The sequence below is a fragment of the Dermacentor variabilis genome, chromosome 2 (assembly GCF_050947875.1).
Source record: "Dermacentor variabilis isolate Ectoservices chromosome 2, ASM5094787v1, whole genome shotgun sequence".
NCBI lineage: Eukaryota > Metazoa > Arthropoda > Arachnida > Ixodida > Ixodidae > Dermacentor > Dermacentor variabilis.
Genome location: NC_134569.1, coordinates 121,362,469 through 121,650,826, shown reverse-complemented (window position 1 = coordinate 121,650,826; position 288,358 = coordinate 121,362,469). Strand labels below are relative to the sequence as shown.

At 45.5% G+C, this 288,358-nt stretch overlaps 3 protein-coding genes across 11 annotated transcripts; 2 read left to right on the top strand and 1 right to left on the bottom strand.

The window, feature by feature from the left end:
• The first annotated feature begins 21,346 nt into the window (after window positions 1-21,346).
• tim (timeless) lies at window positions 21,347-49,981 on the top strand. Its single transcript, XM_075681914.1, has 17 exons — window positions 21,347-21,527; window positions 25,089-25,121; window positions 27,349-27,515; window positions 27,668-27,728; window positions 29,694-29,747; window positions 31,256-31,693; window positions 32,359-32,678; window positions 36,746-36,815; window positions 37,831-38,060; window positions 40,214-40,314; window positions 41,067-41,250; window positions 43,604-43,666; window positions 43,887-44,022; window positions 45,805-46,104; window positions 47,015-47,089; window positions 47,179-47,347; window positions 49,604-49,981. The coding sequence occupies exons 1-17, from the start codon at window positions 21,387-21,389 to the stop codon at window positions 49,942-49,944; spliced, it is 2,883 nt and encodes a 960-aa protein (XP_075538029.1). The 5' UTR covers window positions 21,347-21,386; the 3' UTR covers window positions 49,945-49,981.
• Window positions 49,982-55,424: 5,443 nt separating this feature from the next.
• LOC142572644 (choline-phosphate cytidylyltransferase A-like) lies at window positions 55,425-112,945 on the bottom strand. Of its 9 annotated transcripts, none has more exons than XM_075681910.1 (8): window positions 111,958-112,133; window positions 111,324-111,424; window positions 104,243-104,351; window positions 100,605-100,721; window positions 94,787-94,938; window positions 80,896-81,117; window positions 75,127-75,294; window positions 55,425-59,717 (listed from the first exon to the last, which is right to left on the bottom strand). In XM_075681910.1, exons 1-8 carry the CDS (start codon window positions 112,079-112,081, stop codon window positions 59,472-59,474), a joined length of 1,239 nt encoding a protein of 412 aa, XP_075538025.1. In that variant the 5' UTR covers window positions 112,082-112,133; the 3' UTR covers window positions 55,425-59,471. The 9 variants fall into 9 exon arrangements, with proteins under 9 accessions (XP_075538025.1, XP_075538026.1, XP_075538027.1 ...); XM_075681911.1 differs by lacking the exon at window positions 55,425-59,717 and adding an exon at window positions 72,417-72,539; XM_075681912.1 differs by lacking the exon at window positions 55,425-59,717 and adding an exon at window positions 72,417-72,543 and having other exon boundaries at window positions 111,958-112,123.
• Window positions 112,946-113,140: 195 nt separating this feature from the next.
• On the top strand, window positions 113,141-245,485 carry PolA1 (DNA polymerase alpha catalytic subunit). The gene is made up of 37 exons (XM_075681901.1): window positions 113,141-113,247; window positions 113,307-113,416; window positions 113,540-113,636; window positions 113,906-113,986; window positions 114,070-114,182; window positions 115,951-116,090; window positions 124,342-124,577; window positions 130,169-130,331; window positions 132,781-132,932; window positions 141,464-141,576; window positions 144,406-144,504; window positions 146,306-146,380; window positions 146,482-146,620; window positions 150,045-150,082; window positions 152,307-152,423; window positions 153,817-153,901; window positions 157,108-157,262; window positions 161,252-161,365; window positions 162,289-162,458; window positions 165,210-165,339; window positions 166,491-166,604; window positions 171,467-171,572; window positions 174,366-174,481; window positions 174,574-174,717; window positions 176,113-176,235; window positions 176,318-176,350; window positions 178,350-178,442; window positions 179,720-179,925; window positions 181,304-181,436; window positions 188,475-188,606; window positions 193,521-193,596; window positions 193,710-193,808; window positions 203,502-203,683; window positions 204,200-204,325; window positions 206,887-207,003; window positions 207,549-207,642; window positions 244,212-245,485. Exons 1-37 carry the CDS (start codon window positions 113,232-113,234, stop codon window positions 244,394-244,396), a joined length of 4,422 nt encoding a protein of 1,473 aa, XP_075538016.1. The 5' UTR covers window positions 113,141-113,231; the 3' UTR covers window positions 244,397-245,485.
• Window positions 245,486-288,358: the final 42,873 nt, after the last annotated feature.

Here is a 288,358-nt window from a genome sequence, read left to right as displayed (position 1 = left end):
TCCAGAAGTTTGTTGAAAGTAATGGGAACTAAAACGCAGCCATTGCACTTGGTGTTCCGAAGGCTTCAGCGAGCGGGTGCCATAAAGTTCTGTACACTAATATTGAAAATACCAAATTCTTGGCATTATTGTGTCTATATACTGGCATATAAAGCCCATATCACATCTGTGTATTTGATACACGGATGCACTACTAAGAATAAATTATGTTCACCGATAACTGCTCACACTAAAACTGAACAATTTTCGCCATTAAGATTGAGGGTCAGGTGAGGTTGGGGCTGTTCTCATTTCCTAAAATGCGCTAACACATATATGTGTAACGTCAGTAAATATAATAGCAATTGCGCTGTCTTTAGGAAGCACCTCACTATGTCCTCAAATTTGTAGGCTAAAGGCTTTACGGAACCGCATGTGGATGGTCGCGAATGACTGCCTCTGTGCTCTGTATCAGGGACAATGACAAACAACGTGTTCGATAGTTTCGTCATCACCGCAGTGGTCACAGGAAGCACTATCCTCCCATCCGATGCGGAAAGCAAACGACTTAGTAAATGCGACGCAACTTAGTAAATGCAACTTACGGCTGAGCCAAGCACCAAGGGAGAAGCAAAACTCTTGCTGCAGCTGTGTAATCTGATGGCAGGTATACACGATAAGGCCGTATGGTCTGACAAAAAGAGGCACGTGGTCTGTTTTCTGGCAGTGAAATGAGATAGTGGAGAGGGGCACAAGCAAGGTGCCAGACGTGTACTCTGAGCACTTCCATAGCAATGTGAATGTTCGCTGTGTAGTCATATGCAATTGCAATGGTTTCGGATGTTCATTTACATCGTGGCAGCCCTATACAAGCTCTAAGCCCCTGGGCCTAAGCACTTTCGAGTGTACGGATTGGTCACCACTGCCAAGACGTACCTCCGATACCCGAGAAGCAGCGTGCGGTACAGTAGCACCATAACTTGTATTGAAGTACCCTATGCTTTCTCTCTAAGAAAATTGAAAAGATGAGATGGCTGTCAGGCTCTTCTTTAGGTAGGCCACATGGGGACTCCTATAGATTTCACGGCCGATGATTACCCCTAAACACCTGTGCGTCCTTACATAAGAGATACATTGTTCGTTGTACTGGTGGATATTGGCGCTGGTGCGGAGCAGACAGTCCTGGAACGCCGACCTATACAGCAGTCGTCACACCACAAGGTAGTGATCCAGGGAAAACACGGGGAAGGCGGGAGATGGAAATTCAAGACGGTGAGCAAAACGAGAACAAGGTGAAAGCAGGAGCCAACGTTTCGACAAGTGCACTTGTCGAAACGTTGGCTCCCGCATTCACCTTGTTCTCGTTTTTCTCATCACAAGGTAGTGAAGACACTCTTGAAATTTTTACGTTCGGGTGGCCTATTGGACACACTGTAGTTCTTACAGACGTTCACGACCTTCTCTATCCTTTCTATTTTCGTTTATTTGCTTTTTGTTTCCGCTGTTCTTTCCGTCTTTAATTTTACCTTACCGTTCCCCCAGTGCAGGGTAACAAACCAGAATCTTATCCATTTAACCACCCTGCTTTTAATTGCCATCCTGTTTATCTCTCTCGGTGAAGTGAATGGTCACAGTTTTCTTTTAGTGCGCGTTTCATAGCTATCTTAAGCTAAGCCATCAGTGTTGCATATCCATTTGAACGTTAACTTTATTATCTCGCTTACTGCCGCTGCCAACTTTTTGCCTCGATATCGCAATCCGGCCTCACATTCGGCTTCATTTTGAGCAGCCTGCCTTAAAGGTTTCCTTACTGTTCGTCGCTCCTCTTCGAACTGTGCAATTTCCGAAAACTTTGAGCCTAGTTGTCTCCATTCCAGGGAAGCGCCGCCTGTTTTGCTCTTTCCTGGGATGCATGGCAGGCAGGCAGCGCTTAACGATACACAAACCGCACGAACGAAGAAAGATATAGGCACCAAAAGCTTGTGTAGTTTTTCAGTTGACTGCCTCCCATAGATTCGCTATGCCAACGCGCTCAAAGGAATACCACGTTAAGCTCTCCCCTAAGCTTGGAACCTCCGTACCCACGGTATATCAGATACTTTCAATGTGGAACCCAATGGCTAAATTATTTAAAAGAAGATGCTCTATTCTCGTCAGTCCCAACGTAATTCCCCTGACACAATTTTTATAGTCTGTTCTTATTGTTTTTTTAACACCCGCAGAAGCTCTGATATCTACAAGACTCAACAACGGAATGTATTCATGCACTGTTGCGTTTCGCCTGCGACACGTGGTTTTGCCGGCGCGACGGCGGCGGGGCGGCGGACATTTTGGCCCGATCGTCGTCACCGCAACACTCATCGCCAGGTGTTTCCAGGCGCGTCTGCGGCGATGCGACCGCCTAGGGATTTCGTTCCAGTCATTGTGCCCGAAACAGGCGATGCCAAAGCAGGGATCTCATTCCAGTTATTGGGCCCGAAACAGGCGATGCCAAAGCAGGGATCTCGTTCCAGTCATTGTGCCCGAAACAGGCGATGCCAAAGCAGGGACCATCTTCTCGTTACAGTCATTGTGTCCGACCGGCAGCGCCACGACAGTGTGCTGCGCAGCGCCACGACAGTATGCTGCGCAGCGCCACGACAGTGTGCTGCGCAGCGCCACGACCAGGTGCTACGAGATCGTGCGCAGCGCCACGACATGGTGCTACGGCATCGCTACGACAGTGTGCGTCACCATTAGCCCATTGTACATTCACGTGCTCGTCTTTTGAGGGGTTCCTTCTTGCCCTCAACTGCGAGAGTATAAAAACAGCTGCCCCCGGACGCCAGAGGAGGGCTCCGATTTCTTCTGTTGAGTGAAGTGCTCTCCCGTCTCTCTACTACGGTCAAACCTGACCACCAACTCTTTGCGATGTTAAAATAAACAAGTTGTTTCGTTGTTACCAGTCGACTCATGCTTTGCCGGGACCTTCGGATGCTTCGAGTTGTACCCCAGGCCGCCAGGCCAACGCTACCCTTGGGGCTTGCGACCCAGGTACAACCACGGGCGTCAGCGCCGAGTTCCCAACAGATCGTACCAGCAGTCCCATCCGATCGCTCCAGTGTCGCGATTCAAAACATCTGGTTGCCAGCGGTGAGATCGCCTACGACTTCAAACAACTGTCTGCCAGCGGCGAGATCACGACAACGGAGGCCAGCAGCAAAGAGATGCAGTTGACTGTATGCTGAGCAGCTCAACGACGATCCGGGAGCAGTGCAACGAGCCCTGTGTGACGACTGGTTGCCTGCAGCGGAACGACTGCGCGGAATTCCTGCCTGCGAGGTTTGGTGAGTGCGGGACTTTCTTCTTCTGAGCTTTGCCAGGCTTTTTGTTAGTGTCAGAAACAGAGCTGGTAATTGTGGTTGTCGTTGCTGCCGGGTTAGTTTGCGGCAAGACAATAGTAAGCAGTAGAGAAAGCAGCATTCAGAGCAGCCATGGATTTGAAGTCGTTGCGCAAACCGAAATTGTTGGAGCTTGCAAGAGAGTTGGGTCTGGATGTCTCGGACAAACTCAGAAAACCTGAACTGCTAAAGGCTATTCTTGAGTTAGAGGCTGAGGATGACGAGCTGTCGGAATGCCTTGAGACTATTGAGGAGACGTCAAAAAGACAGGAGCGCGAACTTAAAGAGCAGAAAGAAAAAGAAGAGCGCGAACACGCTTTGGAAATGAAGCGTCTCGAGGTAGAGATGGAACGCGCTCGTAATGGAAGTCAGGCACATGGTGCAGGAGAACGCGTATTGTTCAAAATGACTGACCTGATGCGGCCGTTTAAGCTTGGAGAGGACATTGGTTTGTTCCTGGTTAACTTTGAGCGAACGTGCGAGAAGCAGGGGTTCTCTCGGGAAACGTGGCCACAGCGCTTGCTCACTTTGTTACCCGGCGAGGCGGCCGACGTAGTCGCTCGCTTGGATAGAGAGGAGGCAGAGGATTTCGACAAAGTAAAATCGAGTCTGCTAAAAAAGTACCGGCTGTCTGCGGAAGCGTTCCGTCGGAAGTTTCGGGAAAATGAGAAAGGCAAAAGTGAGTCATATACAGAGTTTGCGTATAGGCTTATGTCGAACATGCAGGAGTGGCTCAAAGAAGAGAAAGCGTTTGGTGACCACGATAAAGTTCTGCAGTGTTTCGGGCTAGAACAGTTTTATAGTCGGTTACCGGAGAACGTGCGATACTGGGTCTTGGATAGGCCAGACGTGAGTACGGTGGCTAGAGCCGCTGAGCTAGCCGAGGAGTTTGTGACGCGTCGAGCTCGCGGAGCTAAGGACGGTCAAAAGGGTGAATTTGGCTCCAAGTCTGAGAGGCCAAGGTTCACGCCCATGAGATTTAAGGGGGACACGCGTAGTGAGGATGCGAGTGAAAGCAATCCGACCAAACGTAAAGAGACGGCAGCCGAAGCCGAACGCAGAAAGCGGTTCGAGATGAGGCGAGCGGGCGTTTGTTATACGTGCCAGAAGCCGGGTCACTTTTCGGCGCAGTGTCCGGAAACAACACCAAAAGTTGTGTTTTTTTCAATAGGCAGCACTGACGAGAACATGAAGCTTCTTGAGCCTTACATGCGAGACCTCCTCGTAAACGGGAAAGAGTGCCGAGTGCTTCGCGATTCCGCAGCTACGATGGATGTAGTTCACCCGTCTTACGTAGAACCCCATATGTTCACGGGCGAGTGCGCGTGGATCAAGCAAGCCGTGGAAGCTCATAGCGTGTGTCTGCCGGTAGCAAAAGTGCTTATTGAAGGACCTTTCGGAGCGCTTGAGACGGAGGCGGCAGTGTCATCTATGCTGCCACCCCAGTACCCGTACCTATTTTCAAACAGGTCCGATCACCTCCTGCGCGAGAAGGGGCTTTTGTTTGGTGAAGCTAGTGTTCAGGCCTTAACCAGATCGAAGGTTCGGGAGCTCGCTGCAAAGGCGGTAGTTGCGGGGCCGACGTTATCAAACAACGAAAAAGGGTCAGAGGCGCAGCAAGCTGATATTCAGAGCACGCCCGAACAGAATAAAATTGAGTCTGTAGCGTTGAAGGCGCCAGATACTGGAGAGGAAAATCCCGACGCGGGAAAGTTAGAAGAGCTATCTACTGATTTGCTCATCGCGCCTACGTCAGACGGACTTGATAGGTTGCTAAAAGTCAGCCGGACGGCTTTGATAGCCGAGCAAAAAAAGGATGGCAGCCTGGAAAACGTGCGCTGCAATGTCAAAGAAGGTATCGCCAGGAAAACTGCGCGTTTTGTGGAAAGAGGTGGAGTCCTGTACCGGAAGTATCTAGACCGCCGAGGAGTGGAGTTCGATCAGCTGGTCGTGCCTCAATGCTATCGTCAGGATCTGTTGCGCTTGTCACATGGGGGTTCGTGGTCCGGACACCTAGGAGTTAAGAAAACTAAGGACCGTCTCTTGCAAGAGTACTATTGGCCAGGGTGTTTTCGGGACGCAGACCATTTCGTGAGGACATGTGACACTTGTCAGCGGGTGGGCAAACCAGGGGACAAATCGAGGGCGCCGTTGAAATTGGTACCTATCATTACGGAGCCTTTTAGACGGCTCGTTATTGATACAGTGGGACCTCTGCCGGTAACAGCCACGGGGTACAGACACATTTTGACTGTGATCTGCCCAGCGACAAAGTTCCCTGAAGCAGTGCCGCTTAAAGAACTCAGCTCAGTTGAGATAGTTAATGCACTACTGTCCATATTTGCGCGAGTTGGTTTTCCTGCAGAAATTCAATCAGATCAGGGCACAGTGTTTACTAGCGCTTTGACGACAACTTTTCTCGAAAGGTGTGGGGTAAAGCTGCTACACAGCTCAGTGTACCACCCACAGTCGAATTCCGTTGAGAAGCTCCACTCCGTCATGAAGCGCGTGTTGAGAGCCTTGTGTTTTGAACATCAAACTGACTGGGAGCTGTGTCTGCCTGGGGTGATGTTTGCTTTAAGGACCGCGCCGCATGCGGCTACGGGGTTTTCGCCAGCTGAACTGGTGTACGGTCGCTCGCTTCGATCTCCGCTTCGCATGCTTCGAGAATCATGGGAAGGTAGGGGCGACGACCCAGTCGTGGTGGAGTACGTGCTTAAGCTCCTCGAACGCTTAAGAAGGGCACAGGAGTTGTCAGGTGAAGCAATGACAAAGGCCCAGCAGAGGGCCAAGGTTTATTATGATCGGACAGCCAGGGCCCGTCGTTTTGAGGTTGGCGATGAGGTCATGATATTGCGCACATCGCTAAACAACAAACTAGACGTGCAGTGGGAGGGCCCAGCGCGAATTGTTCAGAAACTGTCGGACGTTAACTACGTGGTAAGTCTGCCAGGAAAGCGGAAAGCACAGCAAGTTTACCACTGTAATCTGCTCAAACCTTATAGACAAAGGGAAGCAGTGGTGTGCATGATGGTAAACGTTCCTGAAGAGCTTCCGGTCGAGCTTCCGGGACTAGGCTCAGTGACGAACAGGGAAGACACCGGTCAAGTCATTAGTGACCTTATCAGTAAAGCACCGCTGTCGCCTGAGCAGAAAACCGAACTACACCAGCTATTACAAGAGTTTCAAGGTCTGTTCTCTGAGAGGCCTGGTAGGACTTCTGTACTTACTCATGATATAGAACTTACCTCCACAGAGCCAGTACGATCCAAGGCGTATCGGGTGTCACCCCGCCAGAGCGATATTATGGAGGCTGAGGTAAAGAAAATGCTACAGCTCGGTGTTATTGAGGCAGGTGAGAGTGATTATACCTCCCCTTTGATTTTAGTTGAGGTACCGGGCAAGGAACCTCGTCCTTGCGTCGACTACCGCAGGCTTAATTCCATCACTAAGGATCAAATTTATCCGATCCCTAACATCGAGGAGCGCCTTGAGAAAGTTAGTAGCGCTCAGTTTATTTCCACCCTAGATCTTGTCAGGGGTTATTGGCAGGTTCCACTTACAGAAGAGGCTAGTAGGTATGCGGCGTTCATTTCACCAATGGGAACATTCCGTCCTAAAGTGTTGAGTTTTGGTTTAAAGAACGCGCCATACTGTTTTTCAAGTCTCATGGATAAAGTGTTGCGGGGACAGCAAGAATTCGCTTTACCGTATCTAGACGACGTAGCGATATTCTCCGCATCCTGGTCTGAGCATATGACACACTTGCGGGCAGTGCTAACCCGCCTGCGCGAAGCAGGCTTGACAGTAAAGGCTCCTAAGTGCCAGTTAGCACAGGCCGAGGTTGTCTACCTCGGTCACGTGATTGGTCAGGGTCGTCGCCGCCCCTCTGAAATAAAAGTGGCCGCTGTGCGAGACTTTCCGCAACCGCGCACAAAGACCGATATTCGGTCGTTCTTAGGTGTCGCCGGCTACTATCAGAGGTACATCCCTAGGTACTCTGATATCGCGGCTCCCCTGACGGATGCTCTAAGAAAGACAGAGCCTCAAACAGTCGTCTGGGACGAGACAAAGGAAAGAGCTTTTAGCGCCCTAAAGAGTGCCCTAACAAGCCAGCCTGTGCTACGATCGCCAGACTATACAAAAGGGTTCATTGTTCAGTGCGATGCTAGTGAGCGAGGCATGGGCGTTGTACTGTGCCAACGGGAAAATGGAGAAGTAGAACACCCCGTCCTGTATGCTAGTCGTAAGCTGACCAGTCGTGAGCAGGCGTATAGCGCCACCGAGAAAGAGTGTGCATGTCTCGTGTGGGCCGTTCAGAAATTGTCATGCTATCTAGCCGGCTCGAGGTTTATCATTGAGACAGATCACTGCCCTCTCCAATGGCTGCAGACCATCTCTCCCAAAAATGGCCGCCTCCTGCGCTGGAGCCTCGCTTTACAACAATATTCCTTTGAGGTGCGTTACAAAAAGGGGAGTCTCAACGGTAACGCCGATGGCTTAAGTCGAAGCCCCTAACGTAGGAATCAGCCTCAAAATTGTTTGTTACTGATGTTTTTCTTCCTGAGGCAGGATTTTTTTTAACATATTGCTTTTGTTTAGTGTTTCAAAGTGATGATATGCTTTCTAGTGCAATTTTTCAATTTGTGGACGCGTTCTGAGTGATGCTAGACTACTGTAAGGAACTAGGCAGTGGTATAAAAAGGGGAAAGAGCCTGGCAGGGCTTAGTGAGGGTTGTGCCGTGCTTGCTGACTGAGCGGTTGAGTTTTCAGCGTAGTTCTAACGCTTGCCGGGAACGAGAACAAAAATGTGAACTCTCCCGAAGTCACTTTGCAGTGTCCCGTGCGAACCTGAACGAGAGAACGAGGCCTTCTCTGTGCGCTGCGCTCAAGAAACGTCAAGGGACGCCCGACTTCGGTTATGAGCATCATCGAGCGACATCCCTCCGGACAGCGGATGCAGTCCCCTGTCCATCGGGATCTCCTTTCCCCGGCGGGGCGGTCTGTTGCGTTTCGCCTGCGACACGTGGTTTTGCCGGCGCGACGGCGGCGGGGCGGCGGACATTTTGGCCCGATCGTCGTCACCGCAACACTCATCGCCAGGTGTTTCCAGGCGCGTCTGCGGCGATGCGACCGCCTAGGGATTTCGTTCCAGTCATTGTGCCCGAAACAGGCGATGCCAAAGCAGGGATCTCATTCCAGTTATTGGGCCCGAAACAGGCGATGCCAAAGCAGGGATCTCGTTCCAGTCATTGTGCCCGAAACAGGCGATGCCAAAGCAGGGACCATCTTCTCGTTACAGTCATTGTGTCCGACCGGCAGCGCCACGACAGTGTGCTGCGCAGCGCCACGACAGTATGCTGCGCAGCGCCACGACAGTGTGCTGCGCAGCGCCACGACCAGGTGCTACGAGATCGTGCGCAGCGCCACGACATGGTGCTACGGCATCGCTACGACAGTGTGCGTCACCATTAGCCCATTGTACATTCACGTGCTCGTCTTTTGAGGGGTTCCTTCTTGCCCTCAACTGCGAGAGTATAAAAACAGCTGCCCCCGGACGCCAGAGGAGGGCTCCGATTTCTTCTGTTGAGTGAAGTGCTCTCCCGTCTCTCTACTACGGTCAAACCTGACCACCAACTCTTTGCGATGTTAAAATAAACAAGTTGTTTCGTTGTTACCAGTCGACTCATGCTTTGCCGGGACCTTCGGATGCTTCGAGTTGTACCCCAGGCCGCCAGGCCAACGCTACCCTTGGGGCTTGCGACCCAGGTACAACCACGGGCGTCAGCGCCGAGTTCCCAACAGATCGTACCAGCAGTCCGATCCAAATAGCACACAGGCAATGATTATGTGCAAAGCCAATAATTTAGCGGCCACCCCTGAATACAAATGGCTCGACGTTATCAAATTTTACGGTCGTGTTGAATGATCATTTCCCAAATTACAGGAACATACGTAAATTACGATGCGAAACTAATCGTTAGGGATTTCCTGTCATTGTGCTGTTATGAAAGGTTTTCCTGGAATCTACATAGCTTGTTACGCTAGTTTTCACTGCTTAGGTACAAAACGACGGGTACATAGATCAAGCAGAGTATGAGGGCATAAAACCTTTCGACATGGTGATCGTTATTGCGGTCGGTTCGTTTTACTCGTGGAAATCCATCGCGAAGGAATGCGACACAACGTGGGCGCAGGCGTGCTTTCGTAACAGAACCACGGCAGGAATGTCCTATAGCGATTGATTTCACATTACATGCAATGCGCCGTCCGCCTACGCAGCATAGCCGCTTGCAGTCGCCGCGCCGTTAACGCTAACAATGGAGTGGGGGCTGGGCAGCGAACCGTAATTGACGCAGTCATATAAGAATTGGCTTTTGTTGCAGTCCTTGCTGCCTCCTACCAGCTAACCCAAATGTAACTGCAACATGTCCGTTGTACGTCCAATGAAAACAAAAGCTACAATGTTTATTACAGCAGCAAATGGTTCAGTTAATTCGCTACTGACCTTGATGCCTTGGCGCTTTAAAGTAATGTGAGCATACGTACAGCGTGAAAAAAACAAAACAAAACAAAAAAGTAAACGCGGATGCCCTAGCTTTCAGCAAACTTTATTGGGGAAAACGGTTTGCTACATACACGCATAATCACACTATCACGTACCAATCGTGGCGCTGCACAACGAAAAGATAGATCAGACAGCGTGTGTCGTCCCACGCGCTCCGATATATGATAAATAATGGCAAGAAATTCTCTTTGACAATTCACATTTGCCGATAATATCTATAAAGAAAAGTTAACTATTTTTTGCCGGTAAATGTGGCGTGCCAAAGTGATGGCTTTTATTTTCTCTATCTTACGACCCATCCCTGCTTATCTTCCCTCACTTTCCTTCTAGTTTTCTGTCTCTCCCTTTAATGCCTTCGAAACCGTGTCTTACAGTTTGCGTTCCAAGACGGATATGCGAGCTTAAATGACGACTATCGCACCCTCGAAGTACTTATATTCGAATGGTCATGAGCTTATCAAAATACAATTAACGCAATCGAAGCTCCTAGATTCCCTGCACAACATTTCCCGGAATCGTCATGGCCTTAGTGATTGTTTATTAGGTGTAACGTTCATTGTTCGTTCTCTACCCTCTCACTTTTATTTTCTATCATACGTTGCTTTTGAACTCATTGCATTGCATTACTTTTGCCAAATGTAGGATGGCAAAGAAGACGTGTGCTCACTGTAAAACCTCTCTTCCTTTAGCTCACAGCGCTCTATGTCTCATCTTTCGTGAGCAAACTCACGCAAAAATCTCAAGGATTGTTGTTACTTCGGTATGCTACATTCATGTAGTCCATGTCTATTGCTTTAGACAAAACATAAATAATACAGGCGCTGAAAGGCTAGCTGATGCTCCATACACGCGTCAGACGTACATACTTCGCGAACAATCGGACCAGGACAGTCTATCGATTTTTGTAAAGGCCACACAACTAGATGACATTATTTGGCCGATATAACATCGCCTCATTCAAGACCATCCTAGCTTGACCGAATCTTCTTACGAAATCAGCAGAAGAACCGATGCACCGCTACAGCTGCTCATGAAAGCAAACTAAACTCGATATTCCAAGGCTTTGGTTCGCCACTTCACTTGCTTTGAGAAATTTAACCGCCATCTTTATAGTCACGATAGTGTGAAACGCTAGCACATGCGCAGTTTCAATAGTGGCAGCGTTGATCAACAAAAATGACGACCACAAGCTCGTCATTAGCGATGTTCTGGCATAAGAAAGGGGCTCTATCAGAAATGCTGCAGCTGAGAATTGATCATGGTAATGTGCTAAACGAGCTTAGAAATAACTTGTGGCACACAACTTCCAAACTGTCTAGAAAGCTAAGAGCATATCCGTCAATATTTATCACACAGCAGCAAATTGAATCCTACATAAATGGGCTTACAGAGTCACTCTCAATCACCATGAATGTCTGTACATTCGTCAGAGCGCTGTTATTCGAACGGCACCATGCATAAACAACTGAAAACACGCGCTGCAACTCAGCAGAAGCTTAGTCATTGGTTGTTTACGTTGTTCCTAATCTGCTTTAGCTCTGAATACCTGATGCTTTGGCACCATTTCCTTCACCAAAATGAATAATGTACTGCCACCTGTCTAGCTTCCTTCGTTTTTTTTTTCCTTTTTTTTTGATGTCTCTTTCCTCTATCTATTGTGGAAATTTTGAAACAGACCAGAAAAAGGAATTTTCTTACGGAATAGTTTTATTAGCATATTGTGTTCAATCGAATACTTTTTGCAAGAACCAAAATGGCTAGCTTTTTTTAAAGTAGGTGACTTTGTATGGAAGACGTAGTCAGTGCGGAACGCAAAACGGAAGAACAACGAAACTGTTTTGTGTATCTGTGAATCTATGAACCTGACAAGGCACTGGACGTCATTTGGAATAGACAACTAGGCGTCATTACCTATAGTGTCCGGTGATTGGCGTTGTATCTTAAAATATCTGCAGCCTATTTATTTTCCAGGGAAGCTCTCCTCGTAAGTAGGGCTGAATACTCCAGGTCATACGACAAAGACAGGACACGTGATTCAATATATCGATTAAAAGAAGCCGCTCTGCTTAAACGATGGTTCACATACTCCCGTTTGGCATAGCCGATACTAAGATGTAGATGTAGATCATTAAGATATACTGGCATGTACTAAGGACTTCTTGTGCAACATCGGAAAAATTGACAGCGCTGGTACGCTCCTGTGAAAAGGATGAAGGCGTAGATACTCTTTTACAGTGTCAAAAAATGGCAGATCCACAGTTAGGAACTATTGGCAACAATACATGTTTTGACAGGCTACGACTATCATCATGAAAGATCGTGGGTCCACGACCAACAGGAAAATTCCAACAAAGTGATGCACGCTTAATAGCAGAGTTTCTACAAGAATCACGAATGTCAGAAAGTTACTGAATTTAATTATGGCACGTTTGACTTCGTTCTTCTCATTCTTATTCTTGGCGTTCTTGTGAAATTGTACATATTGCTGTTTCCGTGTTTCGCCGTGATTTCGAGTTCTTGTGGTTCTGCTGTGCTCAAAATGTTGCGTACGGAATGTGACACTCACTTGCTCCTGCCCAAGAGCATTTATATTTCATGAATATTTGATTTGTGCACATATGTGCGTTTCCACAGAACATGAGAGCCGGCCTGGCTGAGAACGCTGAAGCAAAGAGTGCAGAAAGCTTCATAGGCAGATAGTTAGATAACATTCCCAAATTATTGGCAGATTTGTTCGGAAATGTGTTCCTGAAGATTACATGCCGCACATTCGAAAATTAAGACTTGAGGACTAGAGCGTTCGACAGGGAATGTGATGCTTCTTTGATTTCGTTAGGAAACGATCGCGAACTGTGAGTTAATGTGCCATTAGGTAGCTGCAAGCTCTATACCTCCGATGAGTTGCGAGCATTCAGAACATCCAAGTCTATTGGCATGACAATCACAAGTGGCCTATAAGCACAGCAAGCACACGCTAATCCTTGCCGTGGAAGCGATATGGTACAGCTGCACGTGGTAATGATTGCATATTAGCACCCACGATATATGAATGAGCCGGCCAGATAATATGACAGAACGCTGAATTTCATAACCGTAATCATCTCACGACGCCTTTGAGCCGCAAAACGCCAATTCTAGTAAAACAATAACAAATAACATTGCCAGAAATAATACCCGGAGAGCATGTAAAATATAAATTTATAAGGCGTGAACCGTGTTGTGCGCATGTTTATCGCCACTAACATATTTTTTCAGTAGTTGTTTCTCGCGTAAGTTCTCCCAGTCATTAGGACAAGGCCTAAAAACACTGCAAATTTTTCTGTGCCTATACTGAGTAGAACAAAAGCAAGCCACAAGTTAGAGTCGAACCACTATCAGTCAAGTTTCGTAGCTAGCGAACACATGGTGATGTCTCCGCATAGAGAAAGCAAAAGTTCATTATTCGTTCACTTGCATGAAATAAATTTAAACGTCAAATCTAATGCAATGCTTGACACCATGTTACCGCTTTCTTGGCACTAAGTACTGCAGCATCAGTGTTACCCATATATGTTGCACTTAAATGTGCTGGTTGCATGCGTAAAAGAATGCGGCTCAATTAACTCTGCTCCCCAGGACTGGCCTACCTAAAAGGCCAGAAAATTGCGGAAAGGCACACTAGAATTTTACAGCGACTTTCTTTTCAATTAGATTTTTTCTCGCTGTGAATGAAGGCTCTAATATGCCAACATGAGAAACTAGTACAGCATTTACATCGTTCGATACACCGTGGCATTAGCGTAGTCCAGATTTCTGAGAACAATGAGGATTATCATTCGCGATTGTAAGTACACAGGCTCATTTCGTGTATCTGCACTTCCTGTATTACTGTAGTAGCGTTCCTGTAGTAGTGTAGAAAAAAAAAGCTCTTCAAAGGTATAGCGTGCGTGATAAACTGCCGACGCGTTCCGTTCACACTGGAAGCACAGAGCCCACGTAAGACGATGAGGTTGTTCTAAAATGTTTTAATCTTCCCTAAGCCGCTCTGAGCGCCAGTGTTTTCTGGGTCATTTGCATGCATGTGGGGACCTCCAAGCGTATATTATCGTTTTACCTAATGCAGAACAATAAAAACAGACTGTACTAAAACCTTTACAGCGCATTTGTTACTGCATTAAAAAAAACTAATCGGAAAGCCGCGTTAAACTTTTTCTCAAGTTGAAGAGTCATAACTTACTCGCCGCCTGTATAAAGGTCAGCTGGGCGACCTTCATATTGCGATAAGTTCACGCTTGACATCATGCTTTGTGCTGTTGCGTGTAGGCTTGTGAAATCGACAGTGAAAAAGCTAGGCTGCGCTGATCCCAGAATGAATGCCAACTAAACTCTGTCTGAACTTAAACCTATTCTAAGCCACGTAGCCTTGACGCGCATATGTCTATATGTTTAAATTAAATCCAATATTTACGTTCTCATGCTGGTTGACGTTCCTTCGCCGCAACATCGACGACGCGCAACTGGCGTATTATATAAGGCCTCCTGAGAATTCATAGAATTCATGTTACAAAACGTGAGCGGTGGCAGTAGAGGTGGCCAGCTGGCTCTCTGCACAGACGTTATCAAGTCGTTTGGAATAAAATATTATTTATATTTCCCACGACGACTCTTCTCTGCGCAGAAAATGTTGTCCTTGAAGCCATTCCTGAAAAACTGCCAGGTTTATGAAAGCATTTGGAAACCAATAAAAATTACATTTCCAGGAGAAGGAGGAGTAACTTCCCCCACTCCCTGCACCTCGCCGACATAAATAAAGGACAAGGACTTGATCCTGAAGTATGAAATATAATTACAGCTCCACGTACTGTCATACTTGCACGCTATGCTGAGTAGTCTCCCAATACCCGAAGGTTTATCAGCTTCTTGTGGTTTTTATGGTATGCGCAGTTATGTCACCATTGCATGAAATGTTAGTGCTACCCGAATTAAAAGCCACGACGTTAGGATAACGACGCGTCAATTTAAAGCTTTATTCCGCTGAAAAACAAAAGATAAAGGGCATGAGATGTCACTGTTTTGTTTCACGATATTAGTTTGTGGGCTGACATCTCAAAATCCTGCGAAATAATTTTGTCAAGAACGTAAGACCTGGTATGAGCAACTTTATTGATATAATGGTGTGGCAATACAACCCGCATATAACGCACCTTATTTATTTATTTATTTATTTATTTATTTATTTATTTATTTATTTATTTATTTATTTATTTATCCAATACTGTCAATTCCGTCAGGGATCGTAACAGAAAGGGCATTCAAAAAAGTACGTTGACATACAAACATACAAATTATACAGCACGGCATGGCATATAGCATGCATGTACCTAAGAGAGAGAGGGAGAACTTTAATGAGCACCAGCAGTTCATTCGGCTGGGCCTAGGCCTCCCACGATGGGCCGTCGAGGTCTTGCCTCCTCGCCGCTTCGTAGGCGTGCTGGGTCGCCCAGAGTTGGTTGTCGAGATGGAAGCTGCGCAGGGCGGCGTGCCATCTCGACGAGAGGGTCACGGGATTAAGGTCTGGGTATTGAGGTTTGCACTCCCATAGCATGTGGGGGAGAGTTGCTGATTCAGTTTTACAGACCTTGCACGTCTGGCTCGGGTAGATGTCGGGGTATATAGTGTGCTAGCGTGTGAGCGAGGGGCATGTATTCGTCTGTAACAGGCGAAGGGTGGTTGCCTGTGCCCTGTTTAACTTGCGGTGAGGGGTGGGGAAGGTTCTTCTTGCGAGGTAAAATGACTTCACAAGGTCGTTGTATCTTGTCAGGCGGTCGCGTCCTGCGGGTGCACCTGCACCGTCTCCGGCACGGTTGACTAGTCCTCGTGCTACGGAGTGTGTAACCTCGTTGAGGTTGGTGAGGTGCGGGTGGACAAGGCCGGCGTGTGCTGGGATCCAGACGAGGGTGATTTGATTTTCAGGCGAATGCAGGGCTTGTCGTAAGATACGGAGTGATTGCTGAGAAATATGAACTTTGATGTAGTTGTTGATTGCTCGGTATGGTGTGACAGGCTGGGTCAAGAGGGGCCAAGGCGATGGCCACTTCCTCGGCCGTCTCGGCATTTTAGGTAACGATGCTGGCAGCATGTCGGAGCAAGCCGCCTGCCGTGGTAACCACCGCAAAGCGCCGTCCATCTTGGTACTCAGCTGCGTCGACGAAGGTGGCACCCGCAGTGTCACCTTATTGATAAGAGAGGTAGAGAGGCCGACCTGAGCTAGTGCACTTTATTCTGCTACTCTGCACTGGGGAAGAGGGAAGGGGAGTGAAAGTACCAGGATGCATGGTGATCATGATAATGAGAGAAGTGGTGAGTGCTTATGTGCATTAGGCGGTGGCCCTACTTGAGCCGCTCGTCTAGTTTCGTGCCACGTAGAAACTTCAACAGGGCTAAATATATATACTGAGGTGAACCCGCCGTTGTTGCCTAGTGGCTGTGGTGTTAGGCTGCTCAGCACGAGGTCACGGGATCAAATCCTGGCCGCGGCGACCGCATTTCGATGGGGGCGATATGCGAAGACACCCCTGCGCTTTGACTTAGGTGCACGCTAAAGAATCCCAGGTAGTCCAAATTAGTCCGGAATCCCCCACTACGCCGTGCCTCATAATCAGATCGTGGTTTTGGCTCGTAATACCCCATGATTTAACGTCACGGTGACGCCGACGGCTGTGACGACGGCAAAAATTCGCTTCGAGTGTCTATATATATATATATATATATATATATATATGTATATATATATATATATAAACGAGAAGAAAGGGGGTTAACCGAGGGGCCCGATTTTTATTAGTCATATCATAAGAAGCCAACAAACACTGACAACCAAGGACAACATAGGGGAATTTACTTGTGCTTAATAAATGAAATAATGAAACGATAAATTAATGGAAATTAAAGTGGATGAAAAAACAACTTGCCGCAGGTGGGAACCGAACCCACAACCTTCGCATTTCGCATGCGGTGCTTTACCAATTGAGCTACCGCGGCGCTGTTTCCCCATCCACTTTCTTGGGTATTTATGCGTCCTAGTAGAACCCTGGGAGTGTTAGCCAGCGCCACCACTCACAGACCTTGGCGGCGGACGTGGAACGTCCTTTATCCCGCAGGCGTCACGATAACGTGATCTTTTTGGGTGAAGGCAACTGGTCAATAAACCCACATATGCTACCTGAAGGCATCAATGTTGCCGGATTCGAGACCCTCGTTATGTAATAAACGAGAAGAAAGGGGGTTAACCGAGGGGCCCGATTTTTATTAGTCATATCATAAGAAGCCAACAAACACTGACATCAAGGACAACATAGGGGAATTTACTTGTGCTTAATAAATGAAATAATGAAACGATAAATTAATGGAAATTAAAGTGGATGAAAAAACAACTTGCCGCAGGTGGGAACCGAACCCACAACCTTCGCATTTCCCGTGCGGTGCTCTACTAACTGAGCTACTGATACTACTAATACTGATACTGATATTGATACTCTAATAATTGAGCTATTGATAATTTCCATTAATTTATCGTTTCATTATATATTTCATTTCATATATATATATATATATATATATATATATATATATATATATATATATATATATATATATATATATATATATAAGTGAATGTGAGCGCGAGTGTGTTGACTTACAGCCCCTTGTTCAAAGCGTCACATTTGCACTGCCTGAAACGGTGAAGCCACGTTTCTAAGTATGTCACTTCAGCACTGTCACATTCTCGTATCTCGTGTAAAGAACCAGAACCGCATACAGTTCGCTCCAATTTCCACCGTACTGAGAGGCATCATGGATTTAATGGGTAACGGGGAGGTCAGCTCGGTCGTAGGGCTGTCGTGATTCAAGAGCGGTTGAAAAATAAGGCAACACAAGCTCTGTGAGCGCTCGCTTACTTACAAAAACTTGGGCTTCCACACTCGATACAACTTGTGAACTCAGACGTGCAGACAGGCTACTTTCGCCGCTCAAGGCACCGAGAGGCGACGTAAATATTAGCATATTGCCGCGAGACAGCGAACGGGCTGCTACTAACATATTAACAATATTAAGTAATTTGGAAGAATTCAGCCGTACAAAACAAATGCGAGATCAGTGGGGAAAAAAAAGAAGAGGTTTACGAGGTAAAACTTTCAGAGCTATCTCATCGTCTAAACGTAAAGACAAGAGATTGAGAACAAGCACATAAAATCACTCTCGACGCCTAACCTTATACGGTGGACACCTGCGGAGATCTTTCGTCCACGCGCAGTGCGAAGGAGTATATGCGCGAGGCCGCATTACGTCTATCGAGCACGCGCATAAGAGAGCGGCTCATATCAGCAGAACGCGGAAGAAAAGAACAATCCGTGCTACTGGCAGAAAGCGAAGCGCGTCGTTCAGTAGGCGGAACGCGCGACCTCAATAGGGAGCCGCGCAGTCGGTTCGCACGTGGACGAGCGAGCACGTGTAAGGCAGGGCACGTGAAATAGAAGATACGGGTCCTTCCCTGGCTCGAGGTGCGTCCCCGCAGTCCTTCAATGCATCCTTTCCCTGCGTGCGCGGTACGTTTGTTGCACTTGCGGGGTCGTGTCAACCCTCTTTCTCCCCTGGGGTCGAACGGCCTCGCTCGCTGTTACACGCTGCCCGCTGCCTCGCGCGTTCTTTTATTTTTCTTGCGGGAGTGTGACAGGATTAGATGCTTTCACGTCGTTACGGCTATGTGGTTTTTTGTGCGCCCGCATAAAGCATGCGCATAAAGCACCGACTCGCACGCCGATTTGGCGGTTTCCTATGATGGCGCATTCCTTTCCGATTCCTTTCGTGATCCAGCTGCTCCTTTGGCTTACACGTAACAACGGTTATTACTCCACCCCAGGAGTAACGCGCGTATGACAAGAGGGCTTATCAGTACACGAACATTTATTTGGAGCGAGATGGCAAGAACGCGACGCCACTGGAATCACAGAATTTCATACTTGAAACCGGCTCTCATGGGGTGAACTATGGCGACGAAGTTGGGGTGTCAAAAAGCTTTTGGTGGGACGCGCCGCCGCACGTTCGCGTTCACCATGCGTCACGTGACAATCGAGCGGTGAATTTTCCTGAACCGCCACCATCGTGACCACACCGTAGCTGTAAACCAGAACATTTCCTTCTCGCACACCCGTTTTGACAAAATGCACTTAATATCGACGCCCGTCGCCAGCTGTCGGCGCAGACCTCGCTGGGCTGCCAGCTTCGTGAAGATGCAGCTGACGACAAGCATGCAATAAGAACAAGCTGAACGTTATCACAGTTGCACTTTCGTTCTTTCCACCTGTTCCCACAGTTGTCGGCAAAATATGGCTGCTCCCTAGAAGCGCTGCAAATTCGGGTTTATATAGGTACAAGGCAACCCTGTCACTGTTTTGAAAAGTCCCCCAGAGACCTTCTACCAGTTGTACAGGAAAGAAAGCTTGAGACAAATTCATGGAGGTCGTAAATTTATTGCGTTAGCATTAGAAGTGTCAAAGCGGAGGAAGGTATATATATATATATATATATATATATATATATATATATATATATATATATATATATATATATATATATATATACCAGCGTCAGTTGCCTTTCGCTCCTCGAAGAGGGCGGGCGTGTGTCGGAGTGAGCTTCCCTCGCAATGTGGTAAACTCGGTTTAAATCATGGATCCTGCACCTCCAAGAGGTTCAACGTAGAGCGATTCCCGCTTTTACCCTGCGTTCTGCGCGCAATGCTGGTGTTGTTATGTATGCTGTCTCGCACTAAATACCTTCAAGCTGAGCGTCATAGAATCGAACGCCTGCAACAGTATGAACATGAAATCGCAAGGATGAAGCAGCCACGACCCTTATCAGGCACAACGACAGGAACTGCACCTGCCGATTTGCTCGCGTCCGCCGTCTCGCATCGACCGCATTCTGTGACGATCTTCGCAGGGGATGAATTTGATTTGTTTTGTTTTTTGCGCATTTTCGAATTTCACCATTTAGGCGTTTTCAATCATTGAGAGAGGGCATAGCTTCCCTCTGAGTCAAGGTGGCTGATTCGACAATATCATATCCAAGGTGTAAATGCCTGGCACGATTGGATTTTTGACGTTGGATGTCAAACAGCTGCTACCATCGGGCCACGTTCGAAGCTTGAACGTCATTTGTTCGTCGCAGGAGGGCCGAGATTAAGGTTCCCGCAGGGTAGTCTGGAATTACCGCTGGCGTGGGCCACCAAAGCGAGCGTGGAAATAACGGACAGTTGGCAGAATATTGCGAAAATTTCGTCCTTCTGGCCTTCATTGTAGTTGTAACTTACTCGTACTTTAACCTTATGGAAGATAATTTGCCATCGAAGATTAGTTTACATGGCAATTGGTAGTCTTATTTTCATGCCGATCGCTACTACTCGATTTTTTCCTTGACATTAATATAGAGATAAGTTGCTTCAAATAAAAATTCTCCCGTGACGTGCTGCTAACAAACTCGGTTTAGAAAAACATCCCGTAAAATGCCGCGGTTTATTTATTCACTGAAAATACAGAGCAAAATGTTTAGTTGGGAAAGCTAGCCGTTCTAATAAAACCTTGCCAGGCAAGCACACAGCCCAATAGAGCCGAAATAAACAATAGTATTTTCATTGTACTTGTGATGCTTTTTAGCCGAGCATACCCCACATATGCTCACCGGGTGCTTCTCTCTTTTTTTTTTTTTAATAACGACAATTTTTTTTTTAGTACTTCCTGCGACCGATACCACATTGTCAATCCTTGAGCTTGATTGCTCGAGGAGTCGGATGTTACTTTGGCGAAGAAATGACCGATCAATTTCATAAACGACTAATCAACAAATTTTCACTACTGAACTGAGTAAGTAATTAATTTAGGCACATATTGCAACTTATGAATCGACGCCAGTGACCTCTCAAGGTACATCCACTTGGAACAATTTTTGAAACTAGAATCAATTTTGAGACAAGCGCCGTCAAAATTGAGGGTAAAATGCATCGCTATTACACTTGATTTTTTTGTTTTTAACAAAACGCCTTTTTAGTCAATCAAGCGCAAAAATAACCGGAACGCCAATGCATTTCAGTCGACTAGTCATCTCAGTCAATTTGATGCTCGTTTAAGGGAAGAGAGTGGAGTAAGAAACGACGGGAAGGTTAGCACGAAAGTTTTCTGTTTGGCTACCCACACGAGGGAAGTGGAAGGAGGGCTTTGGTAAATAACGCAAGTGGTAGCAAAGCGAGAGATGTCGGGACGAAGGCGAAGAAGGGTGGCTTTGCGTTTGCTCCTCTAGTTACTGTTTCGTCTCTGGGAAATGTTATTCAGTGTTTCTAAAACTCTGCCGCGGAACCGCTTCTTTCTTTCCCATCACGCAGGGTGCTGCTCCGGCTGACTACGCCTGTCGAATGTCTCATTCCGATGGATCTGGCTCTCCAGAGCAAGACGGCGATGGAGGCCATCCAGAACCTGCACAAGCTTCTCCTCGAGACCAAGCGCTCCTTTCTGGACGTTCGCTCCACGGAGTCCATCATGAGGGTGCTCAAAGCCAAGATGAGAACGGTTAGCACGCTCTCGTCTTTTCGCGAAAGCATCTTGCGTGCCTGCGGGAATGACCTACGTCGGTACAAGTAATTGCCGAGGCTACTCCATGTCCGGCTGCCTCTCACACATGACAGCGTTGCATGTTTCAGGCTATAAAGCGACTTCGGATAGGAACACAATTCAGCCTTACTTCTCGGTGCGCACACCATCCCCGGTGTGGGCGTATTCGTTGAACTCCACTCGATGCCAGTGCTGGTCTCGATCAGAAAACATGCACAGAGATTATTCGATTTAGTCGACGACTTTATGGAGACCAGTTGGCTCGGGAATACAGCTTATTGAGCGGACAGAAATTAATGCATGCATGGCTGAAGACTGCGTTCACTGTTTTTAACGCGCCCGAAACGCGTTCTCTGTGACTATGTATTTTTTAAACAATATCGAACGCTACAACGCCCTGAAAAGCAAATCTACCCTCCCATATTTCACAGCGTATTGGTAGCTATATAAAACTGCCACGGAAACAAGCCACACGGGCGTTTTCCGGAGGTGCGCCATCCGTAATACCAGGGCGAATGTAGAGCCCACGCAGAGACACATTCCCGATTCAAGAACAAAATACCACTTCAGCCGAAGAGTTCTGGTTGGCGAGTGGTGCCGCCTTCAGCAGGCGACAAAATGCAAGTGTTACGGGCCTGGAGGCGCTGTACAATTTTGTTAAGCATGCCGGCAGGCCCAGGAAAAAACTCTCACTGCCCGGACAAAAAGAAAGCCTTCCGTGAAAACTGAAAACGAAAAGGAAGTTAAAGTCGTCTCTAATGATAAAAAAGGCGAATACTGTGCCTTCTATAAGATTTTATTTTTATTATTTAATGGGTGACGTTTTGAAACGAAGAGAAATAATATGTAGATCCCACGCACCGTGGGAACTGAGGTTATGCGAAGCATATTGCAGGCAGCTGTACTCCGTTCCATACATAGCAGTCAACGCTGTGGAGGCTGTGGAGACTTCTAGCAGTGGCTTCGTTCACACTTGGATATAGTTCGATGTTTCTTTTACCGCAATTGTGCACAACTGTGCTTTATATAGGCTCAATATTTAATGAAACTCGTTTTAATCCTTAGAAACAAACACACTGTGTTATACGCCTGCTAATGCGTTGTTTTAGATTAGTTTTATTTTTGTTGTTCTTTTCGGATTTTTTATTTGCAACCGGTCGCGAGGAGCCTCACTTGCATGCTCGCGCGAGCGAACGCTGTTGGCACCCAGCGAAACATGGACGGAACCCACGGAGTGATAAATTTTCTTGACCGAAGTTTCGCGTAGCATCCACAGCGTTCACAGCTATGTATGGAATGGAGTATAGTTATCCAGCACCGTATGGGGTTCTGAAAAGCGTTACCAGATGGGGCTGATGGTTTTGTGCTACAGTGGCGAAGAAATGCTACAACCTGTTTTGTTTCGGCACGGTCCCATCCTGAGCAGGCGGTGCAGCCTAACAGGGCGTCTCGAAACACTTGCAGCCACGAGGGGAAAAAAGCCGGCAGATCCCACGCTCTATGGGAATCGATGCTATGCGAAGCAGTGTGCAGGGAGCCTGCCAAGTTAACGAACCGACCCTGAGAGCGCAGAGATGTGGGCGGCTGTTTCATGACCTACATAACACGCATGCCATGCCATTCATGTCATGACCTATCATTTATGTTCGTCATATACTCTTGTCATACTATGCCAGTTTTGATCAATACTAAGTTAACCAAACGAGCATGAGAGTACCAAGACGTAGCCGGCTAGATTGGTACTGTCAAAGTGGCAAATGTTCCCCGAGAAATGCTTCACATTTAAAAATGGGTGCGACGTGTCGCCGAAGCGTGCGCACGTGATCTCGCTCGTGCTATGCCACGTGACGCACGCGCCTGGCGTCTGAAAGAGCTAGCTCGCGTTAGCACGGGAGAAATTAGCGTGGAATCGTGGCCCAATGTCATGGCTAAAGCATTGGGCTTTTGCGCTGGAGGCCAGAGGTTTGATCCCCGTATTCTCTTTCTTATCGAATATGCCCTAAACGATGCGAGACATAACCCTACATAACTACCTAGCTACGCACCCCACCGCGCCTGGGATGAGCCACAGAATGGTTCGCATTGAAACACTGCTCGCAGTAAACTCTGGACACCGCCGCGAAAGCCTTGGCAGCGATGACAAACGCTTCGTGGGTTGTCTTTGCTGATCGTTACTCAAGGTTGTGGCCGAAATGTAGCACAAGAGTACGCAATGCCATTTTTTTTCCCAAAGCGAATAGCTTTCTGTGGCTCTTTCACCCATTACTCGTGTTCCGTATAGTGGTCGGCCTTTCCTCGCCAATACGAAGGCGCCAATGCAAATTGCGACCCTCTCCCATTGTGGTGACGTCGGGAGAGAAGGATGACAGTCTCTTTCCACGCAGGGGCTGTTGACGCTAGCGACAACACACATATGACGAATCGGCTTGCATGTATAGCCTATACTATACTTCCACTATACTATTCTCGCCACTTGTACTACCGCGACAGATGTGGTCCTTAAAGGTTATGTTAACTAAGAGATAAGGCGATGAAACAACAAGCGATATATATATAAATGTCTTCTATACAACAAATATGGGCCTTCGAGCGTATCAGGCCTTTAGAAAAGCAAGTATAGCTTTCCAGAAGCGTACGCATTTGCTCACATGACATTCATCGTCGACGATTCTTGCACAACTATTTCTTTTTATTTCTCATGTGGAAACTTCGCATGTTGTCCAATTTCGGACCTATCAAGTAGAATCATCAAATTTTATATCCTGGCGAGAAGCTTGTGTGACAAGCCGAAAAGTCGAGACAGCTTTTTTTTATATTAAGAATAAAACCTGAACTGGCGTTTCCGACAGAAGTACCAACGTTGTTTGAAGTGTGCCTTGCCATTTCCGAATTTGCAATTGTGTTTTAGTTGTTGGAGGATGAGAAACCTATCCGACATATGAGCTGTACCTAACTCTAAGCACCTTATGTGCAAAATTGGCTCTTTAACAGCTTAGCGCGGTTCCTAGGCTCTGCTTCTTAAAACCATGCCGGTTGTCATCACGTTCGAAACGTAAAATGTTCGAGTTCCCGCACAATAATAACCGAATGTTGTTGCTTTCAATAGAAATGTGAATAACTATCCTCACTTTGGAGCAAAGCTACTTCAACACAAATTTCTTTAAAGGGAATCAGCCAACCCACAGCGTCACGCAATCGATAACACTGAAAATTATTTCTACGAGGAAAACATCTCTGTCATAGTAAAACTTTTTCATGTCACAGTATTCACTGCTTCCCGACGTTGTGTGACAAACAAGTGAATTGGGCGTCCCCCAGAAAATTTTAACCGATCGCGGAGTGTAAATGGCGACAAATAGAATTAGAATGAAATTGCTTTATCCCGTCCTTTGTATTTATTTGGTGAGTGCTTTGTATGAATTTTCTTATATATCTTGGACTTAGCAGCACGAATGCTATTTCAAAAAGTATTCATCAGAAACGTACTTTTTTCATCCACTTTTTTCTATTTCTATCCAGGTCCGTCCCGTGGAAAAACTTGGCAAGCTATGGGTTAGTAAAGGCAGCACGTTTTCTTTTTTTCTTTTTTCTAGTCTAAGTCGCCGGTGTTTGAGGAAATAGCTTGTGTTTATTTGCATGAGAGACACTATACTACTTCAAGGAAATTCGGGGAACATGGGCGTCTAAATCTAATTTTTGCACAGTAGTTTCAACATAACAATTATAGCATGCTTGTAATCAGTTTTAAGTAACACATTTGTGATGCTCAGCTGTAAAATGAGTCAATGCGGTGTTTCCTAACGAAGGTTTCTTAGTGGAGCTTACATTATTATTTTCATTTGGCCTACAAATGACAGTAAAAAAATTCGTTTTTTTTTTCCTTTTGCACAACGCGCATAAAACCAAGGCCAATCATCAGCTAATAGTTACCACAAACGTTTGGATATCTTTTTGGGCTGTTCAATGTCCCAGATACAAGCAGAAAGTTGACAATAAGTAGTGAGGTGTGACCAGAAGCTTATACTGAGAAAATTCAAATGTTATGCCATAGTATTTGCGCAGGCGCTACCGCCTTGTTGATTCCAAGAGGCACAGACCGTGGCTGGTGCTATGGCGTCTAAAATATATAATGGCAAAGTGTACAAGCTTCGAAATGAAATATATCCCAATAACCCATTTCATTATTGTACCAGCCAAGAAAGGTAACATTAGATGTAAACGTTTGGCGATTAAAAATTGTGCTTGTTGTTCCAGCTTTTGGAACAGAACGAAAAATTTTAGTAAGATCACAAGTGCTGCCGTTTTCGTGCTAACGTTATACCAACACAAATACAGTCAGAAACCACAGTGCTCATAGAGCTGTACTGTGTGGTTTTCTTCATCCCAAACACCGCGGAAACGTCACCGTGTTGCAGGATTGTTCGTAACGGAGTGCAGACAAAATCATCTTCATCACAATGACGACGCTATAGAACCATGCATTATCACAGACCAGTGGCGCACAAAGTGCACACCGCAATGAGATTTCTGCAGACTTTGAAAAAGCCTTGATTAGGTGCTGCTAATAACGCTTCGGCTCCTTACAGCGTTGTAAAAAGAAGGCAGACAGAGGACGGAAACAACGTAAGCTGGTAAGCTGTTCTTTTAGAACAGGTTACCAACTACCGCTGCCACACATATCTTACAAGGAATAAGCAAGCTCGTATAACTGCAGTGGCAATTAGGCACGCCACGCAGGATACGACTCAAGTTTCACGCGATGACTCGCTGCACCCAGTCACACAGATATGACTTCGCATGACCGCTTGGACGTAGCCGCGGTTGCTTGTTCTTTGTTATCCGTCGTGGTCGAGTCAGCACACTGCCGCTTGCATGTACTTCTTCGCTGCTTTTATTTGGCGCAGACGCCAACTGTGACATTGCAGGAGTTATCTTGCAGATGGTCTACACTCTGTTTCATAATGGTATGGCACTGGAGTTGAAGCTGCGAAGCTCCCGTACTTAGATATTTCAAAACGTTTCTCCGCTCACCGTTTCCAATCTCCCCTCGTTGTAAGATACACCGAAATGCGTTATTGAAAGCCAGTGTCTATAGTCCTGGGGGCGGCGCGCTGCTCCACTCTGCCAGCTCCAGAAGCTTGTACAGGATAAAATCAAAAGTAAAAAATAATTCCTCTGTTTCAGGAGCACGTGACAAAATAAAAAAAAAAGATAACGCTCCGAGAATTTTCCGGAACCACGCGAGATATCTAGGTAGAAAACGAAATAACTAGGTAGAAAAAAAAACAGTGTTGTTCACGGCACGCTCATTACTGTCAGCTCTGACGTACCGGCATGTGTCGGGGAGGAAGAGGAAGCGGGGTGGAGCGGGGCCTCCTTTTTGGATTCGCCCGTGCCATCCATCCATCCACAGAGTCGAGAAAGAGCTTCGATTTCAGGTCCGTTTGTGAATACGGGGGTTAGGCGCGACAGACTTACTCGATACTGTGCTATAGAACAAACTAACGAAGTTCCGAAAAGGAGAGACACACGTAATCCTGGCTGGCTAACGCCACTCGTAGCTTCCACTCCAGTACCACATAACTAGAAGTGAATCACTAGAAGTATACCAGTGACATATCTAGCACTTTTTACTCTCGCGAGTGCGCTGCATGCGTTGAGCGGACGAGAGGAGACGCAAAACATTGAGAGTGATTGGAAACATGATAGCAGAGAGAGCGCGGAGACGGCGGAGGCGAAAGCGAAACCTTTATGTTTTGTGTCCCGCTGCCGGGTAAAGGATCAGGAGCCAAAAGATCTGACCGAAAACGACCTCGAAGGCCTGAGCAATTCGTTAGTTCTGATGAGGAACCTGCTGCACGTGCCCGACAAGACCGAGTCGTCGCGCTTCGGCATCACCGAGGACACCTTCGAGGACTGGCTGAGCGTCCACAACAAGCTCATTTGGTAAGATGTTTCCAATAGCCCCTCAATGTGCCCTTTCTCGCAGCCGATTTCTCGTTATAGAATACGTGTACCTAATGGCCGCCGTTCTTTTCTCACACTGAATGCTCACTTCTTTTCTTACTTTCCTCCCATTTCCGGTACAAAAAAAAAAGGAACCTCTTCGTTCACGGTCTTGACGGTGTGCTGATCCTCATGCTGAACAGCGTCTACAAGGTACGGTCCTTCAGGTTTTACCCGCTTATGGCCGTGTTCTCTCGATGTTTACTCTCCCATTGATTTTGCAGTATCTTTCATTTCCCCATTATGCTTGTCAATTTGTGACCGTAATGAAATGTTTATGAGCTTTCGTGGCAAATGGGCGAATAAGGTCATCCGTAGAATAAGGAAGATTGTGAAGTTCTCAAGCCGATGTGAGAATTAAATATGTTGCAAGGCCTTATAATGAGCCGTTGTATCACACGTGATGTTTTGATGCTCAAGAAAATAAGGAGAACGTGTCTTTCGGTTTTGCAATTACTTTCAGCGTTTATAGCTCCGAAAGCTCCACGGGGGTACAGCACACATATTCGCGACAGATGGGGTCACGAGAGCACTGGCTTGGAAAGTTTTGCATAGGCTGTACCTATCTTAAACAGAATAATAATAATATTTGGGGTTTTACGTGCCAAAACCACTTCCTGATTATGAGGCACGCCGTAGTGGAGGACTCCGGAAATTTTGACCACCAGGGGTTCTTTAACGTGCACCTAAATCTAAGCACACGGGTGTTTTCGCATTTCGCCCCCATCGAAATGCGGCCGCCGTGGCCGGGATTCGATCCCGCGACCTCGTGCTCAGCAGCCCAACACCATAGCCACTGAGCAACCACGGCGGGTGAAATCTTAAACAGAAGAGAGTAGCGCTACAATACTTGCTTTGCCGGCTTTTTAAAAAGTTGAAGTTTCACCCGAAAGGCGAAGCGTGGATTGCGACAGTAAATTAGTAGACAGCTATACTAAGTAAGGATAGTAGTTTTATCGGCCGCATAAAATTGTAAACATTCGCTCAATAACTAAATTAACAAGCACGGTGTCACGCGTGGACAGGTAAACATGAACACATCTCCCTCTATGACCGCCGAAACGCGCTGCGGAGTTAGCAAGCGCGGCAGCAGTAGCGAGCGAATTTATCTATATGTTGCTTGTCGCTACAACGCAAACTAACCGCCAAAAGCGCAGCACATGTGAAGCTACAAAACACTCGGCGCACCCTGTCCACGTCGCAGATCGTTTTAAAGGTACAGCGCCCGCACGGCCGCGTCGTACGCAGCAGCCACCGGAATAGAACACCCCCCACCCCGTCCTTCCCCTCCCCCCGGTGCCTAACGCGCGACAGAAGACGGCGCGCTTCCTTCCCGCTTTCCTTTCTTGCGCACGCGAGATTAAGCCGCGATCGTCCGTGACCCCCGCAAGTTTCACTCGCACATATAGCATACGTCGCGCGGCGATGATGTTGTCGCGCTTGGACTTCATACAGAACATCACGGCGATGGTGACGGTGGCGATGGCGGTGACGACGGCAGAAATACGCCTGGAGTGTCCATAAAATTGCTATCGCAATAAAGAAAAATATATTTATACTTTGTTAGAGCATTGTGCTATAAAATTTCAGCTTTGCCATTATGGCCACATTAGCTTGTAGATTTTAGAAGCGTTACTTAAACGCTGATTCTATTTCTGGAAAGCCCGGAAATAATTCCAACATGTAGCTTCGACTTTACAAAAGCTAAGTAAGGCTTTGAACATGTGATAAGGTCAAGTAAAACTGATTTTAATGAAGGGCGCTAGAAAGTTTGAAGTGAATTAAATGAGAGAAGAAACAAAGTACAAAATAATAAATGCGGGCCGGAATGTTGTTTTCACATGAAGGTTACAACACTTTCACAAAACTCTACGATTGTGCTGGTCGGCGTATTGCAATGCGATATCAAGTAAAAAATCTAATATTGGAGCTGTGATAGAAAATAATCTATCTCAAGGCGTGGCGCAAGTTACTTGTAGCGTGGACGGGAGTTTCAGCATTAATTATCCGCGGCTACACACAGAAGCCTAGCTTTTAAGCTTGGTTTAGACTACTGATGAAATATATTACATTATCAACACCAGTAGTCATACTACATATAAAACTTCTTTATTGCAGGTGAACTGGGCCGTTATCGTGGTCCAAATCATAGCGCTTCTGTACAAGGACCAGGTGAGCCATGCATCTGACTTGTATATTGTACACTAGCGCAGATAGTATATGAGAAGCGGGAACAATTGTCCTTCGTTAAAGCCTATGAGCATGATACAATATCATTACGAAACGATTCATTCAAAAATAAGGAACTTGATTCTAATTTGTGAAGCAACTGTCAAAAAAACCAACAGTCAATGAAGCCATGAAGCTCAAATTTTAAACTTTTTACATTGGTGAAAGAACCATCTAGTATTTACTCGAATTTGTGACAAAGGAAAAGGTGAGCAAAATTAAATTAATAAAGCCTGCCATCTGTGAGACCCGAACCAACAAGCACCTCATGACGCTTATGATGCTTACTAAATTGGCTGCTATGATGTACTTATCTAAATTAACGAGGGCCGCACGCCACCCTTCGTGTTGCATGCCACCTTTTCTTCTAATTATTAAATTTCCTTCCCAATTCGTTTCTCGAATGCTTCCCTAGGCTTCAGTAACTGTTACCGCGTTTGGCAGCTAAAAAAAAAGACAGCACAACGCAGTACAGAACACACCGCCAAACACCTTATGTGAACATCACGCGATGACGAACCATTCTCTAGCATGAGATTCTGCATCCGTCATCTCCTAAAAAATGTATTCCTCCACATTATGAAATTATCTGTGCACACAAGGAACAACCAACGCTATTCATTCTTGTTGTAAATAACGGACAATAAAAAGCGCAATAAGCTCCAAATATTTTCTGTAATTTCTATTTTTTTCCGAGCATCATATTATCCACAGCAATGTGAATGAGAAAAGCACCACTATACATATTCGCATCGTAAATGTTTGCAGTAAAGTGTACATTACAATAAAGAGGGCAAGAAAGTCGTTGGTTTACTAAGCTAACGTCCCTAAAGTCGTTAACTAAAGAAGTCCAGGCGAGTGCAACCCTCCAACCAGTAGGTCAACGCGTATGCACTAACACATACATACATACATACATACATACATACATACATACATACATACATACATACATACATACATACATACATACATACATACATACATACATACATACATACATACATACATACATACATACATACATACATACATACATACATACATACATACATACATACATACATACATACATACATACATACATACATACATACATACATACATACATACATACATACATACATACATACATACATACATACATACATACATACATACATACATACATACATACATACATACATACATACATACATACATACATACATACATACATACATACATACATACATACATACATACATACATACATACATACATACGTACGTACGTACGTACGTACGTACGTACGTACGTACGTACGTACGTACGCAGGTCTGACCAAAATCTCGAAGGAAGAAGGAAGTGCATGTTCCTTAGACTTTTGAAGCATGTTGCTTACACTATGGCAGGGTGGTCTCGCGGTGCAGAGCGCGGCGCCTTTAGGCGCTCGCAAACCTCGTCTGCAGGACGTGGGAAACTTGCAGCACTTGATCTCGACCTCGACATCGAACTCGGAGAGCTCTGAGGACGACATCGAGAGTAACACGTCGAAGCACTCGGTGCACCACGCCAGCAGCAACGAATCGATTCAGCCGGGCCATCAGTGTGGCGGGTCCGGCGCCGCCAAGAACAACCGGCTCGCCTGCAGCGGCGGCACTGGTGGCGCTGGCGTGGCCACCGGCGGTGGCCTGACCAATGCCGCCGGCGGGTCGCAGTCCACAGCGGGAGATTCTGGCTACTGCCACTCGGACTTCACCAGTTCCTCCAACAACAGCCGGTCGTTCTCATTCCGCGACAAAGGAGAACTGAGCCGGGACGTATCGTCGTCAAGCGGCCGCGCCAGCGCTGACAACATGACGTCGTCCTCCAACGGCCACTCATCGTCGTCTGACGATGAAAACCAGGCAAGTTAAGCTCACCGCGACCAGGCGCTGATAGAGAACTTATGAACTCATTCTCTAGCTACGAACTCATTCTCTAGCTACGAGAGTCTAATCACATACAAGACTTTGCTGTCTGACAGGCCGTTACCTTTTAGGAGAATCTGTATGGCTTTGATATTTTCACCGTCAAACCTTGAGTGAAAACTTCATAGTAAGATTGCTAAAGTTAGTCCCTTTCAGTGGTATATACTGCAGGTATCTAACTCAAATATTGGCCGTCAAGCTGCCCTGCTTCGACTACGCACCCCTTCTTACTGTACGGGACCATGACTTGCAGTATCTAAACAGCACGCTAGGCCGCAGCACGCTAGCAGCATTCTATGTGCACGCACTGCTGCCAGTTTAGAGACGAGCCGTTAGCGACTATGAAAAATAGTGTTGTACCACCACTACCAGCAGTTTTCTGCAATCTTTATTTAAAACAAGTAATCGCTTGTACCACTGTTGCTCGTGCAAGACTACCCCATCAGACCTATGTGCGCGCCGTTCGAGAAAGGCCACTTAAAAAAGAGCGTGTAAGAAGAGCAGTGTCGAGTTATACAAGCCGATCAAGGAGCGAAAATGCGGTGACGGTGAAATTGCACGAGACCACCACTAAGATAAGTTCGTTTCGCTCTCCCTCGCAGGTGAAGGAGCACATCAAGGATCCGCACCACAAAGCGTCAGCCAAGCATAGGGCCATGCACTCTGCCGACAGTCCCTCTGGCAGCGACTCATCGTACGAGGACGAGCTCCTGGCTCGCTCCAAACAGCGCAATTTGGTCGCCATGTCGCGAAAGAGCAAAAGCCAGCTGAGAGGCGGGAAGTGCACGTCATCTGTTTGCCTAGAGGCCGCCGTGGCGTCGCTCGAGTCCCGCTGCGCACTCCGCGATCCCGTGTGGGACCGCAAGAAGACTCTGGTGCTTCTGGACGCGTCAGCACACGTTCCCTCCAACGCTGATATCAGGTACGCAATCCGGCCGTCAAAGGTCGTTTCAACATGTCTTTGGCTTGTATGCACTTTTACGCTTTATGGTAAACAATCAATCCGTGCAATGTCAACTTCCTCTTCATAAAGCTTAGTTCCGCGCTTAAGGTGACTATACTTAATACAAAACCCGGACAACTATTTTAAATAGTCAAGATAAGTCCTAAAAAAAAAACTTGGTTTGTGATACATGTGTGAGAATCTCGTTCAGAAGCTGAATTGTTGATTGATTAATCTGCCCTCTTAGTGACCTTTTGTTGTGCACTTCGCGAGGCTTGCAAGGTTACACTCGCACGTAGGCGTCCCGAGTCAAGGAGCGTCCAGAGACATGAGGTAGGTCATATCCATGTCTGTGTTCTTGTAGCGACCAGGTACGCAAGGCGTAATAATTATTTTACAGCTCGACAGGCACGAGGCTGTACTTCAGCGTTATCCTTCATGCTCACAAGATCAACAAGACCGGTTATAAAAGAATCTTAGTTTTGGTTAACTTTCCGGTCAAATATTTGCCAATGTGCCACACATCTCAAGGAAAGAGTTCGTCGTACGAATAAGCGATTTAGATTCCATGCGACGTACTGCTGACGCCACTTTGCAAACTGCATGAACACGTATCTCGTACGTAAACTTCGTAGTGCGAGTACCCTTAATACTTTAGAATTAACCAAATAAAGGACAACCGCTCTTGGCGGTTTTCTTTTTTGGGATCCAACAGAGTCATTCTCTGTATGGTGTCATTTACAATTCAGCGTAACACTGTGCCGATGTAGCTACTTTTCTTCGAGTTTGCTCATTCACTAACCTCTTATTTCAATGTGCCACTTGTGCCCTGTGACTCATCAGCTGACGCTTTCGTTCCTCACTCAGTGCTGACCAATCTCAAAGTAACGCTCGTCAGACTTTTGTCTTCTTCTTCTTTTATTGAAGAGATTTCCAGATCAAGGACGACCCCCCCAACCGACGTGCCTTTGGACCGCCGCGCCGGACTCGTGTGGAAGCTATAGTTGCGGAAGATTACAATGGGCGTGGACGGTAAACTGCATTTGAGAGGGGGCACCACATAGCCACCATTGGGCCCCGGCCGGGTGCTGGCTGCTGGCGAGCACGGCTCGCACCTATACTTTTCTTGGCCTCGGCGACAAAATTCTCAGATCCCTAAAGCGTTTCCACTTTGTTCTTTTTACCATCCCTTATATCCCCTTAAGCAAACTATATACCCTGGGCCCCTCGTTAGTTTTCTACGCTCAGGCTCCCTTCCTACCTCCCTCTTGAATTTTTTTTTCTTACTTGTCACTTCCCGATTCCCCGTTATTGTACAGTTATCGCACCCGCATCTTTGCCAATGTTTTCATGCAGTTCCCACGGCAGTCCAGGGGTGCGTTAGTACACAAAAATCCAGCGATGTCGCTTGGTCATTGGCGACTTCTGCGTACTTCATCGGGGCTTTGGTCTTGTAGAAACAATTGGCACTGCTTTTTCAGCCTAGCTTTGTCTCCTGAAAAAAAAAAAGAAAAGAAAAACACCTCGCTTGTTGTATTCATTGACTATGTTTTGTGTTTGGTGCGTCATGAGAGAGAAAGGCTCTTCACCCGGAACGCGCATTTGTGGGTTCCTAAGGGATAAATCTTCGGGGAATAAGGTTAATCAGGAAAAAAATGTTAGGGTAGAGAAAGGCAACTTGAAACGTCCCTACACAAAGGACTCTATAGCCAGGTGGCGGTTGTTTCATTACACTGCAGCCCGTGAGGTTGTACGCAGAGTACGGTCCCCAGCGAAAATAGCAAGTGACGGAGCGCTGAGTCGCTGAATTTCTGTCGGTTAACGCGCCCCGGGGCGTCGCTCGACCATGGCCACACGTTTGCGACGGAGACACCCTCCTCCTCGACGTCCCGCCGCCACTACCCGTCCTTACCGGGCCATCTCCTTGTCACCCCTTCGCTTGCCGAGACTGCCGAGTGAGAGTTATGATCTGCTGCAGCAGTGTAATCTCAGACTCTCACGTTTCCTGTAGCGCAGCTCAAGAGTCCAGTTAACTTGTTCACGCTCTCTAATCTCTTCCTTTAGTTTAATGGAAACGACTTCGGTTAAAGATGACATTGCTTCAGCCTATCACAGATCTCACTTAGCAGTCGAGCGAGAAGGAGGGTGCCGGTCTGGAAGGGTATTCTGGCCACACATCTGCGGTCTCTTTTTGGTTGTTTGTGAGCTTCTTGTGCCGGTGGTGTGTGTACGTGGGTTCACGTCCTTCGTCCGTTTCGTCGTCCGTCATTGCGATGCATGATTCTCTGTGTGCTTTTGTTGAGTCGACAAGTTTTAATTGTACTGCTCGGCAGGTTCGTCTCACTTATAGACGATGAAGGCAAAACACGCACACCCCTGCGTGGCCAATTTTACCATATGTCTTCCTTTTGTAAAGGTCATACTGAACACCGGATAATAAATTTCCGGTAAATTAAATTTAAAAATCGGCGTTACAAGAAGCGTTGTATGCCGAACACCGACGCGCCATTTCCTCGTCCGAAGTAAAGGGCAGTCCAATAAATGAACATGGTCACGATTGCACTTATTTCCTCAGCGTGGAAGAGCTACCCAAACAAATGCTAACGCTATATCATTAAATCATTCCAGAACTCGTAATGACTTTGTTCCGTTCTTTAAAAAGGGGAAGCATGCGTGATTTAATTTTGAAACACCAAACTTAGCTAAGTGTTTCGTGAACTAACCGCGCGTTAGCGACAGCGTCCCCCTATTACTTGTGCAAGAGAAAGAAAGAGCGCTTGGCAGTGAGCACGCCAGTTCTGAGTTCGGGAAGCGTAAAAGTGTGCTGCGTTCCAACATTCCACAACACGCATCCAAAAGATAACGACACGCTAGTCCCGAGTTAGAGCGTCAGAACATGCCCGTGGTGACCGTAAGAACACCCACTATAGCTGCTTACGTAAAATGCCGCACGCTCGCTTTATTAGGCGCCTAGCTTGGCGTCCCTCCTCGTCTTTTCAGACTCTCTCTTCACGTGTTCTTTTCATACTCTCTATTCACGTGTAGTGGCACGAAGAGCGCAACGCCGAGGTTTACGGCATCTTGTTCCTCATAAGACCGCTCTTGTGCGATCTTTCTTTCTTCTGCTTCAGGGTCGATTGTGCCCTTGCGCAATGTATAGTGTTTGCCTTAGATATAAGCACCCTTACATGACGACCTCTAATGCGACGCATAAACATAAATACCTCACACCATGGCCCATGGATTAAGTTGCGTCTTGTTCTTACGCCTTAGTCGATTTACCACATCAATAGGAGGGCGGGAATGAAGGTCCTCACATTTATAACACATTCCCGTCAGCGTCAAGAGAAAATAGATTAGCGAAGTGGTCACTAAAAAAATACGCAACAGCCAAAGTGTATGAACAAATTCATTGCTTTAAAAGGTGCGGTATGCCTAACGACGTTGGCACGAATGTAAAGAGAAGAAAAAAGAAACCAAATATATGTGCCAAAGATAAACATGTTTGCTAGGATAGCTTGCGACGTTTGTTTTACGAAGCGAAGAAAAAAAAAACGTTTATGACTAATACTACCTAACCAAAAGTCGCGCTCATTCGTAGAAGTGATACAAGCGTGTAGCTCTGATGAAAAAGGAAGCATCAAGCAGACAAACTTCCTCGTGCAAAATTTACTTCCCTTGGAGTCCTCGAGTATAACATATTCAACTCGCCGCGCCTAAGCACCAGGAAACAGAAAAATAATCAGGAAGGGAGACACGAGGTTAAAGACGTTGTTGCAATCAGCACCGGGTCGAGCCTGTGCCTTTGCGCACCTGCGCTTGACATTTTCGTGTATGGTTTGGGGATTTCTGCGCATAATGGGATTTCCATTTGGGTAAAAGCTTTCTTTTGGGCTGCTTGACGGCTGTCACGTTGATCCCGTGTATCGTCTCTATGTCTCTTTGTCACCGTGTCTGTACCCGTCAGTTCCTTCGTTGATTCTTCCCCTCACAATGTCGCGCGTGCGCATTTTTTTTCTTTCTTCCACAAATTTCTTTCTCTACAGCAACATGCTTCAGAACTTCACAATCAGCTTTCTGCACAGCGGATATGGACCTCTGGTGACTGAACTTATGGTGAGCATAAATAATGACTACTCATTTTTTTCCTTTGTATATTCCTACACCGCGATTTCGTACACCGCATTTTTTTTTTAAATAAAACGACCCACTCAATTTTTTAGTATGTGCAATTGCATGCGTACCTCACAACACTTAGTTAAACAAGATGCGAAGCTGCGAGTGTGATAAGCAGCACAGTTATCAGCGAAATATACGTTTGTCATGCTTTGCAAGAGCCATCTGACGGCTCTGCGAAACCACAGTCTGGATTTAGAAAACTCGTGTAGAACAGCGGTGATAATGACGCTGATTATCCCGCAAGAAGGAGCGTTGAAAATATCCGAAGTCATTCGCTCATATCTGTATAGGTTGTTGATATCAGTGAGGTGTGTGCATGTAGACTTAAATGCCGCAGTAAGGGACGTACATTAAGGAGCAAAAAAAAAAATCGCTGTTGGTATTATAGATCTAAAATGCCGTTAAAGCTTTTATAACCTATCTTGAAAAAAGCGAGACTATACCATGAACAGCCGAAAAAAGCTCCGTCGGAAACGGGTCAGCGATATAAACTTATCTGCCAAAATTATGACGAGCGAAATCATTCGCACCTTTTTCGAGATAAGCTGTGACAAACGAAACACCGTCAGCCCTCTAACACGCATGCAGATCGCTGCACTACAAACGTCCCTAAGGAGAATAGTGCCTATCTTCATCATCGCTCCCCATATCTTCCTTTTCTCCTCTTGCCTTTCCCTCCGAGCAGAGTAGCAGGCTATAAGACTGTTACTCCAGGCCGACCTCTCTGGTGTTCCCCAAATAAATCAACCTCTCCATCTCTCTTTATCTCTCAAAGGAACGTTATCAAAGCATTATCCGACCTTCCAGTTGACCTTTCTTCAGAGCCGGCCCAGTACAACTCTTCCAATCTCCACAGACTTGAAATGAACGACCTGAACGTTGAGCGTGAGCCTGCGCACTGGACTTGCAGCGTTTCCGAGCACGCGGCGTGCATTTCGATTGGTTTCCGCAGAGGGTGAACCACGAGCAGGGCTCGAGCTTGATCGACCGCTGCCACTTTCTGTGGGTGGTGGGATACTTCACGGGGCTGGCCACCGCGCTGGGCCTGTCCCTGCACCACGTGCGGCCTGTGCTCTCGATCGAGGTGGTCGGTCTGCTCGTCTTCGAGGCCATCGCCGTCTGCCAAGAGCTGGACATGCCGCAGCACCAGTCGGCCGAAGGATCCAAGCTGCTCAAAAAGAGGTACGAATAATGTTGCTCGCCAGGAATCGCACACACTCGACTATATTTCGCTGCCTTACCAGGAGCTTAGTGGCCATGGCGTTGCGCCAACGGCTGAGCTCGTGAATTCGGTTCCGGACGCGGCGGCCATATTTCTACGGAGGCGAGGTACAAAAACGCTCGTTTACGTTGACTGCACGATAAAAAAATGGTAGGCGACCCTCATCTTTGATTTAGGTGTCTCTTAGTGGCACTCGTACCTCGGCGTTGGTGTTATTTGGGTAAGCTTTAGGCGGACGCAATGCCACCTTCTTGTGTGTGAGGTAAACAGTGACGTCATTATTTCCGCTTTCTGCTTCCGGGTTTCCAGGAATCTCGCCAAAGTCGTGCTCACCTGGCGGTCCTCTAAAGTCTACGATTCTGTGTTTTGGTGTGCGGTAATCAGTGATTTATAATTTTAATTCTAATTATTCCAGACACTTCAGTAAGTCAACCTTTAACTAAACTTATGCTCTGGTATCACATCTGCAATGAAACCCACAAATTTCGTACTGTACTATTTTTTCTATCTTTTCTGATTTATATTGAATTTCTTCCCCGGTCGTCTCGGGAGGTGAACCGGAAATGCTGCGCGAGAAACAAGAGTGTCACTCGATGCTCGTGCCACTAAAAATGCCCAGTTGGTCAAAATTAATCCGGAGTCACCCACCCCGACGTGCCTCGTAATCAGATTGTGGTTTCGGCGCATAAAACCCCAGAATATAGTTTTTAAAGCAAAGCTTTTATTTTTTGCGAGCCCTCTCCCGGAATTTCCTGACCGCAGCTGCTGAGTGCTGCTGCTGTGTCGCCGAATAGTTCACACTTAAAAAACAAGAACGAATTATATGCCCGACTGTGGGATAGAGCATAGGTATCCCAGCAACGCAGCCCGACGTTCTGATTCCAATAGGTCGCAATCGCAGTAACACTTCAATCGTTACAACGCCAGCTAGTTCTTTGAGATGATCGCCGCGTCTGTCACATTGCCTAGCACGAATGTGCGAGAGCACAAACGCGCTTGCCAGTTGCTCTTGCACCAAAGACGCAGGAATGACATGGGCGAATTTGACGGGAAAACAAAAATTGTGAAGAAAGTGCTTTGTCAACTCGGCCCCCGTTCCTACGGAATGTTTATATCCACCTTTATGTCCCCGTTCCCCCTCCCCTGTACAGAGTAGCAGGCTAGAGCATCTTAGCTCAGGCCGACCTCTCTGCCTTCTTTCAATTAAATTATCTCTCTCTCTTATATCCGCCCGGTCATTGCCGCCGAGAGCGCATTATTTCTAAATAATATGGACTTTTTAAACATATTTAGCACATTTTTTCATGCTGAAGGTAGAGGAACTCCGAACGTTGGCAAATTAAACCGTTCTTCTTCGATAGCAGACATGGCGAATGTTTTTTTCTGTTTGTTCTACGCGGATATGCCAAGCACGCTACCGGTCTGTCTGAGGGCTCTTTGCTACCAATCATACGAAATTAGATAACCGGTAAACGGTAGTTTATGGCCAACGCAAGTAGATATACCAATTTACGTCGCATGCAATTCAGTTGTAATAATACGTGAATTAAACGTTATACTGAGTCTACTACGTGTAGTCTTATAATTAAGTCAATACAAGGGTTCAGAGTTCAGCTGTTGGAAGTGAGTCCACGTCAACAACCACTAATGATTTATGACAGTTGCCACAAGGCAGGATGTTACCACCCTTGATTTTCCTACATACAAGTATGGATTGGCTAGTCAGGAACGTCCAACAGTAATTGAAGTCGTGCGGGCCTATTGTTAATCAGTCTTCCCAAGCCTGTTCACCCATTCTTATTTGTACGTACTCTCTGTATAAACTTCTCTTTTGCGAAGTCCGCACCTCCGTCTTTTGGTCTGGTCGCTTTGGTGGAGAACTCCGAGTAGCTGCGACCTCCTGCGCCTATCGCAACATCGCTAGACCGATAAAAAAGCAACAACTGTAATATTGCATTTTTTATCGGAATTACGTGGTTTCAAAATGTGTCGTATGGGTCAGCAGGGTGTATGTGTATATATATATATATATATATATATACACACATATATATATATATTAAGCTTCTGTAATCTCACAGCGCCAGCGTGACAGCCATATGTTCCTTTCCAGGTACCACCTTGTGGTTCGCGCTTTCCGCGAATTCATCGCCGCCATCGGAACGTACAACAGCCGCTTCAAGGGCGTCGGTGACGACATGCGTCGGCTTTGCGGTAAGTAGACAGGCGCTGACAGTAGCAACCTTGACAATAACTGCCGTAGATGTGACGTATTTTTTCCATAGCCCAACCACTCCCGCGACGCTCCCTTGTTTTTCTAGCCACGGCAATTGCTAACATTACCGTGCTACTAGATGTACTAGAATTCATATCGATCGTTGTAACACACAAATATGGATGAAGCGATGCCTTATCACCAGCAAAGGCTAATCACTCCCGCGCACGAACGCTCGCATCCACTCGTACATTCACCTATCATTCTATCTCGCCTAACTAAATTAGATGAAACGGCAAATTGTCATCCACCCGAATGTAGCTCGAAGCTACAAAGGAAACCCATGCGGCTTTCTCACAGTTTCGCAGTTGAGAAAAAAATTGGTCCTGATCCGGAATTGCCCTAGTCCTGAATCAGGACTAGGGCAATTCCAGGGATCCAGACTAGGACCAGGATGATCCTAGTCTGGATCATCCTGGTCCGGGATAGTCCTGGTCTGGGATCGTCCTCGCTCGAGATCGTCCTGGTCTGGGATCGCCCTGGATTCCCTACCAGCACGAATATTTTTTCAACTGCGAAGCTTTCTTTCTGAGAAATATGTAAGGGTTTACTTTGTAGCATCGTGCTACATTCGGGTGGATGAGAATTTTCCTTTTCATGAACCTCTCTCCCCCTCGCGGGATCCCGCAGAACTGATTGTCATATTAACTGAATGTGAACTCCTTGATAATACGAGTGTCCTTGCCCACAGTGTCTCTGGCCCGTCTGGAAGACCTTCGCAATATTCCGCTACTGCTGATCCGCAAGTGGAACGCCATGCCGAGCCAGATACTTGTGGACCTTATCATCACCAACCATCTGTTACTTCTAATTCTGGAGTATGCCCAAAAGACAGAGGGCGGCCTGGACATCGACATACTCGGACATCTGTCGCAGTATGTGTCATTTCCGTTTACTTCTCCTTCCGCTAAACTATACTAAAGCCAAAAAAAGATCTGAGCGCCTGAGTGAAGATCATAGCAGTGTGTTGCTTTGGAAACAAAGGAGCGATAAATTGGACCGTCGGACAAGGCAACACTAAATATTTATTGCGAAAGAAATATACGCAGGAGCAAGACAAGAACGAAATAGAAGAAAAATTGTAGATCGGAAGGTAAAAATTTCGCGGAGCCACAACCTTAGTTGAGGGCGACGTGACGCGAATGATTGTTGTTAGGTTTGAAAAAGGGTTCTCACGAATCGTGTTTATTTTCCGGAACGAAACGACGACCGAAGTTGTAACGTGTGTGGGAATTGGTGGTATGTGCCGCGGGAACAACACAGTTATTGAAGCAGAAATGTCTTACTACACTGAAGTGCTACAGTTATTTATGTGCATTATGTTACATTATGGTACATGTGCACAGTACTTTGACATTAAATTATTCTATGTCCACTGGTTCACTGGTTTCATTGATTTGTAGCGCTCACCGTCGACAATCCGCTCTCGTTCTAGTAGGGCAGCGTGTGCCTTAGGCATCTGAGCCACATAACGAAGACGGGCGGCCTCGGCACACTTACGCTTACGTTCCTAAACTCGGCTGGGTTCCTACAACTCGGCTGACCGAACCCTTAGGATACCAAGCATTACCGTGTGCGTTACCGTGTCCACACTCTATTTTTCAAAATGGTTTTATACACTAAATCTACGGTTTGGTTATCAATCAAACAATCGATCAAAAATAAGCTTTATTTAAGCAATTCAAGGTATGGGGGGCGGGGGGCGTAGAATATTGTTGGATCAATAGCCTATGTAGGTAGTACCAGGTTTAATACAGAAAAAAAAACATATATAGGTCAACCATGTACAGTCGAGTGCAAAAGTTCAAGGACCACAGTTGCAGCTAAATTTCTTTTTATTGCGATATCAATTATACGGACACTCCAGGCAAATTTCTGCCGTCGCCGTCGCCGTGAGGTTCCGTATGAGTGAAAGCGTGTCAGGGCTGGTCAGGGTGAGCCGGCGAACGCGGTTCAATCTCGCATGCGCGAGTGAGGAACGCGGCCCGGATAGGGGTGAAGCGAGGGAGGAGAGGCGTTCTTCTCCGGCGGCTGCTACGGTGCCTCGATGTCCTGCTCGCCCTCCGCTCCGTACAGAGCGGACACAACCGCGGCGTCTACTACTGCGTTGGCCACGCGAATCGCGGACGCCGTAGGGACGCGTTGCCGGCGCTCGTGTGTCATGAAAGCGGTCTGCGACGTGGCTAAAGTGTGCGCCCACGCTGGCCTCATCTTCAAAACGATCTGCGATGTTTACGGATTGCGCGTTGTGCCAGTAGCTTCGTACGCGCTGTGCTTTTGACGTTTCGTACACGCTGAAGCGACATATGCACGAAGGTCAATTGGCTCGCGGCTGCTGCCGCGATTACTAACTCCAGCGTTTTCAAGACAGTTTCCGCTGTCATCGAGCGATGTGTGTTCATGTTTACCTGTGTGCGCGTGACACCGTGCTGGTTAATTTAGTCAAACACATTGACGGGCTAGTCAGTTTGAATCCATGATATAATTTGTAAGCGCGACTGAACAAGGACGCAGAAAGAAGCAACGCACAATGACAGCGACGTCTCCGTGTGCCTGTTTTTTTTTCTACGTCCTCGTTGAGTCACGCTTACGCATTCTATCAATGTAATTTCGTTAGTAAGCGAATGTTTACAACTTTATACTGTCGATAAAACTACTATACTTACTTCGTACAGCTATCTACTAATTTTATATGTGCATGCACCTTGCATTTGTGATAATATTGCGATATCAGTTTTTCAGCACAATGTACTATGTAAGATTTCGCGGACGCGAACGTGCTCATTCTTCTGATGGGTAATACGTTCAATGTCGCATATTTTCCATTGCAAGTGAGCACTCCTCAGTTTTCTTTTATCTTTCGCACAGTCCTTATTGCTCTTTTAAGTTATTCAATCCAGAAAAATTATTTTAAAACAGTTTAGATAAATCAGACCTAGTACTTCTGACTTGGTATTATTTTCGTACATATTGATGATTTTTAACAGGGAAAAGACTAAGAGACGCCAAAATGCCATTTGCATTCTTACAAAAATGTCATGGGGAGGTTCGTCAGGTACAACTGTCCTCAACAGTTCGTTTTTACAACCAACTTTCCTAGATCTGTGTTTAACGGCAGCGTTCGTGCACAAATCTGAAACTTGTTTGTTCCGAGTATGAGCTAATCACTTTGAGCGGTTGCCAACGAAGCGCTGCTTCTGTCTCTCTCTCTCTCTCTCCCTCTCCCAGGTTTGCAACAGTCGAGGTGATGGAAAGATACGGTGTGGTGTTGAAAGATTACCGAAAAAACAGGTAAATCACGGCTCACTCGAACTAATTTGCTCGGGCACGTTTTATAATATAGCACACGCATTCAAACTCTTTCAGACGTAATATCTCCATGAAAAGTTTACAAACCTAGAAAGAATAGCTAAAAGCTAAATAGCTAATACCAAAGCTAAATGCCATAGAATAGCTAAATACCAAAGCTAAAACAATACGTCAAGCTGTAACTCCTCTTTCTTCTTTTCAGCGTACTCGTCAACGACTGCGTCTTCACGATGATGCATCACGTTGCTGGAGACCTAAAGCGTCCGGAAGCACTGTTCCATCCGAGTATTCTATCTTCTTTCGTCAACATCTTGAATGAAGGAGCCGAAATTCCCGAGGTACGTCCACGCGACAGTGAGATATCGTTTCACGCAGCTTATGCATTTGTTAAGCTCTACAAATCAGCCACGTCAGTTACGCTAAATAATCTAACACACATGCTGACCATACATACGTTTTGTAAACAACCAGTGCGCCACAAGCGTTACGTGAAATAGTTATTACACTCAGCGTGATATATAGGCTGACATTAAAAACCGGTTAAATGAGCAAACCAATGGCTCAAAACTCAACTGAATGACCACGTGATGACTTATGCTAGTATGCCGACGAAAAACTGTGAGCAGCGAAATGCAAGAAAGGACGAACAGGAGTACTACAAGACGCTTTTACAAAAAAGCGCCAGCAGATACTTTCACGTTAATGCGTATGGTAAAAAGAGCCAACATGTTACATTTAGATATTTAGTTTGCTTCAAATTGGAATAGAGCAAACTAGATTGATTCAACTACAGGTAGAGCCATCTGCAGATGGAGCCAACTATAGGTAGAAACTATAAATAAGTGTGGTGGCTTCTCCTCATCAAAATAATGCACGTGGCGGTGCACGCTTTACAGAGCAAACGCGCGTTAGCAGTGTGATAGCTTCTCCCCGCCATCAGGAGCCACATGGCGATGCACGCTTTACAGGAAACAAAACAATAAATGGTCTGCGATGGATCCGGGATACGACAGCATTGTGGGTAGGAAGGGGTATGCAGCCCTCACGAGAGTGCTGCATAGTCGAACCACTGCAAACAGGATAAGAAGGCCCCATATTCCAATCGCACAGAAATAAAATTACTTTTGAATCCCAAATGTACCCACATTTTTCATAAACGAAATATAAGTCGCTTCCATAGTCTGATCAAAAATAAGTGATAAGGAAAAATAAAATACTGTCTCTACACACCGGTCAGCATGAAGCAGGGAAAGGTTCGCAGCACGTAGGTGGTCTATCGCATATCACAGATAATGAAGCACATGTTGTTCATCATTTCTTTTTTCTTATGGGGGAGGGGGGACATTTATGTGTTCTAGCTTGGCTTTGTGTATTTCTACACGAAGGCGTAGACATATAAACGATTATTTGAACGCAAACTGTTACAGATATATAAATACTCCGTATTCTATACTTTCACGACAGCGAAAACAACGGTCCATGGGCGAACCGTGTATGCAAAGAAAAAAGCAAGCAGTTTGTCGTTAGCGAAGGTTTGGGTGAAATGATTAGCTCGTCAAATTAACGTCTAATTTTTTGGAAGTTTTCAAAACGTGCATACGTACGTGATTTGGCTGTCCTTATAAATTTGTGCGGTAACGCATTGTAGTCTTACAGAGAGACGATATGCCCAGTAACTAACACGTCATTTGGTGTGATGTCTTGCTTGTCTCAGCCGAGCTCTGGTAGCCAGTACTTTGGCTCAGCTTCTTGTCATATTTCCAACGCTAAGCCCCATAACAGATTTTTCCTTGCTGAGTAAACATCTCCCAATATCATCAAGTACTGCAGATAGAAAGCCGTTGGGGGTGAAAGGTTGCAAAGCAAAAAAAAAAAATCTTAACTGCAACAAAATTAAGTTGTCGGCCTTTGCTCTCAACAATAGGCTTGCTTGAAATATGCGGCCATCTCACACTGCAAGCAGGTAATGTAGAGCGTTTCCAGCTAGAGGATAATGATCAACGAAGCTGCAATTTAAAAAAAAATGAAAATGACTGAAATAGGCTGTATGGCCTTGCTAACAATACAACAAAGTTTTCCGCAATGCAACTGCAACGCTCGCGCGCGTGTACGTGCTGCAGCTGTACGAAGACCTGGTGGGCTACGTGATGAATCGGTACCTAAAGCTCGCCGGACGTAACCCAGAGCTGTACTCGGAGAACATACCTGGCATGCAGCGCAGCGGTTCGGCATCCAGCACCCAGCCGCTGGTAGTGCCGCCATTCTACGACGACGACAGCAGCGACAGCAGCGACTGTAGCGACGAGGGCGACGACAACGCGCTCTACTGGTGCTTCCTCCAGTTCGAGTACGACAGCGACCCCGTCGGCCAGATCGTCGAGCACCTGCGCCGGAACGACGTGCGTCGCACCCGCAGAGAGGTACGCTGCAAAAACACTGCGAACTGCGCGAGCTGGCATATCACTTAATAGCGGTGTAATGGTCAAAAAGAAAAGTGGATGTCGCGGCCCAGCCCTTGCCACAACAAAGGAACGCGCAGAGACAGCACAATCAAATCAGTTCCCAGTGCAAACATAACGAAAAGCTTGTTTGTATTTTCCTTCCTTTAAACCTTTTTTTTTTTCTAGTGTACTTATTTGTTTCTGCCGAAAAATATGCAGTCTGGCCTGCCACAGCTATGGGGGCCTGCAGAAAGCACTTTTGTGATAGGCGGTAGACTAGGGAGACATAAATGTCCCTTGTTCGTACCTGGATATTATCAGGAGACGGTTGTCAAGGTTGTCAGGCCAGTCTAATAAAATACCTAAGGTTAACACCTCGTTCGTTGATACAAACGCACGTAATTGAATCGACAAAAGAATGCGGCCGATTATTGGTGGCAAGAAGACAGCGCCGTCGTATAGGTCTTAGACAATGCAGGTTTTGATCATACCCTCACCTCACCACTCGTGGCGTTCCATTTGAAACTACCTGAACCGAAAGCACTGAACCGAAAGCAATCTCAAACTATGAGCAAACGGCCTTTCATCCTCTTGAAGATTAACGATAGCGAGAGACGAAGGGCCCGCTGGCGTCAGTCTTATTGCAAGCGAGCTAGATATTGCCTGAGGTTCTTGTGGTTTAGAGTTCTGCGGTTTATTTTACATAATTAATGTCAAGTGCTCACACGAAAAGTAGATAATTGTGTCGAGTGTTCACATAAAATTTAACCTGTAAATTACTGAAGACATTCCTAAAGAAAATTTTAAACCACACATTTGCGGCAGCAGTGCTGGTGAATTCCAGAGAAATTTATTTATTAGTGGACGTTCGCTTGTGAATTTCTTCCAGATACTGGACCAGCTGAAGTACAAGCGTGTCATCTCGAATTCTCAATGTGAAAATTTGGAACAAAAAGAAAAACAGGTGAGACAGAAGCCGAATGCGCCCTGTTTGATCGCTTACGGCATGTTAACCTATTATACAAATTTTAATCCATTTTTATTACTTTCCAGTTTTTAGAAAATTCTTCGAAGCCTAAGGAACAGCCGGAATCTCAAAACATCGAGAGCGAGGAGCGGTCAGAGATCACAGACTTGGTACTAAAGCTCAAAGGCATTGGATTCGAACAGCAGCTCCAGTGGATTCAGAAGAAGTTCTTAGAAGTATGCTACGTCAAGTTAAGTAAGTACTTCATCGTTGGAAGTTATCACAAGCACTTTTCCGTGGGGCTCTAAACAGGCTTGAACATTTTGATCCTGCCACCTGCGCTTTCTCTCCGGTTCACCTAATCCTCTAGCTCGCCACCCTCCGACATCACTACGTAGCCCTGACGCCTGTTACGAACTCATTTTCACTGGCCTATGGAATGTGTACGCATGAGCTGGCACTCTGAACTGTCATGGTTGGGAGCAATCTACCGCACGGTTGGAAGAGGTGATCCGTCACGTAACCAAAAGCAGAGCACGCCGAGTTTCGACGCATTTTGGGATCTTCGCGGTACCCACGCATCTGCAGGCTATAAGGTCAACAGCTAGGCGCGGCGGGTAGAGGGCTAGGTACTGGCATATGCAGCCCCTTGTCCTCGCTCGCACTGGAAACGTGAAAAGCGAAAAAAAAAAGAGAGAAAACAAATACTACTATTACTACTAGTATTACTACTACTACTACTACTAATAATAATAATAATAATAATAATACACTGTTAGCGCCAGTCAATGTGGGTGCTCGACTGTTGATCAAATGCAATCCAAGTCTGTTTTAGAGCCTCTTTTGCATATCCCAAGTTCGCAGACTGCCAAAGATCAGAAGGGATAACATAGGGCCATCATTACCTCGTTTTCAATTGTTACATCATCTTGTGACCACTGCGATTACTACAGGTTGACTATGGGGCATGTGGGTTCCTAAGGATATAAAACGACAATTACGTGAATGTGCTGTACTTTCGCACATGCGTACTACCTTAAAATGATTGGACGCAAGCGCAAAGTGGACGTTCTTTTCACCGTCAATTTCGAGTTGGTAATTCCAGGCTCGGCACGCGGAAAAACGCACGAAGATGTTAACCAGCGACAGCTTTCAAAGTGAAACTTTTTTTGCCTACCCTTCCGGGTCTGGCGTGGTTGCTAGCTGCTGGGTCGGTCAGCACTTAGGCTGGTATACTTGTTGATACATACGAAGCTTATATATGCACCGAACGAAATTACCAGAGAACGGGTTTATAAAACCCTCGTATGCTGGCCGACAAACTAGTGCAAGTAAGCGCATCTCTGTTATGCGCAACAAAAAAATTATTTCCTATATAAAACCTGAGTAAATAATGCTGGCTCATGTATATTTCAAAAGCACACCAACCTGTTAATTTAAAGGTTTTCTTGATTTACATTTCACTTTTATTCGGCCATTCAGTATGTGCCACTGAGTGTGTGCCCGTTCTTTGTCACTCCTCCAGAATGGGCACGTGCTAGGGGTGGGCGAATATTCGAAGTTCCGAATACGAACCGAATACTTCATGTTAACTATTTGTATTCGTATTCGAAAAGAAATTCGGTATTTTAGAATACTCTCGTAACTAACAAAATATTTCACAATAACCTATTGTTCAAGTCTTGCTACTGCTTTCTGTCTGCGAAACAAACTATCGCAAGTTATCAGAAGTGAAACAATGAGAAAAGCTTTTGAAGCAATGCATATACAAAATGGGTAATGCAAACTTTGCATTAAAGAGAGCACCTGCATATTAACTAATAAATAGCCTTCTTACAGCGCTGTTTCGAACATGCATAGGAATCGAATTGTTCTCGTTCTCATACCTACAGGAAATATAGCATTGCGTATGTATGGCTTTACTTGAACAGACCACTGAACATGAGTTCGTGAAGCCGATGCACGTTGCGAAGTACGAGATCCGCTTACTTCCGAAGACATTCTTGCTGCAAAGCCATAGCCTCCGCCTCCTTCTTTTCTCCTCGCCTATGCTGCACCGCCTCCTTGTCGCGTGTACTTAACCATGTCGTGTCTAAGGCATCATATGCTACATTGTTTTGATGCCTAAAATTTGTTTAATTTAGGAACAGGAAACTAAATGCACGGCCTACAGAACCTATAAAAACGTTTTTCCTACGCTGAAGCAAGTTCCCCTACCCCAGTTTGGAATAGTTCAGCAAACCAATTACTAATTAGTTCCTATATAAAAATAAGTTTTAAGTCAAACAAAATTTCATTGTATTCGTACAAATGAACTCTCCATGGCCAGAAACAAAGGTGAACAGGTTTTTCTAATCTTCCTTTATGTGAAACTTTTGTGCATTGCGGAGTTACATGTGGCTTCCATCTCGCATTGAAAAAAAAAATACCCATATGGGCTGCCTCGTAGCTCGGGCGGCGGCCGCTGCGCCATTGCCCTCATATCACTTAATTTCTGTCAAAACGTCGCAGAAAACCGACCCTTGGATGATGCCGAGCCCGTGGCACTGCACTACACGCTGCTGGGCCAGAGTGTACCCATCGTCGCCTTCAGCGAGGTGCAGTCGAGCGCGCTCAAGAACACCGACTTCCGACAGCTGCTGCACAAACTTGGCCTCGACTGGCCGGGACCTGCAAACTGCCCCTGCATCCCTGCCTCGTGGGCCGCCGACAAGCTGTATACCACGGCGCGCAAGCTAGGACCGCTCGCATGCCGGAAGCTGGCCAGGCTCTGCCAGGAAGGCGCGGACTCGAACAGCGCCTCGTTGGCGGCTCCTCCTCGGGCCCGAGCCGATGCTGCCGCCACCTCGTAGGCGTATCTTCCAACCGATCTGCTGTTCCAAGCTGCAATATACCATTACGGGGCTTTCGTCGCTCTCTGGTGCCGGATCTTGAGGATCGCGCACACCCTATACATTAGAAGGACCCGGTTATGGCGTAACACCGGATATAGCGAACAAACCCAAGGCTCCGGTTTTGAGGGCGCTCTTACGCTTTCAACCGAAAAAAAAAATCACGATATATAGCATCGTTGGTGCCTTTGCACTTAAACGCACACCACCCCCAAGCAGGCGCTAGGCTGCGATGGAAGCTTCTTCCGCAATACCGACGGTTCACGTCTTGTGACAACGGTTTTGTGAGCAACTTTAACCTTGGCTGCCATCTCAATGCTATATTGCTTCCGACGTGGACGCTTCCGATCCTCGTCAATGCACGCAGCTCATTGATACACGGTTGTATACAGGCTTGGATAATTGGCGACATGATAAATCGCTCAATATTGAAACGATCCAGGTCTCGATTTAACTCGCAGTTAAGAAAAATATATTGATACAATACTAATTCCGATTGATTCACCATAACGAGGCCTGCTGTATGCCGGAGAAGCTGACCCGCAGGCACGAACGTGCGTCTATTGGTGTCTTACTACCGCTTTGCATTCACCGTGGCAAAACGCAGACGTGCTTAAAAAAAAAAAAAAGATAAAATCTAGAGATAGAAAGATGGCACATACAGGGTACAATGAGTGCGCCTGTACGACGTACGGCTTGGGAACACGGCTGTCACATCGGTGTTATTCATGCGTGTCAGGGGATTGCTGTGGCAAGGTCCAAGCCCCCCACAGGAATTACACCAAAATCTCGCATTGGAAGAAAACGTAATGCAACAAACGTACTACAGGAATCCTGCAACTGAGGTTATTGCTTTGTTCTCAATTCCTTTCTCAGGCCATCCGGTTTGTCTCCATAAAGATCTACTGCTCTGTGTCTTCTCGCTGAAGTTATCCTAGAAATTAAAAACTCCTCTCTTAAAGAGGTGTTAAGGGATGCTGCCAATACATTTCAGAAAGACAGTGCTGGACTTGCAGCACGGAGACACCTTCCAGAAGTACAAAGGCTGCCGGTCGTGCGCGGAGGACGACATTACATACACTGATTCCACAAAAGCATGACATTTATCACACATTTTGTACTCGAGAAGGCAAGTCCGAGTCGCACCAAGTGTGCGGGCCGATCGATGGCACTGTGACCCTTAGCAATTTCGTCATCTTGGATAGGTCAATAATGCTCTATAGCTTTTAACACCGCATAATATATACAAGGTATATACAAGGGGCTTAATGATTAAGTTTAACATCCCAAAACGGCACAGTGGGTTATGAGGAACGCTGTATAGTGGGGGGAGGGCTCCGAGTTAATTCTCAGCACCATACGCTCCTTAACGCGCACCCGTAGCATGGTACACCAACATGTTCACATTCATCACACATTGGAATGAGGCTGGGAAGCGAACCCACGACCAATTGTGCTCAGAAGCATGTCTTGGCCAATGAACCACCGTGGCGGGTAGCCGAAGAACTTACAAAAAAATTAATTGTATGCAAGTTATGCAGGCCACACTAAAACACTTGCAGGTTTATATGCTCGATGTATGCATGTGCTTGTCAAATAGTTGGTTACACCCTGACATAAGTCTAAGCTTGCATAGTATGCTAATTGCATCCAAAACACCGTTCTATGGTTTCCCCTTTTCTAAATGGCACGGTTGCGGTGCAGAAGTGCAGTGTCAAGGAAAGTAGTCAACGAGAAAACGGCACAATTTCCATGAGCAAGCCTCGGCTGCTCCTCTGGAGGAGAGGATGGCAGATGCTTCTTCCCCTTCTTCCTCCTTGGCCCACGATTTGGATCCTCTTCCATCACAGTCTTTCATATTAGCATGGAATACAGCGCTGAATTAAACGCCACCCGACAGTTCTCTACACTTCGGGACGCGCCTCTATCATCAGCTGTCATTCACCATGCTAGACACCCTAGCCATAGAATGTACTAGAAATTCCACCCATACTGTGCGCTGCGCAACTCTTCGCTGAAGCTAGCGACAGCAGTGCCAACACCCAGAGCGGTGGAAGCAAAATTGGAGGGTCAAGGTTGGATCTAGTTGTCTGCAGTGTAGTCCGCAGTTAAAGAGAACACTCAAATGGGCGGCTCTCACTTTGCTGGCACCTTAGCTGCAAGTTGCCAGGCAAGCAATGTTAGTGCACTGTGCAGCTAGGCATGTCAAAAGGAGTCGGAGCCACCAACCACAAGTTATCTGCTGCAAATGTAGGCGACTGAACTCTTGCGAGAGAAAAAATCTGGACACGCTTTACACTCATGTGTTCCCCTCTAACAGTGGACGTCTCTGTTCATGTTGAAAGAAAAAACCGCTACTGAGCAACAAGAGCACACGGAAAGGACGCACACGACGCATGGATAAGCGCTTGTCCACGTGCGTGTCCTTCACCTACGCATTTGTGGCCCAGTAGCACTTTTCAAGCCAACAAAATCTGACGCAATGCACATTCGCCACTCTGCAAAAGCTCTTCGTGGTCACACTCAGGCGAGCGTACAACTGCATCTTCTCTGTTTGAAATGTAGTGTTAAATGGAAGCGTCGCAGCACGCTCTTTGGCCGGTGCTAGGTGCCTATACTTCCGCGCCCGTGCCAAGAGTGCCAAATAGGTCGCATGTAATGTTTGGCATACATACCAATGTCAGCCTTAGAATCAACAGCTCGAAGGCTCGATACTATGACCGATCAGTGGCGCAAAAGTTTCTTTACCTGATGGTATGCGATGGACTAGTCTTGTCGAGATCTTGCTAGGTCAGCTAAAAACTGAGAGCACTTAATGAAACTTTGACGCTGCCTGTACACGCAATTTCGTGCTGAAAATAGTCCCTACTTACAAAGAAAATTCTTAACACCTTTCTGGAAGCAACGGTTTGTCACCAGCGCAGCCTCTGTTGGTTCACTGTAATGCCTTCAAAATGTGGTGCCTTCATGCCACATCGCAGTATGCGGCTTTGTAGATGCACCTGTAATTCTCACTAGAATGTCTGGCAAGTGTTAACAATTAAATGGCAATTAAAAAGAAAACCTGCTGAGCCCTATTAGCGATACCCCTCTACAAGATAATAAACATTGCTTTGCAACATTACAACTTCAGCGAAACCTACCCTGTGATCCATGATAACTTCCCGGTGCAGCTCTAGTAGTTCCCGCGTTCTAGCTGTAACATCAGTTACAAGCAGCAAAAGGCTGAATTTTTGCATGTGCCATTGTTGTGTCAATGCAAAAAAAATTGTTCTATTTACTAAGAGAACACAAACAGCTCGAAAACAGCCTAATGGCAACGCACGTCTTTGCTTTCTTTCAGAAATTCAATCCTTATTGGCAGACAAAGGCTCACGCTTTTTTCCACCAAACTTTAAACTTGCAATACATATTTCGACATCAAAACTGAAACCATTGTAGCGCAGTATTTCACGAAGATTTTCCATTATTTTCGCCATTTAACTGCTTGCATGCCGCCATGATGCCATTACGACCAGCGTCAACCACATGGTGGCAAAATTCTGGCATTTTATGTGCCTAAACCACAATATGATTATCCGGAGTGCAGATAAATTTTGACTACCTGGGGTTCCATAACACACACCCAATGCACGGTGCATTTGTGCCATTTCGCCCCCATCAAAATTCGACTGCTGTGGGAGGGATTTCATCCCACACGCACGGGCATAGCAACCACATGGCGCAATGGATTGCATGAACACAATTATAAGAAAAAGAATACTTTGAAAAGTGACCGTCATGTGAAATACTTACTCTGAATTAACATATCACTCACCATTACAGCACAAATTACGGCACTTTCCAACTGTCAACCTAACTTTTAAGTCATATTTACCTATGCTGTCATTTCAGCAAATCAAATTTTGCACCCCCCCCCCCAGTTAAGTAGCAAAGCGAAAATATGGCAATTTTATTGAGCTCTGGGCACACAAAAGGCAAGAACCATGATATTCACACGCTAAATAAGCAGCTGTGCTATACGACTTTTTGTGGCAATAAAAAAAAGGCATTTATCGTGCATGCATTAGCTTTCACAATAGTTCAATCACATTATCAAACTAAGGTCTTTAAGTTAAGCCCTTCTTTCCTGGCAAAGCAATCCAACAGCTCCAACTCTGCATGATCAGTGATTATCAGAGTCTCCTTCAGTACAGCAAAATAAAAATATGAAGATGAAACACTTTGAAGTCCCGAGTGGTCTTCTTCCTTGTCATAAATGGAAAGACCATATCGCTGCTACAACGTAAATCCTCAGTAGTCACATGCATATATATATATACATGCTTTGCACTATCTTTAAACAGAATGGCATGGGACCTTCGAGTCATGTTAAACCCTTGTCCTCAAACCAAGTTGACTTTGTTAAGGCATGTACTAGGTGTGCAACAATTACTGTCCTACATGAACTGCCCTACATTAAAGGACAGACATTCGCTGTCTGTCCTTTAATGCACAAAGAAATGGCTGATCGAACATACGCCCCAAGAGCCAGCGTGATGCTTGTAAATACTGCCTAATGTAGACAAGATCTACTCCTGACCTGTGCTCCATTTTGAACTTCAGCAACCTATAACCTTAGGCTGCAATACAAACTTAACGTGACTGTGTCCGCAGTACAGACCTACTGTGTAAACATGTGTTTTTATTTGCCACTTCTTTATGGCTATATACATATATAAATATGAGATTGTGATTTTACACGTCATGTTGGAAATTCACAGGGTGTATAGAGCTACATAAATTTATATGAAAGAGAAAATATACAAAAGATGCAAACTAGGCCCGTTGGAAAACAATGCATGTGTACATACATATATGCAACCATCCAATACATGTATGTTCCCAAGCATGCATGCATGCGAAAATACCTGTTGCACAAGCAGATATGCCCGTTTGTAAAAAGCATATTTGTATCCCAATCCTTTCAAATTTACGTGGCTCTCTATCACATGTGAGCAGTGCGCAGGCCTCGTCTCCCAGACTGTTGAGGCCTACACATTCAGATGCCTTTCGTGAAATCAGTACATACAGAAGGGTCCAACTTTCTGTGTGTGCAAAGACAAGTAAATATAGGCATACAGGTGACATTAAACACTAGATGTAGAACAGCACAAAAGAAAAGTGTGGATACGATACCTGATCCAGTTAACATGCATGCCTGTCCATGATGTATCCTCATAATCATTACAACTCAGTAGTTCTCTACCTCCTTAGATGATTGTGTCATACATTATTACGAGTGCTTGCATTGTATTTTTCTGTTTTTGTGTTCACATAGAATTGCATATGTTTTGTTCGGTTTCTGTGTTGAGATATACAGTGGGTGACTACTAATACAATATGATGTACGTCTCTTTCCTTGTGTGTCATGACAAATAAAATGTACGTGATGTGCAATGTCTTTTGTGCAATGCTTTTTATTTATAATAATTCAACATAGAAATTCTGCAGCAATTCTAATTCCAAGTTTTGTTGCACAGAACATCATCATGTAAAACATTCTAAAAAGAATTCTTGAAGTGACAAAAAGAACAACAAAAAAAAGAAGGAATCTTGACCACATCCAATGCCCCCAATATAAATAGCTGTTGTGACTAAATATTGTGCACACGTGCACAATGAAGCTCAACACTCTAAAATGCATCACAAACAAAGCCTTGGTCACCAAATGTGCCGCAAGAACTTTACAAAGATGCCTTGCCTAGTCATGTATGCATACCCTATGGAGAGCAAAGAGATTTATGGTGCGAACACTGCTGCTCGCAAGAGACTATTGCACTCAAAACTTACGTTTCACAGAAAGACAAAACACAAATTACAGAAAGTGAACGTACACAAATGCAGACATTGTACTTGTGAATATATTATTTTGCCAGAATAGCTGGAAACAATGTGACACTATGCAGTCATATTGTTTTTAAAGGCACACTGTTTGCAACTGCATGAACATGCAACTACTGTAGATAACAAAAAAAAACTGTCCTAAAAAACGCAGATAGCAAAACCATGCACGCAGTAGTTCACATTGGAGCCAAACACTTAAAAGAAAATGATCAGGCAGTGCCAAATGCGTAAACATGCCTGAAGACCATTGTAGCACACATTAAAAACTCCATCAAAGAGGATGAAGTTATGCAAGAGTCAGCAAGAAAAGATGCCATTTGTCCTGTGTGTGCGTCTCAAGTTTACTATTATGACGAACTGCCTCCCAAAGACTTCCCTGCAATCTTCAAGACCAGAAGTAAAAATCTATGCCACTCTCAAGCTGTGTACACACAAAGTTAAAAGAGGTTCTAATGTTAAGGCATGAGAACTAAAATTTGACCTAAGGGCTATCGTTATCACTGCAATTAAATAAGGCATGATACTTCAGTACACACACTCTTAGTCATCATTCAGCAACAATCACTTGCATTCAGCCATCCTTCTGTTCAACAATCACCATTTGCATTCAGCCATTCTTCTGTAAAGTAAATACTGTGTGACCCATTACCAACACTTCTCCTTTAATGCAGAGTAAGATTAGCAAGAATTAAAATTTTTAGTTTAACATCCTGAAGCTACACAATGGGCTACAAGTAGGGTTCTGCATTTTCAGTTTATTTCGGGGCAAAGTCAGAGCATTTTTTCTTTCAATTTATTTTTTCAGCAAAAATATCTTGGTTCATCAAGGCTTTCTTTCTACACTGTGTTGAAATTTACGTTTTTCGCTATGTTTACCATTATATCCAACTTTTGGTTGTGCCAATACATAAAAAACAACCTTGATTGAAAAAACAATACGAACAGTATCTCACAGGAACTTTTTTTAAGATTAGTCAACATTTTCAGTTGCACAAGGATTTATCATAGTTGTAAATATGGATGATATATTACACAAAATTGCAACTATTTGAAATCCGTTATTGTGGCACGAGCTTTGTGATCTATAGAAATAAATAAAAACACCCTTCCAACATTTAGCAGTAGAAACCTGTAAATCTAGCACAGTGCATAACGAACAGGCCAGTAATGCATCCTCCAGAAAATTAGAGCCTCAAAGATTTCTTCAACAGTACATGCCGACTCGCTTGCCTGCAGGGTAATGTCGTGCCACTGCGGCAAAATGGCAGAAAACAAATGCTGCTGGCAGTTTCGCCTTCAATGTTCGGGGCTCACGATCCGAGTGTGGTGCAAGAACGACTCACTAGAGCAGTGCAAAGCAGGAATGTTTCACCGAACTGCATGGCTCCACTTTTTTGCAACAGCAGTATAATCTCTCAGTTATTAATGACTTCACAGTACTTCTACTTATCTACAATGTTCAGCAAGCAGTCATGTCCACACGAATGAGGTAGCGGACGACTTATTCCCCAGACTTAGTGGAGCCTGCAGGTGAATGGCAAGCAAACTGCACACACTATTCAAAAGACTATGCTCTCAGTTTTAAGAATAGCTTTCCTTGGCCTTTTTGGCCAATTTCGCGGTCAGAGGCTGGCAGTTGGAGGTTGCTGGTCGGAAGTTGGAACAAAGGCAAAAACGCAAAGGGAGCACAACCTCTCGGAGTGCATCCATTTCCAAACGCCAAGTGTCATAGCTCTTTGTGACACATGTGCTGTCCGCCTGTACTGCCACTAGGGATGTGCTGGTCCACGGCTCTGTTCTCTACAGAATTACAGAATGAAATAACAACCACTACATATACATCCTTAATGCAAAAACATGTTATCAAGCACATTATTCTTTAACAAGGCAAATAGCGTTCTCGAGGCATTTTGCTATTTGAATACGTTGACAATCATCATCGATGGTTTCTACACCACTTCTTTTAGTTCCTTGATTACTGAGGGCAATTCATTTTAATTTTTCTTTAGGAATGTGTTTGTTGGCCAGATTGTGGAAGGAGTTTGGTTTTCACAACGAATGTTTCCAGCTTCTCACAATCCTCGCCTGGAACTGTTGACACAGCACCGTCATGTGATCATAACTAAGGCCCATAAAATTGAGTTTTTCGAATACATCTGAATCATCAATTTCTTTACCGGCAAGTGTTTTTTGAACTCTACTCGATCAATCCAAAAATGCAGAACCCTAGCTATGGTTGAAGCAGCAGATGGCCCGGACTAATTTTTACCACCTCAGGGTTCTTTAACGCACACACAAAGCACGATACAGAAGCTTTTTTGCATTCTGCCCTAGCTGGAATCTGGCCATCACGGTGGCCAAGTAAAGAACCTGCAGCCTCATACTTAGCAGTGCAACGCCATAGCCATTGAGCTATCGTGGTGTGAAATTCTCAAGCTGCGCGACGTGCTATAGCAGGTTAGGATTAAATCTAACCACATGAAATTCCATGTGAAGCTAAATCTCAGCATGCACGTTTTCTTCCATTTTGATTCCAAGAACACAAATGTCAAGAAAGGACCGAAGCAGTCCAAAATGACATCTGCGGCATTGAATTCAGCTTCTGTTCCTCAGAAGCAGAAAGCCTGTCACATAGCACTCCTGCATCATGTCAGCCTAAGGCCCATAGCAGAAAAGACCTCACACACCTCCTTTCCCACTCATCAATCAAGACATCTGTCAGGAAAAATGAAACAAGCATTGCTGTGTACATTTCACACATACACTGCCAACACACTAGGACATTCATGAACATGGAATCACAAAACGTGATTCAACACAAATTTTTTTTATATCTTATAATTGAAGAACTAAAAACAATAAGAACCTAATAAAAAAGGTCTTTTGTTTATAACAAGCCTTTTTCACACCCAGGCAAACATAAATAATGCATGCAGACCATGAACACACAGGCGATTCACAGCTCAACGCCCAGAGGCAATGTAACACAGGAGCAGCTCCTTGTAGCCTACGTGGATGGTTACAGCAGCAATACAGCCAGAAGCATAAATACAATGGACATTGGCTGAAGCCCTGCACCTTGCCAATATATTAACTAACTTTGGGAAACAAAAAAAAAACTGGAAATGCTTTATCTTGTTTCTGCATGTGTAAAAAAGAAATTCAGCTTATCCACACATTGACAGCAAGGCCAGTTGTCGAAATACTCTGCCAGCCTTCAGGATACACTTTTTGCCAGCCTACACTCGTCATTCAGCCTACAAAAAAAAAAAATGGCACATGCCCCTGCCATTTTCACTTCCTGTCTAGAAATGAAAGTTGGCGCAATGTCCACTTCTGTACCATGAGATAGACAATGGTAGAGGCAGTGGTAAAAGCTCACTTCACCGGCACTCTGCAGGAAGACAAAAAATGAGCATCCATTTTAGCAGGCCTCCACTTTCGCACGCACCTTCTTTTCCAGAAAAGAAGGGCTGGCAGTGCGGGCCTCGCATCCACAACACGTCCTGCTCTGCCAGCAGGCACAGATTGCCAGTGCAAGGAAAATCGTTAACAGCACACAATTTCAAAAACCTCAAGGCCATCTGTCATTAAAAAAACTCCTAAGCTCTGATAAGTGCAGCCAAGTCTCTCGCTTCATCGGTGTGCAGTTCTGGTTCGTCTTCGTCCTCCTCATCTTCAGAGAAGTCATGACAAAAGGCGGTCGCACCCTTTCCGAGGCGCACCGTCTTCATGGGGGGCGAGCCCATGCTCTCATTCAGGTAAGCCGGAGATGGGCTTCGGGGCGGGCTGCTTCCAGGAGACAAGGCATTCTTCAGCCTGTCTTTTCCTTCGTTCCAGAGGTGGTTCTGAGGATGGACACAAGGGAGAAAAAAAAAAGAGAAGCACAGGGAAGGACATGCAGTAAGTGGTTAGTCCCAGGCTTGGGCAGTAGAAACAAAAGGCAGCAGGGTGTAAGAGGCTCAGAGCCAAAAGAACAAACCAGACAAGGAACAAAAAGAAAAGATGAGAAATGTTTTCTCATCTATTGTCTGACTGAGTGCTTAAGCAGCACAGACCAGAAAAAATATGAGCAGTTAAGCAGGGATTTGAGTTCGACAATTAGAGTAGCATGCGCCGTAAGGACCAATTGATTGACTGACTTTACATATCAAAGAGACACTTTGCTCTCAATAGCACTACACTGGAGGGCGCAAGCATAATTTCAATCATTTGGGGTTTTGTAATGTGCATGGAAATTTTAGTACACAAGCATCTTTTATGTCCTGCCCATAGACATCAAAGCCCCACAGGACCTATGAATCGAGCTTGCAACCTCAGGCTCAACAGCAAGATGCTGAAACTGCAATATGTAAGAGCATGAAGTAGAGGATAGGGAACAAACTCGGACCACAAGGTTTAGAGCTGGTCTAGTAAGAACTCAGCATTTATACCAAATAATTCTATACCAAAAGAGCTGAGACACCAATGCACTTTTTTACAATGCAAAGGCCACCAATGCTAAGTCTAATGAAAGAATGAAGAGGAAAATCACACCTAGCAACCACATGAAGGTCTCATTATACATTAATATCACATGGGCTGAACAGGTAAGTGATGACGGCATTGTATTGTATCAAGTGTAGTGCAGACATGCGAAAGAGCAAGCAAATGCCCTATGCATTGAGGAAGTGTTACTGCAAAAATCCAAAAGCCTTACCACAGTCCTTTCAATGAAGAGGTGGATATTTAGTCCAAGCATAACAAGCTACTGGAACATCATTTACAAACTTAGCCTGTCTACTAGAATAGGATTCAACTGTAGCAGTAACCATTTGCTCATACATTTTGCATTCACAACACCACATCCAGTGCCAGAAACATGCGGCTGCTTTCAATGGCTATTCTTGCGCTTACAGCTGATCCACTTAAGCCACGCATGTACAGCCACCAGCAATATGAATGTGATTGGCTCAGTATGAAGCTTTCGTACTAATAACTTCTTTCAGGGAAGAAAACAACTTGCCATCACATGAAAGCGACAGTGCAGGATAGACTGTATGAAGTGATAGCTAAACCAGTTCATTTGCTTTACCTCATTACGAAAACAAGCAGTTTTGGGATGCCTTATGCCACTTAGGACCAAATTGATCACCTACATAAAGTCAACAAATGCACTCTAGTAACTCTTCTAAGAAAGGGAGAGCAAGGACTAATACCTATTCTGAACCTTCTGCTAATTGTCCAAGCATCTCTTCTGCTGATTCAGTTCAAATGCGTCTTCTAAAGCATCATATCAGATAGGGTCAGTAGGGAAATGCATTGTCTGTCACACTGTTAAGACTGGTGATGCCGTCTATTATAAACATTCAAAACCATAAATGGACTTCATGCAAATTCACATTTCTCTCTCTCTCTTGCATGCTGCAGTTGTTCATAACTAGTGAAAGATTTTGCAGATCTAAGCATGATAATTACATCTATTAGTATACTAATTAGAAATGCTGAGAAAACAAAGTCATTGTACAACAAAATAACACTCTGTGTAAGGCTTACAAAAAGTCATTTCGTTGCTTTAATAAATTAGTAAGTTACAACAGATATAAACATAGCTGAATTAATTATACACACCACAAATTATATCGTGGTAGAGCACTCAAGACATTAAAAATGTGCAAGAAAAGATAAAGCAGCAAGTAGACAGGACAGGCCTAATTATGAACCAACTAAAACAGCAATGTGCATTGTGAGAACTAAAATGGTGTAGCAAAATAAATGCATTGAGGAATTATTTCACAATTCATACATAAAAGACATAAGGCATGTGAATAATATGACAATATGCCACATCCTAATAGTGTTTCAAAATGTACCTGTCAAAAAAAATAAAAAGATGAGAACGAACATGTTTGAGTGATCAATAAAAAAATGAATGCGCTCTTGTAGACTCGTTATGAGGCATTGAAGTGCTAAACATGTTTGCTTGATAACAAAAAAAGGAATAATTTCATGTGGAATTGCACATTACCCATAAATACACTACCAATAAAGTTCCACACTACCAATAAAGTTATACACGTGCTAACAGCAAATGAACATCAAACACCAAAATGTTCCCATCTTAACTGGTTTTTCCAGTCTACAAAGATAATAAATGAGTATCTTGTTACAATGCATTTGATTTCAATGCATTTATAGACAACACATTTAGTTCCGAATAGAGCATTGAGGCGTGCAAAAGCTATCCAGTGAAATGATTAACACTGATGGCTGCCACCAGTTACCCTATTTCCCTTTTGCTCAATATATATAACTTTGCTTGATTATAATCCTTAAGCAAACTGCAACTGGAAATTCTGCATCTGTATACTATAAATATGCACCATTCTTTGTTTTCTACTGTTTTTGAAATTCAGGGAGCAAAAATCAAGTGTTAAAGAGAAGAACTGGGACAGAATTGGTGTTTATTTCTGAGCAGCTTGAAGTTCAAGATCTTGCTGGGAATTTTCATAAACATTTACACAGGCAATGCCTTTTAGACACAAAAAATTCTTATTCAAGCAGGCAAAATCACTCACAGGAACATGTAAGGACAAGGAGAGGTGCTTGGAAATCATGCAATGAACTTATCTATACAAATCACTGTTGGCAGTTATATGAACAAAAGCAATAAATACAGACATGTTTGGTGATCCATTCATTACTTGGTTCACTGTGCTTTTGTAAAAATGAAAAAAGTACAAAAAGTAGTGTACACAGGCACGCTTCGCAAGAGGTCTGATGCTATCCTTTATCTTGCAAGCCCTTGTTGATGTACATTATCATATGCATTTTTAGTATTTCCGTGTCCACCTTAGACTTGCTGGGCAGTTCATCCTCATATGTTGTCGTCCTGTTTCAGTGGTCCCCACTGTACACTCTTGCAACATAACTAATAACATACCAACAGGCTGAATCAGCCATCCTGTTCTGCGAATGTAACATAATTGCACAAACATCCTGAACGTCACTTATTATTTGCAAGGCAGAGCAATGGTGGTGCTGCGTTTGTTTCCTAATGCATAACTGCCGTTTACATGCATACAAAAGGTGCATAAAATGCAATGTGATGCGCCCTTGTCGAATTCATGTACATGCAGCTAATAAAAAAGCAACACGCAAAAAGCTTCCATTCATCCACTCACTCAAGGCCAGTAGACACTCCATAAATCATACATATATGCACATTTTCACTGGAGTGTTAAGTAAAATACTGTATACCAATATAGCATATTCATAAATGCATTTATGATTAATATGATACTGAGAAGCTACTTGGTCGATACGTCAGACCTGACAGAGTGAACTACAAGGTTATTTTAGACGATGCCATGTCACCTCAGCGTCAACAGCACCACTCAGAGATAGTCTATTTTCATGCGTTAATGCGGCACAATCCTGACCTCACACGACTCCTACAGTTTTACTTTGCTTACGCTCAATGTGTATGGCTCTGCTTATGCGTGCACTGCTGTGTTGTTCTGCGCTTTTTATTTCTAATTCATTAAGCATCAGGACGATGCTTTTCTTTTGGCAGGGGAATATTGCAACTAGGTGTCACAAGCAAGTCCCAAGAATGAAGTTGCAACAGGGACATGCACCTTGGAAGATGCGGGCTCTCAGAAAGAAGTTTAAGAGGAAGATATAGCTCGGGCCCAACTCCAACGTGGCCTATTTAAATACATGTAAAACGTAAAACCGTTTTTCTGAGACAACCCCTCGACCGATTTTAATGAAATTTGTTGCATCTGAGAGAGAAAGTTTAATTTTAGTGACTGCTGGAAGCAGAATTTCGATTTAGGGCCTGAATTTTGTTAAAAGGTTTTCAAATATTCGACCGTTTAAAAAAAAATAGAAGCACGAAGAGTACAAATTCATAGCTCTGCATCAAGAACAGATATCGCGGTTCTGTAAACGGCGTCCATCAGATCATTAGAAGTGGAGAAATTCGATATGTCATTTTACATCTTACATGAATTTGTTAAATTGGTTACAAGGGTTCTGCAATTTCCGTATTACTAAAAGTTTTTATATTCATGCGTAACATATCAATTTTGTCCGCTTTAGATGTACTTAGATGCAATTCACAGAATTGTATTGTATTACAGAATCGTTGTTGAGTTACGGAGTCGTAAACTTGATAGTTTCGTTATTGAAAATTTTTGATTTTTGCCAATATTTAATAAAAAATTGATAACCTAAATCGAAAATTCGAAACCAACAGTCACTAGATTTTAAGCTTTTCTTTTAAATGCAACAAACCTCGTCAAATTCGGTGCAGTGGTTGCCGAGAAAAATTAATTCTCCTTTTACATGTATTTAGATAGGAGACCTGAGCTAAAGCTCCCTCTTAAATTGAGAACGCAGGCTTTAGCGAATTCAAGCCACCTTGACCAGCTCACCATCTTGCCGACACTGTGCGCATATACAGGTGCAATTTTGTGACAACATACCTTAATTGCTCATACAAGGTGGCAGAGTTAATTAGTTTTGTAACACTCACATTTATTATTATTCTTTACGAAAGGGCAAACTTCTGTGAGAAATCAGGTTTAATTCGATTTTCATAAATCTTGCTTGAGGTGCAAAAATCAGGTTTTACCCAAAAAGAAGGGACACTAAATATCCTAAGCTCTAGACATACGAAAACAGGTCATGCAGCTCCCCTTTTCTATGAAATACTAGTTTCATAAAAAATAACCAACCTTGGGAAGTAACACCTATGCACATAGAAGGAAGCCAATTTAGCAATTCCATGTAAAATATGTTACAATTCCTCTGATGGGTGAATAAAATCTTTCCCAGATGCTGCTTACAAATTGATACAGCTTCAGTGCCTCTAATAACTGTTATATCCCCTATATTTCTCCATGTTTGGTTCACGAACTTTCTATAGTCAGGTACACATTAAGAAGGCAGGAGAGGCCCTGCCCAGATGACCGAAGTGCCTCCACGATTAAAGAAGTAGTCCTGTTCAAAAGTGCAGCCCAGATCGAAGTGAAGGTGACCATGTTCTCTGTCGGCAGGGTCACCAGCCGTCCAGCTCATAACATCAGTCTAGAATGCACGCCCATTGGCAGAGGCTCGCATGCAACTGCCTTTGAGAAGCAAATTCTGCTGCCTTCTCAATTGTACCTGACTATAGATACAAAAACACTGCTCAGCAACCTTTACCGGGGTCAGTCATGGGCATTAGGGAGTGGGAAATTACATTATTATGAATGAAAGCACGAATGTACGTTTGTGTTCTCTTCAGGTGAAGCTTGGCCAGAAGCCTGATGCAAAATATTCTCAGATTAGTAAACGATCACTTGGTCATGGTTGCAGGAGGACAATTTTTGTCTATGAATTGTTTTTTTGTAAATGACATGGATAGATATTTTCAGCTTTAGAAATGTGGTGCATTCAGTGCTGGAAGTTGTGGTGACGTGTCCAGCACCATACTCAAAGCAACAAGAAAAACGCGTGCCACATAGTGTGACGGCCTCTTTTGCCAATTTGCTACGGGAGACACTGCTCTTTGGAGCTAAATATTATGTGCAGTCAGTGTAAAGCATTCGTTTTTGCCAGATTGGACCTCTGTATCATACTTCATCAATTTAGCTTTCGCCATATTAGCCATGAACATGTCGTGAAATAGTATTTTTTTTTTTCTCAAAGCGGCATTTTTGATGGCGAGGCAGTTTTGGAGAGTCTGGTACTACTCATCTTATCAAGATAATTCTCTTTTTTTCTTTTTCATGAAAACGGCCACCATTGGGGTTGGCAGCCTAAGAACCGAAAACTTCAAGATGCCGAACAAGGGAACACCTCAAGGGTCGGTAATCTCGCCTTTGCTCTTCAACATCACAATGATGCAATTGCCTAAAGAACTGAACAAGATAGAAGGGCTCAGTCACACCTTTTATGCAGAGGATATAACAATATGGACCAAAGCACCATGTAAGGGCCAACAATAGAACACACTACAGGAGGCAATAAATTGGATCGAACTTTACTGAAACAAATGCAGATTACAGTGTGCACCCAAAAAATCAGAAGTGCTACTGCTCAAAGCAAGAACTCGAGGCAGACCACCAACCTATGAGCAACCCTACCCGAGCACAACACTTAACGGAATCAAAATACCACGAGTGAAGTCATTGCGAACACTTGGCCTTGTCAAACATTAAGACGGGTCAGGAGCCGCGACCCTCCCCAAACTTCAAAGATTGCTCACCCAAGTGTTACACCTCATTAAGGAAGTTGCAAACCTAAGACACGGCCTCAAAGAACAAGACACGCTGTATATCTATCTTACATGCGCTCATCACGAGCCGTATCCCGTATGGCACACCCTATCTGGCCCTGAAGAATGCAGAAATTGAAAAACTAAAGATCATGATTGGAAAACCTACCAAGACTGCATTGGGAATTCCCGAAAAAGCATCTACAGCACAATTACACAAACTCAGCCTGCAGAATACGTGGAAGGAACTCGCACAAAACAAGCCAGATTGAAGGACTCAAATTGACTTCCACCGGAAAAAGCGTGCTCCTTCGGCTCGGTTACGATGTGGAGGCAGCTGTGAAATCAGACGAAAAATTGACTCTTAGTGCACATATGAGATTCAATCTCCAGTAGCATCTGTACCCTGCAACATGCATCCAAACTTTCATGAGGAAAGAAGATGGTCAAAAGCAATAGCACTCCACAAGAAATTCTTCGCAGACCCTAACACAAGATTCACGGATGCGGCTAAGCATCCAATGATACGCGCTTTCACAGTAACCACAATTAATACCAAAGGCAAAGAAAAGGCCACTGCAACGATACTCGCAAGAGATTCGGACACGGCCAAAGAGGTGGCAATAGCACTGGCCATCTCCACACGCATTGAAAATGCTGTAATACTGAGCAACTCGCAATCGGCGTGTCATAATTTTAAAAAGGTACGATATCCACCAAATCTCTGAAAATCTTGCAAGAAATATCAAAACACACGCATGTTCCCTAGACCTATGTCACCTGGACCCCTGGCCATGAGTCACTGGCCAGATGCAAAGTGGCACACACCGCAGCGCAAGATTACAAACTGGGCTTTCTTGTCAGAGGGGTTCCCAAAGGCAATGAGGTCCGAGGCTATTCCTAAAAATATTCGGATATCCTGCAGCATTACTAATTTGAAAGAAGGGTATTCCCTTTACTGCACCATAGTCTAACCAGCGAAGAGACGGTTCCTCTGCTGCCTCTCCAAACGAGCTTTATGTAAATGGCATTACGATGCACAGAATGCACCTGACCCAATTCTCAAACCTTTCCCTGTGCAGCGGGGCGCCAGAAATCCCTTTGTCACATGGTGATGGGGGGTCTTAATCTTGCTGAACCTAACCATCAAGAAGCTCAAATAAGAACCGAAAACAAAACTATAGAAGAAGACCGTCAAGAATTGCAAGAGGCCATGCTCGAGACCACAGACTTGGATATGCATATGCAGCCATGCATATGTGGCTGCTTGTGGCTCCATGTTTGCATTTGTTTAAATTTACAAACGTTGAAGGGTTAATGTTTAAGGATATGCGGTGCATACAAAGTAACACGAGGAAAAAAAAATATTACGAAGAGGAAAGTAGTTTTCAGATGTGTTCGATTATTCGAAATCCCTCTGGCGCCGCCCCCAACTCCACACAACTAATGTAAAACGGCGACTGAAATTTTGGACACCGCACAGTGTCTCATTCGCTTTCTTGGAGTGATCCGCAAGTGCACAATGTCAAAAACATGGTGACTGCGAAACACGTTGCTCCCATTTGAGTGTTGCCCGTGCCCTGGCATTCTTGATCGAGGTGCTTCCTCTGCTTTCCAAGTGCTGTACAGCCATTGCGACTGGTTTCGGTGACTCGGCACCAAACTGCAACTTTGGTCACCGATTCCAGACGAGGCACACTGATCAGGTTTAGCAGACAGGGGTGTTGGATAGCATGCCATCGCGAACAGCTCGCCCTTGATATGTTTGTACCTATACATGATTAGATTTAGATTGGATATGTGATTACGCGTATGGGCAACTCATGGTAGCACATGGGAAGTAACAGTTTGGTCTCTCGGGCAACCAGCCGCAGTGAGTATTGCGAACAGCTACTAAGTTTCTATGCGCACGTACTGGTAGGGAGAGGGGAGCTCACCCGCCGACATACAGCCTAAAAGCTCCAAACTAAATTTGTGGACCACCACTTATAAACTGGCTACAGTCAAGACTGCACAAGCGATATCGGCACTTCAGGATGACATGCATCGTGTCGGGTGCACACAAAGTGAAGAGCCAAAGCGCGACAATGCACATCATTCAACGCGGATACACACCGCTGATAAGCAGCCGAGCAAAGGCTTCTCCATTGCCTAGGCAACCCCCGTGCACCCGCATTGCACTGTCGACATTTTTTTTACCTGTTCCTTGTTCGTTTGCTCCGCATCTTCTCCTCATTCACCACATTGCCCTTGTTGCTCTCCCTTCCCATTAGCCGGCTCACCTCATTGACAAGAGCATTTGCTACCAGGCTTGTCTGTGCGATTTTCCCATGGAAGCCGCATTATAACAGATATTTCGTCTCGCCCAGCTGCACTATAAGCAATAGGTGTATACATAAGGGTTCTATGGGAGGATAAACGGGAGTCGGGTAAAGGCGCATTATAGCCAGTTCTGCATTATAAGCAGTTATGTTATAAATGGTCTAATCTGTACCAGCATTTCAAATCCCCGGTTATTTTCTTCTTTCTTTAATACATAGATGCTAAAACTTTATCAGCCATGTTGGTTCAGTGTTTGCGTTCTACAACATAGGTAGCAGCCATTTTGTCAGCACTCAAGGGCCGTGTTTTTGGTCTCGCATGCTTACTATGCCTTTTTCCCTAATTTGAACTGTAACGTTTGCAGCAATGACAAGTACGTATATACAGTAGAACCCCGCAGTTACGTTCCTCACTGCTGCGTTTTCCCGGCTGCTACGTCGTTTTCATCCGGTCCCGGCATAGCTTCCATAGGATCCAATGTATAAGGAACCCCGCTGTTACGTAGTAGCTGTGAAAACGTTCCCGCATGATACGTCGCAACTTAGCACCCCGAACCCGCCTGGGCTAAAGTAGGCAACGCGCTCCGACCGCCATTTTGGCTTTTGACTAGTTTTGGCCGGGCTTGGCTATAGAACTGGCTGCAAAAAGCCGCACGCCAGTTCGAGAGGCAGCCACTAAGTGGCCATTCTGAAAACTGCTCTCACTATCATCACTGTGATTACGGTCACCGCAAGGTTTTTGGACGGGCCGACTCACGGAGGAAGGAAATTCGGGAGAGGCCCTGACGTCACTCTGTGCGAAGCTAAAGTGAAGCCGGAAGTTGGCGTTGCTCATGGCGTTGCTCCGCCTATTGGGCCAGCTCTCCTCCCTTGTTTACATTTCTCGCGAAACCATGCCGCGCCGCGCGCAACCGGGCTGCTCGGACACGCGCGCTCCGCAGCAATACTAAACAATCGTTAGCACGTTAGCGTGATTACGCCAAAGAGGGCAAAATTTCCTGCGGATATTCCTTCGTCCGTTGACGTGGCGCAGTGACGACGAGGCGCACGAGCCGCATGATGCCGAGGAGTTGCAAAATCCTAGCTTTGGAGAACCCGTCGCGGCTCTGGACCTCCTCCGCAGGTACGTCGCACCTCACAGCGATGCTGACAGCAATGCATCCTTCCAGGCTATTGAGAAACGTGTGGCGATTTCTAGCGAGCGAAAGAAACGGCAAGGCACCATTGTAGACTTTTTTAAGTCCTAAGCGCACTCTGCGGAAATAAATTGTCTATAGTTAAAGCTGCACTTTTTTCATTCATTGCCGGAGCTTTCCTCACTGTTGAGTTTTCCCGGCTGTTACGTTTTCTTTCCCCGGTCCGGTGAAAAACATATGAACGGGGTTCCACTGTATTACACAGTGAAGAGGTAAAATAAGGTATTCATGCTTAATGCATGAAGCAAATTCACTAAAAAAGCTTTGGTAGCGTTTTTGATGGAGTGAAGTTTAAGAAAGAGCTATAAAATAAAAAAAGCAAAATAAGGTCACTTTTGCTCAAGATAAAACATTTAAGGGGTTAAGCAGCATCAGCACAGAAAGCTGCCAATGCATTCAAAAGAAAAAGAAATGACATAACACACTGCTGTGCAGAAACGACAAGCCTTAGTGTGTAAATGTAAGGCACAGTTTTTAAAGCTTTGCCAATTTGCTGCTTGGGACAGTCGCAAAGATTCAGAACCGTGCAGACCAAAGACTTTTCTGCAAATACAGGGAAACATTTCACCTTTATGACAAGAATAGGAAATACCAATAGAAGACAATCTACATAACAGCAATAAAAGAGAAACCAATTTCCCATTCCTTTCCTAATGGCCTTTCACTTACAATCTCGAGTTACGAAGAAGTGGAAGCTCAATAATGAAAAACAGGGAAACGTTGGAACCTTAGCAGATGCTCAGAAGAAAATCCTAGACCGAGCCGCAAGGTTTCATTTATTTTTTACGCAACAAAGCGCATGTAGACACTGTGCAAGTAGATACTCTTCTTGATTTTCAACGATATCATGCGAGCGTCACAGGACGAATTAGCGAGCACCCTATGACTGATCAAGACTGTGATATATGAGAGAGCATATACAAACATACAAATTACATAACGGAACAGCCAACAGATGTTATAGGAGGTGCCCCCTTCAGTCTGACTATAGGACCTCGTCCTTCAACAGGTACACCGAAGATATTTTGTGCACAATAAAAAAGAAAAACAATCCAATTCAACCACCATCTGCTAAGCAGTCTTCAAGATCAAATCACAACTTCTGAATTTTTTTTCTGTTTAAGGCCAAGCAAGGGGCGAAGAAAGAGTAGACATCCTTTGCTTTTCCATCTCTTTCTTGGTGCTGAACAAAATAGTGCATTACAACGACCAACTTTCTCAGAATTATGTTACCCCCAAGCTTGTCAACGTGCAGTGCTTAAGAGGAAGCTTTAGCTTGGACCCAAATATGACGTGGCCTATTCAAATACATGTAAAACACAAAAAAACGTTTTTACGAGATAACCCCTAGACCAATTTAATGGTATTTGTTGCATTTGAGAGAGAAATTTAAATTCTAGCGACTGTTGGAAGCGGACTTTCGATTTAGGGCCTGAATTTTGTTACAGATTTTAAAAAATTTGAAAGTTCAAAAAATATAGAAGCATGAAGTTTACAAATTTATAGCCCTGCATCAAGAACAGATATCTTGGTTCTGTAAACAGCATCCATTAGATCATTGAAAGCTGACAAACTTGATATGTCATTTTATATCTTACGTGAATTTGTTACGTTGTGTACAGGGGTTCTGCAAAAGCAGTATTTCGATATTAATAAATTTTTTTTAGATTCATGTGTAACATATAAATTTTGCCCGCTTTAGATGTACTATTAGAGGCAATTTAGAGAATTGTGATATTTTTCATTGCAGAGTTACAGAGTTGTAAACTTGGCAATCTCGTTCTCTGAAAATTTTATATTTTTGCCAATTTTTAATAAAATATTGATGGCCTAAATCAAAAATTTGAAACCAACAGTCACTAGATTTTAAGTTTTTCTTTTAAATCCAACAAACCTTGCCAAATTCAGTGCAGTGTTTGCCAAGAAAAACAAATTGTCCTTTTACATGTATTTAGATAGAAGCACCTGAGCTAAAGCTTCCGCTTAAAGGCAGATGACATTGTGACTGCAATCTGCTATGATGTTATCAAGAGTATGCTCCGATATCTGGTGCCTGTTAACTCCAACACTTGGAAAATCTACACAAGGTACTGTCTGAAAAAGCCAATAAATTGTGCTGCAAGTATAAAACTTTGTATGTTTTTGTTCTGTTCCCTCGGCCTGCAACATTCACAGCTGCTGATGTTTGCTTGGTTGCGAAATGATAACTAGCAAAAGTAGCAGTGTGTTCAAGAGAGCACACTGAACTGAACAAGATGACGCATTGTGTGTACACAGGGTATCAGAATATACAATATCAATACTACTGTAGATAACGTAAAATATAAATGACAAGAAATGAACAAAGCAATAGCAAAATGACTAGTGAAATGTTAGTGCAATGCCAAAGCCACAAGATTTATATAAAACAATGCAGAAGATTGTCAGTTATAAATGCAGCTAATAAACGACTTCAAAAAAGGCACAAATGCTACCAGCTACCATAACTGCATGATGCCAGTACCAACTCACAAGGCACAACGGCATGCTACATGTGGCAAAATTGTGAATATTCATTCAAACAACAAAGCACAGTTGCCCCCTTTCTGGCGAGATTAATTAGATGAGTTTAATAGGACTTCTGTGAAGGCTAGTAAAGATATGTTCTCACGCGTGTAGTTGGGCAAAAAACCATGTGCATTAAAATTAATATATGTTCTGCATGTTAAATGTTTAGTCTTATGAGATAAATAAGCAAGCAGGCATATGGTATCCCCCCTAAGAGCATAGAAAAAGAAGCTAAAATAGTGCACTGCTGCTGCAGGCTTTTATTCAAATACAGCGCAAAGAGTACTTAAGCACAGCTTGGTCATGGTAAGGTGGACTGTTGCGCTCTTTCATGACCACTGTTCTGGTCATCCTTGCCACCTAACTGCAACAAATTTTGAAAAAGAACAGGGACAGAGTGTCGAGGCAGTCATGCTCTAGTTACCAACCACTGAACAAACGAAAATTTCGAGCTATGTAAAATGTATGCAAAGACACGGTACACCATTCCTTCAATTGTGCTACAGTCATTAGGTGCTATAAGCTGACGGTGGAACGATGTGCCACCTTTATGTGAAAGGGTACATACATTGAAACACCCTTTAAACCTGCTTTAAGCAGCATGAATAAATACCATCCCTGACTAGATATTTTGTAGGAATTTAACTGCAATGGTTCAAGGCACTAAAAACACACATAAAAATCAAACTTTGCCTCTTATGAATATAGTCTTTCTGCATTCTGCCATACACACTGTGTCATTTAAATTCCCTGAGGTAATGTACAGCATATTCTTCAGAATGCCCTATCACATCTTAATGGCCACATCATCGCAGTCATCGCCGACAAGTTGGTCCTCAAACAGAGCCTGTGTTGCATAAGTTCATCAACAGTTGTTTCTCAATTCTTGTCCTTGCTTTGATCAGGCACTGAAGTAGAGGGAGCTTGCCCTCCTTCTGTTCCACCACTCTCAGATTTGGTAGCTGTCTGCCTCCCCGAAGTTTCGTCATGCCCCTCAACCACGGAGCTAGGTTCTTGCTTCATGCCATCCGATTCTATTACAGTGGCTCCAGCGTTATCAGGCACTGCAGCTTGAACGGGGATGTTGTCAGCTTCCGCTTCAACAGGATTGGAGTACGAGACATAAAAATCAGTAGTGCCCTGCTTTGGGCCTGTTGAAACCCGTTCACTACTGTAAACCTTGGAGCCCTCCAGCTGTTGAACTGCAGTTGCACTGTCCAACAAAGCTACAGTGCCATTTGCCAAAGATTTGTCTGCTGCCACCGGAACCTTTGGTTCGTGTTCCACAGCGCTTGGTTCAGCTGTATTTGGCCCTACATAGCCAGACTTGGAACTGACCGCACTTATTGCATCTTCTTCAGCACCACCTTCCACAGGATTGGAGTACGAAACATAGAAATCTGTAGTGCCCTGCTGCGGACTGTGCAATACTGGTTCCAAGCCACCATCCTTGATGCTGGTTTTTTCTGTACCCACGCTTTGACTTGGTGAGAAAAAATCATCCTTCTTCAACTGAACCTCACCAGGGCCCGAGTGCACAGCATGGAGTGATATACAAGGAGACACATCTTGAGAATTCTTTCTAGCAGGAGCAGTGGCCACACCGATGCCTTCATCTGAAATGCCATGTGAAAGACACTTAGGATCAGTCTCCAATGGTGCCTCGAAAGCACTACCGTGTGAAGCAACATTTTCTGGAGAATGTGGCATTATTCTTTTTTGGTCACGATTTTGGCAGTTGACATCACTGTCAGCTTTCAATGAGGCAACATCCTTTGGCAACTGGCTAACCATCCTGGCTGGAAAGGGCGATTCGGGAGACTTGGAAGCCTGCATGTTTTCGGAGGACTTGCTCCCTGCTCTGACGGCACCTTCCAGGGTCTTGTGGTGCGAGAAGATGTTTATGTCACTCTTGGCTTTGGGAAGACCACCACCAGAACTCGCAATGTCAGCGTGCTTGTCGGAAGGCAGTTCGAGTACCAGCGAAAGTGGAGGTGGAGTCAGGGAACGCGGCGGCGTCGGGCAGTAAGCTGGAGAACTCGGTTTGTATGGTGAGGCGTCTCGAGACATTGGCCGTCGGGTTCTCATTTTGGCCGGTGGTCGGAACAGATTGCATATTTCCATATAATGCAGGGACGCACCCGGAGCAAAACCTTCAGCATCCAGGTCCAATAAGGGAGGGCCGCTTTGGTCAGTTTCCTATGAGGGCAAAAAGAGAGAGAGCCCTCTCAGCGAACCACCCGGTCCCACGGGTTCGCCGCTCCACCTCTTGCCGTTGCGTTGCGATGTCAGCAAGGCACAATATGCTCCTTCTTTATTGGAATCATCTACAATAAACCAAGAATGGCTCAAGCCTGGACCACACCTTGATGGGGTCATGTATATAGGATGTGTCTAACATAAAAACCAGAGAAGGAAAAATGCAGAGGACCGTGCAACTCACATCCACTTGTTAAAGAATTTCATCGAAGCACTGGCCTGACAACCATCCAAAGATCGCCAAACTAAGACAGACACATGGAGATCTCTGCCCTGCTGCTGAGTGCCCAAAGTCACTAATACAAATTTATTCAGGCAAATTGAAGGTGGTAATGGATGCAAATGCTCAAGAAATAGCTAACCTACTGATAGAGAAACTGCCTCCAGCTACACTGAGCATGCATCGTTATACACAGGATGCCCTGCAAATTTTTTTTTTCCTGCATATCCGTCACACAAGCATAAGCAAACCACTTCACGCAATAACTAGAAAGTGCTTCCTTAGAGAAACAGAGCAGCTGGAACTCTCAAGTAATGGCGCATGCTAGGACGCTCACCACTTTAGCCTTAAGTTAAGGTGGTTGAAGATCATCGAACGTTAAGTACCAGGGTCGTCAATGAGTGCACAATGATATTTAGCCAAAAAACAAAATAAAAAAAGGGGGAAAGAATGCAAACAGAAACTCACCAGCCTTCCTTCCCTGCCAAAGAGCTCCAGGAAGTTAAAGATGAATTCCCTTGACTTCTCTTCCCACTTCTGGATGAGTTCATGCCTTTTCCCTTCAAAATTCTCCACCAACTGTTTGCTTTTATCTTTTAACTCATCCATCTTGTTCTGAAGCAGGAACTTTTTCTCCTGCAAATGCAATGGGGTAAAAAATGTTTTCTTCTCTGAACTGTCTTCTGTATTTTCAAAAATCAGTCACGGCTCAAATAGATTACTGTCCGACACATTTACCTGCTTCAACTTGACAAAAGCACAGAGCTACGAGGGAGATATTGCGTGCAACTAGAGTCCTTCTGTGACAAGTAATAAAACTTCTACATTTGTAAGAGGGAACTGTCAGTGAACACACAGTCTCTACACTTTGTAATATGGTATCAACTATCAACACAGTAAAACTGACATTAGTACCATGTTGTGAGATGCTTGTGTAAATGAATTCAGAAGAGGAAGTGTGTGCTCCCATTGATTTCATCATTGCATCTCACTTGCTCTCAAATGTGACGAGTCTCTTTTGTGTGCCCACAATCAGCTTGCAAGCACCCTACAATGAACAACCAGCGTTTCATTTTTGTATACAAGATCAAGGAGCACTAAAATTTCCATCCAGAAAAATTTCAAGTAAAAATTTGAATCCCTGAAGGTCGCAAGCCCAGGCAATAAAGACAACCAAGAAAAATCCTAGCAAACCTCGCAGAGAGAATCTCTCAGCTAAAATTCATATGAGTACAAGCCAATTCGTGATACTAGTACCCCATCTTCACTTGCAATAGTCTCAGCAGCTCAAAGCCAGCTTACCAGCACCTTCCAATGTCAAAAGATAAAAAGCGACATCCCCTTCGTATTCAGAGCAAGAACACATCATAATGAAGCTCAACAGTTCACTGAGAGCCCAGTATGCCAACACAATAAAAATGGAAGAAGGCATAAAAGAAAATGCTAGCCTGGCACTTCTAGCTATCACACTTATGTACAGTCAAACACACAACAACGCTGCTTTTAACAATACAGTTGAACCTCGTAATAATGAAATTGGTGGGGAACACGAAAAAATTTGCTTTTATGAGAATTTCGTTGTTGCGAAAAGAGACAGCACAGATAGGTAATACATCGCAGAACAAAACTTTACTGTCCAAATTCTGTTAGCCTACTTTGCAAGCTTTGCTCGAGGATATAGAATGGCATTGCCGACAGTACAAAGTGTGCCACATGTGTAGACCAGCAGTGGCAGTACTGCTGTAGCGCAGTATTCTCGGTCAACTGCTTTCGGAGATGCGATCACTTTGCGAGATTTTGCGTAACTCGGCACCGGACGCAGTTCGCCCGTAGGCGCCAACGTGTCCGGTGCCGATCGTAAAAGTGATTGTATCTCGTGTACACGAAGGCAAACGATCGAGATAACAGCTCTTTCGCACAAATCTACGTTTGGCGTCAAATGAGCACACAATGCCTGTCGGGTGGCACCAAAGCCAGCGTTCTTGAAGCAAGGGATGCGTATTCCTGGACGATCGCCCAATCATGACCCGATGCATGACACTCCGTATGCCGCGATCGCCATCTCAAGCGCCATCAACAATTCCATGTAGGTGGGACATGGATTTCTTTGTTTTTGCTGCATTTTTCTCACCGAGACACACATTACACAGTGCACTGAAGCAATCGGGGATTGTTGTTCGAAACGCGCATCCAGTTTATGTTCAGTTTCGCCTCACGCGATTGGCCTAGGCCTCACAGAGTCGTCAGCCGCGGGGAACGCAAACTGAACGCGCGTTTCGAACAATGATCTGTGATCTCGCCTGGTAGGCGTGCAAACACTGTCGTCACATGTCGGTAGCAACGTGCGTGCCGCTCATGGTGCTGCATCAAACGGGTGATCAACAAACAAGATGATGGCCATGATGTGTTTCCAGAGCGCTGATCCCTTCTGGCGCTTGGTTGTTTTTGAGAACAAAAATGGCGGCGCCCACACAAGTGTAATGTGATGGTATTTTACGCAATTTTAGCGCAAAACAATCACATTTGAGCACATTTTGGAGCCTGCTAGCCTTATGCAATATGCGGAGTTACGTGCCGGCAAATTCGTTGATGCGGGATTGCAGTACAGTGACATTTCATTGCCGAGAGGTACGAAATGCATTGAATCCTATGGGCGTTCGCCAGGCATACGAAAATTTTTCGTTGTCGCGAGAATTTTGTTATCGCGGGTTCCGACTGTATGCTGGTTATAACAATGAGAAGCTGATGCACCATCAACTTTTGTATGTTTTCTATGGCGAGATAACTTGCTTACTACAATGCCCACATGCCACATTGATGGTTATAATGATGAAGTCTGCCTGCAGGGTGTCCGTGTCGAAAGGTTATGAAATGCGAAATCCTTTAAAAGAAGAAAATAAAAGAGACATTCGAGCAGCTGCACGATCACTCGCCACCACAATGGCTGCAGCGAGTTCATTTTCCAGCCTTCTCCTCATTGCCGGCCTCACGCGCCTCTCTCCTGTCACCTTTCCACCCCTCCAAACACGTGAGGGCTGCACCCATATCTCTATGCCACGCCACCCTCCGAAATACGAATGGACCGCACCAACTGCTCTGACAGGGCTGCGCTGCTCCCCGTTGCTCTGTGGCCCCTCATTCTTCACAGTTCTGCCAATAGATGAAGTCGCTTGTACTTGTCTTTGTTGGTTGCTTCGAAGTCATTCTGGCCATGTGGTTTCTCAGCCTCATTTGACTCACTACTGAAGCAGAAGGTGGTTATCTGCCCACCGATCATCAGCAATGCACGATGTTGCAGGTCAAAAGAAAGCACACTGCTACAGATTTGGAAATTAAGTGCTTCTAACTGTTGAGGCAATCGTCATGAGTGTGATTGCATTGGATAGCGACGGCGCAAGTTATGGCAACAACAACAGTGAGGACTCATTAGGGCAGGCTGCCTCAATGTTGTCCTAGCAGGAGGCTTTGCAGATGATTAAGTCCCTCCGAGGCTTTGTTTCCAAGAGGGACCTTTCGCTGCACTACTTGGAGCACCTGGATGTCTTGGAAAAGGATGTCAGCAAGCTTTGCGTAAAGCAAGCAAGGCTGATGGACATGGGGTTTTCTCATGCACGCCAGTGAGAAGTATGTGGCGAGATGCTTGTGGTTATCTTGCTCCAGTGTTTCTTCTGAATTTTTCGAGCCGACAGACCGCTGCGGTAACCTTCTGGCATCTTGTAAACCAAAGCAATGCCTCAGTGCAGCTCGAATGTCACTTGCTGCGGGTGAACCCTCTGCGCAGTTGTTATAGCAGAGCCATTCTTGAACACTGAGAGGCACGGCTGGTTACACGCAGGAAGCAGGGCTAAACAATTAAACAAGTGAACAAAATCGGCAGCCCTATGGAGGGAAGTGGTGGGGAGAGGAGGAGCTGGCCTCCCCACCATTAGAGTTTTCTCGCAACAGCTGTGCCATCCCCCATTTTTATTTTTTCCCATGCAACCCTGTTATAACAAGTATCAGTTATAACAATGGAATTTTCGTGGCAGTTAATACTGTTACAGTAAAATCTCGTTAAACCATAGCTGCTTAAACAGTACTTTCGTTTTAAAAGTAGTAAAGTCAAATCCCTGACTCAGTGGCCATTGAACATAATGTGTTTTATATCCGCATAAACCGTACCAGCTTATTACGTATGTGTCAATTAACATGTAGTGTTTCCACTTTTCGTTGCACAATCACGGCGGTGTGTCGTCCCCATCGGGCGGCCCAGCAGAACAACAAGCCTCAACGATATGCGCAATGACCTCCAAGCACCCTGTGCATTTGCGAGTGAAGCCATATCAACAACAAGATCATTTCTGTGCCGCGCCATACAGCATTGTGGCGTCATGCTAGCTAGGACTTGCGTCCTGCCGAAGCTCGGATAAAAAACACCGGGTGCTCAGCAAAGAAGAAAAATTTGACATCATTCCTGCTTCCAAATGTGGCACGAAAAAATCGTCGCTGGCATGCGACAGGGATCTACCGTAGACTATGGTGTGCAGCATTTAGAATGCAAAAGTTGCTCGTCATCGCTGCTGTGACCACGAAATAATGTTGGCTATGAGGTTCGACTTTTCGCCATCGTTGCCTCTGCTGTTTCCGAAGTGTCGTCTAACAACAGTGACGATGACACAGAAAGCAACAACACGGGCGATTCAGGCCTGACAGTAGCAGAAGCTGTGTGTCAGCCTCATGAAAGCAATCGTCACAACAAGAACAGCACGCCGCAATAAAAAAAAAGACGCCCCGCGACTTCTGCAGCACTATCGTGCCCGTGCATGGAGAATACGCAACGCCGACAAGGAATCTGCCATGCGAGAGTTTGCCGAGTAGAGGGGGCTGGCTGAAAAGCTGTCTTGCAGCTTCAGCAAGTTTGAGGCCATTGTCATCGCTGCTTACCACCGCAACATCAAATAAACATAAACTTTTGTCGCGCAAAGTGAATAAATACTGCATGTTTTTGCCCTTTCATTGCACTCTCCCTGAGTTTCGTTTTTGACAGGTAAGTGGGCAATCTCATGCTATTTCAGTTAAGCAGTACTAAGGTTTAGTACGCACTTTTTCCGAGCTCTGGCAAACTACGGTTTAACGAGATTTCACTGTGTAATTGTGTTCAACTATAGTGGCTTTAGAATTTCACAATATTAAAGACTTTTTAAAGCTATTATACGCCATTTCTATGGGGGTGGCCAGAGCAGTAGAGAAATCTCAACCCTGCAGATACAAAAGGAGAGCTTGTGCAAGTGCAAGCACACAAAGACTTCAGTGTTTTTAAGCATGAAGTGCTTTTAGCTCCTGTTATCGGCGACCTTTAGGTGACCTTGAGCCAAAAGCCAGAGCCATTATCTGGGCACTCAAGACGAAAACATCCGACCACTCAAGTGAGAACATCCGGGCAAGTTGCAAGAACAAAACGTGATCGTCCAGGCAACCAGTCAGCACTGGCCCACAACATTATGTACAGGACCGCATTACATATGCTAGTTACTGCTCAAACAGGCTACAAAAAATATTGCTTCCGAGTTCTTCCAAATGTTTGTTTGCAATATCACTCAAGCTGTAAATTCTAGTACGCTGACATTTTATCGGTAATTTCCAATAGCAACATTCAAAAGGAAGATACAGAGCACCATACACTTGATTGTCATCTTTTGGTATTGAGACAGGGTAGCCTGTTCAATGCCAGCGGTCTGTGAGTTCCGTGGCTGAAAAGATGGCGACATGCTGCGCGACCAAGCCAGCAGCATCCAGCGTGCTGCAGATGGCTGTTTGGCCAAGATGACACTTGCTGTGAGGTTCAGTTCAAAACAGGTTTGTGTGGTGTGGTGGGGTGGGGCGTGCCACTGCAAACATGCACTGTACCCATTTTAAAGATCATGGCTAGTATCATCTCGCTGTGAGGTTCAGTTCAAAACAGGTTTGTGTGGTGTGGTGGGGTGGGGTGTGCCACTGCAAACATGCACTGTACCCATTTTAAAGATCATGGCTAGTATCATCTCTAGGCAATCTGCTTTGCCGGTAGCCATTTCATGTTTACATCTACTCTCGTTTACGAGAGAGCCATAATTGTTTTACCGAAGAACATAAAGCCTATAAAGCACACTGTTCCTTGTCCTTCAATCGGCAGCAACAATTACACAGATTTGTAATCAACACGCCCAGAAGTATTGAATACTGAATTTGCACAAAACAAAGATTACAAAAATGGCTTACATTTAAAAAGGAGACATTCATGTCTCTAGCGGAGTAACCCCTGGCGAGGTTTCGTCTGACATACACATCATAGTCTTTGACAATCCTTGCAACTAGGTCTGACGTAGAGATTCCATCTGTCCTTTGTGTGGCGAGAAACATGCCTTTCTCTTTGATGAACTTGTACACATCCTCTTCATTGCCCATACAGTAGGGAATCTCATCATGCGCCACAAAGTCAATCTGGAAATGAAAAAAAAAGTGAGGCGAAACACACTGTTAAGAGGGGGTGAGAACAAGGACAGAAGTAATATAACTTCTTTTTTCACATTCTAATACTACTGCGTAATGTCTACTTCTTCATGTAAATTTTTCCTGTTGATGGTACAGTCGAGCGCCTCCACAAGAACGCCTCTACAATGAAAGGACCTGTACAACGAAAGAATAATTCTGTCCCAGCTCTATTGCGAACAGTGCAGCGTATGACCTTTATAACGAAGTTGCCTGTATAATTAATGACTTCGACCTTTGCCACCTCTGTTCACGGCTTTTCGGTGCACTCCGTTGCTTTCAGGAACAGTTCAAATCGCTGCCTGAAAAGCTTTCAGCTTTTTTCATCACCACCAGTTATGCGTAGAGACTCCAGTGGCTCGGCGCTCTCTATGGCGTATGTGCAGTGCTCACTGTGGTGCGACTATACTTGGTGTTCGACTATATGTGTAACTGCACGTTTGGCCTTCTGTAAGTTTGGCCTAACCTTATGTTTGGCCTGCTGAAATTATTGTTTTTCTCTATACCAGTCTGTTTATTTTGCTCATAGATGTATATGCCCCGGATGAGCAAATAGTTAATTTCATGTTCGAATCCAATCCTAGTTTGGTCACATTGTCCGTTTTTTGTGTGCTCTGAGTGAACATACACTGTACCCTAGCGGCGAGCACTGGAAACATTTTGTATGGCGTCGGTAGTTCATGGAGCATACAACACGCACATATGCAATAGCGCAGGCAGCCTGAAGCATAGCTGATGAGGACGCGAATTCGTATTGTTGGTGCAGTGCTGACGAAGCAGTATTTGCACTGTGTATTGGCAGAAATTTCAGCTGTTCACAATGTTATTTGGTTAACACGTGGTACGTCATGCTATATGCTGACAGGACACCAATAAAAGGTCGACCCGACAGCAACACCGACATTCGGCCGACTAGCTGGCAGACTGTGTCAACGGGAGACATGTATGGTCATACTAGTATGACGATGATGTAACTGACGACACGATTGACAACAGTGAGTCGTCATAGTGCGACAGGTTTTCATGCCGCCTCCGACAAAACCAGTGTGCCAATCGCTGTGTGATCAGCTGCCAACGAGAGCATTGCACCGACAATGCGAATGCCACAGCAAGTGCTCTTGTGTATGGTTTTAGTAGCATGAACTAAACATATGCACAGGGACGTCATAATCTCAGGATGCAAAACCAGCAGGCCCAATCTTTCCCCTTACAAAGTCTACATACAGTTTGAGGCAGTGTGTATCATTCAGTGCAGTTTCATTAGGCCTAGTACAGCCAATAAGTTCATCCACTACTGGGGTACCTGAATTGTAGGATAAGCAAGTAGGACGAAGGAACTAGCTTTTTATAGTTCAGTGCTGGCCATATCAACTTAAAGTGAACCACTCTTAGCATAGTACAATGCAGACACAAGGAGTGGGAAGCGGCAACATGGTGCGGTGCCAATACCGGCACATCACTGTGATTGATTGAAGGTTGTCGGTTGCACTCGCCAGTGCTTTCATGAACCACGGCCGAGCTCGACTGGCGTGCGCGCGCGCACTCGCTCGCTTCTTACAGCCTTTGCATAGGGGCCAGTTCTTGCCTATTGCCGCTGCTTGGTGGGGGGCACTGCGACCTCATCCTGCTCATTTGTTCCCAGCCGATCCGTGCAGGGCGCGCAACGCTGGAAGATGAGGTCGGACGTGCTTCTTACCTCACCGTGCATTCAAGAACAAGTCCCCTAATTGTTGAGGGCACGTAAATGGTTCATCTAGGCTTCTTTTAAATGCATGCAGTGTAACCATATTAATACATCGAGCTTCTTTAAGTTCACTTGGGAACATGGGGATGCATGCGCCAGGAGAACAGCTCTCCGCCATCAAACGCATATGCATTTTGAGGAATGAAAATAAATATTTATTGCTCGTATGCACTTACAATGGGTGCCACACTTTCAGACAAAAACTCTTGCGGACACAGTAGCTCACAAATGTGTCTTATTCACAATTACAATCTAAAGTGTTTCCTTGGCGGCCTGTGTACATAGGCCGAAGGCTTGTCGTTTTCATCAGTCATTTGGTTTGAGTGATTTACAAGTATTCTCAGAAACTTCTCGGCAATTAGATTTGCGGATCATCTCATATGGCTGTCATCAATGCCTTCAAGGCAGCTCAAGATGGGAGCACGTTGTAAATAGGTCTGGACTGCTCTTTTGAGTACTTTAGTACATTGCTGCGTGGCAGGTGTTCGGAGGCTTTACCGAAAAAAAAATAAACTAGCTTGTCCAAAAGGGCTAGAAACTCAGGCTTTGGATAATGTAGTTCGCTCCTGTCTTGGCCTCGGAGTAGCTTACACAGCGGGTGATCTCTGTTATTTGTCGTCAACAGAGGAGCACAAGAGTCACATCCAAGGTCTGTTATCGGCTTGGCGATGTAGCCACCAAGATATGCCAGACTGGAGTAGGTGACAGATGGAGATGGAGAAGCCGTGTATTCCAGCAAAGACCTCAGGTCTTCATCAAATGTCTCCAATAGCCACATGGCCTCGTCCTCAACTTCTACATCTGATATTTTAATTTCGTTTAGCTTTGCAAACTTTAACTTAACAATATGGTCCAGAGCAGCAGTGACGGCTCTAGCATCCAACACGTCGTTCTCGCCTCACATTGATCTCACCTTACCGAAAATCACTTCGATGGGGTCGTTGCTCAATTTTTTTGTTAGTATATAACAAACACCTTGCTCCAGAAGGAGCTGCGCTGTCTCGACAGTTGACTTTGTTGTAAAAAGCAAAGCTTGGTATGTCTCATTAGTGAAACCATCATTCACTGATCCTATGGAATTCACCTGTATTTTCTCCACGTAGGAAGTAAAATCATTCTGCAGCCACAGTAACCAACTGTCATCACTCCTAGTAATGGGAGCTTTGTGGCCGCTTCCATTGAAAGAAGTGTCATGAATGTCAAACTATTTCTTCATGGCCTTCATGAAGCAAATCGTAGAGCCTGCGTCCTTAAAATCTCGGGCGCCACCAGTAGAATTTTGTTGAAGGTGCTCTATGGCTGCAGAAATCTGAGGAGAGAAAATTTGATCCACTTGCAGCACATTCATTTTTTCCAATTTGGAAGGATAGACATGTTTCCTTGTCAAATTTCGCGCCAGCATCACAGTGGTGTGCTTTTGATGCTCATATAATTTATGCACAAACACATCACTAATGACACCTGTGCCAACATTAAGTTGACGTTCAAGAAACTGATTTCGAACATTCTTGAGCACAAGGTATGGGTCGAAGCTTAAAAAGATAATGTGGTTTGTGTCTTGTGGGTGACCTACAACCGTCTTCAGGCTTCCGTTTCCCATGAGCTCAAACATCGTTACGTTTTCCGAATAATTGTCAGTAACAATGCGAACTATGACGAAGCCACATGATTCCACAGCAGCAATCACCTCCTTCATCCATGCAAGGCAGTCTCTACCACTTAGCTGCTTTGTGAAGTAGTATGAGCATGGAATTTTGTACTGACTCGTCATACCATGCAGAACAAAGCAGACGACTCTGTTGGCAAGGGCTTCTTTCAGTGGGTTCGCCATGCTGCTGTCTGGCTTGCTCTTGAGACTAAAGACTGCACCAGCCTTACTATCATAGATGAACTTTGGTTTTATGCTCGCCTCATCTATTATTAATGAGGCCATATGCTGTTTGCTGCTCAGCAGCGAGGCCTCATGAACGAGGCGCTCTTTCACGGCATTGCTCATTCCCGATATTATTGGGCTTGGACATATGTACCTTTGAAGGGTACTACACTTACTTTGCTGGCAGTGTTAGAAGACCCGAAGTGTGAGCACGATCGTAGCTCTTGGAGAGAGAAAGTGCCATATCACACACTCTCTAACAACCTCTCCGGGGTAAGCTGCATGCTTCTTTCCGTAAAAGTCTATTTGATGCAGAAGAAAGATGGCCTTCTGAACTCCTTTCTGTGCATCCGCTGTGATTTTCTTTACACATGCGTGGTGCTTGCTTTCGCGATAAAATGCGGTCACTTTTTCCTCTGCCGTAAGAAACTGCTGCAGCTTCTGACATTTTGAACGGTGGTACGATACTTGGGAGCGCAATCTTCCTATCATAGACAGGTATAGACCAGCGCGATGAGCGTCACTGTTCATTGTTTGCTTGCAAACACTTACTGCTGCTTGCTCGTTGAAAGCATCTTGTGAACCCGCAACATCAAGCTCCGATTCAATTGTCTCAGCTTTTCGTTTCCTTGATGTTTGAGGTGGCGGTGAAGCTCGAGAAGCAAGATTCTTACGAGGCTTCTTTGCACTTGGTATCAAGTAGAAAGGATAGTCCTCGAAGAGAGTAGTCAGGCATCAGGAAGAAGTTTTCCAATGCGGCACGCAGGTACGTAGTCTTCATCGCGGAAGTGTCTGCTGCATACGACAGTTGATGCAGACTTGTCATTGATAACAAGTTGTCTCTTGAAATATTCTTTTGCCATTTGGAGCAAAGTTCAGCATTTCTTGGGAACTGGTGAAAAGAAACACCAGGTGTTTTCCCAGAACGGGACTTGCAATACGGAACACAGCAATACACCCTCACACAGCAGTTGTATACCGATGTGAAATGAACGGCGCCAAGTCTTGGCTGTGGTCGCGCGTACTAAAGGCTGAAGACGGTGTCTTCAGGAGCTCACAAATCACTGCATACTGAACAACACTGACAGAACATTGAATAAAATGCGCAGGAAAACGATTGTGGGAGCGCGAAGGCAAGCGCATATATGCGGAGCAGGGGAGGAAGGGTCAGGGTCGCAGTGCCCCTACCGCCGACGGGTGGCGAAACGTGCTGAGAAACTCTCCCATTGTTTCCCCGACAGGTGAGAAGGCCGTAAGAAGCGAGCGCGCACCAGTCGAGCCCGGCCGTGCATGAACTAAGTGCAACTACGTAGAGAGGTTATGCCGACAATTTTTTTTTAGTTACCGAAAAGCATAGTTTGCTTCTTGTGCCAAACAGGCAACAAGTGATGGCCCTTTCAATACGACAGCACAGACAACAACCTCGCTCAGTTTGCACGCGATTACGGCAGGCATCGGCGTTCTCGACTGGAAGCCACATGCGCTCTAAATAAGCGCTTATGTGCGCGGAGTTTACTCTAGCAATACACTATCAAACAAAGAAACCATATGCCTAATGACAATAAAAGTGAGAACCCCCTATCAGAATCAACAGTAACCACCTCCCCATAATGCTATACATGACCACATTTTTGACATTTTCAAAGTGCCTGGGATGCTCTGCTTCCTCGTCTCAGTGCAATACAATACTTCTCATATGCACATGAGAAGTGTTCATATTGTTACGGCGCAACCAAGAGTGGCGCCAGTTAGAGGAAGACGGTTTGACGGGTAGAGGTGGAGTCGCTCTTGGCAGCCATCTTGTTTCCACATCGTTGTCTCTCGGGTAAATATTGTAAATACAGTCGAATCTCGTTAATTCCAACACGCTTAATTCAAACTTTCGGTTTATTCGAACTGACGCTGTTGTCCCATCAAAGCTATGTGGATTCCAATGGGCGAAAACGCCCGGTAATTCGAACGCACAAGCATTTGCAAAACGGTTAGTTCGAACATACTGCGCTTTGACAATGCTCTCAGCAGCGTGCCGAATCCCACGGCAGCATCTCCGACTAGCCTTCCTCTGACCCCGCCATAGAGGAAAAGCTTAGGAGAAACTTCTCAATGACGCGCATGAAGAAAAAAAAAAGAAAGCCGTGGCAGAAATTTGTGTGCAAGCGTATGCAGGCGTGCATCACCAATTACTTTTGTTCGTGACGAGTTAGTGACTTCTGTTAGTGCCACGGCACCGCCATGTACCCCATTGAGTCAATGTATAACAGCGTCTGAAATTTCAGATGCAAGAAACCTTCGCCGTCCAACTTTTCTATCTTTTTGCCATGACTGCAGGTCCGAAACGGCATTAATCGAAGCCACCACCACTGCCATTTTGACTATCGCGCCGCCTCGAGCTGGCACTCTCACACGCAGATCTGCTGGCAGCTGTAGCCACACCACAGCAACGCTAGGCCTAGCTAATTCGATGTTCAGTACCAAGCTTCTTGCTGTTCGGTACGATGTTTTTCGTTTAAACAATTTGTCGCTGTTGGCAATGGTGCCGACTCTGCCTTTGTAATCCTTGCCAATGGCTTCAGAGGGCGGAAAGCACGGCACGTTGCATAATGCCGGTTCCCGAAAGTCAACTTCGTCCCAATACAGTACTATTATGCAATTAAGCATACCAAAAGTCACGGGGCATATGTTTCCTTTTATTATACATGCGTGCACCTGCTGCTTCCTATCACAGTACAAGCCCCGATACGCCTAATAACTGACTGTAATTTGTAAATACATGTCAATAAATCTTGTGGAACTTCCCACTCATGTGTTAGCTCAGTGCACATGCGCCACTACAGGCAAGTCCTCCATTTAATTAGCTTCCTTCGAACAAATTTTCAAGCCCCTTCGAGTTCAAATTGTAGAGATTCGACTGTACATCTTTATATGTCACTTGTACAATGTAACAAATTGGTGAGAGGTGTGGGGTACCCACGAGAAACAACAACCGAGCTCCGCAGTGGTCGTCACCTCCGACTGGACAACATGAAGGATGAAACAGGACCCGACCTGGCACAGCCCACATCAACGCCTACAACCCAGACGGTTGTGCTGGCTCAGTCATGGGATCGAGGAACGTTCTGCGGCATCGACGACCTCGACATGGAAGACTGGATCGCCACGTACGAGCGTGTAAGTGCACACAACAAACGGGATCCGACGATTACCGTATTTACTCTAATCTAACGTGCACTATTTTTCTGATAGAACGGGTCCAAAAATTGTGTGTGTGTGCCGCAGCGCCGACCATACACTGGCCCAGGCCGGGGCCGCTCTGCGAGCCTATATCCGGAAAACTAAAAGCAGCAACCGATGGAGGTGCGGTTGCTGTTCATCGAACTGACGAAGATCCTCCGCCGCCGAAGACGACAAAGAGGCCCTCTCAACGACATAATAACAACACGCTGTCATCCCAACGAAGCCAGGAAGCCAAGACTACACTGACGAAAGATCACCTGACGACGCCACATACCAGCCACAGGTCAACGCGACGATGCCGTGATCCGACGCCAAGACCTAACTGTAACGCAAGACAAAGAACCACCAACCTCAACGTGCTTCTCGACGGCCACGCAGTTGCCGCCTTAGTGGACACAGGGGCCGATTAATGAGTGGACACATCTCCGCCCAGTTGAAAGTTAAAACTGCATGGGAAGGCCCTCAAATTCGAACCGCTGGAGGACACCTCATCACGCCGACACTACTACCTCCGACGACGCTTCGTCGAGTACCAGCCCGGCGACCGTGTTTGGGTATGGACCCCGATACCCCGACAAGGACTGAGTGAGAAACTATTACGGCGCTATTTCGGACACTACAAGGTCATTCAACGTATTGGCGCACTGGACTATGACTATGGACTGTGAGGTCTATGACTGGACTATGAGGTCGTGCCAGACGGCATTTCACATTCACATAGCGCCGCGCACGATCTGAAGTGGTCCACGTGGTGCATCTTAAACCCTTTTACGGACACTGACTAACTTCCTTATTTTGTTGGTTTCTTTGTTACAGTGTTTTTCTTTATTGCTTTTGTTTGTTTGCAGCATCGGGTCGATGCTTTTAAAGGGGGGTATTGACACGTGTACTTGTTTATCTTTATCTGGCGACACATGTCAACGCCTAACAAATGTTATCGATGCTTCCATCCGCTGTCTGTGACAGAACCTTGTGTAATCTGATTGCACGTGTGCGCGATGCAAATAGTGTATAACTTTGTGGAAGACACGTGGGTCCCAGCGATTAGTCTGGAACATTTGACGATTGATGTATAAAAGCCGACGCGCTTGACCTGTTGATCAGATTTTCAACGATCACCAGCTGTATTCACCTCTATCGTTGCGCTATAAGCGTAGCCTGATCTTGTGGGCACAGGTTCGCCCAATAAAAGTTAGTTTTGTCTTTCACAGTACTGCTACTGTGGTCTTCAACGTCACCACCCTGTGACAATACTGTTGCACTGTCACACATTTCTCTGAGGCGAACTGCATCATGTTGTGTGATTGAACATGCTTTAATGCTGACTAAATGTACTAATTTTACTGCAAGGTCCACCATGGTGGAAGACGAGCACCTTCGTCACTGAAATCTGCAACACGTCTCTTGTAATTTGCATGCTACCACTTGAAAAGACATCAACCAAAGGTTGATTCTGCCACAATTTCTTTTAATAGGAAACTGCATCTGATGATGCCGTCAGCACCTTAAGCTGACCAAGTTGTGAATGCTCCGAAAGCTTTCATACACAGTGCCGACAAAGATGTTGCCAGCGCAGAAAGTAAGGCTACTGGGTGCTTTACTAACACCTCTAAAGGAGTCCTGGATGTGATAAAGTTAATAAAAATCAAAGCTGCTGCTAAAGCTTAAACAGTAAAAATTACAGCAGTCATTGTTTTATGCTAAGTTTTTAATTATTATTTAAGTGGGGAGGTGGGTCGTAAAAAAAAGGATATTCTTTGAGATATGGTGCTGAAAACTTGTCAAAATATGTAATATGTTCTTATTTTGAATATGCATTCCATATTTGTTTATCTCTTCTGGTTCTAATGTTATGCGAGCTGCCTTACTTTTTTGCAAAGACTTGTAAAACATCAGTTCCTGAAATTTCTTTGTACAGGGTACTAATGGCTTCTGTATGATTCAAGGAATGCAATAAGACCAACCTGCCTTACCTAGAACAAGAGTTGCAAGAGTTCAAAGTCAGTCACCAGAAAAACACTTTTTCTAGCTTCTAATTCAATACTTCACAACTCGTGTTTTAGGTAAGGCAGAGCAGTCTTCCATTCTAGCGCTAGACGTAAAGGGTGCCTTTGATAACGTAAGCCATGAAGGCATTCTTCGCAACCTAGAAGGTATCGGCTGCGGTGCCAAAACATACGCCTACATGAGCGCTTTCCTCACCAACCGTACGGTCGCGGTTGGGATTGCCAACCTCCGCAGCAAGACATTTAACCTACCTAAAAGGGGTACGCCACAAGGTTCGGTAGTCTCGCCACTCCACTTCAACGTGGCCCTCCTCAAAATTCTCCACCTCCTAGACACCGTCCCAGGGATATTCCATGCTCTATATGCAGATGATATCCCACTGTGGACGAGAGGCGCGAGCACGGGCGAACAGGAGACCCGTCTTCAGGAGGCGGTCAACATCATCGAACGGTACCTCAACACCTGCGGCCTTCACTGTGCCCCGGATAAATCCGAGCTGTTAGTACTCGGGGCATGCACCCGGGGCCGGCCCCCAAGCCAAGACGCACCGGACCCACAAGTCCTTCTTCAGGGAGTCCCGATACCGAAGGTCGACTCACTTTGAATTCTCGGAGTCCATATACACAAGAACGGGTCCGGCTCCGCCACACTCCCTAGGCTACACAACACCGTGGCACAGCTTACTCATCTGACACGACGGGTGGCCAATCACCGCAATGGCCTCAAAGAGCACGACACCTTGCAAATGGTACAAGCCCTCCTTTACAGCTGCATTACATACGGAACTCCTTACAACAACCTGAAAACAGCCGAGAAACAAAAGCTAAGCCTCCTCATATGAAAGGCCACGAAGCTCGCCCTAGGACTGCCGACAACCGCCTCCACTGACCGATTGCTTCGCATGGGAGTTCACAACTCCTGGGAAGAACTCGCGGAAGCGCACCTCATCAAACAGATCGAGAGACTCAAGCTAACAACCACAGGCCAAGCAGTCCTCCAACGCAGAGGATACGTAACCAACCCAGAACACGATGGCGAATGTAAGGAAAAGATTACGTCGAAGCTCCGAGAATGTCTACAAGTTCTTCAGATACCTTAAAATTGCATCCAGAACACCATCGACACGGACGGCTCGCCAGGGTAAACGCCATCAGACGCAAGCACCGTAATGACCCGCAGGCGCGCTACGTGGATGCAGCCAAGTATTCGGGCCGAAATGCCTTCGCTATCAGCGTCACAGACAACAAAGGTACGACACTGGCGTTGGCGACCATTCTCGCCAAACGTGCCGACACAGCTGAGGAGGCCGCTATAGCACTCACCACCCATACAAGCGAGCATGCCATAGCGGTCTTCACCGACTCTCAAACAGCGGCACGTAACTACATGAAGGGCAGAATCTCTATAAACGCGATCAACATACTGAAACGTGGCGACACTCCTCCCCCCTACACCTGCATCATGTGGGTTCCGGGACACAAGAGACTCAAGAGGAATGAAGCGGCACACACCGCGGCCCGCGCAAGCGTCAACCGGGCTTCTCCACACAATATTCTAGGCATGTCCCACCCACCCAAATCAGCGGAGGAAACGGAAACAATACCGCTAACTTATCAAGCACTACTGCAGCACTATCACCTTGGACGCAGGGTATACCCTCCACCACATCCAAAACTAACGAGAAACGAAGGCACTGACTACAGGCGACTCCAGAGGAATACCTTTACACATGGAAGCTTACTGCATCATTTCCACCCGACGCTATATAGCTACACCTGTCCACACTGCAACGTGCCAGACAGCCTGGCACACCTCCTACAGCCAAACCCGGCTATATCGAACCCGCAAAAAAACGCCTATCAGTTCGATATAGAGCATAATTCGATATAAGCCTGCTAAATAATTGGATGCCATAAAAGCACATACCATTCATAAAATCACTTTATTGACGAAACTAGCTTAGTTTCACATAAATTAGTCCTGCATTTTCTTCTGCTTGGGCAATTTCGCTGCCTGCGATGCACGTACTTCCCCACGTTGTCTAAGGAGTCGGAGCAGCTTAGGCCGCAACCTTCCGCATTCGCGCAGAAGCACCGGACTAATGCGAGTGCACCAATCACTTCGGAGGATGTGGGCAAAGTACCGTAGTTGCTTTCCTCAACGTGCCTACTTTCATTTGTGCTCGGTACGATGTCGGCGATGTAGTCTTCGTTTCCGGGCTCTACCGTCGTCACGACACCATCATCTGCACTCACAAACTCGTCCACCATTGATTCGGATGTCCCGGAAATTTTGACAGCTCGCTCCAAACTTCGGCAACACCGGCAACGGCTTCGTCGCATTCATCAGAATTTACAGTGATCACCGAGCACGCCGAAACCGGCATGTATGAAGAACGCCTCGTACACGGCCGTGCGTACGCGTCGGGCGCCATGGGCACCGGGTTGCGAGTCTGGCCACTTCAGCCCTAATCGTGCTGAGAGTGCTCCTCGGAATCTTGCACGCTGCGGGGACATCGCGTTCGACGCGATTTATGATTTCGATCTTCATGACGAAAGGCGAATTCTGCCGCTTCATCACGGCAACACTGCGGGAGAAGGCCCACGAGGTGCAAACACGATAAACCAGAGAAGCAGCCAGACAACTCGCACACTCGCCATCTTGCACGAAGAGCGCACAAGAGCCTCTGATTGGCTGTCTGAGCAAGCGCTGTAGGCGGGCCAGGATCATTTTTTGCTGGGGAGTGTCGATTGATAGTGATCTAACGAAAGGAAGGACGCTTGATTCTGCAATCCGTGAGGGAGCACGGCGAAGCGTCGTCAGGGGAGAGGGAGTGGGAAGTGAAAGATGATAGAGAAAGAGGGAGGATAATAGACTTCACTATGCGCGACAGGGGGAGTGTCGATGGCTCGCCTGAACAGCCTGAGGCAGGGCAGTCACGGTAGGGAGAGCGGTTGGATGGAGCCACGCCGCCAAGTTTCCCCGCTACCGCGAGGGAAAGCCAACTTCTGGGGGCACTTTACCGCCGCTTGACGTTCGATATATCGGGAGTCACTGCAATATTTGTTCGATGTAAGCGTAATTTTTGCTATATATACTCATTGTAACTATACTGTGACCAGAAATTGTTCGATATATAGAATAATTCGATGTAAACGGGTTCGATATAGTCGGGTTCGACTGTACTGCATTGCAAGAAAACCTGAGAAACCATCACAGCGGCACAACTAGTAGCCCCAGCAGACGCAGACCCAAACCTCCTCGCTGAAACGTGGGAGGCTGCGATCTCCAAGCCTGACCTGGTCGACCAGCGCGAACTCGTCGCCCGGGCCCGGAGGGCGATCCAAGCCAGAGGGTTTCTGGAATAAGGGACCCTCCCACCTCGACTGACAAGTCACTGCTTCAAATAAAGGTTTCATTCTCTCTCTCTCTTTTGCAAATCTTTATGAAAGATAATTAAATGAAGCTTGCATAAAATTTGAAAGGAGGAGGTAAATGAAAACTGACCTTATATTTGAAATAAGCATATAACATTACATATATGTACATACAAGTTTTGAGCACTATATCTCAAAAAATAAAGAAATTTTTGGTCTAGAACCTACCTCCCCCATTAACGTGTGTTTTCCTTAAAGGGCAACTACAGCAATTTTTTCCATGTTCACTGGATCTTCATAAAATTCTGAATATATTATCTCTTTTGCACTCCGATTATCTGTGCCAAAATACACTGCTGCAAGTCATTTAGTTTTCCTGAAAACAAATTTTAAAGCTTGGTTGTGTTCCTGACTCATGACTTTCTACTGGCCACCCTGTGTTTGTGACGTCAGAGACTGCACCGCCGCTGTCATTGAAATCGTCACTTAAATTTCCGCTGTCTACTTGTGAAACTCTGTAAAAGCTCCCCATGTCATCAGGAAACATCATCAGCTTTGCTTCTTTGATGTTAGCGCCACGTGTACTACGTGCTTAGCACATGTTCTATGTGTTTACATTATGGTAGTGCAGGATCTGACATCATAGACTCATCGTGATGTTACACGAAGCAGCTACCCATTTAGGTATGTTGTTTATTGGTTATTTAAAATTATTGATGAATTTCTAAGCAAACTGAAGCACCCTACTGGTCACAGGACTGTCAATGCCATTTGAAAATGAAAATACCCTAATATGGTTAAAAAAACGCCGGAGTTGCCCTTTAACTAGGGCTTGCAGTTTATTTAAATGTCTTTCAGTACCTATAAGCTTCAGATTTTGATTGAACTATAGAGCTATGGATCTGAAAATTTTTTTGCAACAAACATTTTCTTCATTGCACAAGTATTTTGAATAAAAAAACATTTACCAATTTGCCATGAAATACTTGTACGCACATCTGACCTTTTTTGAATGTCCATCTAATGCATGATTACATATACAGCATCGCACCGCACACAATTTTAAAAATCTGTCTTATGAGAACTTCAGCTTAAAACCATCACAAAGGCTAAGAAAAGCTAAATGAAAATCCGCAACCAGTTCAGTTTAGTAGAGCTACTACCGAGTTTTTAAGACTAACACCAAAACACTATGTAAAAAATATGGACGAAAGTTGTGCGAAAAGCAGTAAAAAGCCTCTAGAAACTTGACAAAATGGCCTTGATATTTCATATCGAATTTGCTATACATTACAGTTGCCAAGGAAATGATGCGTGGCAAGTGCAAAACCCACCCTGTCCTATATATTGTCATTATTTAGTTATGACCAAACCATGCAAACGTACCTTGTTTTTCTGAAGAAAAGCATCATCTATCACCCAGGGTGCATCCCTCAGAACCTCGTCAACATAACGACAGTGGCGCACAGCTTCATACCGTTCAGCATCATTCATCACTGTCCTTCCTTTCATTGTGTGCGTGAGATGATCACTGTTCACTGCAAGAGCGAATGCAATATGCAAGTGTAACACAAAAAAAATACACCCCAGAAAAATCTGAGACTTTTCACACTTGGGCATGGACAAGAGGTAATGAACAACCGTACAATAAAGGCTGTTGGGATTGCCGAGGTACCATCAACATATAGTTTAATGACGCATCAGTAGCTGCCACATGGCAATGCTGTGTTGACAAACTACAAGACTAGTCACATGATTTTCTACACATCTCAAAGCAAATGTGACCCAGGTTTGTAAGGCAATGCCAGGAAAAGTCAGCATAGCGATTGCCAAGGGCCAAAGGTAATTGGCCAGTGCTCAATAAAAACTGCTGGTAGTGCGGACAAGTTTATGTAGTGTTGACTTCATTTCACACTCTGCACAGTCAGTCCTGGTCTATAAAAGTTCACTTATAGTGTTTCATTCATGCTAATGGCTCTCGCTGCTACTTCTTAATAGTGATGGATACCTGACCCTACAAAGAAGCCAAGGCACTCCCGAAATAGACTGAAGGGAGAACTCCAGTGCTACTGGAGTAACTCATGGAAAGTCCACGACAATACCGAGAGGCACCCCTTCAATCTGAAAGCATGCAGCTTGTATGCAGCAACAGACATGTACTACTGTCCACAGCACCACATAATTGCAAGCAGGGCATGCCTGCAAAGCGAGCCCTCCAGGTAGAGGTGTTTACTGAGAACCATATGATTCTTGATTAATCCCCCACAGTGGCTATGCACCACTCCAAGAAGGCAACCAAATCTATGCGCCTCGATCAATGCAGAGCGATGTCACAATGCTCCAATAAAGTACAGGAGATAAGCACAAGAGAAAATCTACTGCCACCAGTCGATGCCCAAAGCATGAATTCTGTGTTCACTTGGACAAGAAGCCGCGGTGCAGTGGCCAGAGTGCTCAAGTTGAAAACTCAATATTTTTGGGCTCGATCCAAGTCCTAAATATATTTTTTTCACAGTTTCTTTCCTTTTTCTTTTTTTGTTCATTCCCTTCCACAGCCAGCCACTCGTTGGCTGCTCAAAGAACAGCAGTTTGTGGCTATTTTTCATAGATGGCAGTACACTGCAGACTATGTTTTAGTTGTTTTGAGTTTGGAGTGATCGTCATTACTTGCAGTCATCTTTCAATGAAATACAACTGTCATGGCTGGCAGCAGTTTTAGTGCAGTTGTAGCCACAGCTTCACAGTGAGCAGCAGATTATTAAAGACTAGGCTTGGGCGAATATTCTATATTTTAAAATATTTGATTGAATATTATGCTATTCAATACAGTCGATCCCGGATATTCGAACTCGAAGGGGATCGCGAAATAGTTCGATATATTGATAATTTAAAATATAAAATATGCATGTCAAAAGCTTCTCTAACAACTCCACACATCTCAAGGCAGTTTACCGATGTCGTGACTAACGGTAACTTACCGATCTGTGCCTCCAAGGCGTGTAAAAAAAAAAAACGCAGCGCGGTGACCAGAGCACTTTATTTCGGAAGAAAAAATCTGACTTTTGCTTGCTTTTTCTTCTGCACCATCAAGTTCATTAAACTGTCCTCAAGCTTGTTGACAGTGTCCAAATGAGAAAGGGCAGCGCCTTCCATTGTGCCACAACAGCAGCGAATGACGCTGAAAGCTGATGCAAGTTCAGCTGCAGTGCATGGTCCTCTTCGTCGGAACTTTATCCGCTGCTCGAGTCTACGTCCTCGTCACCCATGATGTCAGCCACAATCTCCGCATCAGCGCAATCTGCTACAGCTTGCACGCCGTCGTCAGCACCATTCGTCGACACTGCCTGGGATGGCGCCTGGGAATGCCGAGAGCTCGCGAAATTCGCTGTCCAGGCATCCAGCGTCGTTTTCACTGTCCAGACATCCGTTGTCTGCAGCTACTACAAAGCCTGCTTTGCGGCCGACGACTTTTTCTTGCCAGTCTCCACCCGTCGAATGATGTCCGCCTTTGTTGAAAAATCCAAATTCTTGCGTTTTTTCGCGGCCATGGCTCCGGAACACGGGCACCTGCGGTTAGCGTAGCTTCTCCCTCCCGCATCCCTTTCATACCCAATCACACTCCAAGTGCTCCTTGTCACGTGCCTTTTACCCACATGCCCCTTTCTCAGATTGCGGGGCGGCGCGCATGAGATCGCGGGAACATCGCGAGATCTTCATGAGGAGAAGCGCACTTGCGGGGGGTAGGATGCAATGGGAGAAGCGCACTTGCTGGGGCACAGCTAAGCACGGAGTTCGATACATCGATATGCCGGTGCACGGGAGTTCTATATATGCAAACAATAGCGCTATACTTTTGCATGGGATTCCCAAGGGGATTTTGCAACTGTTCGATATAGGCAATAATTCTATATATCCGGGTTTGACTGTATATGTTTTGGCTCTAATTTAAGTACTTGAAGTTTTCGATGTATTCACAATAAATTAATATACATTTTCCTACGTACAACAGCCTGAAAAAAAAAAAAAAAAGATTGCACACATAACCTGCAAAAATAACTGCCCAGAATGCCTAAACCCTACTACATTAGGAGTCTTAATTTATCTGTTTCACAGTGCATGTGGGGCAGTGCTGTTAGAAGCGTACTGCACACATCTGATAGGGTGTAAGCATGAGCGGCGACAGCCCAGCGCATTGTGGGTAGCGCGCCATGTTGGTGCACTGTGCAGTAAGGCGAAGTGCGTACTGCCGCACAACTGCATGTAGAATAAATGGTGTCATGTGCTGCTGTTTGTTGCAGCTACCGTTCAGAAGTAAAAGACGATAAGCTAAAGGTGAAGCATCAGAAATGTGAGCTTTAGAATTCCCAAGGTGGGAATTCGCACATGAGTGCAATGAGACCAGAAAACTTTCTGAACAGCGATGCCCTGATGGATCTCCCATATAACTACAAGGCAGGAACTTGCTGTGAATCCAGACAAGTGCTGGGTCTGTTCTTGACGCTTATCAGGTACTTAAACCGTCGGTGATTTGACTATGCTGCATGCAAGCGTGTCAGATCACGGTCCTGAACACTTCTCACTGCGATTTTAAGGGCAAGACGGTATGCGCGCATTAAGCATATTCTTTACATAAAGTCAGTGTAAGTATCATTTTTGCTGAAGTTGCGGAATGCACTGCAAGGGCTGAGCTTTCGCCCAAGCGGCTGGTCGCATGAGCCATGGCTGAAGCAAGTAGCAGTCAACACAGTGATCATCATCACACTGCTAAACAAACATTTTAGAATTTGCGCTTTGCATTTCTTCACAACTAAGGCCAGTATTTCTTTTTTTCTTCAATTCAGGCTAACCACTTCCAAATTACTGTTGACCACTCCACAGCGAGTGCATTCAGTCTACATCACATCTGTTGTGACGGAGCGCTTGTCAGGATTTCAGTCATTGAAGAGGTCTTTCAGGTGGCCTACAACATGAGAATGCAGTAATGAAGAGTTTTGTCCCCATGCTACGTTACCAGATTAAAAACTATGCAGCGATACATGCTAACTAGAAGCAATATTTACGATGAGTGAACGTCAACAAGATCTTAATTCTGTGTGTACTGGCTTGCCTCTAAAATTGCAGTGAAAGATGTGCATTACTGCGATCCAACAATGCGACCAACATTAATGCGACACATTACCACGATCCAACATGGTGCGCTACCCGCAATGTGCTGGGTCATCACCACTTGTGCATACACCCTATAAGTGGCAACATAAACACACCAACACCACTGCTCCCTGCCGCAGGCGGCATGAAGTGAGCGTCATGTTTCACTCTGGCAGCAGCCTATTCCAGCATCGCCCACCAGCTCGATTTCGTTTTGGCTTCCTGTCGCTGTCTGAAAGCACTACGCAATAACAAAAAGAAAATGTGCGTCTCAGGTGGCTCAGGCCCAGCAGCTTGACGTTGGCGTCTCATGCTGCAAACTATTAGCGCAGAGCGGGCACATCAAAACTTCCCACCAAAGTTCCCTGCTCGAAGAAGCTGCTGACATCAGGCTAAATTCAAGAAGCGCAAACATAAGTTTGCCGAAGCTGCAATAATGCAAATGCAGGGCTTGCTATGCATCGGCGTCTTGATTCACACAACCATTCACATTATGTAGATGTAAAGTACAGTTGAGTCTGTCAAATCTTTAATTACTTTGAGTTGTATGTTTTCCAGGTAAGTACGTTTATTTTTTTTTTATTTTTTCAAAAGGTCATGAATGAGATTTTACTGTATTCACTTCGAAATTATTTAACACTAAATATAACTATTCACTTTGACTTCACTTCCAACCAAAAAATTGATATTCACACAAGCCTATCAAAGACATTAAATTCCAATTTCTAGAGGAACACAAGCATGGTGATAAGTTTTGTGGGAATATGCTTGCAGCCACAGCGTTCAGTAACTAGCACGGAGCTGCCAACCTGTCAACTACAAAATTCGTAAAATCTACCAGACACCACACCGAGACCTTACGAGGGGTGGGTAGAGAGCATGCACTTTTATTTAAATGCTTACCCTGATATACGCTTTTTAAGGGACCCATACACACTGCAGTAACAAGGATTTACCTTTGCACACAGCACACAAACAGCACCAAACGTGGAACAGCAGACTGACAAACAACAGACTGCTGATGATTTCACCAGTGCCAGGAACTTACCTGTATAAACTTACTCGAAGCCAATACTGCCCCTCTTATGTCCTTTCACCATCAAGAGACTTCCAACAAAGTGTTCGGTGACCAACAAGCTAAACTTTATCATGAACAGGATTTATTTTTCATAAAACTGGCCGCAACTTGACTCAGCTCTTGGGGAATCCGTACAGCCGCTGCCAATATGCTTGAATGTCTGAGCAGGTGCAGATATCAATAGGGTACCACAAACAAATTTGTCTTTGCCTTGTCTTTATGCAATGCAACTTGCTCACCGAAACCATTGCTGTCGATTATAACATGCTTTATAGTTTATCATATTTCTGCACATATGACACACCAGCTTGACGCAAGATCGTAAATGAGCCCAAATTTGTAACCATTACAGAAAATTAGGGAGAGTTGGCAGGTATGCTATTGAACGATTCCCAACTTTTCTCTTGGATGAGAAAACTATTGCATGTGGTGACAGCATGAAAAAAGAATTGTACTACATGGCAGAAATATAACTAAAATTAAGCATTTCACAAACAGTCTCCTAAATAAAGAATAAGGAACTGGAAACAAAATGAATTTTTTGTTGGCCACAATGGTGTGTGCATCAGAAACTATGCCAATAGGTGCTGGGTTAACTACCAAGTGCATGAATTACCTTGCAATTCTTGTATTTATGATCCTCACAAACTAGCAATACATTATAGCATTGCACAATTTCTTCCTGCAATGCTTAAGCTTTCTAGCAAAACGGGCAGAATAGTAATGCATAGTGCAACAAGTTTCAGGGCAGATATCTTACAGCGGTTGCAAGGATTCCTATCAAGTGGGCATGTACTACACCAAAAATAATTTAGTTCATTAAAAAGCTTATTCCCAGCTATTGCACAACTTCCGATGTCAACAACTTCTATGGATTATGACCAACAAAAGTTACTTTGTTAACATTTAGTGCAACACATATTTCTTCCTCTAAGTCTAAAGCAACATGCTACGTGCATCACGAAAGGTACTACCTACCGCCAACAATGAGATAGACATTTGGGAAGGCGGATTTCGCTTGCATTAGTTGCCTTGCATGGCCTTGGTGGAACAAATCGTAGATACCGTCGGCATACACCCTAATTGGCCGAGGCGCTGAAAAAGCAAGAAAGTGCACATAATTTTAACATATACCAGTCCATTAGCAGCTGCTTGCATTGAAGGAATGTCACAACAGTGAGTGTGAGCAGGAAAGCCACATATAAGCCCTTACAAATTGTTACACTGTATACAAAAGCCAAAGCCCCAAAGGCTTCTCTGCACCAGAACAAATGTGCCGTCACACACAGGTGGTAAGTAAAAAAGAAAGTTGCAGTTCCCTCCGTACTATCAATGTGTCACTGATAGCTAATGCATTATTATGTGCAGCAAAGCTCGTGTCGTCTGGTGTCTCACCATGTTCACTAAACATTTGCAGCAGCACACAAACTACTGACTTTGCTAAACCAAGACTTTTGCTGCCATCTCTTTCTTATGTGGTCTTTCACTTACTGCTACAAGCTTCACTCCACTACTTTCATCTTGTAGCTGGTTTACTATTATATTGAGCCCCACAGCATGCACCACAGCGACCACTGGCTCATGATTCAATGCTTCTTAGTGCTTATATTTCGCCAATGTCATGACGGTTGGAGCTTCAGCTCTGGAACACCCCATTATTGCAATTACTATGTTGTCTTGAAATTAAGTGCATCCTTTGTTTTGAAGCCGGAAGAGCCTTGATTAAGGCCCGAGTCTCCAGCACCTCTTTGATTAGTGTTACCATACTACTACGAAATGCCTTTATGAGCGCCCAACTTCCCCAAAATTAACCTTGAAAACGAGAGAGTTACCCCAACACACGATCATGTCGTGGTAAGTTTTAGTGTCTTCCACTGCCAGGCTAGCTACGCTCAGCACAAGCTTTTTTGAAAAGACACCGGGTGTAACAGGAACATTGCAACGACAACGATAAATGCGCTCGCAAGTTGTAAAGAAGACTTTAAATGTATACACTGAAAAACAAACAACTCATGTTGCACAAACATACCAAGAGAAAATGTACACAGAGCAGTTGGCAAGGCACACTAACAAATCTATGTCAATTCAAACCTGCCACAAAACAAGCACTGGGTTAAGTTCCCTGAGCAGGGTCACATGTTGGGCTGACTTTTTGTGAGAAAAAAGGCAAAAAGTTGACATGCAATGGCTGCTGTGTGATGTAGTGCTCCCTCCTGGTTTATTTTGTTCCTAAATGCATGGAAGACAAGCCTGCTTAGCAAACCTTCCATGATGTGGCCTTCACTGAGATGGTGTTTACTTTTGAGACATTTCTCTTGAATATTTGTTTTCCAAGTCTATGAATCTCACAGAATATGCGAGATATGCGAGCAGTACTCGATGCATCCGCACCAGTACTGCTATCAACCCTGTTGTGTGGTGCACAAGATGAGCTAGACGGAAAACTGTTGGTGTTTTTGGTGTTTATCAGTGCCCAATGCAAGAAGAGTAAAACCTCAACACAATTACTTTATTTTTTTGCTGATCTTAGTTCTACAGAACACCACATACTTTATTTTGCGTGATTTAGAGGGAAAAGGTAATTTTGCTTTGCAGTTTTAACTTGATGCTCTCAAGGAAGGTCACCAAGCAGCAGTTGATCAAAATTCAATCAGCTTCATTTATATTGATGTAACATCCTAACGCCTCACATCAACAGATCTAAGACTACTTTTATCAACAAAAGAAATTTACAAGGGGCAGGAGATGTTGTGGAAGTAAATCTTCAGTGGACAGAATTAACGACACCCAAAGTGGTTAATTTGCTTGGGTGGGGAGGTGAGTAAAAAGAAGTGGAAGAAATCTAGAGACTAGAAGGAAGCATCGCATGAAAAGATTCAGGCATGTTCATAATGATAAAAAGAGCACATGGAAACTGCAACAAAACATGTGAGAATTAACGTTATTGCAAGCGACCGTTTCTAGTCTCCTTGCACGATCACATCAATTTCATAATTTCTTCCGTCTGCAATACCAAGCCCAAAAAATTGCAGGAGAGATGAAGGTTGAGTGAAGCATATTGTGTCCAAATTTGTTAATGCACAGCTCGAAACATATTTTCATAATACACCAGATAATTTGAGTGATGTACTTGTTCATACAGTACAATGTGGCAGGTAACTTTTGTGGCTCTTAAGCATACTTGCCTAATGTGTCATTATGTGCACACAATTCATCTTTAGGCTAGCAAACTTCCAGATGCATCACTTAATTTTTCAGGGGAGCTTCACCACACCAGTAACACCTATGAACACAAATAAACACAAATTTTCATAGCATTTAACAATTCCTGAAGAGTGAATTGATTTATGGAGTGGAATATCCCGTAGCCACATTGTGGCTATTAAAGTGCTGTAGCGGGAAGGTTACGTAAAAAGTGACAGCCTGGTGCTCTTTAACCCTTTAAGCGTCAATTTACCTTCTGAAAAACGTACCAAAATTGCCAATTTTTTTTTAAGCAGTCATAATTTTTTCCATGCAATTCTGATTCTGAAAATATATTACATCATTGATTTCTGTTAAGAATTCACATGGAAATTAAAAAAGAAAAAAAAAACTGCTGTTGAGGGCGGCTTTCCCTCAATGGATGCAGTGGTAATGGAGCATTGGTGTCTCCAAACTTCCTTTGTTGACCAGTACATCCCAACTTGAAGTTTGCTGACAATACCCTGCAATATTATCAGCTCAAGGAAGACCATGATCTCACCATGGTCTACCGGCTTCCATGTAGAACCCCAAGCAGCAAAGTATGCTACCACATAATGGTTCGTCTCGGTGATGATTAGGTCAATGATGTTAAAATACATCACGAGTCAAAAAATACATGAAACCAGCCGAGAATGTCATTCTTGTAAGTGGACCGCCACAATATTCGGGGCACTCAAGAGAATGGAAACCGCGGAGGCACAAGTGGTGGGCTATCGGTGTTCACGCGCTGCCATACACATGCACTGCTCAGTATGTCACCGTCGTCATCACCGTCGCTCTCCTCGTCACCTGAAGCAATATCCAGGGTAAAGACAACGTCAGAGTCACTGTCGGACACAAAACTCCATGTAGTCACTAACACTGCTTTCTGTACTGCTCCAAGAAGCACCTCTTGGAGCATCGCCGTCACTGGCATTCTTCTTGCGAAGCGCCATTATGAAATGACTGTTGCCATGCTTAAACATGCGTGAAAGGCACGAAATGCGATTTTCATAGACAACTACCACCATCTAGGCTTGAGAATTGCAAGCAATTGACGACCTTGATACGTCTTTGGCGGCGGAAGGAGCAGAAAATTGGGCCGGAGGAGTGTGACTCATCGTTTCCGATATTGTACAGCTCGGGGTTGGCGGCTAAAGGGTTAATGTGCACTCAATGATTAGTACATGGGTATTTCACATACTACCCACGATGAAGTGCAGCTGTAGCTACCAAAAACTGAACTTAGGACCATTTGCTCAGTAGCAGAATGAGGAGGGTCAATCTCTGATACCGCTCCTTGCATATGGTACAAACAACATTAAAATTTTACACCTTCTGAAAAGCAGACACAAGAAGAAGTAAAAACATAGAGCAAAACATAAGCATACCCTGGCCTGATGCTGCCATTTCCTTTGTAATCTTGATAGTGTAGTCACACCTCTCTCGCTCCGCCACCGCCGCAGGCTCATCGCTGAATGGGGCTGGTGAGCAGAGTGTCTGTAAAGAAAAAGAAACCCTAAAATTTCACCCTGCTAAAACACCTAAGCAGTGCATGTGCTCAAGCTTTATCATCGTTAGCTGCAGCCAACAAAAATATCTGAATAGGCAACAGGAAACCTGACCTTGACAGCTGAAAATTATGAATCCGTAGACACATGAATCACACATATATAGCAGCATCTACCGTGGCCCTGCGTTAGGTACATGGCACATCTACCAACAAACATGCCTCAAATGAACTTGCAACAAACTGCTCAGGATGAAGCAAAGAGCAAGATTAAACCAGGACATTCACAATAAACTGCTTTCTCTTAATGCAGTTGATGGCTACAGAGTTCGAAATATCAGCTTGTCCAAGCAAATTAAAAAATTTTGGTGTCTACTACATCTGCATTAATACACTTTACACAGCTCAACCAAAACAAGGCTTTCAGTTAGTTCTGAGGTTGTGGCTTTCGGAAAGCAGTAAGATGCCCCAATAATGGCCAACAAAAGAAAATTGTTAAGGCATGAACCATCAAAATGTGGCTATGTCGGATGTTCAGCTGACAATCCATTCAAGCAAGCCATTATTCTGTTTTGAACCCTTTTTTACACAATTTTTGATAATTCTAACATACATCTGTGGTCCTTGAAAATCTTTATCACTGCTAGTCGGCAGCAAGTTGTTTCTACAAAAAGATAACAAACAGACACATGTAAAACCCATACCTTTTGTAATCTCAGAAGCAGAATGTCTACTTGTACGAGTTCTCAAGATGTTGAACACGTGTGCAAAGGATCACTAAAAATCAATGTGATGAGAAGTTGACAAGGACATTCGATAACTACATCATAATGTTCTAACACAGTATCTACAAGCATTTTTGAATAATGAAGCACAGACAACTAAGGTCACTCCAACAGTGCTAAACGATAAATCCTGAACACCTGTTTTGAATAGTGTGTCATAAACATGTATCACTAGTGTTAAATAACAGGGAAATCATATATTAAACTCTGTACGAAACTTATTTGGACGTAGGCCACATTTGACAGAGATAGTGTGCTGCAATGAGCCAAACTGTATTCATCATCATCATCATCATCATCATCATCATCAGCCTAGTTACGCCCACTGCAGGGCAAAGGCCTCTCCCATACTTCTCCAACTACCCCGGTCATGTACTAATTGTGGCCATGTTGTCCCTGCAAACGTCTTAATTTCATCCGCCCACCTAACTTTCTGCCGCCCCCTGCTACGCTTCCCTTCCCTTGGAATCCAGTCCGTAACCCTTAATGACCATCGGTTATCTTCCCTCCTCATCACATGTCCTGCCCATGCCCATTTCTTTTTCTTGATTTCAACTAAGATGTCGTTTACCCGCGTTTGTTGCCTCACCCAATCTGCTCTTTTCTTATCCCTTAACGTTACACCCATCATTCTTCTTTCCATAGCTCGTTGCGTCGTCCTCAATTTCAGCAGAACCCTTTTCGTAAGCCTCCAGGTTTCTGCCCCATATGTGAGTACTGGTAACACACAGCTGTTATACACTTTCCTTTTGAGGGATAGTGGTAACCTGCTGTTCATGATTTGAGAATGCCTGCCAAACGCATTCCAGCCCATTCTTATTCTTCTGGTTATTTCAGTCTCATGATCCGGATCCGTGGTCACTACCTGCCCTAAGTAGATGTATTCCCTTACCACTTCCAGTGCTTCACTACCTATCGTAAACTGCTGTTCTCTTCCGAGACTGTTAAACAATACTTTAGTTTTCTGCAAATTAATTTTCAGACCCGCCCTTCTGCTTTGCCTCTCCAGGTCAGTGAGCATGCATTGCAATTGGTCTCCTGAGTTACTAAGCAAGGCAATATCATCAGCGAATCGCAAGTTGCTAAGGTATTCTCCATCAACTTTTATCCCCAATTCTTCCCACTCCAGGCCTCTGAATACCTCCTGTAAACATGCTGTGAATAGCATTGGAGATATCGTATCTCCCTGTCTGACGCCTTTCTTTATAGGGATTTTGTTACTTTCTTTGTGGAGGACTACGGTGGCTGTGGAGCCGCTATAGATATCTTCCAGTATTTTTACATATGGCTCATCTACACCCTGATTCCGTAATGCCTCCATGACTGCTGAGGTTTCGACTGAATCAAACGCTTTCTCGTAATCAATGAAAGCTATATATAAGGGTTGGTTATATTCTGCACATTTCTCTATCACTTGATTGACAGTGTGAATATGGTCTATTGTTGAGTAGCCTTTACGGAATCCTGCCTGGTCCTTTGGTTTACAGAAGTCTAAGGTGTTCCTGATTCTATTTGCGATTACCTTAGTAAATACTTTGTAGGCAACGGACAGTAAGCTGATCGGTCTATAATTTTTCAAGTCTTTGGCGTCCCCTTTCTTATGGATTAGGATTATGTTAGCGTTCTTCCAAGATTCCGGTACGCTCGAGGTTATGAGGCATTGCGTATACAGGGTGGCCAGTTTCTCTAGAACAATCTGACCACCATCCTTCAACAAATCTGCTGTTACCTGATCCTCCCCAGCTGCCTTCCCCCTTTGCATAGCTCCTAAGGCTTTCTTTACTTCTTCTGGCGTTACCTGTGGGATTTCGAATTCCTCTAGGCTATTCTCTCTTCCACTATCGTCGTGGGTACCACTGGTACTGTATAAATCTCTATAGAACTCCTCAGCCACTTGAACTATCTCATCCATATTAGTAACGATATTTCCGGCTTTGTCTCTTAACGCACACGTCTGATTCTTGCCTATTCCTAGTTTCTTCTTCACTGTTTTTAGGCTTCCTCCGTTCCTGAGAGCCTGTTCAATTCTATCCATATTATAGTTTCTGATGTCCGCTGTCTTATGCTTGTTGATTAACTTAGAAAGTTCTGCCAGTTCTATTCTAGCTGTAGGGTTAGAGGCTTTCATACATTGGCGTTTCTTGATCAGATCTTTCGTCTCCTGCGATAGCTTACTGGTTTCCTGTATAACGGCGTCACCACAGACTTCTATTGCGCACTCCTTAATGATGCCCATGAGATTGTCGTTCATTGCTGCAACACTAAGGTCCTCTTCCTGAGTTAAAGCCGAGTACCTGTTCTGTAGCTTGATCCGGAATTCCTCTAGTTTCCCTCTTACCGCTAACTCATTGGTTGGCTTCTTGTGTACCAATTTCTTCCGTTCCCTCCTCAAGTCTAGGCTAATTCGAGTTCTTACCATTGTATGGTCACTGCAGCGTACCTTGCCGAGCACGTCTACATCTTGTATGATGCCAGGGTTCGCGCAGAGTATGAAGTCGATTTCATTTCTAGTCTCACCATTCGGGCTCCTCCACGTCCACTTTCGACTAACCCGCTTGCGGAAAAAGGTGTTCATTATCCGCATATTATTCTGTTCTGCAAACTCTACTAATAATTCTCCTCTGCTATTCCTAGAGCCTATGCCATATTCCCCCACTGACTTGTCTCCAGCCTGCTTCTTGCCTACCCTGGCATTGAAGTCGCCCATCAGTATAGTGTATTTTGTTTTGACTTTACCCATCGCCGATTCCACGTCTTCATAAAAGCTTTCGACTTCCTGGTCATCATGACTGCATGTAGGGGCATAGACTTGTACCACTTTCAATTTGTACCTCTTATTAAGCTTCACAACAAGACCTGCCACCCTCTCGTTAATGCTATAGAATTCCTGTATGTTACCAGCTATTTCCTTATTAATCAGGAATCCGACTCCTAGTTCTCGTCTCTCTGCTAAGCCCCGGTAACACAGTACATGCCCGCTTTTTAGCACTGTATATGCTTCTTTTGTCCTCCTAACCTCACTGAGCCCTATTATATCCCATTTACTACCCTCTAATTCCTCCAATAACACTGCTAGACTCGCCTCGCTAGATAGCGTTCTAACGTTAAACGTTGCCAGGTTCAGATTCCAATGGCGGCCTGTCCGGAGCCAGGTATTCTTAGCACCCTCTGCAGCGTCACAGATCTGACCGCCGCCGTGGTCAGTTGCTTCGCGGCTGCTGGGGACTGAGGGCCGGGGTTTGATTGTTGTATTCATATAGGAGGTTGTGGCCCAGTACTGCACCAGGGTGGCCAATCCTGCTCTGGTGAGAGAGTGCGTTACCGGTTCTGGTCACCGGGATCAGGCCGCACTCCAGGCCTGTTTGTGCAATTTTCTCAACACACGTTTCTTTTTTTTTTTTTTGTATTTTCCGGTGGAGAATTGCGCTGCACCGGGATTTGAATCACGGTCCTTTTGCACTGGAGACGGATACTCTACCGTCCCCGCAGGAGTTCAATTAAAAATTCGAGAATGGGGTTTTGCGTGACAAAAACCACTTTCTGATTATGCACGCCTTAGTGGAGGACTCCGAAAATTTCGACCACCTGGGGTTCTTTAACGTGCACCAAATTCTAAGTACACGGGTGTTTTCGCATTTCGCCCCCATCGAAATGCGGCCGCCGTGGCCGGGGTCCGATCCCGCGACCTCGTGCTCAGCAGTCTAACACCATGACCACTGAGCAACCATGGCGGGTCCCGCAGGAGTTGTACGCCTCATTTAACCTACAGTGGTGCCCAATTTGATCAGTCAAGGTGGGCCAATCTGAGCTCGGTTATACCGCATGGATGGCACTCGGCTAGAGAACCTGGTATTTATGACCTGCACATGTGTGGCCACACATAATTGAGGATATATAATTTTTTTTTTTTAGGAGGGTTTACGTACAGTGATAAAATGAAGGAAAAGACATTAAAAAGAAAGAAAAAAAAAGGGGGGGAAAAAAAGGAACATAACTTGTGATTTGAACTCGTGATCCTTCAATGTTGCCCGGAAAGGTAGCTCAGTCGGTTGGTTCGTCAAGCCAGCGGTTACTTTCAAGCGCCATAGCTTCTGCTCCGAGCCTCATACTTATGTGGAAAGGGGCTGGTGTTGTCCGCGACAGTCGATTTTTGCTGATTCTGAGTGGTTGGAAGGCATAATTTCTAGGAAAAATGGCCGCCAGAGGACCAGCGTGAACTCGAGCGGCTTTAGAGACTAGGAAAGCTGCCTTACAATATTTAGACTTGAGGGGAAGCTTCGTTAACAAACTATAACACGGCAATCAGCACTCGAATACGACGAGAGAAATTATTGAGACGTGGAAAATTCCTTGAAATAAATCTGGTTTGCGAGACAAATGCTTGTATGTATTGAATCTCTTAAAAGATGAGGGGGGAAATATGCGCTCACCGAGAGGGAATAGTCAGCACGAGACCACCACCAGGCTCCTTACGGGGATGTGGAGAGCTTCGCGGCCGGAACGAAGCCTCCCCTCTCCGCCGGCCAGGCGTGGAAAACGCGCTTTCCGATCGCTCAAGGTTGCGCAGGAATAGTATAGATCTAGTGTCTAGGAAAAGCTTTCACAGGTGCGAGGGCGGCACGCATAGCGTGGGAAGCTAGCCGCCGGAATAGCTATCTTCGAGAGCTATTCTATATTATATTATATTATACTTCGAGAGCTATGACTGATGCTTTTCTATATATATGTATTCATCTCATCTATGCGATCGCATGCGCGCGCTATTTCTTTGTCTCTGCGTGTAGTAGTTAAGAGAGCCAGTTTAAGGGCGGAGAAGAGGGAAGGAAAGGAAAGCAAACTTGCAGCGCCGTGGTTTTAAAGCGGAACCGTGGTAGAGAAACGGAAAGACGATATAAGCATGCGTGGCCATGATACGCACACGACAAACTGCCTTACAATATTTAGACTTGAGGGGTAGTTTCGTTAACAAACTGTATTATGTACTGTATTGTTCTGATACTGTACTGTACTGATAACTGTATTATGTACAGTTAAATAAAACAATGGTCAAATAAACAGATGTTGAAGACATTGAAGCTCACTTCCAGCAAAACACCACAAAAAGCAATAAATCAAACTACAAGATGCCCAAATACAGTGCTAAATGCAAAAATAAAATGAAACATGATTGTATACAATTTAGATGTTTTCATTTCCATGCCTTACAGTCACTAATGATAAGTTTAGCATCATGCCAGAAGAAAGTCTGATGAAAAATCACTGCCAACCATCAAGACTTCAACAGAAGCACACTTGGTGAGAAGGATGTACATTTAATTGCCACGATCAGTTGACACTGTACAAATTATGGATAAAACCAATTCGGACAACCTGAACAGTTGCTTCATGCAGCTACTTACTGTATGAGTCATGGCCATATGCCTTCTTATGACAGACTCTGTTACACAAAAGTTCGGCACAACATTAAGAGTAGACAATGAGCAGAACTGTGTGCCGATTGGAGAAACCACATGAAAATGTTATGGAGCACTGATACACCCATTGGGCATAGAAGCATTAGTCATTTAGGTGAAGAATGCACAAAGTGCAAAACATTCACTCACGAAGAATGCAAGGAATAGCCAATCCATTTATATGGGATGAAACACTACCTGACACATTGTCTCCTGTGAAACCTGCCGATATCACAAAGCAAAGAGCGATCCCCTGCAGGGACCAAATTGATGACAGGCAAGCGCACGATCATAACATCGAGCATTTCTCAGATTGTAGTGAGGAGAGACAGTGCACGCCATCCTCGGCTCACGCCACAAACCACCATGATAACCTACATAGCGTCCGACAAGGCTCCAGAGGGGGCAGGATACTCGTACACACTGCTTTTATCATACGTTCCGGCTTGCCACAGTTCTCGCAAGCCACAACACACTCCCTTTAGCATAAGCATATTCAACCACAAGGGCAATGTCATCTCAATAATGGTTTCAGGAATAGCTCAGGATGCCTGTCGAATGGTGACACACCAGGTTCACACACTGTTAAACAAATCCTATCGTCAGACTCTGCGAGTGCAATACCTGTCAACATTAGCTGTTTGCTCTTTTCACTTCCTGGCTAAACTAAGATGATGATTGTCAGCATCACACAGGAAAAAAAAAAACAATAAGAGCAACTTACCATGCGCTTTGTGGCAGGTCCATCTAGCGAGACAGCATTGTCCACGCGCGTCCTTTTCCTTTGGGATCCAGACATGCTTGTTTGGACAGGCTTCCTCAAGCCTGAAATGGCCACGAAAAGGACAATTTTGAAGTTTTTGACAAAATAAAGGAGGGCAAGTCAGGAGCCTTTTTTTGACCATCACTACGACAAGCGTGTCCCTATTTCATACCAGGTGTACATACGTTTTGTTGAGAAACCCTGGAAAACAAAGCATGCTAAAAACTAGAAAAATACTTCGGCTTCTACACCAATTAAAATTATTGCGCTTTCGAAATGAAAGCCAAGCGTACCAAGCTCACCACGTGTGTTTCCCACTTAAGAACTGCCAAACCAAGCAGAAGGGGAGCTCACCGAAGGAACTCCCAACACCCCCCCCCCCCCCCCCCCCCACGAAGTTAATCTTATCGCTCCGTGGAAGTTGCGTGCCTGAAGCTCAATTTGAAGGCTCAGATAAGGGAAAGGAAAGCTACTTCTCTCCGCTAAAGGGCATGTCAAAGAAACTTCAGCCTGTGCTGCCTCGGCAGACAATCAGCTCTTCGCTCGTCTACTAGACACGACGAACAAAGTTCAACAGTCGACGCGAGAAACTCACGCAAAGGCAGCAACCAATGGTAGGAGGCCGAGGCACTCGAACGAGCTACATGCGTCACGCCGCCGACAAGACTGCCAGCTTGCGCCTCTGCCAACACTTTCAATCGGCCCGATCGGTTTAGCATAAACGAGCGTTTCCCTTCCTCACTCGTCGTCTTGGCGGCCTCGTCTGGATCGACTGCGACGTGTCTGACCGCGCAATTGCGCAATGGTCCACGCATGCACAATAAACACTGCACCTGATGAAAGAAAGCCTGGTACATGACTCAAACATTACAGCATCGACATATGTCGCTCAGCCGCAGCTGCCAAATGCAACAACTAACGCTGCACGTTGCGCCTTCTACAAAGCGTGCGTTCGAAAAGCTCTCCAACACGCCCATATATTGTTTACGTACCGCGACGACGTCTATGAAGACTCGCGAAAACAGGGCCTTTCGCGACAGTGTGACGAGAAAAGTGGCCTAACAGATCGCAATTTTCGTGCAGTCGGTGTTGAGCTATGCTTTACGAATCGATGCGAACTCTACGCAAAGCTCATTCATTCAAACGCAAGACACCCTCGCTGACCTCGTCCTTGTTTCGGTGCCAATAGAGCCGGTGACTCACAAGAAAGGAAGTATCACTACAACAAGGTCAACGCCATGTCGGTGAAAGGATTAAAACGTGCCGCAGGTCTGAGTGCGCCGCTAGCATGTGTAAGCATCTAAACTGAGCATTAAATTCTAGTCGTGTGTGGGAAGCTATCTCAAAGCACTGAGAGTCGTGCAATAATGACATCACAGGAGAAATGTGAGACAGGCACTGAGTCTGCAAAAGAATGCGATGAAACTTACAAAACTGGCTAAGTGAACAACATGCGGTGTGCGCCGAGGGGGTAAACGCGCAATTATTTTACGCTCAAGTAAAAATACCGCAGCAGAAAAAGCCGTCGCAGACGTTCCAAACAAATTTGTCACGTGACCGTTTTTGCGCCTCATAGCTTAGAATTGTCCTTGCTTCAAAAAAGAATTGTAATATTTAAGTGGCGCCACTAGTGTTCCAAAAACTTGCACACCAAAAATTTAAATTTGTATTTTTCTCCAAAATTAACACATCTTATTAAAAATATGTACTAAATTAATTTTTAATGTTTCAAACTTACGAGTATTTGCTTTATATTATTAGTTTTTAGACGATCATCGGCGGGCAATTGCAGTTCCTGTTTACACTGGTTTCGCGCCAAATTTCTCGCACGCTGCACTTTCACCGTTTTGTACCGCTTACGCGTAAGGCATGGAAGATGATTCTGGTAAGTAAATATTTGTAGTGTGCTGTGTGCGAGCAAATACAACCAGTCGCCTGTTTCAGACTCGTTCGTCAAAAACAGAGCTAAACGTCAGAGGCCCGATAAAGCAGGCAGGTTTGCCGCGCTCGAGAGGCTCAAGCAAGTCAAGCAAGGAACTCGGAGCAAATATGAAGTATGATCTTTCGGCGTAGATAAATTTATATATTCTTTTCTTTTTCGTCTCTCTTTTTTTTTTTACTTTGCTAGTGCCTGGTCGTGCTGATTTCTGTTACGTGATTGTTTCTTCTCGCTCCAGCTCAAAGAAGAAACTTCAGTTTATGATGAAGTGGACGAGAACGAATATTCCCGTCTCGTACAAGAACGTCAAGAGAAAGACTGGATCATTGATGACGGTAATTTAATTTCAGAAGCATATAACTATAAGGATAGCAGGGATGCTTTTGGCGACGTCCGGGGCCGCAGAACTGTCGACTGCTGCCTTGCCGACGTGATAACCACGGGTTTCGTTAGCACCCAAGCAGCTAGACGCTGGTAAGAATTTAAATGAGCTGAAGCACTTCTACAGGTCAGTGAACATGATGGTGAAGGGCATCTGTAAGGAACGTTAACCACTGGAAGTATAATTCTTCTGTGGCTTAATGTGCATTTGTTTCGTTTCTAGACGGAACTGGTTACGTAGAAGATGGGAGAGAAATTTTTGACGATGATGTTGAAGAAGCGGCATATGATGCTCCCAAGAAAGGTATTAACCTGCGCTATGTTGGCTAATAGTAGTTACTGACTCAGTAGCACAATGTTACATAAATACTGTTTATCTGCTTTCAGCCAAAGCGGCCACCAAGAACTCCTACCGGCCTCCGAATGCGAAAAAAATAGGAGAAAAGGCTGGCACCATTGCAGCTATGTTTAGTGCGCAACAGCCAAAGAAGAGAACAGAGGTATTTGTTGTATTATTCTCATCAGTTGTGTTGCACCGATATTAACAGGGTATTCTATACATAAACTTGAAAGGCTTACAATATAGGCATAATGTGTCATGTTTTGCCTATGCAGCAATATTTTTCAATGGTGTTGGCCTGCTGAGCACGAGGTCGCGGGATCGAATCCCAGCTACGGCGGCCGCATTTCGATGGGGGCGAAATGCGAAAACACCCGTGTACTTAGATTTCGGTGGACGTTACCCCAGGTGGTTGAAATCTCCGGAGTCCTCCACTACGGCGTGCCTCATAATCAGAAAGTGGTTTTGGCACATAAAACCCCATAATTTTTAATATTTTTCAAGGAAGAACGGCACGGTCATGAGCAAGCCCTGTTGCGCTCAACACCGAGCTCGAGAAAAAAAAATTAGCAACAATTCTTCTTTACGCGTTGCTGAGTTGTGTAAGAGAGGTTTAGATTAATAGTCTATTATTGTTGTATGGGGCTCTTCAGTCAAAGACGCAGCATTGGCCCAGTGGCCTGGTGCTGGATCAGCCCAGGCAGAGATGAGGCAACATAGTATAGAAAACAAGACATTTACTTGCATCATTTGGTAAAGAGCTCAACAAAGTGCTTACAAACGAAAGGTGATGTCTCGCACAGGAAGAGGAGAGAGCCATGGATGAGAGCATGTGCAGTTGTCGTTCCAGGCATGTCACCTACATGCTGTTGCTGTCCTGTGTCAGATCGGTCTCATTCTCCGACATGCAGTGAGAAAGAGAGGCTTCGCAACAGCGCACAAATGCATACAAAGAGGCCAATGCGCACAGGCACGCTTGTTCATATTTGGCGCTAGAAGTACAGGTCTTTCAGCATTTTGAAGCTTTTCAAATGTCCAAGTTTTCTGTGCGACAGCTTGGAGCACTTTGCATTGTTCTTGGCCATGTAACACGAATGTTTGTCACGGAGGCACGCCGTAACACTAGCTATTAATGGTATAAGGTACATGACAACAAGCACTGCAAGATCAAGTAAATGTATGGAGTTAATCACCAATTAAAGCAAACCAATTAGGAATGAATGTGGACATTGTGGATTGCATCAGCATGTCAGAGATTGATCCGAATACATGGGCAAATGACATTGCTTCTGAAAGATAATGCCTGTTTGATTACAGCTAAACCTTTCAAGTCTTAAAGATACTAAATATTAATGAGAATGCACATTGCTGTTGATCTCCTGAATTCAAGCCACCATACAGCCTCGACTGCATTGGGGCACAATGGACGGAAATGTGAATGAAAAGCATTGTGCCGCCTAATAATGCCCCCAGGTCTGCATAAACCATGTGGTAGTGTGCATGACTTAAGGAGCAGGTGAAGCATGCCTGCACAAGTACCAGACCTAGGCTTGCAATTTCTGACCTCTAGGAAAGCTACTTCAACTGTTAGAATTTATTTTCAAATTTGTGAGCGAGTTTCATGCAAATGGGCTAATTCCACTGTACATATTAATTCTGTACATACTAATGTATTTACTAATTCTATAATTTCTGAACATACTAATTCTTGATTTATTTTGAAAAGAGCGAAAATGGGCTACAAGTGGCTTCTAGATGCCATTGCATTGACTTCATCAGTCTTTTGTATTTGTACCGGTAGTATGTTTAATACAATCATTATTTGATGTGGTTACTGAACAAGTAGTACAGGCATGTTAAGCATGATCATTGCTGTTTCAGTGGCTGTCCTTGGGCACACTAACTTTCAGTTGCACTTTCACTTCCAGAAAAACATTACTGTGAATGATGATGAGCTTATCAACAGCATTTTCAATTCTGTGACAAGCACAAGTAGTATGGAAACTTCACCAGCTGCCTATTCCTTCAAGCCAAAAGATAAAGTTGTCCAGCAACCCTCGCTATCAAGGTAACATCTTGCTTCCTTTTGCTCAGATATCTATAAAAAGAAAGTGTTGCTCTAATCTTGTTGGTGAATTTCATTTCTGCCAGTGTTCTTGCTTCGGTTTCGTGTGTGTGTGTGTGTGTGTGTGTGTGTGTGTGTGTGTGTGTGTGTGTGTGTGTGTGCGCGCGCGTGCGTGCGTGTGCGCGTGCGTGCGTGCGTGCGTGCGTGTGTGTGTGTGTGTGTGTGTGTGTGTGTGTGTGTGTGTGTGTGTGTGTGTGTGTGTGTGTGTGTGTGTGTGTGTGTGTGTGTGTGTGTAAGCTGTCAACAACATAACCTTATCATACTGGTGAAACAGAAAGCGCCAACAAGTCTTAGTGATATTTATTATGCTTAACAGAAATTTTCAGCTATTTCAAGGCCATTTCAAGCCATGGCAAGACCATGACTTATACACATAGCCCGGCAGCTAAGAAAATGTTATTACGCTTTTCACTTACTCTACTTTCAGCAGTTTATTACCCATAAACTCCATATGATTAAGCCAATGGAAGATAAATGAGTCAGATTTTTTTTTTTTTTTTTTTTTTCCTAAAAGCAGTTGTACAGGTTGACCCACATGAGCCAAAGTTTTAAAAATGATAGGCACTCTGGACGCAAGTTGAACCAAATGCATAATGTTGGCACTGGCCTAGAGTTACTCAGGCTATCTTTCATTTTCCCCTTAACTAACGGACTAGTTATGTTTAGTTAATCAACTTCTTAAATATTGGCTGCAGACCCCAAGTGTGATACACAAAGTTGTAGAGCACCTTGAGAAACCTCTTGATAAATTGTTTCCAACACTATATATCTCATGTGGTCTTTTTTTCCTCATTCCAAAGAAAGCCTGTGAAATATGAAATAATACCACATGATGGGACACTTGTGCGCTGTTGTTGTGCTGCTCTCAAGCATGAGATAGATGAACAAGGTCAGCTGCAGCAAGACTGGCCTGCGACAGGGCGTTATGCCTGGTGTAGGTATCTGGGCATGCGGCTCTTAGCATGCAGCATGCATGCTGCTGGCTGAGAGGTGCCAAAGTGATAAAGTATCTAAGGCCACAAAAAAGAAAAGACGAAAGCAGCATTTTGATTCTGCTTGAAAGAAGAAAAGGGCGAAGCGCATGGGAACGATGGAAGGCGATGACGGCTGCTACAATTTCGCCTTTGTACACAAATGACCTTGTAGTAGTTTTCGAATTGAACGTGATGCTAGAACTTTAAACCTTAGGGCTCGCATAACAGCAGATAAATCACACAGGGACAAAACTAACTAATGGTAAAAAAAAAAACCTTGGCTATGTTCAAGGAAGATTGGCGTATGTCTTCTTCAGACAATGACTCTTTTTGCACTGGCCCCATCTGCTCTCCTTCTCACACTTACTGTCTGCCAGACATTCTTTTTTTGGTTTCGCACCCCGCATGTGCGCATCACTTTGTGGTCGCGGTATTGGGGGGCCGCATCTGGCTTCACACTTGTACACCATGACCGGCGAGTCAGTCCCTGAGAGAGTGCGCCCGCAGGCAGTTCCAGTTTACTGGATGTAGATCATACCTTACGTACCTCGTTTGAACCAATCCCAGTGAACTGCAATATATCCAGTGCTCCTCAGGCGCCTGTATCCCTGCGTGTTCTCTACAGCAACGCTATTTGGCTAGTGCGCCCGCAGGCAGTTCCAGTTTACTGGATGTAGATCATACCTTACGTACCTTGTTTGAACCAATCCCAGTGAACTGCAATATATCCAGTGCTCCTCAGGCGCCTGTATCCCTGCGTGTTCTCTACAGCAACGCTATTTGGCTGTGACCAACATTGAGCGGCAGATATGGCTTACTCCACTGAGGAAATAGCGGATATGGTTTTGGCTCTAGGTGCGTCAAATGGACATATAAGGCACGCAGTTGAGCTATTTCAATGCTGGCATCCAGGTACATGTCCAAGCTCAATGACGATTGTGCGTGCATATGAAACGCTGAGACGGACTGAGACTTTTACGAAGAAACGACATAAATCTTCAATACTGGGTGAGGACGTGGGGACAGATCTTCTGCCAGTTTTCTTCAGACCCACATGCAAGTGTTCATAGTGTGGGTGCTGAAGTTCGAGTGTCAAAGTCTTCAGTGTGCAGAGTACTTAAGAAGAGGCCACTTCGTTCGTACCTCGTGCAGCTGCACCAGATGTTGGAGCCCCGCGATTTCCAAAATCGGAGGATTAAACTTGAAGAGGACCCAGACTTTGTCAACAAAATACTGTGGACCGATGAAGCTACCTTCTCGCGTAATGCCCAAGTGAACATCCACAATGCTCACTACTAGAGTGACGAAAACCCTCACTGAGTTTTGAAGACACATCACCAATATCAGTGGTCGGTTAATGTTTGGTGTGGAATTTACGTTGGCACTATCATTGGCCCCATGTTTTTTGATAACACACTTATAGGTGAAAGATACGTTAACAACATCCTTGATGGGGCGCTTGAGGATTTTTTTTTTTTTTTTTTTTTCGAAGTTCCATTGGCTAGAATCAAGGATATTTGGTATCGGCATGATAGTGCTCCTGCGCACAGCAGCAGCAAAGCTTGCAAATGGCTGCATGAAGTATTCTCATAGCAGCGGATTGGACTGCATGGGCGCATTGCTTGGCCGGCACGGTCGCCAGATTTAACTCCCCTCACTTTCTTTCTCTGGGGCTACGTCAAGGATCAAGTATACTGGACACCAACCACAACATCAAAGAACCTAAAAGAAAAAATAAGGCAAATCTGCAACTACATTCCTGATACCATGGTCAAGAACGCCTCGGAAAATGTGCCTATGAGAGGCCAAATGTGCATTGCAGCAGATGGTGACCTCTTCGAACACGCATTATAATCAAAAGGCGCTTCTTGGATTGAAGGTCACTGGAAAATCATTCCGGCCCCAACGTCGCCTCCCCACCCAACCCCATTACACTCCATCGGCAGGCTGCCAGCTTTTGCCCATTTCAAGCACCAAAAAATAAAGCTATGTTCTTATTCTCTTTCATCTCCTTAGACACTTCGGCACCACTCAGCCAGGAGCACGCATTTACGCCGTCATGCGATAAAAGCCACATGCCCAGATACCAACACCAGACATAATGCCCTGTCACGGCCAGTCTCGCTGCAGCCGACCTTGTTCATCCACCGCACGCTTGAGAGCAGCGCAATAACAGTACGCAATTGCCCTGTCACATGGTATTTTTTCATATTTCGCGGGCTTTCTTTGGAACGCGGAAAGAAGGACCACATGAGATATGTCATGTTGGAAACAATCTATTGAGAGGTTTCACAAGGTGCTCTGCAACATTGCATATAACACTTGGGGTGTGCAGCCAATACTTAAAAAGTTGATTAATTAAACATAACTAATCCGTTCGGCACTCTAGGCCAGTGCCAACATTATGCATTCGGTACAACTCGCATCCGGAGTGCTTTTCATTTTTAAATATTTGGCTCAATTTATGTAGGACAACCTGTATATGCTGTGCAATATAGCAGGGCAACACAATTCATACAAATATTTGCCATTCTGAAACAAAATATGAAGAATATACACATAGTAGAACACAAACACCAAGGTAGAGTGACCACCTTCTGACTAGCGGAATGTGGGACACGCTGGTCGGGGAGGGGCGGGGATTGACACAGCACGATAAAAAGTTAGCTGCAATAATTTATTTTTAACTTTTGGCAAGAAATTTTCTCTTGCAATAGTCTAACCTCGACATATCGAACACGGATATATCAAATTATTGCGTGTATCGGAACACTTTCTATATCACCTGGAAAATCGCATGCATTTTTTATTTTTTATTTTGAAGGGGGTCGGACGTAAAATATATATATCGAACTCTGCCATCCCAGACCATGTGCGCTCTGCTGACAGGTGGTGAGCTTTCTCGCAACACCCTCGAAGATAGCGGTGGCGCGATGGGCGTTCCCTGTTGCGGTGCTCTATAGCTGCACACATCTATTGGCCTCGAGCTCCACCACTGGAAAAGCTGGCGCCACCGTCGGCGTGACGTGCTAGGAGGGATCACGTGGTCATAGCGGCTGCGTCGGCTGCTTCGGGCGCGCCGAAGAGAGCTGAAAACGAGTTTAAATTCCCTCGTACGCTGCGGTTCTCATTTAGTGGCGAAATTTTCCCGCTTCGAGTGTCTCCTTAACAACGCTTCAAAGCACTACAATAGGTAGTGGCTGCCTTTGAGGGCGCGCAACAAGGTAGGCGACTGCTCGGTGCCGCAGGCCCGGGCGCACGTAACGGAGGCCGGTGTCAGCCTTATTCACACGCAGCCGCAGGACAAGAAGCTGCGTGAAGCTTGGTTCGTGAAACATAAAACCGGCAAACAGTCATCGGCTACAACTCGGGTACGCAGCAAGCACAGCGCGAGGAAGACTTCTGCTACGGCGCCCGGTCTGCGATGTTCTGAAAAGGCGCAGAGACGCTCGCCCGAGTCCGCTGCCCGACTAATGTCATGAAGGTTTGGTGTATGAACTTGTCGATGCTATAGATACTCGCAAGTTCAGTGGAGTGGAAAGGCAGCGGTAAGAAGCACATTTAAAAAAAAGCATGGCATATGGTCATGTTTGTGTTATGAATTAATGCACTGGATTACAAAAAAGGAGCAGCGGGAAATTGCACGCTGAGAACACGGATAAACATACAGTGCTACGCAACTCGAGAAACAATATTGAAAGGTCAAAGAATTTAGAAGAAAAAAAAAGATTGAATCGTCGCAACGGGACATCACAGTCCCCGTAGGCGTCGAAGTCTTTACAATGAAATTATTTTTGAACAGCTCTGATAGCGCCCACGCAACAATGGTTGCTTGTATACTGTCAAATGCTCATATTCTGCGGCCTAAAGCTCATGGCACGGTGCGAAAACGCGCGCGCGGAGAAAGCGAAACAGTGCGCGGACAAGCATGCAGACGCACAGTCGGTCGCTGCGAATCTGCGCGATCGCTGCATTGAGGCTTCGTTCTATTACACTCCATTTAGTTATACAAACACTATAAGAACATATTTCACATAGTTTGCTCTCAGCGTTTACCTACCTTTCACGCAAGAAGCCGGTTAGGGAGACTCCATCGCGGCGACCGCGCGCAGTGGCGTTCACTGTACGTATTCGGTAAGGAGATAGCGTCGGTAAACGATTGTGTGCTTTCAGTTTGCCCAAGATTATTATTTAGACAGTAAGAAACTTCTCTCGTTTCAAAAGTACTTATAGAAATGTCCGGGAGAGCTCGCGCGTGGTGTTTTCAGTGAGCGCTGACAGCAAAACCTATGAGGAGCGCGCCACGTGATCCCTCATACTACGCCAGCGAGGCGCTTCCGATAGATGGCGACTCCGTAACTCCTCGCCGCCAATAGCGCCAAGGGCACCGTTTGAACGTAGTGGCATACACACAAGGCGGCTTTGTTAGTTCGACGTCACCGACGCCTTGCATTTGCCGCACTGACTCTTCGTCAGTGGTGCGCTCTGTACCTGCCGAGCCTTGCGCGAACTGATGGTTGTATCGCTCACTGGGCTCACTCACAGACGCCTTGGCAGACCCCACTTAATGCTTTGTTAGTGACAGTGTTTCAAAATGCTTCAATTGACGGATGTGGAGATCACAGCAGAAGTAGCTGCCAAACGAAGATGCTGCCGAGGTTGATCCTGCAAGCGCTGATGTTGCCCTGCTCTCGACTTCAACTGAGGCTGTAGCTGCTTTGGCCCTTCTACGCCACTATACGGCACAATAGAGGGCACCGGCCTACCGCTTATCGATCGTTTAGACTATGTTGAAGATTTCGTGTTTAAGCACGCGGCTGGCAGGCTGCACTGCTGCAGTACTTTCAGCCAAATAAATAAATACTTTGTGTGAAGTTTCAAGTGAGCATTTACTGCGTGACAATTGGGGCGTGATTGGGGATCGTTGTTCGGAGCACGTGTTCTGTTGCACCGCCCACGGTTCGCCTAAATCGCCCCAACTTCGCGCAGCTGACGAAGTTGAATAGGCCGCGCGCTCCTGGATGATGACGTCGGCGTGGCCTAGGCCAATTGTGCGTGGCGCAACTAAACACACACTCCGAACACCGATCCTCCATCGCACCCTTGGTTTCCTGATTGGTTTGCAGAAGTTCCTGACGTGTATTTTGCGTGATTTTATATATTGAATTCTGTCTATATCGAAGTATTTCACAATCACTGCGCTTTTCGATATATCGAGGTTTCGGCTGTATTTTGTCATCTCCGATACAGGTAAATAAAGGAACTGATACGAAATTAAGTTCAAATACATATCTTCGTCAACAAAACTATTTCATACATCACTGTAATATGCTCCGACACAAAACAAAGTTATTAATATCAGCATAAAAACTCGACAACTCAAAGCATAGTCACTCACAAAACAGCTGTGGCTTAGTTTTCACAGATTACTTATTAAGATTCTGGGAAGCACTCGACGCCACTTGTTTTACTTTCTTGGTGCCATATTTCTTGTTAGATCACACCGCCTCTAAAACCGCTCTGTCTGATTGCGCAAACTGGTAGAACTCCTGGCAAGTCTGCTCGTAGTTTGCCTTTACCAATATTTCAGCCTTGATCAGGTCCACGCTGTATCAGCTTCGCTCATTGCTCCAAGCTCCAGTCATGAGTGAAAAAGGTCACTCCACAAAAGCATTAGTCACTGGAATGCTCAGCACAACTGACAGTGCACTACAGTCAGGTTTGGAAAAGCAGCACTTTTGAGCATGCTGCTCCACTTGTTCCCTAAACATTCTTTTGATTTCGCTGCGACTAGCTGCCTGGTTGCTGGCTGCAGACAGCACAATTCATCATACAGCTCGCCCGTGTTGATGGCCGATTTCAACTGGAACACTGCAACAACTTTCGCAAGGTCACTGAATGTTAGTCCACACTGCAAGTCCAAGCACTGAAGTGGCTTCGTTAAAGACGCGGTGGGGCGTACGTGTTCAACTGGGGCCCACATTGAGGAGATCGGGAGGACAGCACTCGCAGCTGGTGCCAGAAGCATTTGTCACCACCATGGAACCCTCGGCTAGCTGACTTTTCGGAATCTTGGAATGCTTGCAGCTAACACATCCTCAAACATTGTGGTCAGATGCAGCTGAACTCAGAGTGCTGCCTAACAATAATAATAAAGTGTGAAATGTGGGACATTTCTGAAAATTTTCGTATCTCTTGTGGTACGCGGGACAATAGCCCTCAAAGCAGGACAGTCCTGCAAGTTGTGGGACAGGTTAGTTGGATAGTTGTTAGAGGGATAGTTGGTCACTAGGTTCCATGTGCAAATAAATACTGGTAGGGTGTGTTTTCTTTTTGCTTGTGATGTTCATCAACGACCTGTGTCTGCAAACCGTGTGTGCGCTACATCTACAAATTCTCTTTCTTTATCATTGAAAGACGTTGCGGGCTTGCTTCCACCATAATTCTAACAAACCTTTGTTGTGCGTGCCTTACATATTTGTCAATCTATTTTGTTCTTGGCCTCAGTGGCAGTTTCAGTGTATTTAGTCTGAATGCAGGCCTAAACTCGTTGAGTATTTCTTCTGCTTCCTGTGTTCTTCATACTTGGTTCCAGCACTGTTTTTCACCTTGCGACCTAATACAGCCTTTTTACTGCGCATATTTGCCAGCAGGCATGAAGGTTCTTGCTCACTGCTGCCAAAAATGCTTGGTAGGTTTTTTGCAATAATTATATTATTGAGCTCTTGGTTATTAGTCATTTTGAAAAAAAAATAAAGGGATAAAGGGCACTACAAGTATTGAGCAGCCGTTGTAAGCAAGTTACAAAGCTGTTTTTGCTGTAGACCATTCCCATGCGCATGCTATTCTTGGTTTGAGCTTTCATTGACCCCTTGACAGCTTCACCCAATGAGGTTCCTGTTTGTTCACAATTCTGCTCACAAATTGAATAAATTTTTTATTGGTTCAACAGAACCGAGCAGAGAGCCAGCCCAAATAAACTCATGTTACCATGAGTACCTATTTTTCGCAATGAATCAGAGTAGTGACATCTACTAGGCACACACGAATAAGTAGTCTTGATGTATTTCCTCTGTAATCTTTTAAGCTGAACGTTTCAACAGTTACCTGTCTGGTTGGGAAAATTGATTAGGACTTTGAGAGTGGCTCCAACCAAATGACTCCAACCAAATAATTTGGTTGGAGTCACTCTGTAACTCTGCAATCTTTGCATCATGTAGGTCGCCACTCAACCCATTTGCCAAGGATAAACCGAAGAGCCAGCCTTTGAGGGAATCCATGAAGCCACGTGCCATCCATTATGAGGATGCCAACACCAGCCGCTACACAGAACTAAAAAAGCCCTGTGTCAAGGAGGAGCCGGTCGATATAGATGAGTTTTACAGTGAAGATGTCATGCAGGACAGCCCACACATTGATGATGATTCCCCTGCTGACGCAGCAGTCAAGCATGAAGGTAAATGAAACAGACTTAGTAGTTTTTTTTATATCAGCTCTCCTGTCTCTCTCTTTAATTTTTCTGTCTTGTTCACTGCTAACTGCTCGAAAAAATGGCAAAACTTCTTTAAATTGGTTTCCGATTGTCTCACAATTTCAGCAATAGATGGCCCTTTGTAAAACCAATTCAAGCTTTAACCCTTTCAGGCACCAGTTATGTTTATTGAAAACTTACTTTCACCAACTTTATTACATATTCATAATCTAAGAAAGCTTACAGCTGCAGAGTAGATAAAGAATTTAAAGTTCTTTAGTGAGTTTTGTCAACATTACAGAATGTAGACACCATGCAAAAACTCACCACAGCACCATCAGATATAAAAACATCAACTACAGTAGAACCTCGTTCATATGTTTTGGAAAAAACATACGAAGCGGGAAAACATTTGATTTGAAATCACTAAAAGATTTGGAAGACTCAATTGTAGTTGACATCTACATAACGCAAAAGGTAGCGCTAATCGTTGTGATAAGAGACGCCAACGTACATCGACCTGGTGGGGTCCAAGCAACCCAAGACACACATTGTCGTTTTCTTATTGCAATAGTGTTTTAAGACATTGATGGGAAACCGAAATGAAACCAAGCTGGTAGGCGACACCAGAATATGATGCTGCCAGAGTGAAGCATGACAATCACTTCACGCTGCCTTCAGCAGGGAATGACAGTGCGTTTAGGTTATCGCCTATAAAAACCGTGCTGGTATGCTTCCAATGGCACCATGCCCGCTGTGACGCTGTGACACATGTAGTTGAAGGCATTTATCGTAGTAGGGCTAGCAGCAATAGCTGTAAATGCAGCACGCGACAACTTGCAAGGAGATTTTCTGGTGCCGGAATAGGAAACTGAGTGCACAACACACAGGCGGGCAGGTGCTGCAGTAGGTGCTACTGTTCTCGATGGCACATGCTTTGGGCCTTTTCTTGTTTATATGGGGTCTAGTGACAAAAAAACATATATGATCGCAGTTTGGCGATATAATGAATGTTGATGCAAAAGGATCGTGTCTTTCGGGAACATATATCAACGGGTAAAAAAGAAGTGTAGCTATATTGGGTCGGCTTTTGTGCTCTCGATCAAGAACGACGGCACTTGGAAATCTTATGAAACAGGACCATATCAATGAGGTTCTACTGTATTTCATGTATAGCAGGCTTGAAAAGCACCTATCTACCCACTTAAGGATTATGCCTGATGCAATACATTATGAAAAACAATGAAAAAAGTGAACCCACTACTTACAAATACTCACACCAAGCAATAACACACATCCATCTACCTTCCCACTAGTTCTACTAAAACATTTTGCCCATTAATCAAACTTGCATCATAATTCCAATCAGAAGTGTTTAAATATGTAAGCCTATTTTAAATATTATTACTTTCATAAATGCTTTTGCTGTTGATGCACTATCTTGTCATACACAATTATGTACATAGCACCTTAGAAACTTACTAGCGCAGTTGTAAGTTAAGAGGTAACTCACTTTTCAATACAATTTTGAACCCTCTCATAGAACCCTGTGGGTCTGTGTTTTGCAGTCTGAGAAAACACATCATTCTTTCTTCTCTATGCATTCACCCAGCACTGTTTTGGTCAGCTGTCGCTAGAATGTTGTTTTGGAATATTTTTTTTTAACTTCAGTTCATTGATTGATGTGCTTGAATGTCCCAAAGTAACGCAACGCAATGGGCTGTGAGAGATGCCATAGCAGAGCGCCTCAGATCAACTGCAACCTGAATCTTAGTTTGAACTAGTTGGTGTGCCATACTTCAAGAAATCAGTGACGAAAAATAGACGCGGACAGAACTGAGTGGTCTATCGCTTAGCATTTGCGATTTGTTATTGCATTTGTTTTTGTGGCATGTTCACCATGATCACTTGACTTTGGCTGTGCATAAAAAGCAAGTTCCTGTCCGTATATACTCTCCTAAAAGTTGGCACCCGTCCTTTCATGTATGTTTTCTATTTGTGTCTATTTTGCTCCGTTGATTTCCTGAATTGCAACCCTTTCATGTTCTTTAGCATGCACCCAAAGCATGGTACGCAAATGTTTTTGTATTCCGGCCTTTATTGGAATGTGGCTACAACAGCCAGAAATCTAAGCGATGGAAATGTGCTCAGCAGCTTAGAGCCTTGGTCACTGTGACAGGTGGAGTTAATCATTATGTCTGATAAAGCCCTATGAAACTTTTAGTTCCAGCAGTTCGAATTCATGCAAATCGACTGTAGCTAATTGCAGCATGCAATTGATGGTTGAAGAACAATTCTTGTTGGATGCTCCTAAAGCCCCTTCGTAGCTTTTACAGTTTTTTAAGTAGCACCAACATTAGAGCAGCCACCACTGCCCTCTTCTAGTTCCGCTTAGTTCAAGTTCCACTGCTTCAGAAAAGGCCACAGAAATTTTGTGGCAGCACGTCCGCTTCCGCGGGTTGGAAAAGAGGTGGAAAAGGAGAGGAGAGTGGTTTGGTGACATACTAAAGCCCCTTCGTTGTGTTTGCTGCCGGGCGAGAGCAGTGTGTAGGGGGCTTTAGTACATACCACCTTTGGTATGGAGAAAGTGGAAAAAGTGGAGAAAGTGGTTAGGTCATGCAGCAGAAAGGCCAGCAGAAACATCATGGCGACACTTCCGCTTCTGTGTGTCGCAGAAGAAGCAAAGAAAGAGAGGAGGAGAGTGGGTTGGTGCTGCTTAACCTGTACTTCGTTCCATACATAGAAGTAAACGCTGTAGAAGCTAGAGAGACTTCTTGCAGTGGCTTCGTTCGCACTTATATATACAGTAAAACCTCCTTAATTCGAACTCTTTTAATTCGAAACCCCGGATAATTCGAAGGTTTTCTGCGGTCCCTTATTTTCCCTATGTAAATTTGACTGGAAGATTCGAACCGGCGGCCTAGGCCAACCCGGTTAATACGAAGATTTGGGGTTCTATGCAGCTATTCCCGATCCCCATTTCACCGCAAACCCGACGAAACGGCGGCCATATGGAGCCACGAGGCGACACCACATAGCAATCGCGATTATTTATAGATGAAGCGCCCGACCCGTAGTACTGCTAGCACAAAAATCAGTCCACAGTACGCCCAGCGCACCACCGAAACGTACGCCTTCAGATGAGAAGACGTGCTTCACTGCAACACAGCAAGCATACCAGTTTTAGTCACGTGCTCTAGTCCCCCACTCTGCACGCTCCTCACAGTCGCAGCGGTCGCAACGTCAGTGCGTGTTCTGTGCCACTGCCACTGGCTGCCGTTCGCCCATTCTCTCTCCGCACCTGCGACGACATGTGTAGGCGCAACGCCGGTCTGCGCCATTTCTTTGTGCGCGATGGTTAGGGGTGTTGCAGCTAGCATGGTGTTCTTTTTTTATTTTTTTCTTAACTGTGCAAAAGTGTCAGTAGGCGAAGATGCCAAAGTATAAGACTAACACTGCAGCAGAAGTTCTGCTTGATCCAAGAAGCGGGTAAGAACATGTGTGTTCCAAGACCGTGTTGGCTGACTGGTACAGCAAACGCAGCCCACCTTCCCGTCACTGAAACGATACTGCAGGAGAAGGCCAACGTCTTGGCTCTACAACTTGGGCACGAAGAGTTCAAGTGTAGCAATGGATGGTTCAGCCGTCTTAAAGAGCCAATAATTTGACCTTCGCAGCCATCTGTGGCGAGAGCGGCAGCGCAAACGAGAGCGTCGTCGACGACTGGAAGAAACACACGTTGGCTCTGTTGCTTAGCAAGTATGGCGCAGACGATGTGTACAACCTTGACGAGGCAGCCCTTTTTTACAAGATGCTGCCCACAAATACGTTCACAGCGAAGTACACCGCTGTCAAGGGTCGAAAGCAGGGCAAGGAAAGAATTACCGTTCTGTTCAGCGTGAACATGTGCGGTCAGCGCAAGCTGCCGCTACTTGTAGTAGGTAAAAGTGGGAAGCCTCACTGCTTTCAAAATGCACGGCTGCCACCAAGGGATGAGCTTATCTACCGGCACAACAAGAAATCGTGGGTAACAGGCACAATATTTGAAGATAACATTCGGCAGCTTGACCGCAAGTTCGCGGCCACAGGCAGGAATGTACTCTTCGTTGTTGATAATTGCCCGGCGCATGGTGACATCTCACACCTGAAAGCTATCAGGATGGTATTTCTTCCTCCGAACACCACATCAATCTCGCAGCCAACGGACCAAGGCGGCATTCACCACACAAGAAAGATTTACCGCCACCACCTGCTCAAGCAGAATGCTCCTTTGCTATGACAACGGCAAGGAGTACTCCATCGATCTCCTCAGGGCCATATGTCTTATTGTCTTTGCATGGAAGCAAGTGGAACCTACTTTGATCATGTGGTGTTTTGAACATGCTCGCTTCTCGAAGAAAAGCACCATCAATGCTGATGCTGACTATTCATGTGCACTTGATGAAGAAGGAGCTGAGTATTGCGACCGCATCAATGCACTCTGCGCAGAGGATAGCGAATCCAGTGCAGTCGGCTTTGCCGAGTATCTGAACTTTGAAAATGATCAACAAACATGCTACTCAGACTTGGAGAGTGAAGCTACCGCTGACGCGACCATGTGCGATGACAGCGACGATGACAACGCTAGCAGGCACACCCGAGCACCCGCTCTCAGAGAAGTTATCGAATCGCTGAACGTTGTCTGCAGTTCTGTTGAGTGCCAGGGCAGAAATTCTCAAATGCTGCACGTAGTTGGCCAACTAGAAAACATGACCCTTGAAGCCTCAAACTACAGGACGCGGCAAACCAGCATCACTGATTACATTAAGTAATCCAAAGATCACCGAATAAAGGTATAATTCATTCCTGCAGTGAAATTTTTTTACCTGGGTTGCATTCTTTTGCGTGTTCGGTTAATTCGAAAACCCGCTTAATTCAAAGATTTTTGCGGTCCCGATGACTTTAAGTTAACAAGGCTTTACTGTAGTTCGATGTTTTTTTACTGCAATTGTGCGCAACTGTTTCTTATATAGGCTCAATATTGAATGAAACAAGTTTCAACCCTTAGAAACGAACACACTGTGGTATACAACTGCTACTGCATTGTTTTATATCATTTTTATTTTTATTGTTCGTTTCGGCTTCTTATTTGCGACCCATCGCGAGGAGCCTCACGTGCATGCTCGCGCGAGCGAATGCAATTGATGGGCAGCGAAGCATGGACGGAGCGAGTGGAGTTGCACCATTGCTTGACCGAACTGCTTGCATAGCTTTTACAGCTTTGGCTGCTATGTATGGAACGAAGTATAGGCAGTGGACGAGGGCTCTATGCAGGAGCTTTAGGCTACAAACAAAGTTTAATATTCTCTGTGAACAATTTTACTTGCATAACTGATTAAAACTACATTTTATTCATTGAAAATCTGTTCAGGCAAAAGACAGAATTATGACAGCACACGTGTCAGCGCTGGTTTATGTGCTGTCGTCGTCTTTCTTTGTTCAACTGTATGATCTTTCCATGAGTACATTTTAGACTGTCAACCATAAAGAACTGGTGCAGCTTCTCACTGTTAATCTAAATCTGCCTTTCCTTCTAGGCTATCCAACTGAGGAAGACTTGTCATGTTTTGCCGACGAAGGGGATGATGACTTCCGGGCAGAATTCCAAAGTGAAGTTGTCAAGACAGAAACCAAAGTTAGCCTCAAAGAAGAGGCTAAGGTTACCATCAAGCACGATGCAGAGGAGGAGGTCAAAGATAGGTGATTGTACATTTTATTTCCCATCTGTCTTATTACCCTGTGGGTGCCATATTTAATAAACCTCCACATATTTAAAAGCTTTACTGCCACTAATTTAACACCAGACGGTGTGTGTTCAGAGCTATATTCACATGAAGTCTGCATAGCGGCCTTTCTTATGCACTTTCTGTGCAAGTTCAGTGTGTGCAGCACTTTAGTCCTAGATTTGACAGTGCAAAGCGTACAGCCTGCACCATGTTGTTCAATTTTATGTGCGGGAGCCAGCTTTGCGTAAATTGATGGCTCTTCCGCCCTGGCTACTTCGGAAGCGTAGGTGTCATGGAAATTCACTGCTGCAAACTCTGGCATGGCACTGCACTTGTAGGTTAGTAGTGTGCAAACAGAAATGTCTCCCCCTCTTAGATTACAACACTCAGCTTAGCTTGCATAAGGATGCAAATAAAGCCTAGACAGTTTTTGCAAAGCCTAGACATTTTTTGGGGAACATTGTTGAAGGCGTATGCATGCTAAGTTCCTTTAGTTCAAATGGTTTCTCAGAGGCTGAACGTCCTGGAAAAAAAAAAAAAAAATGTGCGTAGCTGCCATATAGTGCTGTCAGTGGCAGACTGTAGTGACGACGGGGAAAAAATAAACTGCATTCTTATGTGCACATTTGTGAAAAAGGCTGAAGTGCATGCAGCAGGCAATACAGCTAATCATCACTGCATTTTTGTTTTGTATTTGCAAACATCACAGTGCTCACAGGTGCTGCTTTGTGCTTGCATATCACAAACTCATCGAGCACCGGGCACAGCGCACTAGAGGATTGGTTCAGAAGAAGCTTTAAGTGTACTTTATCACGTCTTTTATTTCAAACTTCAGACAACTCAAACCAGTTGTATCTACTTCTCAGGACTAAATTTGCCATAATATTTCTAGACATTGCCCTCTCTTCCTTCAATCAAGCCATAATTCATAAGGAAATGCCGAGAGTAGAGTGCAACAGCATGTGACAGCAAAGCACATGATGTGTCTGCTACTGTATAAGCTTCTAGAATAGTAGGGCAGAAATAAGGAGGTATCGTCACACTTTGATATAAAATTCAAGTAATATATTCACCTTACTGATTCAGAAACCACCAAACGCTGCCATGAAGCTCGACACAAAGGCAGTATAATACTGAATGAAAATGTGCTGAACATCCACTCAAAGAAGTATGATCTCTGTCAGAATTCTCTCAACATTGAGTCAAAGTAAGCAAAATTATGTAAGCACCAACTGTCTTCAAGAGATTGTCTGGGCTGTTGTTCTTGAAGAGCTGCAAAAAAAATTTTCCCCGCAACCATTCCTCAGGTTCCTTCACTGTCAGATATCATTAGAAAAGAGATTCAACGGGCCCTAGGCACATCGTAGTGGGCACAGCCAATGCCAGAGCATTGGTGGTGCCCTGCTGACACCACCAATACCAGGCATCGCAAGTTATGATGCAGGCCGAAGTAGCACATGCCAGAGTGTGTTGTACCATTTGGCATTATGAATTGTTTACACCTGTCCTTTGTGCCAGCAATCCAGAGAGCCGATTGCAGGAGAACCAATGTTTGGCAGACATCTGACTACCAACCACTTTGAGTCCACTTCGGGGAAGCAAGCCATATGTTCTGCACTCGCCCGTACCAACAAATAGATTTGTGTGGAATTCCCTTTAGTGTGCCATGCCCCCTCTCAGGTTAACAACCATGCCACATTGAGACTTACCTGTGAGAGGCTCACGATTCGTCTTCGAGTTGCTTTAGGTTGCCATTACCATTCTACCACCTGTTGCCATCATTGCATCCCATGTATGATAGCATCATATGTCTAGAGGTCACTGCCCTTAGGATGTATTTCTGCCAAATAAATGCCAATATAGATTCGAAAGAGTATCTTATCTGTCTAAGGTGATCCTGCATTGCTCTTTAATGTCCCTCTAGTGAGCACTGGAGTGACACAAGAGGCTATAGCTTACACTTTCTTTGTCACCTCTGGCATAGTAATGTACACTGAAGCAGGAACAACTTATAGGGACACTAAAGATAAAAATTATTTGAGCTGTATTGGTAAATTACTCTACTAGTACTACAATAGTAAAAAAAAACCATATCTACCACAAGAAGAGGCTTAATAAGCCAGAAAAAGTGTGCAACACAACATACTCGTGGTGGACCACAATGGCCTAAATACAAAAAGAAGTGCTTTGAAATCTGACATCACATTGATGTACTGGTGCAGGGGTTTCAGTGCAAGATTTTAGAAATAGTACTTCGTCCGTATTTTCTCATATAATAGTAACTGTATTACCATGAGATTAACGAAAATACAGTTTTGGGCAAATACAGTCTAAATTGATTCTCTAACATTTCCTTAATATGTCATAGGTGATCCATCTGAGCATAGTAATATTTCTACTGCATGTGGTTTTTGCATTTTCAGCTTCCCTCACTGGAATGGGCTGCATGTAAGCGAAGTTGTGCCAACTGCTGATATTTGCCTGGATGGTTTACCTGTAGTACAAAATGAAGAGGGTGAGAGCGTTGTGCAGTTCTTCTGGCTGGATGCTTTTGAGGACTACTTCAAAAATCCAGGTAAGCTAAAACGCAGGGGTTGTTCAAGGCACTAATTGTTGTTTCTGTAGGCTCCTACTTAGCTCAATAATGAGTACCGTATTTACCCCATTGTAGTGTGCTCACAAATCTAACGTGCACCCAGTTGTCACAGGTTAACACTAAAAAAATAAAAGTTCACCTGAATGTAACACACTGCTGAATTATAAAAAAAAAATTATATATATATATATATATATATGCACACACACATGCACACAGTAGACCCCCACGTTCACGAATGCCAAAATGAGACGTATAGAATTTACCGTCACAGATGGTTTCTGTCGTTTTGTACGAGCTTTCATAATAAAAGCAGCTCATCGTCATCGCCATTTGCGCTACATTGGCCACAGATACCAAGCACTTAGGGGTGGTATTTTCAAAAGATCACTTTTAGATATGCAGTTGACTTCTGTTAATTCAAGACTGATCAAATTGACTGAATTATCTGGCGGGTCAACTTAGACAAGATGCAGATAGAAAACTCCAAAACGCACCGCTAATTCATTTGGCAGTACTTTACCAATTCCAACCTGGCCACGAATCAAACATGCGCTCACTTTTTATGTGTCTAAAGTAGAAAACGAACATAGAAATGACATTAAAGCTCCTAAACAAAGTAGAAATTCAGTGCACACCTGATTTTCCTGCAAAAAATCACAAGCAAGGGCATATGTGTTGCACAAGGACGACTGGTTTCGTAAAGTCGGCTTCGCCGCACTACATCTGTGGGATGCGGTAAAGCATATGAGCGCTGTGAAGGTGGTTTTGTTTTGCTATCGTGTCCAGTTGCACCGTGCCAGCAATCCTTGGTCCCAATTTGCTCGGGAAACAAAAAGCGTGCATTACAATTGGGTGAATACCATGATCAGACGTTGTGAGCTAGGGTTATAGCTTGAAAATCTCCCTGGAGAAGGCCGAAAATAAGCGTTTTCAGTGGGAGATCACGCACATTCTGTGCATTCACTGGCCCCCAAGCGTCGGCGAGACAGACGCTGCCACTAAAGGGGTCGCTATAGGTGTCATAATAGGGGTCAGGCGTGTGCGTACTGACTGGCCAAGTTCTAATTATCCAGGGACGGCAATCTCAGGATCGAAATAACAAAACTTTAAGCCCATGGAAATATACGGCCGCCGGCCGAAATTGAATGAACCAAAAATCAAATTAACCTAAAATCAAATTAACCTAAAATCAAATTAACCAAAAATTGAATGAATCGAAGTCAAATTAGTGGAAGTCTACTGTGCTACTATCACTTTCATAGGACTCTGCAATGAGTTGTCAAAACATGCGTCCGACTGCGTTCCTGGCACCGTGCTCAGATAGAAAGCTTTGCACAGTGCTGGAAAGGCTGGCAGCCAATTACATCAATGTCTCCGGTGCCGAGTCATGCAAAATCTCGCGAAAGTGGTAGTATTTAGAAAATAATGGCCGGTAATACTCTATATCGTAGTCAAGCACAAAATGAACTAACAGTAACCTTTACAAAAAACTTGCTCCGTCACCATTTTGTTATGGTAATTATGCTGCATCTGATAGCTCCGACAAAAGGCTGTTGCCAATGCTGAGAATGCGGTTTTAGTTTCATATCTGACTGCAACATGCAGGCAATTTTCTGGCCCTATTTATCTGAAAAAAAAAAGTGTGCGTTAGATTTGGGTGAGTACATTAGATCATAAGCTTTTGAGCTGATGACAGGTGTGTTGAACGTGTACTGTTAGTGTACGGTAATAGTTCTTTGTACAGAAATGCAACATTGTCGGTGACCCAGAAATTCTGTTACATGAATTATACCTCACTGATAAGTTAATCATTACACTTGTACATGCAAACAGCCTGTCTGGGGCATCAAACTGCTATCCATGTTAAAAGTTTCAGGAGCCAGCAGTAAGCTTTTGTTACAACAAAATTTCTTTACTGTAGGTAATGTTTCGTTCAAAGTTTAACATGCTAACAATTGAAATGCATGCAGTTTAGCCCAGAATACCCGAAGCCTTCAAATGGTATATTGAGCAAACCGGCAAAGGTGACCATTTTTTGTTGCCCTAGTTCTTTTTAATGTGATGCAGCTAATAAAGAAAGCATGGCATATACTTCCAAAGTACAGGGTGTCCCAGCTAACTTTAGCCAAGCTTTTAAAAATAAAATATCGAATACCATATGTACGAGGACGCAACCAATGGTATTCTGTCGGCAGTGACATACCGCATAAGGAGGATTTTAAATTTTTTTCCTGATTGAACCATCAATAATTAAATGAGAATAATTAACGCCTGTTTAATTGCTCAATTTAGGGCACGAATTTCAGTAGAAATGTAATAGCTCTGTTTTAAAATACCCAATTCGGTTGTTTTCAGTGTGGTATGTCTCGCGGAATGGCTTTTTGTGTGTTATAAAGAAAATGCGCGAAATATGAAAACACAGTTAAGAGGAAGCTTTAGCTCGGGCCTAACTCCAATGCATCCTATTCAAATACATGTAAAATGCAAAAATGCTTTTCTGAGATGACCCCTGGACCGATTTTAATGAAGTTTGTCGCATTTGAAAGAGGAAGTTACCATATTCACTTGAATGTAGGCCGCCCCCGATTTTAAGCCGACCCCCAACTGTCCAAAACAATAAACAATAACAAAACTCACCTCAAATATAGGCCGAACAAAATATGTGAGGACAGCGCTCACAAAATGAAAACAGCATTTATTTAATATGAACATGCTGAGCTTGCCCTACATTAACATCGCTGCTAGCCCAGACCACATGCGCGCTTGCGAGCGTCCACAAGCTCAGACAGTGCAGCACGGCTCGCATGCATCAAAACGCGGCGCGATCTCAATGAACAGCTCCTCTCCGTTATCGCTCACTTATTTTCCTTATTGCTGGCGTCTCGTTGCGGCGCATACAAGAGGCATCTCCCATCGCCCCCTACAACGATGGACGTTTTTCTCATGGATGCCGAAGTCCCACCCAGCTTGAACGTTTGACGATGCCTCTGCGGCTGGCACAACTTTTCGTTTGAAAGTTGCACTATACTAGTAGAATCACCCGTTTGGTGCCATTACAATAACCACGCTATGGGCCATGCCGCACGCACAGAGATACCGTACGCCAATACAACACAGGTCAAAATAGCGACGTCACTTGTGTACTTCAGTTGGTTACTGGCACGGCTACTAACAGCTGCGATACTGACTTTTCTAGATGGCGCTAGCTATGCACCATATTTATCATATTCAGTTACAAATTGGTGTGTTTTTAAAATCCTCTAATCTAAGCCGACCCCAGAGTTTGGTATATATGATTATTTGAAAAAAAACTATCGACCTAGGTTCGAATGAATACAGTAAATTTTAGTGACTGTTGAAGCGGAATTTTTATTTAAGGCCTGAATTTTGTTAAACGAAATTTAAAATATTTGCAAGTTCGAAAGAAATAGATGCATGGAGTTTATAAATTAATAGCTCTGCATCAAGAACAGAGGTCACGGTTCTGTAAACGGCATCAATTAGATCATTCAAAGCGGACAAATTCGATATGTCAATTTATATCTTACGTGAGTTTGTTATATTGTGTACAAGGGTTCTACAAAAGCTGTATTTCCATATTACTGAATTTTTTTAGATGTATTGCGTAAGATATCAGTTTTGTCTGCTTTAGATGTAGAGTGGAACCCCGATTATATACGACTTCCTCAGGACTGCGAGAAAGCGTCGTAAAATGCGGGTGTCATAAAATCCGAACATAAATTATGCCTACAAAAATACTACTTATTTCACACAACAGATTTACGAGAAACTTCAATGTAACCTACTAACATACTCTGCAAGGCTTGGAAACCCAAATTACCAAAAAAAGTAAATTCAATAAGAATTAATGCTGCTGTACAGGTACCAATCATGCTTTATTCAAACGAACCTTCAAGGCACTCCACTGCCCACTGCCACGATTCCTGCGAGCCGGCACAAACTTTTTAAAAAGTCGGTAAGTTTCTTTTGGACCTTGTTTGATCCATGAACCAAGAGCTTTCGCTCGAGTTGCGCAACATCCAAAAGGAGGTCTTCTGCGGCGTTGCGTGAACAGATGAAGTTCCGGATGCTGGCTATGTGCCATAGCACCTCAGCGAACATGGTAGGCACAGACACGGCATCTGTGGCATCATTGTTGTCCTCATCCAATGTTGCAGCGGTGTCGGCACTAGGCAAAGCCTCCTCGATGGCTTCATCCAGCGATACCTCACCGCAGATTGCAATGGTGTCGTCGGCCTCCACGTACTCGGTGAAGGTCTTGGCGAGGTTTAAACCCTCGAAATTGTCGTTGGCGAAGCCTGCATCGGCCTCGAGCGTCATCGAGGTTGTTGCGTGCCCAGCAGAGGAGGCAGTCTCTCGCTTATAGCTAAGTGCTTGAACGAGTTAGCAATTCTGCTTCATGACACTGCATTCCACGAACTGGCAATAAAATGCATGGCGTCGAGCACAGTGATCTTTTTTCCGACTCGCTGCACTCCATAGCCGCCAGCCGACGATGCACTAACCGCTTCTGGTACCCTTGCTTGACGCACTTAATGATGCCGGCATCAGCACACGTGCGATAAGTCTAGACCTCTCCGCATTACCTTGTCGGCGATCTGCTGCTGGGAAACTGGAAGGCGAGAAATGCTTCCCCAACGCGATGAGAGGCGACACCACCGAGAAGAGAGGGAGAAAGTGATTGTAGAGAAGAGAAGGCACTATTTCAGCACAGCGGGCGTCGTGGGCGTCGCCCACGTTTCCTTGCTGGTGTGGAGAGAGAAACGCTTCCCCAACGCAATGAGAGGCAACGCCACTGAGAAGAGAGGGAGAACATTATTGTGAAGAAGAAAAGGTGCTAGGGTCTTTTTTTCGTGCCTTTTCGCGAAGAAAAGACCCGCGGCACTTTTCTTTCGTCTGCCGTTCCGCCCACACTTCGCAAGGGTCGTTGTATAACGCGAGTCAGGCGTCAAATTGCGTCAGATAACTGAAGTTTTTAATGCATTGCTTCTATGGGGACTTCATCGGGACCACGCTAATCCATCGTGAAACCCGGGTCGTCGCAAAACCGGGGGACGTATAACCGGGGTTCCACTGTACTATCAGATGCAATTCACATAATTGTGATATGATTTTTTTCTTGCTGAGTTACAGAGTTGTAAACTTGATAGTTTCGTTTTCTGAAAATTTTTTATTTTTGCTAATTTTCAATAAAAAAATTGATAACCTAAATCAAAAATTCAGAACCAACAGTCGCCAGATTTTAAGTTTTTTTTTTAATGCAAAGCCTCCTCAAATTTGGTGCAGTGGTTGCCAAGAAAAACGAATTCTCCTTTTACATGTATTTGGATAGAAGCAACCGAGCTAAAGCTTCTTCTTAAACCTCAATATAACGAACTTCAATATACAATCCCCAACCGTTTATTCGGACCTCACGGGGACTGCGGAAATGTCCGAATGAACAGGTGTTCAAAAAAGCAGATTAAGAAAAAAAAGAAATCCTTTATTTCCACACACTTATTCGGGCTTGGCAGTAGGCTTGAAGAAATCGTGAATGCGCCGTTGCACGCTGTTCCGTTTACGTGTAGTCAGATAAGCCTGAATCTCGGAGAGCGTCGTACGGTCACTATAGGCGGCTGAAAGCACAATCACTGCTTGTACACGTTCCGCATGCGACGGCAGCGTAGCACATGGTGCGTCATCTTCCGACTTGGAGTCATCGTCCGGCGATGCAGCAGAAACCTGACGAATGATCTCGCCATCGTCGAGTTCAGCGCATGTCATTACAGCAGTGTCAGCACCTGTGAAACTGTCAAATGAGACGGTCTCCAGAATTGCAATGCAACCACTGCGCAGGTCTCGGCAGAACATTTGGCGTCAGTAGGGAGCACATCGGAAGGCAACAAATCCTAGGCCTCCCGGCACCCGCTTGCCAGCATTCCCCAGCACAGTCTGCGCGGGCACTGTCAGTGCCATTAGACATTTGACACTATGTTTCCGTATGCCATGTTGGATCACCATAACCTCGACACAGCACACAAAGCAAACACCACCACGCCGTCATGCTGACACCAGTCGCACAAATGAAAAACGTGGCCTACTCGCAGCATCGTGCACGAAGAAAGAAACAATTCAGCTGCTGGATTGTCTTGACATGGCTTACTAAGCTGAGACCGAAATTGCTGTAGCCACTCTATCGAACCAGGCAGAAATGATGATGATGAGCGGGGATTTGCAGTAGCGCCACTTCGTGAGGCAGCAAGGAGGCTCCATTCAAAACAAAAAGGGGTTCAGCAAGCCGAATCATGCACCGGTCAGAGTCGGTGCACAGTGCTCTCGATCGAGTTGCCTCAAGGAGTGTCCGAAAAATCAGACGAGAGGTTGCAAGGTGTCCGAACTTTCGGCAGTTGTTATACATTATAGTCTATGGGGAGAATGGCGGTGCCGCGAAGCAGACCGAATAATTGAGCATTTCCGAATTTTTGGAGTCTGAAAAGTCAGTCGGTGACTGTAATGAAATTCTCAAGATAACAAAGTATTTAACGTTTCATAACCTTTTGTCCATAAAACACCATGTATCTATAACCTCAGTATTACGATGCGGTTTCAATATAACGAAATTTCACTGGCACCGCAAAGGAATGGCAAGACAATAAAGGGAAACTTACGCAGATACAGATGTTAAATGATTGAATTACAAGCGGCTGCTTGCAAACGCACCTCTCAAGTCGCGCGCCATGCGATAAAAGCGACCTCCGAAGTGGAGCCGCATAATGTTCCGTATAAAGTCCAAGTGCAATAAGATCCTATCACGCCCTGCACACTGTGTGCTTTAGGTGGGAGTGAAAGTAAACAAGGTTGGTGGCTTCACGAGTGCCGCCTTCCCACGCAAGAAAAGGGAAAGAGAGGGAGGGGAATGAGCTCTTGTTAACGTGATCAAGCTCGCGCATGGGGCTGGAGTGGGGAAGGGGAGGTGTAAGTTGGCGCCTGTCTTGATTTTTGGCATGCGTCTGTATCGGCTGTGGCTCTGTACGGCTCTAAGCACGGCTGAGCGCATGCGCAGCCATGCTCCCTGCTTTAGAGGTTATCTGCCGTGTGTCCAAAGAGTGGCCGTATGAAGACTGTGTGGCACCATGTAAGCTGTCTTCTAGCGCGTTTAGTATTGGAGGTTGCATAATCTCTAGTTTTGGTGACCCGTTGGAGCAAGAGTCAGATGAAGCATTCGCTCCCTGCTGTCGGTGCTTTTCCTAATAGCGTCATCCCAGTGCAGGTGGCGCTACCAGCCATGGGAGCGGAGTGCATGCGAAAGCAGGGCTGGATTTGCTTAAATTGTACAGCCAATGCAAAGATATAGTCGACGTACGTGGCATGAAACCGTATCATTCGTCGCCGACTCCCAAATTTATTAAAATGAATAGTTTTCACATTCAAATTCGCTTTTTTCGATTTCCCGATAATTCAGAAAATGCTGCAGCCCCTTTCTGTGTAAGAAAAATCGATCATGCCTACTTATTTGTATAAAAAGTTTAATTTCAATATAACGAAGCAAACTGCAGATTTTACCGACTTCGTTATGGTCAAGGTTTAACTGTAGCTGCATGATTACGCTTCCACGTGCTGCGACATCAGCGGTCCCTAGCGTTACTCGGAAGAATTAACTCTGCTCAATGCCTGACTCGGTGGCCAGATGAAAGGGGCGAGTCATCAGTATTGCCGTTGATCAGTGTGAACAGTGAGCTGCCTTTTCCACACAAAGCACGGAGACAATGCAGTGCACAACAGCATTGAAGAGGAAGACAAAGGCATTGAGCAGAGTTAATTCTTCCGAGTAACGCCTGAGACCACTGGAGTCACGGTGCACATTTTCTTTATGATGAAAAAAGAAGTGCACAAGACATAGCACACCAAAAACAACCGAATTGAATGTTTTAAAACAATTATTACTTTTCAATGAAAATTCATGCCCTCACTTCCATAATTAAAAAGTTCATAAGTTATTCTCATCTAATTTTCGATAGTTCAATTATGAAAGACATCCTCCTGATGTGGTATGTCTCTGCTGACATTGGTTGCATCCTCGTATATTCTGTATTTTGTTTTTAAGAGCTTGGCTAACGTTAGCTGGGGCACCCTGTTTAACCCCTTACTGTGCTCTTTGATGTGTTCAAAATAATGCAAAATACATTGGCACATTTCACATGGTATTGTGAACATGATGCTGGCAGTTGCCTGCCTTTCATGCAAAAACCAAGGTGCCAGTGCTTGTGGCGACCACCTTGGCACTTGTCGCAGCATCTGTTACACAAATAATGCTTTGCCACTTTTGGCTGTGCCTCCATGACATTTCAGTGTCGAAAATAAAGATTTGATTTGTCCAATACATTTCTTGTCCTGTTTGCCATATATGTAGTGCCCTGTAAAGGGTTCTGAAGGGTAAAATAAATTATGATAAAGCTGCTGCTCATTTTCTTCTCTGCCCTGTGCCCACATCCTTGTCTTTGTTTCAGGCACAGTTCACATGTTTGGAAAAGTTAGAATTCCGGATTCCAAAACACATGTCAGCTGTTGTGTCACCGTTCGAAACATTCCTAGAAGATTGTTCTTGTTACCCAAAGAAACAGTGAGTCTCTTTGCCAAACCTTGTTTTAGCTAGCTTTGATAACAAGAAATATTTTCTAACCTTGACTTAACAAAATCAGAGTTGTAACTGGAAACATTGTCAGATTGAGGTTCTAATGTTTTTGCAGTGGAAGTAGTATTGTGCACTTTCATAACAGTTATATCAGCTAACTAAGTATAATCGTTGTACATAAAGGTATAAATGACCACCTTTAAGTACTAGTATTTTATTAAGGAGTGGGTGATAATTGCATGAATGGTGTTTAGGCTTGGTTTGTGTAGAAACATGAACAGAAAATTTGGTCAAAGCAGTGCTGCTGCAGCTTGAGCTTGAGGGTTTCAGTGCTTATAGTGCGCCATGGTATCCTTGTCAGAGGGTATTATTTTATCTGAAGTAAGCCATGATGACAGTGGTCAGCTATAAAGAATTGAAGCTAAGAAGGAGCTCTGAATATCTTTAGTTTACGTGTACGACTAAAGTTTATTTCAACTTTTTGAATTCTAGCCTTCAGTAACCTGGAAATCTTTTAATTGTCCTGGAATTTTGCCTCAAATGTTCTGTAAGAACCCTGATTTGAAGAAATTTGTGAACATCTTTCCTGTAGTTTTGGTTTAGTCGCATGTGTCCTAGGGTGTGGTCTTGTTGACATGCTCTAGTTTCGCTAACTTCTTTTTTCGTACTCATTTGAAGCACGCCATATGCACAATTCTTGTTGCAAGTCTAAATCATAGAAGCGGCTTTATAACGAGATATACATGAGCACTGAAAGCCACTGTATCAAAATTTATGAAACTATTTTGGTAATTTCAAGCCCAAATACATTAGGCGCATAAAGCCAGCTCTGCTATACTATTTATTGACTATTCCATTAAAATTGAGATCGTATACAACATATAAATGCATGTTGGGCACTGCACCATAACTGCTTATCGCTGCGTAAAAAATTCAAATGATCGTTCCACTACTGCATTGCATTAGAATTCCCCAGGTTCGTTGTGTCTGCAAAAAAATGTGTCTTATATCAAAAATCCAAGCTCCAGTACTAGTACTATTTGTCAAAGCTGGTAAAGCTACGATCTTGGCCTTGGATTTTCGCTTCGAGCATGCGCTAGTCAAGTCGCACAGGCACGTCTTGTAAAAACGGATGACAAACATGATCTGCAAGCTGACGATCAGGAGTTCATTTGATCCGTGTGCTGTTTTCTGCTGTTTACCACTGCGAGTGTCAAGTTTTTGCATGACAGGGCTTGCACAGGTTCTCTCTCACTCGCATTCCGTGCACTGCTTGATTCTCGCGCTGCTGTTGTGCTGCTACGGGTATTAAAGGCTTCGATGTTTACAGCACAATGAAAATGTGTGCTTAGGCACACTATATAGTGCAGTGTGAGAGGCAAAAAAACAACAATATGTGTGGTAATTAAATTCCAAATAGAAGTACGGAAAGTGACCCCACATGCGATTCAACTACAGATGCTGCATGGTGAAATAGCAACAGATTGAGGACAGATTGGGCAGGCTTTGCCAATCTTTATGCCATTGGTTAACTGCCGTGAAGAGGTGTAGGCTGACGTGCACCACAGTCGTAGTTGCTGTTCCTTTCTCTTTTTTTTTTTCCACGTATGGCAAAACCTGCTTTGATGGACTTTGCTGAGTTGTCTAGGCTTTTCAGGGAATAAATGGCATTAATAAATGCTCCATCTGCCACTTATGCTTACGTGTTGTCAAAGGGTTTCTGTCTTCTTTTTTTCAGTACGTACCAAAATACAAATTTTGTGATCATTGCACTGACTTCTCAGAAGTTTCCTTAATTTTGTCTTTGTCTGGAAAATATTTAAAGCAAAATGTATGTCACAACAACCCGTTCACAGAATTCTTTGTGTAGCTGATAAAATACTTAAAGCACTTAAGAATCTCTAAGGGCATCGTATATAACAGCAGTGCCTTCACATAAAAGTCTAACAAAAATAGTTGCACTTATAGCGGCTAAACAGGCGTTTGCGTCTGCAAACAATTATTCATACAGAAGCAAGGTTGTGGTGGGGGAAAAAAATTTCTTTAGGGAAGTGGGGATTTTTTGTACACATCTCAATAAACAAACAGACACAGGGGAAAGAAATTGAAAACGTCGTCTGTGTTGGCCGCTGTTTAGCTTGCAGATTTCATTTTATTCGCTGATTTATGACTATGACTGAAAAAAAAAAACGAGCCTAGCTTGTCACTGACTTTTCCACGAACCCCTTGCTTTGCATATAGTAGCAAACAGCAGTTGGAGGGCACCATAGATCATGGGTGAAAGCAGCAGCTATGTAGAAATGCTGTTGGGAGAACTGTATCATTTTGCCGTGCCCTAGGCAAGATTGCAGATGGCGCTTTGCTGCAGGTCGATAGATGGCGCTTGAAATTTTGAATACTCTCATTGGATTCGAGCCGCAATGTTTTTCTCGTCACTAAGGTACAAAAAGTTGAAGATGTTGACAATTGCATGTTTCAGGGTAAAAATTACTTTGCATATGACTCCTGCAATAAGTAAACGTCAATGGATTTCTTTTGGCGTGTTGTACATTGTTTTCATATGTGATATGCACTGGCACACACTAACCTTGGTAACATGTAAACATTCTGATGTCCCGTTCGCACTCATATCCTCATATCCCTCTTTCATTTGCTATAGTTTCTGATAGACAAGTAGCTTTATGTAATTTTGTTATTTCTGCATTGTGATGTGATAAAAAAGGTATTCTGCACAAAAACATATTCAATGCATCTTAGCTGCTTTACAAGTGACACATACTAGTACTAGTACTTACTGTGCTGCTTTCATGTCCCTAGGCATCTGATGACGCAGAAGAAATGGAAGTTATGAAAACAGTCTACAATGAATTCACGCAAATTGCCGAGAGGCACCGAATTGAAGAGTTCAAGACCAAGGTATGTAAATAACTGAGGCAGAATGAAAAAAAAAAAATAAACAGTTTTGCCCGAAGGTACAGAATTAAAAGCAATATAGCAAGGTTTAGCAGTTGTACTGAAGGTGTCTCAGAATGGCTGGCATGGTGAGGAGTGCTACCAGCGACGTTGCATGCCTTGGTGCCCGGTGACATGTTAGCCCGCCACATGTGCATTCGCTCATTCTTCTTCTGGCATTTGCTATCGGGGGAATCCACATTCTTGTGGCGCTTCTCCGAACCACTTGCCGTGTAATCATCACCGGGCCACTTGGGAGCCATCCGACTAACTCGACTGCTGCAACGAGACGTCTGATGAAGGAGCATTGCCGTGCGCGCCGCTGTGCCATCATGTGACTGCTGAGAGAGTGTGAGGGGGAGAGGCCACAGCTGGCACCGTTCCAGGGCACGGATGGACGGGCAGGCGGACGCTGCGAGTATGAGCCATTAAAGGCTTTCGCCTTAAAACATTTTAAAGCCATGTAGGCACTGTGCCGAGGAGGACCGGCCTACTGCTGTGCAGGAGATCTAGCAGAAACCAAACTCAACGAGAAGGCTCAGGCTGGACATGTAACTTTCTCATGTGAAGTGTTTAGAGCACAACCTTGACAAGTCCAAAGACGGCCCGGCGTTTTGACTCGTGGTCAGTTCCTTTGCCATATGTTTCATGTGGTCTTTTGGAAACTTCAGGAATGACAGTGAACTCTCCTTGCGCCACACACTCTGGCACCCAACAGCACAGAAAGGGCATCACTGTCGCATCGTGCCCACAGTTTCTGTCACTAGGGTGATAAGAAACAGCACAAACCAGTGAACACTGAGCTGCACATGCAGAAATGGAGCTACGCTTATATCACGCACATTGACCATCCAGAACACACTTTCATTTTGTCCCCTGTCAGTGTTGCCAGACTGCCGTAAAGTTTAACTGCAATATAAAAATTTTGAAATTCAAATACAAATTTTCTGCCGCTTTGAATGTGTCAGATTTTGCCAGCTTGTTGTGGGGCACATATTGAAGCAATGCATTCTTCAAGCTGAAATGTTTGATGTCATGGCCCGTGTAAGCATTTAAGCTTTGAAATGAGATGATGAATAGGCATTTACACTTTTGAAGACCTCTTATTTAGTCCATAAAGCAAAGTGAATATTTGAGTGGGATGCCATATTATTTACAGTAAACCCTTGTTAACTTGAACTATGATATCTCAAAATATCGGTAGAGACGTTTTCCTGGGTCGGTGTCAACTCCATGTATTTTTCACCTCGTATATTGACTGCGAAAATGTTGGGTAAACGTAATTACCCAAAGGCTTCCATACTTTGTGCGCAGATGCAATATCTCCAAAAAGTGACAGGACTGCAACTTTGTAGCAAATGTCACTTCATTCTACGCCACTCTTATCATCTACCATTCACGGCTGGCTGCAATTTCATTGATAATGCAGGCTGAGTGTCACTCTGAGCTCTGACGAAGCGTGATAAATGCAAGAAGGTACACGTGACCCCTGCCACATGCACGCTCACGTGTGATCGGAGCGTTGTCAGTTTGCTTATTTGTTGTGCTCCGTGTTTCTATGTTTGTGCATCCGCACGCTATGCCATGGTCTATGCACAACCAGGGGCTTACATTCTCATGATTTCTCTTATTTCAATATTTTCCCCGGCATTTGCAACAAGTTAACAGGGTTTTGCTATAGTTATTCTTGAATTTGCCTTGTAGAACCTATGTAGCATAAATTAACGTCTACTTATGTCTTTTACTGTGTCCTACATTTCCATAGGTTACCACGAAGAATTATGCTTTTGGAAAAAAGGGTGTTCCTGCGGAAGCCAGGTACTTGGAGATCCTGTATCCTGTAAGTATAGGTTTGCAACACTTGTGCGCTTTGGACACCTATGCTTTTTGTTTCACTGTCTCCCTTTTGCGTTTCCTCCTTTTTCTTTATCTGATTTCAAGGCCCACTATCCTGCACTGCCAAGTGACTTGACTGGGAAGACCTTTAGTGCTGCTTTTGGAATGAATACATCGAGCCTGGAAGCTCTACTGATCAACCGAAAGCTAAAAGGGCCTTGCTGGCTTGAGCTGAAGAATCCATGTGAGAGGCTTTTTCTTTTCTTCTTTTCTTTTTTCATTTTGGCCTGATCCTTGCAAAATGAATCACTTCGTGTTATCCCCTTGAGACGTTACTTGTACTCCTAACATCACCTTACATTACAAGCACTAACAAAAGCAATGGTGTTTCAAATGTGCTGTATGCATCTCCAAAGACTTCCGAGCAAACCTGCACCAAAAACATCTTTTATTACAAGCACTGTGTGTTAGGAAAAACAGCTGTGTAATAGACGTCTAGGACTCTAGGTGTTTTTGTGCTTTCCCTGGTATCTCATACCTGGTCTGGGGTTCTTGTATTGTTTTTGACAGTAAGGATTTATGCCAGGCACATTCTAAAATGACTGTGTTTTCCTGGTATGATGAATGTAAATCAGTAAGCATCTTTTTCAATGTTCAGGCATGGAGTCCACATTTGTAAACACATTGAAACTTCACAAAAATTGTGACTTCTAAAGCTGCAATTGATGCTGAGGATGCAAGGATGTGTGACACTAAAATTTTTAAATGACAGAATTAAATAACACCTAAAGGAACTACATTTGAAATCTGGTTCCTAATAACATGAAACACTTCAGAGCCGAATGCACACTCAAGTGTCACTTATCACCATGCATACAGCATAGACGACTTATAGCATAAGTTGCCGGAGTCACAAATATCCACAGTATTATATGGAGTACCTCACTACACTCGAACTCGGCTATATCGAACTCGAAAAAAAAACATTTATCAATTCGATATAGAGCATAATTCGATATAAGCCTGCTAAATAATTGGATGTCATAAAAGCACATACCATTTATAAAATCACTTTATTGATGGAATTAGTTTAGTTTTGCATGAAATAGTCCTGCATTTTCTTCTGCTTGGCCAATTTCGCTGCCTGTGACGCACGCACTTCTGCACATTGTCTAAGAAGTCGGAGCAGCTGAGGCCGCAACCTTCCGCATTCGCGCAAAAGCACCGGACTAGTGCGAGCGCACCAATAACTTCGGAGGACGTGGGCAAAGGACCGTCGTTGCTTTGCTCATTGTGCCCAATTTCACTTGTGCTCGGTACGATGTCAGCAATGTAGTCTTCGTTTTCGGGCTCTCTCGTGGTCGCGACACCATCATTTGCACTCGAACTCGTCCACCGTTGATTCGTCAACAGCTTCCGGAAATTCTGACAGCTCGCTCCAAACTTCGGCAACACCGGCAACGACTTCGTTGCATTCATCAGTCAACACCGAGCATATGGAAGCCGGCACGGCTGAAGCAATTTCGGATGAACCACTCGTACACGGCCGTGCGTACGCGTCGGGTGCCGGATCGCGAGTTTGGCATTCTTCAAGATGGTGCTGAGAGTGCTCCTCGGAATCTTGCACGCTGCGGGGACATCCAACTTGTCACCGCGTTCGACCCGATTTATGATTTCGAGCTTCACGACGAAAGGCGAATTCTGCTGCTTCTTCACGGCAACAATGCAGGAGAAGGCCCACACGACGCACACACAATGAACCAAAAAGCAGCACGACAACTCGCACTTTTGCCATCTTGCACGTCAAGGACACAAGAGCCTCTGATTGGCTGTCTGAGCGAGCGCTGCGGGTGGGCCAGAATCATTTTTTGAAACGGGGTGTCGACGGCTCGCTCAATGCAGTGCAGTCACGGTAGGGAGAGTGGTTGGATGAAGCTGCGCCGCCGGGTTTCCCCGCCACCGAGAGGGAAAGCCAACCTCTAGGGGCATTTTTCCGCTGCTTGACGTTCGATATATCAGGAGTCGCTGCTATTTTTGTTCGATGTAAGCGGAATTTTTGCTATATATACTAATTGTAACTCTACCTTGTCCAGAAATTGTTCGATATATAGAATAATTCGATGTAAACGGGTTCGATATAGTCGGGTTCGACTGTACAGCCAAAACAACATATTCCAAAGGGTGCTTATGTGTAAAGCACGTGGACCAAGCATCCGTGCATATCTGAGAATCGAACTTCAATAAAACTTCAGTTGGGGCTAGTTGGTACATGGTATGTTGAATGTGAAAAATCCAGGACAACCCACAATAAGAGACAAGCACTGGTGCTGCACGGGGCCAGTGCTTGTCTCATCTCTTCTTTGTGGGTTGTCCTGGGTTTTGCGCTCAATTTTTCACACTGAGAAAAAGCATGTGACCGGGATGTTTGCATTCGTACAGATTTACGAACATAGAAAGGTTAATGCCCAAGGACTCGCAGTCTCCGCATGAAACAGGCAAAGTAACAAAAACGTTCTCAACTGTAGTTTATATCTACATAATGCGAAGCGACATGCGAATCGTTGCGGCATGAGATGCCGACATGCGTTGAACTGGTAGTGCTCTGGCGGCCAGAGATGCATTTTGTTGTTTTCCTATTGCGTAGTGTTTTAGCACGGCGACGGGAAACCGAAACGAAAACGAACTGGTAGGCGACGCCGGATGCCGCTAGAGCGAAACGTGATGCTCACATTGGTGCGCTTGCAGCTTGCAAGCACGGTTGGTTTGTCGCCTACTAAAAGTGTGCAGTACGTTTCCAACGGCATTACGCCCCACATGCTGTAAAACAGATAGGTGATGCTTATCACAATAATGTTGGCGGCGATAGCTGTGAATGCGGCGTGCGACGACTGACGACGCAGGAGGAGATTTGCCAGTACCGGCTTAAGAAACTGAGTGTGCTCACCTGAGACAGACAGGCGGGTATTGCGGCGAAGCTGTTGTAGTGGGCACCTACTGCTCTCGATCGCGGGCATGCCTCACACATTTTCTTGTTTACATGGCATCCAACGACTGGAATACATATAATGTGATCGCAGTTTGCCTATGTATTGAACATTCGTGCCAAAAGATAATGTTTTCCGGTAACATATGAACCGGTAAAAAATAAGCGTAACTCAACCAGGTCCTCCTTTCTTTTTTTTTTTTTCAATTAGGAACGTTGGTCCCGAGGAAATTGTACGTAACGGGACCGTATCAACTAGGTTCTGCTATATATGCAGCAGTGAATGGGAGTTCAATGTGCGTGCAGTACATCGCCATGCTTTTGCATGAGATTTTCAAAAGGATTTTACAACTGTGTATATAGACAGTATTTCAATATATCCGGGTTTCGTATACCGAAATTAACTGTGAAAAAAAAAAACATTGTGCTGAAATAGGGAAAGGGAAGCATGACGGAACATCAGTGGTATTTCCGTGCCATTGCTATTGCTACTGTTTATTTCCTCATTTTTCCACTTTCCCTTTTTCTCAGGAAGTCGTTTGCAGATAGTACAGAAGCCATTAACGTGGCTCCATTAAGTCTAAAAAATTTTTGGCTGCCGCATATTTCCTGCTTTCTTCTCTGAGATTCCATTTAATGTGTTGCGTTTCTTCTTTGTTCTTGTTTCACCCCCTGCAATGCTCAGCACCTCCAAGTGTTCCAGTCAGCTGGTGCAAGGTAGAGGTAAGTGTTTCAGATATCATTGTTATGGTAGGCGTTGATTCCTAAGGTGTGCTTTCTTCAAAGGCTCCCTGAAAGGGTAAATGGCCTGATCAGAAAATCTTGCAGTCATGAACAAGTGAGTGTAGTAGTGTTACTCCTCTGCATCCTAAAAGTAGTGCAGACATCAAGACAACAGCAAGAACTCAGGCAGAGAACACTGCTTGCATTGTCTGCCTTGATCCTTGCTACTGTCTTGTTTTTAGTGCTGCTTTTGAGATCTTGACCTTGAACAGATGGCCCGTTTTATAATCTGGTACTCTTCTGCTCATGTCAGATATCTCGCAGTATTTCAGACCAGTTGCTTTTAGTCCTGCATTTGTCCTATCATCTTGCTTACATCTTTGTAGCATTGGTTTTTTGTGTTTCTGTCCCGGTCGAAACATTGCTTGTCATAAGCTTCATTAATATAGCTTCCTGCAGTAAAAATGCCTTTTAGTGACAAACCTGAAAGCACAGAAAAAGGAGAGAACAGAGCATGTCATCATTGCCTTGTGCAGTTAAACTGTATAGCGTACAGGTGCTGTATGGCAACTGCAGCACTCTAAGGGTGTCCTTGGGGACTTCTTTAATATTCCAGTGATTTGTAGGTGGCAAAAATAGACAAAAAAACCTAGGAAGTAATGAAAAGCACACTTTAGTTTTTATTAACTTAGCTTATACGAAGCATTGAGAGAAAATTATTTCAGGAGGAAATACATGGCTATCACAAGTGCATTTTTATCTCCATTGCATTTTGCAACTTCGGTAAAGTCTGTTTATATAAAACTTATTAGCTATTGAGGCACAGGTGCTCAAATGTTCTTGGTGAACTAACATGTCAGTGGTATTGTCATAAGCTTCCAATTTAGGCTTTCGTTTTATTAATTTTATAGCAGTATGTTTATAACTACTCCTGTGGGTGCTGGCATTATCTATTGCAATGTAGTGATGCTCCAGTAATTTGAAGCGTTAAAAGTTTTGCTTTGCTGGAATCACAAGATCAGCAAGTCGTGTAATTCAGGATGTATAATTACAAATGTGATGCTTGATGTTACAAATGGGATGCTTGATGCTATGCGATGGGTGCATGGAGTTGCCAAACCTCTGTGGTCTGTGTGGTCAAGACAACGATCCAGTAACAAAACAAAGCAACTGAACATGACTACATTGATGGTTAGGTTGTTCAGGGGTGAATATGAAATTGAAAATCATATAAAATTGAAACTGCTCAGAGAAAGAACAAAATACATGTCCTCAGGAGTACATCTAAATTAGATAATTAAACAAAAATAGGTCCACAGATGTCTAATTTTAATTTTCTGCATCAAGATACCTAATAAATCTACATATGCACCTAAAATGAGGCCTGCTCATTTGGGTCACTGAAAGTTATACAAAAGACTGTCTGTCTGATAATGGCCTAGTAATCACTCCATATTGCACCAACAAAGCCTTCTGTACTTGAAAAAATGTGCTCCCACTCAGGAGGGAAGTTGAACGATTATCTTAGTATTGCTTGTTAGGTTTGCAGGTGCTTGAACTGACCAGATGGCAGTTGCAGCTTGCATGGACCTTTGCTTCAAGCAGGTGCCAGCAATCCCAGCATTTGTCTATATATCTGGCTGTGAATTAATGTCCATAAATATTGAATATCAGTACCTATAATCAACAACTACTATTTGAAACCTTATATATTCAAAATCCTCTGCTTAGAGTAGACTTCCTCTTAAAATAAACTCAAAAGGATTGTGGGTCTGTTTGTCTTCTAGGACATTTTGCCTTAATAATTTCACTGTATCTATGAGGGCTCCCAAAATAGTCAAATTGTTCACTTTAGTACAGGTTCTAACGTTAAGGGTGTCTACTGGTACTTGTAGTTATTCTTGATCTCATGTTTTCATTTCCCTCCCCTTCTGAAGTGGTTATCCTTGATCATTGTTCTATTTATTGCACTTGTTTCTCCCACATGTGTTGTAAAGTTTGACTGTCATAAGCACTCTTGATTGTTATCATTGTCATTGGCTTTTGCGACATAGCTTACTCATTCACTTCAGCATGCTTGCTATCATTACTTTAGTTATAGCTGTTCAATCATAATTCACAACATATATCAGTGCTGAATGTTCAAGAGCCCATGGGCACTTGAGGTTGGCTTATCATCAATGGTGCACTCGCTTGTCATATTATGATTACGCTTTCATTGCAGGTTGTACTGAACAAGCCAGACGATGTTGTTGTTTCTAAGGCAGAGGCTCCACCACCTCTGGTTGCAGCAACCCTGAGCCTGCGAACTGTCCACAACCCAGTCACAAGTCAGAATGAGGTTGTTCATTCTACCAGCTTTAAAGGCTTAGAAATTGTCATTATCACGGTACAAAGGAAATGACAGAAATCTCCTCTTACTCTTGTCCTGTGCCTGCAAGTTTCCTAATCCTTACATATCTCCTAATCCTCGCATGTCTAATACTTTGCCAACCTCAACTGCATCTCTCTTACCTAGGCACTCATCCTCTTATTCCTCTGAACCACCATTTGTGTGTTTTGTGTACTGCTAGCCTATTGAGCTCCACTTCATCACCTTAATCTTAAATGGAATATCACTACCCATCATTACATAGTTTTCTTTATTACCCATATTCTTTTTTACTTTTCCTCGTCACTTTACCTGTGACTTCCTCATTTTATTTACCTTAAAGGCATCCTGATGGTATGTGAAGTGCAGTCTGAGCTATCACCTTATTTGATAACAAATTGTGTGTTGCTTGTAGGCCAGCCTGGATAGGAAGATATGATCTTGTCACAACATGTATTGTCATGATTTGCTTTGCTAATGTTGGTGTTGCGCAGGCCAGAGCATGTTTTGCTCTGTGAGTGTGTGTGGTGCAGTGACCCTGATAATGTCATGGTGTGTTGCAATTCATAGGGCATTCAGTAGCTGGCTTCATTGGTAGTCATCATTAAACACACCATTGACGCATCTTTTTTAGGGCATGAAACAACTAGAGCCAGCATGCAGATAAACTGATCACATGTTTTATTGTGTACCCGTATAATCTCTTGCCAATGAAGGACAGTTTTACCTCCACAGGGCATTTCATAAGGACGCATTACTGTTTAAACAAATATTGTCACCTGGCCATGCAGCGAAACACGTTGTGAGCTCTAATTATGTAAGTTTGATGATAGTATAAAACAAAAGTAATTGCAGTGAAGACCACTGGAGGTGTTGCAATAGGCTAGTTAGTTAAGAGAACGCATGTACAGAGTGTTAGCCAGACAACTTCAGGAGAACTGAAATGGTAAACGTGGTTATAGAATTTAGCTAAAAGGATTGATAGCCATAACAAGGAGAGTTTTTAGCACATGTCCACAGGACAAAGCATGCGGCCTGGCTTTTACAGCTGACCAATGTACATGGAATCCTGTTGCAAGTATATTACTGCACTTGCCTAAGGCAGTAATGCAAAAAAAAAAAAAGACAGAAGGCAAGCATTGTGGCCTGCCCTCTAAATGTGGAGCATGTGTTTTAAATATAGTTATTTTCCAGTGGGAATTCAAGATTAGGTTATTACATATTGCACTTACGCTCTCAAATGCCTCAAGTAGATTTCACACTTTAGTGTTGGAAAGTTGTGCGGGAACATTTTTACTAATGGTACTCTAATTTTATCAGAAGTTCATTTGCATTTTAAAACTTACAAGCTTTCTCTTTCCAGGTTGTTGCTGTGTCGGTACTGGCTCATCATGCTTTTCCCATTGACAAGCAGGCGCCCCAGCCTCCTTATCAGACTCATTTCTGCGGTGAGCCTAAAATAAAGCACCTAAAACACTTGAATTTTGCCAGTGAAGGCTGTTCTTGCAGCTGTGGCCACAGCTATCACGGGTTAAACCAAAGTGGCCAACCAGTCTCAGCTGACCAAACATGTCTATTACAACCCACCCATCCCTTGATTAGAGTTACCTGCTCCTACATTATGTATGACAAAAAAAAAAGAGATGACAGTAAAATCTTGCTGATCTGACTCTTGTTAAATGAGAAAATCGCTTAGTTTGGGTTTACCATCAGTGCTAGCAAGCATACGCATTATTTAATAGCATCAAACTTTACTCAGGGGCACTTGGATGCACCTCAGTTAATTCAAATCACCCCCAGGGGATGGCTAGCATTCAAAACTGCAAATGTGCGACACAAAAAAGCAAAAAAAGCAGTGGAGTCTGCATCTCCAGAGTCATCAGCAGGAACCATGCAGAAATGCAGTCAAACCTACTTATAACAATATTCAAGTGCCAAGAAAATTTCATTGCTATAAATGATAATTGTTGTAACCAGATTGCACAGAAAAACGCAGAGGTTATCGACATCAAACATGTTAATTAAAGAGAGGAAAGTGCAGTCATACCCACTTATAACTGCAGCAACACCGATAACTTTTGTGCGCATTCTGTAGTAAATACGCAAACTGCTTACTATAATGTTCTTGTCTGGCTACTGGCTGCCCGCACCAAAAGGAAAAAGAACGCAAAATGCTGGAAAATAAAATAAAAAGCACAAGCCACTACCTCACCTGTGGGCTGTGTATACCACTTAGCACACCTTTGCCACATAGTGAGCCTCGTGCGCCTCTCCCTCCCATCTCCCTTCCACCCCACCAACTCATGTTTTGAAGGTGAAGAAAGGAGACGCGCACGAGGCTGGCTATGCAGCAAAGGCGTGCCAGGAACATACATGGCACACAATGTGGATGCGGCAAGTGCGGCAGTGACTCGTGCTTTCCTTTTCTTTTCCAGGATCTTGTATTGGTTTCTTTGGGTGCAGACACCCAGTAGACAGGCTTAATTGTTATAACTAATAATGTGCCATGGGAACATTGCAATGTCAACTTCCATTAATTTGACCCTGGTGGCACCGACATAATTAATTTAATTATTTGGCGGATTGATTTAAACACAATGCAGAAGAAAGGCCAGGACACATGGCTGATTTATTTCGCAGTATTTACCCCATTCTAACTCGCCCCGAATCATACAGACACCCCACTTTCTGTGAGTCCGAAGTAGAAAACTAACATAGAAATGACATTAAAACTCCTAAACAAAATATAGACCTAACAAGCACTCAATATTTTAGCAAGAAAAACAAATGGGCAAGGGTATAATATGTATTGCACCAGCACAATGGCGGCTGCGTTTTTAAAGTACACTTCGCCACACGAGAAGTCAATAAACACTGACACCAAGGACAACATAGGGAAAATTACTTGTGCTTAATAAATACAATAAAGAAAGGATAAATTAAAGTAAATGAAAGTGGGTGAAAAAACAACTTGCCACAGGTGGCGAACGATCCCACAACCTTTGCATTTCGTGTGCGATGCTTTACCAATTGAGCTACCGCGGCGCCGTTTCCCCATACACTTTCTTGGGTATTTATGTTTCCTAGTAGAACCCAGGGAGTGTAAGCCAGCGCCACCGTTCACAGACCTTGGCAACGGATGTAGAACATCCTTTCTGCAGAAAGCTTCTTGTGACATGACTAATAAAAATTGGGCCCCTCGGTTAATCCCGTTTCTTCTCGTTTACTTCGCCACACGGCGTTTCAAAGTCAGCTTCGGTGCAATACATTCATGATATTCAGTAAAGCATACGGATGTTGGCAAAGCGGTTTTGGTTTCTTATCCGATTGCACCACGTACGCAATTTCTGGCCAATCTTCTTGAAAAAAAAAAAAAGACGCACGTTAGAATCATGCAAGTACTGTACTCAGAGATATTCAGCAGTGATTATTGCTTGAAAATCTTACTTATGGCAGGTTAAAAATAGCCATTTTTGATGGGAGATGACATGTGCTCAGCACATTCACTGTTCCCCAAGCTCCTCCAAGACAGATGCTGCCCCTAAAGGGTTCGCTATTGGAGTCACCACAGGGGTAAGGTGCAGGCTTGCTGACTGGTCAAGTTTTAATTATTTGGCGAAGGCAAATACTAAAATCGAAGTAACTAAGGTTTAGGCCCAGAGTAATTCCTGTGCACAGGCCAGGACCTTCAGTTGGGATCAAATTAACTGAGAAATTGAATTAACGGAAGTCTGCTGTAGTAAGTGGTTTATTTTACCATAGGGAGTGCACACCAAAGTTCACTCTGCCAGGGCTGCTCATTGTTATCTCTAATATATTGTTAAAATAAGTATTGCTGTAATTGGGTTCGACTGTAACAGCAACACTTTGCGCTTTTTTATTTTAAAGCAAATAGTTTTCTTTGCCTATTTCGCCTGTTTTCGGGGTTGGTGGTTTCACTTTCACTGCCGATACAAAAGTGCCGATGCAAAGCTCTCATCCAATCAAGTGGGAGGGCGCATTCATCATTAAATGCCAACTAGCTCTTCAAAACGAACATGCAGTCATGTAAGACCTTGGTCTGAAGGTTTAGATGTTGTGGAGGAGCACTTAGCATGGACAACCTTCCTGTTTTCCCATTCCCCTCGCTCCCTGCGGTGGGAAATGGCATCTTGCCAGTGGCTTTCCACGCTGGCACTCGTGTCGCTGGGGACAACACACATGATGAATCAACTTTCTCTGTAAAATATGCTGTGACTAGACATCGCATTTGTGCTCCAGTTAAGAGGGAGTGACATGCACTTTGTTTTTTGATCGATCTTAGAGTCGTTGCTGTCAGTAGCTAGTTCAGGATGTTCCCTGGTTTTGGGGCTGGGTTTAGTGTCATACGAAACCCCTGCATCATAGTGGTCCAGCTCTTGCAACTCTTGTTAAAAATGACATGTTTTGTTCACTTCTGTCTAATTGAACTGAAAAATCTGTGATTTCCAATATTCAAGTTATTACGATTCTTGCATCTTGCATTCTGCTCTCACTGCTCTGTCTCTTGAAGTCAATAATTCAGTATGCCAAATCTGACTATGACAGGTTTGACTTTACAATATTTACTTATTCACTTGCTGTTTCATCTAAAAGCTGATCACTTTAAGCAAAGCATTCTTCATTTCTATTACAGCACTCAGCAAACCTTCTGGCACAATTTTCCCATACCGTTTTATGACTGACGTGGCTCACTTCAAGAGCACCTCTCTGGAAGTGATGGACTCTGAACGTTCTCTACTGACTTTTCTCATTGCAAAGCTCCAGCGGCTGGACCCTGACATCCTAATTGTGTGTACCAAATTTGCTTAGCTCTTTCTTATAATGTGCTAGTTTGCATTTTGAGGCTGGAGCGAACCTTTCAAGAGGGGACTTGTCAGGGCAACAGCTGATGAAGTCTAGTCCCATTGTAAAGACGCTGGCTCCAGGCTGAGGGGCTTTCCTTGTTCACCCACTGTCGATTACTTCATCTCCATCTTCCTGTGAACCCTGTGTCTTGTGCGGACAGTCCACTGACCATTGTGCATTGCTGTATCTGTTTGCAGGCTTTTGCTTAAAATGCTAAACATAATACAGTAAAATCTCAATAATTCGATCTTGGTTTGTTTGAAAATTTTAATTGATTCATAGACTTTGTGCAGTCCCGTAATTTCCAGTGCGAATTATGGATAATTTAAAAAGCTTGTGTTTCAAGTCGTGGCCTCCAAGACTGGCATGCTGTCAGAAAAACAGTGGCCATGATGTGTTTCTGGCTCCTAAAATTGCTTCCATCTAGTGACAGTGAATGGTTCTCGCGCTTCCAGTACATAAGTGCATGGCCATCGAGATTTGGCTCAGAGAGAGAGCCTTCACTGGGGCTGCGATTCAGGAGCCACAGATTGAGTTAGTGCTAGATTCCACGATGTAGGGTGCTCATAAGCCGTACAGCTGTGCGAAGTGCCCGTGTTGCGTGGTGGTGTGTGTTAATTTTGTGTTTCCATCCACTAAAGAGATGCGAATGAGAGCTTCATCGTCACCATCAATAAACGTGGCGCTTTTGCGTTTCTATTTCTGGTTTTTCCTGTCTGTATGCTAGCTACGTCGCATGTCATGCATTGCCAAGTTTTCTCCACTGCTTGTGTGTTGTGTGCGTACGATTCCTGACTACATGAAAAATCTCGGCCACGTGCGCGTTTTCACTAGGGCACGAAGACGGTGGCCTGAGTGACGGCCTAAGCAGACTAGCTGAACACAGAAGCAGACATGCTGACATTGTACACATGAAAGACGAAGTTGCCGACAGTGTGCTAGGAGGCAATGGCATGGATGATTATACACCCACCCCCGTGCCCACTTTAGCAATGGTTACCAATTTCCTGAACGTTGTCTGCAGCTTTGTTGAGTGTAGCAATGGCAACCGAGATGCTGCGCAGGATTAGCGGACTGGAGATCCATACCCTTAGTGCAGAGAACTGCCATACCAGGCAGTCCCACATCAATTATAGCTTCTGGTCCTGCTAACACGGAAGATAAACGGGACCTGTTTGTGTCACACATTTTTTCACTTCTATTTTTTGTTATTATTATTATTATCGGGCTGTTCAAAAATTTGCTTAATGTGAAAATTTTTTTACGGTCCGGCAGACTTCGAATGAATGAGGTTTTACAGTAGATTACTTACCGTAAATTAAATTCCTTAATTGATCAGTTCTCTGTAAGCAAAAACCTTGGTGTCGGCTGTTGGTTACTACAGTTTCATTCTGCTACAAAATGTTGTAAACAGCACCTGTCTACTGTTCAAGATGCAGTTTTTGGTGGACAGTGATGACCACAACAGCCTTGGCATTGCTACTCTCTTCGTGTGCTCATCGGGCCAGCACAGGCTATACACTAGTGTGCGTCTTCATGTGCCAAAAATGCTTCACGTAGTCCATTATCGTGGCGGGCTCTATCTAAAGTGATTCTTCACTTAATAATATGGCTTACTGCACAATAAACGCTGAAGGTTTCTTGCACTCAATCATTGAAAATTTATTTGGATATGCTTCTCTATCGCACTTTGCCACTGAGATATGGTTAGGCCATTTTACTGATTTCAGTCATGATATCACCGAAATATTTACCAGTATCATGCTTAAATGTGTTTGTTCACAGCATGTTAGCCTATAAGGCTCAAATTAGAATTTGTGGTCACCATGCTGAGACATGAAAACATTGTGTTTAAGAAGTTCCTGATTGAAAAAAGCTTTTACTTGTATGTACAGTGTCATAACATACCATATTTACTCGATTCTAACGTGCCCTCGATTGTAACGCGCACCCGTTTTCCATGACCAAAGAAAAGAAAATTCCTTTACGGTACTGCACACCTCATTCTTTTATACAGAAATACAACCTTTCTCATTTGAAAGAACAAAGATTTACTCCCAATATGCTAAAGTTGCGATAAATAAAAAAAGATGCAGTTTCGCCAAAGGCGAAGCATCGGTTGCAATAGCAAATTAGTTGACAGCTATATAAAAAGTAAGGATAGTAGTTCTATCAGCTGTATAAACTTTTAAACATTCACTTACTGACTAAATTAACAAGCATGGTGTCATGCACACACAAGCAAACATGAACACGTCTTGTGCAATGACCACAGAAACTCTTTATCAAAACGCTAGAGTGAGGAAGTGTGGCAGCAAGAGCTAGCAAATTTACCTTTGTGCGGGCTCGCACTTCAACACAAACTAAGCGACGAAAACACAGTGCGGTGCGCCTAGATACATACACTCTGTCTCGATCGCAGATCGCTTTTGAGATAGGAGCTGCGCCGTACGTAGCCGCTGCCGGAGTAGAACTTCTCTCCTGTTTGTGCCAGTCCTGCACATAAGTTTCAGGAACTCCCATGATGCAGCCCGATTTCTTTCCATCTCCGCACATGTGATCACTTTCCTTTTAATTGTGGCATCGTGATGAACTCGGCATGTCTTTGCAGTCAGCACTTCCATGCTGATAGAGCATATGCAGAAAATGAGAAGACCGGGAAGACGGATGATGGACTAACTTAAGCACACGTACTACAGCACATGGAGGAAGCCACAGTAGCTAGGCTCGAATCCCATACGAAGTGGCCATTTTGAAATGCCGATAGCAATGTGAAAACGCAGATTTATGGTCACACGCGATTCTAACGGGCATACAATTTTTGGACCCCTTTAATCGAAAAAAAAGTGCAGGTTAGATGTGAATATATATATCAAATGTCTAAGTGCCTTTCTTTGTTGTTTAGGCTGAAACTTCCTACATTACCAAACTTTAATAATATTCTCAAGCAGTCAAATGATCAGTTCCTTGTGGTGTCAGCTGTAAGGCGCAACCACATGTGCGCGATTTTTCTGAGGCGTTGACAAGCGACAGGTTTTGCCATCGCAGAGGGCAATTCGTCGCTGTCGCTTGTCGCCCAGTCTGTGTGATAACTTCTGCCAGAATTGTGCAACAACATGCAGCAACCACTTCACCCGCTTCAATCTGGATTTACTCTTGCAGCTTTCTCTCAGCTGTGACAGCAAAAAAATAAATCGTAAAATAACCCATTGCCTCATCTCATCTCAAGCTGATGACAAGGTATCGGCGTTTTCTTGGATTATTGAGATCATTTATTTGTTCTGATGCTGTTTGGCCTAAGACACCACAGCGAGCTGCAAAAGTATTTTGAGTTTTGCTCACAAGCTGGCGCCACGGCATTTCACGCTGCTGGCATAGAATGAATTTCCACTACTGATTACAGTATATATTAAAGCTAGGCGTAATACACCTTGGTCAAAACATTAGCCTTGTCATACATTTGTGATTTCTTTACAGGCACACGATTGCATTTATTTGGACTGCAATGTAAATTTGTTGCCACTCTCTTTTACTATGACATGACCACGGGGTTGCTCAACACAACAGCGCGACAGGGTCTGCCTGTCTCATGACTTGAATATCGCATATGTGTGGTTGTCGCTTTGTGCTTGCTTGTACCAGCAGCAGGTTAGGGCGGCCACCATTCAAAAGGTTTGACTTCTTGCAAATACATAAACTCCAGTGTAACATTGATGAAGGGTGTGATACAGTAATGTGACACTGAAAGCATATATGTAATAAGGTGACAAAAAAAGAATATGTTCTCATATCGTTACTTCATTAATGCATCTGACAGCGTAAACCAGAACTGCTCACACATGACAAGAAACATGCATTGTGAGGTATTTGGTTTGTTCTTAGTACTGGTGCCTTTATTTTGAATAAACGTCTTTTTCTTTTCATTGCCTTAGGGCCACGACATTCAGAGCTTTGACCTGGACGTATTGCTTCATCGCATGCTTACGCTCAAGATTTCAAACTGGTCCCGCCTTGGGCGGTTGAAGCGTGGAAATGCTGGTGCCCTGGTGAGATTAAAAACAGTTTTGTTCCGCTTACTTCTTCTAAATATTTCCCATAAGAGGTACTGAGAAAAAGTGGAAAACTATGTGATGCATGAAAAAAACTAATCACTATATACAGTTGAATCCGTATATGTCGAACCCACATATAATGAATTATTGTGTAGAACAAACAGCTGTAAAATTCCCTTGATAAGGTCTGTATAAAATTTTTATTTTATATGTCAAATTGCCTATATATCGAACTTTTTTGTGATTCCCTTCAGATTCGATATATCCGGCTTCGACTGTATATCAATCATGTCCTCGGGCGTCGATCGTGAAGCTGCAACATTCTAATACAAAGCATTGCAGTTAATCGTGACATTGTGAAAAGGCATAATTTTACAAGAGCAATGCAGTTCTTTTCTTTTATCCTCTCTTCTTTGTGTTTAATATCTTATGCTTAACATTTTTATCCTATAATAGCACAGATTTTAAGGGAGGCTGCTCGATGCTAGTTAATCATTTATCAATAGAAAAGGATAATATGTATTGCATTGTAATGTATTCAAAGGCTCACCCTGGCAGCTTTTAGGAGCTTTCCCTGCTCAAACACTACCAAAATACGTAAAATTACCAGGAATTCTGTGACAGCACACTGGCATCATGAGTGTGGTGGTCTGGGCATCAAATTCAAGGACTACTCTGCCAATCTAAATGGACTTGATGTGCTTCTTTAGTGCTCATTTAAAAATGCTTAATAAAGTTGCCTTCTAAATTTGAAATTACTTTATGCTACCATTTGCTCCATGCTTACAAAGCGACTGTGCTGTCGGCATCTTCTGTAGTTCGATTACTTCTGTGGCATTATGGCCATAGACGCACAAGTGCTACGTTTCGCAGCTGTAGAGGAGTCAGTAGCCAACAGGCTTGTGAATTGTGTGCAGGGCAAGACAGCCGACAAGCAGATTACTCCTGGTCGCCTTGTGTGCGATGCCAAGGTGTCTGCCAGAGAGCTGGTGCAATGCAAGAGTTACGACTTGTCCGAGTTGGTCAGGACACTGTTACATAAGGAACATGTGCCCCTCACTGCAGAGCAAGTCCTGGACATGTACAGGTACGTTTTTGTGACCGACACTTTGACAAAAGAGTGACATGTTTAACCTCGTTTACTGAAGGACCTATAATCATCTAGGAATGCAACCTAAAAACATTTCCTAATGTATGCGACAGTAATGCTTTTCTTTGAATTCCGATTGCTTATTCTTTAGATGCTAACCCTGCATAGGCCTAAGGCTGGCATACTAGGTTCGCAAATAATCACTAGGTTCGCAAACATCATCTTGCACTGTAGCCGAACGACCGACTTTCCAGGCGCCCTATAATTCGGACAGCTTCACGGTGCCACCGCGTACCTCATAGAGTCAATGTATAAGAACGTCTGAAATTTTGGACGCAAGAACGCTTTGCCGTCCGACTTTCCGGACTTTTTGCCGTGACTGCAGGTCCGAAACAGCATTAATCAAAACCACCATTGCCGCCGTTTTGATTACCTCGCTGCCTTGAACTGGCGCCTTCACACACAGATCCGCTGGTGCTTCGATGTTCGCTGTTAAGCTTCTTGCTGTTCAGCGCCATATTTTTCATTGAAAGAATTCGCCACTGTCATCAACGGCACCGCCTCCGCCTTTGTGGTCCTCGCAATTGGCTTCAAAGCTCGAAAAGCACGGCTCGTTGTAGAATGCCGTGTCCTGAAAGTCAGCTTTGCCTCAATGCAGCATTGTCATGCGCTGAAGCATACGCGAAAGTATTGCAATGGAAGCATAATAAGCGTGTGAAGGGGCAATTGTCACGGGACACAGTATGTATTCGTTAATTTTACACGCGTCTACCCGCCATCTCCTGTCACAGTACGAGCACCGATATGCCTAATAAGTGTACTGGCAGGCCTTTCGGATGTGCCTGTGGCGCTTCAAGCCCTTAAGGGCAGTAAAAGTCACGCATTGATTTTTTCGAACTGCCTGATTTTTGGACGTTTTTGCGGCCTCTAGGGAGTCTGAAAAATCGGTCTTTGACTGTAAAACTGACCAAGAGGATTCCTCAAATGGTCCGTGGGACGAATGCGCGGTAGAAGGAGGACTTGAACAGAAAGGACTTATGCATTGAGGAATGAACAGGAAAGGAAGCGTGCTGCCGCTTCTTTCAAAGAGCTTCAGTGTTGACTGACACCGAGGTGCAGGTGTCCCTCAGCCAAAGCAAAATAGTCTTTAAAAGAAGTGAAACACAACACTGAGGCGTTGTGCGCGGGATGAGAGTATGTCAGGACATTAGCAATGGGTTCAATGGGGCTGGTTGGTTCATCTTTAGAATAAAAACAGGAACAGTGCAACACAGGATGAGCGAGTAAACAGGACAGACCACTGTTTTCAACACAGGACGAGCGAGTAAACAGGACAGAGCGCTGTTTTTTAACACAGGACGAGCGAGTAAACAGGACTCTTGTCCTGTAAACAGCGCTCTTTCCTGTTTATTCGCTCGTCCTGTGTTGCACTGTTCCTGTTTTTATTCTAAAGATGTCAGGACAGTTGAGGCTGACCCACCAGCTGTTGAGAAAGAATCTCACTTGCGACAAAGTTAGGGCCTCGTACCAATGAGCTTGCTATCAGTTGATAGAAGTAGCTCACATCCCCTTAGGTCAGGCTGTCCTCATTTCTGGACGCGGCTTATTTTTGCCATTTCTGTGCACTGGTAGCAAGGAATAGAGCACAAACATTAAGCCTATTGAACATTCAGATAACCTAATTACTTCCATTTTACTTCAAAGCGATGTGTATCATTACAGAGTACTGCTTTGGTGAAGGCACTACCATATTTTACGTGACATTTGACGTGGAGCATGTTGGTAGCAACCGCGAAATATATATATTTTTTTCTTTCTTGACATGCTTGAAGCCAATGAATAACCTGTGCATGTGACTCGAGCAGGGGATTTAATCATTTTTATGAAGAAACGTAGCATGACTGACTTTAAATTATTCAAATATTTAGTTACTCTAATTACAATGACTCATAATAAAATGCTATAAGAGTAATTTTGTTCCTTTCAGTGGAGTCTCAAGCAACATCTATGTTTGATGCGTGTATCGACAGTCATTTATAATTCGTGACTGAAGGGGATATTCGAAAATATTTATTTCGACATGGATCTCCTTTTTATTCGTATTTGATAATGTTCAATTCGATTAGCAATGAGTCTTACTAACATTTTAAAAGTGGTATTCTTTTTTTTTTTTTTTTTTTTCTGTGCACTTTACTAACCCCTCCATTCTGATTTCTTTTTGAATAAAATAAATGCTACTCCTTACTATTCAAACTGGAAAAAGTCGTTTTGTTTATCTTTTATAATGACTACAAGAGAGTGACAGCATTGGGCAACAAGGTGTCAGCCTGTCTTGACATAAAACAAGCTTGTGTCAGTCAGGGAATTTCGCAGAGCCACTCAGGGAAAACCTGGAAAACTCAGGAAATTTGGAAATGTAAACTTCGTAGACACCCTGAGGTGCCCATTGTGCCATCAAAGCGATAAGCTTGCAGATGCATCACACTTGCTGTGGTTTTGTCCAGCTACTACAACCACTTGGCGTCGTCAATAGTTGCCATACAATGAAAACTGTCTGCAGCCATGGTTGAGCAGCACTTCACATCCCACAATATCACGTTTGGAAGGCCAGCGTGCGCATCAAAATGAAACTAGAAAAGGTTAATGCTGCCAGGCTTCTGAATGTCAAGAGAACATTTATTTGATCATACTTGCCAAAGTAGGAAAGGAAATGGAAGAAGGTCATCGTATTTCTTTCTCACTCTCTAGAGATTCTGGCCAGTTGTTTAACCTTGTGAAGCTGACCATGATGGATGCCGACAACTGCCTGCGTGTCATCAGCGAGCTGAATGCAATTCCCTTGGCATTGCAAATAACAAACATTGCTGGAAATGTCATGGTAAGTATAATAAATGAATGCTGCTGTAATATTATTGCAACTTTTTGCGCTTGTGATTTTCACCTTCTATTGTTGCTTGAATTGCATGCGCTAGAGAAAAGCGAATTCTGTTATGCACAATTGTCATACTTACTAAACTTTAAGTATGCTGTTTTCAAATTGAAACGAAGTTTTCTTAGCTTCCTTGGGCGCAAAAGAAAGGCTTCTTTTTTATGCCTTTAACAATAACAGGGTTGATGATAATATTTCTAATTATGACAAATGTTATAATCACAGCATTTTAAATACTTTACTTATCTTCATGCTGTTTCAGAAACATAGGTATTATAAGTTTACATGCCACCAACAAAAATAACCGTCGCACATTTGTCATTTCGTTGTTACCTATAGGGAAGCAGGATTGCAGCAAATTGTCACCATTGTCTTTAGACCTTGCATCTGTTTCCCTCTATTTGCCATGCCTTTTTCTTTGTCTTCTTCATAATGGGACTTTTGCTGCCTGCAAATGTTGGTTCTAGCAACTAGAATTTTGAGAAAGGTGAATCACAACACAGGTACTATATGGAGTTGCCGGTCGATAATTCTGACTCTACTGCCCAAAATTCTGATTAGTTGGGTGTCTGAAATACGAGATTCGCCAGAAAATAAGTTACGTTACTCCACAAGCGGCCAGAAAAAAATTTTTGCCGTAGTTTTTGATAGTCACAATTGGGGACATGTTCACTTTCGCTGGATGTCACGTGATCAGAGCAAAAAGCATCCGCATGTACAAGCAACGGCATTCTTGGCACAGTGTCAAGCGTGCTGTCTTGTCACAGGGCCAAGAACGATGTTACTCATTGGTGAGTCCTGCGTTGGTCATGCGAAATATTGCAAAAGTGAGCAAACATATTCGAAAGTGGTCATCGTAGAATACAGCCCAAGTATGTGCGCTGCTGGATGCGCACATGCTTGCCTTTAATGCTTGCCTTTTTCCTCTTGAAGTTGTATTAACTGTGTGAATGGTATTCTCTCCTGGTGTAATACACCACTTGGCCTTTAGAGTTCTGGGAATTTAAATAAATAAACCAAATAGTGTGCCATTGCATGTGATTATTTACAGCAGACATTACATTGCATTTCTTTACACGATTTCCACTCTTTGCTTATAGTCCAAGACATTACTGGGAGGCCGATCACAAAGGAATGAATACCTTCTGCTGCACGCATTCAGCGATCGCAACTACATATGCCCTGACAAGGTGTTCAAAAAACAAGGTCCTAAGGTATGTCTATAGCTGTTTGCTGGAATGTGGGAAATACAGCATGTGTAACAGGTTTTATAGAATAAGCTTGGCTCTTGGTGCAAAGGTGCGAACTGCACTGGCACTGGATGTCACAACCAGCTAATAGACATGTTGCAGAAAGTTTGAAGTTTGTTGGTTCCCATGACAATAAAGGGAAAGGAATGTCAGAACGAAAAGCCACCATAGATGGCTTCAAAGTGTTCGAGTAGGGGCATAAAATTCATTGGGCGTCTACTCAATTATTTATTATAGTCAAACTTTGGTAGAATGAACACTGATATAACGAATTATGGAATAAAACTATGTAAATATAACACTTGATTGGCCACAATTCTTTTCAATGAGTGTGCTGCCACTATAACAAAAGCAGTAATGAGGAAACTAATGCATTATCAATTACAGCGAAGGAAATTTGTGCCTGTGTCTAAAAATACTATACGTACAAATCAGCAGTGATAAGCCGAAAATCCTGCAAAAGTATTGACTTTGCTCCTCTTTACATTCAAGTCATTAGACACAAGAAATACATATTTTGGCTACTAGTGTCATCAATGAGCAGAGAGGGCTCATCTCCGAAAAAAGCTTGTCTTAACCTGGCTTGGTTTGTAGTATATCAGTGGCCATCCATGGCCTTTTGTATCTTAGTGTTTACGTTCATAACTCTGTTGCACTACCCTAACTGCTTATTTATAAGCAACAGTTCTTGTTTGTTGTTTTAGAAGAAATATTCAATACAGTCGACTTCCGTTTTTCGTTCTTTTTTATCCTGACGGGACAAACGAAACTTCATTATCTGCTGGGTTGAAGTAAACAAAAGCCAGAAAACGCCACAACATGCTGTTCATTCACTTAGCAATATTGACTGTAAAGTTAGCTTCGCCGCAATACAGCTTTGTTATTCGGTGGCGCATACCAAACAGGGAAAGGTGCCATTGTTACAGGACATAGCTTGTGTTCCTTCATTTACGCTCACACATGTCCTGTCTTCGGTCACAGTATTAGAACCTAGATGCCTAATAAGTTTGCTGAGTGATATGAGTTTTAGAGTGATGTCTTGAGAACATTTTATGAAATTGTATTGAGCAGAATTTTTCTTCCTCGAACTTTCTGGAGAGCCTGGGGAAATTTAAAAAACGTGATAGAAGGCTTGCTAAGTATTGACTGCATAGATAAATGTGTGCTGAAGGTCGTGACATTCTTGCTTTCTTTTTTTCGCAACACAAATTTTTTGGAGTGCCATTTTTTTAAGTTACCTTCACATCAAGCACACTTTCGGGGTAGACGAATAGCCATATCGTAAACTTACAAAGGGTCAAGATAAGGAAGCGAGAATGTCACGACCTGCAGTTTAGCCCAAGGAACATGACAAAAAGAAACGGAGTTAAAATATGTTAAACAATAACAAAGAAATCAGCTCCAGAAATTGAGCAGAAAGGCAAAAAATTAGTTTTGAGAAAAACGATCTCAAAGTTTCCCCTTCTCTTCAGTTCTCTAAAAGGCACCAAATTTGTAGTCTTTCGGGTGTTTTGTGAATTAGGGCTTCTGGTACGTGTGGCCTCTAGTCTGGTGTGCATTCATATCCCCCCCCCTTTTTTTTTTTGTATGGCATTTTTTGCCGCTGCTCTACAAAGAGCATAGTGCCTGGGTTTCAAACCGAGGTGCAGACCTCTGTGTGGGCATGAATATAGTTTCAGTGTTGTACCTGCAGGCTGCCTGATTAATAAGTCTCCAGTACAATCAGTGAGGCTTTTTCTTTTGGTAGAATTGACCATGTTACTGAATGAAGGCTATGAGTGTCAGTCGCCTTCCAAGTCATCTTCACCTGACAATGGCTGTGGGACTTACGATCAGAGAGCCAGTGATAGATGTGCAGCTGCTGGGTGCTTTCTAGAATTGTACTTTTGTATGGTGCCTCGATCACTTCTGCAGCCAGGTATCTGTGCCAGCCCAAGGGGTCTAGTGAACAGAGCTCATGATGAGGTTTTCTTTATGAAGGGGTGGTATGATAGATATTATTACGAACTATCGTGACAATATGATAATAGAGTGAACGCGCAATATGCTTGGTTGTGGGTCCAAGGTGCCGACGCGTGGAATGCCTAGGCGCAAATACGAGGAGTCGACGCTCAATATGCTTAGTTGTGTAGTTCGAGGTGTTGACGCGCGAAATGCCTAGACGCGGGCTCGAGGAGTCGACACTCAATGTGCTTATTCGTGCAGTCCGAGGTGCCGACGCGCAAAATGCCTAGACGAGGGCTCGAGGAGCCGATGCTAATGTACTTAGTCGCGCAGTCAGAGGCGCCGCTGCACAATATGCTTAGGCGAGGGCCCGAGATGTCTGTGCGCGATGTGCTTGGTCACAAATTACAAAACACCAACTGCTGAAATGCCTAGTCGCATGTCCGAGGATTCCGCTTACGAATCTTGGTCGCGAAGTTCGCATCGTCGATGCTCGGAATGCTTAGCCCCCGGGTCTGAGACGTCCACAGACATAGGGGATCGGCCACCCTACTGCGATGTCCGCGTAGCGCCCATTTTGACACCTCGAGATTACGGCGAGTGGAGACTTCCAGACTCGTGAGATGCAAAGGGCCGAGCAGACGACGTGAGCACTGGACCAGTGGCGAACCGCGCTGGAGTCCTGTGGCGGGTGCGACCCATCGCAGACTCCGACACAACCTTCAGTCATTTGCTTTTTGTGTGCTTGTTTCTGTACGGAGGAGATAGCTGAAGTGGCAAATTTGAAGGCGGAGAAATGCTCTTTTTAACGAGACCAAGATGGCGGCAGTCGGTTGCGCTGTTCCGGAGATATTGTGGCTTAAAAAACGGTAATCTTTCTTGATTTCCGCGAAATTTTTGCCACCTTGGCTCATTAAACAAATATTTTAGAGCACTACTACGTGGTTTATAGGGATGATATTTCAGAATCAGATAGAAAAAGAGTTATAGAAACTGAAAATGGGATTTTCAAAAGATCAATTTTTTGCCCATTTTTTCGCAATACGAAAAGCCGCGTCCCCCCTTAAGAGTTTTAGATAGGCCCCTACTCTTTTTTTGGCCTTAAATGTCCCCTCGACTTTTCGGTGTCTTCATTTTACCAACGTCCTTTTCGCTAGCTTCCCCAAAACACATACGCTTTTTCTCCACTTCTTGGTGAATGGCACGTACACACACACATAATTAAGGAACATATACTAGGCCCCGCTAACGGTCTCATATACGTGATGTGCATAATGGGCTAAGTGAGGGCTGAAATCGCAGTGTGGGAAACAGTACTGAATGGGTGCCAGTATGCCTATTAGGCGTGCAAATTCTCGCAATGTGACTAGAAAAGGCACGTGCGTGGCTGCATAATTACTGGTGAATTCCAATGGCAGATTGAGAGCACTTCCGGTAGTAGTTTTTCTGCTCCATGCAGAGCAAGTCTATTCCATTGGCAGATTGAGAGTTCTTTCTGTATCTTCCATTGGCGTACTGAGAGCAGCTCCGCCGCTAGATCCACTCCACGCAGCAGCGCTCTCCTCAAAAATTTACGGAGTCGACCGGAAGTCGCTTGATGTCAGGCCACCCACAGCCAACATATCGCTATGGCGTGCACGCGCCCGTGGACGCAAGTTACGGTCTCTTGGAAGAAATGGTGGGGTGTGCATCGTCAACTTGCACTTTTACTGCTTGTGGAGAGCGATGATTCATCTAGCTCAAGTTCTGAGTCGACCAGCAGGGACTCGAGCGACAAAGAAGCTTTGGAAGCTAGTATATTGAAGCAAGCTTTCAACATCATTTTCGTCCACCAGCCAAGAGCCAAATTGGTGCGTTTTGTCGACAACATCATTCACCAGTATACGTATGAATAGGTAATGACGACTCCTTTTCGGAAGTTCGCATTTTAACAGCTTTTACAGTTGTTGATGAAAGGCAGTTCCGAAGGCACTTCAGGCTGTCTTGCTGTGTTGCCAATGAACTGATCATGGGCTTCGCTGCGTATACGATGTTTCCGACACAATAATGGTGGACAAGAGAAGTTGACTCACATGCGGTGTAACTTCCATTAGAGTGCAGGAGGCTAAAAAAAAAACACGAGACTTCTAAACACAACACACAAACGAGTTCAAGCCGAAAAGACCGAAAATGATGAAAACTGCGAGGAATGCTGGGTGCTTTCATAAGCGGATGTGCACTTACGCCCCTTGCCTGTTGCTCTGGCAGGAGTGCCTGTGTTTCAATCGCAGATTTCGTTCTGTTGCCCTCCACCGTAGCGGAATGCTCCAATGCAGAGTTTGTCAGCCACTCCAAATCTGCCATTGGAATTCACTACAAGAAACGTGTACTATGGCCCGTGACAGTGGCCCTTTCCTATTCTTGGTATGCTTCACCGCATAACATGATTGTATTGCGGCGAAGCAGACCAGTCAAGTTCGAAATATGTGGGTATAGTCGGTTTTGATATTTAGGCTATAAAAATGTATGGGCACCTGCCGGGACCTTCGGTCGGGATCAAATTAGCCGAAAAATCTATTTAACCAGAGACTAATTAATGGAAGTCTGCTGTATAATAAACCAAATTTTGCTTCAAATGCGGTTTCATTTATTGAAGCTTGACTATACATCGCACTGCTGATGCAAAGGTGTTTAGTGTATTACTTCTAATATTGCCACTTTTCTTAATGATTTATGGTGTACAATGCCTTCAATTCTTATTGAGTACCAGGGTTGCGGAGCTCAAGTCATTTTGGCCAATGAAGGAAGGATAATGGCACATTTAGAATAAAAGCAGATAGCAATAGTTTACGTTATACCAGCCCAGTGGTACATTCATTTTAATTATTACCTTTCTTCACAAGGCACATACCCATGAGGAAGATGAGGAAGCTGAACATACAACTGCTAGCAAAAAATCTAAAAAGGGCCCTTCCTATGCTGGTGGCCTGGTGCTTGAACCAAAGAAAGGTGAGTCCCATAATCTGTTCCTTTTTTTTTTTTTCTTTGTATCTGTGATATTTATGCTTGCATGCATGCGCAAGTGCCTTCACATAACAATATTATTTATTTGTGTGCAAGTACTGCTTTTAGTAGGGGTGTATAAATACTGAATTGTAGATTTTGAATCAAATAAAAAGAACAAGCTAAATATTGAATTGAATATTAAATATCACTAAAGTTACCACAAAGAGTAATGCTTGAAAATTTTGTGCAAGAAAAATTCCAGGTGCTGCACATGCTAGGGACCTTAGTCTACTCTCATTGCATACCACGAATCTTGCTGGCCATCAGTAACATTGGAATTAAGCTGTACAGTATAGCTAACTCTTACTTTAATAAAGAACACCAATTTACTATGTCAGCATTGATTACAGCTCAGTTCTATATGAAAGTTCTCAAATTTTTATGCAGTCAATAGATTGTCTATTGAATGCAATCAAGTTTGTTTTTTTTTCTTCTTCTTTGAAACTTAAGAAATAGAGAAGTTATGTTGTACTGAATATTTTCAGCTTAATAGTAGGCCTTACTGTGCTTCATGGCAATCTTGTATTGTTTTGAAAGTTTTGCTTGCCGGTTTTCCTCCAAAAAACAGAAAGACTTTCCCATCTTTATAGCAGGTGCGTTCTGAGGGTTGTCATCAGCTCGCTAAGGCCAATCTGCGCAAAAGGCAAAACCTTGAACCATGCAATACATGCATGGTCCGCTCTACACAATCTACACCACTCTACATGATCTTAAACACAGCGCATGTCAAACATTCAGCACCAATGATAAAGGGCGGACACTTTTTCACTGTCAGGTTCAGTGTTGCTTACTAACTATAGAAGATACTAAGATCAGGCGAGCCACGGTAAGTTCGAACAATATCCCCACTCCGTCCGTGTCTACTCACAGTCCATGTTAATGCGTCTGTAATGGGACGGCTGGCGCACTGGTCACATAAGATTTTCATGGACAATGTTAAATCCAAAGCTAGTTTTCTGACGCATTACTCAAAGATACTAAAAGAGACCAATGTGCGTTTATGAACGGCGTCTGAGACGAGTAACCGCCTTATATTGTGTTGCAAAGATTGTGGCCAGCAACATTGGTGCCATCCCATGCACTCACTTTCATTGCCAGAGCAGCTGACTTTTCGACTGTTGTGTAGCTGCTGTGAATAGATCAGCATCAATTGGGCACCAAGCCGTAATTTTAAACACTTGACACCTAACTGCTTAGGCAGTGTGCTGTTGAGAAAAACTCACTGCTGGCCAATATGATTATTGGCCGCAAGCCACCGCAGAAAAGTTGGCACTAATATGTTCGTACAGCTGACCTATCGTAATCGGTCCTCAGACGACACGTACGGGTTTGACAGCCATTAATATGCCATTCAGGTCCACCGCTGACCAGCCTACAACTACCTCAAGCGTGCATGCAAGTTCATCTGTATGCCTGCGTGTAGACTGAAAGCTCCGCAAATTCACACATTCATGCAGACATTTCAGTCCAAACTGCATGCATAAATCTGCATGCGTGAACACACATATCTGATGCAATCTGCGTACCTTCTGTTTGCTACTAATTGGTTTAGATCTTCGTACACACTTGCATGCTTTCCATACACACTGGTTTTGTCACCGTTCCCTCTGTCTGCATCGCTTATGGCAGTTGTTTTGTTCGGTTCTGTCGACCTGGATGAACCTTGTTCAGTAAACTTCGTAAAGTCCCGGGCGGCTCACAGGCATTTCTATGTGTCTAAAATTTTTATTATCTTGATCCTAAAATTGGCTTTCGTCGGATAATTCGAACTTGACCACTCAGCGCACACTCGCCTGGCCCCTATAGTAGTGTTCCTGATAGCGATCTGTCTAGTGGCAGCATCTGTTCTGGCAGAGCTTTGGTGACAGTGAATGTGTTAAGCACATGTCATCTTTTGTTGAAAACACTTATTTTCTGCCTGCCCTAGGAAGATTTTCAAGCAATAACCGTAGCTCACAATGTCTGATTAGTGCATTTATTTGATTCTAATGTGCACCTTTCTTCTTTCTTAAATAAAATTGGGCGGAAAATTGCCTGCACGGTGCAGTTGGGCATGAAACCAAAACCTCCTTTGCAATGGTTGCTTGCTTTACCGCATAACAATGATGTATTGCGGTGGAGCCGAGCTTAAAAAATATAGTGTGGCGCAGCTGACTTTAGGCGACCGGCCGCCCTTTGTGCAACAATTTTTCTTGCTACAAATCGGGTGCGAGTTTTATTTCTGCTCGGTTTAGGAACTTTAATGTCATTCCTATGTTAGCTTTCTACTTAGGACACAAAGAAAATGCGCGTGTGTAGTATTCAGAGGTGTGTTAGAATAGAGCAAATACTGCCAAGTGAATCAGCAGTTGTGTTGTGAAATTTTTTTCTTCATGTTGTTCAGTTATATCAGTTTTGTTGGTCCCGTCAAGGTCGAATTAACTGAAGCCGACTGTACCAACAGAGACCATGCGCCATGGAACATTTGAGGCACTGACGACGACCGGGTCTTTTTTTTAATATAACAGATCGTATTCAAAAAACTTAATGGTAGATACTCAATTTGCGAATTGAATTATCCCAACATTCACGATTCGATTTGTATTCGTATTATTCAAGCATTTGCACACATATACTTTTTAGGTTTCATTTATGGTAGCTTTATGTCACTTACCTACATGGCTCACTTTTGGGCTTTACAGTCAGAACTTATGCAAGGCGAGGCAAGAAAGTTTAACAGATTTGCTCTCTTTGTAGGTTTTTATGACTCGTTCATTCTGCTGATGGATTTCAACAGTCTGTACCCATCCATCATTCAAGAGTACAACATTTGCTTCACTACTGTTAGCGTTTCTGGCAGTGATGAGTCAAAGGTTCGTGGATTTGAACAACATATACATATAAGAAAAAGGAAAAAGAAAGCCCATCACAAAGTATTTTGTATTTTTGGCTGACTCGCTTGCAGGATGACGATTACATTCCTAAATTGCCTAGCCCTACTTTGGAACAGGGCATACTACCTTCTGAAATTCGAAAACTTGTGGAGAGAAGAAAGCAAGTCAAGTCATTAATGAAGGGTGCTGAGGGCGACTCTGAGTTATACCAGCAGGTGAGTTATGTTACTGGCAACAAATGACTACTTGGGGTAGTCTATTCACTCCCTACTATGCAGTATGTGCATTAAAATCTACTAAAAGTTTAAATTTCACCTGCTTTGACTTTACCTACAAATTAAGGTAGAATTTGCACATAATATCTTGTTGCTGATAAAGCTGCCACTATGCATTGGTGCATAGTAGCAATGGCTAAGGCATTTTGCTGCCGGTACAGGGCCAAAGGTTTGATCCCACATTGCAATGGCCAAGTTTCTGTGGTGTCAGTATGTAGCATTAGGGCTCATTCACACTGGTGACTGATAGTGGTCGCACGACCAAGTTGGTCGCAAATGGTCGCAAACGGTCGCTTTTCTCGAAAAGCGACCATTTTGAGCAAGTCGCTCTCTGCGCGATTTTTCAGTCACACAACTGTGGTCGCAAAACTGATAAACCAATCAGCGGCGCCGGAAGTGATCTTTCATGTGTCTACATCCGGCCTCCTCCCGCGTCGCGGCAAATTCGACGTAGATTCCGAGATTTCTCGCTGAGAACGATAATCTCCGGGATTGCGACTTGCGGGTCGTGCTCAGCCGGGCTTGCCGGTGTGAACATCAGTCGCCTTCGGTCGCTTTTTGATCGCGAGTCGCAAATGGTCACACAACCTCCTCAAGTCGCCTGTGTGAATGAGCCATTACTGTACTAAAAGGTTGGCCCTAAAGTTTGGCTCATAGGACCTCAAATGATAAACATTGATGCAGTGCCTTAATTAGCATACTATTAGATTTGGAACATCAACCCTTCAGCCATTCCTACATCTTTAGAAATTCATTGTCTAATCCTACTTCAAAAATCCGTTTCCCATGAGATCGGCCATGCCAACTAGATAGAGTATGGGTGAGTTCTGCTTCTCCATTTGAGTGATTAAAAGTTGCAACCATTTACTTGAGTCATATTATAATATCGGCTGCTTGTGTCATTGGTCACTTTGTCTATGTTGCACATAAGCATGATGTCATTGTACCACACTCTCATAAACCCATTATTCCTAAATGCACGAAAATGTGCTCAAGGTTCTTGCAGCTGTGGTGGAGTAAATCGCTTGAGCCTACACATGTCCATGAATTTCTTTCTTTTATTGTGTCATTGATCATTAATACTGCACAAATAAAGGCCCCACTACTCACATGATTGTAAATACCAAGGTTGCAAATATTCTATCACCACCACATAGGTACTTTCCATAATTTGCTGGTAGATTTAGAAGATTTGGAAGATGCTGGTACTTCTGGTACTTTTCTCTCCCTCGCTTTCTCTTGGTAACTCTACTACTTTGGGTTATTACATACTACTTTCAGTTGTGACCTTAATATGCTGAAGGCTTGAACAGTGAAATTATCTTTCTTTTTTAGTATGACATCAGGCAGAAGGCATTAAAGTTGACAGCCAACAGCATGTATGGATGTCTGGGGTTCTCAAACTCTCGTTTCTATGCAAAGCCTCTGGCAGCGCTCATCACAAGCAGAGGCAGGGAGGTTAGTTTTTATTCTCCCAGCATTGCTTAACGGTATACGAGAGCAGCACATTAAATGCCATCCTTCCTTTTTTTTTTTCCAGATCCTGATGCAGTCCAAAGAACTTGTTGAAAAGGTTACTTCCCCTGTGTTTTTTTTTTTTTTGTGTGTGTGTGTGTGTGTGTGTGTTTTAAAAGCGAAGCTTTTCTTTGCAAACCTCACCAAGATTCGTGGCTATGGCGTGGCCTTTTCCAAATAGGACAACCAATCACAATGGAATAGGTTCCTTGCAACACAGCCAGATGGCGCTCGCGTCCACGGCAGCGGCAGGGCTAGCCATGTGGTGGCAAGAAAAAAAAAAGAATGAGAAAGCCCGCCTTCGCACATCCGCAGCTGCACAGTAATGAGGAAGTAAACGCTTCTTGCGGATAGAACGGATTCGAATTGCGTTATGTACGTGCGCACATGCTGCCTCTGAAACCATGATGCATTCAAACCGTTCGTCATACTCACTAGCAGTCAGCAACTCTGCTTAACAAAAGGCACGGTATAATTTGTGTGCACTCGCACTTGTGTGTGTGTGTGTGTGCGTGCACACCCGTGCATTCATGTACTCATGTTTCAACTGTTTATGCACTCATACAAAGCTCCGCTGTATATAGGTTCCAACTCATTGGGTCTGCTGCATGTTGTTTTCTCTCTCTCTCTCTCTCTCTCTCTATATATATATATATATATATATATATATATATAAGAAAGGCTTGCACAGCCTTGGTTAAAAGAAACAAGGTCACTGCACCCTTAAGCACATCTGACTCAGTGATGCCAAGCTGGCTTCATGTTGCATTGTACTGCTCAAAAGCTGTCTCTATGTCGTCTATGTCGCTTGTAGTTTCATCTGATCTGTAAAAAGCTACACATCCATGTAATGTCCTTGCTGGACATAGATTATGCGCGATCTGGGCTGCTGCTGGCTCATTGCTGCTAGGCCTATGTGTAGTTAATTCGGGGCTAACCTATCTGAGTGAAGTGGCTCGTGACACAGTGAATTGAGAGTTACAAGCATGATTGTAACCATAATAGCAAATAATTGAGCCCTTCGGATACACTTGTTCTTTTCGCTTACAGAATTTTGAAGAGTAGAGAAAATAGAGGCATGTTTTCGTATTGTCTTCCAGCTGGCCAGTGAGAGTACCGACACATTTTAAAATTTGTAAGACAAGGTGCTCTGAGTAGAATTATCCAGTTGGTTGTGCAGTTCAGAGACAACTCTTTAGCTTTTCGTAGATTTTGTGTACCTCTGATGAGCCAGACTTGTAATGAAGCAAGCAGATTACCTTGGTATCCTCATGTTTATATTGAAGTGTGTATTCTCTCTATGACAAGCATTGAAGCCAAGCTGTGTTACCATTTGTCAGCGCAGCTGAGTAGCTGAGTTGCAGCGTAGCTGAGTTGCGGATCCTCTACTAACTATGAAAATGCTGCTAATGCGCAAGCCACCATGTAGTGTAGCGCACGATGACAATGTTTTTGCCATGTACTTCATGTATTGAGGTTGACAATGCAGAGCCTTTTGTGGGGGTTCTCATCAATATATATATATATTCATTTCCAAAGCCCCTACAACAGCCGTAATAAAAAAAAAAGGAGACACGCTAGATAAAGGTACCATTTTGAGGCACCACATTAAGAAAATGAACTAGATCACTTTTCTGCAGTCTATGTTAGGTTTGTGCATGCACATTTTAATATTAGAGTTTCCAACTAACTAGCCCTGTTAATCAAACTGCAGCAGATTTGTTCTTACAGGCAGGAAAAATAAATTATGTGACACTTCTTTTCACATTGTATAAGTGTGTCCAACAAAGAGCAACACACTTTTTCCGGCATGCACAATGCTTCAACTAGAAAGTGAGTGGGTGCTAGGTGTAGTGTTGAGCAGCATTGCTGGCATGGCTTAATATAAATTGAGTCAAACCTAAAGCTTTACGAGTTTGCGCATTTTCGCACTAAAATTTAGAAGCGGGACAACACGAGGATAAAGAAATACTCATAAACTGACAGTACATGAGCTTTGAGAACAGCTCATGTACTTACGTGATACTTATGTGATATGCCTTACAACTTTATTGTAGATGGGCTTTGAGGTCATCTATGGAGACACTGATTCTATCATGATCAACACCAATTCCAGAGACATTAAAGAGGTCACAAAAATGGGAAACAAGGTGAGATGTGTGACACAGCATGAGCTGCATAACTTACTAAAACAATATCTGTTATGATGTACTGTGCTGTGTCATAAGCATGTTATGAATCATTCCTGTGCATTCTCTTTTTCATTTTGCTTTTCATTTTACTGTTTTAGGATTTGTATCTGTGTTACGGATAATGATTTCATCATCCTTTAGCAGATCACTGAAATGCTTTTGTTAGGAAAAATGTTGATTTCACTTGCTTTCCTCTCTATTGCACCCTCCTCTGCACTAGTCCTGTTTCTGTCACTTTCTCTTTTACAGTGGAGCTGTATGTGTCAACCCTCCCATACATTTTTCAATGTCCATGCCTCGAAACTCGCGCGCCCTCTATGAAGAGGCAAAGCAAACCAGTAAGGCATGTGCTGACACCTGGTGTAACAAGAGCAAAGCTAAGAAACCACCGTATACATAGTTTCATGCAATAATTACTAAGGGGAACTCTGGCGCTAGTGTCTACGGGAGCTGCAATCGTGGCTGTTCAGCCAGCGTGGGAATTGTGGGAAGTACATGCATTTGCCTAAACTTCTTGCTTCTGGCTTTAAATATCTCTTTGACTTTGTAAGTTTGTCAGTTTCAACGAAATACTGTGTAATAATTAACCATTATTAAAATCATTGGCAGGATTCAAACACAAGACCTCTAGCACAGAAGCCCAACATTGAAACCATTTTGCCACAGACGCATGCATCAATAAGCGGCACAGAACGCCCTTATTAATTTCTTGCGGGCAAGCCAACAGCTTGAGACACCTGTGCGTTTCAATTTGGACACCTAGACAGGTTGAGCCATTATTAGAAGTGATTGTGCATGTTCACAGAGTATTCTACAGACGCGGAACGGAAAAGTCCCAAAATAAGTAAACTTTTACACTCAGTGGTGTGCTTTGTCCTTTTTTCTGGCTCCGCTGGCAGCCCACATTCACAGAGTGAAATGGCTACAATTTTTTTTATACACCTTGCTTTTCTTGATTGCTTTAGCTCTAAATAGAAGGCATTTGGTTTCGTTTCAAGGACTCTCATAAATTAAAATTGATTATTGAGTTTCGCATGCTCTTACAGTGATTCTATGCCTTTGAAGAGCTTCATTATGCAAGAAAATAAATATCAAATTGGTAAATATTTAACTCTTATAGTTTGTTTTCTGTGCATTTGTTGATATCATTTGCCAGTGTTTTCCTAACGGATGCCATGGTGATGTGGTGTTCACTGCAGCATGCTAGTAACAGCTGCCTGTCGCATCTCTTGCAGATCAAGGCAGAAATAAATAGGTTCTACAAGCAGCTCGAAATTGACATTGATGGCATCTTCAAGTCAATGTTGCTTTTGAAAAAAAAGAAGTATGCGGCAGTGTGTGTCACATTTGGACCCAACAATGTTCCTCTGGAAACCAAGCAGCTGAAGGGACTGGATGTGGTACGACGTGATTGGTCAGAAGTAGCCAGAAAGACCGGCCAGTAAGACTTCTGCACTTTACATGTGCCTGCTTGTTTCTTCATACTTGCAACCAAAAATTGTGTATTGCTTTGATTTTGTCCCAGAGTTTTAATTATCTGCTATTGTGGTCTTAGAAGACAAACCGTGTTTAGTGTATTGATGAGATGCAGCACCACTGCAACTTTTTAACATTGTGAGCTCCACTTTCATCGTTTTATTTTATGATTATGGTACAGCACGTACAAATCAGTGTTTGGTTTCTCAGTATAGCCTGCTTTTGCATGTCTTTAACTTGCAACTCTGCATAAAAGCTTAAGGCAATTACTGTGGCTCAATTACAGCTTTAATTTCTTGTTTGCACATATGTGTGTGTTTGTTTAATTATATTTGATGCTCTTTGAATGGTACCTAGCTGAATAGTACATAGCTGCATAAGCTTTCTTGGAGAGTTAGAGGATTGGGAATGTAGCTGTGCATACAATATCGGCCACATCCTTCAAAAACATCTCTCTTGTTAACTCGAACTGGGGCTCACCACATAGCAAAGCTGAACCTGCAGCATGTAAATTGTCACACTAATTTGTATACAGTCAAATCTCAATACTATGATCACAGGTGATCTGGTTTTCAATATGGTACAAATGATTTGAAAAATTCCCGGCCAAAACGCAGTTAGTGCAATGAATTGTGTTTCCAGATGACTCTAATGCCTTCCTAATTGAGATGGATGACACAAACTTCTGAAGCGTTGAGAGACCTTTCAAAGTAGGAGTGCAGCCATTGTGTGCAGTTGCAAAGTTTGCATATGACGTCATGGTCTCCCATGATCCTTGCAAAGAGACAAGCGCTTCCAAAAAGCGAGCACTGCAGCATGCAATGGAAGATGGCATGTAGCTGAAGGAACTGGCACTGGGTACCATATAATCCAAAAGTGACTGCTTGGCGAAACTGAGGAAATTAAGGTCCAAACAGCCATCAAGGACATTCTTATTTTCACCTTGTCTTGTTACTTGTTGTCCTCACTTTAGCGCAGTGATTGTGGTCAGCTTTCGATCACACAAATGTCGGAATGTACGAGTATCTTTCGAGACCCTGGGAAATATGTATCATTGAGATAAATGCAAACACAAGGGCATTGAAGCCGCGGCTCGTCCCGACCGCCTTAATTTTAATTATTGCTTTTAGAAAATAAAAAATTAAAAAATTCATAATATTATCAGAGTTGTAAATAGAGACTACTCGCTGTCTTAGTTGTGCAGTTTGTTCAAAGTTTGCGCACAACCCAGGGAATACTTTAATTAAAATCGAACACCAGGCACTGATGCGGGGATGTTAGGGCTAAACTAAACAATACTCTTATTGCCCCATGTTCTGAACCGTGCTTCTCATTCTTTCCAGGTTTGTCATCGACCAAATCTTGTCAGAGAGCTTGCGGGAAGAAATCATAGATAGGATTAACACCTTCCTAATGCAGCTTGCGACCAAGATTCAAGAGAACTCACTTCCACTGTCTGATTACTGCATCACAAAGGTAAGTTTGATTCAGCTTTCTACCAGGCTTACAGTTTAAACCAGAATGCAAGACATCGTGATGATGCATATTGGTGATTTTTATTGTCTGGCACATGCACTAAAGTATGAAGTTTTTCTGATTGCATGCAAAGCTTTTGTTTTACATTTAGGGTTGCTAACTGTCAAAGTTTAGTGGGACAATCCCGACTTCTGAGAAAATGTCCCAAGTCCCAACTTGACTAAGTCAGGAAAGCCAAATGTCCAGACTCTTGCTCTTTTCCTGATGAATAAAAATCGATAAACCAGGTTTTCTTGTTATACAGTGAAACCTCGTTAAGTCGTAGGTGACTGGAGCTCGGAAAAAGTATGTACTAAGTGGTAGTACTGCTTAACTATAATAGCATGCGATATTCCATTTACCCGTCAGAAACGAAACTCAGAGAGAGTGTGATGATTTGTCAAAAACATGCAGTATTTATTCACTTCGCGCTACAAAAGTGTGTTATTTTCGTTTGATGCCGTGGTGGCCTAGCAGAAACAACAGCAGCCTCAGACTTACTGAAGATGCGAGCCCGCTTTTCAGCCAGCTCCCTCTTCTCAGCAAACACTGGCATGGCAGATTCCTCGTTGGTGTTGCATATTCTCCGCACGCAGGTGCAATAGCACTGCAGAAGTCGTGGGGTGCCTTTTTCATTACGGGATGCTGTTCTCGTCGCGACGATTGCGTTCATCAGGCGGACATAATGCACAGCTTCTGCCACTGTTGGGCCTGAATCGCCCGTGCTGTCGCTTTCCTTGTCATATCATTGTCATTAGGCGATACTTCGGCAACAGAGGCAACGATGGCGAAAAGTCTATAGCCGACATCTTTTCGATGCCACAGCAATGCTGCCGAGCAACTTTTTTGCATTCCAAATGCCACACATCGTAGTCAACGGTAGATCCCTGTCGCATGCCAGCGCCGACTTCTTTGTGCAACGTTCAGTAGCACGAATGATGTCCAATTTTTCTTCTATGCTGAGTACCTAGTGTTTTTTATCCAAGCTTCGGCAAGATGCGAGTCCTCACTTGCACAATGCCGAAATCATGTTGATGTGGTATCATGCGCAAACGCACAGGGCGCTTGGAGGCCGTAGCTCTGATCTCTGAGGCTTGTTGTTCTGACGGGCTGCCCGATGGGGACTACACACTTCCGGGATTGCACGACGAAAAGTGGAAACATTACGTGTTAAGTGATACGTACACACAGTAAGCCATTACAGTTTATGCAGATACAAAACACATCATGCTCAAGGGCCACTGAGTTGCTGATATGACTTTTACTACTTTTAAAACGAAACTACTGCTTAAGCGGGTACAGTTTAGCGAGGTTTTACTTCAATGCCTGACCGCTCAGTTGTGCATTCATCTTTCTTGTCTTCTGTTGCATTGTTATAAACATACAGGCAATTTCGTTTTTGTCGGGTTTCAGTTTCTTTAGTTCTGTCATAGGTTCTCAGCGTTCACAGTACATCTACAGTCAAACCCGCTTATTACGATGCTGATTTCTTGTGTAGGAATGGAAGGCCCACAAAGAATTGCCATTTATTAAACAGATGACTGCATTGATGTGGCAACTGCCATCGTCGAGCTTATATGCCTGATAGCACTAGTCCAATCTCTTCTTCTTCTTCTTCTTCTTCTGTGAGGCTCTATGACTACTGTCCACTATATGGCTCCCTGCCTAGCGATGAAGGCACTGCCAGAGTCTAGATGAGCTGGCTTAAAGCGGTCGATGGAAATTGTCTCTTTGCGTCCGTTGACAAGAAGTGTGAAAAACTTGTTGCCACGCTTGATGACTTTGAAGGGACCGTCGTAAGAAGCTTGTAAAGGAGCACGAGTAGTGTCGTGATGGATAAATACATGACTGCTATGAAGTAAAGATGGGCTCGTGTAAACATTTCTGCGGTCGTCACGAAATGACGATGGTATAACAGTGGTCATTGTAATGCGAAGGTGGTCGGTGAAGGATTATAGGTCGGCAGATGACGGTTCCGAGGTGAAGAACTCACCGGGTACGCAAAGTGTCATGCTGAAAACGAGCGCTGGTGAGGAACACTGCATCTGTTTTCAGAGCTGTGCAAAGACCTAGTAGAACCAAAGGCAGGCGCTCTGTCCATGGAATCGTGGAGTCAGGGGCACGAAGTGCTGGTTTTAGTTGACGATGAAAGCATTCTGCCATGCCATTGGAACTTGGGTGACAAGCTGTCGTTCGTATGTGCATTACAACAATCAACAGTGGATATCACAGGATGGAAAGAATCCATAATCTGGTCTGTCATCGTCGCTAAGGCCTCAACAGATGTCGTAGTTGGTGAGGCGCATGAAATCATGCGTACCTCGTTCGGTAGACGCTGTAAGAAGAGCTCGCGAAGGATTTTCAAGTCTGTTGATGGTGGACTGGTTCCCAGGAGTTGTGTTATGCGGCGAAGCAGCTCAGGGTTTTCTGTCACCAAGTTCCTCTGGTGAGAGAAGCTGTTAAATCCTTCACGACTCGGAGTCGGTGGTGTGCCGTAGTAACTCCCGCTTAAGGGTAACATACTTATCATCGAGCGGAGGAGCTCGGAAAATGTCGCGGACCAAAGCTGCAGTGGTTGGGTTAAGTGCACTCACGATGTTGTCGTACTTGGCCACCTGAGATGTGACTCGGCGACGGCGAAACTGCGCCTTGATGTGGACGAACCAGAGTTCACAGTCCGAGGGCCAGAAATCGGGAAGTTTCAGTGCGGCAACAGAAGACGTTCCATTTTCTTCGAGATGTCATTGTTTGGCGGCTGGTTCCATGGCGTTGAGAATAAACTTGGTAGACGTATACTATTGTGATGTGTTATCACGTCCTGGTCACCAACTTGTAGGAACAGAAGGCCAACAAAGAATTGCCATTTATTAAACAGATAACTGCGTTGATGTTGCAGCTACCATAGTCGAGCCTATATGCCTGATGGCGCTAGTTCAGTCTCTTCTTCTTCCATGGGGCTCTATGAGTACTGTCCACTACACTACAATTAGCAGCCAATGCGCTGTCAACTTTTGTGTATGTGTTCTATGGTAAAATAAACCACTTGCTACAATGCTCTCATGCCGCATTGTCGGTTGTAACAATTAAATCTGGCTACTGGGTGTGTGGCCCGAGATGAGAAGAATGCAAAATCCTCAAAGAGATAAAAATTCAAGGACACCTAAGCACTTGTTATGAAACTCCTCGCGTGCTAGCCAGAGTGTTCAGACTCTTGGCACGTTTGAGTTGGCCTTACCAAGGCACAGTTAGAATGAAGACGAGAGCTTGCATGGGCGAGGAACACACAAATAACACAGGCTTCCGAGACCCTGTGTGATGTGACGTCTCGGCAATGCCCTCTCCCCTCACTCAACACCTGGAGGGCTACTGCAGCAACGTTTCCTCTCACCCACTCTACTTCGTCGAGGCGTGCTCATGACGTGGCGTTGCAGCCAACGGGAATTTAGGTGCTGTTTCGCTGCTACAGACGCTGGCTTTTCCACTTAACCCTTTGAGGGTCAATGACATAAATATACGGCACCACGAAAAAGTCCAAAATGGTAGATGCCGTATATTTACGGCGCCGTCTGTATGTTTAAAATGCGCACCAATTTCCTAACTTTTTCTTTTCTGTCATGTGCTGCCACTATGTGGGAATACAGGGAATTTTTTTCTCGCGCCTCCCTTTCTCGGTTTCCATTGCATGGTTTGCTTTAGAGCTAGTTTGCTCCGGCACGTCTATATACTACCTCTCGCGCACAGGCGAGTGGAAGTTTGGGTTTTGTTCCGCTGGCGGTGTTTCAGCTTCTTGCGCTCGCATAGGAAGGATGCCGCCGTGCATGCGTTTCCTTTTGTTTTCTCTTTCTTAGAGACTTGCGAAAACTAATTGTTTCTGGTTGGCGATAAGATAAAAATTAGTGGAAGTTTGTCACACGTTTTGCTTTTTTGACGGGCACACAGCCACAGTTTTCTTGAGTGCGATCACCTATGCAGTTCGATTACGCTATGGACATGAATATCCATAGATTGGTAAGATCAGGAACATTTGACACTTGCGAAATATTTTTGTGCACGCATTTTCTAAGCCTTATGTGTATAACAATGCATCAAAATTTTGTTTCTTATAAGTTTATTTCCTTTTTTTTATTGTTGTTATTCGTGAATAAACAGTACATATGTACCAACACAAAATATTTTTTTCTTACTTTACGGTCACTCTAAAAAAAATCTACCCTGGGTGGTCACATATGGTGAAAAAAACCGACCCTAAAAGGGTTAATGAGCCATTTTATGCTCTCACATCAAAAAAACGTGTGAGCTGCTTAGCACACTGGCCTTTGTGCCACACACCCCGCATGGCATGTGTATGTCGCATTGCCTCGGAAAAAGACGGCAAAAAAATAAAAACTCAAGCTGCTTTGCCACACCCGCCTTTGCGCGGACATGCCATGCGGGGTGTGCAGCACAGACGAATGTGGCAAAGTGCCTCACATTTTCTTTTTTCCTGTTTTCTCATTCCTTTTATTTTTGGCACAGACACCAAGCAGCCAGATTTAATCATTATAGCTAATATGGCGGCTTGGAAAAATTGTATTAAGTGGTTTATTTTACAATAGAACACACACATGCAAGAGTTCAGGGTGGTGTAGCTGCTCATTGTTGCATTCGAGTATTGTTGAAACCGTAATGCTATTAGTGTGTTCCACTGTACTTCTCTTTGTCTGGCTAAAATGTTTGAGTGTTTAACCCATGGCTTTGTTTCATGCAATGCAGTTATAACAAAGAGATTTTCTTTGCACTTGAATATTGTGGGTTAGACTGTACCTGTATAATAGCCACGTTAGACAAACAATTATTTTATCTTTCCTGTTGTAAATTGCCACATGGTATGAAGAAAGAATGTTGTGCAACTTTGTTGCAAGTACAGATTGGTTGCTCCTGGCCCTGACATGGTCTTTGGCAGCCATCCCACCTACATCCACCTGAGAGTTGGCAACCATAGTTACATTCCTCCCAAAATAATTTCTTCACTGCAGTGTGCACAGAGTTAAAATTTGCATATTGTCCAAGGCTGCAGCAGTTTTGCGTACACTAGAACACACTGCTTTCCATGAGGCATTGATCTAGGATGGCCAAGAAGCTAGCTGCATCTGTTACTCTCTTGACAGAGCACCCAAGACTGTCTCAATATAGTCCTGACTCATCATTGCAGTTCACTGACTATGCCATTCTGCTGCTGAACATGAGATACGTTTGATTTCCAGCTTGGTCAGAGTACAAAATTACTCTTGTACTAAATTTTGGGGTATAATTAAGGACCCTAGATATTTGAAATTAATTCTATGACCCTCGCATTACACTGTCTCATAGTCAAACTGTCACTCTCCTTTGCTTTTATGTACAGTGCAGCTGTGCCTAATCTTTGCATGATACGCACTTGCAACAATGTTTCCTTGTGCATGGTTATATGCAGATCTATAAAGTTCATCATATCAGGTTATGAAAAGATTAACTATAACTGAGGTTTATCGGGCAGTAAAATCTCACTAATCTTTAGGGTAGATAGCTCCTGTGTGTACACATTGTTGGCTTGTGCTCAAACAGCAGTAGAATTTTCTGCACTAAAAAAATATGCCGTATTTACTCGAATCTAGGCCAGCCCCAATTCTACGCCAACCCCAAAAAGTCCAAAGCCAGAAAAAAAAAAGTTATCTATAATGTGTGCCGAACAAAAAAAAAGGACAGCATTCACAAAATGAAAAACACATTTATTGAATTTGAGCATGCCTATCTCATTCTACATCATCAGTGCCATTGGGGTGTGATAAATGCCATCCTCGTTTCGGTGCATGTAAAAAGCATCTCCTGCTACCTCCTTCAACGACTGCCTTTTCTTATTGATGCCGAAGTCCTGCCCGGCTTGAACGCTTTACAATGCCTCTGTGACTAGAACAACTTTTGTTTGAAAGCAGCACTATAGTGGCATTGCCTATTTGGTGCCATTACGATAACACCATACCGCAAGCTGATACGACACAGGCACACAGGCCAAAATGGCAACATCGCTCAAATACCTCAGTTGGCTACTGCACCACATTGCACCACATTTATTAATTTCAATTAAAAACTGTTGCATTCTTTAAAATTCTTGAATCGAAGCTGACCCTAGAGTTTTGTATATGATTATTTGAAAAAAAATCTATCAGCCTAGATTCGAATAAGTATGGTATATTCTTGCTGATGAGTTTACAGAATCGATACTTAAGAGATGACTATTCTGTGATAATGTGTACCTCTAATACAGTGCCCAGTATGCCTCTTTGCTTTTTCAGCACTTCTCCAATGAAAAGCTGCCATTAGGGTTTCCTCCTTTCCATGTCTCGATTGCAGTCTTCAGTATCGCCTACTATTTCTGCATTTTCATTGCTGAAAAAAAAAAAAGCGGCTCATTCACAATTGGAATTTTCATTGCATGATTTGTGAAAGTAGTTGCCACTGTTTTGATGCGCATGAGGGATCCTCAAGAAAAAGAGTTTTGTTTGATTCACATGTAAATTATTTATCCAAGTTATCTAGGTATTCATACTTCAATCAATCAATCAAATCTTTATTTTCAACGACAGTTGGGGGTCCCTTGAGTGATAGACAGAACAAGCACTGGTCTAGTCTTCCTTCTTATGTCCTCGTTCTTTGCACTTGAAGTATGAGTCCTTGCAGACTCGTCCAAATTTCAGTTCTTGCATCTATGTATAGTGACGTACAAATGCAACAAAACAAATTTCTAGCAAGAGCAGCATAAAGGCTTTTGCATTTTGACTTCATGTAGCATGTTGATCATGCATAACAATTGAGTGCGTTTCCTCACCTTGTCTGGAATTTTCCTTGCACAAAAGAAAGGAGCTTTTATTCTGCAAACTTGTTGCTAGTAGTAGTGTGCGAAGTTCTGCTAAGGCTTCTTCCCCCTTCCTATTTGGTTTTACTGGTGAATAGCAGTGTCACCACCTTTTTCTCTTCCTTTAGCAACTCACCAAAAACCCTGAGGACTACCCAGACAAGAAAAACTTGTGCCATGTCCAAGTTGCTCTGCGGCTCAACAGCAAAGGCGGCAAGAAGCTGCGCCATGGTGACGCCGTCACCTACATCATATGCAATGTAAGCAAGCAAACTTTTCGCAATTTCATTTTCTCTTTGTTCAATCTTCCTCTTTATTTCTCGCTCTTTTCTTCTCGCTCATTACTTCTTTGCTGTGGGCTTTGGCATCAGATAAGCTTTGTACTGTCGGAGATAAAAGCAATGTAGTCAACTGAACGAAGTACATCACTTCTCTCTCCTCGAATTCTACTGTGTTTTGCATGTACTGCAATCCAGACTTCTACACCTTACACCAGAACCTCAGCTGTGTCATAGACCCCATAAAAATGCTGACAAGGCACAAATCCCTGATCACTAGTACCTGTGCCCTTACAGGAAATCTTATTACATTTCGTTTACACTTAGCTGCTTCAATTTCTTACACTGAACACAGAATGCTTTTGTTACGCTGACAGGATGTGACCTTTTTCTTCACCTTTCGTCACAGCGACCCCAAAATTTAATTTTTGTCCACACTTCATCAAATGCAGTTATCACATGGACGTCGGGACAGGTGTCTTCCATACATGGCAATTGCTTCGAAATATTTTATTCAAAATTCGAATATCTACTACTCTATGCTTCGAGTATTCGGCATAGTATTTGATGTAGAGACCCACACAGTGCTATGTGTCACACATGCTGCATAGCCCCTTATCCTCGATGCCTTGAAAATGAGCACCTCACAGTTTTTTTTTTTTTTTTTTTCTGCACAAAAGGAGCACCAAGCATACTGCTGGCGTACCGCCCTAGCTAACATGGTCATAGACTTTGTTTCTGCAAGCACATCTGCCCAATGCAGGGAGCGCCCCAACACTTCAATGTGCAAAACGGCCAGGTACAATGGTACAAGGTTCTATGGGTACAAGGTTCAACCAAGTCAACTGGACTGATCAAAACCATAATGTGACACAGAGAGGAAATGGAAGAGTTGGGAATACTTCACTAATTCGCCAAAATTGTGCTGAAAGTGGAAAAACTATCAAAATTCTGCTCGTTGCACCAGTACAGCTCTGGCTTTGGCAGCTGTCTGCAAAAGATCACTGGCGTGGTGCAGGGCATTGTGTCATTGGTCTCGGAGCGCGTGTGAAAGTAACTGTCGTATTCTGGCCACCTGTGGGTGCGAACAGCCACACCCAATTAAGCCCCATGAATAAAACTAAAAGAAGTGACTTTCTTTTGTCTTGCTGCTTGAGCCGGTGAGCAAGGGAAAGCGTAGAGGTCTGGTGCTTATCCGCACCTCACTGTTGGTGGAGTGGAGTCACATAGTTGTGCTGGCGTCGTTTCCATGCACGAGCATCTGCTCCTTTTGTTTTCTTGGGTGCCTTCTCTCTCTTCCTTTCTTTTCAACTTGTGCCGGCGCCATGACAGCTGCTCTTGATCGCAGTGCGCTGCCCCATGATATCAACAGTCGCAAATCTTGAAATCGCGTCGATCACATTGCTTCACAGCATGATTGCCACAATCAAAAACTGCGTACTGAGTGGCAAGGGAAGGCATGTGCGGCAAGAGTACCTGTATAATGAGAGGGCAAGAGAGGAGGGAATGTCACTCGCTTTACTTATTGAGGAGGCGCACTCCCAATCACTCAGTGTCGAATCCTGATGTCTAAGTGCTCCTAGTAGTGAGCCTAGTGAGTTGCGAAGCGAAAACAGACACATGCAGAATCTTGGTTTTAGCTAAAGCCCCTCCATACGCGTTTCCGCCGACCACGTTAAGTACCGCCAACCTGCCCTCCTCCTCCACGCTCCTCTCCCACTCACCCCCTTAGCTTCCGGCGTCAAGCGGAACTTACGTAGCTGCAGCTTCCTGTTCCGAGTGGAAGTGCCACTTTGTTTGTTAGCGTTGTTTACTTTCGCACCGCTGGAGAGGCTTTAATTGCACTAGCTGCGGTTGAAACTGTGAATGCGATTCCATCCAAGAACCACCGCCTACTGTAACCAGCGATCTGCTCGTGTTCACTGCTTCGCGTCAACCTGCGACGGGTTGTGGCACGAGCGACAACGTACAGTGGAATGTAGTGCCTGGGCGCTTGGAGACCACTGCCGTTTTTCGTGCATTTGGACAACAGCGACCGCGAACTACTACTTCAGCTGAATACAACAGCTTGTCCCCTTTGCATTCTTCTTATGGTGACTGCCACAGCTCTGCTAAGCACGCGCGGGCGTCTCACCATCGTCTAACAGCAGTCAAAGCAGAAATTCCCGCAGCGCAACTCCAGGAAGCGGAAACGCCGGAACCGGAAATTTTTAAACCGGAAATGCCGGAACCGGAAATACCGGAACTGGATTTGGTGTGAGGGGAAAAGGCGGCGCACAACAAAGGTTGTCGCTACTTAAGAAAGCGGCGGTGGCGCGTAGATGCAGGGGCTTTAGTTTTAGCTAGTTGACGCTGTCGCATTACTAAGAAACGTCTTTGAGTAAACCTTTGTGGTGTTCTCTAACCCTAGCTTTTTCACAACATCCGATGGAAATTCCTCAGTCATATAACTTGCACTTAGTGCAAAAATGCTATGAAAAATTCCTTTAGGCAGCCCTTCAATGCTTCTTTAATGCTACAGACTGCGAGACTTTGGTGACTGTTGCCCTACTTAATCAAAATGATCCACTAAATTAATGTTGGCATGCTCCAGACTGCTCCAATAAAGAGATATATGTGCTACAGACTCCTCCAAAATCAGAATTTGTGTGCTCCAATCTGCTGCAAAGTGAAATTTCCTTTGTTCCAAAAATTGCTACAATATTACTTTGGCCATTCCCACCCCTGGAATGGCAGCAAAGGCAGCACATATTCCAGGAAGTGTGAGGGCATGTGCGAGGGCATGAGTAAGGACATGTCCGAAGATCAGGCCAATTAACTGCCATGGAAGGCATGCAGATCGTGTTGAATGCGTGGCGACAAACTTAATGCTGCCTCAGCAGCTGTCCATCTAACCCACACATGTGATCTCAGCTATTTACAACAAGCATTCTGCAGCGGCTTGTGGCCCATTACTACACCAACCAGCGGCGAATTTTCATCACAGCCGCACTGATCAGGCCATCTAAAGGTCCATCTAAAATACTTAGCCCTAAGAGAGAAAGGGATAAATCATGGATGACGCATGAAATTCAAGGCATTATTAATAAAACGTGCTGCTTATTCGTCTGCTTTCATAAAGTCAAATCAGTTGCCACCCTAAATAATATCATCAAATTTCAGTGTTTTTTCAAAAGCAAAATTCGTCAAGCCAAAATAACTTTTAATGAAGCTATGGAATTGTCCATAGAAAGTAACAGTGAATCAATTTGGAAATTTATTAAGACTAATCGTAAACAAGAGTTGTGTATATCACATCTCCTCACAGTGGACAGAACTATTACAAATAATGAACTCAAGGCTGTCGTCCTAAATAATTACTTCAAGTCAGTGTTTCGGGTACATTCACCCAAAGATACTGCCGTTTTGCCAGACGTTGATCAAGTAACGCAACCGATAGATACAATTACACTCTCTGAAAAAGGAATATTCCTCCTCCTGAGCGCTATAAAGCCCAGCAAAGCAAACGGTCTAAAAATGATACCGAACCGCATTTTTAAGAAATGTGCACACCCCAGAAGTCGCCTTCTCCATCGTCTGTTCACACTTTCGCTGAATACGGAAACAGTTCCAGATCAATGTAAAGTAGCAAAGGTAGTACCAGTTCATAAAGAAGTATCTAAAAATAATGAACATTACCGCCCAATTTATTTGTTATGCGAAGCATTAAAAATAATAGAGCATATTTTGTATAACAACATAGCTAGCCATCTCAGTGAGCACAGGTATATTTTCCAGAGCCAGCATAGATTTTGCCAGGGCTTCTCCTGTGACACACAACTGGTTGAATTCCACTTTGATCATGTGTCTGCACTCAACAAGGGATTGGGGCTGGATTGCATATTCTTAGACTTCAGAAAAGTGTTTGACCAAGTCAGTTATCGCTGCCTATCCTACAAGCCAGGACACCTTGATCTTCCTGAAAATGTGTTTAAATGGCTGGAAAACTACCTTTCTTCTCGCAGTCGGCTTACCATTGTTAATGGTTTGAAAACGTCATTAGTTCCTGTCATGTCTGGTGTACCGCAGAGATCAGTGTTAGGCCCTGTGATATTTTTAATTTTCATCAATGCCATATCAAAAGGAATTACTTCGAAAATCCGGTTGTGTGCAGATGATTGCGTTGTTTACCGCCCAATTAACACTCCAGCTCATATAAAAATTCTTCGATCTGATCTGAACAAAATTTCTGAGTGGTGTAGTACCCGGCACATGGCTCTAAACACAACTAAATGCAATTACATTCATTTCTCGAGGAAAAAGCTAGACTCGCCAAGCTCCTATGTTATCAACAATGTCAGTCTACCATATGTAAAAGAGGGAAAGTACCTTGATGCATACAATGAACTCTCATTAAGACGAGCTCGATTAAGCCGAATTTTTGCATATAACGTACAACATGGGAACAGTTGTTTGTTTTTCCATAGACTCAATGCAAAAAAAATCTGCTTAAGAAGAACCACCTCAGACGTGCTCTTCAGTTAATGGTGGTTTCTGAGAAACCTGTGTGGATTTCCTTTGCAGCTTCATGCCACAATCAGGTGGATGACAGTTCTTCCTAGTCATAAATCTGTTCGCCTTGCGGGCTTCCACAGAACTGATCTGCCATAGCCTAACAGTGTTCTGCAAAGTCAAATAAGGAACACTTTTTCTTCATATGCCTGTATTTCACTCCTATTGATGTTTACCAAGCTGCTCCAAAATTCATATTTACTGCTCCAAAACGGGAAATTCGTGCTCCAAACCTGCTCCAAACCTGCTCCAAAGTGCCAAATTTGCTACTCCCAGAGCTGCCCCAAAACTTCCTTGGCCGCTTCCATCCCTGAACCTACACTTCTCTCTTTTTCTTGTACACAGGATGGAAGCCAACTGCCTGCCTCACAGAGGGCTTACCATCCAGAAGAGTTGAAGACTAACGACAACCTTTCAATTGGTTAGTCTTGCCCTATTTGCCTCCGCTATGTACATTATATGCAATGGAATGCAAACAGTCCTAGTAATGAAAAGGGGAAAAAAAGGTAATCAGTTCTCTTGCCTGCCTTTCAGATAAGCACTACTACTTGTCGCAACAAATCCATCCAGTTGTGGCCCGGATATGTGCTCCCATTGAGGGAACAGATGCTGCCATGATAGCAGAGGTCCTTGGTAGGTGTCCCATTATCTCTCGCTATCCTGTTTATGTGGTCATTTCAAGGCATGTAGCTCATGTGCATAATGGAAGTGTTGTATCCTTTACGAGGTGGGAAGTGATGAAAGAATAGTATCTGGATTATATCTGCAACCTGTCCTACTTAGTACCATGACCTGAAGACCTAACGCTTACACTGTGTTGTGGGTTGTAGTAAAATGCCCTCGTTTTTCTGCACTGAAGCAGGTCAAGTGGAGAAGTGTCACCCAGCTATGCACTCAGCTTCTGTTAATCCAACCCTTTCAGGGTAGACATGGTTCATGTTACCCTATATTCAAGCTAAGCAGCTGTTTCAGAAATCACAGTGAAATTAGCTTGTATACTTGACACATCCCATAACTGTAGTTTACTAGAGCACTTGAGCTCGAAAACAGACTGTGCAGAATACTCAATGTACACTGCAACATGCAGTCGGCATCGTCTTTGTGTTCAAGGATCTGTTATTTCAGTTTTTTTTCCTGCCTCCACATAGCATCAGTACGCAGGTCAGGCTGCCAAAATCATGCAAATGCTGTTGGCAGCATTGAAGGCATTACGATGTGGAAGTTATTATGTGCAAAAGAAGCACTTACAGAATGCTGTGTACGCACTACACAAGTGCCAGACATGGTTCTGTTATCGTGCACGACCATGCATATATGCACTGTTGTTCTCGGTCACATGCGGCCATTCTTTGTGGATTTCTTTCCAAGGACTCCAATTCTCAACTAACATCTTCATACATATGGCAGGAGGTGTTCATGGATTGTTGCTTGTGCAGGGTCTGCAATGGGAACAGACAATATATACTTTAGCACCTTTTATACAGCTGGCTTAGTCCGTGAAGAACTCATGATCAATACCTTTAGTTCATATTATACAATTTCTCATGTGACAAGTTTTACATTGACATAAGCTTTTTCCAAGGCATAAAAGTATACAGTAGAAGCTCGTCAATTCGAAATTTCAGGTAAGTCGAAGTAGCCGCCGCGGCCCGTCCAACAATGTATTGAAAGCAATATGTAACACATACCGGTAATTCACAATGCAATCCGCACTGCCAGTGATAATTTGAACTCCGCGCCATCGTGGATGGAGAGAGTGTCAGTGCACTGGAGCACGTTGGTAACCTGGCATCGCCGCGCAGCTTTGCTCTGTCCATCTGACGAGACGGTCATTTGAGGGGTCGTCCGACGCTTATGCGCAAGCGCGAGTATGAGCGAGTGCGAGAGAGAAAATATGGGGGCTTTTGCTCCTTGAATATTTGTCTTTGCCTAGGTACGACGGCAGAGAACTTTCTTTGCTCTTTTTCAACACGTTTGTCCCTAGGCTAGCCGGGATGCATTTTTACAATTGCGATACTCGTGGACAACTTTTCGTGGCTATGAAGCGAAGGCTACAGAAACTAAGCACGCCTCTTTCACCGCTGCTGGAAGTATTCCCGCAGTTTTGTTTGCGTTTTCTTACAGGGGAAATGGATTTTTTTTTTTTTTTGCTTTTTACAGCACCTAATGTGAAACGATACGTAACATTCACTAGTCAGCTATTGGTATTTTATTATATTTTTAATTTGCTCTTTCGAGTTTTCGCACACCCGAAACCGTTGCACGATTTGCACATTCATCAAACTCAATATGGCGGCCATTTCTTCTGGTGAGCGTTTGTCGCTTGCTGTCCCGCCAATCAACTCCCCTGAGAGGCTGTTGATCAACTTTAGCAAAAAAAGACTGTTGCAGCACAAAAAAAAAGTGTTTGCAGCTTCTGCGCAGAATCCAATCAAACCCATCTGGAAATTGCAAACTTCGGCATGTACAAAAGAGTGAGCGAGCGAGCTGACTGCTGCACTGGCTCTGCTGATATCAGTGTTGGCTGCGCGTCCAAGTCTTAACCGCTGCCATACGGCTACTTCGGAGTTTCGACACACGCTGCAATGCTCACTGTGCAGAACTTGCTACATATCGGATGTGAACAAACAATGATTCATCGCGAGTTAATTGTATCTGCTTACACTAAAGTAGCGAAGTTGTGCGAGGTTGGCAAAACCGAAACCGTTGCCGAGCGCACCCTTATTACATTGTGTACGAATACAGTCATGGGCAGAAGCTTTCACTTCATAGGCAAGAAAAGTTGTCCGCGAGTATAGTAAGTACAGCGGGGCATGGCACTTTCGGAGGTGCCCGACATTTCTGCACAGGCGCAAGTAAGAGCAGGTGTGTGTGAAAAAATCTGGGGGCTTTTGCTCCTTGAATATCTGATTTTGTCTAGGCACTACGTAGGAGAAGTTTCTGTGCTCGTGCTGTATGCCTTTGTCCACTAGGCATGCCGCATTGCTGGGTGGGGTCGAGTTTGCTTACGCTCTGACGCTGGCTGCCTGCGCGGGGAGGCAATGGGCACGGATGCCCCATTTGGTGATTGCTGTGTCTGAAGGTATGTCAGACACAGACTTTCTCGCGCCTGCGGTGGTAATGCTGAGTAAGTCATGCTGGATTAAACCTTTCTTGCCCCTTACAGCACTCTACCTTCAAAAAATTGGCTGCGGCTTAGCTCAACTAACCCTAAATATATATGCAAGGCGAAAGCTTGCATATCCTCTCCAGTGAGGCAGCTCGTTGAGCGATATCCGCGAGGTTGTGAGACGCCAGCTCAAAGCGTCCCGCTCCCGCACAACGCTCAGTGAAGACAGCCGGCCTTGCTCTCATCCATGGCCAAGCTTGCACTGACTATAAAAAACTCATGGACAACTTTCTGTGGCGATGAAGGGAAAGCTATGGGGCCAGAGCTTCTGTACGTGTGTTACCGCGCCAAGTAGTCCGCCAGCGTTGGACAGTGCTTTTGGTTGCTCGGAACAGACACTGAATCAAAGCAGCTTCCACGTGCGATGGTTTTACGTTTGCCCAGACGCGGACGAGAAAAGCCGCAAGCAAGCGTTTACATTCAGAGGCGTGTTTTATTTTATTTAATTGTTGCTAATAAGGTGTTTGTTTTCTCTTGTTACTGTTGTTAATGTTAATGTTAATTGTTTTCTCTTGTTAATGTGGATGAAAACACAGGACTCTTTTCAGAAGTGCTCTCACTTGTGCGCGCTTTGCCTCCGTAGCTTTCCCTTCATTGCCACATATAGGCGAGCACGGCGCTTGTCTTAGCCAGGAGCGCAGTGAGTCACGTGGTCAGGCGACGGCTAGTGCACGCGGCAGAGGCAGAGCTCGGCACGGCGAGTCACGTGATGTGAAGGCTACAGCGCAGCTGCGGTCAAATAAAGGTCAAATTGATGGCGGCGGCAAAACTCGGCTCGACGAAGTTAGTAAAGCTTTCACTTTACAAAACCACTGATTTTTTCCGGGGGAACAGTAGGGGATGGTAGTAGAGGCCTGGCCTGCTCTCCTGGTGCAGTATCTTCGCTCTTGGCAGGCTTTTCTTATGCTGCTGTCCGCGACTTTTCAGGAGCATCTTTAAGTGGTCCCCTTTGAGTGAAATAAGCGTTAACACCTTAGCAACTGCAGTTGAATGCCACTTCCTGATGTCACGCCGTGAGGATTATTGACTTTGCATCACCCCCACGTTAGGTTAGGTTAGCTTAGGTTTACGTTAGGTTTAGGTTACCTTAGGTTAGGTTAGGTTTACGTAAAAGACGTTAGGGTGGCGCAGCGCATTGCCATGTGGATTTTTGTCTGCATCTTGGCCACGTTTGGTTAAGTTAATGTTAGGTTAGGTTAGCGCAAGAGGCGTTAGAGTGGCGCAACGTATTCTCATAGTGGTTGCAGGGACATCGAGCGTCACCGGCGGCCTTTCAGCCACTTGCATTCAACCGCGGTTGCTAAGACTTCTAGATGTTCAATATATGTGACCCGACATCTACTACGGTCCCTACTGCTCCCACGGAAACATCTGCCGAGCCTCGGTGAGCCTGGCGAATAGTGGCAGTTATAGAAAGCAGATATTGACACACGTGATCAGTTTCTGTGGTACGCTCCGAGAAGTCGGAGGTCCATGTCATGTACGAAAACTGGAATGGAGTAACGGCGCCTTGAATTATTTTTGCTGCAGTGAACACACGCGGTTGCCGCGTCAGAGGCCAGGCAGAAGCCGAGAAACTAAACTTGCTTTCTAACCACATGCTCTTGCACGCAGAGCTCTGCAACTTTGCCTGTTGTGTGCCAGATGGCGCTCACTATTTTGCAAACCGTCACAAGAGTCGAGGACGAACTTGGCAAATGCCCAAGTAAAGAGTGGGAATATATTGAGCTTCTAAGTGTAATAACGACAGAAATACGGAAAGAGAAACAACATATTCATTGGAAAGGAGAAAAAACAAACAAAAAACTGCTGGAACAGGGAGATACGAGAAGCGACTGCCGAATGACAGAAAGCATCCCGAGAGCACACGCAGGCAAAGAAGGCGCAGTTGGCACAGGATGAAGTGACCAGTAAATGAGAAATATACCGGGAGAAAAATTTTATGGTTCAAATACTGGGTGCAAGCAAAAATAAAAGGTGAAAGTGAACTTTGGTTGTCAGAAATACGTGAGAAAAAAAAGGCCGCACCGAGAATATTTTGGAACCACATAAAATTATTTGGCAGAAAGTCAACAACAATACAACAACATATCCTAGAGGAAGATGGAAACAGACTGGAAGGGGAAGCGGCAATAAATTACTTCCAAAATATAACAGCCAAATCTTTCCAAGGCAATGACGAGGTTGTATTTGAAGAAAAAAAGAGCATGAAAGAAACCCAGGTGGAAAAGGAACTGGTGCTGACAAATTTCAACTGGAAGAAAGCCGAAGAGAAAATTCCTAAGCGCACAGCCACAGGGCTACACGAGGTTCCTGATAGGTGGATTAATGAACTAGGACCAAAAGGTAAGGAAGCTCTGGTGAAAGAAGTGGGAAAAGCTTTAAAAGATAGACGAGTACCAGACAGCTGGCAACAAAGTAGAATGAATTTAATTTATAAAGGTAAGGGGGAGAAAGACAGAATTCACTCGTAGAGACCCTTGACCATTACTTCAGTAATATACAGGCTAGCAATGCAGGCAATCAAAACTTCAAACATGGGCAGAGAATAATGGCATTGTGGGAGAACTTCAGAACAGCTTCAGAATAGGTAGGCATTTGGATGATAACTTGTTTGTTCTTACTCAGCGTATTGAAATATCAAAAGCAGAAAGCAGACTGTTGTATGTGGCCTTTTTAGACATTACAGGAGCCTACGACAACGTAGACCACAACATTTTGTGGGATATTCTGGAAGGGGGAGGCTTAGGTAACGATTGTCTAGTTTTTGAGAGAGATTTACCTAGAAAATACCGTTTGCGTTGAATGGGAAGGGATGAGGAGTGAGGAGAAAGTTAATATCAACAAGGGACTGAGGCAGGGATGCCCTTTATCCCCGCTGCTGTTTATGATGTACATGGTGAGGATGGAGAGGGCACTAGAAGGAAGTAATATCGGGTTTAATCTCTCATACAAACAGGTGGCTACAGTAGTAGAGCAGCAGCTTCCACGTTTATTTTATGTGGATGACATTGTGTTGCTAGCTATCAAGCAAAGTGATTTGCAACGTCTGGCTAATATCTGTGGACAGGAAGGCAACAATTTAGGTTTGAAATTTAGTGTTAGAAAATCAGGTGTTATGGTATTTAATGAAAACAGTGAACACACAGTGGCAATACAGGGCCAGGAAATACCCCGGGTAAGAAAATATAAATACCTTGGTATATGGATAAACAAAGGCAATAGATATATGGAAACACATACATACAGTGAAGCAATAACAGTGAAGGGGAAGAGAAATGCAGCCATAATGGAGCACAGAGCGCTATGGGAATACAATAGGTACAAGGTGCTTCGGGGTATGTGGAAAGGTGTAATGGTTCCATGACTTACTTTTGGAAATGCGGTTGTTTGCTTTAAATCAGGGGTACAATCAGGACTCGATGGCAACCAAAGGTCAGTGGGACGTCTCCCATTGGGGGCTCACGGGAAGACTACAAATGAAGCTGTGCAGGTTGATATGGGCTGGACTGGTTTTGAAGGGAGAGAAGCTCGCAGGAAAATTGATTATAAAGAACGACTGAGGAATATGGAAGAAAGTAAATGGGCTGGGAGAGTGTTAAGGTATTTGTACAGGAAAAACATTGATTCACTGTGGAGGGAAAGAACTAGGATGCTTACCAGCAAGGATGTGGCCTTTAGGGAGAGCTACGCAGCAACAAAGAACGTCAAGTGGAAAGTTAGAGAGGCTGAAATAATCTCATGGGTGGCGGCAATGGAAAAGAAGTCTGCCATGAGTAACTAAAGAGGAAAAAACAAAATCAGGAAAGAAACAGTTTATGATAACTCAAAGGGAAGCTCATTACTTTTCAAAGCGAGATCAGGATGCCTTAGAACACGCACCTGTAAAGCAAGATATAAGAAGGAAGAAGAAGCATGTGCTTGGTATGGTAAAGCTAGGGAAACGGTGGAGTATGTTTTCTTAGAATGTGAAGATGTCTGCCCACTGGTCGATTTAGGCACCACTGGCTTCGTTGATGACCTTGGGTTCAGCAAGAGCAGGGGAAAGTAAACATGTCTTCAATAGAGATTAGTGAGAGGTGATTGGAAGATTGGTGGAAGAAAAGTAGGGAAACGACAAAAAACTGAGACCTACAAAAACAGTTCACAATAGGGGGTCAGAAAATTTGGTTATGGGAGTTCATCATGGGGTTTTTTTTTTTTTTTAGTTTTCTTTTCCTTTTTAACCCAGGTAGTACATTAAGCAGTATAATAAGAAGAGCTTGGTGGCAGGGGACGGTCATACGACCATCCATCCATCCATCCATCCAAACACCACTGCGCGCCGCGGAAAGGTCTGAAATTTCAATCTGAACGCCGTTTTCCCTTCTCCTCGCGGCCACTGCGCTCCAAGCTGGACGGTGACGTACTCGCGTCCCTGCTCCTACGTACTCGGGTCCGCAGTGTGATGTAGCTCGGGGTGACACGTGACTTCGAGAATTATTCAAGGCAACATCTGTCATTTTTGTGATCTGTTGCTTGAATTAAGGAATTCAAATTTGGACAAATAATAAAACACTCAAACCGAATGCCTGCATGGTTTTGTTTTACTTCGCACCGAAGTAAAAAAGATGTACTTCCGCTTCGTCTGCTTGTTCCCACGGTCGTGCAGCTACGCGCGCAGGTACCGAAACTATGCCATTTTCTACCGAGTTTCTGCGTGGGATCATGCTCTGCGATCCACTTGCTCTGCCTCAGTATTTATGTTGCCCTGAATAATACTGCTAGTCATGTGTCCTTGTGCACAGCGTGCAACGCCGTCAGCGGAAGTACTTGGCGCCTGAAAAAAAAAAGCAAGGAGAAAAAGAAATGAAGGCGGGGCCCATGACGTATGCATCACGTGATCCTTGAGGTCCGGTATGGGAGAACGCAGGGAAGGAATTTCGCTTGCGGAGGCTGGACGGGGTGAGCGGCAAGAGTGTTTCGCTTGGCAGTGGTGCTTGCCTGCTGAAAGCATGGTTTCGCAGCACTAAAATATTTCTATCTCGGCTATTAATGAACTGATTTGAAAATTATTTTCGGCAGAACACTCCCTAAAGGACATGTAACAACTTCTAGCGTACAACCGTAATTTGCTTTGGGGCTTCAAGAGTGGAATGCAATAGCATTCAAGGATCCCTGACTGCTTCTTGCGCTTCCCGGCAACTGGAGCTTATGTAACTGTAATGTTTACCGGAAAATGCTCACTGTGAACGCTATGGACGAAGGCGGGCTTTGTGGTAGAAACACGGCCTCTTGCATGGGCCGTGATGCGGCGGAGGCGAGTGCCAGCTGGGGGTATTGCAAGAAACCGGGCACGCCACTCCATGGCCTCCAGGACACCCACACGCCGGCGTGCGCAAATGCCAGACGCTGCGGTTGGTCTATGAATTGTGGAACCGCTGGAAAAGGGGTTTCTTTGAGTTTTCGCGTAACAGAATTATGTTTTCTCATATAGTCAAATTGCAATCCGAGAGCTGTCATGTCTGCAGGTTGTGTGTATGTCCTAGTTTACGATTTTTCCACGTATTACAGCTTGAGAAATTCAATTAGTTCAGTAAACTTCTTGCGTCACATGGATGGCCTGGGTAAGGATGGTTTGAAAATCTTTTTGCCGAAACGACCCCGGACGCTAGATGGCAGATTTTCTGTGACACGGGCTCCTTAATACTTTCCCGTTAAAATAATTTAGTTATAACTAGGAACTACAACGTCTACGGCGACTTTTGATATGCCGTCAAGACGATTAGATTTTTTATTTTTGTCTTAATTCTTGGATGCTTCAATATCACCATTTCTTAAGTTTCATTGCACTGTATGTTTATCGGTCTTCTCAGCAAGCAATTTCCCGCTGCTTTTTTTTTTCTTAATCAAGTGCACTCATTGTTTGTTGCTAGCACAAACATGAGCATATACCATGCCTTATTTTTATGTAGTTCTTGGCATACCTTTTCCATTCTAGTGAACTTGCCATTATCTATCATCAAGAAGTTCATAGACCAGAGCTTCATGACATTAGCTGGGCAGTGCACGCAGACGAGCATCTCAGTGCATGTTTTCTGCTACTCATTAGAACATCGCAGCCCCGATGCCGTAGCAGAAATCTTCCTTAGGAACTGCTTGCTGCACACCCGAGTTTTAGCTAATGGCTGCTTGTCGGTTCTAAGTTTCATGATCCAAGCTTCACGCAGCTTCATGTCCTGTGGCTGCGTGGGAAGGCTGACAACGGGCTCCGTTGTGTACCTCTAGCACTGCAGCACCAAGCAGTAGCCTACCATGTTGGACGCCTTCAGAGGCAACCACTATCCATTATAGTGATTTCAAGTGTTGTCAAGCAGACACCCGAAGCAGGAAAACCTCCCCACTTAATCAGAACCGCAGCGCAGGTGGGACTTTAAAGTTTCGTTTTCAGCTTGCTTCGGTGCTTCCGAAGTAGTCAGCACGGCCTCTGTGTCCACGTGATCTCTGATACCACGTCATGTTGACTGTAGCGCTTGCTCTTCCAGTGGTAGAGCTCGCCCTCAATAGACGTTGTTCTCGCCAATGTGGCGTAGCGTGTGTGCACACACGCGCTCACACTACGTTGGACTGTATACACGCGTTAACGAAGTCATCTTTTTCGCTGACTTTCATTAGTTCGAATTTTGTGTAATTCGAATTTTCGTAGCATCCCTGCTGAATTCGAATGAACGAGCTTTTACTGTATAAGGGTCTCTGATTACTTTTGAACATGGTCTGAATGACTGATGATACAAATTCAACAAGTCAAAGCAATTGGAGTCAACTGTATTTGGTGTTTATTGTAAACTGTCACTGCTGCAACTCTCTGCTCTCTGTACTCTTGCTTAGTTTGCCAAGTACATAACTTTGTAAAGATGTAGGGCTCACCAGTTATCTGCTCTTCTCTGTACGGGTTTCCCTAACATGGCTTCTGTGGTTACCATGAACACCAACAAGCAGTGTCTGAAGAACTGCACCATGCCATTTTCAGCGTTGACATAAAGATCTGTTATGTGCATGTATGCACACAGATGTGCTAAAGGACACATTCCATGCATTCCGAAAATAATTTTAAGATATAGATTGGAGGTATTAAGCAGTGAGCCTTACTGGTGTCCTTCCTCCTACCTTTTGCAAAGGCTTGGACCCACACCAGTACCGGAATTACAGCTACAACAGAGACGACGATCCCAGTGCCAAACTGAGCATCGCTAAGACACTAAACCTGAGCGATTACAAGGACTGCCAGAGGATCAGCTTCTGCTGCCCTGTTGATAATTGCAGTTCCACAATCACTGTGGAACACATTTTTGAAGGAACTGTAAGTGTCAGACACTTTCTTTATTTGCTCATTTGCAAACAGCAGTAGACCCCCATCAAGATGTACACAGGAGACCTTAGAACTCCATCTAACGAAGAGTACAGTATATAAGTGCACTAAATCTATGGGAACTAAATGAAATTCCCCTGCTGTTCAGCTTAGAGAAAGAATTCTTTGCTCATTTTGTCTAAATGGGAGCCTACATACTATATAAGGTGAGGTCAGTTTAGCGCTCCAGATAGAAATTAAATATAAATGCAAAAGCATTATATGCTCCATTGAGTGAAAATTCATCATAGTTGACATAACTGCAAGATGATATCAAGGATGGCTGGCGGCACAAAGAGTAAAAAAAAAAACACATAATAAAATGCTTGGATTGACGTCAAATTAGTAAATTCTTTTCTCTTGTTTCCCTCCCCCTCCCCACAACGTATGCATGAGGTTCTACTGTATTTAAGAGAAAATGGTCTGATCAGCACATTCAACGTTGCTAACATTGATTTTCTTTTCCAGGGAAAGAACTTGAAGTTTAGTCTTGCATCATGTCCTGGTTGCAAGATTGACTTGTCCAGCTACCTCAATGCTCTTTGCAATCAAATGACTTTAGTCATTCGATCATTTATCCAGAAGTTTTACTTGGTAAGCTCAGTCCAATATTCGGTGTTTGCCCCACACTTTTAGAGACTCGCCAGTGCTATTACAATATCTTTCTAAGAGAACTGCAAAGTGTAGCGTGTTGGTGCAAAAAATTTGTTACTGATGACAAATTCCTGTGTGCTGGAGTGATACAACATCCTGTGTCAAGATGAACCCCCAAACTACAAATCCTTGAGGAAGTGGCATTTCAGTTTGCCTTTAATTTAAGAAGTTTCCCTATAAGCTGTGTTTCCGCATTCAGCGTCATCTTAATTGTATTTCCTTGCTGAATGCCATTTACCCAGTGCACTGGCACAGTGACTGCGGCATTTTGCTGTTAAGCACAAAGTCCCATGTTCAAATCCCAGCCGTGGGGATCACATATTGTTGGGGGCGAAATGAAAAAAATCTCGGTACCCTTCCACTCTGTGAAGAAGAATGACCAGCGAAGCTGTGTATGTGGGCCCCTTAATGGCGAACTGCACCTCCGCCACGGGTCGGCCCGGCATTGCACTATTTTCGGGATCGGCCCACGTATGGGGAATGCTTAACGCCTGCTTTACCTCCGCGGCGAGTCGGCTTGGCATTGCGCTATCTTCGGGATTGGCCCACGCGTGGGGAGTGCTTAACGCATGCTTCACCTCCACGGCAAGTCGGCTTGGCATGGCACAATCTTCGGGATTGGCCCATGTATGGGGAGTGTTTAACGCCTGCTTCACCTCCGCCGCAGGTCGGCCCGGCATTGCACTATCTTCGGGATCTGACCATGTATGGGGAGTTTTTTGCTTACCACAATGACACAAAAATTTCCTTGGCCGGTAGAGGTATACAGCTTCGCTGTAAAAACGTTTGTGTACTTAGATTTAGGTTTGCAATAAAGAACCTCAGGTGATCAAAATTGATCCAGAATTCTCCACTGCTGTGTCTCTCATAGCCTCAGTGTTACTTCCTGACATTAAACCCCATGAATCAATCAGTCAAGTGCTGTGTGCTTCATTAAACCCTATGGGCTACACTGAGGTCCTTTCTGTTTGTGCGATGTGACCGTGTAACAAATACAAAAACTTTAGCTGTGCAAGGAATCTGCCAAGTTTCTGTACATTGAATTCTTATCGGGCTGGTGGAGATAGAAGAGTGAGTGCAGCAAAGCACCATTGTAATATCTGACAAGTCATGACCTTTTACGGCCTTTGCTTAATTGAAGGCTTTGATAAGCTAGTACTCATGTTTAACTTCTAGGCCCATTATTGGTGATACATTCTACGCTCGTTACAACGGACCCCCATACAATAGACTTTTGGATAGAACGGTCCATATTTCAACCTTACCGTAGCCTGCCTATTTTATTTAATGCAACGAAGTTTGCTTTTAACAGACCGCGCTACAACGAATTATCGGCTACAGTGGAGGATATTAGCTGCAATTTTTTTCAAAATTGGCCGTATAAAAGGACTTGCCGTATCAACATGGGCTGGCAACTGACCTGCGAGGGTCAGCCAACAATCACGGCTCAATATCTTGCGTACGAGGGAGGGAGGAAAGCGGGGCGGAAGCGCGACGTCTTGCGTATGTGAGGCATAGGGGGAAAGCGAGGGAAAGAGGGGTGGTTCTACTCCAGTGGATGCTGTTAACGGCACGGCCGCGCGAGTGCCACATCTTGAAAGCGACCTGCGATGCGGGCAAAGTGCACACCCTCGCGGGCGCCTTATCTTAAAAGCGACCTGTGATGTGAAGAAAGTATGCGCCTACGTGGGCCCCATGTTCAAAGTGATCTGCGATGTGGACAAAGTGCACCCAGTGCAGTTAGCTTCGTATGTGCTGTGCTTTCAACGTTTAGTTTGCATTGAAGCGAGAGACAGCACGAAGGTCAATTTGCTTGCTGCTGCTGCCGCGCTTATGTTGTTTAATTTGCTATCGCAATCGATGCTTTGCCTTTCGAGCGAAGGTATGTTTTTTTTTTTTTTTTTTTTTAACTTTGGAGGTTCATCACTCACTATTTGCAATAAAGTTGTTAGACATTGCAACGAAAATTTTGGAAGTGAGGCGTCTCGTATATTACGAACTTCAGATAAAACTACCTTTTTTGTCGGATTATCAGGGTCCGTTGTAACGAGAGTCGACTCTATTTGTTTATGTAGAGTGGCAGTGATATTTTGTTTAAGGTTAGTGTTAGCATTAGCCGCAACAGAAATTATGAGTGAAACCATAGGTGGCAGCAGGGCAGTTCATTTCTTGAAGCCTCTCAGAGAAGCTAGAACTGAACGGCGGGCAGCAGGGAAAAGGACACCTTCTCTTGGTACACTTTCTGAATGAAGAGAGTGAGCTTTTAGAGTGAGTGTTTGGTAATGTACAGGCGTGCCTTTTATTAGCAGTGCAAACGGTTGTGTCACTTTCATATGCTACTCTGTGCTGTTACATAAGTCTGAGCGCATTTACATGAAAAAAAACATTTTGAATTTCATACTGCACTTGGCAGCTCACTAAAGGACATCAGACAGCTGTCACCTACATTCTTTCTTTTTCTCCTTTTTTTTTCTTTCTTTTTATGTGCCTTTTCTCATTAGGGCTGGCTTGTCTGTGAAGACTCTGGTTGTGGCCACAGAACACGGCAGGTGCCTCAGGTTTTTGGCAAATCTGGCCCTGTTTGTGCTGCATGCCAAAAATCAGCCATGCTGCCGGAGGTGAGTGCTGTGTACAATCCTTTCTCCTTGCTTCTTCACACATTAAGTACATCTATGCAAGCGGTACTTGACAATGTCAGTTCGCTACAACCTTTATGTGGCAGAGCAAGCATAGAGCTGATGACTCCATTACATCACAAGTTTTTCTGTGTTCTACAGTGTCTCTTGTTTGATAGTGTGTTGGAAGTTCAAAAGTAACCAGAAGTTCAACCTGGCAATTTTCGTCAGCGGTTGTTGCACAAAAAGAAGCAAAATGTGTAAATGTACCACAAAATCTGTAATGCCATACATTGATGTCGTGGCACAATGATTGTTGGATGGAATTCAAAACAGGAAGTTTTAACTGTGTAGGTATTTTCTCCACTCCAGTAATACAAAGCTTCTTTTTGACAAACACATTGTTAAGTGTTCTAATAAAGGACCTATAATCTACTAACCCAGCCTGATTTAATGCTTTCCTTCAGTGTCCATTTAAAATTTGCTTGAACATGGCATGTATGACATATCCGCCTTTTCTCTCTCACTCTCTTGTTTTTCATATTCAGTACAAGGTGTCCGACCTGTACAGACAGCTGACCTACTTCAGCAAGCTCTTTGAGTTCTCCAGGGCACAAGCAGCTCTCTCGGAGATTGAAAAAAGTAAGTCTTGCCTTGTCCGCTTTTGCGATTTTATCGTAAGTGCTTGATCTTTAGAGCTTGTTTATAGTTGCTGAATTACTACATCAATACTTCTACAATTTTTTATTCATGGCCAGCGTAGGGCAAAACTAGCCTCAACAGAATGCGAATATAGTCTCCAACAAAATTTGCGGAGTCAGATTTTGCAGACATGCTCAGCCTGCCCACAGCACTGTTACCCTCTCTGTAATAAAAACTTACATATAGAGGCAACCAAAATTTCGGCCGCCATTAAATGATAATTTCACAACTAAACTTCATGATATCTCTGTTTGGCTGTGGAGCAAATCATTCTAGCTACAACTGTAAAAGCAGTGTGCCTGTTCACAGTGTCTTTACAGAAAACTCTGCAAATTTTAGTAAAGAGTAACCACATTCAGCAGTAATGAAATGTTTTGTATGTTTTTAATTTTAAGGTAGACGGGCCTGCTAGTTGCTTTTCTGCTGTGTTTACTTGCACAACACTTAAAATATTGACATTTAAAATAGTGTCTATATTGTTTTTCATGAAGCATTCCGCAGTAAAATATTTGGCCATTTATGGTCACAATTCATAATAATGGTGCAACATAGAAAGGATTAAAGGACTTACAATGCCCCCCAAGAAAGCACCGAGGTCTTTGCACATGCAAAGAACCGAAGCTTCACCTAGGCTGTTTTGTGCACAAGGAAAATACCGTCTAATAACTTTGAGCTTGCCATTTTGAAAGCTGACTAGTAGCATGCAATGAAGCAACCACAGATCTTGAATAATCTCTGTACCAGTTTTACATGTGGATGCCTGCGCGAGTGACTTATAAAGAGAAGAAACGAGAGACATTGTTTACATCTCTTTGGCAGACAACCAAAGCTTACTTGGGCTTTCTTTCATTTCTAACCTTATTATCTTTTATTTAATTTTATAGATCAATAGGCATTCCTGTGTGATAAGGCAAGGATTGTAATGACAGACAAGCAAATGAGCGGTAGTGATGCTCTTGCACAGTTGCACTTTCCTTTCTTGCCTTGCTAGATTTAATAAGTTACTTATTAATTTCTAACAGCAAAATTTAGTGAATGATTCTAGTTTTATTTTTTGCTTTTTTAAACACCTGCAAGGAGTGAAATGGTTCAACTGCTTATAACAGTTGGGCACATGAATTGCACATTATGATCCACACTGTGTGACCACATGCTGAGAAGCATTTCACTTATATATGTTTCATGGAGGTCTGAGACTCATATTAACATTTGCCCATGTATGTTAATACACAGCCTAACACAGGCCATGGTCACTTTTCTAAGGTTTAGGTAACATTGAGATGATGAAGTAGCTTATTGTTGAGGCAGACGATGCAGGCCATACACAGAAGCTTGGTATTGGTGGGCCACATGAGATGTACAAGCTGCGTGTTTGAGGCCCATGCTTTAGATTGAAGGCAGTTAAGGTGCCAATCTTTTACTTCGCCTGAAGTATGGTGCCTATGCAGAATACAAAAGGCCATGTACTTATTTATTTATTCATTTAGTACCATATTTACTCGAAAATAGATCACCGAGAAATAAAAGATAATTATAATATAGGTGAACCCATATATTAAAAAGAAAAACATTTTTGAATATGACACACCCTTATTTACCATAAGCTTGGCTACTAAATCTCACTAGTCAATGCCACAACTGCATCCTCGTCGGATGCTTCACAGGCGCCCTCTGTACCATAGAGTGCATTGCATATATAGCATTCTTTAAAGCCATTCTGGATAATCTCCACTGGCAGGTCCTCTCATGCATCCTTAACCCACATCGCGACTTCAGTGACAGGAGCCGTCTTGCTGCGTTCCATTGGGTCTTGGCCACATTGTGCCTCGCGAGCCGCTATTTATAAGACCTGGCAACGCAGTCCTGCCTTATTGACTGTGACAAGCAATGGTTGTAGCTGAGGCATTGTACTTCGTTAGCTGGGTACTTTTGCTAGCTTTGTTCATGAATGTACGTAAAAGACCTTCGGTCACGAATATAGGTCGACAGCTCCTCTCGGTTATCATTTTTGAAAAAAAAGAGAAATATACATAGGTCGACCTATATTCAAATAAGTATGTTAATATTGCGACATAGTGGTGTTTGTCTGTTGTTGATGGCCCCCATAACAAAGTTTTTCTCGTGCTTTGTTTCCATGCTAGGTCAGCACATTCATTAATACTTTGTGTTGATCAAGAAGTGACAAAAGATGAAGAATCCACCACTGTAGCATGTAAACAAAACATGATAATAATTTTGTTTTGAGGACCCCGAACAGTATAGAAATAGCACTATCCAACAATAGCTTCTTGGCCATTATTGAGTGGAGTGGTTAGATCCACATTAATACACAATACTGGCTACCAAAATTTTGTGAAATTGATTATATACCGGGGTGTCCACCAACCTGGAAAACCGGGAATTCCCAGGGATGTTGAATAGTCTGCAAATACTGAGGGAAAACTCAGGGACTTTGTGCTTCTATCAGGGAAAATTAGCTGTAATTTTGTTGAAAGGGAACGAAAGTCGCGGTAATGCTGGCTGTAGTAACAGAGAGGAATCGTAACGTATCTTCTTTGACGCCGTGTCTTCGGCTGGAGGAGTTGCCAGTGTACAGTCAACGACTGACTTTCCGAACGCCCGATAATTTGGACGGCTTCGCGGCACCTCAACGTAACCGGTAGAGTCAATGTATAGGAACGCCTGAAATTTTGTACGCAAAGACCCTTCGCCGTCCGATTTTCCGGACTTTTTGGCGTGACCATAGGGCCGAAACGGCATTGATTAAAGCCACCACCGCTGCAATTTTGATTACCTCGCCGCCTCGAACCGGCGCTCTCGCACGCAGATCCGCTGGCAGCCGTAGCCACCACCGTGGCAACGCTAGGCTTAGCTGCTTCAACGTTCGCTATTAAGCTTCTTGCAGTTCTGTTCCGTGTTTTTCATTGAAAGAATTCGCCGCTGTGAGCAATGGCACTGACTCCGCCTTTGTGGTCCTCGCGATTGGCTTCGAAGCTCGAAAAGCACGGCGCGTTGCATAAAGCCGGTTCCCGAAAGTCAGCTTCGCCTCAGTACAGCAGTGTTACGCGGTGAGATATACGCGAAATAGTTGCAGTGAAGCATAAGCGTGGGAAGGGGCAATTGTCTCAGGACACAGTACGTATTCCTTAACTATACACACGGGCTCCCGCCATCTCCTGTCACAGTACGAGCACCAATAGGCCTAATAAGTGTACTGACAAGCTTTCAGAGCTTTTCTGTATGTGCCTGCGGCGATTTGATCCTTTAAGGGCAGTAAAATACATGCGCTCATGTTTTTCGAATAGCCCGATTTTTCGGACGTTCTCGCGGCCCCAAGGGAGTCCGAAAAATCGGACGTTGACTGCAAAACTGACCAGAAGGATGCTTCAAATAGTCCGCCGGGCGAGCGCGCAGTGGAAGGAGGACGAGAACAGGAAGGACCTATGCATTGAGAAATGAATGGGAAAGGAAGCGTGCCACCACTTCTTTGAAGGAGCTTGAGCTCAAAAAACAAAGTTTTGGCTGACGCCGAGATCCAGGTGTTCCTCACCCAAACCAAAATAAACTATTAAAGCAGTGAAACGCAACACTAAGGCTTTGTGCGCAGGCTGAGAGTATGTCAGGGCAGTTGTGGTTTACTTTCCAGCTGCTAAGAGAGAATCTCACTTGTGACAGTTTGGGCCACATAGCAATGAGCTTGCTATCAGTTGGTAGAAATAGCTCATATTCGAAAATATTTGCTTCTGTATGCATCCCCTCTGATTCGCATTTGAGAATGTTATACTCATTAATTTGCAATGTTTTTACCATTCTTTATAGATATCTTATTTGCTATGCATTCTACTAACCCCTCCCTTCCATTTTCTTTTTGAATAAAGTATATATAAAATAAAAACCACTTAATCCAGTTTGAATAGTATACCATTCAAACTGGATAAGTTAGTTTTTATTGTATTTTTTATCATGCTTAGTGACAGCATCGGGCAACGTGGTGTCAGCCCGTCTTGACTTAAAACAAAGTTCTGCGTCACTCAGGGATAACCTGGAAAACTCAGAGAATTTGGAAATGTCAACTTGGTAGACACCTAGTATACACAAAACATCTGAGTAGAATTTATCAGCGTACATTGTTAGCTAATGAACGAGAAGAAAGGGAACCGAGGGACCCAATTTTTATTAATCATATTATAAGAACCCAGCAAACAAAGACACCAAGGACAACGTACGGGAAATAACTTGTACTTACTGATTGAGTTAAAGAAATTATAAATTAATGGAAATGAAAGTGTATAAACAAACTACTGGCCGCACGGGTGGGATACGAACCCATGTCTTCGCATTACACATGCGATGCTCTTAACAATAGAGCTACCGCTGCGTTGTTTTCCCATCCACTTTCTGGGGTATTTATATTTTACTACTAGGATTAACCCTGGGAGTTTTAGCCAGCACCACCACTCGCAAACCTTGGCGGCGAATGTGGAACATCCTTTCTGCTGCAAGCGTCACGAGTACGTGATCTATTTGAATGACAGCAACTGGTCAATAAACTCGTACATGTTACCTAAAGGCATCAATGTTGCCAGATTCAAGGGCTTGTGACGCCTATGGCAGAAAGGATGTTCCACTTCTGCCGCCAAGGTCTGTGAATGATGGTGCAGGCTTAACACTCCCAGGGTGAGTTCTAGTAGTAAAGCACAAATACCCCAGAAAGTGAATGGGAAAATGACGCCAAGGTAGCTCAATCGGTAAGAGCACCGCACGCATGATGCAAAAACGTAGGTTCATATCCCACCTGCGACCAGTTGTTTTTTCATACACTTTCATTTTCATTAATTTATCATTTCTTTAATTCGATCAGTAAGTACAAGTAATTTCCCCTATGTTGTTCTTGGTGTCTTTGTTTGTTGGCTTTTTATGATAATGTTAGCTAATGTGGCACAAAATTGCCGATAGTAACTCTAGATCCAGGACAGTGGTTCTGCCTGGGCAATTTATTCGGATAAAGGATTCCACGCACAATCTGCCTAGACCTGACCTAATTTCAGCTTATGTTTAATGACCAATTCTAGTCGTGAAATATAAAGTTGAAAGAATGACAGTGTCGTGAAGAGTAGGTGTGTGGTAATAAGTTTTAAGAAATTAATACAAGTTTGAAAATTAGCAATAGATATCAAGAGACCGGAGCTGTAGCAAGTTTTTTTCGTGCCATTTATGCTTGTGTGTGCGCTTGGATGAGAGACAGAGGGCGGGCAGTTAGAGTTGGCATGAATGAAATGAAGTACTTCGGACAAGTTCAAAGGCATGGATTTGGTTTTTGCACAGCTTAAAGTCTCCCTTCAGTGTAGGGGCGCATGCACACACACACGTATATAGATGTGTGTGTGTGTGTGCTTGTGGTCAACCAATTAATCGTGCTTAAATCATTATTCAAGAAATTGGAGAACTTGAATTGCCCTGCAAAAGGCATTACTAGCAAAAAAATAACTTCCAGCATTTGTCAAATGTGTGCCGCAGTGCTACAGTTGATCTGCTAAAAAGGGGCTGAGCCCCTTCTTGAAAAATGGTAGTAGGGACGAGACCCCCTGACTTTAAGCACTGGGTTGTCGGTGCTCAGCACATTGCCTCTGTAGTGTATTTAAGCCAGCTATGAAGTAATGTCCTCTACACAAGAGGCTTTAGAGGACAGGTTCAGACGAGAAGTTCCAGTAGGCCAGTGGACATATTCTAATGTGCAACTAGTATTATTAGTTATGTTACTAATGCGAAGTGACAACGTTGGAAGCTGATGTGTATTCTGTGGTAAGGGTAACAGCTTCTGGATTCTAGAGTTGTACATATTTAAATAAGTTGTAGGGAACAAGAAAGTCGACAAACACGTAAAACCTTACACAGTAGGAGGCTGACATAATTGCATTTCGTTTGGCACTGTAGACAAATGCAACCTGTTATATTCTTGTTCTGTTTTCATATAACTCTGCATGACTGGCCTATTTAGTGCTAAAAGCTGCATTACTTTTTGTTGTGCATTTTTGCATACTTATGTCTTCCTCGCTTGGACTTTGCAGTTTGAAGTTTGCAGTATGGGAAAGATCTGCAGAACCCACGTGCTGAAGGAATCGGTTTAAGTGAAGCTTTCATTGGTGTTTGCGAAGAACACTGTTCCAGCTTAAGGGCAATTTGCAACTAAGAGTACACAACCCAGTTGAACACATTTTTACTAGGAGCCACCTTGCTCAACGTAAACCTTTAAAGCTGGACCCTGCATATGCCACACTTGACGATGGGGGAACAACCACAACAGTATGAAGATGACTGTATCATGATTACGGCACAACAACACCAGAATCACTACAACAAAATAATAAGAACAACCTTGGTGGCATGACGGCGATGGCATAAAATTCATGGGATGGCGATGCTGGAAGAACAATAATGTTATGACGATGAACGAATAACAGAAATAGAATGACCACGGGTGCAGTGACACTACAATGACATGATGATGGCAAAATGACGACGGCATGACAACAACGTGATTCCGATGCTGGAATGATGGCAAAGGAGTAACAAAGTTGGAGCTACCACGCTGGCACAATGACACTGCAATGACCACAATGGTATGACGGCAACAACATGACAACTTGATGCTGATGGTGTGACGATGTGATGATAGAGCTGGAATAGGACAATGGATGATGATACTAAAACGATTACGATGGTTTGTCAACAATGGTCTGACAGTGCTGGAAAGATGACAATGGCATGATGATGAAGGCATGGCAGACAGTGGCATCACTACAACAAAATAATGTCGACTGTGGTGACGACTCCAAGATGGTGGGGAGAAGACAATGATATTAAATAAAAGCTTTGTTCTAACATTCGGGATGCTGAAATGCATCGGCAAAAAGCCGCTACACAGGCTTGACTAGCACCACGACCCAGTACAAATGGCAGGGACAGGCAAATACAGCAGTGCGAAGATACGTTTAAGGTAAACGAAATTTCACATTATAAAAAGAAATTGCACGTCATAAACCAAACTTGACGTTGGCCATGCGGCGGCAGTACCAAAATAAACCAAATACAAAATATGACAACGCAGTGACAGCGACAGAGTGAAGACAGTGGAAGTATGACAATCACATGACAATTAAGGCATGAAGGCAATGTAATGATGACAGTGGCATGACAATGTTGGCGTTGGAGCTCACCTCCTCACTTACGTGCATCACCTGCCACTGTAATATGCGCTATATCTGGTGTTGGCACTATATGTGATATTGGTCTGTTGTACAAGACTGTAGCCAACAGCCATCAGGGATGACAGTGATACAGTGACAATGGCATGAAGACGCTAGAATGATCACTGTATGTCGACAACGTGATGACTATGTCATGCCAGTGCTGGCCAATACAGCTCGCCTAGCGCACTTCTCCATGCCTAGCTCACCCGCTCAAAGTACAAGCCATAGGCGTGACGACGATGGGATGACAATAGTGGAATCACTTCAACAAAAAGACGATGATAGAGCCACCGTGACGACATAACAATGCAGGAATGATCATATATAGGGGTATAATGATAGGACTGCCGTCCTGTATTTGGAAAGACAGCAGCAGCGAGGAAGTTGAAGGAAGGGCCAAAGAAAGCTTTGCTGTATTAATGTTGTCAAAGGCCAGTGACATTTACACCAGGTTGTGTTCCCTTTAGCTGTGGTATATGTGTGACGGGAACAATAAGTTTGCATGTCTAGTAAGTAAATTCTGTCAAACTAGGACATGTCAAGTGCACTTCAAGCTGTCGGGCAAAGCATTACTGTTCACCTGCCACTCTTGCTACTACAAAAAGCTAAAAAGAAATCTCTTTATAGTTACAACATGCATAACCTTCAGAATTTTTTTAAAGCAGTAAGAAGCTGAGGTCCTGAAGGAAAGTATATCATCTGCATAACAATTCAATAAGAGATAGCTGAAGTTTCTAGCTTGTGAAGCGATGTTGGCTGCATGCACGTTCTTGTTTCCAGTCTGCATAACTCAACATATAGTGGTATTGGCCAAGAAGGGGGTTTTAAAAAAATGTTCACTCGAATAAATATTCGTAAATTAAGATAAGACTTGGAATATTAGCTTATGTATGTGCATAGTTGCTCGTCCTTTATTTAATCTCTCTTTCTCTCTCCCTCGCAATAAAATTTGTAGAACGCTAAACGTCGAGGCTCGTCCGAGCCAGCACCGTGCACTCTCGCAACTCTTCAGCTGTCACTGACAAACTGACACATCGACGTGTGGAAAGGAACAAACAGCTAATCGCACAAACGCAGAACACGTCTCTTTCGCTATATCTGCCTATTAGCTTTTGTGCCACCGAACTAAAGGCTTCCTTCTTTCTCCTCTTCGTCAAATGGATGGCATTTGTCGAGAGTTTGCTCACCGCTGGTCCGAGGAGGATGAATAGCGGCCGCACGAGAACGAGCGCAGGAGTAAATGAGAGCAAAGAACACAGTATCACGAAGTCAGAGACCGGTAAAGTACCATCACCACGCCCTTTTCCTTCGTCGTCGCCGTCGAAGCGACGACGCGTCGGTCGTTCGTTTGGCGAAATTGCGGCCGTTTTCAGCGCGCTTCCGGGGCGGGTCGATTGGCGGCGGCCGCAGCGACGAGCGAGGCGCATGCGCCCACCGAGCGGACTGCGCTGTGCCGGCTGTGCCCGAGGGCGGAGCTGCCGTGGGAGTTGCCGTCGCTCTGACTGACCAACGCGACGTTGGCCATGGGGCGGCAGTACCTTGGTTTGCACACTTTCGGTGGCCTTGTGGTTTTCGCGGTTCATGCGTGAAATTGTTCCATGGGAAGTTTGGGCGCGCGAGTCAGCAGAATCAAACGCGTATTTAAATAACGATGGCATCGAATCGAATAGCATGGTGCGACCACATTACTGTCAACCAGCGCTGCCATCTCCATAATATTTCCCTAGACCTGCAGATTTTTGGTCTTGTTTAGGAAATTTCTTTTTTGTTTTTATTTTCAAATCAATGAAAAGTTTGTGGAGGAAAGAAAAACGCAGAGACGCGAGGAACCATTACTGCGATGTCGCGGTGACCGATATGTGCAACTGCTGACTTGAAGACGTATTTGATTTCGGTCAGCGCAAATCCCCATCGAATTAGCACCACTTGGGGTCGTACTGCGGCGCAGTGAACGCCTCTCGCCAAGTAAACGAAGAGGTGTTGATGTCCTCGGCTCGTTAATGTAGCACAGCTATGCTGTCGATCTGTGCACTGTTTGAATGAAGTATTAACGCGATTGGCATTCTTAACGTACTCCACGCACTTTCCAAGAGCTGACTGCCTATCGATCTACCAGCCTCTTTGTATCTCTAGCCATTTTCCCGCTAACCTAAGTCACTGACGAAGAACGGCAGATTGGGCGAGTGGGGGATTTTTCATTAATGTTTAAATACAGCGCTAAAGAATTTGAGGATGGGACACGGACCAACCGTCGGACCAACTTGGGTCACTGAGTATCTGGCATTGTTTACTGTGTGTGTGTGTGCACGCGCGCGCGCGCCCTTCGTCAACGAAACCTTTCGACGCCGACATGGGCCACTGGGGATGTGGCACTGGACATGTACCGCCCTTCAATGCACCTCTTTAATGCCAACTTGGGTCACGTGCGAGTAGGCGTGTGCCGCTTTTCAATGAAACTTTTTGACGTTAACTTGGGTAGCTTGGCATGTACCACTGGGTATTTGCCACTGGATATGCGCCACTCTACAATGACAGCAATTATCCTTTGAAATTCTTCGATGCTTGGCGGAATTGAACCAGCGCCACGCGAAGACTTTACAGGGTGGCGCTAGATGGCGCAGCGTGTGCAGTAAAAAGCGCGAGAGTGAAGAGCCCGGCTGAATGCACGCTTCGGCGGTGGCAATACGATGTTTCGCTACATTGCTTCAGTGCTAATCGCATTAGCGTCGACATTCGTCGCGAGATGAAATTCTACGCTTATCTGCGTGCTTCCCTGCAAATGTGTTTGTAAGCGCGTAAGCATAGCCTTGCTACGTCATTGCGTCACGGCATGCAAAAAAAAAAAATCTTTATTGCACATTCGGCATACTGGTGCCGTGAAATGGCACGCTGTTTTGACATTGCTACGATCTTAGGGTCGTTCAGTGCCAGCCTCCTTACCGTTCGAATAAGTCTTGCTGTCAATCTTGGCATTTTGCTGTTGTCCAAATTTGTATTGCATGTCAAGCGAAGCATAAGCGTGCTGACGTCTTCTTCTGTGTATATACTTTCAAGCAGGAGGCTGTGTTGTTAGCGCCGAGAACTCTGGTTAGCACAACTTTCATTGCAGCATCATTTCAACTGGAATATAGCGACTTCATGATTTAAATTTATAAAAAAAAAACGCTGTTGGAAATAAATTTAGACTATTTGCGCAACAACAACAACAAAAGTTTCTCTTAACAAAAAACTGTATTGACTTGACAAAGTGAGCAACTGTGTCCTAAAATATCTAGGGAATGATAGGGAAACTTTTATCCGATTTAGGGGAAAACTGGTCTCAGCACATGCTGTATCGAGTAGCGCAATACAAGCGCACCGCTTGCACCGTCACCACTGCGCGACTTGAGCTTTTATTGGTCGGTGCTCGGCAACGGTAACGGTACAAGAGCCAACGCGTTCGTTCACTACCACGTCTGCAGGCGTACTTTCAGACGTGTGCGCGCCGTTTGTCGGTGAGTACATGCAAAAGCTTGGCTGCAGCGTTTTCGCACTGAACATGAAGCAGCATTGGTGCGAGAAGAGACGGGTGTGCAGTGTATAGTTACGTGAACCTACTGACTTTGCTCCAAAATAATATGGTGCATGTGACGCTGCAACCTGCCGATGCAGTATTCGGTCCTCTATTTTCTTTTGTTCCCGATGTCAAGCACCACAATTAGCGCAAACCGCGATGAGGTCTCGGACAGAGGGCTGCACGGGGGCGATAAGCGACGTCAGTATAACTGCAAAATGTGACGGCTGGTCTTCTCTCTGCTCGTCTTTCGCACATCTTGTTCTCTTGCGGCGCGTACACCTGCTATACCCCTCCGCCTGCGGTGTGAACAGTGTGCGGCGCCGATGCGCGAACGAGCTACGTAATGACAAGTTTCGTTTCTCGCGGAGGCTGCTGTGAGAGCCGCCCCACTCCCCGCTTCGTCTCCTTGACCCCCTCGGAAGTCAACTGCGTGCAAGATTCACATTAGCGTCGCTCATAACAGGCCTCTGGTTTTCAGCCGCGGCGGTGAACTTGGACGGTGATCTGTCGCGCGAGTGCTCGCGTCAGCCAAGCTCCGTTGCCGCTTATTACGGGGTTTCCGCGCTGCACCCGGAGCCACCACGCCTTGACGAGATGCTACCGAAAAAGCAAAGGAGCAGGGGGAAACCGGTGGCCATCGTACTGTCACCCTGCTGCTGCGCACTCCTGTCAATTGTCCCTCCGAAGTTGCAACGTGCTCAGAATGCGCTGGAAAAACGGCGAACGCCGTCACCGTCGTCATCCCTTGAATGCGACACGTATACTTGCATTAAACTTGCGCCTCGAAGAGCATGCTCCGCTTCCCGAAAGCAAGAAAGGGCTGTGCTGTAAATAACCTTTCGAAGTTTCGCCACTCGACTCGCTACGCTGCGCGGCGGCAGAGCATAAAACTCAGATGTTTTCGGTGTTGCCTTCGTCTCTTAACTCCATCTGCGTCTTCCTGTAAGCTGCCCATACTGCACTATACCCTTAGCCTATGACGTCAGCGGCTTCCCTGAAGGTTAAGTTAAAAAAATGGAGTGCTGACATGGTAGTTAGGCAGCATAGTAGATCAAACAGCCTTCATCTCGTCGATATCGTCGATATCGATCTCAATGGGAAACCGAAAGCAATAGATGGAAGATGCTGTTACGAGCGCTGTTGAGTATACCGTTACTTCTCATTAGTATGAGCCATTCAGGGAGTACGTGAACCGTGCCTGATCCAATCAAGACAAAAGCAAGATAGCGAATTCGACAGTTGATACAGCCTGCTGTCTTCGGGTATAGATGGCGTTAGCGCCTAATTGTATGGCGTGCAAATACCCACTTTAGCAGACTGCCTAAATGACACAGGAAGTCCAAAGTCAAAAGGGTAGCTGACAAATCCATACCAGCACACTGTGGGATAGAAGTTCGATTAACAGCGGTAAATTGCCTCGAAAGGCTGCAGTCGACATTTCGATAGGTGGGCCTATCTTAGGTGTATGCACAAGCAGCCTTCTATAATAGACGCATCTGCTGCGCACGAGTTCTCGGGGTTTAAGCTAAGCTATAGCTGCGCGCGCATCTCCTGGCTTTGACGGTGCTGTAAAACAACTTGTGATACGGAATAATTCACGCTGTCTTGCATGACCGTCTTGTTTCATGTTAATGTCCATAGGTGGCAGTCTCTCCGGAGATAAAGCTGTACTTACTCACTGCCGACGTTGATATCCTGAATTCATCCTGCAACGTTTGCTCTAGGGAGCGTCGGTTGAGCGCGTTCTATTGTTGCTGGCTGTCACGGGGTCTCTGCTTATAAAAAAAAAAAAAGAACTTGGAATTTAGCTTTTCAGGAGAAAAATTACCATCGGATCGACTCATTTTGGGTGTGCATAGTTCGCTTTTTTGGCCCCCTAGCTTTGCTGGTCCCCCTCCACTAACTCTCCCCTCACTTACCCCACGCCTTTTCTAAATCGTACCGCTGTACGGGCGCTGGCTCTACGTATGGCCGGCCTTAATTATATCGGTCGCGCTTGAGTGACAGCGAGTGAACGAAGGAAAAGGGACAATAACAAAAAAGAGCAAGCACTGTGGACACGAGACGACAGGGACGGCGAAGATTGCCACCTCAGTTTGGCGGCCCCGCCCAGCTTATTGCCCTTGTGGTCTGCATTTAGCAGCGCGGTCCGCGTACAACCGCCACCACCACGCATGGAGTTCGATGATAACAGCCCTGTCTGCTGCGGAACGTATCGCCGCCGTCTCCTGCTCCTCCTTCCCGGCCGCTGCGTGTGAGCAACGCCACCCGCGCGCGCGCGGTTACTTTTAAAACGCCTAAATGACGGGGAAGGCAACGAGGCGTCTTTCAAAAACTGCCGCGACTGACCGGGAGTTGCTTTGCAGCATCCTCACGCCCTCCTCCCCTGCACTTCCACTGAGTGCTTGACTCGTACGCACCTATTTTCTCTATTATTTTCGTGGCCGTTCCTTTCCCCGCAACGCAGAAACAGCCTCTGGACATTGAAGGAGGGAGCCCAGTGAGTAGGGTTCTCGTGAGCTCAGGTAGTTTGTCGCAGCCTTTTGCCCTTTTCCCGAGGCTTCTCGTCGTCTGCTCGGACTCGTCTGCCTCTTCGTCTTGAAATGTCTCCTCGTCTTGTCGTCTTCTCCACGCATGCACACTGCTGCCGTTCGCACAGACCCTCCGCGCGGATCGAGAAAACGTCATGTGAGGTCCATTGAGTTCAACCCCCCTCATCTGCGTGTACGCGGCATCTGCTACAACGCGGCGTAAACTGAAGAGAGAACAGACAAGGCAATATGTGCGTAAGAATGCGTAAGAGACGGAGCAGGAGTTTGTGGCATTTTGTGCTATCCCTCTGCTATGCTACGGTTCGCTGCACCGAGATTCCTTGCCGGGCGTATTTAGTACAGATGGTGATGGCACGCTCGAAAATGCATTCTTGTGCGCAACTAGATGCTATTTGCTTGTTTTCGTCGTTTCAGCCTCCCTTACTTTGCAGCGGTAGCTTCGTTCGACAGGAAAAGTGGGAAATTGGCCCTTATTATTACCCTCTAAAATGCTGCCGCCAAAGCTTGAATTTTTCTGCCGAGGCATTGCAGGGGCGTCTGCGGCAAAATGCAGCCGAAGCTGTCGCTAGTGGCACTTTTTTGCCTCTATATTTCTCTCTCATTTGCCCTCGCCGAGGCGTCGGCTGCAGCATCCGCACTAGGTTTCACCTTTCCCGCGAGGTGCACTTAGGCGTTCGTGGCGGGCACTTTTCTCTACTTTATTCTCTCTCGCTGTTCTTTATTTCTTTCTTTTGTAATTTTCTTTCTCGTCGTTATCTCCAGGTTTGTGAGCACAACTGCAGAGCTCACATTTGTGGTACGTGGTGGTGATGAATGGATAAACCGTTGACGTGAGAACGCAATAACGGCAAAAAAGTGCGTTGAATCTATATATACTTGCAGTTTTGAATATGCATCGAGTATGCAGACACGCTTTGAAGTTGCATCTAAAGGACGTTAACTGTGTTGCTGTGCTTTTACACTACGATTGTACTCCTATCCATTCATATGGAAGCAGCTGCGGAATGATATCGAGCGTAAATACTACGTGGTCGCAAGTCACTGGTTTTCCCTTTTATCGCATGTGTATGTCTTATATTATGAAGTGCAACGAATCGCTATCTTTGAGTCCGTTATCGTGAATCAGTCCGCTGCAGCGAACTGATTCACGCTAAGGAGCTTTATGTACTCCCCTCTTTACCTACTCTCGAATTTCCAGTCTCGCCTGTTGAGAACACGGAAGAGGGAGGGAGGAAAAGAACAGGTTAACTAGATTAAGAAGAGAGGTTAACCAGATTAACTATCCGGTTGGCTACTCTGCACAGGGGGATGGGGTAAGGGCAGAAAAGATAAGAAAACAACAGAACATTAAAAAAAAGAAACACGTTAATTCTCACATTGCATAATATAGCAATTAGTCTCGTTTCTTTTAAACAAGCTCACTGGCACTTTTAAAGCAGTTCGGGCCGACGTCGGCTGGGACCAGACGAGTTCTGGCTTCCGTAAGGGGATGGTGGTCAGTCGTGTCGAGCGTGGTGCTGAGGACTTTGTGCGTTAAAACGACGACAATCACACATGGGGTGCGCTATCGTCTATTTGCACCAGCAAACTTCACATTCTGGACTTGTGGCCATTCCGATGAGGTAGGAGTACGCATTAAGCTACTCCAAATCATAGGCAATAAATGAGAGTTACCTTCCGCCATGGTAAGCCACGTGGAAGGCGGAGCTTCAGATGGGGATCCAGGGAACAAAGGCGCTGGTTTTTGGAGTCTGTCGAATTCCATTGGGCCAACTAAAGCTCGCGAGCTAACGCATGGGCGCACACACCGAAGAAAACGAAACAGAGTACTTCGGGCCGATCCGTGTAGTTTCTCCTTTACGTGTTGGTAATGCGAGAATTGACCAGGTACACATCCGTTCCGACTTCACGTGATTATCGTGTGACCAAGGAGTTTGTTTCGTCGAGAGAAATCATATAGGTCATTGTGCAATTGGATAAGGGCTTGGTCTTCCTATGCAACAACATGCGGTATAAAGGTTATGAACAGGGATAAAGTGCCTCAGAAAAGCCAGCCAACGTTTCGATAGGAGGACCTATCTTCGTTAAAGGCGAATATAGCCTTTCGCCTTTGACAAAGATAGATTCTCTCATGGAAACGTTGGCCAGCCTTTCTGAGGCACCTTGTCCCTGTTTATAACCTTTATACCACGTGTGCTACTCCATCTGCCAGCCCCCCTTTTTGATTATGGAACAACATGGTTATCTAAGATGGAATGTATATTATCACCACTCTGTTTGCCATGCTACGAGAGAGGAGGCAAGTCTCTCGAGAAGTCTCCAGAAGCAAGAGCTTTTGCATGTGCGCTTACAGTACCCGGTGTTTCCAGAAAGGTCCACCACACACAGCCCGCAAGGACGCTTCACGTCGTATTATTGTATTCTTATTAATGACACAGGTTCGTTTTACGTTTTCTGATGTGACTCGGAAAGCTTGCAAGAGCTCATAGGCTAGATTCGGGCAGATTTGTTTATTTATTTATTTGCAATACTGTCAGGATATAAATACGTAAAAACTTGCATCGTGGAAAAAGACAGGCACAAGAAAACAAAGTGCTTCCCATTTCAGTTTTAGTTCTGCGTACATGTCATGTTCTGTACAGTACTTGGAAGTCATGAAACCTCGCAGTTGTGTATATATGGTCAAGCCAGGAACCCAGAACGATGCCTTCAAACAACTCAAACAACGGTTGGTTGCACGGTAGCGCCGGTATATCTGTATCTCCGCTCACGGAGCACTAAAGGTGCTGCTTCCCTATATAGCAGCATACATTTAGTCGGGATCATGATTAAGAATTAACAAAGCAATGAACGGCTGCAGATTATCGAATACATCCTCGTCTTCGCGTTTGGCACGGGTGTGCGCGTTTAGATCCTGGCGAGTGGCTTTAATTGTACTCAGGTTTTTATATTACGGTGATGCTGTCGTTTTATGCCAGCCGACAAGTCGGCGTACGTTCGTTTGCGACATTTGGGGCGTTAATGCTGGGATATATTGGGGAGGGGGGGGGAATCAATTGGGCCTACTCTTTTCGTAATGCCGCTGATAAAGCACCGCCCCCCGCTGGCGGTTTGGCGCCGCAGGAATCGCGTACGTCCCAGTTGCGTTGCTGAACTGAGTGCGACTTTCCTACGCATCCGAAGGAATTGCGGATGGACATTCGGGCTCATTTGGCACGCGCTTGCCGCCTCTCGGCGCAGCGGGGCGGCGGGCAGTCTCGGTCTCTCGCACCATGCGACGGTGGTTTGTTATTCTGTTCGTATACACGCCTATAGGACGTTATTACTTATTGCATCAGATGCGGACGGAAACCAGCTTGTAACTCGGTGGGCGGGCGCTGCGTGAATTGGCCTCCTTGTAGCCCAAGGTCCCTTCCTTCTTTCTTTCTGTCCCCTCTTCTTCGGCTGGTTCAGTGTGTGTGAACGTAACCGGACGAGCTTTGCCGTGGCCGTTTCATTAGGCGAACCGCTCGCGCTGTACCGTGGTCGGTCGCATGGGGTGGTCGCTCCGTTAATTACCGAAAAATTGAGGGAGGTAGTGGGGGAGTGCGTGGTGGTGATCGACCGACCGCGTGGTCGTTGCGCAATTTCCTGCGATCCCGCTCGAGAATCCGCGGCGCGTACCACGTCACGCGGGGCCGCGAGAGAGCCCTCTGGTGAGCGAGGCAGGCACTTAGCCGGCGCCGTCAAATTAACCTGCCGCGTACGCTCCTGCTGGCGCCACGCGTACGCGGGGAAGAGGAAGCGGCCCTTGGGAGACTTGTATGGGAGACGTGGTCACCGGGCCTCTTCTTCCTTGCGCTGCTGCAGCGTAGCGCAGTAATTAAGCGGGCGCCACAATTACCCATCGAGCACCGCCGCCGAGCGGCCACGGGGCACTCACTGGCGAGGGCTGACAGAGCTGCTCCGCGGCCAAGCTTTATGGCTTTCCAAGCGGAAGCACCGCCCACAAAATTGCATTACAGCTAATATGCCTGCTTTAACTCATTCGATTACCGGAATGATGTGTGGGCCCAAGGAGCTAGGGGGGAGAAGTGCTCGAAGACGTTGAGCATTGTGTGTGTGTGTGTGTGTGTGTGTGTGTGTGTGTGTGTGTGTGTGTGTGTGTGTGTGTGTGTGTGTGTGTGTGTGTGTGTGTGTGTGTGTGTGTGTGTGTGTGTGTGTGTGTGTGTGTGTGTGTGTGTGTGTGTGTGTGTGTGTGTGTGTGTGTGTGTGTGTGTGTGTGTGTGTGTGTGTGTGTGTGTGTGTGTGTGTGTGTGTGTGTGTGTGTGTGTGTGTGTGTGTGTGTGTGTGTGTGTGTGTGTGTGTGTGTGTGTGTGTGTGTGTGTGTGTGTGTGTGTGTGTGTGTGTGTGTGTGTGTGTGTGTGTGTGTGTGTGTGTGTGTGTGTGTGTGTGTGTGTGTGTGTGTGTGTGTGTGTGTGTGTGTGTGTGTGTGTGTGTGTGTGTGTGTGTGTGTGTGTGTGTGTGTGTGTGTGTGTGTGTGTGTGTGTGTGTGTGTGTGTGTGTGTGTGTGTGTGTGTGTGTGTGTGTGTGTGCGCGCGCGCGCGCGCGCGCGTGCGAAGTTTGCACCGAGCAGCCCACGTCTATACGGTCCGTTTCTTTTCGATCCGCTGGGCTGTGGGGTGGGACTGCATGCCACGGCCTCCTCAGCTTCACTACTGTGTTAATCAAAGATCGCCTGGTTTCGTCAGAACCAGTCGTGCTTTCGCACCAGTCCAAGGCACGAGAGAAATGTGTTTGTTTCCCTGTAGTTGCTCACAGTTGGGCTGCTTCCGCCAGCTGCATGTTCGTCCCGTCCGTTCGTGGGGAACAGCACGGGCTCGCATCAGTAGAAAGAGCTAGGGTTGGTGCGCTATCTCAAACACGTTGAGTCTGTACACGTTGGCTGAGCCGTGCTGCCAGAGGGACAAAGGTCGCACAGAATGAGCACAGGCAAAGCACCTCTGCCTCCAATTTGTGGCCTGTGGTGACATTGGGCAGTTTCTTCCGTTACGCGGAGGCTGTGAAAGTTAACCAATTTAACAAAGGAATCCGGTCATGACTGCTACACTGAACGCCAAGGAAGGAACGAAACACGCCTCAGTCGAGATTCGTGAAACTTCATCTATATTTCCCACTGTGTCCGCTTACATGGCATTCAGAGATGGTGGGGCTGATGTACTCATATTTCCCGCCTGCCTTAAAGCTAACAGCTAAATTAAATTAGAAGGTTTTACGTGCCACAAGCTCTATCTGATTACGAAGCACGTCGTAGAGGGGGATTCCGGAATAACTTTGACCACCTGGGGTCCTTTAACGTGCACGTAACGCGCGGTACACGAGCGTTCTTGCATCGGAACGCGGCCGTGATCGAACCCGCAACCTCGAGATTAGCAGCGGAATGCCATATAGCCACTGAGCTACGGCAGCGAGTGACCTGTAAAGGCAATGAGCTTCTGGCAAAGAACCATGCCCTCAGGGATGCAGTGCGCGAGAAAAAGAGTTATAGATATCGTTTACATGAAGTTTGAAGCACATTATAAGAATCGGTTGCAGTGACTTAATGATTAACACGATGTACGTTTCTTACGAAAGTTTCGTGTCTCCTGTGTTGCACCAAGAAGTTCGCTGTCTGTAATAGTCGCGCCTTTACTGATGAGAACTAATGTTTTAGTGCGCTCACTTGCCACCTAAAAGGCGTCGTCTTCGTTCAGTTTTCCCCATGGCGAAGCCATTATAAGTTCGCTCTAAGGAAAACAATCCTTCTCACTTCTCGCCCTAATAAGGACGCCCTTGCGCCCACGCATGTGCGGGCACAATGGATACTCGAAGCACATGGTACAGAATGCCATTCGGCGGGGTGCAAGCGGATCTTCGGATAAGAGAGAACAGGCAGGGAGGTCGACTAGACGAACATCCGCTTTGCTACCCTACGTTGTGGTTAAGGGAAAAGGGAATAGACAGAGGAAAAGAGGGAGTGAGCGAGCAATGTGTGCATCCGTGGCTGTTGAACAAACAACTCGTACCGAACGAAGTACAAAGAAGGCGGACAGAACTGGCTTCTGTCCCGTCCTTCGTTCGGATCGTGGTACTTATTTCCAAAGATACTTTACCTACAAACTGGCCCAGCTCACTGCCCGGGCTTACCTTAATTTGCTTTTTTTTTTTTCTGTTCACCTCAGCTTACTGCTACGTAACCCTGCTGTCCTCTTGTTGACTTCCATTTAGCCTTATTCCCACGCCAATTTTCCCCTCCCATTTGTACTATTGTGGACCAAGCGATGTCAAAATCGCTCTCGGCTTTATTGACAGTCATCCGGGCATCCGCTGCAGCGAGTCTTCGCTTTCATGTACACAGTGACGGCGGTGGCCAACGTCTCGGTATGTCTCCCGAAACAGCTTTAGCCGCTACGCTTTCCTGCGTGATGAAAAGTTCGAACCAGGGATTAATGGAAAACAGATCTGAAATTGCTTCAGTTATATAGGGGATATTTCCGGTCCGCACGCCGCATAGTACAAGCATCTATATACTTGATATGCTGTTGCGGCGTACGGACCGGAAATACTATGTTCGCGTAGTGGCCCTCCCCTTCTTCTGTTAACGCAGTTGCTTCGACTGAGCGTATCGAGCACAGCGTCCGCAAAGAATGCGTGACCATGTACCTTCGTAATCGATAATTTTTCACTCCCACCTTCATTGCGTAATATGGTTGCTATAAACCGACCTATTGGTGGCTCTGAGCGCGAGAATTAGCCGTTGCCTGGAAAGTATACGCAGTAACAATCTGGTTTCTCTGAGAGGTGATTGAAAATACCTTTATCTATCTATCTATCTATCTATCTATCTATCTATCTATCTATCTATCTATCTATCTATCTATCTATCTAATCTATCTCTCACTTTTTAAGTCTTTTGCATGTTTGCAAAAGAAACGAAAATGAAAGACTGCTTGTGTCATTTGCTGACCATAACCCTACCCGCCGGTTTTTCGCCTATAGTTATAACTGATCGCGGCGTGCGGCTACAGTACATTTTCTTTTCTTTTTTTCACCTACTAATGCAACCGCCGATTGACGCGAGCCCTGTGAGCGACTTCCATGACAATCTACGCATACCTTCGCGTAAGACGTTTTCACAGCCAACTTTCCCGCGCGTAAGACCGTTGCGTTCTCTCGTGCGCATCGCGAGAGACGTGTGCGGACTACACCGCGCGCACCGCGGGCTGTTCTCGCCGACGTACATATAGTGCGGCTGGTTGTGGGGCACTCGCGCGTACGCTAGGTACACGCGCGTTCGCAGTGGCCGCAAAGGGAGCAGCGGTGATATATAATCCGGTCCGGGAGGCAAGGGAGTCGCACTCCGGCCGCCGCGAGGTTAATTAGCCCGGCCGCGTGATCGATGGAGATTTCTGGGGGCCGATCGCTCTCCCTCTCCCGTGCGCTCTCCTATTGAGTGGGCCAGCCCGCGGCCGCGTGTCTCGGCTCTCCCTCGGACCTCCGTTGCGAGGAGTCGTCGTCTGGCCTCGCGATAAAAACGTGGCGCAGAGCACGCGGAGCCAGCCTTCCATTCAGACTGCCTCTCCGGTTCGCTCTCTGCTTATGCGCCACGCGAAGGAAAGCCTGTGGTCTTGTGTATGTGTGTGTGTGTGCGTAAAACATCGGCGTTGCGCGCGTATACTGGTATACCAGCGCTAGCCTGCAGCAGCTTCGTCTGCCTTGGCTTGCCGACATGGAAGAGGGCAAAGGGTGTTTTATGCGCGCGCGAATGGGCCGGTGTGAACCTTGTGTGGTCGAAGCGATCGTCTGTGGGGCGGCCCATTGTTCTCACCGTAATTGCCTGGGAGGGCTCGGATTCGGGCCGATAGTCGGCGCCGTATATCGCCGGCGTTCGTTATTGCCGAGTCGGTTTGACGCGATGATTGCTCGCGCGGGTCTCGATGCATGAGCGCTCCTACGGTATCGGGTTTTGTTTCGAGTGCGGCTCGCCGGCGTTCGGAGCTTGCGTGCCGTGATTTGGAAATTGGCCGGCTCGTATACGGTCCTGTTAGGTACACGGCGTTTTGCAACGATCACTTATGCTTTCACTGCGGCGTGGTCATAGGAAATGTGCCAGTGGCGTCGGAGTTACACGCGCACGCTGCGCGTGACGTGTAACAGGCGGTAACGGGGTTATCGCTGCTCTAGCTTGTTGGATTGTAATTACGTCTTTCACGTATGGTTGTGTAATGTGTGACGGCGTGTATGAAGCGTTTTGAGACTTGTATACTTTGTCTCTGAAGGCGATGGGCCCAGCGCGCGGCAACTCTACCACAAAATCTGGTTCTGTTTTCTAGTTCGCCTTGTTTCCGTGCTTTTGATTATATCACAATGCCGGGTCAGTGGCACTGTAAACAAAACGAAAACGCTTGGACTATATTGTTTCTGCGTTACTTTGTTTGGAGAGCTACTGGCACGGCATTGAAGGGGCACTGTGCAGGTAAATGCGCTGTCCACGGTTTGGCAGCACAACAAATTTACTTTTTTTCGTGTTTGCACGTTTTGCCACCTATTTCACTTGGTTCCGTTCATCTGTGTTACTATTCCCATCGATCCACTGATACATGTTTTTCTTGCCGCCGGTGAAGCCTCCGTTTGTTCGCCTTATTCCGCGACTCTTTGTGCGCTTTCGCACGCTTGGAGTTCACAGAGAGTCCTGCAAAGTGAGCAATCTTCTGCGACTCAAAGCCGGTATTACAATTACGCAGTCGTTCCTCCGACATAAGACTCACAACCAAGGGAAATCGTGAGCAGCGAAAGAAAATGCACCACACGAATAACAAATGCCACGAGATTTATTTTCAATGGCTTTCCGGCCATTGCGATATCATTGCAAATGATGGCGTAGACAAGACTGCTCGGAAACCACCTGATCGAATACCAATGCGCCCGGTTCCGGTCTCTTGAGATAGACGGTGCGAGGCAGCTGTGCCATCAGGCTCGCGCACCCACGTTAGCCGAGTGGAATACCGCACATATAAGGCTCACCATGCAGATTGCAGAGACTAAGCCCTTGGCTGCAACTTGGGCCTCCGCCCGAACTATGCTGACAATAGGTACCTTTTCTGTTTCGGTTGTGGCTGGGAGCTGCCTTCACTCAATTCCCCGTGCTTAGCGGCGACTAGACGGTCATGCACAGACAGACCGTACAGACGCTATTGCAATACCGTCACCGCTGATCATTGGCCCAGAAGGCGGTGAAGGCACTTTTGGGCTTTTTGAGAACGACTGGCTTGTGATAGTGCCTGTGACTGCTTGGTGCTGTCCGCGCACGTGCACACTTTCGCCGCCTTCGTCCGTGCCTGCCTCTCTGTTCCCCCCTTACCGTTCTCTCGCATGGGGTCGCCAACCAAGTGTTTTTCTTGTTAATATCACTGCCTTGTTTCTTTCTACTCTCTCTCTCTCTCTCTCTCTCTCTCTCTCTCTCTCTCTCTCTCTCTCTCTCTCTCTCTCTCTCTCTCTCTCTCTCTCTCACTCTCTCCGGCAGTATACGGTGTTTAGCGCTAGTGACTTCGCAACCTCGACACACCAGCAGCTCGTGAGTTGGCGTTCAGGCATAGGTAGTACTAAACGTGGTTTCACCAGTCTCATCATGTCAGTTGAACGCATTTTCACCAGGAAACGTGTCACTCAATGTAAACTTGTGACGCCCCAACATGCGCATCCCGCGCGTGAAGAAGAAGGAATGACGATAATACAACGACGACAGCAATGGAATGACGACGACGGAACGACCGCAACGGGATGGCGTGACGATGGTGCAGTGTCGACGACAGCTTGACGATGGCGGCACGATGACGAATTGACGACGATTGTCTGATAACAAAATGACGATGGCGAGGTGAAGGCATGAAGACGAAGGTATATGGGGATGATAGAGTGACGACGACGTAACAATGACTGCGGCATGAAAACAAAAGAGTGAAGACGCCAGAGTAACAACGAAAGAACGATAGCGGTGGCATGGTAATTAAAAAATGAGGACGATGAAATGAAGGCGACGAAATGATGGTGTGACGGAGACGTATTGAGGGGGACGGCATAATGAAGGCACGACGATAGTGGATTGACGACGACGCAGTGACGACGACACGAATCAAGACGACGAATTGACGATGGCGGAATGACGACAACGGCGTGTTGGCGAAGCCGTGTTCGTATTCGAGCCCACTTCTGCCGCTTGCATGGATCACTTGCCGCCCCGGAAAGCATTAGTTTACGCAATATTCGGTGTACTGGTTTGCCCCTATACCCGGAACTGGCCAATCGTGCTAAACAGCAGCAGCCAGCGCCCGAAATGTGAGCGGAAAAGCCAAAGCGAGATTTGCTTTGAAAAGGTTTGCTAATACATGTGAGTGAAAGGCTCGAGAGGTTGGGAGTAAATAGACGAGTAAACAGGCCAGCCATTGCTCGTTGCCTTTTTCCTGCGTATATTATCAGATTTGCAAATGTATATGCTGACCGATTTCTGTAGCTGTCACGTTGCTAGCGCATCCGTGTCATCCAGCCGCATGCAGGTTCACGGATCGCAGCACTTTATGTTGAATTGAAAACGTTTCGCTCGGACCGTCCTGTGTCCTGCACACTCGAGGGTCAGTGTGTGCCGATAGCGCGGACACTGCTATATAGCAGGACCGTACAGCATCGACTATGCGGTCGACTATACAGCAGGATGCACAGCAGCGATATCAGAGCAACAACCGCGCAGGCATGCATATGCCGCCGAATCTCGTCGCGTTCCTTCGCGCGCGCGGCGCGACCGCGAGGTATACACTACTACCTGCATGCGCACCCGGCAGCGCGCGGGACCCGCGGGAGTGCTTTTCATCGCGCGTTCCGTCGGGGCCGCTGCGGGCAGCGTAATCCAATTAAACGCGGGTCGTCTAGGACATGAGCTATGGCGCTGCCGCCGTGCGTGTCCCCTAGGCGGCCGTAATTTACGGTGTAATTAATGCGACGCGGACAATGTGCACTTAATGGAACTCCGAGGCTGCTGCTGCTGCTACTGCTGATTCACGGGCTGCGTGTTGCGGCCATGGGACGATGCGCGCGCGCGCGCCATTATAATGCTGTGGAGACGGGGGACCGGCGAAACCTCGTTAAGCCAGCCACCAAGGAGGCTGTGTGCGTGTGTGTGTACCTTATTTTGACCGGATAGAAAACGAAGTCACAAAAAACTTGTGATTACCCGTTTCTGCCCATCTTTTATTGCGCTGTTTGCCTTCTCCGTCGGCCTCTCTTATTGGCTCACCGAGATTGGACAAAATGAGGACGATTTTTGTGCGCACACGTCCGACGAATTCGCTGTAACTCCCATCTGCGCTCCTGATAGCGCCGGTTATTACCGCCAATTCTTTCGGAAATCGCTTAAAAAGAGAGGCAACCGCGCGTTGTGTGCGCCGACCTTTCTCAAGTTATTGCTGTTTGCGTGGGCTACAACGAAGGTACCGTGCAATCTCCCTGATTGCATAAATTGCCCGTAAATTGTCGGATACCATTGCTACTGTGTTTTTCAGCGGTCTAATTAAAACCATCGCGTGTGCCTTGTACGTGACGCGTGTTTGCCAAGATGTACTTCCCTTCGCCACGCTTCAGGGCCGTCTGTATATATACCGATCTCCTGCTGCTTGTTAGACGTTTCGGTTAATAACAAACCTTCGGTAAAGTGTCATATATGCGTGCAGTGTGTAAGTATACGCACACTTTAAAAAGAAAAGTCGACCGGCCACTTACTGATAAAGAAGCGGCTTTAATTTGCGGCTATACATAATTAAATAGCACGCTTTCGAAATCATGGACGTCACAACGAGTTGGTGCGATAACTTATTCTTGGGCAGTGTCGTTATACATCGTCTTTCGTTATTGCGTCCTTTCCGGCGTACCAAGCTTCTTGTCGCAGTAAGGATGGTGGCTCTGCTATTTAAATAGTGTAGTTTGCTAATACAGTTTAACTTGACTTAGTGTTTCACTATATTGCTTTTATTCGACCTTCTCGTTCGCGTCTATATATATAGCTACCTCGTTTGCTTCTGTGTTGGCATTCGTTAGTGGAGACAGTGCTTGTAGGTCATTCCCCTCCGTCAACATCGCCAGGTTCTCTACATTCGGACCCTGGGCTCGTGTTCGTCCCGTTTACGTCCTTGTACGCCATTGCGTAAAAAATATATCGCCAACAAATTATATCAGCTGACCCTGCCTCAAGGGCAGTGCGGTGTTCCTGTTATTGTTCTCGGCTTGGACAAGCTGGCACGCACGTCGTACCATTGCACAGATATAACTCCAGCAAGCTTTTACCGAATGTTTAACAATATGCAGCGTCGTGTGCAGAAATGTCTTCAAGCCGGTGGTGGGCATTTGCAGCGTCTCTTGTAGCGAACACTGCACTGCCGTTAAGTAAAGCGTCCAATGTTGCGACCGCCATTGTTGTTCCGTGGCCAGTGCACACAGTTACTTTTTCGGACGCCCATTGTATATTCGTTTCCCGTCTTTCGTCCATTTAGCGCTGTTAATTATGTCCCACCATTTCAGCGATAAACTTGCCCAGCTTTCAGCAATAACTTGGAATTTTCCTCCTCAGCGGTTATTATTATTGCTGCTGTAATCGTTATTTTTGCAAACCCGACGGGGAGGTATACGCTCTGGTAACGTTCGTTTCCTGGCGCCTCGTTATCCGCCGGTCGATGTGCGCTGTATCACACTTCTCTTGCTGTTGCCTATTTAGGATAAACGAAAGAGGGGCGAAGGGGAGCATTCTCCCCCCCCCCTACTTTTTTTCCCCCGTTGCGACGAGTGGCATCAGGCAGGCAATTAAAAGCTTGACTCGAGCGGTCGCCCGTCGCAGCCTTCCCTCCTTTGCTCGGCCGCCCGCGTCCTTGCTGGATCCGGCGACCGCCTGCCCATTTTTTTTTTTTTCGTTCTTCACTATTACCTTTTCTTATTCGCTACTGCGCCTTCTCCTCCTCGTGCCTGTGTTATGCGCGTGCGCGCTCACACAACAGCCCGAAACTTGGCGCGTTTTAATGAATAAACCGGGTCCGTCTAATTTTCTATGGGGCGCCCTTGATTGATCGCGGCGTTCTCCGCCGGTCTGCCCCACCTGCGCGCTTGGTCATCGTTGGCAACACAGAGAGGAGGGGAATGAAAACGAAGAGCGAAGAAACGCGGGAGTGCTACGAGCGGCCGAAACTCCTCAGCGCGGCTTTCGGCGGCGGCGACGCCGGCCGGCCGGCCGGCTCGCCGCGCCACTCGTCGCCGGCGATCGGACGCCCGTTCGGCCACGGGCCAAGCGAGGCGTGCGCTGGAGTGTCAAGTCGGCGCGGGCCACCAACAGTCTGCACTGTATACGCCGCACGCCTCGCTTTTGATGCTTATACGAGTCGCGCGCGCGCTCGATCCTTACTCGCTTTCGGATCGCATCGCAGACCACTCCTGTGGCCTGCCGCTGCTCGTCCTAGCGCGAAGCGCGGAATTGCTCTCGAGGGTGGGCGGCCTTTGTTCTTCCCTTCCGGCGTTTCGCTACGGCCCGTGGAGCCTTCGGTGGTGGCTCTTGCTCTCCCGTTCGCGCTGCAGATGGTCGCCGCATCTTGCTGATCAGCTGCGCTCCGTTCGCGTTGTTTCGTGGCCGCCGAACGAGATGCGTGCGAGAAACGGCGCGTGTGCGCGCCCGCCGGGCTCGTATACGATCCCTCGCACTCAGCGTGAACTTACAGGGCCGCCGAAAATGGAGTGCTTTCAAGCCTCTCGGCGTCAGAGTTTCTGTGTCTGCTTTGCGTCCGTGTCGGGAACAGAGTGAGGGCAACAACCGGGCCACTGTTTGCACTGAACGACATCAGAGATATCACCGCTCCCGTACTATGAAGAGCTCTGTGCAACAGGTGTCATTGCGGTCGGCTATTCGGCGATCATTCGCACATATTTTAGATATATTTTGGAGAAGCACTGTTTTTTCGGCCTACAGGCAATTTGTGAACTTCGTTCCTAAATGTTCTGCTATTTCATGAGAATATAAATCTCGCAGTTCTTTATATAGCAGCACACAGACACGTAACACGTACAAGCATCAGCAGTTGTGGAACAGCTGCGCCAAACTGCGCCGAGAGCGGGCCTTCGCGCCATCCGCCGCCAAAACGGCATTTTAGCGGAACATTGCTGCGAGCCTGCGCCAAAAGCATTCATAAGAGCAAATCCCTCCTTCCGTCGATACTTCGCAGCACGAAGACCTGCAATCAAAACCAACAGCAATCTGTCATCATCATCATCATCACAGCAGGAATCGCAGGCCCGTCGGGGTCGTCCGGATCGCCATTCGCGCATTTTGTGAACGGTTTCGCTGGCGCGATAGCAGCAGCGCGAGTGCGGCCCCAAGAAGCTTCCTTTCACAGGCCTTATCGCTCTAATGCGCCGGAACAGAAAGCGTGTTTTTAAGTTGTTTCTCTGTGCGAAAATTCAATTATAAGTTTTGAAATAAAAGACATGCACTTTACTCCTCAAGACAAATACATAAATTTTTCGAATAACTTCCGGTTACCTTGACTTGTAAAATTGTCGTTATGTACAGCGGTAAAGTGTTGAATCTTATGGCAATAGCAGTTTGGCGTAATAGTTCTGCGGAAGCCCGCAAGGTGGAGAGAAGTAATTAATAAGGGAATACCAGACATGCACCAGTTCGTAGCAATTGCTACAAAGGAAACCCATATGGGCTCATCGAGAGAAAAGCCTCACAGGTGAAGAATTCGTCCCGGTCCCGGACTCGAACCCTGGACCACCGCCGGTGCCGGGTTCGGGACAGGCTGTAATTATGTATTATCAATAGCAGTTATGTGGACACTCCAGGCACATTTTGCCGTCGTCGTGGCCGTGATGTTCTATATGAAGTCCAAAGGCAATAACACCATCGACGATCGCGGCTCAATCTCGCGTGCGCAATGTAGGAAAGCGGGGAGGAAGCGCGCCATCTTGCGTCGCGCGCAAGAAAGCGGAGGAGAGGAAGGAAGGGGGCGTTGGTACTGGCTGCAGCAGCGGCGTATGGCGCGGTAACGGGGGCTTTATCTTGATCCGCTTTGGGGGCAGAGTCTGTAGGCCATCCATGATGTGGGCCGACGGCTCATAGCCTTGCGTGTGCTATGTTCTTGCCACTCAGTTCGCGTTGGAGCGATAGACAGCACCGAGGCCACTTCGCTTGCTGCTTCTTCCGCGCTTCTTGACAGCGAGTGTCCGTGGTCGTCGAGTATGATGTGTGCATGTTTGCCTGTTTGCCTGTGCGTGCTGGCGCCATGCTTGTTAATTTAGTTAATAAGCGATTGTTTACGAGCTTATACGGCTGATAAAACTATTATCCTTATTTATTATGGCTGTCAACTAATTTGCTATCGCAATCGATGCTTCGCTTTTCGGGCGGAACTGCGAATTTTTTCGCTGATGGACGTACACTTAGAGCGTACTAGAATAACTTCATTCTAGTACACTTTAGTACAATGTAGTGCCGCTGTACCGTCTTGCTGGCGCGTTATTCGGCTTTCATGAAAACCGCGTGGTGCCGCGAAGTTTGCCGAAGGAGGATGTCACATTCTAGGATTAAAGGTAGGCTTTTTCGATGTTTGTGGGTTATATCGGGGATTTGCAAAATAGCCGCTCTGACCAGAATCGCACCTGGGGCATAGTTCGGAATGGTATTAGCTAAAGCCCCTCTATCCACGCGCCACTGCCGCTTTCTTAAGTAGCGACAACCTTTGATGTACGCCGCCTTTTCCCCTCACACCAAATCCGGTTCCGGCGTTTCCGCTTCCTGGAGTTGCGCTGCGGGAATTTCCGCTTTGACTGCCCATGGTGAGACGCCCGCGCGTGCTTAGCAGCCGGCGCTAATCTGAGTAGCTCTAGCTCTAGCCCATGGTCTTACACCGTGCTCTAACCACTCCACCGAGCGTCACCCGTGTGCATCTGCGCGCTTGTGCGTACGCTGCGCCCGCACACTTTGCCTGTCGTCCCCTTTCGCTGTGCTTGCAGTTTCTGGAGCTGCCGCGGTCACCATAAGAAGAATGCAAAGGGGACAAGCTGTTGTATTCCGCTTAAGTAGTAGCTCGCGGTCACTCTTTTCCAAATGCACGAAAAGCGGCAGTGGTCTCCGAGCACCCAGGCACTGCATTCCCCTGTACGTTGTCTCTCGTGGCACAACCCGTCACACGTTGACGCGAACCTGCGAACACGACCAGATCGCCGTTTACAATAGGCGGTGGTTCTTAGATGGAATCGCATTAACAGTTTAAATCGCAGCTGGTGCAATTAAAGCCTCTCCAACGACGCGAAAGTAAACAACACTAAAAAAACAGCGTCACTTCCACTCGGAACAGGAAGCTGAAGCTACGTAAGTTCCGCTTGACGCCGGAAGCTAAGGTGTTGAGTGCGAGAGACAACGCTCTTAAATTCTTAAACGCTCTTAAAAAAGGATCTAGTAACGTTGGGGAGAGAAGCGTGGCGTAGGAGGGTAGGTTGGCGGTACTTAACCTGGTCGGCAGTGGCGCGTGGATGGAGGGGCTTTAGTATTAGCGAATGAGGTCGAATGTGGTGTACACGGCGAGAGCCGCCACTTCGATGGGTAACGCCATGTTCGTTGACGCGAAACTTTCGCCTCGAGTTTTGGTCGCAGCGCTATTTCAATGAAATAGCGTCGCCGACGCAAACAAAAGACCCTCTTTGCGTATCGCGCATGCGCAGTGGCGATGACGCGATTTATTTAGCGACCGCAAAACCTTCGCGCCCCTATTCGAAAACTCCCTAATGTGCATGGCATGACATGAGTATATTGCACTATCATGTTCAGCTCCGACGCGCGTACTCGATCGGTCTTGCGGTGAGCATTTGCCCGCAACCCGTGATTGTCGCACTGTGTTGCATCCGATGATAATAAGCACGCGTTTCTTGATGATGTGCCTGTGGTGCCTTGTCTTCGCCTTGTCGACGAACCAGGCCGTAGCGCCCTTTGTGCATCGTGGTGTGGAGGAACGTCGCGTCCTTTCCTGACCGCTCTTGCAGGATAAATTTGGCGCCAACCCGTCTCCATAACATATCGACTATGTCAGTTAAAATTTTCATGGTGCATGGTAAGCATACGTGCTTTGGACCCTGCGCCAAAAGTGCTTGCTGCTGCGCCAAATCGGCGTTTTGTCTGCGCCGAAATGTGAAATTTCTGTTCCACCACTGAGCATGTCATCATCATCTTCTTGTTCTCTTCTCTCTCTTTTGATCATCACGCCTTGATATCGGAGTTCCTCTTTTTGCTATCTTTTCGCCTACAACTGGGTGAAATTCCACAGAGCGGAGTGTTTTCAAAGCGATGGCTGCGTTTTAGGCACTCCCTAGCTGTACTCGCGGGTCGCCGTACGAGAGAGAAGGGGAAGAAAAGGTTGGGAATTTAACTAAACTTCGTCCAGTTTGCTACCCTGCGCGGGTGCAGAGGAGAGTGAAAGGGCAAGAAGACGAGAGCTCAAATTACGTGCCTGCGATGGACGACGCCCGGCGAGTCACTCTACGAGTTTGTTGTAATGGCACCCTGGTGGGATTAAAGTCAAATGGGACTAGGAGGGCCCAGCCCCCCTCGACTATTTAAAGAGGGGCTCGCCCTCCCCCCCCCCCTCGTCAGCACAGGTTATGGCTGGTAGCCGTAGCATTAGTTCAAGACAAGGTCCGTTATCCAAATTTTGGCTCCAGAGATGCCTCTATTGTGCGACCACCGCTGCGCAGTAATTGACCGGACGAATACAAGGTCTTTCAAAAGGTGTTGCGCCGCCAGGAAGCTCGAGGAATGGCTGACCATCGGACGCCCAAGCGGCCAAGTAGCACGTTCTTGTCCATGGAGCAGCTTGTGCGATTAGCGCAAACCTCCGGCGCGCACCCTTTGACGTAATGGCATCTCACTGCTTATGAGACCTTGGAAAGGTCGTCCAAAAACTGTTTTTATCGCGACGAGACTTTTGTATTTATCGATGCATGGTACTTCCTTTTGGAGTACCTTCCATATCTGATCTGCACCAATCAAGAGGCCAATGCCTTCTTAGTGTGGAACTTGAGGCGAGGAGTATGAATCAGCAACAGGTTCATTACGTTTATTAAAGGCATTAATAATTGTCTGCAGGAGGCTCGATGAAGTATTTGCAGATGAGAGGGTCTTCCACCGCCCCATTCTCGTGAAGAGTGCGCCGTCGAACTTTGAGCGGTGACTCGACTAGTCTACGACGTGCGCATCTAATTACACTTCGGTGACCATATATAAAAATGGCCGGATCGACCTCTCCGACAGCTGCAAGGTGTAGTTCTCGCCATTCAAATATTATTAATAAAGATGTTTTACTCTCTCTCTCTCTCTCGCGACACATCCTCCTTGGTAAACGTACGCTGGCTGCCTTTATCCAAAACGTCTCTGGAATAGACATAATGGTGCGCTTCACAAAGGTTTGCAAAAGTACAGTGTTGCCTTTCTCGTTAATTTGACTTAATGCAAGATGCCTAGAGGTGCTGCTCACCGCGTTCTCTTTGTCTTCTTTGCTTGAAACAGTTTGCTTGCACATGGAGTAGGCGTGTTGTGCTTGAAAGCGTGAGCAGCTCACCTTCTGCCGACTGTCAGTAGCTCGATGACTCTTGCTGGAACAAGGCGCTCATGAACCTGAACTGATATGAATGAAGCCCGCTGCAGCCACTGATAATCAGTAGGGAAGCGAGAATCACAAAGTTAAACTCAGGATATGCGAAGGAGGAAACGAGTTAAAATCACGCAGTTTGTGCTTCTTGATACAGTCAACCACAAAATTTTACGGAACACGACATCTGTGAAAAAGCTGAATATTGGAGCAGCTTCAAAACGCAGCCTAGTATTCACATTTACAGCCTCTGGAAGTTTATGGGAACAACATTGTGACGTTCAGTTTTACTGAATGATGTTGCAGACTGCTCGGAAATTGAACGTTTCTTTTTTTAGATGCCGTGGTCCGTAAACTTTTGTGGTTGAGTGTACATGTGATCAAGTAAGCACCTGAAGGGCTCAGCAGGCTTAGACTGGAAAGGGGACGTATACACAAGCGCTGCTCTCAACAAATGTTTATTTGAAAACCTTCTCGGGAGCTTATATATGTGCATGCATATATATATATATTATCACAATGTAGGCGTTAGACAAGAAATAAGCCTAAAATCAACATAATATTTTAGCTTAGATGCACCAATTCGTTTTGTCCTGCGGGTTATTTGTTTGTTTGTTTTCTATTAACGCCACAGTAGATGTAAACTGTAATAACGCACCGTGCATGCCTATTGATTTCTGCTTCAGGTTTTACTGCACGTTTCTGTTAATTTCTGCATATATTATGATAGTAGTCTGAAACAATGGCCGATAGTATGCCGCATCCGCGGTAGTATGCCGCAACAAAACCATCGTCCGTCCTGTTTACGTTGTTGCCGCGCTCCCTGAAGCGTTTCTTGAGACAGTTACCAGTATGTTCTATATGCGTACTATTTGTCTCTGGCTGGTTAGGTATCACGTGGCTCCTTTTCTGTGGTGCGCTCCGGATGGTCTTTGACCATAATAGCCCCGTCGTATCCGACAGGGCAGTGTCCGTCACGCCCGACTTGAGGCAGTCGATGATTGCACAGATTGTTCACACGCTGGTGGGAACGTCTGCTGCAACTGACGAGGCGCGAAATGTGTTACTTCGCATCGCATACAGCGTGCCATAGTTATCGCTGTCACTTCGGCGTATTTCGAGTGAACTGCACGCTTTTTTTTTTCTTTGTCAGTCACTCCACCGGTCACCTTGAAGTAATACCGTCGTGTCAGCGTACTAAAAATTAACCAAGTCATTTGCTACGCGAATTTTATATGCGATATTTTCTCCGAGATGCAGAAAGAAAAACGCACGTTACAAGGAAAAACCCAAGGAAGCAGTACATCCATGCTATAGCCTCGAAACACGGCGTTGATCACCGTGGTATTTCTTACAATAACCGGCTGAGACATGAAGTAGCCGAGCTGTAAGACATCAAGCACTGTGCGCAGTATTTGAGACTTACTTGCAACACAGGTGTCGCAAGCCATCGTCATTTGCGTGTTGACGCCTACGCGGTAGTGACGACTCTTTCTCTTACTTGCGCTGTACAGCGGCTGCTCCCCTCTTACGCGGCTGATATTCCGGCATTAAATACTGTCTCCTATCATTACCCCTGTTGTTTCTGAGCTGTCATTGGATACCTGCCAACTCTCCGGAATTTCCGATGATATTTGCAAGTTCGGGCTCGTTCTATACGAGTTCACGAAAAATAAGTTATATTCGCGAAATGTCTTCGCTCGTTGGACTCCGACCGTACCCTTGTAGGCCTGCTGTCTGTAAACGGGCAGGGGCAGGGCACCTTCTTCGAGCAAGTTTATTCGGACAAGTTCCTGAACCAATAGCCGACACCGAATTTGCCGAAAAACTAACTGTGTATATGATCTAAAAACATTGTGTTGCTTGTCAGTTTGTACTGCTACAAGTTTGCAGTACTGCTTCTGTGCTGGCTCTACAGTTAAGTCGTCGTTAATAAAGTCATTATACATCCCGCAAAAAAAAAAAAGTGTGTGCTCTTTGAAAAGTTTAAAAAGAATAGGTGCCATTACCACCTTGCAGCGTCGCTTCCGTGGGATTTTGACGAATTTCAAATTTCTCAGGTTGGCAGGGTATGTTATTGTCACTTGTGCCGTAAAGGCGACGCCGCCTCACATCCCACTTCGTTTCTCCTCTCCTAATTTCCGTAAAGTCGTTGTGGGCAAATTCCGTGCCTCAGCCATTAGGTTTGCTATATATACTAGCTCGTTGGAACACGTCATTTTTGCGAGGTGTCGCGATGAGGTCTAACGCATATTTGGTTTAACGTTGCTCGCGCGTTCGGACGTGCTGCCTCCCGACAGGGCGCGAAACTTCATTTGTGTTTACCCCGCCTTTTTTTTTTTTTGGTACTCAGAGAAGCGGCAAGCGCACGTAAACGGGTTCGTTTGCAATGTGGAGGGCACGCGTGGAAGCCGTAAGCACATGGGTAATTTGGCGCGGGACACATTACTTAGCTTGATTGAAGAAGTTCGGCAACAAAAGACAATTAGCGCCGCGCTATTAAGGCCCCCGCAAAAGAGGTTGGCCGCCAGTCGCTATAGCGCGCTCATATTCGTTCGCATATGCCCGCGTTCATACACTACCGCGTCAGTTGGAGGGCGACGATGAAGTTGGCACACGGCGCGGTGCCTCGTCTGCAGCCTCGAGGAAACGAGCTCTCCTTTCTCCGGCGCCGAGAGAGCGTTGCACGCACAAATGCGAGGCGTGTTTCACAACATGCGATCGCCTTTTATGATCTATCAGCCGCCGCTCGCCGTAACGCTCTCGCACACGCGGTGACCAACGAGTGGTCTATGCAGTCTATACGTACGGCGGTGCGCGCTGTGCGAGGCTGGCTGCTGTACACGTAGGCAGCCTGGCGCGCGGCCTCGACGCGATCGGAGTGCCTCGGCAACCGCGGCGTCCAATCCATCTCCGGCTTCCTTTTAATGCGATCTTTGTTGGCGGTTGTCCTTAGCGTGATGGATTCGGCCACGGAACGCGCCTGCGGTTTGGTTCCCTCGCGTTCGCGCGGCGATTTTTCTTTTTTCTTTTTTTTTTCCCCTTCCGCACGCAGCGCATTGCCCCGTCGCATGTTGGGCCCGCCGTGAAAGCGCCGCGCACGGCAATTAGGGTTTGGTCACTAGCTCCCAAGCCGGAACGAATCTCCCGCTTCGTTTCTATTAGGGACCGATGACCGATTCGGATAATCCCCGCGGGTCGGGCTGCGTGCACGCTACGACCGTGTGGGGAAGGGAGCCCGTTGCGAGTGAGTAAGTGTTGCGACGGAGAGAACGTTTCTTTTCTTTCTTTTTCGCGTGGGCCCACTGGCGGCACTTCTATACGTTATGTTTGTTTTCCGTGAAGGCTCTCACGTTTCCTTTTGTCCGAGTCTGCACTTGACATGCCCGCTGCTGCCGTAATGCTGCGTGCGCCTTCTGCTTTCGGTCGCGCGAATCGCTAATGACACTTTTTTTAAGTCACCGCCATAATTGAATTCCGTCACGCCACGTGCTGCCGTGGCTGTCGCGTGCTAGAGCTTCGAGTGTCCGGTGGCCGAGTGTCGCGCGGCCAGTTGTCTCTGCGCGCTTTTGTGCCAGTTCGCCTCTGGTTTCTCTTTCAATCCGGGCGCCTTTGTCGTCTGTGTGATTGCAATTTTTTCTAGCTCAGCCAGGTAGCGGTGCTAAATTACGCTGGGCTTTCCTTTTATTTTGGGGGGGGGGGGGGGGGGGGCGTCTCTTTGTTTCTCTGGTGTGCACTCCTATTTTATGCTGTTGCTTATTTCAATCTAGAGCATACTGATGGCCCTCCTTCATATTAGTGACCCTGTTCCACTCGGGCATGGTCTTATTCATGCAACGTGCTACCGACACATTGTCAGCTGTTTGCGTTAGATGTCGAAGTTCTGACGCCTACGAAGTTTCATCATTACTTTAGATTTTTTTACATTACTTTAAACAGTACATTTGCTATATAATAAGCAAATATTTGCATACATGCTCGTTACATTCTGCTCTCTTGCAACTAATTCGTGTGTTCCGCGAATGGCAAGGGAAGAAAAAGAACAGCTTGTCAGTATCTCAAAATGGATAGCGTCCTTCCTTGTTTCTACGAGTAACTATTTCAAATAACGTCATCGAGGTAAAAGATCACGTTACCCATTACAAGGAAAGGGGGAGGGTCATGGAGATGCTTGTTTCAGCCTGACCAAACGCCCGGGATGCCGCTGTAATTGGAGGATGAAAAATGAGGCGACATACTCGTGGCCAATGAGTTCGGACGTGGACACGCGACAGGGACGCAATATTCCAGTCTCTCCACATAGCAACTTAAAGTCTGTGCTGACATCGAAGCTTTTTACAGTGTAAAAACAAAGACTGGGGGGAAAGGGGGATACAAAGGGCGGGCATCAGAGCTTCGCCCTCGTCAATCTCCATAGAATGCAATTACAGTACCTTTCCTTTACCATAATGTCATCTACGTGTCGCAGGGCTGCCATGTGTGACATGTCCCGAAACGGAGCGGACCTGCCGGCACCTGCAGCAGGTGGCCAAGCGGTACCTGTCGCGCAGTGCCTTCAGCGTCGTGTCGCTGCGGGACTTCTTCCGCGACGCCTACCGGCCGCTGGACCTGCGCGCCAACGTCGCCGCCAGCGAGGGCGCGTTGCTCGACTAAGATGACGTCGCCGTGCCTTGTGTACTGAATGGGCGCGACGGTTTCCCCCACTGGCGCTGTCTTTGCCATCTGGTGCGCAGCGGACACAACCACATGGAGCGCACGTTAGGCGTCACGCCCGCGTGTCTGATGCACGCTGGGCGATGTGCAACGCTGTGTGCAGTACACAATTGTATTTCGTGCGGCGATGACTGAAAGCAGCAACGGGGCACGTTGCTGTTACAGTGTTACAGCGTGCACACTGCGCGGCGTGAGTTGGACGTGGAGACGCCGCGCCGAAAGTGCGCGTAAAATACGTACTTGCCACTTTCCAGCGAAACTTTTTTTTCTCACTACGTCGCTCAGTGCCTCGTGGTTTGTGCACATTTCGCTGCACGGCGTATAGGCCAGGCCTCTACCTCACTGGCAGCCCAACTTTCGAAAACGTCGGCGGCCCTGCCTGCTGGCTGCTAGGAAAATAGTCCGTAGTTCCGTCACTGGGGTTCTACTAGTGATGTCTTGTATGTGATGTCAGCAGTGCGCAACCACATGAGTTTGTGAACGCTAAAAAAACAATGGAAGAAAACTTTTTATGCGCGTGGTTGTTCTAGTGAAGAATTTTAATGGGATGCAGCAGTTTAGCCACGACGTGCGCGTTTTTAAATCTTTTAAATGGGTCCTTTGACTGTGCTTTACGAGACCGCTAGCTTACGTGTACCGCAGCTCATGCAGTCCCGATGTCGTGGCATACGCTCGCATGCTTTACCTGCCTGTGTAAACCTCTCTGTTTTTGTAATTGCAGTTATATTGAGTGTTTCGGTACAATGTTTTGTTGGGTCCGTATTTAAAATTGTATGATCGATCTTGTCTGTACTAGACTGCCAGATGTATTTGCGTTTGACGTGTGTGTTTAAGTATGTTTGTCGAAACTTTATGCTCGTGTGTGTTTTATGTTCTGTTTAGCTGTTCTTAATCTGCAATGAATGTATTATAGGGTGTGCAGAAGTATTGATACAATGTGAATACACGTTTATTGAATCATTTACTTTCATACCTGCTCATGTGCGCCGTTTTACTCTACGTGATGTAATAAATTTATATTTTCTTATATTGGTTGCATCGCCTGCTGTGATTCAGCGCTGAAATGGGTGGATCTACGTGACTTAGGATAGGATAGGAATAACTTTAATAAAGTGCCGGCAAACGACGATTTAACGAGTCGTGACGCTGGCCAAGCGTCGACCCGGGGTTATACTCTACTCTGCACTAGCCCCGTTGGGCCCGTTTGTAGTGGGTCACGAGGCTTGTGCTTTTCGAGCGCACCCCCGGGCCTGCTGGACGGCCCATAGTTGTGACTTAACACAGTCCGCAAGCAGCGTGTAAGCGGCGGTCCTGTCGCACCGAAGCAGCAATTTATATGAAACGTGTCCCTCGTTACGTATGCTAACAACCGATTTTTCTTTGTAGCTGAGCAGCCGATGACGCGTTGTTCGCGGACTGTGTTTGCTGACATGTCGCGTGTGTCAGTGCGCGGACCACAACGGCAAGCATTGTAGTGTTCAGTTCTTTTCCATTGATTGTCGAAACAGCGGCATCCTGTCTTAGAGCGCTCACACCATGCAGTCGCCACTCCCCGAAGGAAGCGTTCTCAATTTGCCTTCACCGAAGCTGTGAAAGAAAAGAAAAAACGCTTTTCTAACCGGTCTATAATTATCGTGCTCCTCAAGGCTGAACGAAAGCGCGGCCTTTGTGTCATGGTAGCCACATCAATTAGAGAAACTGCAGCTTGTCTGAATGACGTGCGCAGGGTTGAGCTCTAAAATATTCGAAGCAAAAGCTCAGCAAATCTATATAATTCAGCCTACCGATAACGCGAAGCCTATTAATGGAGTAGGCCAAAGATAGGCTTGAGGAAAGCAGTACGAGTCCAGCAGTACGAAGCTAAATGGTGGTTTTAGTAGGGACCAGTGGCTGAGTGAAGATAGGTAACAGGAGGAAAAGAAGCCGAGTGGTTCCACTTCGCAACCGTGAGGCGCAACTTCCGCGAACTCAATACGACTTGCATTTCTTTTACTTATCTAAGAGAGATGACTCGCTCGCCGCCTGCGAACGTTCACTCCAACAAACGGCACGAAACGGTGTGACGCTTACTGCGCATTGTATTTCGGCAACTATCGCGTTACGGGGCAAATTATTTTCAAATACGGGGCTTCCCAACTAACTACCGGTCGCATGTGCCTATCCTCTATGCTACTGTAAGGCAGTTCATACACAACAAAACAAAAAACCGACACCACCTGTCCTTTTCTTTCCTTCTCATGTCCATGTTGGCACGTCCGCCTTTCAGTGCCACGTATCCTTACCAATTTTTTCAGCTTATCAGTCGCTCTGCGCTCTTTTTCTGTTCTCGTTGGCTGTCGTTACCGTGAAGACAATGCGCTTTACCGTCTATTGCGTTAAAAGAATTGCTAGTTGTGTTAAATTGAGAAACGTCTTATGCGCAGAGCGTGCTTAAACGTACAGCGCTGGAAGAAGTGCCCTGGGTAGAGCAAGAATATCTTGGTGGGCTAGTTTGCGCGAGTTCTTTAGAACACATTGCGCAAAAAAGAGAAAAACAAGCACACAGGGACAGGACAAGCGCAAACTGCCGACTGATTTTAACGTCGGCTTTGCTCCCCAATGCATACATCGGCGCACTTTGTAGTGCGCTTACCTGCCGTGCTTGTTTAGTGGCTATGGTGTTGGGCTGCTAAGCACGAGGTGGCGGGTTCGAATCCTGGCATCGGTGGCCGCATTTGCATGGGGGCGCAAACACCTGTCTACTTAGATTTAGGTGTGCGTTAAAGAACCCTAGGTGGTCCAAGTTTCTGTAGTCCCACACTACGGTGTTAAGAACGGCCTACTTAAGTGCAAGTTTTGCCAGCCAGTTGCGACAGCGGCGTCAAACTTTTCCTGGAAGGCCGCCGCAACCCTCTAGCTACGGCGTCACTAAGTCGACTGTGTCCGGAGGACAATACGCGCGTCCTCGACTCTCCTTCGTAGGAGCCGAGATGAGTTCGACGAAGCAGGCTTTGTGCCGGAACACGACACCGCCTACCCGGTCTGCCACGAGCGGGGCAGTCCCCGAGAAAACGTAGTTCGAGGCCCCTTCCCACGCGCCGTTCAAGACCCAAGACAATGGGCAACCGGTGGCCACGCACCGGGGGATCAGCTCGGGGAATAAAAGGCACCTTTCCTGCCGTAAGCCCCGAGTTCTACGAAGTCCGTCTGACGTCGGTTGAGGACCGTGAACCTGTGCGGAAGTGTGTGTGTGTAATCCCTCGCGCAGAGAGGCGACTCGTTTACGATAACTGGTCGAACGTTTCCCTCACCTTAAGTCGAGGGAGGACCGAGTGTTTATAAACCGCTGTTGTGCGGCTGCTCAGTGTACTTTCTCTCGCAGTCATGCTAGACTGATGAACTGCAATGTCCTTATGTAGATACTGTAACTAAACCCATATTCCTCGTTCTCGATGAGAGCAGTCCTTCCCTTCAAAAACGTCCTGAGCGTGGATAAGTTGGACGACGGCATGGGCCAGCTACCTTCTAATTCAATGCCCGACTCCAATCTTGACAACTGGTTACGAACGGTGGGATTGAGCCCCCAATCCTCATAACTGGATGTCAGCGCTGGGATCGTCATACAACTCTAACAAAGGCGTGCCTCGCAATCATATCCTGGTTTTGGCACGTAAAACCCCATAATTTTCTATTCAATTTTTTTTTTTCGTAGTGTGCTTGTGACAGACGAAATTGCACAAATAGATAGGCTTGCCGAAATTGAGGAACTTTTTTTTTTACTTGAGTAACAAAATTAATAAGCGGTAATTCGCTGCTCTATGCGTTTACGCACTGTTGCATCTTCGCAGTAACCGGGCCTCGCCTGGTGCAGAATCATTCGCACCACATGAACCTTTATTTCTGCGCATTCATCATCGACCTATCTTTATGTTCACGGCCGGACGAAGGCCTCTGCCAGGGATCTGCAATTCTTGCTCTAGCTTATTTCAACCTTGCGCCTGATAATTCCCCAATTTCATCACCCCACCTAATTTTCGGCCGTCCTCGACTGCACTTCCCTTCCCTTGGCAACCAACCTGTAACTCAAATGGTCCACCGGTTATCTGGCTACCCTACGCACTAGTTTTTTTTTTTTTTCTATCCTAACATCAACGTGAATATCCGTATAACCTGTTTGCTCTCTGATCCGCACTGCTCTCTTCCTGTCTCTTAATATTACACCTATCATTTTTCTCGGCCACGGCGGCCGCATTTCGATGGGGGCGAAATGCGAAAACACCCGTGTGCTTAGATTTAGGTGCACGTTAAAGAACCCCAGGTGGTCAAAATTTCCGGAGTCCTCCACTACGGCGTGCCTCATAATCAGAAAGTGGTTTTGGCACATAAAACCCCAAATATTATATATATTATCATTTTTCTTTCCATCGCCTCTTTGCGCGGTCCTTAAATTGTTCTCGTGCTTTTTTTTTTTTTTTGTTAACCTCAAATATCTACCCTATATGTTAGCACCGGTAGAATGCAGTGATTCTATTTTCTTTGCAACGACACTGGTAAGCTCCAGTAAGGACTTGGTAATGCCTGCCGTATGTACTACACAACCCGTCTTTAATCTGTAATTTTTCTTCTGTTTATCAGGGTCTCCTGCGAGTAGTTGGTCTAGATAAACGCACTCGTGCGCAGACTAAATGCTGACTGGCGATCATGAATTCTTGTTCCTTTGCCAAGCTATTGAACATTACTCCATATAGCGTTCCTCCATATATATTTCAGCAACTGTTTTTATCCCTTAAATTTGAAGAGAAACGAATATTCGAAAACTTCAAATGCTGAATTCTCGAATTGAATATCAAAGTTCGTTTGATTCGTATTCGATATATTAAGTGTTCTCACACCCCTTCAAAAGAGCGATCAGATGGTTGCGCGTTATGGCTAATTAATGGACAATAAGCTCCCCTAAGCCACTACAACAACTTAGCAATAAGGGCACCCATGTTTTCATATATACACATATGTTTGCTGCGAGGCGACCTGTCCGAAAAGATGAGGAACAGCGGACTCGTGCGACCTACCAAAGTCAAGGTCGCATTTTTAGGAAAGCTATACCTTTTGAGGCTTGATATGTTACATTAAGAATTGCCCCTAATTAACCCGCCGTGGTTGCTCAGTGGCTATGGTGTTGGGCTGCTGAGCACGAGGTCGCGGGATCGAATCCCGGCTACGGCGGCCGCATTTCGATGGGGGCGAAAACACCCGCGTACTTAGATTTAGGTGCACGTTAAAGATCCAGCCAAGGTGGTCGAAATTTCCGGAGTCCTCCACTACGGCGTGCCTCATAATCAGAGAGTGGTTTTGGCACGTAAAACCCCATAATTTAATTTTTTCATTGCCTCTAATTATTAAACTGCGCACTCTAAATTTTACCCATATGGTTCATGCTATATCGACTCTTACTTACTTCCTGCAAATTTAAACTCGGAGTCACCTTCCAGGACACCGAGAAAACGTGCGTATAATACGCTTGCATATAAACAAGCACAGTAATTAGCCCACAGGCGCACGTCAGACGTAACACGCCCTCGAGTTCCACCGCGAAGTCGGATCTGCATTCTCCGAGGACAACGGGCAAACATTAATCATTGCGCAATGTCATGATGACGTCATTAACAGAAAGCGCAATGAAGCCCGCGTCGCCAAAGCAAGGCGAGGTTGCCCGTATTTAAGCCATTCATGCTTGCAGTGGGCCGGAAATTCAGTTAATGGCAAGCGACAACTGGCATTATAGATTATTCTATAGCGCGGGTGGATGTAACTGGAGTTGTCGTGGTTTTCTGTACAAAGTGGTGTAGCTACTTTCTTCTACTGAACTACTTATCACGTGCTGACGTTTCGGCTTCTATCGCGCAAAATGCGTGGCTGGATTTTTTTTTTTTTTCCACGCAGGACGTCGTGACAGCGTTTCGCTTTTGGTCGACTGTACACCCGGAAGCGTTGAAGCCAGAATCCCAGATAAACTTAAGGCTTCGTCACCCTGCATTTGATGCGAATCGGTGAACTCTGTGTGGTTCTCTAAGGAGAGCTTTCAATCTTCGTGTAGATAATCTTCTTCATCAACAGCGTGATCACTCTTCTCTTCCTCTTCTTTTTCCTTCTCTCAATACGTCCCAAGTAGCTGGCCAGAACCCTTACGATTCGAGCAGACGTATACGTATACCCGTCTGCGTGCGCCTTTTCCCTAGTAATAAATCATCTCTCCCGGCCGCAATTTAGGAACACGTGAAGTTGTGGCAGTTCTAGTCGCGTTCCGCGCTGCGAATGCTCACGAAATGCTTGAATCGCAAATCTAGGTATTCTGCGCGCGCCTGACCAATCGTTCACTGCAAACGCACGAGCGGGGCTAAATTCTGGGTCGATTGTGCATGCTCCGGCGTTTCCCGACAAATCGTTTTTGTAGATGAAAAGTAATAAACGAGAAATCTCGGCCGTTAAAAAAAGGCCGGGAGCGGTCTCGGATTGAAGGCGAGCTTGTATACGTGCGGAGTAATTCGGTTCCAATTAGCGCCGGCCACGTTTGCACAGAGAGCACGTAAAGATGCTTAGGTAGGCGCGCCTTCGAGCTACTAGCGGCCAAAGCACTAATCCGTTTTCCCATTTCAATTACGGAGGCTCGACTTGTGTCTTTTCTTTCTTGATGCACGCACAAGTCGTTCTGCTCGCTTACAATGTTGCTGTAGGGTCGCCGCGCGGAGACGAAAGGTGCCATAAACCAAGAGATAAAAAAAAATAAATGCTCCCTCTGAACGATAAATCGAAAGACCGATGAACACACGAAATTCACTAGGGAGGAAAAGACCGATAGCGGAGTTCGGCCTTGTTTCGTGATCCTATACACGATTGTCCTTCTAGTTAACCACGCGTCGTTGCACTGGCGCGTAAGATAAAGAAAATCGGGTCATGATTTTGCAAAAGAAAAAAGAAACACTGAGAATCATGTAAAAGCTAGATACACGCGGAAAAAGGGTTAGCAGGTGGCTGTATCTTGGAGGAGCGTTTCTGCCTCTACCATCTATATAGCATAGCAGAAACAGCGGCCCCGTTCAGCGTGCGTGTCTGTCTGTCTGTTCGTGTGCGTGTGTAAGAGAATCCAATTGGGTGATTAGGAGGGCTGAGCGACTGATCGGATAACGTTCCGATTAATCGATGAAAGCTTTAATTGTGACTCATCTTTTCGATCACGATGAATCACTTAAGCTGGCATGGCCACCGGGAGAACGTGTGGGAACGACTTTCGAGGAGGCTAGCCGACGAATCATCCGTCAAACAGATCCAATGTACCCCGATAAAAACGGAAGTAATCGTTTCCGGCGGAAAGCGACAACGAAACGGCGCCAAGCGAGGTGTTGATATATATATATATATATATATATATATATATATATATATATATATATATATATATATATATATAATTTAGGAATATTATTGGAATGAAAATAAAAGAAAGAGACGTAGTCACCTTATAATTGTGACGGATACTCCTTATCGCATAGCGGAAACAACAATGTAAAATATATATGTAAGAAAATTAAAAGAAACCACGTCATATGGTCACAAATCCACAGCACACAGTCCTATACACCCACGAACATATCCAACATAACAGGCAAATGCAGGTTGCACCATAATGAGTTTGAAAACAAAGTCATAAACACACACTAGCGGCCGTGATGTAGGCTGCGATGAGCATATAAAGAGGTGGGGAATTACTCAGAGCTAACATAATTGCACGCACAGAATACAAAAAAAATATATAACACGTAATATATAAGCGCTTATCATTACAAATAATAGAAGCAAGTTATAGTAAAATCTTCTGACTATTCAATGCGACTTCTAGTACTTGTTAAGGATGCCTGTCACTTCGTAAAAATGTTCAAGCGTGTTCAATGCTTTTCGCTGTGCTATTTTCCATGGCCATGGACCCAAAAATATTGCGAGTGAGAAAAGTTGGTGAGGATCAATGGAGTATAGCTCTCGTTCTAGCTGCTGTCTTTGCATCGCTTATATGGGGCATTCGAGGAGTAGATGGCGAACATCCTCATCGTCGTGGCCACAGAAGCAAGCCTGAGGAAAAGCCCGCGTTATGCGATATATGAAATGTTTCGTGTATGCTGTCCCAAGACGCAATCAATGAATTAGTGTCTCGGTACTTTTTGAAAGTTCTACATCCAGCTGGTATTTGAGTTGAAGGTCCACTTCGTAAGGAAGCGATTCCTCAGTATTTTCATTAAAGCAGCTTGACATACACAAGTCCTTCTTTACTATACTGTCAATATGCGTTTCGTGTCCATTGGTAATAAAGGGATGAGTTGGATTTCTGCATCTTTATGGGCAGATTTTGCCAACGAGTCCGCTAATTCGTTGCCTGCTATATCAGCATGTCCAGGGACCCACTGTAATATCACTTCGTGTTTTCCTTCATTAGCCTGAGTTAAACTGTTCAGTACTGCGTCTGTTATTCGTGCGTGTGGTTGGCTGTCATCAATATTTTCAGGACATGCTAAAGCCGATAAGTAGTCAGTGCAAATTACCTACTCTCCTGGTGTCTCGTGTGTTTCGATAAAATAAGCGGCTTGGAGAATTGCCATTAATTCCGCTATCGTTGGTGACGACGTGCGTCCCATCGACAGGCGTACTTTACCTGTAAGGATGGTATAACATAAGCTGCAGTTTCACTTTCTTTGATTACAGAACCGTCCGTGTAGACGTGAATAGATTCCTGGTACTTGTCAAATAGCTGATGTAACGCTAGTTGCTTCGCAACTAATGTGGAAATGTTGCTTTTATTTTTAAGCCCTTCGACTGACGTTTCTATTTTCGGCGCCTGCAGAAGCCATGGTGGGTAGCAGAAGACTGGGTGCTGTTGTAGTCGCACCGCTGGCACGAGTTGTTGGGAACTCGGCGCTGACGCCCGTTGTTGCACCTGGGTCGCAAGCCCCAAGGGTAGCGTTGGCCTGGCGGCCTGGGGTACAACTGGAAGCATCCGAAGGTCCCGGCAAAGCATGAGTCGACTGGTAACAACAAAACAACTTGTTTATTCTAACATCGCAAAGAGTTGGCGGTCAGGTCGACCGAAGTATAGAGAGACGGGAGTGCACGTTACTCAACAGAAGAAATCGGAGCCCTTTTTGGTGTCCGGGGGCAGCTGCTTTTATGCTCTCGCAGTTGAGGGCAAGAAGGAACCCCTCTATATACGAGCACGTGACTGTGCCGCTCGGGCACAATGGGATAAGGTGGCGCAGCGTCGTGTCGGCGCCACTCGGGCACAATGGGAAGAGAAGGTGGAGCAGCCGTCGTGTCGGCGCCGCTCGGACCCCCTCGCTTCACAGTTGTTGGGAGCTCCTCTCCCCGGCTGCCGCGCTTCGACAAGCGTGGGCACCAACATGCACATACACACACGCACATGAAGACACGTGGCATTGGAACATGCCTGGACGCGCTTGGCAGGGAGGCGTAGCGGCGGCGCCGAACGGGCCAAAATGTCTGCCGCTTTGAACGAAGCCCCGGCGTCCGTTGCATCCGCGCCGGCTATACCGCGCGTCGTAGGCGAAACGTAACAGACCGCCCCGCCGGGGGAAGGAGATCCCGATGGTCAGGGGACTGCATCCGCTGTCCGGAGGGATGTCGCTCGATGATGCTCATAACCGAAGTCGGGCGTCCCTCGACGTTTCTTGAGCGCAGCGCACATTTTCTAGGCTGCCATCCTTCTTTTGCTCGGCTATCAAAGCCGACCGGCTGACTTTTAGCAACCTATTAAGTCCATCTGACGTAGGCGCGATGAGCAAATCTGCAGATAGCTCTTCTAACTTTCCCGCATCGGTAATTTCCTCTCCAGTATCTGGTGCCTTTAACGTTACAGACTCAATTTTATTCAGTTCGGGCGTGCTCTGAATATCGGCTTGCTGCGCCTCTGACCCTTTTTCATTGTTTGATAACGTCGGCCCCGCAACTACCGCCTTTGCAGCGAGCTCCCGAACCTTCGATCTGGTTAAGGCCTGAACGCTAGCCTCACCAAACAAAAGCCCCTTCTCGCGCAGGAGGTGATCGGACCTGTTTGAAAATAGGTACGGGTACTGGGGGGGCAGCATAGATGACACTGCCGCCTCCGTCTCAAGCGCTCCGAAAGGTCCTTCAATAAGCACTTTTGCTACGGGCAGACACATGCTATGAGCTTCCACGGCTTGCTTGATCCATGCGCACTCGCCCGTGAACATATGGGGTTCTACGTAAGAGGGGTGAACTACATCCATTGTAGCTGCGGAATCGCGAAGCACTCGGCACTCTTTCCCGTTCACGAGGAGGTCTCGCATGTAAGGCTCGAGAAGCTTCATGTTCTCGTCAGTGCTGCATATTGACAAAAACACAACTTTTGGTTTTGTTTCCGGACACTGCGCCGAAAAGTGACCCGGCTTCTGGCACGTATAACAAACGCGCGCTTGCCTCGTCTCGAACCGCTTTCTGCGTTCGGCTTCGGCTGCCGCCGTCTCCTTAGGTTCGGTCGGACTGCTTTCACTCGCATCCGCACTACGTGTGTTCCCCTTTGCTCTCATGGGTGTGAACTTCGGCCTCTCAAACTTCGAGCCAAATTCACCCTTTTGACCGTCCTTAGCCCCGCGAGCCCGACGCGTCACAAACTCCTCGGCTAGCTCAGCGGCTTTAGCCACCGTACAAACGTCTGGCCTATCCAAGACCCAGTACCGCACGTTCTCAGGTAACCGACTATAAGACTGTTCCAGCCCGAAGCACTGCAGAACTTTATCGTGGTCACCAAACGCTTTCTCTTCTTTGAGCCACTCCTGCATGTTTGACATAAGCCTGTACGCAAACTCCGTATATGACTCACTTCTGCCTTTCTCATTTTCCCGAAACTTCCGACGGAACGCCTCTGCTGACAGCCTGTACTTTTTTAGCAGACTCGATTTCACTGTGTCGAAATCCTCTGCCTCCTCTCTATTCAAGCGAGCGACTACGTCGGCCGCCTCGCCGGGTAACAAAGTGAGCAAGCGCTGTGGCCACGTTTCCCGAGAGAACCCCTGCTTCTCGCACGTTCGCTCAAAGTTAACCAGGAACAAACCAATGTCCTCTCCAAGCTTAAACGGCCGCATCAGGTCAGTCATTTTGAACAATACGCGTTCTCCTGCACCGTGTGCCTGACTTCCATTACGAGCGCGTTCGATCTCTATCTCGAGACGCTTCATTTCCAAAGCGTGTTGACGGTCGCGCTCTTCTTTTAGAGCGCAGCTCTTTGGCGTCCGTTCCTGGGTTTCGCGTCGTCGTCGGCGTCGTCGTCGGCCTCGTAACCAGCTCCGCCCCCCTTTCATCCCCCCAGCGCTAGCAGCGACCGACTGATACCGCTGGATGCCGCTGACGCCGCTAGAGAGTCAAGATAACGTGACTGCATAGAACACCGTCGCCGCCATGCAGAAAGAGGAGGAAAGGGTCCCCCCCCCCTGTTCTTGTGTGGCGGATAGCTGGGGTTGACTCACTATCGCCGTCAGCGGCATCAGTCAGTCGCTGCTATCTCTTCCCTCCTCCCTTTATCGTGTTGTCCGCTTGCTGCGCGCGCTTCTGCCCCCATCGTTTGCCGCTGGGTGTACACGCCGCCCCCCTCCGCTTCCGCTTACTGCTGGTTGCTCTCGACGGCGGCGATGAGCCTCCGCTTCGGCGGCGCGAACTGCAGGGTCTTCTCGGCGGCGGCGATGAGCTTCTGCTTCAGCCTCGCTTACTGCTGGTTGCTCTCGACGGCGGCGATGAGCCTCCGCTTCGGCGGCGCGAACGGCAGGGTCTTCTCGGCGGCGGCGCTTAGCCTCTGCTTCCCCCACGGCTGTGACAACCTCGCGAGGCACTTGTATAGATCTCGTCTTTGAGAATCAAGCATTGGTGTACCAAGTCGAACATATATCAGTCTATTTCTCCGACCACAAAGCTTCCTTCATGACTGTCAAGAACTGTTAGTGGAGTCTTTGTTAAAGGAATACGTGTGAAAAATAAAAAAAAATTATGTGATAGCGCATACATGTGTTGCTCGATTTCTTTGCCTCAATCTATCCAAAAGGTGAAACAGCTTATTTGCTGCGCTCACATTTCGCATTAGGAAGTAACGTAATCGTCGGTAATTTTTTTTTCTTTCTCTTTTTGCTCTTTAAGTTCGCGCTCCTGTCTTTTTGCAGTCTCCCTTTCCTCAATGGTCTCAAGGCATTCCGACAGCTCGTCATCCTCAGCTTCTAACTCAAGAATAGCCCTTAGCAGTTCTGGTTTTCTGAGTTTGTCCGAGACATCCAGACCCAACTCTCTTGCAAGCTCCAGCAATTTCGGTTTGCGCAACGACTTCAAATCCATGGCTGCTCTGAATGCTGCTTTCTCTACTGCCTAATATTGTCTTGCCGCAAACTAACCCGGCAGCAACGACAACCACAATTACCAGCTCTGTTTCTGACACTAACAAAAGCCTGGCAAAGCTCAGAAGAAGAAAGTCCCGCACTCACCAAACCTCGCAGCCAAGAATTCAGCGCAGTCGTTCCGCTGCAGGCAACCAGTCATCACACAGGGCTCGTTGCACTGCTCCCGGATCGTCGTTGAGTTGCTCAGCATACAGTCAACTGCATATCTTCGCTGCTGGCCTCCGTTGTCGCGATCTCACCGCTGGCAGACAGTTGTTGTAGTCGCACCGCTGGCACGAGTTGTTGGGAACTCGGCGCTGACGCCCGTTGTTGCACCTGGGTCGCAAGCCCCAAGGGTAGCGTTGGCCTGGCGGCCTGGGGTACAACTGGAAGCATCCGAAGGTCCCGGCAAAGCATGAGTCGACTGGTAACAACAAAACAACTTGTTTATTCTAACATCGCAAAGAGTTGGCGGTCAGGTCGACCGAAGTAGAGAGACGGGAGTGCACGTTACTCAACAGAAGAAATCGGAGCCCTTTTTGGTGTCCGGGGGCAGCTGCTTTTATACTCTCGCAGTTGAGGGCAAGAAGGAACCCCTCTATATACGAGCACGTGACTGTGCCGCTCGGGCACGATGGGATAAGGTGGCGCAGCGTCGTGTCGGCGCCACTCGGGCACAATGGGAAGAGAAGGTGGAGCAGCCGTCGTGTCGGCGCCGCTCGGACCCCCTCGCTTCACAGTTGTTGGGAGCTCCTCTCCCCGGCTGCCGCGCTTCGACAAGCGTGGGCACCAACATGCACATACACACACACACACGCACATGAAGACACGTGGCATTGGAACATGCCTGGACGCGCTTGGCAGGGAGGCGTAGCGGCGGCGCCGAACGGGCCAAAATGTCTGCCGCTTTGAACGAAGCCCCGGCGTCCGTTGCATCCGCGCCGGCTATACCGCGCGTCGTAGGCGAAACGTAACAGTGCCAAAAAACTGATCGTGGAAGTCGTGATTTATGCTCCTAAAACATGGCGTGTATCTGTGCACCCGGCTGGTTCTCTATCGGAGAGACAAGTGGATGCGCAGAATGCTGGGTAGAAATTCTGAAGAGATGTCGGCATGTTTCCAGGCTGCGAATTACGGTGAAATGTGGTTCCCGCGCTTCTGCAATAGTGAGGTGACTGAATGTAGCTTGCGGGACTCCTAGATAGAATCGTAAACTCCGAGCCTGCAACAGCTGTAGCCGGTGGAAGGACGTCGGAGATAATTTCTGCAATGTAGGGGCGGAGTAAGCAATGCTCTGACGGACAAGTGCTGAGTGGACGTGAAACAGGGATGCAGTTGTTTCACCCAACTTCGTGCCGGCGATTCTGCGGAGAACATTTATCACGCAACTAATTTGGTTCTCCAGAGCAGTCAAATGATCAGTCTATCAAAGCTGGCGGTCTGAAATCACGCCGAGGAAACGATGTTTGCGAAGCAGCTCGATCTCATGGCCGTCTGTTGAAAGACCAAAATTGCTTGTGAAAGGCAAAACCGCTGATTTGGCATAAGATATCTGCATGCGCGTTCTCTTAAACAATCACCTATTGTATTCAAAGCTTCCTGCAGTCCATGCTTGACAACCTATAGAGACTTGTTCGATGTCCACATGCAAATGTCATCAGCATACATAGGCTTGTTTACGTCTGCTGGAACTACTGATGGTAAACCTGCTATTGCTGCGTTGAAGAGAAGACTTGCCAGACTTCTTTGCGGAACTCCTTTGTTTATGGCGTATGCACCGCTTTGTCCGTCATTTGTATATATATATATATATATATATATATATATCTTCCTGTCTTTCAGGAAGTTAGCGATCCATTTGAGAACCCGGCCATGGACTCCGAGCGTTGAGAGTCTAAGTAGAACACGAAGGTGATTGACCGAGTCAAAGGCATTCTTAACATCAATATATCGCTCGGTGCCCGAAGTAGCTTACGGCGACTTGGACCCATTGCGTTAGTGGCAAGTGCAAGGCTCCCTCCTACCGCATCGACGTGACGCCGGTTGTAAAGACGGTGACGCGCGTCGACCCGGCAACATCGACGCTATGCGAGCGCGCGCCTTCTCTGCAGCTGTTGTGGCTGTTAATAAGCAAATCAACTCATATTGCCTACGAACGTAACAAGCTTCGTTGCCTACGCAGCTTGTCCTGTGATTGCGTTTGACTGAGCGTGACATGCTTGAAATGTCCGTTTGCGCAGAGCGTCGTTCAGTTCTTGAATTTTCGCGAATGCTTGAATCGCAAATGCAGGTATTATGTGCTCGCCTGTTTGTACGATCGTTCGCTACAAAACACATGAAGCGAGCCGCGTGCACGCACGAGCGTGGCTTTGTCCATTCAAATTAGCATGCTTTTTTTTTCCTCAAAGTGTATGTGACGTGACAGATCACCGGCACAGCTTCTTTCTTCCGCTAGTGTACGTAAACCCACAAATCCAAATAATTGATTAATTCATCGATTAAAAGCCACAGATTAATCGTGTTAAAAGGTTTAATTGACTATCGCTATTATCCGCGCCGCTACTGGAAGAACCGATATTATTGGTTCGCTCGGAGATGCTCGCGCTAATGATGAATAGCTTTTTGAGACCGAATCGAATACGAATCGCGAATGGTGCCAGAAGCGACTGAAACCGACTATCGACTACTTTTCAAATAGGGATCATAATACACAAGCCTCTTGCACATTCAACACGCCACATTAGGGCCCGTTGCAGCATCTCACTGCGTATGGCTACATTGTACTATGGCGTTGCACTGCTGAGCACGAAGTCGCGGGCTCGACTCCCGGCAGCGGTGACCGCGTTCACGGTGGAGGCAGATTTACTGAAATAAATAAATAAATAAATAAATAAATAAATAAATAAATAAATAAAAAACTCATGACTCATGCTCGAGTCCTCACTCACCGAGCATCACCGGAGGAAGAGCCCCTGCGGGGTACTGCAAACGTCTGGGCGTGGGAGGATCGTTTGACCAGGTTCCACGACATCACGACACACTACCAGTAACAAAGGCGCGTATACCCATTCCCTCACGCTAGGTTAGACAGGATGCAAGCATTACACTTCAGACAATTACAAACACACACTTACAGAAACCCCAGACTCATGCACGCCATGTATCCAGACATGCACACTACAAACAGATGCACATCGTGTGGCGAGGTTGCCACACTTAATCACTTGTTATGGGAATGTCAGCACTTAACAAATAAGTCGGGCAGTGCCGACCCCTCCGTCTCTTCCACCGCCAGCCTCCACTCGCGCTGGAAGACCGCACTGCTCAGCTCGAACCTGACAGCACAACTCTGGGCCGTCCAGCGAGCCGAGGAAGCCGCTTCGAGACTAGGTCTCGGAATCGCGTCCGCGGCAGGTGCCCAGACCCACTAAAAGGACGCCGGACTCAAATCTTATTGATTTGAAAATAAAGATTACGCTTTCTCTCTCATGTACCGTGCTCTCGGTGTACGCCAAGAATCGCCAGGTGGTGAAAATTAATCCGGAACCCCTTCACTACACAGCGTCCTTCATAATCCACGGTGCAGCTTCGAAATGTTTAACGCAGTATTAATTTAGCGTTGGCAAGTTTCCGTCTTTACAGTGCACAATATGAGGCGATATTTGTTGAGAGCACAATCTTATGAACGTATAAGCAGTTAGTTAGCAGACTGACGCCTTTTCGGAGCGCACGTGGTCCTCAATTTTCAGAATGAAGATTAGTAAATTCAGCCTTGTCGGCCAATTATCATGTGTGCGTGCGTGTATTGCCGAGACCAAACGGAAATGCGCATCGTCTACGGCGACGGCGGATCGAAAAATAAATGTTGCTGCAGTCTCGCCGCTAACGGCGCAGCAGTTAAGCGATAAGCTATTAGCGGCGAGAATTTGGAGTGGCGCCCTCTCGCGAGTGACGTCACGTCCAGGACGCCGCTCGCTCCGGCTCGCTCGGCTGCCGCGCGCGCTCGTTTTCTTGGTGCGTGCTTGGGGTATTGGGGGCTTGAGCCGTACTTACAGAAGGTTATTTCGGATTATTTCTGTTGCCACACGTGGACCGCAGTTTCTTCTTTGAAACCGCGTGAGTCATGAAAATTTGCGACTTGGATATCGCAAGCTATGTAGCGCTGAAGCGGTACGAGCTTCGATTGGAAATGTTTTCAAGTATTACCCCAGGAGGGGTTAGCAAAAGAAACCTGGAAGGGTGAAGCGGTATGAGCCTTCGAATAGAAGATGAAGAAGCGCAGGAACCGGGGTTGAGGAGAAGAGAAGAAGGAAGTTAGAACAAAAGGTAGACAAGATGGACGCCAGTTCCACAGCAATACTTTTCGTCTATTGTGTCCTTTAACTAGGAACGCTACATGTATTAAGGCCTAAATGGAAGAGATAGGCGATCATTTTGCGTGAAGAGCTTTGGTACTACTTTCATCGTTCTCTGAAATAGGCACCCAGAAACGCATTGGCTGTTACCAGCCAATGCGTTTGTATAGTATACACAAGCGCCGTGTATAGTATATATATACTTCGCGAACACCATAACAGCAATCACATGAAAGAAAATTTCGTGGTGAAGATCGAGAGCCATCCAACCACCTGCAAGCGATGAAATGTGTCATAGTGGCCCTCACTAGCTTTTATCGTTTATCGACGATATGGCACACGCCTCCAGCAACGGAAGCAACCGACTGTCGTTATGGCGAGGCGCGCTCTGTTCGCGAAACCCAGCATTTCACTACAACTTCGAATTGAAACCATGAAGTAGCTCTTTACAGCTCCAGTTACAATGCCTATAGCATACTCGAGGCACTACCGCGCAGCTTAGGCTCCGTTGAAATGGAAAATGCAAACACATCCTGCCTCAACATGTCTCGATCCTGCGTTGTTTAATTACACAGACTGAAAATTATTGCTTCGTCAGTGCATAAAAGAAAACCTCGCGTACCCGCCTCTAAAGAAGACACCACAAGTCTCACATAAACACATGACCTCCACTGGGGAACAATGATATCTTCATTATGTGCAACACTACTAATGAATAGGCCTTCGGCTTCTTGCTGGCTGCAGCGAACCGGTCCAAAAGGCATACTTCACTCAAATATTTGACCGGAGCAGCCTATGTCAGTTCTTAAAACAGATTCATCATGTCTGTTTCTCAAGCAAGAAGCACCAGTAAATTGCTCAAGTGAGTTGAACGTGTAGCAGGGAAAGGGAATATGCTACATTCCTTTTTGTGTGATGCAAACAGCTGTAAACCTCCATCAGCTTTGCTTCAAGTTACCTCCACTTAAATTTAACCGGTGAAGAACGTCCTAATTTTGAGAACCATTTAAAAACGCAAGTGGTGCTGGCTGAATCTAAACTGCAGTGGTAGGTAAATCCTCGTGTTACTGCTGAGGGTTTCTGTGAAGAAATAGAAAAATTCGATATTATACCGTGAACTATTCGTCGTGAGCAAACATGTTTTAGCGGGTTAAAATCAAGATAAATGTTGTAGAACTCATATATAGTCACCGTTTATTTGTGACACGCATATTGCACCATGGTGGGTATGGAATCTTAACTAGATTCTTATGTGCTGTCATTTTGCGTCTATGCTTTTATTATTCACGTGAGCTACCCCTGGAAAATGTAGATCCGCGCATGAAAAACCCGTAATGGGCTGGTCTGAGCTCCCTCGGGTGGCACTATAGCGTTGCCTTCGAGAAATATATTGTCCTCTAGGAAATAAGCTCCTTGATTACATTTTCGCGAACGAAGACATCGTAAAATACATATTTGAGAGGCCCGTCATAAGTATACAAGCATTGGGAACGAGAGCGAATAAACGGAAACACTGCTGAAGGCGTGCGGACACCGCCCGAACTGCAGCACACGACAGGCGCGAGTCCTTGCCCTGACGTCACGCGAGCGGCGCTCGCAGCGCCCCTCTAGGTCGTTCTCGGGGCTAATAGCAAACCATGCGTTAAATCATTTTTTCTCGGCCACATCCGCCGATGCTGAGGCAAAGAATACAAGCGACCGGACAATGCTGTGCCCTGACCAATTGAGCGCTCCTGAAATGATTTGCTGACGCCGCGCTCGGAAGCTTATCCGTAGACCAACATTGAGGTGAAAGAATATAAACGAAGCCAGTGGAAATGCAAGATAAGGAAAGGGGGGGAAGAAAACCGTCGTGCCTGCTTGCTTCTCCATCACTGGAAAGCGCCGCCTGCACATACGAACACGATTCGGACTATATTATGATTATCCTCAGTTATTGCACCTACCAAAAAAAAAGGGGGGGCATACAAAAAAAGGGGGTAAAAGGGGTACACCCAGAACCGGGCGGCAAGACAATAGGGGCACCATTTACTAGAAGTTTCTCTTCTGGAAACCAGATCGCTCACGCGTACCTGCGAATGTTTGCTGCAACCAATACCGCAGGAAACTGTGCACGACATTATCGTGCAGTTTCGTGCGGTATCGGCCCCAGCAGCATATAAAACTGGATCCCAATTGTATGCAAAAGCACCGTGATATATCACGGTGTTTTTACATGCAGTTGGGTATTTCTTTGTGCATGATTTATGAACGTGCCCACAAGCTGACACAATGCGCTTGTTTTTGTTTCTCCCTCTCTCTTTTCCTCTATTTTTTGTTCACATAAAAAAAAAACGTTGTATTATCCTTAAAAAGTAGGATATTTTTGGCCACATGACGCAAAAGTCACCGGCGTCATCGTAACTCGTGCGAGAATTTCAGAGTGACGTCATTGCTCGTGTTTCGCTTTCTTTTTCCCTGCTAATATATATGCAAAGCCTTTTCACAGGCGAAAGATGGTACATCCGTGATTCCATAAATGTATCAATTATATACTGAGCTAAGCGCAACATCCCAGGGTATTAGTATTTATTTTAAGTTACTGTTGCCTTTGTTGCAGACCTTCCTGCTATGCTTCTTATTTTTTTCCTGCAAGCTTCTTGATATTATCCTATTCTTGATAATTCTTTTTTTGCGTTTTATGCTCTCGCATCTTACTTTGCTCAGGATCTCGTGTTCGATTCCCTGTCCCAGTGTCCTTAATCAGCTGGACGACGAAAGGAGAATAGCTTCTGTTAGAATTAATCTGGACCCTTCAATACCCGTTTGTCATAGCCGAAAATTTGCATTGGAACGTAAAACGCGATGAGTTATTATTATTATTATTATTATTATTATTATTATTATTATCTGTTCACGAGGGCTTGTCTTCTCGCTGGCCACTATACGTCGTCATTCTTCGGCGAAGTGGCCTAGACCGGCCCTGTTGTTACGCCATTTTTCTTCTGAAGTGGTGCTTTGTTCAACCTACACCCTCTCACTACTCTGTGCGTGCGTGTGTGCGTGTGTGTGCGTGCGTGCGTGCGTGCGTGTGTGTGTGAACCTGGCGTGAACGTTTGCGTACACGTTAAACGGAAATGCGTCTTGTGCAATGCTACGCGGCTGCGTTGGAGGTTGAGGCCGTTCTAAATATGGATGAATATGTATTGTTAGCTCGTATTCTTTTTTAATTGCTTCCTTTGAACAAAACCTCGCGTACGCATACCATAAAGACCTTTGTATATTGGAAAACCGTGCAGCTATGCAATAGTAGACGTACATGCAGAAAATATTTGACTCTGGACTAAGCCGTTTCTGTTCGGAGGCCGTAATATGTTAAATTCATCGTGAAGTATATTATAATACGGCGTAGTCGTGGAGCTCCACTGCGGCTAAAGGAGGTCACATTTAGAGATGGAGTATGTTTAACGGATTTTATGAATCACAATGGGACAGCGTTTGCCTGTGCGACGCAATAAAGAAAGGGAACACGCAGAGCGCTAGCCTTTTGTGGTGGAGCTTTTGGGCAGCGCAAACTACACATAGTCTGTTATAGTCGCTTTGTACAATGCATAAATAGATTAATGAATTTTTTTATATATGTACACAGTGGACGCAGTACAGTTGCTAGTGAAAGTTATTGTCTACGGTACCTTCTCGGCCTGTTGTGCAATGTTGGGAAGTTAAACGTATATTTCTCGCGAAGCTTTTATTCTTTAGACGCCTCTTATGTGTTTTCGTACGTTCTCATTTCACATGTGTGCCGCCAAGACACTTACTCACGCAGAACTTTACGCATGATGGTAAGTTGTACTTGTTGTACTTGTTATTTGTTCTGTTTCGTGAAGCCGCTTGTCTGAAGCCTCTCGTGTGTCATATGTGGCTCCGGGATTTCTAATCATGCAAAATTTCAGATGGGATATCAAGTTATGCTTAGTGTTTACACTGGCTCACGTCATTTGTGTGTGTGTGTGTGGGTGTGCGCGTGCGCGTGTGCGTGTGCGTGCGTGTGTGTGTGTGTGTGTGTGTGTGTGTATGTGTGTGTGTGTGTGTGTGTGTGTGTGTGTGTGTGTGTGTGTGTGTGTGTGTGTGTGTGTGTGTGTGTGTGTGTGTGTGTGTGTGTGTGTGTGTGTGTGAAGCATCTTGTTGTTCATATACCCAATGACGCCAAAAACAAAACACAAATCTATAACAGGCAGCAAAAGCCGCCGAGGCGTAAACCGAAATCCCTAATTGTTTGCTATATTTGTATGCAATGAAAACATGTCGTACTAATATATCCTACACCTTTGCAACCGTACTACCCATGCACCTTGATTTGGTATCGTTGGGCAAAAGAGAGCAGTTGTTGCGTGATCACGCACGTGTGCCGTGCACTGACGGCTCCTTTGTGCCAAAACAACCTCGGCAAAACAAGCGGGCCCGCTGCGAATAGGGAGCATAAGGAATAGGCAGTTATAAGGATCGAACGTGCGCAATTCGCTGAAGAAATTGGATGGTTGCTCAAGTATGGCATTTCCGCGTTCGTGACGTATTCTGCCCAAGAAATGGAGTGAGGAGACTCGGGAAGCTGTAGAGAGGGATGCTAATCTGCGCCCACCACTTTCGACCATGGTAAACGCCCACTGCAAACGGGGAACGAGCGCGACTGCAAGATTATACCGTACCCACTGGCTGTGTCATATACGTTAACCACGTCAACTTGTAATGCGTGAATAAATGTAACTCGTGTCTTGGGTTGCGTCATTTGTGCACCTCTAGTGCCCAAACAACCTCGGCATAACAAGCGGGTCCACTGCGAATAAGGAGCGAGCACGATTGCAAGATTATACCGTAGGGCGCCCACTAGCTTTAACATATAAGTCAGGCATGTAACCTTTCTAATGCGCGAATAAATATAACTTGTGTACTTTGTTACGTCCATTTCTGCACCCCAGTGGCCATAGGCCGTTTGCAGCACGCTCTACCCGATTTTAATGCGAATAATTCATGAACGTAGACCGGTGTTTAATTCCTGTCGGGCATCTGACCGTTTTCGTGGGCCAATCGCGAAGGCAGTGCAGTCAAACAAAGCGTCCCAAACAGTCACCTACCCGCCGTGGTTGCTTAGTGGCTATAGTGTTGGGCTGCTGAGCACGAGGTCGCGGGATCCAATCCCGGCCATGGCGACTGCATTTCGATGGGGGCAAAATGTGAAAACACCCGTGTACTTAGATTTAGGGGCACGTTAAAGATTCCCAAGTGGTCGAAATTTCCGGAGTCCTCCACTACGACGTGCCTCATAATCGGGAAGTGGCTTTGGCACGTAAAACCCTATAATTTAATTTTTTTAACAGTCACCTAGGACTGAATTTGAAGTGCACACCTGTTATCAAAGCCCAGATAGCGCTCAATATGACCTTGAGACCCGATAGAGCGCCGACGCAACAATCTGCAATCATTTATCGCTTGACACATCCGCTCTCGGGTTCTAGATCGCGGTTCAAGTGCCAAACAGACTGAGCTAGACAGTTACTGCAGTCAGCAGCAATTTTTATTTCCTTCCATCGTTTCCTTTATTTACATATTTAATTATTTCAAACAAACAGCCACTTACTACTACTAGCGCACCTGGGTTCTTCCACGCGTGCGCATTGACATCAGCAATGACGCACTTTGGACTTGCTCCGGCCTAACCGGTGAATCCTAACCGGTCAATCCACCAGTGACGTCGCCGGTCGAAATGTACTGTGCCCACTGATTGTGCCCGTCGTCGTTCCATCTACGTCATTGTTTCTTCTTATTTCCATATGTTTAATAAGTTTAATGTACGAACAAGACGGGACGACAAGTCGGATGACGCTTTAAACTTAAATAATTCGACTGTGGAATACGAACTAGCCCAAACTGCCAATCTTCAGAGTTATAATTCATATTTTCATCAAACATCTTGTCGTCATTCAATCGTTATTATGACGCCGTCGTCATGCCACCGTAGTCATTGCGTCGTCGCCATAAAGTCATCGTCATGCTTTCGTTATCATACCGTCGTCGCTATGCCGTCGTGGTCATCATTCCAGCTTCGTCATCTGATTTCTGTCATGCCATCGACGCAGAGCGCTGACTTTTTGTAGTCGAGCTTTTGCGCAGCATAAACTACACAGAGTCTCTTTGCGCAATGAATCAACAGATTAATAAATTTTGCTTTTTTTTCTTTGTACATATTGGGCGAAGTACAGTTTCTAATGAAATTTATTGGCTACGGCGCCTTCTCGGCCTGTTGTGCTCTGTGCGGAAGATAAACGTGGAGAAACGTGGAGGCTTACGAAAAGGGTTCTACTTAAATTGAGGACGACGCAACGAGCTATGGAAAGAAGAATGATAGGTGTAACATTAAGGGATAAGAAAAGAGCAGATTGGGTGAGGGAACACGTATCCAGCTTTTCTGGACATGAGGGTTTAGTTCGCGTGAGTGCCACCACGTGGCGTACTAACCTTAAACTTTTCAAACTTCCCGCGGTGACGCGTGATGACGTCAACCAAAAAAAATAAAAAAAAAATAAAAGCTATCCCTGCGCATTGAACTTCGCCACAATGCTTGTCCCGCCGGTGTTATCAGTGTTCTTGATCAAGCGTATTCGCTCGTCGCCTAGAAATTACTCGTCATCCTAAGAGCGTTTAGTCGCGACGAGCAATGGTTGATTCTGGGCTTTTGATGCGGTTCTTTTTTTTTTCTTTTTTTTCTTTTCCTTTTCTTTTTTTCATTCTACGGAGTAAAGAAGCTAGCCTAATCGTCAGAAGTACTTCGGGGCAGCCTTTCTTCAGTCGGCATACATTGTTAACGTCCGAACATCGCACAGCGCCTACTAGAGACGCCGTCGTAGACGGATTTTGATTTTCCACTATCGAATTCGTTAAGGTGCACAAAATTATTTCACTAGCGACATTGCAATGCGCACACATGGGCCACCGCCGCAGCTGCAAATCTAGATGTGCTTAAGCATTAAGACATATGCATGGATAAGTTGCTTTTTCACCTTAACACAAAAGTCACGATACAAGAGTTGAGCAAACTGTCCCTGTGTCGTCGCAGGCTGTGAGACCGGGCTAGTTGGTATTCCATGCTAAAGTGACTAGCGCAAGAGTGGACCCGGGACACTAGAGGCGACAAGGATAAGCGCGCAAACATCCAACTGGGCGCTTGTCCTTGTAGCGTCTTTAGTGTTCCCTGTCCACTCTTGCACTAGTCACTTCAGTTTGTGTCGTTGTCCGTTAGCACGCTATAGCCGAAGCTGTTCGCAATATTACGTCTCCATTTACTGGCCACCAGGCCAGGTACACCATTGGGTACGACATATACAGTACTTGCAGTTAGTTTCCAAAGTAGTCTCCTATGGCGGTTGTCCACGTGCGTGAAGCAAGAACGATATTTAAAATTATTGTGCAGTAATATATGCGGGATTTGTGTGTTCTCCCCATTCTCTACCATGTTGCCGTTCCGCCTTTATTATATAGCCGCAATGTAGACTAGCAGCTATCGAACGCCATAAAGGCTATCCACATACTCAAAGACCTCGCGCACAACTCCTGACGCTTAATTGTACTCAAGAGTTGTGCGACTGCCCAGGACATCCTTAACGAATGTTACATAACACATTATGAGGTTTTACTTGCCAAAACCACGATTTCATTAGGAGGCACACCGTAGTGCAGGATTCGAGAATAATTTAGACCACTTGGGATTTTTTAAAGTGTGCCTAGCCCTAAGTACGCGGGTTTTCGCATTTCACACCCATTGAAATACCGCTGCCGTGGTTGGGATTCGATCTCGAGACCTCGTGATTAGCAGCCGAACCCAATAAAAGCTAAGCAACTATGGAGGGGAAGGAATGTTGGCAGTAGGAGAAAGGTGACAGCCGGAAGGTGAGACAATTTGTTCCAATCCTCATTACGCGAAAATCGGTACCATCTGTTTTGTCGAAGAATGACACCGTAGAATGCACTGTATTCAATGAGTGAAAAAATTATGCGAATCCTATGTATGTGCGAATCGATGTAAGCAAAGCTTTCTGCGTTTGATGTCATTGTCATGCGTAATCTCCACAGAGTACGTAGGCACTCTCTAATGAAATGCTGTCAATGTTTGCCTGGTTACGCCTGCCATTGTGATGCAAATAAACGGGCGCCTTCAACTCTTTTTCTCAGAAAGAAACGCTGAATGAAATGCTGACGTGATCCTAAAGAAGATCAACAAGCGCCGAAGTGCTCGATCTTACGACGCCCATATTCGTAAGCTTATATTCGTGATTTTTTTTTTTTGGGGGGGGGGGGTTGTGCTCTTGTACCCTAGAAATGTCCCTCGGACGTCTCTGACGTGCTCGTTTTTATTCTCAAGTATGCAATGAAAACTCTCATCACTGCAAGTTCATGATGTATTGGTGGCAGGCCACCATGGCGTGTCGCGCAAGTATGACCACGCTGATTCGTTTGGGTTGACATATACTATTTTGTGCGTCATACTTCCCCACATTCATTTTTCAAACTATGCCAGAGCTCGAAAAGGGCGGCCAACTCAGTACGTCCCTTTCCTCTGTTTACTTCCGCAAAATGTGTGTTTATCGCTGTGGTTACCAAATACGCCCAGCGGTATGCTACGACACAAGCCTTTCTGGCGGCTGAGCAACTGAAGTCGCAGGCTTTATTCAACATGGCGTCGACGTTCTATATGGCTATCCTCAATTACTTTTCGCGGACTTCGCTCACCGCCTCCTCTCCAGTGTCATCTCTTACGCTACTAGCTCCTGCTAGACACAACACAAACATGCAACGACCTTAATGAAGTATCAATTACACGCTAATTGACACACTGTCGACGTATATTTCCGCTGAGCACCAGGATGGGAGCGTTGTCCTGTCTATGGTGACATTATCCGTCTACAGCCTCGCTCAACAACACCGCTCGTTACTCATCACGTTTTTTTTTTGTCGGCAAGAGTATAGTGTATTTCCTCCGAATGTGCTTTCGGCTTTAGACGTGACCTTGCACGCCCGCTTATTCTGTTACGTTGACGGCGACCGTTGTCGTCAGGATGTCGCCTCATTCTGAGCTTCGCAGTCACCAGAGACCACAGAAAGCTGTCTTCACAAACAAACCACCGAGATTCGAGCCCATCTCCCAAATGCTCCATCTTGCATTTGGGAAATGGGCACGCTAACCATTACGCTACCACCTGCCTCCACCAATTTCTGTTTATCTATCTGCCTGGAGCAATTGCCGGACTTGTTCGCCAGGCTATACCCGCCTGCTGCTACAATTCACCACCACCACCACCACCACCATCCCACTTCACGTTTTTGCCGCAGACGCAGGCAGAATGGATGCAGAAACGAAAAAAAAGTAAAGATTGCTTGAGCGGCCAGCTGACACATGACCTTAACTTTGGCAGGTTATTCTCAGTGGAGCGCATGTAGGCTTGCGGCTGTGTGCAGATTGTGGGTCGCCTTAGCTTTATTGTAAATTTGCTTTCACCGACTCTTTTCAGCTAGAACTCAAATGCCGGACAAAAATGATACCTACCGTTGAATATTTTTTTCTTGGTTTCAACCAAAAACGCTGATTTACACAAATAGTGATCTTTTTAAGAAATGGCATAAGGATACTACATTTCGGGTCATGTCGTTGTGTCAGTACGGGCCGGCACCACGTATCGACGAAAGGGCATCACAATGCCGATGCACGCGGCAGGTTACTGAATGAAGAAATCAGGAAGCGACTGTTTTTCAGTTCTCGCAACACATTGTAACAGACACGAAAGGCACGGACAAGAAGAGAAGAAAGAGAGGACGAAGAAAACGAGGAGTTAGAGAGGCCGGGCTACGCTACGATCACGCTACCATCATCGTCCAATTCTCCTGTAAATAAAACCATTTCTTCGCAACTCCTCGTAACAGTTGTGGTGAAAGGTGCTGCGTAATCGACACCCGAAGACGGAGGCTGAACCACAAGTTCTTCGACGGAGCCGTCGCCTTGCTGGACTCCCACCGAATCTACCGGAGTTGAATATGTCCCACGACGCAGACGAACAGCGGCCCATTCCGACTGCTGCCCCAAGTTCTGCTCTGCAACTGAGAGATGCGCGTCCCTTCGCCGGAAGATCGGACGAAGACATCGAGGAATGGCTCATCCATTATCACCGGGTGAGTGCCGCCAACAGGTGGAACAGCGCTTCTCAGCTTTCGAACGTCGTGTTCTTTCTAACCGATACTTCATTGGTGTGGTTCGACAACCACGAGGAAACATTCACAACATGGGGAAGATCTGTTTCGGAAATCAAAGAGCGATTCGGTGACTCCGCGACGAAAAAGAAAAGGGCAGAACAGACGCTACTGCAACGTGCGCAAGTACCAGGCGAAACCTGCACGACCTACATTGAGGCAGTAATAAAGCTGTGTAGGATGGTGGACTCTGGAATGTCCGAGGAAGACAAAGTCGGGCACATCCTAAAAGGAATTGCCGAGGATGTTTACAATTTCCTCATTGCAAAAGACAGCCTGGCTTCCGTCGCTTACATCATTCGGCACTGTCGTACTTTCGAGCAACTAACGACGAGGCGCATAACGCCGAAGTTTGGCAGGCTAGCCAATGTAACGACAGTTGCAAGCGTGGACAGCAACCAGCCCCTTGATCTTGAATCAACGATCCGACAAATAGTTCGGGAAGAACTCAGCCTGCACGCGCAAGTGACATATCCAGGCACTCGTAGCTTCCGCCTACCACCAGATTTTGAGCCAAACGTGGCATCCTTCTCCCCGTATCCTGCGGCAAGGGGCACTGAGGATTATGAATTCGCGCCCCGACAGCAGTCACGTCTCTACGACAGAGGCCCTACTTATGGCGCTCGGCCACAACAAGAGCAGCCGCGTTTTTACCCCCGAGGCCCTGCGACTTCTGTCAGGCCACGACAAGAACAGCACCGACCCTACTACCACGACGCGACTTATGAAAGATATAACAGATTTCAGCAAGCAGCAGAGACACGTTATCCACATGACCACGAACTTTCTCGCCGCCCGCAGCCGTCTACCATTCGTTTCGAGGTAGACGCTGTGAACCGCGACCCTCCCGTGTGCTACAACTGTCGTTCCACAGGCCATATAGTTCGGTATTGTCGCCAAGCCCGTCAATCACGTAGGACACCATCGATGTTCTCGCCACCCAGAACCCGTACTTCATATGACCTGCGGACGACCGATTTGCTTCCAAGGGATCACTTCTCACACGAGACCAGACGCAGCGATTCGCCAGCATCTGAGCAGAGTTTCACGCCTCCAAATAGCCGTCCCCGTCGCTCTGCGTCCCCTCGGCGCCGTTCTTCCTGACCGCCCCCGGGAAACTAGCATCCGCGGCCAGTGGATGTGTGGTCGCCGGACGGTCTTTGCAAGAAATACCTCTGCCTGTTGTGATGTTCAAAAACACAGTGAATGTCTCGATTGACGGAATACCGACCATGGCGTTAGTTGATACTGGGGCGACTGTGTCTGTGATGAGCCTCGCTTTGAAAAACCGGCAAGGCCACAAAGTTATGTTTTCTTGGAACGACGGTATTACCTTTCGTGGAGTAGGCGGCGAGTGGTTTCATCCCCTTGGTGTTTGTGCTGTGAGTGTTTTGTTGGCTGGGAAAGAGTTTGTGTCGGAATTCCTTGTTCTTTCTCGTTGTTCGCACGACGTTATTCTTGGTATCGATTTTCTTGAACAGTGCGGCGCTTCCGTGGACTGTGGTTGTGGCGAAATCTCATTGAACAAGTTATTTATATCAGCACATTCTGAACAAAGCTTGGGTAGTGAAGACAAGGACACAGACACAGTCAGTGTTCTTGATGAAGTGATTGTACCATCGTGGTGCCTGACGCCCGTTCGTGTTTCTACAACTACTGTTGATACTGATTGTGTTGACCTTGTAGTTAGGCCTCTCCGCATAAACGGTGCTAAAAAATATACTTGTGCCCTGCTCTGTCGTGTGAATGACGAAAGGAGTCGCCACATTGTGGGCGCTGAACTCTTCCGCCACGCCGGTTGTCCTTCCTCGCGGTATGAAAATCGCTCTTTTCGATGAAGCCGCATGTACTTCAATAGCGGCACTAACTACGGACGTTTCTACAGCTTACTTTCCTTGCGATAATCGCCATTCTGAAGAGCTAATGCTTGGCATGATCAGCAAGGCTCTCGGTACATCGGAACGGCAAGCACTGGTACAAGTCCTTGCCAGGCATGAGGCCGAATTTGATTTCACGCATGGAGATGCACCCCTTCATTTACCGTCATACCGCGTCCTGCGCTCGTCACAGAATAGATACTGGCTCAGCACACCCCATCCGCCAGAAGCCCTACCGAGTGCCATCGTCCGAGCGCAAAGTTATTGCCGAGCAAGCCAAGGAGATGATGAACAAAAGTGTCGTTCAAGAGTAATCTAGTCCATGGGCAGCCCCAGTAATCCTGGTCCGAAAAAAAGATGGCTCCTGGAGATTCTGCGTGGATTACAGACATCTAAACGCAGTGACGAAGAAGGATGTCTATCCACTACCGCGAATCGATGACGTCAGTGATTGCTTACACGCTGCTTCTTACTTCTCAACACTTGATTTGCGATTGGGGTACTGGCAAATACCTATGGACCCTGCCGACAAGGAAAAGATCGCTTTCGTGACTCCAGATGGCCTATTCGAATTTAATGTTATGCCTTTTGGCCTTTGCAATGCTCCTGCCACCTTTGAAAGATTCATGGACACAGTACTACGCGGTCTAAAGTGGGCGATATGCATGTGTTACCTCGATGATGTTGTAATCTTTGGCAGCACGTTTGAAGAACATAACGAACGCCTCAGCCTCGTTCTCGACTGCGTTGAGAAAGCTGGACTGGTCCTAAACTCAAAAAAGTGTCGGTTCGACGAACGTCAAATACTGGTCCTGGGACACTTAGTCGACAAGGATGGCGTCAGACCCGATCCTCGTAAGATTGAAGCAGTGAGCTCCTTCAAGCCACCGCAGTCAACACGAGAACTCCGCTCATTCATTTGCCTATGTTCGTATTTTCGTCGTTTTCTTCCCCGGTTTGCCGACATCGTTTACCCGCTGACAAGTATTTTGCGACAAAATGCATCCTTCAATTGGACGCCAGAGTGTGACGCATCATTCTCTCAACTGAAGTTTATACTAACGTCAGCACTCCTCTTGCGTCACTTCGATCCATCTTGCCCGACTGAAGTTCACACTGATGCGAGGGGAATCGGGATAGGAGCGGTGCTTGTACAACGTCACAGTGGTGCAGAACAGGTTGTCGCACATGCCAGCCGTTGTCTGAGCAAATCTGAACGCAATTATACGGTCACGGAACAGGAATGCCTGGCAGCCGTTTTCGCCGTACAAAAGTTTCGATGTTATCTTTACGGTAGACCATTCAAGATTATCAACGACCATCATTCTTTATGCTGGCTGGTCGGTGTGCGTGATCCCTCTGGTCGCCTCGCACGTTAGGCGCTGCGCCTCCAGGAATACGACTTTGTGGGTACAAGAGTGGCCGTCGTCACGCTGACGCAGACTGCTTCTCTCGGATTCCTCTTGCAACTACCGACTGCGATGTTGAGAATTTTGACGACTGTCTCGCTGCTGTTACTCCTACGTTCCCTGACGCGGCAGACTTTCAGCGAGAACAACGGGATGATGTTACCCTTGATCCGCTTTTTGTCGCCGCCCGTACTTCTAAAGGCAGCGGTCGCTTTACTGTCCGTGATAAATTGCTGTACAAAACTAATTACTCCGGGCATGGAGCGCGTTTTCTGCTTCTTGTCCCCGAGAGTCTCCGCTCCGAGGTTCTACGCGCCATGCATGATGATGTGACATCCGGCCATTCCGGCTTCGTACGAACGCTGCACCGCACGCAGGAGCGCTTTTACTGGCCCAAGATGTACGAAGCAACCAAGCGCTATGTCGCTATGTCGCTAGTTGTGAAACGTGCCAACGTCACAAGCGACCTACCACCGCAGCCCCGGGTCCCCTTCGGCCATTGACACCGCCCAGTACGCCGTTCGAGCAAGTAGGCATTGACCTTCTGGGTCCATTCCCGCCATCTAACAACAGGAACCGCTGGATAATTGTCTGCGTAGACCATCTTACACGGTATGCAGAAACTGCAGCCATACCGTCTTCCACCGCTGCTTGCGTGGCGGCCTTCCTTCTCCGTTCCGTGGTCCTTCGTCATGGCCCACCACGTGTCATCATCAGCGACCGTGGTCACCGTGGTCGCCAGTTCACGGCTGATGCCATTGAAGAGTTACTTCGTTTGTGCACTTTACAGTTCCATCATTCCATGCCATATCATCCACAGACCAATGGCCTCGTTGAAAGGACAAACAGAACGCCGACTAACATGCTTGCTATGTACGTCTCCTCCAATCATAAGAACTGGGACGACGTGCTGCCCTTCATCACTTATGCATACAACACTGCGAAGCACGAAACCACGAATTATAGCCCATTTTACCTCCTGTATGCAAGGTTACTGCGAAGCCCTCTGGACACTTTCCTACCCTTCGTTCTGCACAGTGATGATTCTGTATCGAAGACTTTGTGTCTCGCTGAAGAAGCGCGTCGAATAGCTCGTCTTCGTACTCTGGCCTCGCAAAGTCATTCGAAAGAGCGATACGACGACCGTCACGTACAAGTATCGCTGCAAAAAGGTGACTTATTCCTCCTTTGGACACCGCAACGCAAGCGTGGACTGTACCAAAAGTTCTTGTCACAATATTCAGGCCCATTTGTAGTTGTGGACCGCCTGAGCGAACTCACTTACGTCATAGCTCGCCTCCTGTGCAATGGTCGGCGATCAAGCAGAACTCAGCTGACTCATATTGCTCGCCTGAAGCCTTTCTACCCTGCTTGTACATCCTGACTCGCCCCACGGGCTTCGTCTGCTTGCGGGGAAATTTAACAGATACGAAAGGCACGGACAGGAAGAGAAGAAAGAGAGGACGAAGAAAACGAGGCGTTAGAGAGGCCGGGCTGCACTACGATCACGCTACCATCATCGTCCAATTCTCCTGTAAATAAAACCATTTCTTCGCAACTCCTCGTAACAATATTGTACACAGCACACTAGGCAGCCACCCCCATGACATTTTATTTTTGACAACTGCGACACCAAATGGCGGACTGATATACTTCCTAAAGGGGTTTAACTTTATTTTTTCATCGCAGAACCGCAAGCACAGGTTGCGTCACGCGTATACCGCAGCCACGTACTGTGGCCGCACTCCTTTTCCTCTAACAATGTGGCCCCCGGCGGCTTCACGCGCTCCCGTAGGTGGCGGATTGGACTGTCACTCCAGAAGTTTAAATACACAACCTCTTTGCATAGAAACGACGGCATGATTGTTAACATATTGTTGGCTTGGATATGTTTGGCACGAGGCCCAAGACCCTGTCTTCTAACACGTTCTTATGTTTGCGTTCGCGTCTCTGTCTTGAAGGGACTCACACCGTGACATGCTACAATGGTGCTTGCGTTGGGCGTATGTAAGGCGAAAAACGCGGTTCTAAAATGTCTGTTCACTAATTTGTGCAGTAAACCCATGTTTATAGTATTCGCGCAGTATAGTAGTAGTATAGTAAGAGTCACGAGTATGGCATCCGTAACCGCAAGTGCCACGTTATGGTCGTAACTTGTCGGGACAGCGTAGATGTAATCCACAGACCCTGCCACTAAGGAATACATGGCTAGGCACGGCTGATGAATAAGTAATTGCGAAGGTTGGTTTTCAGTAAAGGTTTGTTACCAAGAACGGTGGGAGCTTATACTGCCGCAAAGGACGGATGCTGGGCGGTGACTCCAATCATTTACTCGGCACATCACACATCTACACTGGAATTCAACTGGTTTCGCCAACTCTTGCTTATAATCTCTCGCCTCTAAGCTGCGACTTCGCCTGCCACCCAGGCCCCAGCTTTTCCTCTTTGTCCCCCGCTTCTTTCCCAGTCTGCTGAGACGTGCTTCCACTGAGTCTTGCTCCTCCTTTTTCTCAATAAATAAAGGCATTCATCCATGCATGCCTAGGTTACTGCAGAAAATAGCGTGTCTTTATCTCCATAACCACCCCGTCTCTCACCTGGACTCTCCCATCGCAAAACAAAGTTGCTGTGTTCCAAATGGCTGGGCGTCACATATACAATTTTCTAGGAAAGGCCAGTAGCACGGCGGGCAATTTTCGGTGGGTGACGAGACATTATATAGAACACCTTCTCTGCCATATCCACACTCAGTGCTCTGCTTCGTGAGCTACTATTAGCCGCTACGACGATGTACGAAATGAAAGAAACCTAGCTGGGCTGGTCGCGCGCAGCTCTTTTTAAATTCGTGATGCGTCGGTTTAAAATAACAATATTTCTTATCTAAGCCTTAATGACAGCGATACAGGCGAGGTGAGTTACGGTAGCTAGTTGGCTTGGACTAACGACGCTCTTCAAGCAGCACTTTCGTCTTATGCGTGTTTGCGAACGGGAATGAAAGACAGGAGGGTAACACGCCTTCCTGAAATGAAACATTCGGAATGACCCTTTCTTTGGCGGTTGGACATATGTCGAGGGTGCCCAATACGAACAATCTGCAAGTCTGTATTACCTTGCAAAGGGGAACTCAGATGAAACGCTGTCAAACAGATAGGCTTTTAATTATCGTAAGTAGATCTTTATTGGAATTCTTTACCATGAAGTGAAAGCCGACTAATAACCATTTAAATTTTCTTTGTTAATAAAACATCCTGTTAGTAAAAGGTTGCTGTGCTTTACAGCCCCCTAAATTAAAACGTAAGTTATGGAAAATAAATTGGTGTGGTTAATGTGTAAACGCATACGCAAGAAAAGGCCTAGTCCATTTCCCAGTATTCTCTCAATGAAGATGGAGCACCTCTATACTCTCGCGTTGTAGTGATGTGAAGAACAAAACACTTCCAAAAGAGTCAGTCACGAATGTTACTCATTATAAGATGAGCTTGCGCTGGAAAAGAAAATAACACTCAAAGATACCGATGGCTGCGCGCAAAGTGCTTCCTCTGATTCCGATCTACGGATCAAGGCGTCGGTTCGTCAGATTGGAATGCTCGTACATCGCAGCGCAATCTCGGGTCGGCAAATGTGATGGAGAATGTACGCCAGTATTCGCTTCACGCGCGCAATCTGATAAGATAGCGCTCTTTCGCTATTGAATCCGTGCCAACATACTGGATATTAGAAACACATGCAGGCGCATCTTGAGCTAACTGATAACTTTGGAACTGTGGTTAGACGCTAAACCCCCCCCCCCCCTTAAAAGAAGGAATACAGTTGCTTTCAATATTAGCTGAAACATAGTGCTGGTGGTACAAAAAGGGCCCACAACACTGCACAGCGGCGCCGATTGACATACAGGAAATTCAAGAGCGAACCACTTTACAATTACTGGTATTTATCAAACCAGCATATCGTGGTTTAATGTAGCCCTGTATTTCAGGGGCCAGTTCCAACACGGGTACTGTGTCGGAGCTCATATTTCATGTCAGCATTATTTGTCACAAAATCAAAGCATTTTTTCTTTAGATCTTAACATTAGACAGCCAAAATACATGCAGCGAAACCCTCACCTTAATATTTCAGTACTTTTCGTTCTAACGTACATATCCGTGCTGATCCATATGTTACAAAGTGCTGAAAATGTACCCAATGCTTTCCTCCAGGAAGCTGTTTTTATTCCTTATGATGCCAGGAAACCGAGTCTGATGCCACCAACGCTCAGAAACCTAGTCGGGAGCGCGCACAATGTTCTCGCACACCTTGTGGGATGTACCGTAGCGGTGAGGTGCTTCTTGTATAATGTATGAGAATCGGTTTTAAAGACAGACGTGCAAGGTTGGGTCATGTGCTTAAGCTCATGAAGTTGATTTGTGCCAAGATAACCTGTCCAAACTTTCACACTTACTTTATAAGAAGTCTACAGCACCATCAATATGCCGGCTGCTTTTAACTGCACAAAACAAAACCATTCGAACAATGCAAACAATGTTAACATCATTTTATCATTCAAGTGTTCAGATTGGTAACCTCTAGATGCGGAGTAAGTTGAGAAGTTGTTTGCGTAATTAACAAAGCTACGTAATTAAATTTTCAGTAAGGGTTTTTACGTGGTTAAAGAAAATGAGCAGTTTGGAGCCCGTCCTCGAGATTAAGCAGCCAAACGAACAAATTTCGACTAAATATGCTTCTGTAAGAGCAATGCGAACAAAAATTTTCCAAGTAAACACTCTTGGAAGACGTAACTGACGCAGAAAAAGAACATCTGTGAAGTCAAAGAAAGAACAGCACTTCACGACGGGACACACACAGGGGGAACCACACACAAACTGCGCCAACATTAAGTGCTGTTCTTAATGTGATAATGAAGCAACTAGCCCGTCAGTCTTTCCTTCCAAACCTGTAAAGTCAACCTGAACACATCCAGCCTTTTGTGGTGCTGTCATCAATAGTATGGCCCCGTGAACATGTTCCCCATGGTCACATAGTCGCGTTCCATTTTTATTCACGCTGCTTTCTCGAAGGCAAGCATTTTAAAGTTTTAGTGTCAATACGGCAGTGAACGTGTGCCTCCGAAAGCTTGCTTGGTCGCAGAAGCGATGCATGACGGAATGATGGTGCAGATTTAGCGTGTCGTCGGCATCAAGACAGTGCACTGCCGCCGAGCGAAGGAAGATAACGAAAGGGAACAGCTTGGTAGCTGCTCAAGAAGCCGTGCCGATGGTGGCGGTGCCATCATGACAAAATCTGAGGCGGCGATATTGACGGCTGAGGCGATTTTTTTTTCTTTTATTCTTTTATTACTTTTTTTACAACGAAGTCGTTAAGAGTATGCTTTAACTCGGGCCCAATTCCGACGTGGCCTATTCACATAAATGTAAAACGCCGAAACGATTTTCTGAGATAACCCCTGGGCCGATTTTAATAAATTTTGCTGGATTCGGGAGAGAAAGGTAAATTCTAGTGACTATTAGAAGCGCAAATTTCTATTTAGGGCTTGAATTCTGGTAAAAGATTTTCAAAAATTCAAAAGTGCGAAAAATACAGAAGCACGAAGTTTACAAAATTAATAACTCCGCATCAAGAACTGATATTGCGGTTATGTAAACAGAATCCTTTAGACAATTCAAAGCGGACAAATCCAATATGCCGATTTATATCTTACGTGAAGTCGTTACGTTGTGAACAAGGGTTGTGGAAAAGCTGCATTTCCACATTACTAAATTTTTTTAGATTCATGCGTATTATATCAATTTTGTCCGCTTTAGATGTGCTGTTAGATACAATGTACAGAATTGTGATATCAGTTTTGATTGCCGAAAGACAGAGTTGTAAAGTTGGTTTCGTTTTCTGAAAATTTGTGATTTTTGCCAATTTTGAATAAACAAATGATGACCCAAATAAAAGATTTTAAACCAACAGTCACTAGATTTTAAGTATTTCTTTCAAGTGCAACAAACCTTGTAAAATTTGATGCAGTGGTTGTGGAGAAAAACGAGTTCTCCTTTTACATGTATTTATATAGGACCACCAGAGCTAAAGGTTCCTCTTAAGGGCTACTTTCCCCACTATCGCGTCCGCGTATAGAGCAAAATCCCGAAGATAGCATAATACCGGCCTGACCCGCAGCAGAGGTGCAGCAAACGTTCAGCTCTCCCCATACGTGGGCTGATCCCGAATGTAACGCCATGCCAGGCCGACCAGCGGCGGAGGTGAAGCAGGCATTAAGCACTCCCCATACGTGGGCCGATCCTGAAGACAATGCAACGCGGTGCCGACATACGGCGGAGGTGCAGTTCGCCATTAAGGGGCCCACATACACAGCTTTGCGGGTCGTATTTCTTCAGAGAGTGGGAGGGCACTGAGATTTTTTACTTATCAAACATCAGGTCATCGACGGCGAAACTAGGGACACCAAAGCCGTCCTCGGGCTCCACCTAGAAAGCGCCTTCGACAAAGTTACGCACTCTGCCATCCTCGCGCAGGTATCGCATCTAAACCTAGGCGAGAGGTCGTACGAATATTTCAAAGGCATCCTCACCGGCAGATGGCGGAGCTCAGACTCGGCGACCTGAAGACGGACGAGAAGACATTAGGGAGCCAGGGCACTTCCCAAGGCTCCGTCATCTCACCCATGCTATTTATTCTTGCTATGATTCAAGTTGCCAAAAGACTACGCCAGCTTGAAGGACTGAAGCACACGATATACGCGGACGACATTACGCTGTGGGTGGACGGGGGCAGTGATGCCCGCACAAAATCCACGCCACAGACGGCAGTCGACACGATCGAAGAAAGCTTGGAATGTACGGGACTGCGTTGCTCCCCAAGTAAGTTGGAGCTCCTGCTTTACCAACCGATCAAAACGCACAGAATCAAGAAGCAAAGGAAACACGAAAAGATCAAGATCCGCACCAGGGATGGTAACACAATACCGACGGTCAGCAAGATCCGAGTCCTGGGCATGACGATCGAAGCGCTCGGCAGGAACGGAGACACCATCACCCTCAGCATGGGTGAGGCGTCCAATGCCAGCAGACTGCTCAAGCGCGTTACCACCAAGAAGGGAGTCATGAAGGAGGAAAACTTCATCAGGCTTATACACTCCTTCGTACTCTGCCAGTGTACGTGGCAGCCTTCCACAAGTGGGTGAAAAGCGAAAAGAACAAGCTAGACATCCTAATCCGGAGGGCTTACAAGACACCCCTCGGTCTACTTGAAACTACCAACATGAAACGTCTCCTCCAGCTGGGCATACACAACACGCTCGACGAGGTCATCGAAGCGCAAAGAGCCGCTCAGTTGGAAAGATTGTCATCAACAAAGGCCGGCAGAAAGATCCTGTGCAGTCTAGGCATCGGTTATCATGAACAGCAGGGACCAAAATGCCCCGTCCCCGACCACGTACGATGAGACGCGCAGGTTGACCCCTTGCCGAAGAGCATGCATCCGGAATTCAACGAAGGCAGAAGACGCGCTATAGCCAAGGCACTAACGGACCTGCACGCGGAAGACACCGGTGCCAGATACGTGGATGCAGCCGAATATGCCGGCCGCAACTGCTTCGCGATCGCGGTGGTCGACTCCGTGCGGGCGACTGCCAGCACATCGAGCAAGCAAGTGGAGGAAGCAGAAGAAATAGCCATCGCCCTGGCCATCGTAACCCGAGAATGCCACATGATCCTCAGCGACTCCAGACAGGCGGTGAGGAACTACGCCAAAGGAAGAATTGCCCCAACGTCGGCACGCGTCCTGCTCCGACAGGCATACCGCGACAAGAGGACTCGAATCAAGTGGTTCCCGGAGCACGCAGGACAAGCGTCGGAGAAGCATGCCAATCGCAACTAAACGGCACACGCCCGAGCGCGAGGATTAACCGACCGCGCCCAAGGCAATGGCTGCCCGCTGTGTTTCAGCGCCAAAGACCGGATGACCACCTATAACGAACTGACCAAGGCTTTCGGCTGCCCCGTAGACTTCTCCCGCCGCCCTGCAAAGGGCTCAGCAGGTCGCAGGCCGTGCTGTTCAGGTAACTACAAACGAGAACACTTCCAAGCCCGGCGCTATTGCATAGGATGTAACCAGAATCGCACCACCATGACAAGTGCAGAGCGTGCTGCAGGGAGAAGGCCACATTCGAGCACATGCTATGGGATTGCTCCAAACATCCAAGCCAAGCTAACTCAGGACATATACCGCCGCAGCTTGAGGAAGCAACGTGGAGCGAAGACCAAGAAATACAACTACAGGCCGTCGAGCAGGTCATCGAGGCGATGGCTAGGCAGGAGCCTGGTGAGCCGGCAACGGCGAGCGGGGATCCTCGCAGAGCACCCGCTGTAAGAGTCGGCAGTCGTAGCCGTAGGGAGGACCTTGTGGCGACAGGACTAGGCGAGCAGGATTTATTTACATATTAACATTTTAAGGAAGATACATTGGCAGTATAGCGCGACTCCCATATGGAGCCCGCAAGACTATCATACAGCAAACAGCTTACGAGCACACAGCTCACTAGTACATTTCTAGCATGACAACGAGCACTCAGCTCCCGACGACGAGCACGCTCTAGCAGCCGGTAAACGCTGCTTATAAGCTCTCCGCTCGACGTCATAGTTCGATGTCCCCGTGGACCAGCCCTTCTGGCGGAGGGCTCACAAACACGTGCCGCACACACGCACAGGGGAAAAGGGTCCGGAGCCGACGTCAGAGGGCTTCGTAGAACTCTGCTTTGTCTCGGGTTGCGCAGCCGAGTACCACATTCCTGAGTTGACCGCGCGCCACGTGGCTGCCGGTCATCCGCAGTTCTCTGAAGTGCGCCCTGTCTGGTGGGATTGGAACAGGTGCTGCGGGCTGAAAGCTGGCACGTTGCCACCCCGTGCGGCCATTCCTAACACCACCACGATGACGACGTAGGTCACGTCCGATGCGCGCCTTCGCGCATTACTGCAGGCTCAATAGACGTTTTCCCAATCTAATCCAATTACTTATCCGCGTTTGTCCTGCACGCGTGTGCAATAGAAACAAGAAGCAGGTATGCATAGAAAATCTGAGGTGGCGGCGGCGGGTCGTAGCGCAGAAGTTAGCATGCCCAGCCCCTCCAGGTACTTACATCTGCATTGACATGGGTTCGTGGTAGTGATAGCGACCACAGCTCTACTTTTTCTGCGCGCGATAGCCATTGTGGCAGCACGCGCAGAACTGGCAGAACTTTCGAAGTTAATCAACAAGCGTAAGACAGCTGACATAAGGAAATATAATATGGATAGAATTGAACATGCTCTCAGGAACGGAAGAAGCCTAAAAACAGTAAAGAAACTAGGAATTGGCAAGAATCAGATGTATGCGTTAAGAGACAAAGCCGGCAATATCATTACTAATATGGATGAGATAGTTCAAGTGGCTGAGGAGTTCTATAGAGATTTATACAGTACCAGTGGCACCCACGACGATAATGGAAGAGAAAATAGTCTAGACGAATTCGAAATCCCAAAGGTAATGCCGGAAGAAGTAAAGAAAGCCTCGGGAGATATGCAAAGGGGGAAGGCAGCTGGGGAGGACCAGGTAACAGCAGATTTGTTAAAGGATGGTGGACAGATTGTTCTAGAGAAACTGGCCACCCTGTATACGCAATGCCTCATGACCTCGAGCGTACCGGATTCTTGGAAGAACGCTAACATAATCCTAATCCATAAGAAAGCGGACGCCAAAGACTTGAAAAATTATAGACCGATCAGCTTACTGTCCGTTGCGTACAAACTATTTACTAAGGTAATTGCATATAGAATCAGGAGCACCTTAGACTTCTGTCAAGAAAGGACCAGGCAGGATTCCGTAAAGGCCACTCAACAATAGATCATATTCACACTATCAATCAGGTGATAGAGAAATGTGCGGAATATAACCAACCCTTATATATAGCTTTCATTGATTACGAGAAAGCGTTTGATTCTGTCGAAACCTCAGCAGTCATGGAGGCATTACGGAATCAGGGTGTAGACGAGCCGTATGTAAAAATACTGAAAGATATCTATAGCGGCTCCACAGCCACCGTAGTCCTCCACAAAGAAAGTAACAAAATCCCTATAAAGAAAGGCGTCAGACAGGGAGATACGATATCTGCAATGCTATTCACAGCATGTTTACAGGAGGTATTCAGAGGCCTGGAGTGGGAAGAATTGGGGATAAAAGTTGATGGAGAATACCTTAGCAACTTGCGATTCGCTGATGATATTGCCTTGCTTAGTAACTCAGGAGACCAATTGCAATGCATGCTCACTGACCTGGAGAGGCAAAGCAGAAGAGTGCGTCTAAAAATTAATTTGCAGAAAACTAAAGTAATGCTTAACAGTCTCGGAAGAGAACAGCAATTTACAATAGGCCGCGAGGCACTGGAAGTCGTAAGGGAATACATCTACTTAGGGCAGGTAGTGACGGCGGATCCGGATCATGAGACGGAAATAATCAGAAGAATAAGAATGGGCTGGGGTGCATTTGGCAAGCATTCTCAGATCATGAACAGCAGGTTGCCATTATCCCTCAAGAGAAAAGTATATAATAGCTGTGTCTTACCAGTACTCACCTACGGGGCAGAAACCTGGAGGCTTACGAAAAGGGTTCTACTCAAATTGAGGACGACGCAACGAGCTATGGAAAGAAGAATGATAGGTGTAACGTTAAGGGATAAGAAAAGAGCAGATTGGGTGAGGGAACAAACGCGAGTTAATGACATCTTAGTTGAAATCAAGAAAAAGAAATGGGCATGGGCAGGACATGTAATGAGGAGGGAAGATAACCGATGGTCATTAAGGGTTACGGACTGGATCCCAAGGGAAGGGAAGCGTAGCAGGGGGCGGCAGAAAGTTAGGTGGGCGGATGAGATTAAGAAGTTTGCAGGCACGGCATGGCCACAATTAGTACATGACCGGGGTTGTTGGAGAAGTATGGGTGAGACCTTTGCCCTGCAGTGGGCGTAACCAGGCTGATGATGATTATGATGAGCCATTGTGAAACGAAGGATGTAGTTAGCATGCCCAGCCGTAACTGCTGCAAATTGCAGCAGTTACGAGTGGTGGAACCCCGCTGGGGCTGATAGTGAAGAAAGCTTCCTTTCTCTGCGCACTCTCGCGATGGTGAAGCTAAAATGAGGAGGAGGCCACCATAACAGAATGGATGGACCACCTGCGGATAGGACGAAGCACACCAAGTTTTTAGCACTTGGCCTGGAGTCAAGCGCTACAATGGCTAGTATGGCCTCACGGAGATGATAGACCGAACTGCTTCGCACTGCTAACACTGGACTGATACTAAGAAAATACTCCGTTCGCAGACACCACGCTACACTGAAATTAGCAAAACAAAATCAGTTTATAAACTGACAGTGTCAATTATCTGGTGTCCTTATTGTGCGTGTGAATGGCATAAAGGTCCTCGCAATGAAATGGTAGTATCTTTGTTTTTGCTGCAGTTGCACACAAACAAACTTCATTCAAGTGATCGGACAGCAATCTACCAGCAGGGAAGACCAACCCGCAAATTAAAAATAATTGCTGGTTTCAGATCTTCCAATGTACTTTGCGCTCAGCTACTATCTGTAATATTTTTTTTTCTTTTTGTGCTCTTATGAAGAGGAAAACTCCACATTTCTACAATATCAACAACAGTACACAAAATAGACTGGCTTTGAAGCTGTGACCACGCACCGCACTTTTCTACATTCAGCACATGTAGTATTGGGGCAACGCGTTTGAGCAAAATGATTAGGTTTTCGGTGAAAGCGCTGTGACAGGCGGGAAGAAATCGTTGTCATGCCCGGTCTAAATAATACCATCTGAAATCTTATTTACCTAACATATTTTTTGAGAAATCACTATAACCCTTTATACGTTTGCTTCGTATGAGTTATGTACTAGCTTGCCTCGTCAATCTCAAAAATGTATTGTCTTTGTGGGAAAGGCTTTCGTGAAAAACGGCCCAACATAACAGTAAAACATCCAGCATGGTTTCTATCCAGATGATTGACGAAATTCTGCACTGAGAACATGTCGACTAGCGTGCGATTGAAAGTTTCATTATGATCGTTGTAAGCTTGTGTTGCGTCTAGCACGAGCGAGTAGTGTTAGCGATGTCATTGGTGTGAAAATGGTCAGCTCGGTCTGCGATTTGTTTTTGTGGATCTCCACATTGAACGTCGCAGTCGTCACGATGAAAGCACACCCATGACATCATTAGCTCAGTGGGCTGGGAAGGCTCGAGTGGTAGCTCACCTTGAGGGATATAGGTAACAAGTATTGACGTACGTACTTTGCGATGATGAAAAATATGCAGAAACACCACTGGTGTTGTCTAACTATTCGTAAACAGGCCCCCAAATTTCAATTGGCCCACCCCAAACAATAAGTAGGCCCACCCCCAAATTTCAAGTTGGCACACCTTCAAATTTAAATTGGCCCACCCTCAAGTTTAAAGTCGGCCACGCCCTATTTTCTTTTTGCCCAGCCTTAAACCTCAAGTTGGCTTAAACCCGAATTTCAATTGGGCCACCCCTAATTTTAAAGTTGGTCCACAGACGAATTTCCATAAATCGTCCTTCAAATTTCGAGCCGACGCATCCCAAAATTTAGGTTGGCCCACCCCCATATCGCCCCCAAATTCAGATTGGCCGACCCCGAGATTGCTCCCACATTTAGGTAGGATCACCCCCAAATATAGATTGGCCCGCCTCCACAACACCACCAAATTTAGATTGGCCCACTCCAATACCACCCGAAAATGTAGGTTGGCCCATCCCCATATCAGCCCCAAACTAACGCTGGCGCAACCCTCGATCACATCAAATTTAGGATGGCCCACTGCAAATCGCCCACCAACTAAGGTTAGTCCACCCATATTTTACCCTCCAATTCAGCTTGGCCCAGCCGCGCATCACCCCCATGGTTAGGTTAGCCCGACCCCATGTCAGCCCCAAATTTAGGTTGGCCCACCCCCATATCATCCCCAAATCCAGGTTCGCCCACCCCCATATCAGCCCCAAACTTAGCCTAGCCCAGCCCTCTATCACCTCAAATTTAGGATGGCCCACCGCAAATCACTCCCACATTTAGTTTAGCCCACCCCCGTATCACCCCCGATTCAGCTTCACCCAGCCCCATATCAGCCCCATGGTTAGGGTGGCCCACCCCCCATATTTCTCCCAAATTTAGGTTCTCCCACCCCCGTATCCTCCCCAAATCCAGGATGGCCCACCCCCCATATTCCCCCAAACTTAGGCTTACCCATCCCTATATCACCTCAAATTTAGGTTGGGCCACCCCCTTGTCAGTCTCAAATTCAGCTTGGCTCACTACCATTTCACCCCAAATTTAGGTTGGGCCACTCCCATATCACTACCAAATTCAGCTTGGCCCATCCCTGTATCACGCCCAAATTTATGCTGATGCCACTTCTAATTTCAAATTGGACACCCTAACCCTTTTTGTGGAGACCTATGTATTTAGATGGGAAATGTGTCAAGTTTTTTGGCATTACAGACACGATTTTGCACGAT

What these genes read in the sequence shown, in the direction of transcription:
- tim (XM_075681914.1), top strand. Translation starts at nt 21,387, where the DNA reads ATGGATCTGGCTCTCCAGAGCAAGACGGCGATGGAGGCCATCCAGAAC. An exon ending in GTCCACAACAAGCTCATTTG is followed by an intron (nt 27,516 to 27,667) that starts GTAAGATGTTTC and finishes CAAAAAAAAAAG; the next exon opens with GAACCTCTTCGTTCACGGTC. An exon ending in TGCGTCGCACCCGCAGAGAG is followed by an intron (nt 46,105 to 47,014) that starts GTACGCTGCAAA and finishes AATTTCTTCCAG; the next exon opens with ATACTGGACCAGCTGAAGTA.
- LOC142572644 (XM_075681904.1), bottom strand. Translation starts at nt 112,177, where the DNA reads ATGCGTGGACCATTGCGCAATTGCGCGGTCAGACACGTCGCAGTCGAT. An exon ending in TGAATGTCTCCTTTTTAAAT is followed by an intron (nt 75,295 to 80,895) that starts GTAAGCCATTTT and finishes TTGCATTTGCAG; the next exon opens with GAGAAAAAGTTCCTGCTTCA. An exon ending in TTGGCAGGGAAGGAAGGCTG is followed by an intron (nt 74,379 to 75,126) that starts GTGAGTTTCTGT and finishes TTGCCCTCATAG; the next exon opens with GAAACTGACCAAAGCGGCCC.
- PolA1 (XM_075681901.1), top strand. An exon ending in GAGGAGGAGGTCAAAGATAG is followed by an intron (nt 130,332 to 132,780) that starts GTGATTGTACAT and finishes TTGCATTTTCAG; the next exon opens with CTTCCCTCACTGGAATGGGC. An exon ending in ACTTGGAGATCCTGTATCCT is followed by an intron (nt 146,381 to 146,481) that starts GTAAGTATAGGT and finishes TCTGATTTCAAG; the next exon opens with GCCCACTATCCTGCACTGCC.